General features: G+C 39.5%; 1 protein-coding gene across 1 annotated transcript; it reads left to right on the forward strand.

The window, feature by feature from the left end:
- The first annotated feature begins 23,039 nt into the window (after positions 1-23,039).
- On the forward strand, positions 23,040-171,831 carry LOC127568488 (echinoderm microtubule-associated protein-like 4). Its single transcript, XM_052012292.1, is given in 26 exon segments — positions 23,040-23,246; positions 67,596-67,778; positions 76,759-76,888; positions 83,366-83,389; positions 84,916-85,068; positions 90,411-90,533; positions 93,945-93,970; positions 95,847-95,879; positions 104,694-104,817; positions 106,189-106,338; positions 113,126-113,195; positions 117,173-117,283; positions 120,093-120,188; positions 121,945-122,079; positions 125,864-125,999; positions 129,232-129,383; positions 130,634-130,759; positions 131,546-131,677; positions 133,691-133,758; positions 146,684-146,772; positions 154,334-154,431; positions 163,133-163,220; positions 165,263-165,361; positions 168,070-168,200; positions 170,007-170,057; positions 170,059-171,831. Coding segments are annotated over 26 exon segments (2,742 nt in total). The 5' UTR covers positions 23,040-23,209; the 3' UTR covers positions 170,236-171,831.
- The last annotated feature ends 116,527 nt before the right edge of the window (positions 171,832-288,358 follow it).

Raw genomic sequence — 288,358 nt, forward strand, 5'->3', positions numbered from 1 at the left:
GTGCACGTGTTTATTGAGTAGGTAGTTTAACTGCAAAAATTGGTAAGCTCCAAGGTTTGACTCCTATGCTGAGCTTTTTTTTAATTTATTCAATTATATGCCACTACTGTTTCCTCAGACAAAATGCAGTTTGGATGAAAATGTTATCTTCCATTTATAAGCCCAACAATGATATTTGTATCATTATTCTAACTGTAAATAAGGCTCAATTCCTAATATGCATTTCCTTTGAGAATATTGCCTTGCTAGATATCTAGATCTATTGGTTCATTGTCAGGAGAATTGCGAATTGGGTGAGAATTATTGAATCACAAACCTGCGGGAATTGAAATACTCATTTTATTTTAGGATGAGATAGTTTGCTAAGTATTGTACTTCATTAAAAGCACTTAGTAAAATTATCTGGGTAATAGGGCTATGTTGTATTTGCAATGAAGATAATTAGTAAAAGTTTACAGTTTCTCATAATTTCACTAATTTGCTATGACATACAAGGCTGCAAAACAGCAGACTGTTGTGGAGGGTAGAATCACTGACTACAACTTTGGAGTTTTCACATTTAAAGTATGCACTTGCAGAAGTCTTGAGCTTGTTAATTCATGGTGCAGTTATGATGAACAATGATATTTGTACCATTATTCTAATTGTAATTACAGGCTTGATTCCTAATATGCTTCTGCTTTAACAGTATTACCTTGCTAGGAGGACGTTGGGAACTCTGTTTATTATATAAAAATAAAAATTGTGATTTCTATGACATTTCAGATGAATTAATTCAGGAGAATTGGAGTGCAGTTCAAGTATTACCAAACTAGTGAGTTTGATAGCAGTTGATGATATTGAACCCCAAAAGTTCAAGGGGTAAAGATTTCCTGGATAACTGGGTATGTTCACACTGAAGTAATTTATGCAGAAAATGCTGATTACTGGAAACAATTGGAACTCCTAAGACCTAAAATGGTCAAAGGCTCAGAAAGGTTATGAGATCTCTGACTTGTATATAAACAGGACTTTCTCCCAACAATCAGCTGTATTTCTATTGCACCATTAACGTTTGGAAGATGATTGAAGGTGCCCCACAGGAGTGTTATTAACCAAAAATTGACATCAAGCCTTTTGAGGTATTAGTAAAGCTTGTTCAGAAGTAAATTTTCAGGAGCATCTTGATGGAAGAGAGAGATGAATTGAGAGAGTTAGCAAAGCTCGCTGAATTGAAGATGAGGCCACCTGTGGTGGAGGGTAGATCTCTGAGGTTAAAGGGGATTAAGAGAGGGGGAGGGGGCAAGGCCATGGTCAGAATTCATAACGATGATAACTTTAAGAGTGAAGCCATTGTACGTGGACTCTTACTCCCTGCAGCTTTTTGACACACACATCCAAGCTATTCTGTGTTAATGCCTGTCTTCCATTTTCAGTCTTGGCAAGGGGACTGTCATTTCATAGTTTGGCTTATACTTAACCATAGTTGGCTATGAATCAAGCTACATCTGTCCCCAGAATTTTTCCCTCCGAATTTGCTAAGGATCTAGACATATTTCTCCCTCCTCTTCATATATAAGCTCTCTCTGGGTGACATTTATCTATGGAAGTGGGATACATTCTAATTGTGGAATGATACCATCCACTCTTTCTGTACCAACTGTCTGAACACCTTCAGTGCATTCAAGTTATATGCCCTCCTCCCAGTACCCATTCTTGATCAGTTGTGATTTCATTTGGTTCAATATTAGAAAGACTGAAACACTTGTAATTGTTCTTTGCCATGAATCCAACAAAATCTAACTTGTTTGTTCCAACTGTGAGTGTTCACCACCACTCCCTTAGAGATTTGTTGTTGAAATTCTCACTAACCCATCATTAGATTTAACACTTGCATATTCAGCTTGGCTTCAGTTCATCCTAAACTCAACTTTCAATATCTTAGCTACAACTTGGTCTCATTCACCCATCACTTTTGGATTTTATTGATCTACATGGATGATTGTTCCCAATATATTAAGCTTGACATTTTCACCTGTGTTTAAAATCCATTATGAGCCTTCCTCCTGACCACTGATGAATCCTCCTATCCTCTGCACTATTTTGGCTCATCCTCTGAAATTGCTTTCCTTTCCTCCCCTAAAATGCAGAAAAATCATCTTTTTAGAGCACACTTTTCATTATTCCTTTCAATAAAGCTTTTGCCTTAGCAATTTTATTTTGGTTTTGCATGTCTGCAGAAATGAAATACTCATGAATGTTCTTTCTTGCATAAATGTAACTGGGCTCAAAAGTAGAGATATAAAATTGTTTTCTTTGAAATCACCAAAGCAGGAAAATGTACAATTGATCAAGTTCAGAAATGTCTAAGTTACACAAACACTTAAAGCCCAGAGATGCTGTTCTGGGCATGTTTCCATACCTGGGTGAACATTATTAATCACAGTAGTTTAGTTTAATCCCAATGGGATTCAATGGCTTGAAGCAAAACAAGTTGGTGTTCGACACTGTTCATTTCATTCAAGTTTACGAGTGTCCAAAGAAAATAATTTTTCTCTTTTAGCTGAATGCAGTGCATTGTTTTGGATTGGGAGTGGCAAAATCACAAATAAAGCTGCTTTAACCATGCCGTGAAATAAAATGTTTTAACTATTTGAATTATTCTTATACCATCCGTGAAAGCTAAAATACTGATCTTTCAAGCTAAGTAAGTTTACAATATCGGTCTCATTATCCTAGCCATTTGCTCAAGTAAACATTGTGGATGACAAATCTATTCTAACTAATTTTAGTTCTGCTTTAATGCTACTATTTTTGCCTTTTTGGAACATGCCTTTTGACTCTAACAACCACATCTAACTTCATTGAATTGGCTCTTGCAATGATATTCCAGTCAAACCTAGGTTTTCATCCAAAAATATGGGATTTTGACTTGGCGCTTTGGGCTTTGATACATTATTGCAAAAAAGCAAATAATTCCAAAAAAAAACTTGTTTTTTGTGAAGGAATTAGTTTGTAAATTAGCTTCTTTTTAATGTATTGCTCCATCACCGATATCTGCTACAAACTTTTTAACCACTAAGTAATGGGACTAGAATCAGTCCTTATTTCTGGGACTATTAGTTTAGGAGACAGTTAATCAGACTCTTGTGAGGTCTATAAAATTATACTGCAATCAGATTTTCTTGTAGTAATGTTCTCCTTTGTCTGTTAAGCATGAAAATGGGTTAGAGCCATAATTGATCCTTCAGCAACTTCCTGTTTTGGAATGCAGAGATCCCATTTTCCCACAAGGTTATCATAAATTGTGCAATAATCCTGTAAGAAAATAGTTCTGAAAAAGTAAACATCTGGGCATGTATTTAAATTGGGATATACAGGTGTATGCCTAGAGTATGATTGGCAATTCACAAGTGTCACGAACCAGCAACAAAAGAACCACACTGAGCATGATTCAGTGTTTAAAAACTATTTTATTAATCACTACTTATGATAATACGTAAAATAGAAGTAAAAATGTTAGTATGTTAGAATTCAAAAATGTTAAACCTCGAACGTTAACCCCAAAAACTAAACTCTTCGTGTGTGTGTGTGACAAAGTCCCAAACTCCAAGTTCCAGAATGGTTCTTAAAGTTCAGTTCCGCAAGCCATAAGGTGAAACATGAGCAAGGGCTTCTTCAACAACCACCGTTGTCTGAAGATAAGACGTAGAGGTAGAGAAACATAGAGAGAGTAAATACGAAATCCAAATGTTCCATGATGGAACCCGAGCGACACTTCAGTGTTTACTCGGTAGTGACTTCCTCACCCCGAAAAGCATCCGAATCGTGGTCGTCCACACACAAATACCTGTTTCCTTCTACAGGTCAGCAACAAGTGAACTCCACCGAATTACTTCCAACTTCCATACATGGATTTCAGTGGCAAACACAGTTATTGTTTCTCACCCATCGATAGAGAAAACTAGCAAGCCTCCCTCCCTCCCTCGTCTTCAACAACGTCATTACGTCCTTTATCTTCTTTTGACGTAAGCACGCCCCACACACACAAACACACACACTCTCTATCTTAAAGGGACTTTCACTGAGTCCGTAACACAAGTAAGACGTTATTGTTAAGTTTTACTGGTATGTCAATTTGAAATGAATGGAAACGCGATGTTTCTAGTGGATATGTGATACCAATGCAGAAAGTTGTTCCTCCTAAATTTGTAATAGTTGTGTGGAGAGTATAAAATTTTTGTTTCTCTTTTGAAATGCATTCTGTTTATACTATAAAGAGAACCACCTATCACTGCAGGTCTTGCAGAAATCCAGTTTTAAGAAGAAGGAAGTGGTGTGTTTTCGGTTAAGTTGAATACAGGCACTTCACAGGTTACGTGAGGGCTCCAATCCTGTGAGCTATCTGTTAGCCGATTTTTGCGTAACTGAGAAAGAAACAATTTCATTAAGGGCCAATTTAATATGAACGTTTAGTTATTGCCCTCTCCTGTGTAGGTAAAGGGACAGAATCAGGATGGTACATTCTCGTTAATGATACAGGAGAGTGCAGAGTCAGAACATCCCACATCCAATGACTAGTTTCAATGGCCTTAAACTTTCAAAGCTTGTTTGATGAAGTATTTAACAGGTGTCAAATAAAATAGATTGCTTTGTCATTTTCCAAAGCAAATCACTTATGTGGCCTCCTGCTATGAATCAGTAGTCTGCGTTTTTTAAGACAATGATATCTGTGTGATTATGGCAGGGAGGTTGCATGTCAGCAGTTTTATTTTGAGGACTGGTTATCTTTTGAATTAACAAGCTGCTATGCCTGTTCCATAACTCCTGAAGATGTTTGCAATTCTGCAACAAACTTTCCTATCTTGAAAAATCTTTTTAAAAATTAATGTAAGAATTTGCGTCAAGTTGAATTTCCCTAAGTCAGGTCTTCCGTAACCCGGGAAGCCCCTGTAGTTGCAATGGTGAGGGTCTGGAGTTTCAGACGACATGGAACTGGGAGACAAGTTGCCTTTCCACTATGATATTTTCGTGATTCTACTATCTTGTTGGGTTTACTATCTGTGTTTAATGATGAAATATAGATTTCATCAAGAAATATAAAAGCACTACATCTATGTATATCAAGCATCTTCCCCAATTAACTAATGTAACATCAGTAATTTGGCTGGGCAAGAAAGTCTTCACAATTTCCAAAAAGCTTGCATGGCTTGGTTTGTCATACATTCTGGTAGAAGATGGTCTTTTCGGAATGCATATAAATAAAATGATACATTTCGTGACTGTTTTCATAGACCAATTAAAAATCAAAAAACTACAGATCGTGGAAATCCTGAAATACGAACAGAAATTACTAGATATAATCAGTCGGTCAGCCAGTAGTTGTGGAAAGAGAAACAATTAACCCTTCATCAGAATTGGGAAAGAGAATATAAGTTGGTTTTGAATTGCAGAATGGATAGGGAAGGGGTGGAAAGGACAAAGGGAGTAACTCTGATAAGGTGAGGCCATGGTTGTTGTGGAAATTAGCAGTAGGTGGAGTCATCAAGTTGATAGGGAAGTTAAAAAGAGAGAACACAAACAAAGGACCATATGTAAAATAACAGCTGCACGAAATTCCCAGCACTGGTGGTTCTGTGACGTCTTCCTCCTTCCGAAATGTGGCTCATCCGTAGTTGAGAGTCCTTGACCGCATCCTATCTATTTCTCACATCTGCTTTCACCCCCATCCCCTCCTGGACATACCAGTGATAGAATTCTCATGGTTCTCACTTTACAACTCACCAGCCTCCACATTCAGTTCTTCAGTTTCTGCACTTTGAGTGAGATTCCACCACCTGCTGCATCTTCACTTCTGCACCCCGTCTCCCACTGTGCATTCCATAGGGATCGTTCTCTTCCTAACTCCCTGATCTGCTCTTCTGTCTGAATCAAACACTTGCCGAGGCAAGGCACTTTCCCATGCAAACGCAGCAACTGCAACACTTGTCCTTTTTATCTCTTTGCTTCCTTCCGTCTAGGGACCCACAAAAGCTTCCAGGTGAACCAGTGATTCACTTGCACTTCTCCAAATGTAGTGAAACTAAGCATAGCTTGGGTGACCAGTTTGCAGTGCACCTATGTTTTGTCCACAGAAGCAACTCTGAGTTTCCTGTTGCTTGCCACTTTCGTTCTCCGTCTCACTCCCTCTATCTATTAGCTTACGGTCTTCTTCACTGTTAGAACGAGGCCCAATGTAAGCTTGAGTAACAGCACCTCCTCTTCCATCTGGGTGCATTGCAGCCTTCTGGTCTTGATGTCAGATTCTACAACTGGTAACTCACTTACTCTCTCTTTACCAGAATTGGCTTGTATTTACTGTAGGTTTTCCATTTGTAATATTGACTCAGTTATTCTCTCCATTAGCACTGCCTGACTTGCTGGGTGCTTCCTATGGTTCTGCATTTTGCAACCCTTAATCTTTTTGTGTTCACTTTCTTCTAACTTTCCTCATTAACCGCTCAACTGGATGACTCCATCCACAGCTTGTCCCCACAGTAATGAAGGTTGAAGTTAAAATCTCAATTTTTGCACATTTCTCAGTAGTGAAGTACAGTGCTAAATTAGTTTTGCCAAATATTTGAAAAATGTTTTATTTTCAAATTAATTTGGTCTAGTTCTGTTAACAGTATTGTTTTACAGAAAATCAAAAAGTTTGGATTTAATACATTATGCCAAGTGAAACCTCCAGGTGGAAAATGCACTGATTCTCAGTTAGGGCAGAATATTCATTCAAAGTTGAACTTTTTCCAAAATATTCAAATTAACATGGATTTTTTTTTTAACAATTTATGAGCACATAAAAATTAAGAATATTCTGAGAAAGATTATCCTTCTTGGATTACCACACATCAGTTGAGTACACTTCACAGGTTATTAATTGGTTCTAAAGTGCATGGTATTATATGAAATCATGAATGATGCTCAATGAATGCAAGATTGACTTCCTTTCTGTACATACCATTTGTGATATTTAGTACTTGAGCACTAAAATGCAATTGCAACCAGTTGGAACCTTAGCAGTTTTAGTGATTAAATGCCCCAGACGTCTGTCTATTTGTATTTTTGGGTTACAATAATATATATACCATTCATCTTTCTGCAATAAAGTTAAGCATAGGGGAAGAGGGGAAAAAATGCAGTGCATTTTGTAAATGTACCATTTCCTATTGCAAACATGTATCATGAAGTACAAGACTAATTGCATTTCAAAAATGTATCAATGGCTGTAAACACTTTGGATATCCTGATACCGTGCAGGGTGATTTAGAAATGTAAATCTTTTCCTTTTAATCAGTTCAAAACAGGATGCCATATGGCTTGACAAAACATTTTTTTGTAATCTGCCATATACGTGAAATTATTTTTGGCTCTTGTTGTAGAAAAACATTCATCCTGGGATACAGAATTAGTCTGTATAACATAACAGTACAATATTAAATCTTACCAAGTGTAATAGGGAATTTTGTGCTGAAGGTATTTGTTTATAGTAAGAGATATCATTTGATATTTAAGCTGTATAAAGTAGAATAAAGTCTCACGACTTTCAGCAATGGTCATAATACAGCATGGCAATAGGCCCTTCAGCCCAACTCATCCATGCTGACCATGGTGCCCACCAAGCTAGTCCCATTTTCCTGTGTTTGGCCCATATCCCTCAAAACACCTCCTATCCATATACTTATCCAAATGTCTTTTGGTCTTTAATTTTTTTAACATTTATTTTTAAATAGTTTGTCAAATTAGGAATCAGAAGATGATGTGGGATCACTTGTGGTTTTAAAAAAAAACACTGCTTGATATATTGTGTGTCATCTAAATGAACAATTGCAAACCACATTTAATACTGTAACTGCATTATACTACAGTTTTACAGTGGAAAAAGCCACTTAACTTACAGCAAAAAAAAATCTGTACTTGGAAATTGAAGGGATTGAGACCTGTAAAACTGGGATTCTTGTGGGGTGTGGTGGTGAAGGATAGATCTTCCAAACATTGTGTGGGCATAAAATTAACATTATGGTATTTGCTGTTCATTCTAAATTTGCTTAATTTCTATTTATAGTAAATCAATCGGTGGCACAGTAGTGTAATGGTTAGTGTAACACTATTACAGCACCAGTGACCCAGGTTTAATTCCTGCCGCAGTCTATAAGGAATTTGTACGTTCTCCCTATGTCTGTGTGGGTTTCCTCCTACACTCCAAAGACGTACAGGTTAGGAGCTGTGGGCATGCTATGTTGGCGCTGGACGAGTGGTGACGCGGGCTGCCCCCAGCACATTCTTAGTAACGCAAAAAGATGTATTTCACTGTGTTTTGATGTATGTGTGACTAATAAATAAACATCTTTCTTTAAACTGAGTTGTTAAAATAACAAATTGCTATTTGGGAATCTCAGTTTTTTGCCTGAATAAGCTGAAATTCTAAGCTGTTATTTTAAACGTTTAAAGTAAAAGGCTCAAAATCCTTGATTTCTAAATGCAGTTGGAGTTTTCTCTTCCGAGTTTATTAAGGTCTCAATTTTTTTCTTGTCCTGCAACAATTCTTACACAAATCGGTTGGCTACCTACATATTGTCTAATACCGTACTCATCTGCTTCATCCCATTCAGTGCTGGATACTCTGTGGTATGCATTGTTTCCTGCGGTGCTTGTGAGCAGAGTTGTGGGGTCTGCAAAAGTTCTTCCTGTTTAATGCAGTACCTCCTGAAAACATTTTCTCACAGTTCATTTATAAGAGCAGGGAATCTAGGTCCTTGTATGTCCTGGGAAATAAATTTCCATTGTAATATTCAGCTACTCCTTTCTTTCTGTTAGTTTGGTTATTTTAATTATTCAAAGATTACAACATTTTAAAGTAGTATCCTTGGCAATTAATGCAGAAGTACTTTTAAACTGAATTGCATTCTACAGTAATTAATCTTTAGTTTAAAGTTAACATCATTAAATGTGAAAGTACAAATGTTACAGACTAGGTTACTATTGGTGAGTGTCCCTTTTAAGATAGAGCATAGTGGTGTATGTGGCGTGGTTACAACAACAGAAGATAAAGGACATAATGACGTTTTCGAAGCAATCAGTCGGAGGCGAGAGAGAGAGAGACCAGCCTGCTAGTCTCTATCGATGGATGAAAAACAGTAATTGTCTGTCACTACAATCTACGTATGGATTTTTGGAATAATCCAGTGGAGTCCACTTTCTCGTTAACCTGTAGAGGGGAACAGGTATTTGTGTGGACAGCCACATTTTGGATGCCTTTTGGGGTGGCAGATACTTCCGAACAAAGCAGTGGAGTTCACTTTGTTGTTGACATGTAGAAGGAAACAGGTATTTGTGTGGACGGCCACGATTCGAGAGCCTTTTGGGGTGAGGCAGATGTGGTGGAGTAGTCACTGCTGAGTCGACACTGAGGTGTCGTATGGGTTCCATCGTGGAACATTTGGATTTCGTAATTACTCTCTATTTTCTCCCTACATCTAAGTCTTGTCTTCAGTCGACGGTGGTTGTTGAAGAGGCCTTTGCTCACATTTCACCTTATGGCTTGCTGAACTGAACTTTGAAAACTATTCCCGTACTTGGAGTTTGTCACACGCACGCTAGGAGTTTAGTTTTTTGGGGTTAATGTTTAAGATTTAACATTTTTACTTCTAACATTCTAACATTTTTACTTCTATTTTTCTTATTATCATAAGTAGTTATTAATAAAGTAGTTTTTAGCACTTAAAAAAAAACAAATCTGGAAAGATAAAATTAGAACAAAGGAAACCTTAGGTTTTGAATATTTTGTTATGAACCAGCAACAAAAGAAACACACTGAGTCATGTATAAGAGTCTTTCTCCCTCCCCCCCCACCCAAAAACATCATTACGTCCTTTATCTTCTGTTGTTGTAACCACGCCACACACACCACTATGCCCTATCTTAAAGGGACACTCACCAATAGTAACCTAGTCCATAATACAAAGTAGATCTAAACTTTACTTTCTTGTTAATGGGATGTTTTACTTAAGCCACCAATGACTATATTTATTTCATGCTACTTTCTTTTACCCATTTTTAGATGTGTGATACTGCTTGCCTTAGTACCAAAAAGCTTGTTCTTGTCTTTTTAGTTTAGTTTGCAGAAACATTCTGAGTAAATAACCAAGTATGTATTGAATAGTGAATATTTTGAATATTTTTATATTTATTTTCAGGATCCAGATGCTGCTGGCAAGACCAGCATTGACTGCTCATCCCCTGCTGCCTAGGAGGATATAGTGTACTCATTCCTAAACTGCTTAGACAACCTTCTTTGTCCACGATACCACCAATTTTGGTGTCATCTACAGACTTGCTGATCATGCCACCTACATTCTCATTCAGATCATTATGGCACACCGATCCCTACAGCACACCACTTGTCACAGGCCTCTAATCTGAAACCAACCCTCTAGTCCTTTTGGCAACAGGACTCGCAAAACATGTTGCAAGATTTAGACCCTGCAGCATTAAATGACTGGCAATATATTTCCAAGTTAGGATTGTGCGTGACTTGGGTGATGTTAACATGCACCTACTGCCCTTATGACCCCTACCACCAAGAAGAATGCATTTGGCAGGCCCTGTCAGAGTTCCCTGGGCAGGTAACTGCAGTACGTTTGCAGATGATGCACACTGCAACCACCGTGTGCCAGTGGTTGAGGGAATGAATGTTTGTGGTGTTTGATGGGTTGTCACTCAAACTGCTGCTCTGTCATGCATGATGTTGAGCTCTTGAGAGAACTTGATGCTGCATTCATTCAGGCAAGTGGAAAGTATTCGTTTGTCCTGATATATGCCTTGTAGATAATGGAAAGGCTTTCGATTTCAGGAGACAGTCATTTGCTTCATAATACCCAGATATCTGCTCTAGTAGCTATGGCATTTGTGTGATTATGGTCCCACTGAGTTTCTACTCAGTGGTGCTCAGTTTCTGCTCAGCTGCTCAGGAGTTTCTGCTCCTTCACACCAGGGAAAACAGATTTCAGATTAGAGGCCTGTGACAAGTGGCGCAGAATTGATGGTAGTGGGTTTGGTGATGGTAATGCCATTGTGTGTAAATTGATGAAATGGCTGAAGATGCCCTGAGGAACTCCTGACGTTGATGCCTTGAGACTGGTATGATTGACTTCTTTGATGCTCATTGACTTCACTTTTAGTTTTACATTGGTCAGTTGCTGCCTTGATGTCAACTGCTGTTACTCTCACTTGACAAGACTAGAATTCAATGCTAGTTCGTGTCAGGACCAGGGCTGTGATGAGGTGTGAAGCCAAGTGATCCTGTTGATACCTAAACTAGGCATCAGTGAGTAGGCTATTGGTGAATAAGTGTCACTTGATAGCTTCGTGTCATAGTGTTGTATATCATAGAAACAGGCCCTTCAGCCCACTGCGTCTATGCTGACCATCATCCCCATCTCTAGTAACCCCACTCACCTGCAGTAATTCCATACCCTTCTATGCCCAGCTCATTCAAGTACCTGTCCAGAAGCCTCTTAAATGTTATTACTATTCCTGCCTCCATCACTTCCTTTGGCAGCTGATTCCAGGTACCAACTAATCTTTGTGTGGAAAAATTTACTCTTCGTGTCCCTTTTAAACCACCTCCCTCTCATCCTAAAACTATGCCGTCTTGTTTTAGACACCTCTACCATGGGAAACAGACTCTGGCTATTTACCGTATCCATGCTTCTCATAATTTTATATACCTCTATCATGTCACTTCTTGGCCTCCTTCACTCCAGGGAAAACAGATTCAACCTATCCAATCTCTCCTTGTAACTCAAGCCCTCCAATCCAGGCAACATCTATGTGAATCTTTCCTGCATCCTCTCTAGCTTAATCACATCTTTCCTGCAGTGTGGCGACCAGAACGGCACACAGTCCTCCGAGCGTGGTCTAACCAACGTTTTGTACAACTGTAACATGATGCCCCAACATTTACATTGCTTTGATCAATGAAGGCAAGCATGGCATACACCTTTTTCACTACCTTGTCTACCTGCATTGCTACTTTTAGGGGAACTATGTACTTGTATCCCAAGGTCTCTTTGTTCAACAATGCTCTCCAGGGCCATGCCTTTCACTGTGTATGTCCTGGCCTGGTTTAATTCCCTATATGAATCACTTCACATTTGTCAGAGTTAAATTCTAACTGCTATTCTTTTGTGCTCTTTCCCAGTTGATCAATATCCTTTATCTTATCTCCCAGGAATATCTCGAGGCCCCTTTTTGCCCTCCTAATTTCCTCAAGTATACTCTTCGATCCCTTGTACTCAAGGGACTCATTTAATCCCAGCTGCCTATACTACCATATGCCTCCTTCATCCTGATCAGAGCCTCCACGTCCCTCGTCAACCAAGTTCCCTAATCTGGCCTTGCCCTTCACTCCAGCAGGAAAGTGCTAGCCCAGAACTCTTGTCTCATTTTTAAAAGCCTCCTACTTGCCAGATGTCCCTCTACCTGCAAACAGCCTCTCTTGATCAACTTTTGCAAGTTCCTGTCTGATGCCATCGAAATTAGCCCCCAAACCCCCTCCCCCCCCCCCCTCAAATTTAGGACTTGTGGACCAATCCTATCTTTGTCCATTGATTATCTTGAAACTGTAGAATTATGGTCACTCATCCTAAAATGTTCTCTCACTGGCGCATGTCAGTCACTTGCCCAGCTCTCTTGATATCACATATGTAATGTTTCTTTCCTTGCCTCTCCCATCGTCTCCACCCTTTTTCCATTCTCCTGCTGTTGCCACACTCTTTTTCTTTGACAGATAATTAATATCAGTTGTTCCACTTTTTAATGTAGACAGATTTATAACATATGGTTGTCTGAAATTGACGTAGAAGTTCTGTGTAATGCAGTTAAAAATGTTACTCCTTGTTCAAGTCATCAAAGATGGGGCCAGGCATAGATGTTTTATTTACTAAAATATCTAACAATACTAGAAATATCATGGTTGGGATTGAAGAACGAGTTCATACTTGGGTTATGAATTTTTTTTCATTTCCATTTTTATTACACAATTTATATATTTCCATGGTATGTACAGAGATTTGAGAAACTAAATATAATGATAGTACACTTTACAAGTTTACTGCTGTAATACGTAGAAAAGGGGATAGAATTTTACCCCTGGAGTGCTCTCTCTACATTTTCAGTCCTGATGCAGTGTCTCGACCAAAAACGTCAACAATCTTCCACAGATGTTGCCTGACCAGTTGAGTTCCTCCAGCAGTTTTTGCTCTACTTGAGACATTTTGTGTAGTTGACAGTTAAGATGTTCCGTGTAACTTGAACATTTGGACTGTATCAATGACAACCTGTCTTTTTGACATCAGGGGCAGCTCAGCAGGCTGATATTTGAATAGTGTAATGACGCAATCTCCTCTTTGGCATGCTTCCTTCTATGTATGTATATCCTAAAGGATGTTTTCTTTTTCTTGTTACTTTTTAAAAGTATATGATACATTGCATTAAAAGTTGATTATTTGTAGTTATGTTGGACAGAAAAGCAATGATGTATTGGGAATATGGGGACGTGTCTGTTGAAACAATGGACTAAGTCAAGCTGGCTGTGCAATTATGAAAGAAGGAATTGGTTCAGTCTCTGGCAGGTTAAATATATCCTGGATTTGCACAGCCCTGCTTCAAATCCATGATGTACAAGGAATTTGCCATAGGATTTGTATCACCATCCATTTCAATATGGATTCTCTATTGGGACATCAGAAAGCCAAATGTAAATTTGATTATCTTTTTACTTATCTTGCTTTTAATGTTTTTCATTCATTGCTGTTTCAGTGTTCTTTTAATATGTGGGTGAGAGTCTCCTGCCTGAATGCCCCTTATTCAATCTCAGCATACAATTTGAAGCCATGCTTGGTACAAAGTATGTACAAAAATTAGTGTTGTGAAGTAATTTTCCAACCTTTTTGAATGAAAGGTGCACTTATTTATGCTCATAAAAATGTGTTTCTACACCCTCCTTATCCCTTAAACTAATGCCTTATAATGTCATGGCCACTTCTCAGGAGTTGGGGCTGTGGCTGGTGTGCAGGGTATATTTTTATTTAACTTAATTTGAAAGTTATTTCAGTATTATTAAAGCTTTGCAAATGTCTGTAATCTTTGGTGCCTCCCTGAGGAGATTGCACATCCCAAGTCAGGAGCCACTGTTCTTCAGTGTGAATAAAATATCATGAAGTGGGTTGCACAAATATACAAGATTAGCTCAGTGTGTTACTAATTCTTGTTTCTATGTCGGGGAGATGGTGACTGTGCAGTGTGATGCAGATTAAGGACCATTTGGCTTGTTAGTTATTTGAATGTAACCATAGTAGTTGGAAGTATAAACATCAGATGTCCAAACTATACATGCTGAATGGGACATCAGTTATAAGGTATGAGAAGGACTATGGAAATAAAGCAATAATAAGGTGTCAACAGACAGCAGAAAGACTGCAGATGCTGGAAATCTAGAGCAACAAACAAAATGCTGGAGGAACTCAGCAGGTCAGGCAGCATCGATGGAGGGAGATGAACAGTTGATGTTTCGGGCTGAGGACCTTCATCAGGACTGGAAAGGAAGAGGGCAGAAGCCAAAATGGAGGGGGAGGTGCATGAGCTGGCAGATGATGGGTGAGTCCAGGTGAGAGGGGGAAGGTAGTTAGGTGAGGGAGGGAGGGTGAAAGGGAATGATGTGAGAGGGAGGAAAACAGGGGAGTGGGTATCGGAGGTTATAGAAATCAATGTTGATGCCGTCAGGTTGAAGACTACCAAGACGGAATATGAGGTGTTGCTCCTCCAACTTGCATCTAGCCTCAATGTGGCAGTAATGAGCATCAATAAGTTGTCAATATTTTGCAGTGTATTCTAAGTTTTGAAAATGTATAAAAATGGTTAGAAATTTATTTTTCAGTAGGGAACTGAGAATTGTCATCCTGAGTCTACAGTTCAGGTCAATAAAAGGGATAAGTATCTTGGAGAGTAGAGAACCTATGTTCCAGACAGTGAAAATTATGAAGATACAGTGGGAAAAGGAAGCTGGAGATGCACAGGAAGCTGGAATTAGAAGAAATAAGAGTTCTCAGATTTGCAGTTTGCAACATAAGGGTAGGAAGGAGAAGACTATGGAAGTATTAAACCCTATGATGAGGATTTTAAATTTGAGGAGCTAGTGGTCTGGGTGTCAATATTAGGTCTTTTAGAACAGGGCTGGAAGGTGACTAGGACTTGATGTGCGTTAGGATATGGGCAACAGAGTTTGGGTAAATTAATGAAGGGTGATAGATAGAAAGCCAAAGTCTCTAATAAATTCAATGACAACATTAACAAGTTAATGTCCTGATGTGAGTTTGTTTAAAGCTGCTGTCACTTACAATTAGGCAGTCAGAGTAATCTGAAAGAAAATACAATACAGTGCATTTTCTTTTGAAATATTTTATTTGCCTGGGGTTAATACTCCAACCATGGTAAGGACATTGGTAGATTTAAACAGAAAATAATCATTGTATAGAGACCACGGCACTTAATCAAAACTGTCAGCTGTAGCCATTATTACTACTTTCGTGAAAGCTTTCCTTGTTCTGCATAGACTTGTTTTGTCACCATGTGTTCCTACTAAGATACTACTTCCTTAAACTCTAACAAAGTTTAACTGCACTATATAAATGTACAACTATTCACACTGAAAGGTTTCTGTATGATAGAAAATATCATTTTTTTTGCGATTTAATCTTCAAATGGTCTCAATTACCAAGCTGAGTCGACATGCAAAGATTTCTTTCTCTTGCAATTGTGACCAGTTAATATTCTGACAAGTGGATTTCTGTGTTTACTGAACAACAAAAATGGAGAAACTTGATAGTGGGCAAGCTTATCTCTTTGATCAGACTATTGACTTCTTTGTCATTCCTTCCTTAATGTGCCCTCCTTTGGATCAATGCTAGCTGTTCCCTGATTGCACTCCTGTGTCATGCCAGTCAAGTTTTCAAAATGCTTTTAATGGTGTATATTGAAATGAAGAATATTGATTAATTTGCACATGCAGTTGCCGGGCTGCTGTTTGTTGATTCAGTACTATCATCCCCTCAGTACTAATCAACGAGCTTCAAAGCCTGGGCCTCTGTACCTCCCTCTGCAACTGGATCCTCGACTTCCTTTATTAGGAGACCAGTCAATGCGGATCGGTAATCACATCTCCTCCTCACTGACAATGAACACAAGCACACCTCAAGGATGCGTGCTTAGCTCACTGCTCTACTCTCTACTCTCATGACTGTGTGGCTAGGCACAGCTCATGCCATCTATAAATTCGTTGATGACACCGCTGTGTTGGCAGAATCTTAAATAGTGACAAGGAGGCGTACAGGAGTGAGATCGTCTGGTTGAGTGGTGTTGCAACAACAACCTTGCACTCAACGTTAGCAAGACCAAGGAATTGATTGTGGACTTCAGGGAGGGGAAGTTGGGAGAACACACACCAGTCCTCATTGAGGGGTCAGGGGTGGAAAGGGTGAGCAACTTCAAGATCCTGGCAGTCAACATCTCAAGATCTATCTTGGGTCCAACACGTTGAAATCATGAAGGCACGCCAGCAGCTCTACCTCATTAGGAGGTTGAGGAGATTTGGTATGTCTCTAAAGACTCTTGCAAATTTCTACAGATGTATGGTGGAGAGATTCTGACGGGTTGCATCACAGTCTGGTATGGAGGCTCCAATGCACAGGATCGAAAGAGGCTGCAGAGGGTTGTAGAGTCAGTGAGCTCCATGACTGGCACAATCCTCCCTGCCATTGAGGACATCCTGGAGGTGGTGTCTCAAGAAGGCGGCATCCATCATTAAGGACCCTCACCATCCGGGACACGCTCTCCTCGCATTTCTCCCATTGGGGTGTAGAGTGAAGTCCCACACTCGACGTTTTAGGTACAGCTTCTTCCCCTCCGCCATCAGGTTTCTGAATGGTCCACGAATCTATGAACGCTACCTTGTTATTCCTCTTATGCACTATGTATTTATTTTTGTAACTTATAAGTTTTATGTCTTGCATTGTACTGCTGCAGCAAAACAACAAATTTCATGACATACGTCAGTGATTTTTTTAAAAAAAAACCTGATTCTGAATGATATACTGGACTTCTGCAGATGAGGGAGTTAAATTAACTTCTGAAGATTTGTCAAGGTGTCTGAATGCAGGTAATCAAAAATATGCTTTTGACCTGGCAAGCACTCTCGTTCTGCAGAAAATGTATGATGTGCATCGTAGAAAACACTATTGATCTACCTTTGGGGAAAATGTGAGAATTTTCAATTTTGAATGTCTAATACTAGAGGCCATGCATTTAAGGTGAGAGTCAGAAAAGTTCAAAGGAGATGTGGGGGGCATTGTTTTTTTTTACAAAGACAGTGGTGGGTGTCTGGAATGTGCTGTCAGTGGTGGTGGTGGAGGCAGATACAACAGAGGTGTTTAAGAGGCTCTTAGGTTGATGAGTGAATATGTATCGTGATGTATGAACATGTGTAGGCAGAAGGGATTATGTTCATTAGCTTAATGAGTTCAGCAGAACACTGTGGGCTGAAGGGCCTGTTCCTGCACTGTACTGTTCTGTGTTCACTTAATTTCTAAAGTTAATTGTGACACTTTAACTTTGAAGACTTTCAAAGAGATTTTTCACAGTGCTCAATAAAAGATTATTCCAGTTAAATGCAAGGTCAGTAATGGTGGGGAGAGCCAGCCTTGGATAACTAAGGAAATAAAAGAAAGCATCAAGCTAAAAGCTCATGGATACAAAGTCGCCAAGAGTAGTGGGAAACTGAAGATTGGGAAGACTTTAAAAAGCAACAAAGAACCACTAAGCAAGCAATAAGGAAAGGGAAGATAGATTATGAAAGTAAACTAGCACAAAATATAAAAACAGATTGTAGAAGTAGGTCCCTTGGAAGATGAGAAGGGGGAAGTAATATTGGGTAATGTGGAAATGGCCGAGGCCTTGAACGAGCATTTTTGTGTTGGTCTTCACAGTGGAGGGCAGGTCTAACATACCAAAGAGAGATGTTATGGATGCGTTGGGAGGTGAGGACCTCGATACAATTGCTGTCATTAGAGGTAGTGATGAGCAAACTAGTGGGCCTAAAGGTAGACAAGTCCCCGGGTCCTGATGAGATGCATCCCAGGGTACGCAAAGAAATGGTAGAAGTTATAGTTGAGGCGTTTCTGATAATTTACCAAAATTCTATGGACTCTAGGCAGGTCCCGGCAGATTGGAAGAAAGCAAATGTCACGGCATTGTTTAAAAAAGGACGTAGGCAAAAGGCAGGTAACTATAGGCCAGTTAGCTTAATATCTGTAGTGGGAAAATGCCTGAAGCTATCATTAAGGAAGAAATAGCAAGACCCCTAGATAGAAGTGATTTCTATCAGGCAGACACAGCATGGATTCAGGAAGGACAGGTCCTGTTGGACAAACTTACTTGGAGTTCTTTGAGGATACAATGAGTGCAGTGGATAGAGGGGAATAGGTGGATGTTGTATACTTGGATTTCCAGAAGGTGTTCAACAAGGTGCTGCGTAAAAGACTTATCCATAAGATAAGGATGCATGGAGTTGGGGTTAATGTATTAGCATGGATAGAGGATTGATTAATCAATAAAAGGTGGAGAATTGGGATAAATGGGTGTTTCTCTAGTGGGTAATCAGTGATGAGCGGGGTGCCGCAGGGGTTGGTGCTGGGCCTGCAACTGTTCACGATATATGCTAATGATTTGGAAGAGGTGTCTGAGTATAGGTTATTTAAGTTTGCTGATGATGCTAAATTGATTGGAAAAGCAAATTGTGCAGAGAATGCACAGATGTAGATCGGTTAAGTGAGTGGGTAAGGGTGTGGCGTGGAGTACAATGTTGGTAAGTGTGAGGAAGGAAAAATAGAAGATCAGATCATTATTTAAATAGTGAAAGATTGCAGCATGCTGTTGTGCAGAGGGACTTGGGAGTGCTTGTGCATGAATTGCAAAAGGTTGGTTTGCAGGTGCAGCAGGTTATCAAGAAGGCAAATGGAATGTTGGCCTTCATTGCTAGAGGGATTGAATTTAAGTGCAGGGAAGTTATGCTGCAATGGTACAGGGTACTGGAGAGGCTGTACCTGGAGTACTGCGTGCAGTTCTGGTCTCCTTACTTGAGGAAAGATGTACTGGCTTTGGAGGTATTTCAGAAGAGGTTCACCAGGTTGATTCCGGAGATGAGGGGGTTAACCTATGAGGAGAGATTGAGTTGCCTGGGACTATACTCGATGGAATTCAGAAGACTGAAAGGAGATCTTATAGAAACATAAAACTATGAGAGGGATAGATAAGATAGAGGCAGAAACTAGGGGACATAGCCTTAAGATTCAAGGGAGTAGATTTAGGATGGAGATGAGAAACTGCTTTTCCCTGACAGCAGTGAATCTGTGGAATTCTCTGCCCAGGGAAGCAGTAGAGGCTACCTCATTAAAGATGTTAGGTAGATAGATCTTTGCATTGTAGGGGAATTGAGGGTTATGGGGTAAAGGCAGGTCGGTTGATTTGAGTCCACGGCCAGATCAGCCATGATCTTATTGAATGGCAGACCAGGCTCGACAGGCCAGATGGCCTACTCGTGCTCCTATTTCTTATGTTCTTATATTAACTCAAAGACGTGATTTGTCCAAAAAATTTTCATTACTTATTTGTACTTCCCAACCAAAGCAAAGCATTTCCTCCTACTGAGCAATGCAGTAGCAATAGTGAATGTGAATTTTTGTTATTGCACATATTCATCCGTCTAACTTTCAATTGCTTTCCTAAATTTATCTTCGTTATCTTTGAGTAGCAACTAATACAGTGCATCTTGTTACCATGCCACACACGCTTCCAGTTCTGGTGCAAAAATGTCCCTAAGTCTGTAGGTTATGAATGTTTGCATGAATTTATCGCTCGCTTATGGTCCTGAATCTGTGTACTTTTATATTTCTGTTCCTCTGGAAGTGTATGGTCTTCATGGCCCTGACAATACTCTGGCATTGTACTGAAGACTTGAGCTCCAGACCTTGCCATGCCCTTGGACAAGCTGTTCCAGTAAAGCCACAACATTGGCTTAGTGAAGAATTCCCCAGCTATGTCCTGTCCACAAGAAGCAAGACAAATCCATCTTGGCCAATTAATGCCCCATTTAATCTACTCTTGATCATTAACAAAGTGATGAAAGGGATAATTGATAGTGCTATCAAGTGGCAGTTGCTGAGCAACAACCTGCTCACAGAAGCTCAATTTGGGTTCTGCTTAAAGTCACTCAGCTCCTGACCTCATTACAGCCTTGGTCCAAACATGGACAGAAGAGCTGAGGTGAAGTAAGAGTAACTGCACTTGACGTCAAGGCAGCTTTTTGATCAGGTGTGACGTCAAGGAGCCCTGGCTAAACTGGAGTCGATGGGAATTGGGGAGAACCCTCTACTGGTTTCAATCATACCTAACACGAAGGAAGTTGGAGGTTAGTCATCTTAGCCGTAGGACATCTCTGCAGTAGTGTCCTAGGCCCAGCTTTCTTTAGCTGCTTCAACAGTGATGTTCTTTGAATTATAAGGTCAGAACTGGGGATGTTCACTGATTGCACAATGTTCAGCACCATTCATTACTCTTCAGATAAGGTAGCTGTCCACAACCAAATGCAGCAAGACCTGGATAATATCCAGGCCAAGGCTAATATATGGCAAGAAACATTCACACTACACAAGTGCTAGACAATGAGAAAATCCATCCATCATCCTCTGATATTCAAAGGCATTACCATCACTGAATACCCCACTGCCAATATCCTGAGGTTACCATTGACCTAAAACTGAATTGGAATGGCACATACACAATGTGGCTTCAAGAGCAGGTCAGAGGCTGGGAGTCCTATGGCAAATCACTTCCCTCCTATCTCCACAAAACCTGTCCACTATCTACAGTACCCAAATCAGGAGTGTAATGCAATACTCTCCGCTTGCCTGGATAAATGCAGCCTAACAACATTCAAGAAACTTGACAATATGCAGCACCTAGCAACTTGCTTGATGGGCACCCCATCCACAATGATCCACCACTGATGCACAGTAGCAGCAGTTTGTACCATCTATAGATACACTGCAGCAACTCACCAAGACTCCTTAGACAGCATTTTCAAACTGACAACCTCTACCAGCTGGAAGGATAAGGGCGGCAAAAGCATGGGAATGCCACCACCTGGAGGTTGCCCTCCAAGCCACACACTATCCTGACTTGGAAACACCTCACTGTTCCTGTACCATCGCTGGGTCAAATTCCAGGAACTCTCTCCCTAACAGCATTGTGGGCATACCCACACCTTAAGGACTGCAGCGGTTCAAGGTGCCAGCTCACCACCACCTTCTCAAGGCCACTAGGGACAGGCAAGTAAATGCTAGCTCGGCCTGTGAAGCCCACATCCCTTGAATGTGTACAAACAAATCTTCCTTCATTAGATACTCTGGAGTTGGAGCAAGTGAAAATTGAAGAGCCTTTAATTTATAACTGTGGTTTTGTGTTCTTAGGTGCCTAGCTTTAGAATGTCATAGACACAGACACAGGCAGTGATGCAAATAAAGATCATGAGGGGGGAGGGAAAGAAATAGAACATTCTCAAAATGTGTGTAGAACTAAATTTTTGTGGCTCATTACTCTGGATGTAAGATTATTGATTCATCACTGACAGAACATTCATTGTTAGGTGGAAACTGGTTTTCCTTGAAAGTGTGATCGAAAAATTGTCCTTTATCATCACAATTGATTGCTGGGTGTGGAGCAGTTGCACCCATGTGTTCATTGCTACCTGATGTAGGTCAATGAACTGAAAAAATATTTCTGTCTTTCCCTCCATTGGTGGTGCCTAATCTGCTGAGCATTTCTAGCAGTTTCCAGCAGGCACGGTAATGTAGCGGTTAGCATAACGCTTTACAGCGCCAGCGACCCGGGTTCAAATCCGGCCACCGTCTGTAAGGAGTTTGTACGTTCTCCCTGTGTCTGCATGGGTTTCCTCCGGGTGCTCTGGTTTCCTCACACATTCCAAAGACATATGGGTTAGGAAGTTGTGGGCATGCTGTGTTGGCACTGGAAGCTGGGCAACACTTATAGGCTGCCCTCAGAACACTCTACACAAGAGGATGTATTTCACTGTGTGTTTCGATGTAAATGTGACTAATAAAGATAAAGGTATCTTATTTTTGTTTCAAATTTCCAGCGTTTCCAGTATTTTGTTTTTCCAGACCATGATGTATTCTCTACCACTTCTATAGATTTTTGTCAATAACTTACCCCATGCGCCATCTTTGCATGGCGAACAGTTTATTGATTTGGAATTGTATTTAAAAAAAAAAATGATGGAAGCTTCTGAAATTGAGGACTTTTGTTTCTGTAAGAACAGGAACTAATGTACTTTGGTAAAGGTTCTGAATTTTACTTTGGAATGGTGGCGGAGGGGGAGTTGTGTTCCCAGGAAACTGTCCATATCACAATTTTCCATAACGTGAAGATGCATCAGCTACGCATGCATCAAGGAATGTGAGTTGGGGGGGGGGGGGAAATGTATTTATTTTTATTCACAGAATCTTCATGAGCGAATTTTTATTTGGTATCTCAGATTTTTGGTAATGATTTGTAAATTCCCTAAGGGCAAATTTCTGTTCTCTCTACTGCCATAACTGGGGGGGGGGTTCCCCCGTTCAGATGTTGCAGTACATTGTGCCTGATAGGTGGCTGTGACTATGCTGTACAGAATGTAGCATATTCATTTCGAATCAACTCTGCTGTTTAGCATAAGTCAATCTGATTGGCTTTTGCTCTAACAGGTTAAACCTATCTGTAGTTTTGAATACAAGAAACTTTGTTTGCCAAAGTCCTAATTATACGATGAGGGCGAGTCAGATTTGAGTCGCCACACCTGTTATCCAACTTTTCACTCACTCATTTTTAACCTTTGTTCCTTTTCTGCAGAACTCATTCCATTTGCTCTACTGTTAAATGTTTTGTGGTGACTCTGGCTTATAATTGCTGTATCATGAATTGGAATTGAACAAGTACAGCTAGTTGAGTGTGGAAGTTTCATTGGATTTTTTTTTGTTCTTTGGAATTGGATGCACTTTTTTTGTCTTGAAAGGCAGATTTAATGGCCGGGCAGTTGGATTTTCACTCCAGCAATTGTGGTAAGGGTATATTTTGTGCATTAGAATATTTTCAGCTGCATGTTTAGGGTGCTGGTTTGGAAGTGTGAGCATTTTTTCTCAAAACCCTGTCAAATACAGTAAACAGGAAGAATGGTTAATACTGTACCACATTTCATCTCCAAGTAAATTTCCCTGTGGCAAATCTTAAATTATTGAAAAAATGCATTGTACGCAGATCAGCTAACTTCTGTTTAATCCTCTTTGATATCTCGGGTATTCCAACAAAGGAAGCAAAAAGCTGTAAATGTGGAAATCTGAAAAAAGATCAGAAAATGCTGCAGATAATCAGCACACCAGGCTGTAAACTGAGAAGAGCTTTCAGAATTGCTGCCTGATCTGAGTATTTCCAGCACTTCCTGTTTCTATTCCACTGAATTGCATACTTTCAATTAAAAATAACTCTAAACAGCCAGGAGCTACTTATTCACATAATTTATTTTGTTCTGAATATAGGAATTTGCCTGAAATTCAGTTTTACTTTTGTTTCCCCCTCACTTTCTCATTTAGTAATTTGAACTACTGCAAAAGAGAGACTTCAGTTACAGAGGTAGTGAGAAAGGCCCCATTATTAGAATGGTGATTTGGTTATCAAAACAAAACCTGTGATAGCTACTGAATTTTTAACTGACAAAAAGCAGTCAGCAGTTTGGCCCTCATTGAAAGCATTTGAATATATTATAGTGCAACTTGAAATGTGGTCTAGTAATGTTTTGGAGCTATCTTGCATTGGGAAATCGTGACTGGATTTTACAAATTCATTATATTTTTTGAAAAAGTACAATTTTGGGCAGTTGCCTAAATTTCTTGAGTTAATTAATACTTCATAGTTTTTAATGTGCTTTTGACTAATAGAGATGCCAGCATTATATCTATTTGTAAATTGTATATTGAACATTATTGGTACTCAAAGATTCATGATATTTGGTGACAAAAAATTAGGACTTTCAAAAGTTAGTATTAAGAGATTTGATGAGTTATGTAGTTGCAAAATATAGTTTCCAAAAGCAAAAAATTGAGTGGATTGGTATGGTTGTACTCTGTTCCCTTCTCATGAGTACATTGAAAGGGAGCATGATAACCGGGGCCCTGGCAGGCTGAAACGAGCGCAGCAATCACCACCTGGTAAGCCAGATGCCAAACTATCTGGATTTACAAATAGTTGGATAGCAGATATCAGAGTTTTAGAGATCATAAGAGGTGGTCTGAATGACAACGAACTGTTCATGGTAGTACAAGGTAAAACAATAACAGAATGCAGAATAAAGTATCACAGCTACAGAGAAAGTGCAGTGCAGGTAGAGAGTAAGGTGAAGGGGCATAACAAGGTAGGTTATGAGGTGAAGAGTGCATCCTATCATACTAGGGAACCGTTGAATAGTCTTATAACAGCAGGACAGAAGCTGTCCTTCAGCTTGGTAGTATGTGCTTTCAGGCTTTTGTATCTTCTGCCCAATGGGAGAGGGGAGAAGAGAGAATGGGTGGGGTCTTTGATTATGCTGGCTGCTTTACCGAGGCAGTGAGAAGTGTAGACAGAGGCCATGGAGGGGAGGCTGGTTTCCGTGATGGGCTGGGCTGTGTCCACAACTCTCTGCAGTTTCTTGTGGTCACTAGCAGAGCAGTTGCCATACCAAGCTGTGATGCATCCAGATAGGATACTTTCTGTGGTCCATCAATAAAAATTGGTGAGAGTCAAAGGGGACATGCCAAATTTCTTTAGCCTCCTGAGGAAGTAGAGGTGCTGGTGAGCTTTCTTGGCCATGGTGTCTGTGGTTGGACCAGGACCAGCTCTTCGTGATGTTCACTCCTGGGAACTTGAAGCAATCAACCCTCTTGACCTTGGCACCATTGATGTAGACAGGACCATTTGCACTTCCACACCCCCCACCACCAACCTCCCCCCTCCCCACCCCCCCCCCCCCCCCACCCTTTTCCTGAAGTCAATGACCAGCTCTTTTGTTTTGCTGATATTGAGGGAAAGGTTGTTGTCATGACACCATGTTACTTAGCTCTCTATCTCCTTCCTGTACTCCAACTCATTGTTATTTGAGATATGTTCCACTACGGTGGCATCATCTGCAAACTTGTAGATGGAGCAGTAACTGGCCACGCAGTCATAAGTGTATGGGGGGCTGAGGGTGCAGCCTTGTGGGGCACCAGTGTTGAGAATAACTATGCTGGAGGTGTTGCTACTTATCATTACTGATTGCGGTCTGTTGGTCAGGAAGTTAAGGATCCAGTTGCAAAGGGAAGTGTTGAGTCCCAGGTCTTGGAGTTTTGTGATGAGTTTGCTTGGAATTATGGTATTGAAGACAGCTGTAATCAATAGTCTAACATAGGTGTTTTTAATGTTCACCTGCTTCAGAGATGAGTGTAGGGCCGGGGAGATGGTGTCCACCATAGATCTGTTTTGGTGGTAGGTGAATTGCAGTGGGTCAAGGTTGTCTAGGAGGCTGGAGCTGATGTGTACCATGACCAGTCTCTCAAAGCACTTCATGATGGTGGATGACAGAGCCAATATTTTGTATTGTCCTCTTCTATATTTGAAGACTTTTATGAATATAACTTTCTAGTCAATTGCGTCTGAGTCCTTGTTGGAAAATTTTGGAAGCTAAGTCAGATAATATGAAACAGAGCATACCAAGCATTCTTTTTGAAGATTGCTAAGCATAAAATGGAAATTGTGATCTTTCAATCATACTTGGAAGGAAGACTTGAAATAAAGGATAACTAACAGGGACCTATTTAAAACAGTGAGTGATTAAAGTGGAACTTGAAAAGTGCATTTTCACTATTTGGCAAATTTTAATGATTATTCCATTTGACATGGATTTGTTCCAAGGAATCCTGAGGATTCTGCTATTTCTGCTTTAGGGAGGGATATGTTAGGCAGAAAGCTGTTATCCAAGATTTCACAGTATCACAATATAGGACTTTCCATGGTACCCCAAGTTAACCCCTTTATTTCCATGGACATGTGGATAGAATGAACTAACAACAGCTCCATGAACCTATTAATTGAACACTATTATTGACACACTTCAAACTCAATAGTGTCATGGGTTAAATAAAACTTGCAAGCACTTAATGGTTAATCCTCTGGATGTAAACATGAATCAAGGGGATTAATCTCATCATCCTTCCTGCTTCATTTAACAATACAAACCCAAAGCCTCGGCAGCATCCCCTCCATGGACTCTGTCTACACTTCTTGCTGCCTCAGTAAAGCAGCCAAAGACCTCACCCAACCATTCTCTCTTCTCCCCTCTTCCATCGGGCAGAAGATAAAAAAGCTTGAAAGCACATAACACCAGGCTCGAGGACAGCTTCTATCCTGGTGCTGTAAGACTATTGAATGGTTCCCTAGTATGATAAGACTCATTCTTGACCTCATAACCTACCTTGTTACGCCCCTTGGCCTTGCTCTCTACCTGCACTACACTTTCTCTGTAGCTGTGATACTTTACTCTGCATTCTGTTATTGTTTTACCTTGTACTACCGTGAACAGTTTGTTGTCATTCAGACCACCTCTTATGATCCCTAAAACTCTGATATCTACTATCCAACTATTTGTAAATCCAGATATTTTGGCATCTGGTTTACCAGGTGGTGATTGCTGCGCTCCTTTCAGCCTGCCAGGGCCCCGGTTATCATGCTCCCTTTCAATGTACTCATGAGGAGTACAAACATATCTTCTCCCATGTCTACTTGATGTTTGTTGATTTAAATCACTACTGACCCAGGTTGACTTTATTGAGTCCCCTGTAGATACTGGATGGCCCATACTGGAGATTGATTTACTAAACTTTGGGTCAAGTTTGCAAATTTTATGGTTCTCAGAGGAATGCATCTTTGTTAGTTGCATACATTACGTTGAGTTTTCTTTGAGAAGCAACCAGGATACCTTCTCTAAGTCCCATAGTCTCCTGAAGACATCATGGAATAGATGAGAAATCTTTAGTCAATGTTTTTTTTAACCTAAATCTATTTTTGATGTTTTTCTTACTCTTGTCATTTCAAAATAACAGTGACTCAAACCAGCTGAAGTACATTGAATTTTGCATTGTGGGAACTATCGTGCTGCTGTTTAATGTGTAAATTAATTATCAGGTAAGTAAGTAGTTGAAAGCTAGTTGTCTTCATGTAATGTGCCCAATATGGTGATGCTGTTGGCTGATCCTTGGAATGTTCAGCTATAGCCTTCAATGCAAGTATGTTTAAAATGAGAACATCTAAAGAGATGTACTGTGAGATATTACATTTTGTACCAGAAAGCTGGACACTTATCTTTAATTTCAGATTATAAAAGACACTAAGAACTTGGAGAGAAAACTGAGCTAAGGTCAGTTGTTAATACAAATAGAAAAAATAAACAACTGCAAACAAAAAGTCAAAAATTGAAACAGCAGTACAGGAAGTAGACAGCACATCAGTTAGTATCTGTAAAAAGGAAAAGTATTTAATAATTAGATAAGTAACCCTCCTTTGGCTTCAAATGGAATAGAAAGGATCCCACCAGACCTATCCCCATTTAGAATACATCTTGGCTGGATGAATTCAGGGTTGGACTTCGCAACCACACAGCAGTGTAAACTTGAATGATTTGATCAAAGTTTCTTAAAAATCAGATTGTATTGTGAATATCTGAATTGATTATATAACTATAGATTGAAAATTAGGCAGTTTTTTTTAAACATTGTGGACCTGTAAAATGGATTGCCAGCTTGTGCAAATTCCTTCATGAGTGTGGGGCACCTTTTTCTGGCTAGAGCAAAGTTCACTTTATACAAAAGATGGGGACAATTTAAGATCAATCAGAGTCCTTGTGAAGTATTGAATAGGGTTTGGTTACAAGGGGGACAGTTCATATTTTATTGTCCCATTTTGTCCAGAGTTTTTTTTTAATCTTGTTTTTCACCTCTTCTGGGAGATTGTGGCATCAGGTGGATATAAGTGGTTATAGTATGATGATGTAGCATCATATCCATTTTAGGGAGCTTGGGTGATCCAGTGATTAGTATTTCTTTTCATACTGTCATTTTTTATGCATAGAAATTTTAATAATAAAATGTGTTACAGAACAAACAAAATGATTAAATCATTCTTGTTTCCAAAATATTATGCTTCTGAAGTGCCATTGGATATTTCACTACCTTAAATATACTGTTATCATTGTTCTGGACATGGAAGGAGAACCTGCATTGTTCTGATGTTCATGATTTTATCATTATAATGCTGTATTGTAGGACAATTCCAGGCAGGTCTTGCTTAGGAAGTTCCTGCAATTGTTTAAATATTGTAAACATTCTCAGTAGATAAGCTATTCACATTTTTGTGTATTTCAAATCCAATCAAATATGCAAACAGCCGCCCGTGCCTCCCAACTTTGCTTCCTTATTCTCAAGGTGGGAATGACTCTGAGCAAGAATGACTCAGTCTATGACTTCCACATATAGCAGTTTTATGCAGTGGTGTTTGTGTGCATATAATACTTCTGTACTTCTTATTGTAAAGAAGCAAATAGTTAACTGTTTCTATGAAAGTAAGATTTTTACTTCAGCAATTAAAGTACACAATAAATGAACAAAACAGGAAATTGACTACTGAGAAAGTAAATCGGGCTGCTTTGTGGAAGACCTTGAGAAACACTGAGGTGATGAGAAGATCACCCTTGATTGTGATGTATATTTCCACTTTTCTTAAGTTCTTGGCAGAGAATTCTCTTGCACCTAATTCCTTCATCCAAGAGCATATTTTTCATTCCAGCATTTAATCTTTCTTTAGTTGAGCATTTGGAATTCTGTATCAATTAAATATTAGAGTGTATAAATTTTCATTTTGGGAGGTCAAATGTAAGAGAAAAATGTACAGGAAATGGCAGAATACCGGCGCATGTACAGGGAGATCCTGGGGTGCAAGTCCATAGCCCACTGAAAGTGGCAACACGGCTGGATAGGGTGGTAAGGAAGACGTATGGCATACTTGCCTTCATCGTTTGGGGCTTTGAGTATAACGTTGGTAAGTTATGTTGAAGCTGTATAAAACTTTGGAGTTACAATCTTTGGGGTATTGTGCAGTTCTGGTTGCCGTATTACAGGAAGGATGCGGAGGCTTTGGAGAGGCTGCAGAAGAGGTTTACCAGGATGTCGGGTGAGTATTAGCTATAAGGAGAGGTTGGACAAATTTGGATTGTTTTCTGTGGAGTGTCGGAGGCTCAGGGGCAACCTGATAGAAATATATAAAATAATGAGAGGCATAGGTTAGATAGTCTTTTATCCCAGAGTGGAAATGTCTTTAAGGTATATGGCTTTAAAGTGAGAGGTGGAAAGTTTAAAGGAGATTTACAAGGCAAGTTATCTTTTTACAGTGTGGTAGGTGCCTGGAATGCATCACCTTTAGGAGGTGGTGGAAGCAGATATGATAGCAATGTTTGAAAGGCATTTAGACAGGAACAGGCAGGGAGTGGAAGGATATTGACCATGTGTAGACAGATAGGATTAGTCTAATTTGGCAACATGGTCGGCACAGACGTCATGACTGAAGGGCCTGGTCCCGTGCTGTACTGTTCTATGTTCATTTACTGTCTCAGAGTTTTGAGAAAGTAGGATGAGCAAAACAAAGCCATTCATATTATGAAACTCGTACAATAGTATTCAATAACTTTCAAGTCTCAATAGTTTTGTAGCTGGAGGAGTTCATTTCTCTCATCCCATCATAGCAGCAAACCAAATGTAAAAGAAAACTAACTTCCCCAAGTTTTTTGTCACTTGGGGAAATAGCTGCAGACTCTCCACAATCAACTGTGAGAAATATGTGTTCCATTCTACATTATGCGCTGTTAAATCTGAACTATTTCATGCTTATTTCAAGATTCTTTTAAACTTCTGAATTACCTACATGTAAAAAAAAATACATAATGCACAGGTCATAGAGTAATATGACATGGAAGCAGGCCCTTTGGCCCAAGTGGTCCATGCCGACCACAGCATCCTCCGTGCTAACCCCAGTTGTCCCCATTCTGCCCATAATCCTGCAAGCCCCTCCACTCCACGTACCTATCCAAATGCCTCTTAAATGTTGCTATTGTATCCGCCTCAACCACTTCCTCTGGCAGCTCATTCCAGGTACTCGCCCTCTGTGTAAAGGAGTTGCCTCTCAGGTCTCTTGTCTTGGACTCCACAACCCTGGGGGAAAGACTATGATTGTCCATCTTATCCATACCCCTCATGATTTTATAAACTTCTGTGAGGTCACCCCTCATTCTCCTACGTTCCAAGGAATAAAGATCCAGTGTGGCCAAGCCCTCCCTATAACTTGGGCCTTCTAGTCCAGGCAGCATCCTCGTAAATCTCTTCTGCACCCTCTGCAGCTTGAGGATGTCTTTCCCATAACAGGGTGACCAGAACTGTACACAATACTCCGTGTGGCCTCACCAACAAATTATATAACTGCAACATAATGTCCCTACTCCTGAACTCGATGCCCTGACTGATGAAGGCCAGCATGCTAAACACCTTCACCACCCTGTCTACTTGTGCAGCCCCTTTCAGGTGAAGTTTTATTGCAAAACACTCTTTCAGAGGAGGAGAAATCTGGGGTGTGGATGTTAGGAGAAATAGAACGGCCAAAACAGAATTTTATTGCAAATAGAAGTACATTGATGATTAGGTGTGATCTTAATTTGGGGACTGTAGTACACAAGAAAAATGCAGAATTGTTAATGTGGTAGATGTGCTTAAAATCTAAATAATATGAATGAAGCTTTCTGGGCGATGAGCATGTATTTAAACAGCTTCTGCGTAAATGCTGCTTGCAGTAGTCCATGAATCTGGTTTCTTTGTTTAAGCTACATTATGCAGTTATAGTTCTATAGATTTTACAATTTAACAGAAGATTTAAGTGGCAGTTCTCTGCAGAGTGAAAGGAAAACAGCAGAGGGTGCTATAATATTTTAATGATGACTTATTTGAGGAAAAAATATTTGTGTGTTACTGTTTTTAATTGGTGAAATAAATTCACAACTTTGCTTGAATCCTAGGTTCAGAACAAAGCTTATTTATTGCTTATCTTGTGAAAACATGTATGTCTGTACAAATCTGAGTCTATGTGCATGCCTATGCCCAATGTAGCTGCATCTTGGGTTTCTTGATTCATAAGGTTAGCACCAATACTGTTTTGACCTATAAATTTATCAAAAATAAAGAGGATCAATACATGTAGGAATTTAACTGCACATTAACAAAATAGGGTGATAATTGATATTACCCTCTCCTCTTCCGGTTAGCACCCAGTATCCCCTGTAGATTCCCAGTTGAGCTGTGCTTCTTCCATTGCACTGAACCTTTATTTTTCACGTGGAATTCACATCCATTGGTGTGCTTTATTACTGCAAACTTGGCTTTGCTTTTAGGCACACAAAACAAAAAGGCTGCAGACTTCTTTCTGGTCTCCTGGAGAGTCAGTTCAGAGCTTACATTTCATTTCCTGTGCCATCCTGTTTGGCAATTATTTAATATAACATTTATCCTCTGATATTACAGAGGAACATAACAGGAAGTTTAAAAAAAAATCCTGTTTGTGCAAGTTTGGTTGCCTCTTATTTTGAGCAATCTAATGCTAACACCTTGTGGAATATCATTGCCTTATCTCCCTGCTCCTGATTCCACAAAAAAATTCAACCAAAGATGCTAATTTTGCTATAATGCCCAATATTCTGACTTTAATCTACTTTTCTCATTGTTTATATTGCATGTGACATTTTAACTGAAATGCAGTTCTTCCCCCCCCCCCCCCCCCCCCCCCCAAAAAAAAAACAAGCTCTGCTCCTGAGCATGTGTGTGCTCATGTGCACTTTGGCTTGGACATTTCTCTTTTGTGCTGTAAAAGCAAAATATGTGCCTGACAAATTGAGAAAAGGGCACTGAATAGGCCATTCCAGGCCAAAAAGGGAGCTCCCTAACCCTGCCCAATGTTGAAACCTGGCCCCCAGTTGCCATGATTTTTTTTAATTCAGAGAACAAATCTGGTTACAGGCTTGCCATCTGCCCCTCGTGAATGTATTAATACACAAGCTTTCAGCTATATGAATTTATTGATCCTGTCATAATTCACCTATATTTATTCACAAATTTCCAGTTGATTATGCAGTAATGTTTATTGGTTTCCCTTTCTTGTCAGCAAATTGATTCTTGAGATTTTTTTTATGTTTAGTTTTACCATGATTATATGTCTTAAATTTATTTTTTGATTTTTTTCCTTCATATTTTGAGAATTGATTTATAGATGAGAAATTATTAGAACATTTTGTTCTTTTGGTTGCAAGTGCATATTGTGTTATTAAATTATAGAATAGAAAATCTGTGGCAAATTGCTTACGCTATATTTGGATTCTTAAGCTATTGCTTATTAGCGCAAGTGTGGATATTTTACTTCATTAAAAGGTTCAGTTTTTGAGAGTGCTGGCGATGAATGAAAAGAGGATGATTGTTATTGTAACCACTGTGTATATAAATTTTCAAAATCTTAATCATCATTGAAACTATTGACTTGATTGAAATACAAGACCGAGGGGTTTGGACAGGGTGAATATGGAGAGAATGTTTTTTTTGTGGGGGAATATTTTGTGCAGAAAAAGCATTTCTGTTCAAGGGAAAGGATCTGGTGACAGTTATATTAATGTATATGCTTAGTGTGTAGTCTGGTAATATCATTGGTTGACCATTAGATCTATAAGGTAATGTTGGTGCTTGTAAAATTGTGGACTTAGGTTCCTTTATTAGTCTGCTGGGTTATAACTTCTTAATTATCTGGTACAAAAATACCATGTCAAAATTGCACAAACCCATACTTCTACAGGTTACATTTCATGAGAGCAACTTGCAAATAACAAAGCTTGAAGGACTAGTACTTTCACTTTAGTGTTACGTTAATTGTCAATTTGAAGTTACAGAGGGTCTGAATTATCTAATGATTTGAATGAAACAATGTTAACAGCACAGCAAATAGCACAGGAAAACATTGAAATGTATACAATTTCAACAATTGCTAGGATCGTTTGATTCCACCTAAACAGCTTTGCCTGTCTTTATCCCAGCCCCTCATTAATAAAACAATTACATACGTTTATGCAATTTCTGAATTCAACCTGGAAGTTCATTCCTTGGGCACTTGTTTCTGGATGCATTGAAGTTTCTAATCAATCTGTAAACTTCATCCTATCCAAAAATCCACCTCCTACGTCCAGTATAGCATGACACATTCATCCACTGACCCTGATTTCCGTGACCTGTATTGGTGCTTAATTTAGTATGTATTATATCCTCCAGATTTGGCATGTTCCATTGTTGTAAGCCTGAAACCTTAACCTTAAACCTATGCCCTCTAGTTCTTTAATTTATAATTATCATCTATGCATCAGTTAAGGGTGGCATATTGAACACTATTACACAAGTATATTCCCCTAAATGTGTTTCAAATTTAAAGTGGTGGACTGTATGCTGATAAAAATGCAAACAAAATCCTCTGTTAGAAGAATAAAATACAACTTGATCACACTGTTATGCTTCACTAAAGTGCTAGCCAAAAATACCAAATATTCTTGCACTTTTAAAATATTGTTCTGTTTTAAAACAAAATTGTACATTTCAAATGTATAAAAAAAATGTTGTCCCATCCATTTGCAGGTTAAATTTGTGTTGATTTAATCAAATACATATTCAAACAATATAAAGTATCTTAGCAACACCATGGCTTTAAATAGCTCTTAAATGCAAAACTTGTATGGAATAATTTGCAGTACAGAATGGTTACAGTGTGGATGGTGGTCATTTGGGCCAATAAGTCAATGTCAGCTCTGAAGGGGAAATCCAGCTTGTCTGACTCCCCTGTCCTTGACAGATTGTCCTGTTTTTTTTCATTCACTTATCCAATTGCCTTTTAAGCACCATAACTTGAACCTGCTTCCACTACTACCCCAAGTCTATTGTAGACCATAAGCAGTCACTATCATTCTTTGCCACTTGGTTCTTGATCCTTCTGCTAATGGGAATAGTTTCTGTATGTCCACTTTGTATTTGCCCTTCATAATTTTAAATATCACTAACACATTCCCTCAGTGCCTTCCCAGCTTGTCCAGTCTATCCACATAACTGAAGTCCCTCATTCATGCTGTCATTTCATTAAATCTCTTCTTCAACCTCTCTAAAGCTTTTCCTCACACGTGGTATCCAGAACTGGACGCCATACTCCAGTTGTAACTGAACCGGTATTTTATAAAGTTTCACCATGATTTCCTTGCTTTTGTATGGTATGCCTATGTTTATTAAAGCCCAGAATCCTGTATGTTTTTAATGAACTTTTCTTAATCTGCACTGTCACTTTCAATAAACCATATCCACAGATCTGTCTGTTCTTTTACTCCTTTCAAAATTGTGCCCTCCAGTTTCTTGTCTCTAATTTTCCTTACCAACACTTTGCATTTCTCAGTATTCATCTGTCACTTATCTGCCCATTCCACTAAACTGTCTACATCACTGCAGTTCGCTAACCCTTCAACGTTTGCTCGCAGCAAATATTTAATTTGTGCTCTGAGCTCCAAATTCCAAATGTTAATATATAAAAAGAAAAACTGTGGTTCTCGTACCAACTCTGGGGAACTCTGCACTTCTGCCTGTGAAACAACCTTTCACTGTTATTGTTTACTGTCAGCCAATTTTTTATCTATGCTGCCGGTGGCCCTTTGATTCCATGGGCTTCACTTTTGATGGCAAGTCTATTATTAGGCACTTGATTAAAAGTCTTTTGAAGTTAATGTCTACTGCATCAGCCACATTTCCCTCATTGACCCTTTCTCATACTTTCAAAAAACTATCTAGTTGGTTAGACACGGTTTGCCTTTTAACAAGTGCATGCTGGTTTTTTCTAATCAATTCACACTTAACTAAATGACTGCTAATTCTATTCTAGATTATCATCAGCGGATCTTTTCCCACCATTAAGGTTAAATAGACATCTGTAAATCTATTCACAATCGTGATACAGGTAATTGTTCATGATAGAAATTCTCATCAGCTTCCTGACTCTCAAATATAGTTTAACTGAAGTTGGGAAGGTTTACATCCTGTAATTCAGAGCCACTGTATTCTTGCAGTAAGGTGGTGGAAGGTGTCATCGGCTGTGCTGACAGCAGCACTAATCACATGCTGACTGATGTTCATTTCAGGTTTTGCCAAGACCACTTGTTCCAGACTTCATTTGGGCATTAGTCCAACTGTGATCAAAGGAACTGAACTATAGAGGCAAGGTGAGAGTGACTGCCCCAGATGTCATTTGATTGTGTGTGGAATCAGGGAGCCTTGGTAAAAATAAATCAAAGGAAAAGTATGACAGTGATGAGAGTCATATATAGCACAGGAAAAAAATCAATGTGACATAAAAATGGTGAATACTGGAACTGGGCAGCAGGTCAGGCAGCATCTGTGGAGAGAAAAACAAAATTAATGTTAGTTCCAGGTCAATGAGCTTTGATCAGAATTAATATGTTAAAAATGCAAACACGTTATGCTGAAGAGAAAGGGGAGGAATGGAGAAAGCGAAAGGCATGCCCATGCTACGGTGCAGACCAAGAGAGAGTGAGTGGCACGTGGAGGTTCCACTCTGCGAGAGTGGTGAAGGCTTGGTAATCGCAGCTGATCTGGCTGGAGGAAGTGCAAACAGGAGGAGATGAATAAGAACGGAGAAGCAGAGAGGGGATATGAGCATTGCTGGAACTGAAATGGAAAACATTTGGACAAGCAAAATCCTGCAAATGCTTGAAATTTGATGACATCATAATTTGTTAAATTGGTACCTGGTTTTTTGTTCATAAGCCGTCTGGGTTACAAACTATTCTTGGGAACAGAACCCTGTTGTAACCTGGGGAAGACTTGTATTGCATTCCTATTGTTTCTTTCTGTACTCCAGGGCCTAATGCATTTGACTGTTTTGTCTGATCTTGGGTAATATATATACTTTGATATTTTATAACTTGGCAATTACCATTCACAGTAAATTGTAAAATGACTGTAGAATAAATTTTTTACAGCAAGATCGGCGTTGCATACATCTTAGATTTCTAATTTCGAAAGGTTTCATTAGAGGCTGGCGTGTTGGTTATCTTCACTTTGCATCAAATTTTCTTCTACATTATCTTGAAAATATATTTGCTTTGCATGCCCATTTGTTGAGAAGGCTGCTGAAATCTCATATCATTTCTGTATGAATTATATTTTGACTTTAGTAAGGATTGTGCCATCAGTTGGCTTTGGAGGAGCTGTATAGACTGGCACAGTCATTAGTGCTGCTGCCTCACACATCCAAGGATACAGGTTCAATCCTGAAGTCATGTCCTGTCTATCTGGAGTTTGCACACTTTTTCCATGGGTTTCTTCTGGCTGCTCTATTTTTCTCCCATATATGCTAGTAGGTTAATTGGCTACTGTAAATTGCCACAAAGTGCAGGTAATTGGGTGGGGGGGGGGGTGCGAGAGAATCAAAAATGGGAAGTTGGTGGGTATGTAATAGGGAAAAAATTGCAGGACTACAGAGGAATGGGACTGATGGGGTTGCTCTGCTGGGCATCAGCATGGGCTTGATGGCCAGACAGTCGTCTTGTCATAAATGCGCAGCACAGAAGAAAGCAAGAAGCAGTTCTGCTTTGCTCTGGACTCCATTCTCATATCAACATGTGATAAACTGTTTGAAGTCTTCAACTCTAGAATTGGTGGAATCATCAATGACTGGAGAGGTATGACTGGAATGTGCCAGACTCTTTGGGTAAATGTGTAGAACCCAGTATTCTTCCTCAGAAGGCTAAGGCAATTCAGCATGTTCCTGTTGACCATCACCAATTTTTATAGATGCACAATAGAAAGCGTCCTATCCGGATGCATCACAGCTTGGCATGGCAACTGCTCTGCTCAAGACTGCAAGAAATTGCAGAGAGTTGTGGACACAGTTCAGTCCATCACAAAAACCAGCCTCCTCCATAGACTCTGTCTACATTTGTCACTGTCTTAGAAAAGCAGCCAACGTAATCAAAGACTCCTCCCACCATGGACATTCTCTCTTCTCCCCACTTCCATAGGGCAGGAGATGCAAAAGCTTGAAAATGCGCACCACCTGGCTCAGACAGCTCCCATCCTGCTGTTATAAGACTTTTGAATGCACATAAAGATGAACTCTTAACCTCACAATCTACCTCGTCATAGCTCTTGCACCTTATTGTCTACCTTTACTGCACTTTCTCTGTAACTGTAATGCTATATTCTGCATACCGTTATGGCTTTTCCCTTGTACTACCTTGATGTACTTATGTTTTGAAATAATCTGTATGGATGACTTGTAAAACAAAGTTTTTCACTGTATTTTCAGTACACGTGACAAGAATAAACCAATTATCAGTTAATGCCATCTTTAAACATAATGTTGAATACAACATTATATGGATGCACCCAAGAACCAAACAGTGGCACTGATCATTTGCCTTTCTCTTTGCATGTCTGAATCATAATATCTGAATTATCAGGACCTAGATTAGATTGGTAGGAGACCCAAGAGACTGCAGATGCTGGAATCTGGAGCGAAAAAAAACAAACTGCTGAAGGAGCTCAGTGTGTCGAGCAGCATGTGTGGGTGGAGGTGGATGAATTGTCGATGTTTCGGGTGGGGACCCTGCGTCAGGACGCCGATTGGTAGGAGCAGTGTTCAACCTGTGCCCAGACAGCAGAAGTGCTCATGCTCAGTTGAGCAATCAACTACTTTGGCTGCCAGGTGTAGATTCAGCTGTTATCAGTAAGCTTTCTTCATGTTTGCCATGCAAAAATGAATCCTATTTAAATACATGGTTATCGACACATCTAAATCGGTTTTGCATGCAAAGAAAGGAGTACATTAGATTTGGTTTGATGAGGACATTTCCAAACTTGTAAGGGATAGACTGAAAGAACTTTTCTTGAATATCTAAGCAAGCTTGTTTCCACTTCAGTAAAAAGAAAAGATCTAAGCACCAACATACCAAGGTCCGGTCTGAACTGAGGAAAATGATGGGCAAGAAAAGCTGCTGAAGTTTACAACACTGACACAAACAGCACAGAATTGTTTCAACAGAGCTGTATTGTCAAACATCGGTGTTAAGGAAATTCCCATGCCCACATATGGCTAACTTTGTGAATTAGGATTTGGAATTGAGGGCAGCATCATTAATACTGTGAAGGGTTACCAATAAAGATCTTGCCTTAACTGGCAATATCATGCTATACCTAGAAATTACCTCGTATATACAGTTTTAGCAAATTCAACCAGTATTGAACTTCACTGATTATTTTGCTTACCAGTAACACTAGTAATGTGGGAGACTGTTGATGTACACAGATGGCCATACAAAATGTAGATTTGGTTGAGAGGCGTACAGCCTGCTTAAGCAGCTGAAACCTTTCAGTGAGTTAGATGGGTCTTTGTGCAACACCAGAGATGCTGCAAAAACTCAATGGTTCAGGCAGCATCTATTGGAGGAAAATGGACAGTTGACATTTCGGGCCGAGAACCTTCATGGACTGGTTGGGTCTTTTTGTTGGGGTTAGCGCATGGTCCAACAAGACTGGAATAAAGGGTCAAAAAGAATGGTTGAAAACAGCATATTTTTTAATCGAAGTACTAATTTGTGCTCCTTTCTTTTTTAGGAAAGTATGCCCCTCAGATGGTGATAATCCTGTTATTTTTTTTCAGAATGCTTTGCACCGAATATCATACTTCTAATTTAATGGAGGCATTTGTTCTATCACATGACTTTTATTTAATAATGTATTTTGTTCTACCAAACATTTCATAGAATGGCACTTTTCCCCAAAATATTAGTAACTCTAAGATTAAAGTTATCTGAGTTAATAAAGAATTGTAAGAATGAGGGTGAAGTTGTATCCAGGTGTTGAACCATCAGTGTTCAGTAATGATTACTTTGAAACAAGTTCAATATTAGTTTTTGCAGTCTCTGTGCTATTTGCATCCCTGGTTTTCGATATTGCAGCAGAAGGCATATACTGAAGATGAGCAAAGTTTCTGAATGATTTTATTGTCTTGATTAGGCACATAGTTATTAGGATATAAAATACACATTAAACTAAGATGATCCATGGGTTAATTCCAGTATTCTTCCAGTTAGTTCAGCAATGATCTTATGGTAGGAAAAATTGGTTGTCTTTTTTTGTAAATCTTAAATTCTACTCCTGAAAATGCTGCATTAGCAGCAGGCCTGAATATGTAGATATTACAAGAAGTGTTACTTTCCTAAATTAATAATCATGGTAATTTAAAGCTGAAAGTGGTTTGAAATGAAGCCTCTTAAATCTCAATGACATAAATGCAGCGTTTAAAACTGTTTGCATGATCATATCTTTTTCTAGGTATTCGTCTTGAATTTTAGTTTGCAGATCAACAAAAGTGCCAGCAACCTTGGTCCTGCTATTTTGATGTTTTGCATATTGCAGTAGAGGGAAATTTGTTCTATAATTCATAGGGCAACGCTTATAGAATCTTCCCTGCATATATACAGCTTTTTCTAATTTCTTAATAAAATATCATGTTGGATGAAATCAATATAAAGATTTACTTCTAAATATTGTCAGAGTAATTGTCCAGGTATGGCTACATCCAAGTTGAGAATTTATATTTGTCTAGCACTTTTCTTGTTCTCGAGATACACCAACATGCTTTTCTTCTAATGAAGGTTTTTGATTTAGTTTTTTATTGGAAAGATTCCATTAAATGTAAAAATAAGGGTTAATTTAACCTGATCTGATATTTAGTTGAGGGGGAGACTGGGAGAATTTTGTGCATTTTTATGAATAATTCCATGAGTTCTCTTATTTACAGAAGGACAAGGCTTTTGTTTTATTTATGATCCAAAAGATGCTATCCTTGATAGTTTAAAACAATTCTTATTGCACTGAAGTGCCAGCATAGTTAGTGTACTCAAACTTCAGACTGAAGCTTAAAAGTTCTAACACACGAGTGAAATTATTACACCTAAGTGAGATTATTACACTTTGTTGTGCAGCCAACATTCCAGATTTAAAATTGGATACCTTTTTTGTATGATTTCCCTACTGATCAGTTGGTTAAATTTTATTGAACACAGAACCTCAACCAGCATTAAAATGAAATACATTCATTGTTGCCAAGTTATACTTTACATCAAATGCCAGAGAATGGTATGTGAGTTGGAATAGGGACTCATGGAGAATTCTTCTCCACAGTCAAATGTTACATTTCTCTTTTTGGAAAAAAAAGAAATATTCTGATAAGTTATTACTAAAGAAAAAGTGCTAAAAGCTGATTTATTTAAAAAAAAAGTTGCATATGTGTAGCTTCTCAAACATAGCTCGTGTTTTAATTTATCTCCAAAATATATGGGAATTGAAATTCTGAAGGTTGACTCCAAGTACCTCTGACTAATGTAGCTACTGGAACATTATTAGCTGGCTTACTGTTTCCGTAAATCATTCCATGTGTAAAGACCTGAATTTTACTGAGTGAGTTGTATTGTGGTCTGCAATTTTCCCTCTACAACTGGAGACTTTCAACAAAGGTTTCACATCTCATGAAGAGTCTGGACTTAAATGTCAGAAGTTCTATGCACCCACTAAATATTGCTGCATATTTCTCTTGAACTTGTAACAAGAAGTGTGTGCAGCATAATATCTCTCAATCCTTTTACTGTGTTGTGTACCATTGTTTAAGTTGGATGTTGGAAAGATGAGCATTTATTTTACATCCAATACCCAAACCACTTTTGGGTGCTCCTTGGTTAGATATGACAGAGATCCCCAAATGGCTCAGAAAGTTTATCTACTAAATAACTAACCACTACATATTAGGAAGATCTCAGGTTTTGATCGATGCTGGGATTAAAATTTACTGTAGCTGATTTTGCCCATTGTGTTTGATGCTTAATGTTAGCTTCAGTCAAAGTTGAATTTATTGTCATATGCACAGGTGCAATGAAAAACCTACTTTCAGTAGCATCACAGGCACATAACATCATATTAGCAGCATTCAGAAGAGAAAAATTATTAAACATACAAAATTTTTACAGAAAAAAGCACTTAGAATTTAAAAAATCTATTTTAGTGCAAAGTGATTAGAGTGGTTATAGTGTCGCTAAACTATAGTGATTTTTTTTTTGCTGGTTGGTTCAAGAACCAAATGGTTGAAGGGAAGTAGCTGTTCTTGAACCTAGTGGTGTAGGACTTCTGTATCTCCTGCCCAATGACTGCTGCGAGAAGATGGCATGGCCTGGATGGTGGGGATATTTGATGATGGATGTTGTCTTCTTGAGACAGCGCCTCCTGTAGATATTACCAATGGTGGGGAGGGATGTGCCCAAGATTTATTGGGCTGTCCACTAGCCTCTGCAGCTTTTTGCATTCCTGTGCATTTGAATTGCCATACCAGACCATGATACAACCAGTCAGGATACTTTCAACAGTACATCTGTAGAAGTTTGTTAAAGTGTTCGGTGACAAGATGAACCTCCTTAACCTCCTAAGAATGTAAAGATGCTTATGATTGCATCTATGTGCTGGGCCCAGGACAGGTCATCTGATATGTTAACACCCAGGAATTTAAAGCTGCTAACTCTCTCCACTGCTGATTCCCCCACAGTTCCCCACTCTGTTTAGTTTAGGAACCAAGATGGCTAATTGAAGGGAATTCTTGATCATTAACCAGTTACTTTTTCTGGAAGCCTATATTATATATATATAAATAATCCAAGGTTAATTTTGATGCCCAGAGACCCAAGTGGCAGGATTAACAGACATCTACTCGGAATCTAGTTCAATATTGAGAATGGAGATTCATTAAGTATCTGTGTTGAGAACTTCTTATTTCTCACAAACTGTTTACATTAGGAGTGAGTTTAAAGGGATGCTTCAGTTCATCAAACTAGCTGAGCAGAAAATTTCTATAACCGGGAAGGAAAGAACAGATTTTGATTCACTTTTTATAAAATTTATTCAACTTGAATTATACATACATACACACACACACACACACATATACACACAAATAAAAAATTCAGGAAGCTGAAATATCAGAAATAAAAATTCATAAAAATATTTTAATCTTTGTTTTGAAATATTTGTGGAGGGATAACAATAGATCAGTATTTTGGGGCTAAGTTTGCTAATGAACAGTTTTAAAAAAAAACTCACTTAGACACTTGTTGAAAGCAAAGATTTTAGAGAGGACTAGTTTATGAATCGCTTAACTCTATTTTGTTAATGCAATTGAGTTCTCTTGATTCAGTCAGAAAAGGGTACAACCAGACAGTTGATCAATTTTCACTAAATCACAGACAGCAACTGAGGGCTATCTAAGTTCAGCCGCACACACACAAGTTAAAGTCAGTTTCATGGAGTTGTCATCACCAACACACAATCCAGGTCTTTGTCATTTAAAAGCAGGTACTTTTTAAGTAATGGCCTAAATTTCTGATGTTTAATTGGCAAAACCTTAACTTGTGGAGAGGGTATATTGAACTGTCATTTTCAGATATCTAAAGTCAGAATTCTCAATTCATGGTGATTTTCTTGCTCAAGGTTGCTGATCTACATTTTAATAATCATGTGCATTACTTTCCATTCTGACTGCTAAATCCAGGCAAATGTTTAGATGAAGCCTTTGATCAAAATTGTATAATTTTTTGATAGTATTTCTACTTATGTTACTTTAAAATTATTTATTTAAAATAGTTGAATAAGCACAATGTCAAATTCAGGTGATCCGTTCCCTGATGCTGGACTTTTGTAGGGTTTGCAACAGTAAGAGGTCTGGTACTTGGCCACTTTGTTCTTGAATGCATTCAGTGCCATCAGTGAGATTATTGTTGATATATTTTGCATGGAGCTTCAGATGATTTCAAGATTTATTTTGTGTTAGTTTCCCAGTAGAAGGAAAACTGGAAGATTTGATATAGTATGAAAGTCAAGTCCCTAACACTACTTTTTGTTTTCCTTTTTAAAATATTTGTACATGTTCCAATGAAAAAAAAAATCTGGCGTGAAAGGCAGAGTTACATAAGGCTCCAAAAATGTCAAAGGGGCATACCCCCAGAACTTGCAGAGAAGTAAATCTCCTACCCTTGGCAGTTACAGCCCCCTTCAGAGATCTAAATCAGCCACTGCTGGAAGCTGCTTTTGGACCATTCTGACTTTTTTCACAATAAAATTGGATATGACTGCTGTCCTGCAAGCCTGTGCCCCATTGTAATTTCAGTGTCATCTGTCATTAGGTTTTTTAAATTTTGCAGGTTTTTTCTAAAGTGTATAGCTTTTGCTCTTTAGTATGTGTCAGGTGCACATCTAATTGTTGCGTCTTCAGAGGATTATGCTTGGCTGTGATGCTTTTTACAACCAAACAATATTATAGAGCACACCAAGTTTAGTTAACTTGGAAAATAATAATTTGGATGAGATTCTGAATACTATAGCGACAATGGGATTAAGTTGTAGGTTTTATTAACATTATAGGCTAACTCTTGGAACAGAAGACTGAGGACCACCATTCAAAGTTTACTGTGGTCTATTAATGACCTGATTACAACTGCATGTATAGATTGGGTGTGATATTTCAGCTAGCGGCATGCTTTTAATATTTGACATTGTGACTTTTATAGGAAGATTATGTATGGGATCATAACTCAACACAGTGATATTATCACTAAAGTATCCTGTCACAACTTTTTAAGTTGTGCCTGGTTACACTTTCTGAGATTGCTGAATTGGAAGCAATTGTTTTGAATTAATGATCTGCTTTTGTGAAAGGATGATAGTTTCGTGGAATTGAATCAAAACTGTCAAGACGCAGCTTAGAACTGTCAACAGCTGTCGAGAGACTTTTAGTCTGTGCATCTGGGTTGAGCTTGACCTCTGGTTGCAAGGGTGAAATAGTGCATCGGGGCCCCAGGGTGCTTATTTTTATCAAAATTACATTTTACCAATGTTGTTGCAGAAGCTGATGTAGAAAATATTGGGTCTTTCAAAGTATTTTTTAAATTTGGTTTTTAGATTGACTTTTTTTTAAAGAGGTGAAGTACATTTAACTCCTGTTTGATTTGTTTCCTACCCATCCATACTGATTAAATGAGTAGAAATCCTTCATTCTCTTTTCCTTATTTGTACTTTAATTTAAAAGCAAGAACTTTAAGTTCTGTCTTTCCATAATACAGCAATAATTTTAGAATTCAACCTTGTTCAGAAAGTTCTTTTGAAATAAATAATTAAGCTATTCCAAGTTAAATTAAGCTAAAAATAAACATAAAAAGCAAAGGATAATGTAAATTGAAAATCATTTCATATTTCTGTACATCTCACTCTAGTTGAAAATTTAGAGATTTTACAAATACAGTATATTTCTAGAAAGGGTTTTAAAAGTAGGAATTTTTGAGTTCTAATAATTAAGTTAACTTTTTGTAGTTATATTTTTAAACTTAATATGGCTTAGAAAACATGAGTTATTTTCTGATGTTTGCATTTTTCCTTGCTCTGTAATGATTCCTTGCAGTCTAACACATTGAATAAATCTATGCCCAGATTGTTTTGCTGTAACTTTTGGAAGTGCCTTGACATTTCCCTAACTGATGCCACACTCATTTGGCTTGGGAGATTGCTACTAAAAGAACGAACACATGTTGCAGTCATTAAATCTCCTTTGGCCCTTGCAGTTTGTTCTGAAGGTACTGAGAAAGTTTGCAATTCCAAGTGTATCCCAGGGGAATGCTGGCGCAGTAGAGGATTTGCATTTAGCCCGGGCAGAAATCCTCTGAAGTACTTCGGGTCTTGTCACAGGTAGCAAAGATTATAGTTTGCTGTGTTTAGGATTTTTTTGTAATTGAATCCTAGCTATTTTGGTGCCTGAAGTGGTATCTGCTCCTCTCCCCCTTGCACCCAATGTTTTTTGTGCCTGAGAAGAAAAAGAAACTAGTGGGTGTCTTTTGAAGTTTCACTTCGTACCAATACTGAAGTGCTTTGTCATCAGCCATCTGGATTGGAAGGATATCCTTAGAATTCATGGTATGGTGGAACTGTGCTTGTGAAATCACTGGAAAAAATGAGCAAACGAATTTAACAGGTTTATTTGTTATAGCAAGGCGAGCATGGGAGACTATTTGTCTCATGACCTCAGTATTTGAAGCCTCAACGTTGCTCAACTTCTGCACTGGGGTAATTCATCAAACATTTAACAAACTCAAGGTTTTGTTTTCGGTTCTCAAACACGTGTACTTGACAAATTGAGTGATGTCCTTTTTGTCTTTTAAATGACATTTCTGTATAGCGCATTGATTCTTTCTGAATTACACATGGCAGAGTAGTTGATGTGAAATATTAATTAGACTTTCACGTGAAAAATTAGGGACAGAAATAGCAAGCCAAATGAAATCTATGTGGCAAACTTAAAATGACTGAACATCTAATTTATATTGTTATTTCTAATATTATACTGTGAATTTTTCTTGAGAGCTCATTTGTTTTTTTTATTAATCTGTTTTCAGTATTCCTTTCTTCACACTTCCTTTATGCCCAATTTCCCTGTACCTGATTTAAAAGCTAGCTTTCCTTCTGCTGTATGAATAATAATATATTAATTATGAATATTTCCCATTTAATCCATGCCATTAGATGTGGTCATAATATTACATTGTTTCTAAATGTGTTTAGGAATATGAATCAAATTGTATAACAGAATTTAAACTGTATAAATTTAAAGTTGATTGAAATTATTTTTTATTTATAATTATTATTGTTAATTTTTGAAATTATCATATAAAAGCCACGAATGCTCTTTAAGAATTTTTTGCCATACTTGAATGCTATCATTTCAGAAATAAACCAAAGAATCTTAATGTTGAAATGCAGCATGAGGTTCAGAAGGACAACTCAGTAGTGGGTCATCAAAAATAATTATTTCCTCTTTTGCTGTTTAATTGGACTTGGAAATAAAATTGCTTGCATATTTCTAGGAGTGTTGATACCATTCTATGAGAATTTCTATAATTTTTCTGATTCATAACTATCATTGTACCTGGCTCTAAGTTAGCTGTGCAGATGTCATATGGAATTTACCACTTCTTGTACATACAGTGCCTATTAAGATCATTAATTTGTTTCTAGCTTTTGTCTGTGGCCTTTTAGGTCACAACACACCAGATGCTCATCCAGGTATTAAATGTGATGAGTGATCCTTCCTCACAATCCTTTATCAGCAGTGAATTCCAGTTCCTCTTCTCTCTCTAAGGTGTAAACATATTTTCTTAAACTCACCTTTTAATCCTTGTGCCAATTACCTTAAATCTATGCCCTTTACCCTCGACCACTAAGAGAAATGGTTATTTCCTGTTCATCCTGTCTTGGCCCATCATAAATTTTGGCCCATCAGTTATATCTTTCCTCTGCCTCCATTGTGCCCAAAAAATCCCAACCCAGCTAATCACTCTTCATAACTAAAATTCTTTATCTCTGGTAACATCCTTGTTAATTTCATTTGTAAGCTCTTCAGTACTTCCACCTCTTGGTAACCAGAACTGTATGCAGGATTCTAGCCTAGAATTAGCTTGTTTGTTTTGCAGTTCTAGTATGACTTGGCTATATTACACTTTAGCTCTTGGTGAATAAGTGGAAGGTAGAGCAGTGGTTGAGTGATTGGCTGGTATCCAGAGCCTTCATGAGTGAGAAGTTTAAAAAAAAGCTTGTAAGTAATGGTGACCATGACTGTCAGAAATCTCTTCTGCTTCACTAGCATCCTTTAGAAGAGGAAGTCCAAAATCCTTTCCTAGTCTGGTTTATAAGTGAATCCAGAAACAGCTGACTTCCTTCTGAAGCAACAAACAATCTGCTGGAGGAACTCCAGTGGGTCGAGCAGCAGCTGTGGGAGGGCAAGGAATTGTCAGCATTTCATAGTTATAGAGCAATACAGCATGAATGCAGGCCCTTTGGCCCAATGAGTCTCTGCCAACCACAGTGCTCACCCAGCTAGTCCCAATTTCCTGTGTTCGGCCCATATCCCTCCTAAGCCCCAGCCCTCCCATGTACCTCTTAAATGATGCTATCGTACCTGCCTCAAGCACTTCCTCTGGCAGCTCGTTCAATATACTCATCACCCTCTGTGTGGAAAAAGTTGCCAATCAGGTTCCTTTTAAATCTTTCCTCTCTCACCCTAAGTCTGTGCCCCCTAGTTTTGGACTTTGTCCTGGAGAAAAGACTGTTACCAACCACCTTATCTATGCCTCTCACGATCTTAAACATTTCTATAAGGTCGTCCCTCATTCTCTGCTCTAAGGAATAAAGACCTTGCCTGTCAACCTCTCTGTATAACTCAGGCCCTCTACTCCTGGCAACATCCTCAAATCTTTTCTGCAACCTTTTCCAGTCTACCTGTTTCAAAACCCTGCATCAGGACTGATATTCCTCCCCTGCACCTCCCCTTTCCACCCCCACCCCCCCCGCCCCCTCACAGATGTTGCTTGACCTGGGTACCTCCAGTATATTGTTTGATGCTTCAGGTTCCAGCATCTGCAGTTTCCTGACTTCATTCTGAAATGGCTTGCCATGTCACTTAGTTCAAGGGCAATTTTGCGATAGACAACTTCGTGCTGTGAACAAAAAATAATGAAAAGCAATAAATTTTCTGTACATTGTCATTATGTGGCCTGCTAAACAAGAATTTGGGGATGTGCACTCCTGGATCTTTTGTTCACTATCCAACAACTTAGTGTCTTGTTTACCCTAGCAAATTCATTATTTCATACTACTTTGAATTGGATCCATTATTCACATATCAGTGTACTGGTTAGCTGGACAAATGTCTTCTTTCAGTGTACATATTTCTTGATTAAAAACCACACAGCCAATCCCAGTATTGCTCTGGATAGTAAGGTGATTTAATGTTACATTATCCTTCTTATTGTGTTGAAAAATTAAAAATATTGTAAAGAAAGAGAATCTTTTCTGCATTGGCTTTCATATCCTCCCATGAAGAATTACCAATTTGAAAAGTTAATTCTATTTTTCTCTCCACTTCTGTTTCCTGACCTGTGAATTTCTGTTTGTTTAAAATCTTCATGACTGCAGCCCATAAGTGTGAGATGTTGTAACTCTATGATATATTTGTGAAAGTAATATAATTAAAAGAACATAATACGTATTTATATGATATTGCAGTAAATTATTCTTTAGTGTTTCATTTGTACTGCATCTCAAATTGTTTGATTTCAGACAGATTTTCAGAATTAAAGATTCTTGAATTTTGTCTTATTCAAAATTTAACAGGATTTTTTTTGACATGTGACTACCACAGCATAAAATGTGTGTAGGAGGTTAAACTTAAATCCCTTTAATCTTCAAAATCCTAATTCTCAGAGCTTTGAGTGTCCTCGGAACTTCATTTAATAGGACTGAGGTGTTACATAGCTTTTGTTAATGCTGAAATTTAAGTTTGTTGGGGAGTAAAGTTCAGAAATATTTTAGTCTTGTAACTTTAAACTCTGCCTTCTAAAACGTTTATAAATGATATGCAGGTTTTAATCTGCAACCAGATAATTGTTCTATTTTCCCTGAAGCCATTTGGCAAGATTATTTTTTCACAGGTGTTCAACTAAAAGTTTTTTTTTTAATTGACACTGTGGGAAAGGGATCATTTTGTGTTCCCATAACAGGACTTCTGTAACCACAAGCAGTTGGATCTGGCTTGATCCCTACTTGATAGGCCAGATCGCCTGGTTTTGTGCTGTGATTCTCTATGCTACCTTGTATGTATTTTCTTTAAATTCGCTTAAAATAAAGTTATGCATGCCTGAAGTTTATTGCTGAAACATGGCCTCCTGGAAGCAAGACAAATTCAAGATGCATGAGTGTTCTGACGTGAAAAGTTAAGGTTGAATTTTAGTGAAGACGTAATTTAGGTAGGGATCAGTTTAAACGTGAATAGGAAAAAAAGTGTGTGTTCATTTGTTCTGGCAATTTTTGTGCAATGATACATTTCTCTATTTGTACAGCACTCCTCAAGATTTTAAAATAAATTCATTCATGACATGTTTGTTGCTCATCTTTTGTCCTTGAACAGAAGAGTTTTGTTCTCTGTTTTTGTCCTCTGCCATTTTAGAGGACTGTTATGAATCAGTCGTATTGTAACTACATAGGTTCAGATGGCAGATTTCCTCCCTTAAAAGATATTAGTGCACCAGCTAGGTTTGTAAGACAATCCAATAATGTCCTGCTTCCTATCATTGATTTTTATCTTTATTCAATGTAATTAGGATATGTAGATTAGAGAGAAAATTCCCCAAAGAGGAAGCTTGCGAATGACACAGATTGGTGGCAAAGTGGACATTGAAGAAGGGTACCTAAGGGTACCTAACAGGATCTAGATCAACTGGGGAAGTGGGCTAGAGAAAGGCAGATGGAATTTAACTTGGATAAGTGCAAGGTGATGCACTTTGGAGAGTTAAACCAGGCCAGGACTTGCACAGTAAATGGTAGGGCCAGGTGGGTGTATTAGAACAGAGAGACCTAGGAGTACAGTTCCCTGAAAGTGGAAGTGCATATAGACAGGGTGATGAAGAAGGCATTTGGCGTGGTTGCCTTCATCGGTCAGGACATTGAGTACAGGAGTTGGGACGTGTTACAACTGTACAAGCCGTTGGTGAAACCACACAGTATTATGTGCTGTTCTAGTCATTAAGCTGGAAAAGGTGCAGAAAAGATTCATGAGGAAGGCTGGAGTTATAAGGAGAGGCTTGATAGGCTGGGACTTTCCTCCCTGGAGTGTAGGAGGCTGAGTGGTGACCTTATAGTAGAATAGAAAATCGTGAGGGTCATAGATAAGGGAATGTTCAGTCTTTTTCCCAGGGTAGGGGCCTCTAAAACTAGAGGGCGTGGGTTTAAGGTGAGAGGAGAAAGATTTAAAAGGGATCTGTGGGGCGGGTTTTTCCGCACAGAAGGTGGTGGGTGTATTGGAATGAGCTGCCAGAGGAATGTGTAAAAGTCATTTGGACAGGCATGTGGCTAGGAAAAGTTTGAAGGGATATGGGCCAAACACAGGCAAATGGGACTAGCTCAGGTAAATAACTTGGTCAGCATGGACCAGTTGGGCCAAAGGTTCTGTTTCCATGCTGTATAACTCTTTGACTCAAAAGAGGTAGAATTAATAAGGTGAAAGTCATGCTGATACACAAGTATTTTACCCTCTGTCCTCTTGCAGGGTCTTGACCTGAAATGTCCACATAGACATTTTTCCTCCACAGATGCTGCTTGACCTGCTGAGTTCTTCCAGCATACTGTTTGTTGTTCCAGTTTCTAGCATCTGCAGTCTCTTTCATTCCCTAAGTATTTTACTGTTTTCTTAATCTTTAACAAGTAGTGGTAGTGTAGTGGTTAGCATAAAGCTTTACAGCGCCAATGACCCGGCTTCAAATCCGGCTGCTTCTGTAAGGAGTTTGTATGTTCTCCCCGTGTCTGTGTGGGTTTCCTCCAGGTGCTCCGGTTTCCTCCCACGTTCCAAAGACCCACAGATTAGGAAATTGTGGGCACGCTATGTTGGCGCCGGAAGCGTGGCGATACTTGCGGGCTGCCCCCAGAACACTACGCAATAAGATGTATTTCACTGTGTGTTTCAATGTACATTGTGACTAAAAGATATTTTATCTTAAGAGGATGAACTTAAAAATTGGTCAGTGAATGTGATTGAGATTTTGCTGAATTTTTTAAAAATGTAAAAATTAACACAGTGTTTTGGACATTTATAAATTTCAGAAGAAAGGATCTTTATTGAACCTTAATTCATCACTAAGTCGAACATTTAGTTTCTCCTCATGATTATTCAAATCCATCAATGACAAAAACAGTAAGCCTGGCTTTAAAAAAAACATGTAAAAATGTTATAAAAATAGCTAACTAGAGAGTTAGCTTTTTGTTTTTGTTGCCTTTTCTCTGAGAATGTAAAATTAGATGGTATTCACAGTATTGAAATCCAGGCTTCAGAACTGCAGACATTCTTCCAGTTAAGTTGGAAACTAAGCTTCTGTAAATTTGTAATGTTGTATGAATATAAGGAATATTTACATTAGAAAATTAATATCAATTTTGTACGTAGCATAATCTTGTATCCTCCCAAGACTTGAACAGTGACAGCAGTGCGTATGGACAGTTATAAGTGTGATGCATTTTACACTACATCTTATGTTAGTACTGAATCACATCTTAAACAATCCTTCTAGACTGAGACCTACGACATTATAATATGCTTTAAAAAAAGTTGCCATTCACATCTGAGAATGAATGAATAAATGGGTGATCTGTTATTTTAGCACTGTGGGCCAGGCAATGAATAGTCGTGTCAACAACTGAAATCCTGTTTAGCAAATCATGAACATTTTTATGTTTTACAAGTGATCAGTTGATCCTGCTGCATTGATTATCATCTCTTGGGTTGAAAGATCAAAAGCAATTCATTCAGTGTTTAAAATCATGTCAGTAGTTAATTGATTAAGAAGTTCTAAGCTTTAAATGTGGTATTTGTTCAGTTTTTAAAAAAATTGCTTGCATATAAAATTAAAATGACTTCCCTTACTGTATGCAGCGGTGCTTAGAAAAGCATTACCATGTTTCTAAAGTACATTAGTTTGATTAATCTCTTTGCCAAAAGCTGATGCAAGAAAAGTGCTCGCTCAGTTGCTACTTGCAACTTTAAAATAGAATTGGTTTATTTCAGGAATGATGTCAATCAGGTCATTTTTAACTTGAATTGCAAAAGCAAGTGTCTTTGTGTTCAGTGGTAAGATGACTCCTTGTCCCTGGCTGAAGGAACTGAGGTGTGGCCTTCCCTTTTTCCTGTTGCTGTTGGGAGTCAGTTCAAGGGAATCTGGTATCCAGCAATAATAATATTATCAATTTGGCTGAGCAGCCAGTAACATTGAAGAATTCTTGGAGATTCCTGACAAGGATAGAAAAAGCAAGACAAATCAGCTATTACTTTAAAATATTACAGAGAATGCTATAAAAATTGTGAATGTACACTATTTGAAGGAATTGGTATTCACATGCTCTCTCTGGCCCCTCAAACAAATATTATTTTGGTTGGTAGTTATAATGGGATAGTACATATTTAAAAATACACTTAGTTGCATGAAGTGCAAGTGTAACATTTCCAGGATATTTTAAAAATGAGATTAGTCCACAGATGTACATGTACATTTCATCAGAGTACTGATTTGGTCATGGTAGAAGCAACTCCGCCTGTGACTGAACCACTGACAGCAACTTCAATTTTTCTGTTAAATTACACTTGTGCTGAAATCCCAAAGCTGTTGTCAGTTTTAGTGTCATTCAATAATCACAAAATATGAGGATCGATATTTTTTACTCTTTGCATCAAAGTATTTAGTAAACACAAATTTGCTTTAGTGGTTCTATTTATTGTTGCTCAGTATATCTGTTTACTTTTTTTAAAAAAAACTAAATATAATCCAGCTAAATATAAGAATTAAGAACATTTATTTTGAAATGATTAGCAAAATAACTCCAATTTTATGCAATCATGACTGAAACCATACATAATTCTCAGGAAGGTAAGGATGGGGAATAAATGGTAGTGCATTTGTCTTGAGTCAGGAATTAATAAGATTAAATGCTCTTCCTTTCCCCACCTACTAACAGAACTCTAAGGGCCTTAGAGGATCTGTTGATATTTGGAAACATAAGCAAATATTCAGCCTAGAAGAGCAGAAATGGGCTAACCAGTGCTTGCAAGATGTGGAGACACAAGAAATTCAGCAGATGCTGAAATCTGGAGCAATACACAAAAAGTGCTGGAGGAACTCGGCAGGTCAAGCGGCATCTATGGAGAGAAATAAAAAGTCAACGTTTCGGGTGGAGACCCTTCATCAGGACTGGAAAGGAAGAGGGCAGAAGCCAGAATAAGGTGGTGGGTGGAGGGGGAAGAGTACATGCAGATAGGGGATAGGTGAGTTCAGGTGATGGGGGAAGGTAGGTAGGTGGGTGGGGGAGGGAGTGAAGATGTAATAAGCTGAGAGGTGCAAGGTAGAAGAGGCACAGGGCTGAAGGAGGAGGAATCTGGTAGGAGAGGGCAGTGGACCATGGAATAAAGGATGGAGGAGGGGAGGGGAGGAGAGCAGATGGGCAGGTCATCAAGGTGGAGGAAAGGAGCCACAGGAATAAGGGAAGACCAAGGAATGGGGGGTGGGGGGGGGAAGAAAAAGGAGGGAAGTGGTTACTGGAAATTATAGAAATTGATGTTAAGGTCATCAGGTTGGAGACTCCCAAGGCGGAATATGAGGTGTTGTTCCTCCAACCTGCATCTGGCCTCGATGTGGCAGCCCCACTCACCTACCCACCCCCTCTCACCTGGACTCGGCTATCATCTGAACTCACCTATCCCTGCCAGCGTGTGCTCCTCTCCCTCCCCCCACCTTATTCTGGCTTCTGACCTCTTCCTTTCCTGTCCTGATGAAGGGTCTCGGCCTGAAACGTTGATTGTTTATTTCCCTCCATAGATGCTGCCTGACCTGCTGAGTTCCTCCAGCACTTTGTGTATTGCTTGCAAGATACAATTTCAATGTGTTTTTGTATATTTTCAGAACTTTGGTGTAAATCAATTTAAAGAATGGAAATGTCAGTGCAGCAGGCAAGCTTTGACTTGACACTGTTCCACGTGATAGTGTCAAGGGCATTCAACTGAGCAAAATTTTTGAATTTCAACTCTTTGTATTATAACAACATCTCGATTCCAAAAATTAATTCCTGTTTGTGGGATAAAATTTTCATTGGTAATCTGAAGTAAGCTATCGTCAAGTGTCTTCAGTTACAGCTAATAGACCAATCCATGGAATTGGCAAGATATAGTATATTAAATGAAGTAGATACAGTTTTGGCCCAATATCTCTCACCCATATTTACAAACTATACAAATCACTTTCCAGCATCTGATTTGATCTTGTAATGACTTGCAGTTGTTAGCGTGAATTTTTTTAATTCAGGCTATAATCGGTGTCCAAGATACTGGGAAGGATTCTATTTTAATTTATGATTTGCTGTCAATGCAATTTACTTTGTTTTCCATAAGTTCCTTTTGGATGTAAACCAACATTTATTACTGAATAAAGACATTAATGATCCTTTTTGTTGTGTACTTTAGTATCGCCTGTAATTTTGGAGAAAATAACCTTGCATAATTTTGCTAAATTAAGACAATTAGCTTTACAAAATTGATTGAAAAATCTATTTTACTTTTGAAATCTATACTGACAGTATCACATTACTTTGAAATACATGAAATATTGTGGCTTTAATGACGTGGTTAATTTATACCATCTTGAGTTCTCTTCAGCACATTTTAAAGGAGTACAGACAAATCTAGCTAGCTGCAGAGTATCTGCATATATCTATACAATTATTACATCTTAATGCAACTCCAGTTGAATCTGCTATTAAGGGTGCAGTTGAAATTCTGTAATTTAATTGATAATGTTTCAGATTTTACTTTGATCAGAATAATTGAGGTATGAAATAAGTCCTTTCCTCCACTGTGTGTTGTGCAAAATGATATTCTGATTCTTCGATCAGCCCCAGATAGTTAGGAATGCTTTACTTCTGAAGAGAGAATTCTGAATCAGAACACTGGAGCACTTTACGTCCGGGTTTTGGTCAGAATTATTCCTGTGCTTGCTTGGTGTTGTATCTCTGTTATAAGACTGACTGCTTCAGTGCAGTGGATTACTGCGTGCCTGAGCATAAGCCAATGAGCATCATTAATTTCCTAAAACAAGGGAGTGAAAGTAATAAACTAGCTTCTGCTACCTTAAAATAATTTGTGCAATTGAACAAACTTAAACTATATAGCAAGGATGAAATATCCAGAAAGGGTACTTAATGTATGTTGTAGCACTGATCCCCATAACAGGACCAGTATAAGTAGAGCTGCAAAGTTATCTTGATGTGCATAAATTGCACCAGTTGGTTTATATTTATTTTCTATCATATTTATGAGTGGTAACCTAGAACAATTTTATTTGTACGTTTGAAAATAGGTTTTTCTCGTTTAAAATACAATTTTAATTGGTGCCTTTCTTTACTGTTAGTAGCCTGATTCTAAATCCCTGGAAGTAATGAAGAAAGCCATAATAAATCAATTACTAGTTTCATTAGTATTTATCCAGCAGATTCTTAGTAACTTTTTTCAGTATGTCATTTTAAAAAAATGTGTATTGGTCCATGTGTGCTTAGTGTTTCAGAGTTGGTTCTTTAGGCTGAAGAATTACAAAAGTTTGGAGTGTTCAGTTTCCTGTATATTAAAAAAAACAAGTAATCGAAAAGGAGCCATAGGACTGGATAATGCTTAATCTGACCTGCAGCCAGGTCTCAGTCATTGCATTAATTCCACTTTGCTGCAGAGACGGACTGCATTGGGGACCTCGTACACTGCAGCACCTCTGTGAAGCAGAGCAGGTTGTTTGTTGCGACCAGGTTCAGGAATCTGAGACCTTTGACGCTTTGCTGCTATCCTAGGCATTTTCACTGTTTTTAAATATCTGACGTAAAAACATTAAAAGAATAAATAAAAACACTAAATTACTGTAAATAAGTGAAATAAAGAAAAATAAGCTAATTCAAATCTTTGTTCCTGGACACTTTTCTTCTCCAAAACCTATGTACACATCACCTTTGATCATGTGTTTACTGACACATATTGAATATTGGGTAGCCTAAATGTTGCTTCTCTATCTCCTGCTACTTCATTTAGCCTCCTTGAAAACTGTTTGGGAAAGAAAAAGTGCAAGTCACCTTCTTGCCTCTTTTATCTGATTACTCTCTTTAGAATATGTTTCTATGCCGTTAGTTTTCTCTTTTTTAATAAGAATGAAGACTGTTCATCTTTTATTCTGTAATTAGAAACTTCGCTAATTTTAGAAAAACTGAATAATTAGTCCAGAGAAGCTAAGAAAATACATATTATCCAACTTGTGGAACTTATCAACAAGTAATTGTGCAGTTATGTGTGTTTTTTTTTATTACATTTTCTGTTCAGGAAGAATAAATTAATGTTGTGTTGGATATTTTCTTGTTACATAGTGTTTTATAACTAGCAAAATAATTGCTCTTCTGAAACTCCAGCTGAGAAATAGCTAAAATAGTCCCTTCTAAAATTTCAATATCTTTAAGTAGGACCTCATACTTATTTTACACAAATTTTATTTTTATGAATATAGAGTTGACCACTGTCTGTCACTAGTGTACAGCTGTGAAAATAAAAAGTAGCCTGACAAGACGTTCTATTCTGATCAGAATGAAGTGGTCACAATTTGAATACACTACTTTCTCAAAATCTGTAATTAATAATGACCAGGTAATCTATTCTCTCGAAGTTGGTTGAGGAATAAATCTTGGCCAAAATGCAAGATATAACTCCCCTGTTCTTATTCAAAGTAAGATCTTTTGTTTATGAGAGAGCAAAGGGGTTCTTGGTTTAACATTACATCTGGAATATGATGTTTCCCATGAAACAACATTCCCTCCATTATACTGTGATGTCAGCCTAATTTTCTCTCTGGTCTCTGGAGTGGGGCGGGAGCTTTAAATTTGGATGAAACCTGCTGTCAACTGAGCTATAGCTGACACAGCAGCATATATTAATCTTTTATTTTGATTGGCTGTATACCAAATTTGTCTGTAGGTTTGCTGTAATGACAATGGCAGTTTATGCTTGTGAAACCTGGAGAACATATACCATGTTGAGAAATTATATCACTTAAAAGATTGCTAATGAAGATCACTTGAATGGATGACTTCCTTATACCAATGATCTTAAAATGCAAACAGGACATTGAGATGGATGATTCATATGTGGCTAACTAAATATCAAATTGAAAGCAAAGGCATATAGTTTTGTGAAGAATAGTTGCAGGTCAGAAATTTAGAAATAGGCAAATAAAATAAAACGAATGAGGGAGAAAATATAATGGGGGAAAAAAGCCAGTAAGAATTATGGAAGCAGATAGGGAAACAGCCCGTTGGAGGATGAGACTAAGGAATCAACAATAAGAAGGAAGGAAATAGCTGGGATTTTGAATCCACATGCTACAATCATTACTGAATTGGTACTATGCAAACAGATGGGAATTGAAGTTAACAAGTCCCCAGGTCCTGATGATGTGCATCCTGGATTGCGGGAAGAAGTCACTGCAGAGATGGTGGTTGCATTGACTGTATCTTCCAGAATTTTCTGGATTTTGGAAAGGTCCCAGCATATCGGAAAACTGCAAATGTAACACTGCTGTTCAGGAACGGAGGGAGCCAGAAAACAGGAAAATATAGCCAATTAGCTCAATAACCATCACTGGGAAAATAATGGAATTCATTACTAAGGTCATAATAACCATAGAACTATAGAAAACTACAGCACAGAAAACAGGCCATGCGGCCCTTCTAGTCTGTGCCGAAACATTATTCTGCTAGTCCTATTTACCTGCCCCCAGCCCATACCCCTCCAGACCTCTCTCGTCCATGTATCTATCCAATTTACTCTTAAAAGTTAAGAGCGAGCCCGCATTTACCACATCAGATGGCAGCCCATTCCACACTCCTACCACTCTTTGACTGAAGAAGTTCCCTCTAATGTTCCCCCTAAACCTTTCCCCTTTCACCCTAAAGCCATGTCCTCTCGTACTTATCTCTCCTAATCTAGGTGGAAAGAGCCTACTTGCATTAACCCTGTCTATGCCCCTCATCATTTTGTAAACCTCTATCATATCTCCCCTCATTCTTCTCCACTCCAAGGAATAAAGTCCTATCATGCTCAATCTTTCCCTGTAACTCAACTCCTGAAGACCCGGCAACATTCTAGTAAATCTCCTCTGCACTCTTTCAATCTTACTGACGTCCTTCCTGTAGTTCGTCAACCAGAACTGCACACAATATTCCAAATTTGGTCTCACCAATGACTTGTATAACCTCACCAAAACATTCCAACTCCTATACTCAGTACTTTGATTTATAAATGCCAGGATGCCAAAAGCCTTTCTTACAACCCTGTCCACCTGTGACTCTACTTTCAGGGAATTATGTATCTGAACTCCCAGATCCCTTTGTTCCTCCACACTTCTCAGTGCCCTACCATTTACTGTGTATGTCCTCCCTTGATTTGTCCTTCCAAAATGCAACACCTCACACTTGTCTGCATTAAGTTCCATCTACCATTTACTGGACCATTTTTCCATTTGGTCCCGATCCCTCTGCAAGCTTTGAAAGCCTTCCTCGCTGTCCACTACACCTCCAATTTTAGTGTCATCCGCAAATTTACTAATCCAATTTACCACATTATCATCTAGATCATTGATATATACAACAAACAACAATGGCCCCAACACAGATCCCTGAGGCACACCACTAGTCACAGGCCTCCAATCTGAGAAACAACCATCCACAACCACTCTGTCTTCTCCCACTCAGCCAATTTCAAATCCAGTTTACAACCTTTCCATGGATACCCATTGACTGAACCTTCTGAACTAATCTCCCACGTGGGACCTTGTCAAAGGCCTTACTAAAGTCCATGTAGACAACATCCACAGCCTTACCTTCATCTACTTTCTTAGTGACCTCCTCAAAAAAAACTCCACAAGATTTGTTAAATACGATCTACCACGCACAAAGCCATGCTGACTATCCTTAATCAACCCTTGGCTGTCCAAATACTTATGTCCTATCTCTCAGAACACCTTCCAATAATTTACCCACTACTGATGTCAGGCTCACTGGCCTGTAATTACCTGGTTTACTTTTCGAGCCTTTCTTAAACAATGGAACAACATGAGCTATCCTCCAGTCCTCTGCCCGCCGCCATCTTGGGCCTCGTCGCTCCGACGCCGCGCGACCCGACTGCCGAGCCGGTTCGCCCGACTAGACGGTGAGTCGCCACACTATGCTTGTTACCTTTGCCTTTAATCCTGACAGGAACATACAAACTCTGCACTCTCAAAATTTTGTCTTTGAAGGCTTTCCAAAATTAGGTTTTCCAAAACTAGGCATTTACAAAAGCATAACACGATTGAACAGAGTTAACATTTCTTTATAAAAGAGAAGTCATATTTGATGGATTTATTGGAATTTTTGAGGGTATCTATAAGGGGGGACTTTCTTTGGATTTCCAGGTGATGCTTAATGAGGCTGCTGTGTATGACCTTGTGGCTTGGGGGGAAGATATTAATGTAGGTAGAGGATGGGTTAACATAACAGAAGGAGGCAGCATAAATGGGTCACGTTCAGATTGGCAAGCTGTTATTAATGGGGTACCACAGAAATCAGTACTGGACCTTCACTTTTTGCAATTTTATGTTAATGACTTGAATAAGGGGCCAAGTATATTTTGGCCAAATTTGGTACAAAAATTCATTGGAAAGAAAATTGTGAGGCAGATGCAAAAGCATACAAATAGGCTAAGTAGATAGGCAAAAATTTGGCAGTTGAGGTATAATGAAGAGAAGTGATGTTATACATGTTGGAAGGAAAATTAAAATCAGAATATTGTTTAACTGGAGAGAGACTATAAACTGCTGCTGTACAGAGGGATCTAGGTACCCTTGTACATGGAACCTCCAACGTGCAAGTACAACATATGCATTGTTGGTCTTTAGAAGAGAGAGCAGGAGTATAAAGCAAGTCTTGCTGCAGCTGTATAGGGCTTGGTGGGACCACATATGGAGAACTGTGGACAGCTTTAGTCTCCTTATTTAAGGAGGATATACTTGCATTAAAAGCAGTTTGAAAAAGGTTTATTTGGTTCATTCCCAAGGTGAAAGGGCTGTCTTCTGAGGAAAAGATAAGCAGGTCTAACCTGCAGTCACGGGGTGTGTGGGGGGGGGGGGGGGGCGGGCGGGGGGGGTGGTTAAAAATGATCTCATTGAAACAGAAGATTCTGAAAGGACTTGACAAGGTAAATGGTGAGATGATTCTCCTTGTGGGGGACCTACTACTTGTTTGCATAGTTTAAGAATAACTTAAGATCAACAAGATGGATTTTCTTCAGAAGGTGGTGCATCTTTAGTAGCTGGATCATTGAACGCCAAGGTATATTCTTGCTCTATGAGGGAGACAAAGATTGAGGATCAAGCAGGAAAGAAAAGCTGAGGTCAAGATCAAATCATCTATGATCTTATTGAAGGTTGGAACAGCCTCAAGGGGTCATTTGGCCGCCTCCTCCTATTTCTCAAGTTCTTATGACTGTCATGGATGTCTGTCTGTGAAAGCACAAATATGACACCAAGGTCACTTAGAGCAAGTAACTGATGAATGAATGCCAAAGATCTTTTATGGCACATTGGCAACAGTATAAATTTTTTGTGGTGGTTGATAAAAGAGCCATGAAGACTACTTAATACAGAATCAATAGCATTGCAATATGTACAACTAAGGGTAAGGAAGGACGTATAACCATCCATGGATACTATACACTTGTGAGACTTCTTGTACTGGAGAAGTCCCACTTGAAAATTCATGATTCCTAACCTGATATCCCTCTTTCTGAGCAAAAATAGATTTTGTCAGTCATCAAATAACTTCCTGCAAAAAAAAAGATGATATTCCATCTGGCCTTGGTTGGTGAGTTTGAACGTTTCACACTAGCTGTCTGCATTTGGGATCACCAATCAGCACGTCAGTTTACTTACATAAGGTGGCATGGACCAGTCCTTTCTTTCTGCTTTTGATAATAGTGATTGATGAATTCAGGTCTTTACTATTTTTAATCAATAAAAGGAATCATAGCCATTGTTAGGTGATGCATTTGCAATAACAGAAATTCATGCAGTGTCCTGAATCAGGTTCAGTAGTACCAGGGCCATTATTAAAGAAAAGATGGTTCAATCTAGTTTATTGGCATCAACACTGAGGAAGAAATGGTTCTAAGAGGAGGAAGTAGATTACAAAGAAGTGGAACTGAAAAGAGGGATGAATTAATAATTGGCAATGAAAGACTGAGAAATGTAAGTTACAAGTAGTGTAGGAAAAGGTGGATGAAGGAGACTAGGAAAATGCTATTAGTAAATAAATATAGACGAGTGCTACATGGCAAAAAGAAAACTAGGAGTGGAGAGAACTTGGTGTTTTGAGGTCTCCCAAATTGACAGATAATCGTGACACTCCTTACAGTATATGGTTCAGAGGGGATGAAGCTCAGCCGTTGACACAGACATGTTTCATATGGCCATTAATCTCATTGTGTAGGTATTGGTAGATGTTCCTTCTGTTATCAACCATAGTATCTGGTCTTTGTACCTTATCTATTGCTGAGTTTTCTTTTATGTTAGGGTTTAATCTGAATGTCTGACACTGCTAGCACATAATATGATTCACTCATTACCACCTTTTTAGACAGTTCCGTGGGACTAGATTTCTACTCTTGTTCTGTGTTCTCAAATGACTGATGAGGCTAATGTTGAACCTTCAGACTACCAGAGATGGGGCAGATGGTGTAGGACAGGATGGATATTTGGAGAGTTTTTGAAGGGTGTGCTGCTTCTGCCATTTGCACTGGGCTTCTCTGTGCTCTGGAAGCATAGACTTGAGTATTTATGATGACATTGAGAACTCCTCCTTCACTTGGAGCGGTCATGGGCTAGGAATTCCCAGGAGTCGATGAGAATGTTACATATTTTTTATCGATGTTTTGAGAAAATGCTTGAATCATTTGTTTTTGTCCAACTAGTAATCCTTATCGTAACAGAGCTCTGAATTATGTATCTGTTTCATGACCACAGTTACTCCTTGTCTCATAGGTACATATCATACCTGCACTTTTAACTATTGGCCTTGCATTTTGGGAGAGTTAACTTAAAAAAAAGAATGGGGAAGAGTACCATCTTGAATTGGGTTGGAGAAGAGTGACAGCTATTTAAGAGTGGAGACTATTTCATTAAAAGGAAAGAATGTAAGGTAATATTTTTGAAGTATGCTGCATATAGCTCAAGATGTTGTATGCAGAAGAATTACTGTGGAGCTAATTTTTGGAGATCTCTCTGCTTTTTGTTTATTATTCAATCTATTAATAACTAAAGAGAAGTAATATATTTTGCAATACTTTTAACATAAAGTTCAAAATTGAGGGAAAAATTCACTACTGGATAAGTCTGGTGATTTTTTTTTCACCTTGAATGCTTATTCTTCAACTTTCAAATAGTCATGCTATCATTTTCCTCTCATGGTGATGGAATGTTGACACACAGTTTAAATATCTCAACAAAAGGCAGCATGGTATAGATTCAAGCATCTCAGGAGATCAGATCTAAGCTCAGCAATCCTGACCTATATTGTCATGGATGGTGGTAGGCAACTAAATAGATAATGATGGGATGAGGCTCCAAAAGTATCCTCTTCCTCGGTGATGAAGGGCATGGTACATAAGAACTAAGGAAAAACCTGAAGGAAGCATCTGCAGTCATCTTCAGCCGTTGTGGGCTGAGGTCCTCTGTACGTTCTGTGCTCTTGATACCATCTGTATTTCTTTCAAGTGCTGTTGAGAGAGGATGCTTCGCTGTAATCAGCTTGATGTTTCCTTGTGGTTGAGCTGGTGCTGTGGATCATTGCTTTCAAGCCCATGTCTTCTTGTCTGTATATTGCTGTGCATGGTTTCTGATGGATATCTTGGGTTGGTGGTATAGACACACTGGGGGATTGTAACAGAGTCTTATTGTCAGCTGAAATTTATAATTCTGTAAGTGCAACCATCAGGTTAACAATTGTTTCATACGTTGGGCAACTTTCATAAATTTAGGAACTTCAGATGTTTAAAAATTGTCTGGAATGAATTTACCTTATTGTGGCTGAATCAAGTGATGCCCAAGGTGATGTTCCTGGGTTGTGCTGTGGTGTAGTACAACTCAGTGGTTTGTTTGGCAATTTGAGGGCATTTAATAATCAACCGCATTCCTGTGAGTCTGGAGTTGCATGTAACGGATTTTCCAATTAGATAATTGTGAAGAGATTTCCAGAGAGGCTGAAGGAAAGAAGGATTTGAACGCAAATATCACATTTCAAATCCAAGTGCTTTTTTAGATGAAAGAGATGGGAATAAAGCATGAAATATGGAGGGTTATTATTGATATTTTACTGTCAGCGTGAAGTCTGCTGAGGCTTTGTAAAAGTAATATTTTTGAAGAAATACAGTGTGCAAAAAGTAAGCATGTTTTATTTGGACAGGCTTCCAGCTGAGTCTGTATACTGTATATGTTTCATTAAGGTGGTTGAGTTATTTAATTGGTTTGTCAAGAAATTGCTGTTTAAGTAACTGCAATGAAATTTGAGAGGTAGAATACAATTCAGTGCACACTTTAGCCTTTGGAATATTGTATGACAGTCATCTGTTGGCCCTTTGCCTTAATATGCTCTAAATTGTCTAGAATTTCCATCTTAAATTTCTCATCCTCTATATGTTACCATTCTTAACACTTACAGACAAAAATAGCAGTTAAAACTATTTGGATTGGGAAGAGTTTGTAAAGAGACATTCTTAATGAACTAAGTATGAAATTAGTATCAGTTCTGGCATATTAAAATAACATGGAAGAATGGATGTATTTTAAATATTTGCTTGGGTCATAACTAATTATAACCAGGGCACATGGATTACTTCAAATATTTTCAGTTAACTTGCTACAAAATACACGTTATTAGGTGGTTAGAAATTCGGTAATTTTCAGTTGTTCTGGAGAAGGGCATGTTGTATGTGTGCTTTCTGTAACAAAATAAAAATCAACAACTTTGGCTTACATAAAGCTCAGCCTGAGTTTAAATTAATTGCATGGAAGAAGAATGTAGGTGTTTAATACCATACAATTTAAAAGCCTGCCTTTATTTTCTTTTGAATTTTAAGACCTGGTGTTGAAAACCTTTAAAGATATGTATTGCATAAAATGCTGGGAATTTATACATTCATTAAACTGCCAAATAAGATTTTTTGTAAATTTTTACATCCAGACGGTCACTATGGTTTCTCGTGTTTCAGTTGTTAGCATCCTTCTTGGACGGTAGGCAGTGATGCTGTTGATGTGCGATGTTTCAACAAACAAATGTAACCCAGTGTAAATGTGACTCTTTTTGGTGATGGGCCTGTCCCAAAATGAAACAAAATATAGAAATGGCACAAAATTGAAATGGCCATGAAGTAATAAGTATTTTAAATTGTTACATTATCAAGGAAAATGCACCTTCATAGTTAACATAAAAGATGAATGAATTTGGTACAGATCCAGATAGGCTACAGGGCCTCAAAACAAACTAATCTACAAGTATAGTTTATATTTATCCCAGAATGCTAGGAGAGAGTCAATAGACATTAGACCTGAGATGTACAAATTGTGATGCCCAGGTTTAAAATGGGGAAATTCAGTTTCATATAAAATAATATCAGTTATCTTTGATATAATGTATAAATAATAACTGATTCTTCTCATTTGAGCCTTTTTCCTGTCTTTAAAAAGAAAATGGGGAAATAATTGATAGTCAGAGAACTGTTGAGAATTGGTGACTACAACACGGATGGATTCAATTTAAAAAAAAAGGAATGCCATTATGAAGGGCTAAGCAGTCTGGACTGAAAAGATGCAATTCAGGCAGTTAATAATGGATCAAGCTTAAATTAACTAGGCAACCAATAGATTGTCAGTAGAGAATATTCAAATGAGAAAATTAGAACATTGAATAAACACACTTCCAATACTTGAAATAAAAGTGAAATATAATAAAGACAAAATAATAAAGTTAGAGCTGATAATGTTGAAGATGATCATAAGTAATAGAGATCTTGCGGATGGTGCAAGAGAAGGTTAGCAGGGTTGAAAAGCAAATTTACAAAAGTAGTAGATAATATAAAAATTACTGAGGGTGTTTTAAATAGATTGGAAGAATTAAAAGGAATTTAATTGCAGATTAAAATATCACAGAGGTATTAATATTATGCAATAATTTTAAATGATGAAAGCTGGAATGTAGTTGAAAGAAGCTAGAGGGGATGATGAAGGATTAGATATATTAAGGGTTGTAGAGATAGAGATAACTAAGTAGGGCAGGGCAAGACCATAGAAGAATTTGAATATAATGGTGACAGTTTTAAAATTTAGGCATTGCTTAAACAGGAGCCGCTGTAGTTCAAAGGGGCACAAGAATGATGATTGAGTATGTTTGGTGTGAGTTAAGACTCGGGCACCAGTGCTTTGAATATCTTAAAAGTTTAGGGGAAATAGAAATGGTAGTTGACTAGGCATGTGTTGGAATATCAAGTCCAGAGGGAAGAAGGGCAAGAGATGAAGATAAATATCAGCTGCAGACAAACTCTTTGTAAATAAGAATATAATGAGTGTGCATTCAGAAATATTTGCGTTGGCCAGAAGTTTGCACAGATATCTGCACGTAACTTCAGGTGTTCAATAGAGTGCCCACTCGAATTTTGGTGGAAAAACTTTAGCATATGATAAAAGAAGTAACTCCTGCAATGTAGATTTTAAAAAAAAATGACAGGGACCATTTTTGGGCACAGGCAATCCCCATGTTACAGGGGGTTGTGTTCCTAGAAAACAGTCAGTATTGAGATTTTCTATAACGCAAAGGTGCACCCATCTGCACGTGTGTCCGAAAAAGCGAATTGGGGAAAAAAATAACTTTTGTGTTGATTTACTTTTGACACAAATTCTGTGAGTGTGTGTTGTATTCTGTATCTCGAATTTTTGGATAGTGATTTGTGAATTCTGTAAGGTGAATTTCAGTAGCCCTAACGGCCATAACATGGGATTGCCTGTATGTGGAAATAAGTTGGAAAAGGTGCCTCTGAGGTCAAATAGATTATTTGAACTTGGAAAAGCTTTGCAAACAATAGATGGGCTTTAAAGGACTTGAAGACGTAAAGATTGTAGAATGGGCAATTGGAAGTTCCAGTACAGATCAGTGCAACAAACAAACTGCTGCGTAAAAAGACCCTAATGCAGGGTTTCGACCTGAAACAATTCCACATTCCACCATCTGCAGTCTCTTGTGGATCAGTGCAATTTTGGGAGAGATGAAAGGAAGCACAGGCAAAGTGTGATCCAAAGGTTCAAAGACACAACCCTCATGGTTAATGTCTTCACCGTAACAGTTCCTCAGGATACTTTAAAGGAGCACATTTAAAAACAAATTAAACCAATTTTATATCCAAGAGATCAGAAGTGAAGGAACATAGAGATTTCTGAGAGGTTTGAGGCTGTAGGAATTTACGGAGAATGGCTAGCGTCAGGTCATGGGGGGATTTTAAAAAAAAGGGTTAAGAATTTTATAACTGAGGTATTCCTGGACTACTGGGTGAGAAAGGACATGGATGATAGAAAAATGGTGATTCAGGTGGTTTTAGATTCATTCAAGGAAGGTGGAAGATGTTAAGCTATTGAGAAGAGCATTGAAGTAATTGTTTAGAGTGGAAGAACAGGGGTGAAGGTTTATTTAAAAGATGACCAGAGGCATGGGCAGAGATCAGCAATGTTATGGAAGCTGAATGAAGTAGGTGGATATTTTTTATGACATTGTTATGTGATCAGAAGCTTATCTTGGAATCAAAAACTTGTGACAAAGTTATGAATGTCAACAGTAACCAAGAAGATGGATGTAATGATTGGGTAGGGAGGAGCTTTTGCAAGTACAGATGACAATGGCATTGTGTTTTTTTTTGCATTTACTTCAGGGAATTGCTGCTTATCTAGCACTGGATGTCTGACAAAAATCTTGACAAACTGGTGAGAGTGAAAAGATTGAGGAAAGGTGATTGATGTAGAGAGTATCATAAGTGTATACATGGAAACTGACATGTTTTATGTTGCTGGCAGTGAGAATATGGTTGAGAAATAGAGGGGGAATGTAGGGGGGTAAGGATGGATGTAATGTTCCTTGGCAACTTATTCTGTTTGTTTAAAACCCTCTCTATGAAATAGTTCTGGCTGAGTTGTCCATATTTTATATATTATTTTAACAAGTTTTAAACTCTGGTTTGCATTGTTAGTTTTGTACTTTTCTAAGATTCATTTGTCTCATCTTGAAGTCTCTCTAACATCAGGCACTTCTTTCTTAACCCTATTACTTAATGGATTGTCAATCTTTTAAAGCATTTTCGTGCAGTTTATATTTAAAAATTTGTCATAAGATTTCCAGCCTAAAATGGTAATTTATTTAATTAAATTTACAAATAAGTGTTTTTCATCTTGTATTTTTCATTAGATGACAGCATCTCTGGTGCAAGTACATCTGATGTCCAAGACCGCCTTTCATCCCTTGAGTTAAGGGTCCAACAGCAGGAGGATGAGATCACAGTACTGAAAGCAGCCTTGGCAGATGTATTGAGACGCTTAGCTCTCTCTGAAGATCAGACTGCTTCCCTGAGGAAAACATCACCCGGTAAAGGTGAGATTCATTCTTAAAAATACCTATATATAATTAAACACTATTAAATGCCACATTATAAAGAACATGCAAAAGAAAAATGCCTACTTTGTGTTGATTTAGTTATGATTTTTAAAATGTTGATCTGTTTTAGAGTAGCCATTTATTTCTTGATAAGCTAAATAGAGATGGATTTTGCAAAACTTATGCCAATATTTTTGCTGCATTTATTTCTGTGACCATGGAGTATTAACTTGCCTCTTGCATGGGTGACTGCCTTTCAGGCAACTCTGCAATTCAGTCCATAGAAATTTCTTGGGACTACAGTGAAAATCTGTTGGCACCATCTTGCAATTTTTTTAATGTGACTTTCTAGCTGGTCTTTTAAATTTACTGTTTTTGAATCAATTCTGAATTTAATAAAAACAATTTATAAGTTGTGATCTTAATCAAAAACAGAAAATCCTTGAAATGAGCAGAAGCATCTGAAAAAGCTTGTTGCAGAAATGTTGCCGATTTGAAGATGCTAATGCATTCCAGTAGTTCCAAAAATTTGTTGTTCGTATATTTGTTTTGTGGAGTTACCAGTATGTATGTGGCATTCTTCATTATGATTGTATAAGTATTTAAATAACTTTTCAAACAAAGAGATAATTGCGCTGTGTGGAGTTTGCACACACTTCCTGTGACCTCATGGGTTTCCCCTTGGTGCTACATTCCCCTCCCATGTCCCAAAGATCTACAGATTAAAAGCCCAGATGTGTCAAACCCAGACTCTCACCTTAAAATGAGTATTACTGATGTCACTGAGGCATTGGAAGATGGTCTTCGTATTGAAGGCTGGCACAGGTCATGTGACTTCACTTACTTCTGTAACCATTGGTATTAGTATGAGCAAATTTTCATCTAATGTCCTATCTCTCTCTATGAACTTAAACAATGTCACTGATTTGTATATATTTTGATTTTTGAGGTAACCCTCCAAGGCCTTAATAAATTAAGTCTGTTTTCAATCATCAAGTTGCTTATGCCCTGTAAGGTTTAAGAAGAATTTGGCTCAGAGGTCCTCTAACATAATTAAACCTCCTGACACCTGCATGCATTTTCTGTTTCTGTGGTTGGCCCATTGTTGCATTCACTTCTTTCATGCTAGTTTTATGCCTGTGGTAAAGTTGGCAGCATTTAGTGAACAAATGACCTTACATTAAACAGTCAGGTATAGTAAGTCACAACATGAGAAATAGAAGCACGTAAACAGGTGAAAGCCATTCAGTCCCTTATGCCTTCTCCATTCTTCAAAAACATCATGGCTGATCACCCTATTTTCCTCACTTGACCCCACCTGCACAACCTACGCTGTTTGTTATTTGTTTGCAAACACTAAGATCATTTTCAAGTTTGTCATGGAGTGTCAGGCACAGTCTATCTGCAGTGTGATTTTTTTTCTCTCAAATCTCTTAAAGCTTACAATGAGACCATAGTGTAAATGTTTCACATACAAATAGAAACACTTGACCACCTTATCATATTCTTTCATAATCACAAAAGGTTATTGTTATTTCGCTGGAGCTTTGGAGGCTGAGGGGCAACCTGATTGAATTATTTGAAATATTGAGAGACATAGATAGGATTAATTTTTCCCAGGTTGGATATGTCAAATACTAGAGTCCATACTTTAAGGTGTGTGGGGGAAAGTTTAAAGGAGATTTACGAGGAAAGTTTTTACACAGAATGATAGGTGCCTGGAATGTGCTGCCAGAGGAAGAGGTGGGAGCAGAAATGATAGTAACTCTTAAGAGGCATTTAGACAGGCACATGAACAGGCAGAAATAGAGACATATGGACCATGTGATTAGTTTAAATTGGCATCATGGTGGGCTGAAGGGCCTGTTCATGTGCTGTACTGTTCTATGTTATGGAGGTATAAAAGTACATCCAATTTATCCATTCTTGCTTTCTAACTTACATTTTATCTTGGGTATTATCCCAGTTAATCTGTGTTGCATATCTTCATTTTCTTGTATGTCCTTCCTTAAATGAACTCAAAATAGATGCAGTGCAACTAAAATCTGGGTGTACAATGTTACTGCCTTGTTTTTGTCCTAGATAAAACAGGGATTTATGCCCTCATTTAGCTGAGCATGCTTTTTTTTTAAATGAGCGTATCTGCACATAAAGATACATCAGCTATTATGCATTTGAAATCTCTCCATTTAACATTTATTTTCCTTATTTTTACTTCCCACTTGTAATATTGCTCTCATTAACATTTTTACAAGCATGTTCTACTATTGTTTGTTTTTGCAGAGTTTAAATTCTCAAAATGGCCTTACTGACAAGCCAATACACTGCAGTCACTTTCCTGGCAAAGTAAGTTATGGAAGTGACTGCAAGGCACATTGACGTATCACCATGCAGACCTTTCAGTGCAAAAATCCAAGATACTTCATTATAATCTAAGTTCATACCTCCTGCTTTTCCCAAAAAAAACCCTGTAATTTCTATCAATATTTATGTCTGGTACATTCCTAAATTGATAATTTCCTTGATTTTATTTGCCTGTTTTTTCATGCATCTTCTTTGTTTTTTGATTTGTTTTCTTAATTTTACCCCTCCACTTTATCCTCCTCTTGGCTTTCTGCAGATTCCATCTTTCAATATTTCTTATTTTGAAAGATCTTTTTCTAATTGGGCACATACATGCTCTGAATGCTCACTATCTTCTTGAATGTTCCCCATTGCTCAGACACTGATTTGTCATAAGGTCGCACAGCAAGAAAACAGGCCCTTTGGCCCAACTCATTCATGCTGGTCAAGGTGCCTGATTGACCTAGTCCCATTTGCCTGCGTTTGGCACAAATCCCTCTAAACATTTCCTATCTATGTACCTGTCTAAATGTCTCTTAAATGTTGTAATTCTACCCACCTCTGCCACTTACTCTAGCTGCTCATTTTATTTCCCACCACCCTCTGTGTGGAAGAACTTGCTGCTGAGGTCTAAATCCTATCTTCGCCCAGCTTAGTTTGGAACATTTACTCTGATCTAAGGTATCCTTTTCCATAAATTTGCTAAATCTTGCAGGCCTCCCACTTACAGCCTCCCTTGCTTGCTTGCTGCCTTCAAATGCTCACCCACGGCCGCCCTTTCCACTTTCCCAGATTTGTTTCATAAAATTGTTCAATAAAGACCCTTCTGTCATTGGGTTTATATTCTGCATTCATGCATTGCAGGGATTCTTCATGCTCTATATACTTTTTCAGCAACCGTCCCAATTAATGTTAGTGTAATTGAAGTCTCCTACCTTAGTCTTGTTATTTTTGCATTTCTGAGAAACTTGCCAACATGAAAGCTCTTCTCTCATTCCCCAATTGTTTAGGGGCCCATTGCCATTCCTGGGGCTGCAATTCTTTCTTTTTGGGTTCATCTGCATAGCCCATAAGGCCTGGGTGGATTTTTATAGCATTTCATCTCTCCCAACATCTATAATTGTTTCCTTAACCAATATCTCCTTTTACCCTTCTAGCTAGTCTGAACCCCTGTAACCAATAATGTGGAGCTGCCACTCCTGTCCACCTTTTTAAACCCATGATTCAACTAAAATAACCACAGTATCGTATGCCCTAAGCCTGTCACCTCACCTTGCATTAAAATTCAGTATTACTAAATTCCTTTTGCTTTCTTTATTCCAGCCTTTATTCCCACTCCTTTCTAGACTCACACCTCTGCTTTCCAGCCTTGCGTACTAAACCCTCAACTTCTACATCCAATTTGGTTTTTCTTCCTTTCAACTTCATCTGTCTACAAGTTTAAACATCCTCCAAAAGCACTATTTAAATATCTCATTCTGGAACTGTTGGTGTGCAACCCATCTGGCTTGTACAGATTATATCTTACCCCAGAACAGGTCCCAATCTAAAACTTACTGCACTATCCCATCTCTTCAGCTGTTCATACTTTTCACTCTGCTTCTGTTTCTGTATACTTTGGTGCATGGCACTGGTACAGTATATCCCCACATTACTGTAGTTTGGGTAATGGGAATTCACCCTCACAGAATTCACAAATCACTACCAAAAATTTTGAGATGGGGAATAAAAATTCACTTTTATGGAATTTATCAGAAAAACACAACTGAACTGAACTAATTTACCAAGGACAATGATCCTAGGCTGCTGGTTCTCAGCAGGAGACCACTTAAGGGATTTGCTTTGGAAACTGACAAGGCAATCTCTTCTATTGTTACATGTACATTGATATCTTATCAAACATTATAGCATCCATTTGCAGTTAATTAAAACAACAACCCTTTTCTGCCTACCGTACAATCAGAATTCCCTTACCTGTAGACTGTTCACCCCACAGCGTATTACTGTTGAGAGAAAGACATAATTATGGGATTCAATGGGATAAGGAGGTTTGCTTTATGGAAAATCACAATACGGATTACTTTCTAGGAACGCAACCCCTCCGTAATGCAGGGGTATGTTGAAATAATGTGAACTTTACTATCTTCCCTAGTTCACTGTCATTTGCTTGCATGATCTCATTCTTTCTACCTCTGTCCTTGGCACAGATGTGGAACACAACCTAAGGTCTTCCACCCTCCTCCCTCAGACAGTTTTGTGATCACACAGTGACGTGCTAGACACAGTCGCCAAAGAGGCAACATAATATGTTAGAAAAACCGTCCTGTGATTAAAACCAGCTGTTGTTCAAGGTCCAATGTCTGGATCTTGAGCTCTTCCAGAAGATGACACTTTCTGTATGAATGGTTATCCAAAACACAAGAAATATCTTGACTTTCCCACTTCGCACAGGAAGAGACTCAATTAGACCAAAGAGCTCTTCAATGCCTCTGTTTACAAGAATAGAAACTAAGAAAAAATCATACAACTTTCTTAGATTGATATTTAACACCTAGTTATTTTACTAGTTTATTGGATTGTTATCTTTTTAGTTTTATCCTCTTAATTTTTTTTTACCATTCACATAATAGTATGGCACGGTAGCGTAGCAGTAAGCGAGACACTACTACAGCGCCAGCGATCGGGGTTCGATTCCCGTCGCTGTCTGTAAGGAGTTTGTACGTTCTCCTGTGTCTGCGTGGGTTTCCGCCAGGTGCTTCGGTTTCCTCCCGCATTCTAAAGACGTACAGGTAGGTTAATTTGGGGTTTAAAATGGGCGGTGCAGACTCATTGGGCCGGAAGGGCCTGTTACCACGCTGTAAATAAAATTTAGAAAATTTAGAATTTAGAAAATAATGGGCCAAGTCATTTTCAATTTAGCTCATCTACTATGTTTCCCTCTAAATCAAATTCCTATTCTTACTAAAAGCCTGAACCCTGCTGTTTGAGACATTTTAAGCTTCATTTTTGCAAATGTTCCTTTGGAACTTTAACAGCATTTTATTTTGAGTTGTTTGGTTTATCTTCTTTCAACCTATACGTTTAAACTCTATATTTATGATTGCAGTTTAAAGATTCCCATTCAGACTGTTCAATTGCTTTTCTTTTATGGTTGTCAGAATGATGAAGGAATCCAGAACAGAATTCGCTTGTGTTTTTATTTCTTTGAACTTTGACAACTTGGCTTGTGTCCTAGTCACCAGTTACTAAAGTTTATTTTACTTTATCTTTGAATCCAGCTGCTTTCTTTTGATGAAAGTTAAAGCTAAGTGCTTGATTTGCCTGATGATCAGGTGATTTGCAGTGTTAGTTGACATGATGTGGCTTGTTGGCTTCAGTGATAAATATAACCATTTGGAAGAAACATTTTTAGTTGATCCATGATATTTCACCCATGTGGCCTTTACTTGGACCCAAAATTAAGAAAATTATTTGTGATTTTCAAATGTTACCAAATAGATTTTTTTAAAAATTGTATTTGGTATGTTTTCTGGAAGGGCTAAGAGGTATTGTTATTTTTATATGTTTCCTCATAAGACAACCTGCCAGTTCCAGATCTCAGTCTGGTAAACCTCTGAGCTGTCCTTAAATAAAGAGACCAGTACTATTCACTGAATTTCAGATGTGGTCTCACCAATGTCCTCTCTAATTGGAACGTACTTTTGTATTCATTTCTCTTAGCAATAAGTGCAAACATCCTATCAGTTTATCAAACTACTCGCATACTAGCCTTTTGTGAATCATGTTCCAAGATGTCTTCCATTCTCCTTTCTTTCTTTATCCTGACTTCCATCTGCACCCTTTCCTCTTCTAACCCTGATTCTGTTTAAAAAAAAATTACCTTTGTTCTGCCGTGCCATAGGATATTTTGGCACATAAACAAAATTTGGAAATACTGTAAATATGTGCATGTTTAGGCAGTTATTAAAAGTGAGAAAATAGATGTTGGAGTAATGCCACATTCTTAAAGAAACACTCATTATTTAGTTCAGACTGGGTTTAGTGTCCACAGTTTTCCCTTGAATCAGGATATAGTTCAAGTTGCACACCAGAGATGGAAGCAAATAATCTAATCCAATAGAAAATATGAATTAATGCTGCTTGATCAGAGAGGTTTCAATTGAAATTTTAAATCACTGGCAAAATGTTGACTTAGGGCCTTAAATATTTATGTAATACAATGAAGAGCAGGAACATTTTTCATATTGAATAACATTTATCTGAACCAATATCACGGAAGCAGATTACCTGATCATTTGTTTACTTCTGGCTATGGGACCTGCTGGATTCAAGTAATTTGCTGTTTTTCCCTGCATTTTAGAATGACATAAAATGTACTTAATTGGTTGTGAAGCACCCTGTGAAATCGTGAAATCTTAAAAAGCATTATAAATAAAAATGATGTGTTGCCAATGAGAGAGATGAGGTGGGATGTATGATCCAAACAATTAACTCAGAAACAGAAACTACAGGGGCTTCTCTTGATGGAAGGATAGAAATTTGTCCAGAAGCATGCAGTGAGTGGAGAATAGTGACATACAAACCATATGTATAAAATTAACCTCAGTCACTTGCAAAGCTTAATTGACAGAGGAATTACCCAACCTTCTTCACTATGGCTAATTATATTGTTGTAATTATACAAGCTTTTTAAATGTTAGGGTACTAAAGCTATTCCTGATATTTTGTGCAGTACAAAGTTCAGAAGTCTTGTGTAAGGTTGCCAATATATACTTCTGATAATTAAATTGAATGATCTAATCCATTGAGTTGAGTGTAAATAACTTCCTTCCTTGTCTTTTTAAAGAAAACGCAATCATTTGGTTTGCCACTTTGAATTAAGAACAGTAACCTGTCGGCTAAATCTCAACAGGACAGTAATTGGATGCCATGATTGCTCTCTGCGTCCCTGCACTTTGCAGGTCTGGGGGCGGGGGAGGGTGGTTGTTGAAGATCAAGATTCAATCAGTATATCTACATCTCTTTACATTTGTACACTTAAGAAATATTATCACAGCAGTGTGAATTTACTTCAAAAACCAAGCAATAATGAATCTATTGTTGTCCTTTTGATTCACTTTGGAAGTTGATGTTTGATGGTGTAAGCAAAGGATGCCCTATTCTTTTCCTGCTGTTAACTTATCACTTTGGTGAAACTTTTCCAGGTTACTTGGTCTGGAGCATCTTGCTACCTGTGGAAGCTATTGGAGATAGTTTTGCAGCAGAGAATGGATAATATTTTTGTTGAAAATCAAACATAAGATTTTGTTTTACATCCTTTTCACCTTTAAAAGCATATTCTGAACCTGTGCTGGCCTTTTTAAATTGATTTTTCTTTGTCATCTTGCAACCAGTCTGCCATCTATCTGCCAATCCACATAAAGAAGGACTTGATATATGGGGAATTGATGCAAGTCCTTGTATTTTACATTAATGTGACCAGAGATTACAAAATATTCCAAATAAATTATCAAAATATTTGAAAAGTGAGACTTCAACAAGACTTCAAAACTATATTAACATCTCAGAGCTTAGTTTCACCAAAGTGCTTTACTTTTGTTTTATTTGTTTATGGCTAGCACTTGTTTACTACTTTGTCTCTTTGGGTTAAGGAGGTGTGGAAATCAAAACTTGTGTGCTATGTTCATGGTTTCCTCCTTTGAAGTGTTTCCCATTTTTTGTAATATTAAACATTTTTAATCCATGTAATCAGTGTAAATATTATTTGTTGTAATATAAAAATTCTTCATGCAGTTAAATCTATAAATGAAGTAAGCTACAAGGTGATCCAGTGCTTTGGATACTTCTCAAGTGTTGCATTAAAATGATTGCTGATGATAATTTGTTATGCAAAGTACTGAAGGGCATACAATAGAGAGCAAATAAAGATAGCCCATCTAACAAATGTTGAAATTGCCTAGGCAGTCACCCACCAACGTTCCACTTTTCCTGCACGCTATATATTTAATATGAATAGCAGGTAAGGAAATAATTAAGGTCTGTAAAGATGTGGATCAGGGCTGCAACAAAAACGCCATACTATGGATCCTGAAAATCTGAAATGGAGAATGCACAAAATACTCAGGTCAGACTACATCTCTGGTGAGGGAGTCTTAGTTAATATTTTGCATTTTTTAAAATCACAGGATGCTGATTCATCTGACGATTTCTAGCATTTTCTGTTTTTTATTTCATCATTGGCTTGTCATAGAAAGAAACAACATGGAAACACATTCCCATCAACTTTTCCCTGGATTTTACCTCTCTCCTAAAGACTGGGGGCAAATTATAGTGGCCAATTAATCTACCAACTAGCATATTTTTATTTTGGGGACATAGGAGGAAATTGGAGCACCTGGAGGAAACCCACACATTCACAGGGAGAAACATGCAAACTTCACACAGACAGCACCCAAAGTCAGGATTGAACCTGGATCTCTCTAGCTGCAAGGAAATTAATATTTCCAAACATGAAACTCCTGGAAATCCTTTTGTAAATCATGTGAAAAAAATGTTCCAATAATTTATACAAGCTGAATAACATATCCAACAGAAACTTTGTAGGTTGTAAATTTATATCCTTGTTTTATTTCAGGACAGCCAGTCTTGCGTGAAGCCTATTCCTTGTCATGTATAACCAATGGGAGTCCAATGACTAGAAAACCAATGCACAGTTCAGCTTTATCTGTTGCCAGAAAGGAAACACTTGCTTCTGCTGCAAAAAGGTACAGATATTTTAGTGTTAAAGTGGAAACTGTAATATTGAAAGCATTTTTTTTTGTAATGAGTAAACTTTTAATTTGGGGTACAAGATTGTAGAAGCTCTATCCCTTCATGTTTGTCCACAGTCTTTGTATAAATCAACATATGCTTTATACTGTGGGTGAGCCTTGGCTTTGGATTACAGAGGTATTGATGAAAATGTTTGGTAGGTATATATCTGCAGATTTAATTTCAAATATAATGAACAATTGCAACTGTACCTTGTACTGAGAGTTCAATTGAATTTGGCTGGTTGGAATGGAAGAGCATTCCCCAAAGTTGTTGCAATGAATTATCTTATTCACAATTAAGGTTTATTTGTCAATTTAACATTCTAAAATTGGCTGAGCAATATTGCCTAATAATACCCTCTCAGAAACCTGACTAAAATTAGTCCTACTGATTCTCATGATTACACTATAAAGATAATATTGATGTTTTGCACAATGGGTTAGCAAGTATAGAAAGAAAATAATAACATTTGCTCTAAGTTCAGAGTGTGTTCTGGACACTAGAGATGATATTCCAAATAAATTTACTAAATTTCCTCTTACTTTGTTCACAGTTATTAAAGTAAGCATAATGCAAGTTTGACTTTGAGGTTGATTATTGTGGAATTGGACAATTTTACCTCCTTGCAGACACTTGTATTTACCTCAGAAGTCAATGATAAGTCATTATATTTCTTTCTTGGTTGTTATCTTGTCTTGGCTCAGTCATTTTGCATTTATGCTGTATGTGTGCCTCTTGTATCCATGGCCCATGCTTGTTCTTCCTCTCACGTTCTCTCTGCATATTGTTACATACCATGTTATGTTTCTTTGTCTCAGAGGTTTAGCTATTACCCAACAGTGTAATATACTGTGTCTCTTCGATTTAAGTTTAAATGCTAAACTTTCCAAATTTTACTCCTATCTACATCTTAAGTTCTTACTTCTTCATAGACTTTCAATTCATCCAGCTATCCAAAATCATTTATGTACTTCATAAATTAGTGTCTTTTGTTTCCTACTTTGTTTTTAAGCTGAGCCATTTCGTTGCATAGATTCACACAATGGTATCAGTCATTTTAAAAGGCATATGTCAGAGACTAACCAGATATTAATCAGTAAACACCAACCAATTTGTTAAATCATCATTTTCTTTACAACAAAAGAGACTTGAGTTCTCTGAATATAATATCCCTACGTTGTAAACGTTAGTTGCTGGGCCTGCAACTGTTCACGATATACATTAACGATTTGGAAGAGGGGACAGAGTGTAGTATATCTAAGTTTGCTGATAACACTAAATTGAGTGGAAAAGCAAATTGTGCAGAGGATGTGGAGAGTCTGCAGAGAGAGGTGGATAGGTCGAGTGAGTGGGCAAGGGTCTGGCAGATGGAGTACAATGTTGGTAAATGTGAAGTCATCCACTTTGGAAGGAAAAATAGAAGATCAGATTATTATTTAAATGGTGAACGATTGCAGCATGCTGTTGTGCAGAGGAACTTGGGAGTGCCTGTGTATGAATCTCAAAAGGTTGATTTGCAGAAATGTTGGCCTTCATTGCTAGAGGGATTGAATTTAAGAGCAGGGAAGTTATGCTGCAACTGTACAGGGTACTGGTGAGGCTGCACCTGGAGTACTGCATGCAGTTCTGGTCTCCTTACTTGAGGAAAGATATACTGGCTTTGGAGGTGGCACAGAGGAGGTTCACCAGGCTGATCCCAGAGATGAGGGGGTTAGCCTACGAGGAGAGATCGAGTCGCCTGGGACTATACTCACTGGAATTCAGAAGAATGAGAGGGAATCTTATAGAAACATAGATTATGAAAGGGATAGATAAGATAGAGGCAGCAAGGTTGTTTCCACTGGTAGGTGAGACTAGAACTAGGAGGCATGGCCTCAAGATTTGAGGGAATAGATTTAGGATGGAGATGAGAAACTTTTTCCCAGAGAGTAGTGAATCTGTGGAATTCTCTGCCCAAGGAAGCAGTAGAGGCTACGTAATTACATATATTTAAGACACAGCTAGATATATTTTTGCAAAGTAAGGGAATTAAAGGGTTATGGGGAAAAGGCAGGGAGGTGGATCTGAGTCCACAGCCAAAACGGCCATGATCGTATTGAATGGCAGAGCAAGATCAATGGGCTAGATGGCCTACTCCTGCTCCTATTTCTTACGTTCTTATATCCACATTGTATCAGCAGTTAATACCATTCATTCTATTCCATACATCTCTTACAATGAATCATTTTTGTAATTGGCAAAAATTTGTAACAGTTGTACATTCTGTTGTTTAGACTACCAACTGAGTGATTCATTGCCCACAATACTTACCAACAAACTGATTTGTACATCATTGTCAACCCAATCATATACTTCAATGTATTTCAAATGTTTGTGTTATTGATAATGATGGACTGAATACCATATTAAGACCATGAGAAATAGGCGAGGAGTAGGTCATGTTGATAGCTCGCAAAATAATCAAAAGGGAGTTGAGGGATATGTGAGAGAATAAGTTGCGAGGCTACAGGGAAATAGGAGAGAATAAGACTGATGGGATTATTCTGTTTGCAGCCAGCATGGACATGATGGGCTGTGTAACGATGCTAATGGTCCAAAAATATACTGATCTGCCTTGAATGCACTCGTGACTATGTCTCTACAGACCTCTTGGGTAGAGAACAACAAAGTTTCACTGCCTTCTGGCTGAAGAAATCTTTTCTCATCTCAGTCCTGTAAATAATGATATAACTTGCTGACCACCAGCATAGGTTGTTTTCTCCTTCATTCACAAGACTTTCTTTACATTAATATGGTTAATGAGCACTGGCATCTGATCAGATAGAGGGACCATGAAAAACTATCCCAAATTTTCTGTCCCGAATTGCTGCGCTTTTATTTTGAAACTGTAATCCTTGGCTCTGAAGCAGTGTAGTTATTCCAGAACAAACAAAGTAATTTGGGATAGTTTTTTGTGGTCCCTCTATCTGATGAGATGCCAGTGCTCATTAACCATATTAATGTAAATAAAGTCTTGTGAATGAAGGAGAAAACAACCTATGCTGGTGGTCAACAAGTTGTATCATTATTTACATGAAGTTTGAAATTTACATCACATATAATGTGCTTCAAAATGCTTTCTATACTTGTGTACAAGGATTTCAGTAACAAGAAATCATGAGGTCACAAAGTCTAATGATTACCATTCCATATATGCAAACACAGTTTGAAATCTGCAGGCCTCAGTGGAAAACTTAGATCATGAATTGCACAAATATCATCCATGGGTAATGTTATAGCAAGCAAGATTAAAAATGTGCATCCATTTTCTTGAATTTACATATTTTCTGTTTGCCTGGGGTGGTGGTGGAGGCAGGTACGTTGGTCGAGTTCAAGAGATTGTTAGATAAGCATATGGAGGAATTTAAAATGCGATATGTGGGAGGAAGGGGTTAGATAGTCTTAGGCGTGGTTTAAAGGTCGGCACAACATGGTGTGCCGAAGGGCCTGTATTGTGCTGTATTGTTCTATTTTGAATGTCCATACAAATATTTTCTAATTCATTGAATTCCATAGATTGGAAGTATGTTGATGTTTCACAAGCCTTTTTTGTACAGTAAAAGGACATTATTAAGATTAGCCAAGGTAAGCGAATGAGGCAGAACTCTTGAATGTCTCTCATTGAAGTAATGTTCAATTAGCTGTACATGATATGATCTTCTTTGAGGCCAGGATTGTTTTAAGGAGCATGTTTTAACATGTTTTGAAATACCCAAATAGCAAATAATTGGAGAGACTTGCAATGATCCAAATAAGCCATTCAGTGGTAAAGTTACTTAATCTCAGGTTTCTAATACATGTAAACTAAAAGAATTTTATTTTTTTTACAATAAATGCCAATTAAATTTGTTAGCTGTCTGCTGTACACAACTATCTTGCATGCTTGTATTCCCAAAGGCTTAGTTACCCTCCAGCATTAAGCTATTTATTTAAACGTGATATTCAATCCAGTCAAAACCTTTTTCCAGCTGTTGACAATAAGAACTACCCTGTCATGTTCACAATTTTTCAAATTAAAAGCATTGAAACCAAAATGATCACTATTATGTGTGTGACAGTTCTTGTCAGTTGTTGGTTTGCTTTCCCGAGAAGCACACCGAAATACTTACAAACCATAACTTTGCATGGATAGTAGTTAAAGTTTAAAACTCCAGTTCTTCTGATTGATATGCTGAAGCAATATTTAACCTGTTTACTCATACAATCGTGAAAAGACTTGGAAGGAGGCCAGTTGATCAACTGTGTCCTTGCCAGTTACAAAAGGAACTTCCCTCCTAATCACTCCTTCCAGTACATGATCCATAGACTCCTAATTCATGCCACATCCAAGTACACATCCCTCACAATATTTGATGGTGCCTGGTATCTACTTCTACCAACCTTTTGAGGCAGTAAGTTCCAGAACCCTGTAACCCACTGGGTGGGTAAAACTCATTTCCCCCTTGAACCTTTTTTATTGTCTGTGTTCAATTCAGTAATACATTTGACAAGGTCCTTTGTGGTAGGCTGATCCAGAAGATTAAGGCACATGGCATTCATGGAAACTTGGTAGATTGGATATTAAATTGGTGGTCATAGAAGACAGGGTAATAGTGAAGTGGTTTTATTCTGACTGGAGTTCAGTGACCAGAGGTATTCAGCAGGGATCAGTGCTGGGACCTCTGTTTGTGATTTATATAAATAATTTGGACAGAAATGTAGATGGGCTGATTAGTAAGTTTGTAGATGACAGAAAAATTGGCTGAGTTGTGGATAGTGGGGAAGGATGTCAAAGAATGCAGGTATAGATCAGTTGGAAATATGGGTGGAGAAATGGCAGATGGAGTTTAATCTGGACAAGTATGAGCTATTGCTCTTTGGGAGGTCGAATGTAATAGGGAACTATATAGTAAATGGCAAGACTCTTATGAGCAATGATGTACAGAGGGATCTTGGGTTGCTAGTCCATAGCTCCCTGAAAGTGGCACGGGTGGTAAAGAAGGCATACAGCATACTTGCCTTTATTGGTCAGGACACTGAGTGAGTATAAAAGTTGGCAAGTTGTGTTGCAGCTGTATAAAATTTTAGTTAGGCCATATTTGGAGTATTGTGTGCAGTTCAGGTTGCTGCATTACAGGAAGGATGTGGAGACTATGGAGAGGATGCTGAAGATGTTCACCAGGATGTTGCCTGAATTATATTAGCTATAAGGAGTGCTTGGACAAACTTGGATTGTTTTCTCTGGAGCATTGAAGGCTGAGAAGTGACCTGAGAGAAGTATGTAAAATTATGAGAGGCATAGACATGGTAGTCAGTGTTTTTCCCAGGGTGGAAATATCAAATACTCGAGGGCATAGACTTAAGGTGAGTGATGGAAAGTTTAAAGATTTTCAAAGCAAGTTTTTACAAAATGAGTGATAGGTGTCTGGAACGCGCTGCCATTGGGTGGTGGTAGAAGCAGATATGATAGCAACATTTAAGAGGCATTTAGATGGGCATATCAACTGGCAGGGAGAAAGGAATATACACCATATGCAGGCAAATGGGATTAATTTAATTTGGCAACATGGTCAGCTCAGGTATTGTGGGCTGAAGCGCCTGTTCCTATGCTGTACTGTTCTGTGTTCTACGTTACTTTAAATTCATGCTCCCGGTTTTTAATCCCTCAGCTAAGTCTTTAACATTTACTCCATCTAGACCCATCATAATCTTAAACACCTCAATGAAGTCTCCCCTCAGCCTCCAGCTCCTGTTCAAAAGAGAGCGTTCCAGCTCAGCTAATTGTTGCCAGCAGCTTTAAAAAAAATGTTCTGGCCATGGCAACATCTTAGTGAATCTCTACATCTTGCGTCTTTCCTGTAATGTGATGATCAGAACTACGCAATGCTCAAGAGTGGCCCTGCAGCAATTCTGTATAATCTAACGTAACTTCCCTGCCTTTATATTCTATGCCTCAGCTACTGTGGAAAACATCTTGTATGCCCTTTTAACCAGTATTCCTGCTTGTTGCACGGATCTGAGGACATGCACTCAAACGTACTATTATTCCTCTAAACAGCTTGATACCCTTCCATATATTACACACTCCCTTGCACTGCTGCACCTCACTTTCTTGTTTCCTTTCATTGAATGTGCCTGAACGTGCTAGTTGAAATCTGGAAAATATATTATTGAAGAAAAATATACTGTCCTTTTATATTTGGTGTATCTGTAGAGTTTGCCAGATTATGACTGTATGTTTGGGTTTTTGTATAAATGCAAAGCTTCCCAATAGTTTGGTACCCCATAGAGTTTTGGCCTTCTAAAAGTTTGAACAGATTGGCTGTTTTCCTGAATTTCTAATTACTTTGTATTTTCAATGATTTAAATATATGTGCAACCATAAAATGACTTTTTTTTTAAATTCACAGTTATGGGCTGAAAGAGCAAAAAAAGTAAGTTGTGTTTTGTGTATTATTCGTTTTAGAATATTGGCTTGCATAGTTAGAATGGTGCAGGTGCAACCCTGTAGTAAATAGATGCCAGATAGAAATTAAAAAATAAAAGCAATGAGGAGTGTGTGTGTGTGGATATGTTTTGTGTGTATGGATATGTTTGTGTGTGGGTTGGAGGAAGGTTACATTTTCATCTTATTGTCAGAAGGATATACTTAACCATTTGAGTACTGAATATAATCTGTGGTTTCATTTTGATTTTAATGTCCTTTTTAATTGTAAATCAGAATAATTTTTTTTATAGGTATTAGCATTTGAAAGTTCATATGTGAATATGGCTAATTTTTCTGAGTAAATTGATCCGTACTAGGCTAAACAAAAAGTTCTGTGCCCAAATGGTTAAAATTGTTCATGAAAGTAGTGGTCTAGATTGCATCCAGTGCATGTTATTTGCATTTTAGAACCAACTGTGACTTTACATGTACCAAGTTGAAAGCTCGAATTTTTATTCATTAATGTACATTTCCTATCATAGAATGTTTTTATATTTATTGGCTATCTGCAACCAGGCCTACAGCAGAGCAGATGAATGGTCAACAGTTAATACATGCAGATGTACTACACAGAATGATAATTGCAAAGTGAAAATAAACAATTGTCCTTAGAATGTGTTTTATTAGTAAACTAAATTGAACAAGTATGTTTTCTGTAGCAAAAATGCAGCTAAGGGTTGGTTGTGGTGTTTCTGTATATATAGATCTCCAGTCACTTGTTTTTGCATTTGACTTTCTAGATTTCTGACATTTGTTTCATTTTAGGTTTATAAAACTTAAATTCTTGCTGTGAAACTCCTATTTTGACACAGCTTTATTTCTCCTTGCATGGAATATACATCCCTTGAGGCTGATTTAGTCTCTTTTTTACTTTCCTCTTCCCCCCAGTATTCTCAGACCACTGGCCAATATTTTGGTTTGAAATGGTGGCCAAACCAGCTGAAGCTTTGAAGTTTTTTTAAATTCAGTTTTTGTTGGAACTCCCACATCCTTCCTTTGCCACTTGATTAGCAACAATTTCTCAGCATGAAGCTGAAGATTTAAAATTCATGAAACATCATTTGGAAAATGAAAAACAAATTTATCTTAGGAATATCAAACATTTTTTAATGTAGTAATAGCATTTATAGTAATGAGCTCCAACAGTCTGTGAATGTATGTTTGCATTTAATCATGCAAAACATTACAATGCACAGTTTTAAAAACTTTACTGCACAAAACAAATCCAAGTGTGTGAAGATTCAGATTTTATGGTTGTGAAAAGTATCTATTGTATTTCATATTGCTATCTTTGGTGAAGCATTATTAGAAGGCACTTTTTAAACATAAAATGAAATATTAATTTGGTCTAGCACCATCCTGCTTTAATTTAACTGCTAAGACATGTTTACGTGATTTTGCATTTAGTGCGACTTTGCTAACTAATCAATATGATTTTTCTTCGTACTTTTGTCATTTGATGCATCTTTCCAGCAATCCGGAGAAAAATGAAAAACACGAGGAAAAAGAGACAAATGGCGAGACACGGTCTAATCATCAAACTCAAGCACAAACTTGTCAAACCTCTCAATCTCCCCAATCGCAAAGCCACACCCAAGAGAACAAGAACCCTGCTTCAGCCAAAAGGTTTCCAGGATACAGTAATACAAAATGCAATAGGGTTGTAACGATATGAGAATTGTCATCACTATCAGTTATTTAAAAAGCCTTAAGTTAAAATTCTGTTGAAGGATATGTTTTTGAGGAAGAATCTAAGCCTGGTGATGAAGTTGTACTTGGTTCCTTTTGTTGTCTTAGTTGTCTTTTCCTTTACTGTAATTGTGTCTCAGCTCTCTTTTATAGTTGTGGTTAGAAGATAGTCAGATCATCTGGGTTTTAATATTCGTTTTTTCACCAATGAGTTTTGGGTCATGTAATTGAAAGCCTTCAAGTGTTGTTGATTTTTTTTTCCCCCCTCCAGAATATAACATGATAAAGTGAAGTATAATTTGTGGAGAAAAGCTTTGAGCTGAAATTGTGCTCTTGGTTAACTTTATTGAAGCTCACGAAATGAAGAAAAGAATGTTCAGGTTGTTTAAAATTGGGTTGATTCTCATTTCCTGATTACTGATGTAAAGGAGGTTGAGCTTCAACAGATTCCAAATGCTTTAAATCCAGTTTCGGGCACTCTGAGTGTACAGAAAGATGGAGCAAGACTCCTCAGAGGAGCTACTTTGTACTGGTTTCATTTGGCATTATATGAAGTGTAAATTATGTGTTAGAGTAGATATGCAAGGTTGAACACCTTGGCACTAGTATGCCCACTTAACAGTACAAGAAAATAGGGGCAGGAGTAGGCCACCTAGCCTTTTAAGCCTGCCCTGCCATTCAGTATGTTCATGGCAGATCTTCCCCAGGCCTTAGCTTTTCTTCTGTGCCATTTCCATAGAGCTCTCAATTCCCTGATCTTTCAAAAGCTTATGTATGTCTGTTTTAAATGCCTCCAGTGATCCAGCCTCCCTAACTATCCAGGGTAGAGAATTCCAGAGACTCACTGCCCTCTGTAAGAAGAAATTCCTACACACCTCAATTTTAAATGATGCCCCCTTATCTTGTAACTATGTCCCCTCATTCAAGAATATCCCAGTATTAGAAACATCTCAACATCTACCCTGTCAACCCATTCAGGATCTCTTATGCTTAAATAAGATCATCCCTTCTCCTAAACTTTAATGAATTTTGATCCAATTTTTATTTTAGCTGTTCTTGTTAGTACGATCCTTTTCTCCTTAGCCTAGTAAACATCAGCTGGAGAGACAGATATTCCCCTTTCCACTTCACACAATCCTCTCCTCCTTAGTTAGCCCAGTAAATATCAGCTGGAGAGATGGATATTCCCCTCTTCACTTCACACAGACACGCTCAGTTCTTGCACATTCCTTGCCTTTGTACTCGTGTTCTCACTCCAACTTTTGCCTTCCCACGAGCGCACTTTTAGCCAACACCAGACCCCATGTCCCCAGTGTCTCTCACCCTTGCACGCTGCATGTTCTGAATATATAAACCAATGTCTGTGAAGTAGGATGCACAATATTCCAATCAGGGATTTAAATTGTTCCAGTCAGATACATGAGCACAAGTGAGCACAATTTTACCTAGCTGGACTTGAAATGTAGCTGTTAATCCCAAACCATTTTAACATTCAATTTAAGGGATCAAAATGGTTCTATTTTGAAAGAATGCAAGGATTACCCATACCATTTAAGACAGCAGTGCTTGTATTCTCGTAGACTCTAGTGTGCCTTTTAAAATGCCTGTTTGTGTAGGTGGTTGCGTGCTTAAGGTGTTTGGGAAACTGAACCATTTGAAATTACTGTGAAAGTTGGAATTTATTTGAGGTGAAGGCTTTAATGAGTGATTAGATTGGAGGAAGGTATAAGGGGGATGTCAGGGGTAAGTTTTTTTTTACATAGAGTGGTGGGTGCGTAGAACGCACTGCCTGCAGATGTTGTGGGGCAGATACATTAAGGACATTTAAGAGACTCTAAGATAGACACATGAATGATAGAAAAATAGGGGACTATTTGGGAAGGAAGGGTTAGGTAGATCTTAGAGCAGGATAAAATGTCAGCACAATATTGTGGGCCAAAGGGCCTGTACTGTGCTGTAGTGTTCTATAACGGATAGAAAAAATAGAATGCAGGAAACTTTTCTCCATTTCAGGGGTAGATAAAACTAGAGAACATGAATTTAGGGTAAGGGGTAAGAGATATAGAGGGAATTTGAGGGACATTTTTCACCCAGGGAGTGGTGAATACCTGGAATATACTGCCTGAAAGAGTCACTGACATCATTTCAGAAATGGGTAGATGAGCACCTGAATCACCTCGGCATAGAAAGCAATGGGGCAAAGGCTGGATGGTGGTATTAATACAGATGGGTGCCCACTGGTTGGTGGGGACATAGTGGGCCGAATGGCCTGTTTCCATGCTGTATGACTCTAGCATGTATTTAAGTTCATGATCACTCAAGCCCTCAGGTTCACATTACTGCACAATGTATATAGTGAGGTTGTTTTGGATAGTGTAGAGGGAAAAAGTAGTGTTTAATTTCTCGTAAATTTATGTAGTAGGTTTGTTGAAGTCTGTTTATGTTGTCTTATTTACCTGTTTGACCACAAGTGTGTTAGGAAATATTGCAGTGCTGTTTGTATTTGTTAACAGATGTCTTTTTATATATAGTATGAGTACATAATGGAAGTGTTTTCTTATTTGAATGGAGGGACTGCTCTATATTGATAAAGTTGATTCGAGTTATCAGCCTTGTATTATTGTATGGTTATCTTAGTACAACATAATTGTTCTGATTATCGTTACAACCCTAATTCTTCATATTTTTACTGTACCAAACTACTAAAAGCTGACCAGTCAATTGGTCTGGATCAACTCCAAACAATATTGTTTTCACAAATGTTATTGTGCACTCTGTGGTTTTAGATTACAGACACTATTCAGTTTCAGAGTTAAAATCCAAACCTGAAAAGGTTAAAGTAGATTAATCTTTATTGTTTGAAAACTAGGTTCATTTTGTCAATAGGATAATAGCACAAGTGTGACAACTGTACAAAATAGTTACCTTAAATAAGAAGGACCATTTCAGCTAGGAAATTGTTTACAAATATCTAATACGTTTATTTTGCAGTTGCCTGTTGCTTTTACAGGAAAGGTAACTTTGCATTAGAATAGCAGAGTAGATTTCATGATATGCCTTTGCACAATGATACAAACAGCAACATTTTCAGACATGTATTTTGGGCTTTTTGCACTTTTTTTTTACAATGGGTCAACGTGTGCTGAACTTGGCCCACAGCCTGGACTTGGCATCCACAGAGCCTACCTTTCCCAAATGCAGCAGTCTGAACAAGCTGACTCTCCACATTTGAGAGACATCTTGTGAGGTGGAGTGGGCATCTAATCCTTAGATCCTGCTCTCAATATCCTGATCACTTTTAACAAAAGGGCTTTTTGATCAAATAGATTTAGTTTTTAAAAAAATAAACTTGATTGAAGGTGCATTAAAATTACATAAAATGAAAACACAGAAATAAAGTAAAATATTTCAAATACTTACATGCACTTACCTTTTGCCATAGGTCTGGTGATTCCATTTGCCATAGCTGCATTTAGCCCCTCTGCTGCACCTCATTGCTCTGCCACTGTGCTTGATGCTGAGTTCAGCAGCTGAGCTTGGTGTCAGATGTCTGATCTCCAGCTCGTCTCTGTTTTCCATGAATATTTTTATGAAGATGTTTAAAATCTGTTTAGCCATCTACTGTTAAATAATTGTTAAGAGTTGATCCAAAATATTGGCAGCTTTTAAGTTCTTGTTGAACATTAACATACTACTCAGGGCCTGTTGGCATACAGCATGCGTGAAAACCTGAACTTGTCTTTTCTGGACTTTTACTTGAAAGCGGACTGCATGTCTACTACATTTTTCAAACTGGCAGTTTGCCGCTCTTTGTCTGCTTTTAAATGGTGAAACACAAGCTAGGTTGTGCATACCATGCTTCTTCCATATCTTTGACTTGTTTGACCTGCATGACTATCTTTTTACAGTGTCTTTGTGATCTTAACAGAACTACATGGGACAAGGGAAAGATCTTCCTTTCCAGTACTGGACTATTCAATTATTTTCAAAATAATGCCATAAGAATGGTTAAGCGCTGAGTAAAGTCACAGCAGAAGTGCACCTCATCCAAATCCATTTAACAGGTTGAGCCGACAGATCTTTTATTCACTACAAAGCTATTGCCAACCTTCATTGCCTAAAAGAAGCTTCACTTAAAATCCATTATGGAAAAACAGATTCAAGGTTGTTATGCAGCCAGAGCAAAACTTATTTAATGGGGAAATCCTAATTCCAATGACTGTTCTTCCTTAAAAGTTTTTTTTTGATAAGAAAACTTCATAATCTATTGACATACAAACTTGGTTTTCTCTACAAAGGAAGAATGAAATGATTGAGTGTTAGGGAAAGAAGCAAATTGGCTTGCTTTGCTTAATTTAATTTCTAAGCAGATGTTTTGCAAGATTATTATAGATATTCATTAGTTTGCTGCAATTGGTGACAATAGGTAATATTGCATACTTCTGTTCTATCATGTCAATTATCTTCAAGTTACAAAGAGAAGTCAGACAGTCGCAAGTCACTTTAACCATCATATTATTCAGGTGCAAATCAAAATCTTCAAAAAAGCATTTAATTATTATGGTGAATAGTTCACTGTAACAGTCAAACCTTTGTGTAGGTCATCTCTTCAGTGCCTAGCCAAAAACCAAGTTTATTCAAAAAAATTATTTACAATGATGAACATAACTTAATCCTCCTGCAAATTAAGCATCAATTGTCCTTTGACAGTAGTTCATCAGATTTACAGATATTACTTAAAATTTAAAAAAAAATCCAGTTAGAATTTTCCTTCAGACTTTATTTAAAATATAGGCAATTATTCTTTCTTTCCAGATTCCCTCCATATGCAATAAATAAACTAATATTAAATATTTTATTAATATGTGCTGTATGACATTGGCTTTTACTATAGTGTCAAAAGTGTTGCTTGCAAATACTGAATTAATAGAATCTTAACCATTCTCGCTTTCTCAGATCTTGAGCAAGTTATTTTTATCATTTGAACATGTAGTCCATTTTGTCTGAAATTGCATAACTTTAGACTTCAAATTAATGTTCATTCAATTCATAAACTTATAATTAACTATTTCCTGTCTTAATATTTGTTGCAGCATTACTGTTGTGGCTTGCACTCTTTTTTGGCAATTAACTTAAGATGCTAGATTAATCTAACTTTTCATTTGTCTAGCTTTGAAGACCTTGCTCCCATTGCTTCTCCTCTGCTGCTTTACTTATTTGAAGGATAGTGCAACCTTCCTAAATGTGTTGTGGTAACAGACTTACTTCAATTTTTTCAGTGCAAAGCGGAGTTCAACAATTGAAAGGTCACAGAGCAGCAGCTGGGAAGGTTCCGACGAAAATCGTAAAATGTTGAGAGCACATTCGACATCTAAGTTATCAAAACACAAAAGTACAGATAAGTAAGCATTAAATTTTGTGTACTTAAAGAATAATGTTTTCTTTAATTTAAGAAAAATCTTAGAAATGCAAATTCTATGTTTTAAAGAATTTGATATCTTGAGATTATCAGATGTCAGTGCCTCCAAAGAAGGTAACAACCAGGGCCTTTTTAAAGACCACTTTGGGGGGGGGGGGGGGGGGGGGTGGAAGCATTTAAAAAAAAATCTTTTTTTGCACTATACCTATGCTTTTCTAAACTGTGATAGATCTAAATTGGACAGTTTATTCAGTCGTGTCAGTAATGATTAAACTAGATGGCTTTTTTAATAGTTTGATACTTATGGTCACTGCTAACATAATTTACATTAACATTGAGTCTCTGTCTTGCACCACCATACACACCAGGTTGAGATTTAGAATTTGTCAGACATGACCTGAAAACATTTAATCCTACAGAAATTTTAATTGTTCTCATGACATTTTGTTGTTATTAGTGCCTATCTTGATTGTAGTTGCACTTGGCTTAATTTTGGGTTCTGTATGTGCACACACTATATACTACATGCAAATGTAAAACAAATGACGGAATACACGGTTACGTACAAGTTTACTAATTCTACTAAATTGTAAACAGACATCTGTAAATTTATTGGTTAAAAATTGAAATTATTTTTTGGTATTCAACAAAGTATTGTTGACAGCTCCAAGTTTGGCAGTTCAAATTTATTGTTGAAAAGATGGTTTTGTGGCAGAAATAGAAGGGAATCACAGCAGTTGTCAAATTTAGGCATGCTGAAAAGACTAGAACCTTTTATTTTTAAAGGTTTCATAGTTCAAAATGAAGTTAAACTGTTTTTTTTCATTTCTTATTAAGCCATTTCAACATGGGCCAGAAAGATCAGTGTAATATCTCCTGCCTAAAATCTTGCTCTCATTCATTAGACCTCAAAAGGTCACTGCAGGCAGATGCTAATTTAAGTGAAGCCCTGGAGCTGAAACAATTTTTGTGCTGATGCAGTTATTCTTTCACTTCATAAACATTCCAGTGTATTTACTTTAGATAAATTGACAGTATTGGGTGATGTAGTGAATGCAAAATTTCTTGTTATTTTTGAGAAGAAATTTTGAAAGTGAGGCAATTCTTTGGAAGGTATAATTGGAATTTGGTTTTGTACATAATGAAGAAAATGTATTGAAATTATGAGCACTGTGTTAATCTCAGTTTGACGAGAAAATAAGAATTATCCACCACAAAGAGAAAGTGTTGGAAATACTCAGCAGGTCAGTCAGCATCTGTGGGAAGAGAAAAACTCAACATTTCTGGTCTGAGACCCTTCATCAGAACTGAAAAAGAGATAAAAGAAGCTTGTAAAGTTGCAGGGAAGGCAAGCGAGGGTGGGGGGGGGGGTGTGCATAGGCAGGATCTCTGATAGGGTAAAAAACTAGGATGATCATGGGGATAAGTTGTGAACAATATTATCTGGTCAGTGAGTAAACAGGAGCAGTTAGAGGGTGGCAATCTTGACACAAGAGCCTAGATAAAAGAATGCGGGAGTTGTGAAATGCAGAGCAGAGGGACAAGCCCAGACTGAGAAATCAAGTTACCTGTAGAATTCAGTATTACATTCAGAAGGTTGCAATGTGCCCAGATGAAACGTGAGGTCCTGTTCCTCAAGTTTCCAATTCTCCCAGTTACTTTATCTCTATTGTGTTTGCTCCTATGATGAGATTTTCTTCTGAAATGCTGCCTTATTTTCTGAACTGGGGCTTCTCATCTGCCATTGTCAAGACAAAGTCATTGACCACATCTCATCCATTTCCTGTGCCTCCATTTTCGCCCCACTCGTCCAGGACAGAACGAGGATAAAGTTCCCCTTGTCCTTGCCTTCCACCCTACTAGCCACCACATTCAACAGATCATTCTCTGCAATTTCCACAGCCATCAAAGGGATTCCACCATCAGATACATCTTCCCCTCTCCTTCCCTTTAGCATTTTGCAGGAACCATTCCCTTTGTGACTTCCTCATCCATTCTTCTGTTCCCACCAACCACCCTGCTTCTTGTGGCACTTCTCCTTGTAACTCTTTCGCCCCTCCCTTCATCTCTTCCCTTCCCAACATCTGGGAACCCAAACAGTCTTTCTAAGTGAAGCAGAGATTCACACCTCTTCCAATCTAATGTACTGCATTTGGTGTTCACAATGTGGTCTCCTCTATGTTGGAGAAACCAAACACAGATTGGGTGATTTGCTTTGTGGAACGCCTGTGTTCAGTCTGTAGGGCTGACCCTGAGCCTCCCAGTGACTGCCACTTTAATTCCTTCTGACCTTTCAGTCAGTGAGCTCCTTTTAGTGTTACAATGAGGCCAACACAAACTTGAGTCACAGTGCCTCATTTTCTGTCTGAGCACATTGCAGTCGTCTGGACTCGATATTGAATTCTACAACTTCAGGTAGCTTAATTTCTTGGTCTGATTCAATCATCCATCTGTAATATTAGTTCATCTTATTTTTCTTTTCTCTCTGGGAGTGGAGGCCATGCCCAGTTTGACCTGTCAGGCATATCCTCCTGCTCTGCATTTTGCAACTCCCATGTTCTTTTGTTTAGGTTCTTTCGTCTATGTTCTTGCTCTCTAACTGCTTACATTCACTCATTGACCAGATAACCTTGTTTCCAGCTTATCCCCATGATCACCTCAGTTTTCCCTCCCAGAGACATTCCTCTCCCCCCAATACTTTCTGCAGCTTTACAAGCTCCTTTTATTTCATTGTTAGCTCTGACAAAGGATGCTCCGACTTGAGTCGTTAACTCTGTTTCTCTTACCGTAGATGCCGCCTGACCTGCTGGGTATTTCCAGCTTTTCTGTTTTTGTTTTAGGTTTCCAGCATCTGCATTTGTTTGATTTTGACCTAACAATTGTTCCAATTCTCTAATTTATGTGTAGATTTATACATGTTGCATTGCCTATGGAATATTGCCCACATAAACAGATAGTAATCCCTCAATACACAATTTCAGTTCAAGTGCTAAGGTTTTTTTTTTATAATTCTGCAGTTCTCAAATAATGAGGGTGGAATTCAACCTACAAGGGAGAATGGGTGCAGACCATTTAACCTACCTTTGTTTCCCTACTGGAATCATTTATGAATCCTTTCATAATATTTTAGCAATGCCTTAACTGATTGCAGAGTTTTTGTTTCTACTGCTTTACACCAAAGTCTATAACAGACATTTATATCTCTTTGCTGGGAAGTAATGCTGACCATAAAGTTTCGATTAATGTATTTCTTCCAAGGTTGAATTTTTCTAATCCCTCCTAGTAACTTGCATTGGTTCTCAATGTCAAAGGATAATCCTATATATAATCTGTTTTTAAGAAAATGAGTATTTAATTTGAATTCTTGCCTGATAATTTGATTTTCTTTTGCCAGATCTAAGGAACCAGCTATCAGTCAAGGTAAAACAAAAGATATTTTAAACTTGCATAATATTTGCATCTTTCCTGAGTGTTTTCTACTTGCAAAGTTCTTGATTTTCTTTTACACTTAAGTTTGTAATTAGTTTAAGTAATTCATAATGCATTCTTCTATTTAATATGTATTTAAATATAAATTTGTAGCTTAAATTCACAGAGTATTAAAATACTTGGAGTAACAACACAGTAGAATGCTTTTGAAAAGACAACACAAAACTTGCATAGTTTAGGTGCAGTGCAGTTCTTGAATTCATTGCTATCAAATATGTAAATTGTTTTGCCATGATTTTACTTAGACAAATTTCCAAAATAATTGTTTATAAATATTATCCTGCATTACTCCTAAAATTACCACTTTATTCATTGCTCATTTTGGAATGTTATGGTAGGTTTAACTATTCCACCAGATTATTTCTTTTTAAAGTCTATGCCACAGATGTATGGGAAGGGCTTAAAACTAAAATGCTCTGAGCCACTGTTTCTATAACATTTTTAGTGCTCTGGGTATCAGCTGGGAAGAACTAATGGGAACTGGCCATTTTGTTTGGGACTAGATGCAGATAATAAAAGAGGGGAATAAAAATATCTCTGGCCATTGGCCCATGTAACAATAGAAAGAGAAAGGGGCTCCTGTAAGCTGCATACTGATACTTTTTTTTATTTAAAGTAAAGCTAGTGTTTAGAACACAGGATCCAACCAAGAAATTATCTTCAGCATCTTTTGGTTTAAAAATACTAAATTGTAGTGCCATCCAAAACAAATAATTTCATAAAGCTGAAAATTCTGTGAAAGTACCAAGTTATGATTGTTCTGTAAACCAAAACTACTGGAATCTGGAATAGAAAATATGACAAAATAGGAAACTGAGTAATTGTGAAATGTGTAATGTCAGGCTGGAAGTTATTGAAGAGAGGTCCATGGAGATAAGTGCTTGGACTCTTTGCTCACAATCCTTATGAATATTTAACAACTTCACAGTGAGAGAAAATAGTGACAGATTTACAAAATCTCTTAGATTGGTTATGCAGTTTGGTAAATTGTAACTTCTATTTATCTCTGATGGCTGAAAAAGTCTGCATGTGGATTGAGAAGTATTAACACGCAACTTTTGTAATAAAATTAGCATTGGGAATTTGGATACCAATAAGAGAAGCAATGTTTTCACTATGTTTAGGCATTGTGCTGAAACATTTAAAAAGCTAGTATAATTGTAGGAATTTTTATCATGGAGGTAAAATAGAATATGTTGATGTCCTGCTGAAGCTTCACAATCTATGATCTGATTTGGACTCTAAATTTGGACATTGTTACTAAACAGCACAAAAAAATGTGTTCATTGGAAAAATTCCAGAAAATAACAAGAATATTTTTAAATACAAGATTGCTACGTTATTAGAAGAGTATCATATTTACCTATCATGAAGAAGGAGAAGATGAGGCTTTGTCGAGATAAAGTATCAGATTATTTGGATAAGGTAAATAAATCTAGGATATGATTTCTCAGTAGTATAGGGTATATAAATTAATTGAAATAATAGTTCAAAAGTTCAGGGAGAACATCTTGTTATAAATTTTGGAAAGATCTGCTCATCAGGCTTGATAATGCCAAAACAATGGATAGTTAAAAATGCAGCTGAACCCTGATGGGAGATTACTAGAAGATGAGCTTAACATGATAAGTCATTTTTTTCTCATCTCTGGTTTAATTTATAACTATTTATTGTTTGTTGTTTTTTTCATTAATTTTACTTTTTTAAGTTAATTTCACTTTTTGGTTTTCAGTACCATGGTAGGTAGTGATTTTTTTGCTTATGTTACAATTTGTTTTAAGTTGTTTTATCTCTGTCTTATGGCCAGCCCAAAGTTCGCGCCGTGGAGCGTACAGCCAAGGTAAGTACTGGCCAAGCAGCATCCAATGAGCTATTTTCTGACTTTGGCTTCTGCAGTACATTTGTGTGTTCTGGTATGTTGGGATCACACAACTCATTAGAGGGCATTCATTGATTAGGAATTAAAAACTTCACTGACAAATGGGATGTCTGATGCACATTTGTGGACTTCCTTTAATTTTTAATTTGAACCAACTATTACCCAACTGTCCACATAGTATGTTGCAGAACTGAAATGTATTGCAATAAAAATTCAGGAATATACAGTATGTTCCAATAACTAACCCGAGTCTATCAGACAACAGAAATAAGATGAGCAATGAACTAATAGAATAGCTGTAGTTGACAAGCCATGTCTTACTGTGATACAGGAAGTGTGTATATAAATGTACTAGCCAATTTCATTTTGCATTTGGAAGGGTAGGATTAGATCTGAGTGGTCTTGAAAATTTAGTGTGTGCAAAAGAAATTGATGGGTTCAGTTGTCTCTCGCTCTCTCTCTCTCACTCTCTCTCTCTCTCTCTCAACATTTCATCTTGAAAGCCGGTGCTGTTTGATGTGTAATACTTGAAAATACTGTAAATCTGTTTATTAGATTACAGTTATATTATAACCAGCTGTAGAATTGGGAAGTTAATTGGAGGTGTTGGAACAAACAGCAATGCAGTCAAATGCTTGTATGGCATGAATGACAATCAGTCTCACCCCACCTCTGTAATTCCACTCTTTGGTCCAAGTTTCTGAAGAGGTCCGAAACTGAATGATCCTGGCAAAAATCAAACTGGGCATTTGTGAGGAAATTATTGGAGAGTAAGTTCTGCTCTATAGCACTGTTGATGAAAATTCTATTCCTTTGATTGAGTGTGGATAGTTTGAGTAGGAATTTAGCCAGAACTGACTTTGAACAGACAGGGCTGATCAAATCTTCAAATTGAAGCACGTCTTCAGCATTAGCCAGAATGTTGTTTAGTTCCCTACACTTTCCTGTATTTAATGTTCTCCGTCATTTCTCAAAACCATGTGGTGTGAATAGAATTGGCCAGCTTCCGTGGATGGTGTTGATGTCAGTAGGAAGCCAAGATGAATCATCTATAATAAAAACAAAATGTTGGCATACCCAGCAGGTCAGGCTGCATCTGTGGGAAGAGAAACAGTTAATGTTTCACACTGAGTCTTTGTCAGAACTGAGAAGGAATCAAATGCTCGTTAATCTGCAGGGAGAGTGTGAGAGGGTGATAAAACCAGGATGACCACTGGGATAAGCTGTAAATATGGTTCTCTGGTCAATGAGTGAATAGGAGCAGTTAGAGAGTGAGAATATAGATAAAAGAATGTATGAGTTGTAAAATGCAGAGAGGGATGACGTGCCTGACAGATCAGGCTGGACATGTCCTTCATGACCAGAGAAAGAAGAGATGTGGAGCTTTGATCCATTGGTTTATGTTGCTAAGCACAAATGTAGTCTTGTGTTGCACTTTAAGGTTGGCACCTCACTTTAGTGCTGAATCCCAGCTTGCCTGCTAAGTTTCTCATTGAAGCAGGATTGATACCCTAAATGGATTGCAGTGGTAGAGCGAGGGATATTCTAGGTCATGATGTTATGAATTGTTATTGTGTATATTTCTACTGCTGCTGTCATCCACATCATTTCATTGATACACAGTTTTAAACTGCTCGATCTGTTTTGAGTTCAATGGTTGTGCCACACCACATGGTGTGACGACAGGAATTTACCTGCAAAAGGACTGTGTGGTGGTCACTTCCACCAGTGGTGTCATGGATGGATATATTTACAACAGATTGGTGAGGGTCAAGTACGTTTACTCCTATTTCTTCATTCATTATCTCCTACAGATCCACTTTGGCAGCTTTCTTCTTCAGGGTTTTGCCAGTTCAGTGAATGGTGGTATTGCCAAGCCACTCAATGATGGGCATTACATGCCACACCCAGAGTAAATTCTGTGCCCTTGCTTTGTCCAAGTGTTGCACAACACAGAGGAGCACTGTTTAATCAATGAGAGAAAACCATATTGGTATTCAGGAAGAGGTTCCCTTGTCCAGATTTGTCCAAATGCCCTAAGACTTCGTGGATTCAATCTTGAGGACTCCCAGAATTCTCCCTTTTACTTGTTTACCACTGGCCAACCACCCCTTGAGGGTGTGTCCTGCTGATGGGCAGGAATCATGATGTAGGTAAGCAAGCAGTGAGCTTAAATATCACTGAAGTACAGAGGATGATTTTTCCCACCTAGTGGGCGGAGGAAGGGTGATGTATTGTACTTGTGTACTGTCCATTTCCACTTGAATAGAGACATTAAAAGATCACCCATCAGACTCGTGGAGGCCTAATTAAGTTAGTACTATCTTGTCACATTATACACTGATCCTGTACGTTCTCCAACAACACAAAACTCGAAGGGGGGAGGGGTGGTCATCAGGCATCTGTGGAGGGAAAGAAACAGTTGAAGTTTCGGGTTGAGACCCTTCATCTGGACTGTACATCCATTTGGTCCATAAAAAACATTATTGATATAAAATATTTTAAGTAATAATTATTAAGAAATAATTTCTAGCTTTGAGCTTCCTCATCCCCCTCCTGTACCTTCTCTGATCACTTTGCCATTTTCACAGATCCCTACCACCACCAGTTTTGATTGCTTTCCACAGATGAGGTCTGCATAGTGAAATATTCTGTACCTTGCACTCTGTAATCCCAGCAGTTTGTTTCCTACATGTTAAAAGTTAGTCCAGTAGGTTAAAAGAAACATGTCCAAAGGAGCAGATACTAAATGATGAGAAAAGATTTCTTGCACAGACAGAAAGAGATTATAGGAGATTGCAACTTCCTTTGACACATAAGAGAAAATTAAGAGATCGGAAGGTTGCAAAGATAACGCCAAAGAATAAATAGGAGTTATGAATCCAATGGAGAACTATTCTTTTGCTCTGACGTTAACTCTTTATCATAAAGTTCTGATACATGATGTGTAACAAAAGTTAGAGTTACTGATAATTGGTTAAGCTAAACTTGTACATCATTCATTCAATGCTGCCAGATATCGTAATACATCTTACCTTTCATAGACTTATGGTTGCATTAATTTTAAAATGCATTTTATTGAAGATAATTTTTAGTCCGAATATTTTAACTAATGCTGTTTATGATTCTAAAAATTATATATTGGCCTTTTCCTCTCATTCACACTCATATTTATGTGCTTCCTTACCATGTGGATTCTTGTCACAGCAGTTGGATAATATAAGTAGGTGTCATTGTCTGACTATGTTTTATTTATATTGCAGTGTAAATTTGGTGACCATGAATCACTTTGATTGTGTGACTTTAAGGCAACTGCCATGAGGAAATCAATTTCAAATGTACTCAGTGCAAGTTTGTACTTTGACTTAAATTATTCCCAGTGCTGGGAATAATTTATACAAGCCAGCAATATTATTCATGTGTTGTGGATAAATGTGGCTGGCAACTTCAGCATTTCATCCACATCCTTAATTGACTTTGAGATGAGTCTGTTTCTGGGCTGCTTCAGAGGCTAGTTCATGACTGAACCATGTTGCAAGATTGGAGTCACATAAAGGAAAGATATGATTAAGCTTAAGAGGGTGGAGAAAAGATTCATAAGGATGTTGCCTGAACCTTTTAATGCAAATAAGGGGAGAGATAAGCTGGGGCTTTTTTTCTCCCTGGCTTGCAGGAGGTTGAGGGATGACCTTATGGAGGTTTATAAAATTATGAAGGGCATAGAGAGGATAGATAGTGGGTCTTTTTCCCAGGGTAGAGGAGTCCAAAACTAGAGGACATAGATTTAAGGTGAGAGGGAAAAGATTGAAAGGGGACCTGAGGGGCAATTTTTTCATGCAGAGGAGGTGGTAGCAGCGGATATTATTGGTATTAGTTTAATATTGTCACTTGTACTGAAGTACAGTGAAAAACCTGTCTTGCATACCGATCGTACAGGTTAATTCATTACACAGTGCAGTTACATTGAGTGAGTTAGTACAGAGTGCATTGAAGTAGTACAGGTAAAAACAATAACAGTACAAAGTGTCACAGCTACAGAGAAGGTGCAGGTAGTATCACAGTGGGATAGAAGCTGTCCTTAAGCCTGGTGGTATGTGCCCTCAGGCTCCTGTATCTTCTACCTGATGGAAGAGGAGAGAAGAGAGAATGACCAATTAAAACATTAAAAAAAACATTTGAAAAGGTACGTGGATAGGAAAAGTTAAGAGGGGTATTGGCCAAACACAAGCAAGTGGATGAGTTTAGATAGGCATCTTGGTTGGCATGCATGAGTTGGGCTGAAGGGCCTGCTTCTGTACTGTATAACTTCATGAATCTGAACCAGATGACATGAGGATGGCAGACTTCCTCCTTAAGTGGGTATTAATGAACAGTTCAAGTTGTTACAACAAACCTCTAATTTCATAGTTACTATTATTAGTACTAACTTTGCTACAGAATGGATTTTAATTAACTGAGTTTAAATGCCCCAGGTAGACTGTTAATCAGTATTATTTTTACATTTCAACCCATAAGATAACTCAAAGTAAAAGTATTATTGCAGGTTGATGCTTGTATCTAGTGATGGAATTTTACCAGAGATCAGGCAGCAAAGATCTGTCGCAATCTTGTGTATGTGCACAAAGAATATGTGGAAAATTTGTGCTAGGATTTTATTATCATGTATCAGATGGCAAACCACCACTATTCATGCTGCTTATTACCTCTGTATTTTTTTGGGAGAATACGGAAGTGACAGCTCAGAAATGGGCCATGTTAAAACAACTGGCAGGTCTCAGAGCAAATTCATTTTGTTTGTGGTTGTACTGAGACCTGAGTTGGGCAAATGACTGGAAGTGAAAAGTTAGAAGCGGAGAGTGCTGCAGAAACAGTGACAATCAGAAGTGCTTGCCGTTTTGCAAGATCTGGAATGGTGGCAACAAAGATTGCCTATGTAAATTTGTTTAATTGTCTTTGTATCTGTAAACTTTCATGTAAATTGTTCCTTCACAATATATAAACCAAATGATAATCACTGAATTATTTTGAAAACTAGGTGTTAAGCATTTGCTGTAAATCCAGATAATAATGAAATTGTCATAGAAGCTTGCCCTCCTTTTTGTAGATTATTCAAAAGTTTAGCATTGATTTGGAACATTTGAGATGCAAACATTCTTGAATACTTTTTGTTTCGAAAAGTAAAGACAAAGCAGAACAAGGTGTTACCAGATCCTTGTGGCAGGATATAATTTTTCCTGTTTCCTCTTGTACCCAATCTGGTTTTGTTTAGCTGATTTCAACAAGTTTAATATATTTTGAACCAGATAGTTGCACTGAAAGTGGACCAGCAGATTTACTGTGGATTGGTTAACCCTTTGAGTACCTAATTTCCAGAGGACCCCACACATGCCCATACACACCCACATAGTGTCCAATAGAAGAGCAGTTTGGATTGCAGTAGAAGACCTTGGTCCATAGCAGCTATTTTACTTTGTCCTGGCTTTTTTTTAAATGATGTTGGTGTTTGTTGACATAATTAATCTGCAAAATTGCTACAGTTACATTGCTGTGTATGTTCCAGTGATTACGGATCAGCTATACACTCATGGAGTGAAATTTCTTTTTTTTCCTCTCTCAAAGGAGCAGTTGATAGTGGGTCCCTATTCGATCACTAAAATACCATTAGTCCATTAATGCCTCTACTTTTGTGGTCCCAATAGATAAAATTGCAGGATTTCCTTGTACTTACAGTATGTTCTCCTTCCATCATGCTGCTGATCAGTAGATGGTGGAAAGACTTTGATTTGAGGAAGTTAGTCATGTGCTGCACAATAATAAGCCTCTGACCTCTTACTTGTTACATATGAGCCCTTGCTTGAATGTTGTCCAGATTTTGCTGGTCTTTTGGTATGTTTAGATAAAGTTATTTAGGTAACTTTTCTCTTCCACAACTGATTTCCAAGTCGGATTGCCCATAGTCAGTGAGAGTTCGGTCTGGGTATCTAATAAGTTTGTTTTTTGTGCTACATAGTGATGTTTTTACTCTATTTTCTGGCAAATCACAGCAACTGTATTTTAAATTTAGAGCACAATGTTTGTCTTGATTATCTGTTTGCATCAGCTTTTTCAAGTTTGTGGCATTTTCAAAGAGAGATGCAAAGATAAATCCTGACATTTTAAATGGTAACGTCCTGGTTGACTTAATGGTATTGTTGATAATCTTCCAGTTGCACAAGCTAATTCTCAGTTGCACAAGCTAGTTCTTTTCGAACCATTGTAAAGATTAAAATCTAGTTTTTTATCTGCTAATCTAATGCAAATGAATCTGTATGGTGACTCGTGGAAAATTTTACGATGGATGGCACTAAGTTTGTTGCCTTGACATATTACATAATTTCTGTAATTTATTGTGATTTGCTGAACTTTGAAGGAAGAGTATGAAAGTAACAATTTAATGTGTGTTTTAAAGATTGTGATGAAATGCTGTAAAATGATTTATGGACTACGTATTTATATCAACACTTCCACTATAAAAGAGAAACTTTTTGTTTTTAACATTTAAGTTAATTATTCACATACAACTTCAATAATTAAAAATATATAAACTCTTTAATCACATTACAAACCAAAATATGATTTTTTAAAGAATTAATTTATTGATTCCAATTAGTCAAGAATTCAAAGTAATTTTTCTTCTGAAGAAAATTGCCTTGTGCTTAAAATTAATGTATTAATCCCATTACTCTTCATGACAGTCCACAATTAAGTAAGGAAACACTTCTAAAAATTTGTATTAATATAATAAAAATCATTTTGACAATTTCTAATACATTTTCCAATATAATTTGATGTGATGTACCTTTTTGTACATTTTCCAGAAAGAGCCCTCACCTCCCATTTAACCCCATTTCCCGCCAGTTCTCTATGAGCAGCTTGTTCTTGGATGCCACAGTTTAGAAGGGTGCTGCTAAATGTAGTTTCTTGATCATTGAATTGGAAGAAAACAATAGATTTGGGGAAGAATAGAAGCTTTTTTTCTCAATTTCAATGGTGTTTCCCTCATTTCACTTTTTAATTTGCATGATGCTTGGCTAATGTGGCCTAAATAACCAAAGAGCATGCCTGAATACTTGGAGGTGTGTGAAATAGAAGCCTCCTTGGGTCATGACACATTAAAGGGTAGGTTTGTTTAATTCAAATTAAACTGATGATAAGGAACAAAATTTTTAAACCCTATTTTAGTACAAAATAGTAATATTGTCATTTTTAAGTCTTTGGAGATTATTATTCTGTTTATAAATTCTGGAGGTTTCTGTGTTGGCAGATATCTAGTTCCATTATGGGGATTAATGATACAGGCCTTGTGCCAATACTGGAGGGGAAATGAAATAGTCTGTACAAGCCGAAAGCACAGATCTAAATTAAAGAAAAAAATAAGTGAACTTAATTATAATTTTTTGGCATCTTTACATGTTCCTAATTCTCGTCTGTCCTTTGCCAAGTAATCTTGTGCCATAACTACTCTCCTATACAGTCTGGAATCCCAGAATCAGGTTTATTATCACTGACATATGTCGTGGAATTTGTTGTTTTGCAGCAGTACCGTGCAAGGTTCCATCTTTAGCCCCCTCCTTTTCCTTACTTTTGTTCCTTAGTGACGTCACACTCAAAAATCATAAGTAAAAGCAGTAAATGCTAGAAAAACTCAACAGGTCAGGTAACATCAGTGGAAATCCTAATTGGTTTATGCATTTATGTTAATGATGTGCAGCTCTGCTGTACTGGTATCCCTCATGACTCCTCCAGTGCCTCTGTTTCTTACTGTTAATCTGCCATCCCTTTCTGAATAAACCAAATTTTGATCTATTTAAACATTTGGAGGATAGAAAACATTTCTTTTGATCCCGTCAGAAAATCTGTTCGCTTTGCTGACCAATATGTTAATTTAAGTATTCTTTTACATATGTTCATATTCCTCTCAATTTCAACACTCCCAGCCTCCGCGACCTACTCCAACACTATAAAGCTTTCAATGCTCAGTGTACTTCCAGTTGTGATTTCTTGCTCCGGCTCTGGTGGCTGTGCCTTTAGGCAACTAAACCAAAGCTCTGAGCTTAATGACTTTAAATGAAAATGCACTAACCACTGTAATAATATATAACCGTGATGCCCCACTCTGCGAACCCTAAACAGGCACCTCACTTTCTCAACTGGCATTTTTTCATATTGATTCTCTGCATATTAATTTAATGAACAATCAGCATGATTTTGATATGTTTGCAAACTTGTACATCTTGCCCATTCTTAATTAAAAGCCTAGAAAGATATGCATGTGATATTTGGATATGTACTTTTAGCTCATTCACGTGACATTTTCTTTCCCACCAATTCAAAAAGAGCTATAATCCAATTTTTTTTTGTGCCTACCTTTACAACTTAGAGCTGGTATTCATGAAATAACAACAAGGGACTGCAAGATTATTGAAATTAGTCAACAGAAGATCATTTTCTGATGTATCTAGTTTTTTGTGCCCTCTCTTAATAACTCTCAGTGGTTTTCAATTTTTTTAACATCTGCTAAATGCCCAATTTGTGATCTGTAAGTTAACACTATTAAACCTTTTCAAGTGTCATGACCCAAGACGGCTTTGCTGAAAAAAAATAGTAACTGCTATTTGGCTTAAAGGATTGCTATACCCTGTGCATTGCTTGTAGCATGAAAGATTTTTTTTTAATCCAGTTTAAAAGTGATCAGACAGTTTTAAAGCTAACAGAAGTTTTCTGATTTTTGAACAGAGGGAGACATGATCAAGATGTTCATGCGTGGGCGTCCAATCACAATGTACATTCCTTCTGATGTAACGAATTACGACGAGATCAAATCAGAACTGCCTTCTGAGAAGCTGAAGCTGGAATGGGTGTATCCTTGTCCTGTTGCTTGTTTTATAATTAATTATCAAGTACGTGAATGCAGTAGCTATATTTTGGGTACTGGAATAGCTTCATTATAGTGCATAATTAAGTGCCAGATTAGAAATATAGATGTCTATTTCAAGGTATAAAGTGGTGTCAGTTTTGTGTTATTGTTTATTGCCTTTTGATGCAAGGCAATAAAGTCACCTGCTCAAGATCTATCCCATGTTTCTCCTTCCACTTTCTACTTAAAAGCATCTGCACTCTCTCAGACTCCCAGACAGTGTTTTGTCAGTTGTATTGCTTTACAATACATCAAATAGTATAAATTCTGTATCTTACAATATTTTCCAGATTTTTCATTGGAACCTTAGAGTAAGGAGCTAACCTTGTTTCTGCTTCAACTTGTATATCCATATTTAGGCTACTGTTCCAAAAAGTGCACACTGCTTTGCAATGTGTGCAATGACCTCACCATTACTGGCCTATCGCAGCCTCGGTTGTATACTGTACATAGCCTGTTCCACCTCACGGAACACACTGCCAGTGCAGAGAGTCAGCTTGTCCAGCCGTCCTTTTCTGCAAATGGTTAAACCGGGGGTACGGTTGGGTTAGTGGTGGGACCAGCAATGTAAAGATCTCATAATAGGCTGGGTCCTTGAGAATCTAGTCCATCCTTTTTCTGACAAAGGTTTATGTGCAACTACGAATAGAAATATTGACAATCTCCAGTCTTAGTAATGGAAGCTAGTTTCTTAATGTAACCTAATAAGCTGATGCAGGTTTAAATAGCTGCTCTTCTGATGTGATTATTTTTTTACTGAAGTTTTTTTTATTTTCTGTTGGTTCCCACTTTATTTTTGAAGATAAGCAGGATCAGGAGGAGGCCAATTGGCCTTTCAAGCCCTCTCTGCCATTCAATAAAAACTTGGCCTCAACACTACTTTCCCACACTCTCTCCATACCCCTGTATCTTTCTCATCCCCCTGAAGGTATATGGATTTGTTCTTAAGATATTGTTTCACCTTCTTAATGGCTTTGTAAATGGCCATTATTCGCAATAGAAACTTCACAATGAATGGCTTTATCTATTAAACTACAAAGAGTATTTCAACTGAAGCTAATCATTTCTTCACCTGATCTACTCTGAAATTCACTCTCTCAGCAAGATACTCTGGGCATATTCAAAGAGAGGAATCCTTTTTGATTTATCTGTACTTAACCACTAATGCCATTTGTAATGTTTCTGTCATGGTCTAGATTTGTCTCAGACTATAAATAAAATGATTTCTGCCAGGTTTGTTAGACGATAAACCAACTGAGCCACTGTGCAAAGAATACATTTTCATTTAATATGGCCTTCACTAACAGAAAATAGATATGGCTATCGAGGAAGGGACTGCCGTTCTAATATCTACCTCCTCCCAACTGGAGAAGTTGTCTACTTTATAGCATCTGTTGTAGTGTTGTACAACATTGAAGAAAGGACTCAAAGGCACTATCTGGGTCACACAGATTGTGTTAAATGGTAAGTTGGTTTACCAGTCAATCAAAAGCAGACGCAGGAAATTGGAAACAGAACAGAAAATGCTGGAAATACTGAACAGTTCAGGCAGCTCCTGTTCACAGAGAGAAGCAGTAATTTTTTCAGGTTGAGGGTCTTTCATTAGAACTGGGTGATGTGATCTGCTATTTTCAGCAATTTGTTTGCCTTTTTATTTACCATGGGTTGATATAGTCACAAAAGTACCCAGTGGATGAGAGTATTACTTTTTATTAAGGTATGAACAGAGATAATTGCACAGATTCAATGGTAGAAATAACTGTGAGGCATTTAGTGCTCACTTAATGAGGCATAATTGTGCTTGTTCATGCAAAATGCTTATGCAATATTGGCAAAATTCTTTTGTGTAATTGACAATTTAAGGAATGATTCCAAACACTTGGGTCTACTGCAACAGCAAGATTCAATTTTTATACACATGAATATTTTTGCAAAATAATTGGAATTATTTTCCTTTTTAATAAAGTGCTGATTCAGCATTACTATTATTTACATGCCTGTGCTCAGTGCTGAGGTTACAATACTTTCTTTCTTTTGGAACTGTAGCAGCATGCAAAGATAGCTAAGTGATCTCAAACTAATGGAAGAAGTCAAAGCCTTGCAGTCCTGTTACATCTAGTTGTGAATGGTGGTGGACAGTAAGACAGCTAACAGGCAAATTCTGGGAGCTTTATTGTTTGTAGTTTATATAAATGACTTGGATGAGAATGTTGGAATTATATCAAGTAAGTTTGCAGGTGTCACAAAAATTGGTGGAGTCATAGATTACCAAGGAGGTTGTTTAAAGATCCAGTGGGCTATTGGTTAGCTGGAAAGTTGGGTGAAGCAGTGGCAGATGGAATTGAATTCAGACAGGTGAGGTAATGCACTTTGGGATGTTAAATTCTGTTTGGATATATAGAGTGAATGTCAGGGAGCTTCAGAGCATTGATGTGCAGCAAGACCTTGGGGTGCAAGTCCACTACTCCCTGAAAGTGGCAACACAGGTGGATAGGATACTAAGGAAGTCACAAGGATCTCCGTATCCTCAGTTTTGGCAGGACCTGGCATTTGTGGTCAAAAGACATGGCTGAAGCATTTGCAGACATCTTCAACCAAATGTGCCAAATGGATGATCTATCCTCCTGTTCCCCATCACCAAAGCCAATCTTTAGTCAGTTTGATTCACTCTATATGATGCCAAGAAGGGTCTTGTAAGGCCTGAATACAACATCCTAATGTCCCAGCTGTCAGACTGAGGATGAGCGCTCGAAAATTTGCTGTGCCTCTAAACAAGTTGTTGCAGTACAGTTGTAACACTGATCTCCACCTGGCACTGTGGAAAATTGGCCGGATATGTTCTGTGCACAGAAAGCAAATCTGGTGATTACTTTCTAATCAGTGTACTCTAAGTTATCAGCAAAAAGATGGAAGTAGTATCAACAGTACTATTAAGCAGCACTTATTTGCCAGTAATCAATTCATCAGTTGGTTGGGTTTTGACAGTAAAGCTGACTCCAGACTCATCACAGCTCTGGATAAATGTGAACCAAGGAGCTGAACTCCAGAGGGGAGTTGAGAGTGACTGTTTCTGACATCAGGGCTGCATTTGACTGAAAATGGCAGGGACTCCTGGTCAAACAGAAGTCAATGGATGTGAAGGGGAAGACACTCCAGTAGTTGGTGTTGTACCTCATGCAGAGTAAAATGATTCTGGTTGTTGGCAATCAGTCTTCTATAGTGATGTCTGGAGGCTGAGGTCTTTTTTAGGGCAGTGTCCTAGACCCAACCATCTTCAGCTGATCCATCACTGACCCAGCTTCCATTATGTCAGTTGACACTTGCATAATTTTCAATTTCATTCACAACTCCTCAGCTAATACACTATATGCAGACATGCAGTGAGATCCAGATAATGTTCAGTCATGGGCTGATAAGCTGCAAGTAACATTCACGTCTCAAAAGTATCAGGCAATGACACTGACCATTTCCAACATGAGTGTCTAACTACTCGGTCTTGACATTTATTGGCAAGTCCCCCACCACCAACATCAATGTTGACCAAAAATTAAACTGCACCAGTCACATAGGTGCTACAAGAGTAGGTAAGATGAGATATAAGATATTTATTTATTAGTCGCAGGTACATTGAAACATACAGAGAAATGCGTCTTTTTGCATTACTGACAATGTGCTGGGGGCAGCCCGCAAGTGTCGCCACTCTTCTGGTGCCAACATAGCATGCCCACAACTCCTAACCTGTACGTCTTTTGAATGTGGGAGGAAACCCGAGCACCGGGAGGAAACCCAGACAGACAGCAAGAACGTACAAACTCCTTACAGACGGCAGCGAGAGTTGAACCCGGGTCACTGATGCTAACCACTACACTACCGTGCCACCGTGTCAGAGGTTTGTGTACTGCAGTGAGTGACTCAGCTCCTGACATCTCAAAGTCTCCCACCATCCAAGTCGGGAGTGTTATGGAATACTCTCCAGTCGCCCAGTGAAGTGCAACTCCATCAACATTAAAAGCTCGACACCATCCAAGACAAAGCAGCCCACTTGATTGGCATGTCATCCAGCATCCAAATCATTCATTCGCTCCCACTATTGACGTACCATGTTTATGAACTGTGTTGTTCATGAAAGGTACTGCAATGACTTGCCTAAGGTACTCCTGAGAGCATCTCACAACACAAACTCTTAACTTCTACCACTGAAAAGGACAAGTGCAGCAGGTGCAAAGGAACACTAGGTTCCCCAGTAAGTTGCACCCAATTCTGGCTTAGAAGTATATCACTGTTCCTTCATTGTCACTGGATCTAAATCCTGGAACAAACTCTCCATCTGGATTTTAGGAGTGCTTTCATCTGTGATGTTTCAAGAAGATGACTTATCACCAACACCTTGAGGGCAGGAAAAGATGGGCAATAAATGCTAGCTTTGTCAGCACCACCCATGTCCTGAATAATGAATAAATGAAAACAAATATCTGTTTTAACTGGTTTCAGAGCTGTATTTTTGAGCTAGTGAGGAGGTCTGTGTGGTTTATACAAGAAAAGTAATCTCAATAATTTACCTTGTTGCTGGCTGTATGCTTCAAATATTACAGACTCACAGGAAGCTATGTACCTGGCAGCAAGAAGGTGAATGTACTTACCAGGCAACACTGATATCCTCAAGCAAAAGCTGTTTTGTTTGATCAATATGGTATACGGTTTGTGAAGCCTCCTTAGGAACTCAATCATACAGTCAGAGTCATTCAGCACGGATATAGGCCCTTCAGCCCAACGAGTCCATGCTGACCACGGTGCCCACCCAGCTAGTCCCAATTTCCTGCATTGTCTATATCCCTCTAAGCCCCACCCCTCCATGTACCTATCCAAGTGCTTCTTAAGTGATACTATTGTATCTGCCTCAACCACTTCCTCTGGCAGCTCATTCCATGTCCTCACCACCCTCTGGGGGAAGACAATTGCCCCTCTGGTCTCTTTTAAATCTTTCCCTTCTCACCTGAAATCTATGCCTCCTAGTTTTGGGCTCCCTTACCCTGGGGAAAAGACTGTAACCATCCACCTTATCTATGCCCTTCATAATTTTAAACATTTCTATAAGGTTGTCCCTCATTTTCCTACGTTCCAAGGAATAAAGACCCAACCTGGCCAACCTCTCCCTAAAGCTCAGGCCCTGTAGTCCTGGCAACATCCTCATAAATCTTTTCTGCACTCTTTCTAGTTTAACCACATCTTTCCTATAACAGGTTGACCAAACTGTACACAGCATTCCAAATGTGGCCTCACCAATGACTTGTACAACTGCAACATAATGTCCCATTTCCAATACTCAGTGCCCTGACTGATGAAGGCCAGCGTGCTAAATGCCTTTTTCACCACTCTGTCTACCTGTGATCTGCTTTCAATGAGCTATGAACTTGTACTCCTTGGCCCCTTTTTTCCCATTACATTCCCTAGTGCCCTATGCTGGTTTGACTTTCCAGAATGCATCACCTCCCACTTATCTATATTGAAATCCATTTGCCACTGCTCTGCCCACTTCCCCAACTGATCAAGATCCCCTGGTAAGCTATGATAACCTTGTTCACTATCAACAGCACTCCTAACTTCGTGTCAGTAAGTTTGCGATTGACATGAATCCATGGTCAGCGTGAACCTGGAAAGCTCGAATAGCTAGGGGAGGATAGTATTATCTGTCTGATTTATCATATTAAAAACGAGTTCAGATTTGCATTTTTTGCCAGCAAGTTCATTTTCAAAGAAATAAATATAAATCAACTTCACCTGAGTTACCTTGGAGAACAGCACCAGCTGGCTCCTTTTGCGCAAGTTGTTTCAGATGTTCCAGACTATTGACTCTGTAGGTTTCACCACCACCAATTAAAATAAGATAAGAGATCTTTATTAGTCACATGTACATCAAAACACAGTGAAATGCATCTTTTGCGTAGTGTGTTCTGGGGGCAGCCCGCAAGTGTTGCCACGTTTCTGGCGCCAAGATAGCATGCCCACAACTTCCTAACCCGTACGTCTTTTGGAATGTGGGAGGAAACCAGAGCACCCGGAGGAAACCCATGAAGACACGGGGAGAATGTACAAACTCCTTACAGACAGTGGCCAGAATTGAACCGGGGTTGCTGGCGCTGTAATAGTGTTACGCTAACTGCTACACTACTGTGCCTGCCCTCTACACTACCGTGTAGATTGACTGAAGTATAATGTTTTTTTCTGAACATGCAGAGACAAATGATTTGAAAATAACAACCAATCAAGATGACTCGAGGTCCATGGAATCCTCTCTTACTGGAAACGTAGAATATAAAGTCATCAATTTAAATAAAATATGTGTGAAACATTGACTAAGCCAAAGCTGGAATGTTTGGGCTCAGATCTGGGCCCTCCCTTTAATAAAACTTGTCAAGCCATTGTGTAGGGTTTTGAAAAGCTTTGCTGGAATGTTACCGGGGATGAAGACCATCAGTTATGTGCCAAGGCTAGATAAAAGTTTATTTTTTTCCATCTTTAGAGCAAAGAACATTAAGAATGGATTTTCCTGAGCTATTGAAAATAATAATTTGTTTTGTAAATGACAATTTTTTTTTACAGGTGAAAAAGACTAGGTAACTGGAAAATACCAAGTTATGCTGGAAGACAAAAGAGCAAGAGAAAATACTTAATGCAGTGGGTGGTTGAATCAAATTCAATAGTATTGCTCAAGAATGAATTGGAAAAGTACTTGAGGGGAAAGCATTTACAGGACTTTGGGGAAAGTGCAGGAGGAGGTGGTGGGACTAATGTTTCAAAGAGCAAAGCAAATAATAAAATATTACTTCCTCAAAGAATGTTTTTGCTATTTTCTGTGCAGAACACTGAATCAAATGTACTTTTGATTTTGTGTGTTTTTAATTTGGAGGGTGATTGGGAATCTCCACGGAAAGTTTAGTGTCAAACTCTAACCATTTTATCACCCCACCAATACTGTGTTCATTTTATTAGCTTTGATCTGTCCCATACAAAACTAGTGCAGGAATTTTGATGAGAACCAATGTCAACAGGCTCCAAAAGTGTAGAGCTGCCATTGCAGGGGGAGATTAGTAAAGCCAAGACTAAGGATCAGATGTTGCTTGTAGGATGAGAGGTTGACTGTCCTCTTCATTCTAACTTGCAAATTTCTAACAAACTTGGTATGATAGCCTAACCACATCCTGCCAGATTTCAGTAGGGGTGCTTTAGTGACAAACAGGTCTCACAATATCTAAATATAAAATTCTAATAAGGCACTGGTAATATTGCCCTTTTGGCTGCATCATTTGCATCTTATTTAGCTTTTCGTCTGGCTAATACGGCCTGGCCTTCAGCATTGAAATAAAGATAGTAGGTAAGGACACTGGCCTGACTACTATTTAGCATCCTGTCTGCCTCATTTGAATGGGTTCAAATCTAGGTTCATGGATTACTGGCACATAAAATTGTACTTAGAGCAAATGCAGCAGAGAGGCGTTTCAGCAAAGTATCAAAATGCTATCAAAGTACCAAAGCTTGTTACAAAATGTGTTGGCAAGTAGCTATGGTGCATCATCTAGAGAGTATATTAGTAAACATCTGTGGTTGTTCATGGTAGAGGTTTGACAGATTTAGATAAAATGATTCAACAGATGTTAGCTGTTTTTTTGTTTGTTTTTTTCCAATCTGAAAACTAACATAAAAATTATCTCTGAAACGAGAGATTTACTTTTTATGCACTTCATATCAATTGGATACCATTTAAAACCAATGCCCATGAAGAGCATTGTACTTTTGGTTAAATTGGCAAATGGTGCTCCCAAGAATACTGCTACTGGAAGTATGTGCCAAAGCAAAAATTATAGAAAAAGCAATGGTAAATAACAAGAAAATTATAGATTGAATCATTAGCTGTGGCTTGCATTGCAGGGGCCACCAAAATTATTCTCTCACTGTCAAACTGATTTGCAAGTAAGTTAATATTTTCAAAGGATTCATCTCAAACCTATGGAATGGTTGTAGTACCAAATGAAAATGAATTTTGTTTAAGTTTCTTTTTAATGTTATTTGTCTTTGATAGATTCAGGTTTAACTTCTGGCATTTATATATGTTTAAGTTGTAATCAAAAGTTGCTGTTGAATCCACCTTGGCATGTTATTAACATTGTAGGTGTTGCAGAATTATATATGCTGCAATGTGACGTGTTCAGAATATATTAAAATAATTAATACTGTTTTGGTCATTTTGTTGCAGCCTTGCAGTTCATCCAGATAAAATCAAGATTGCAACAGGGCAGATAGCTGGAGTAGACAAGGATGGAAGAGTAAGTTATAGATTACTTCAAAATGATAGTATATAATACAATGCAGTAAAGCCTGGGATATCATATGGATTTTGATGCACCTTTTTAAAAGGTATAATGCATATGATTAAGACAACTGAACAAGAAATAGGAACAAAGGCCAAAGGGTTATCAATTCTACTGAGCCAACTTAGTAAGATCACAGCAGCAATAAGATCACACAGCATGGAAACCAGCCTCCCCTCCATGGACTCTGTCTACACTTCTCGCTGCTTCAGTAAAGCAGCCGGCATAATCAAAGATCCCACCCACCCTGGACATTCTCTCTTCTCCCTCCTCCCATCAGGCAGAAGATACAAAAGCCTGAAAACATGTATCACTAGGCTTAAGAACAGCCTCTGTCTCGTTGTTATAAGACTATTGAATGGTTTTCTAGTACGATAAAATGAACTCTTGACCTCACAGTCTACCTCGCTGTGACTTTGCCCCTTACTGTCTACCTGCACTGCACTTTCTCTGCACTTCACTTTATTCTGCACTCTGTTATTGTTTTACCTTGTACTGCCTCTATGCACTGTTGTAATGAACTGATCTGTATGGATGGTAATGCAAGACAAGTTTTTCACTGTACCTCAGTACATGTGACAATAATAAGCCAATTTAAATGTGATTATTGGCTTCAACTCCACTTTCCATGCCTTTCTGCTGTAGTCCAAAGAACAAGGGGAAATGTTCTCACAGCATCTACCCTGTAACAAAGTCTTATGTTTTGATAAGATTAATCCTCATTCTTCTAAACTTCACACTTTGTATTCAATTTTTCTCATAAGTCACTCTTTTCAATCTGAATATCAGTAGTGCAATTAGTAAACAAAAAAGGTGTTGCAGAAATAATAGGATTTAAAGCTGATAAATTTCTTTTTAACCTGCATCTCAGGATTTTAAAATAACTACAGACCAGTTAGCCTAATGTCAGTAGGAGGGAAATTATCAAATCTATTAATTATTGATGTAATAGTAGGGCACTTGGGAAATGATAACAGGATTGGGCAGGGGCAACAAAATTTATGAAAGGGAGATCATGTTTGACAAGCCTGTAGAGTTCTGAAGTTCTAACAGGTAGAATAAATGTCAGGGAGCATTTGATAAGGAGTCACAAAAGACATTATAAACCAAAATTGGAGCACATTGGTGTGATACACTGGCATAGATTAAGGATTGGTTAATGCGTAATAAACAGTAGGAATAGGTAATTTTCTGGTTAGAAGGCTGGTGGAGTTACACAGTGCTCAGTACTGGGGCTCTAGCTTGTTCTATATCTATGATTTGCATGAGAGGAACAAGTGTAGTTTATCCAAGTTTGCTGTTGATACTAAGCTGTGTAGCGGTGTGAATTGTGATGAGTAAGGTGAGAGGCTTCAAGGGCAGAGGATGTCAGTGGGTGAGGATATGGCAGCTGATGTATAATGTGGAAAGATGTAAGGTAATCCACTTTGTTAGGGGAAAAAAAGAAGAGTAATTTGTAAATGGTGAGAGATTGAAAAGAAAAAATCGGCAGGTCAGGCAGCATCTGTGAGGAGAGAACCATAGTTGAGGTTATTCTGATGACTTTTCATCAGAAATAGAGAAGAGCTAGAAATCAAAGGTGTTTTCAAGTTGCAGAGAAATAAGATTGGAGAGAATATGGGGAATGTCTCTGATAAGGTAGAGATCATGAGAGACCCAATTAAAAAGACATGTTGGTGCTGGCTGAGTTCGGTGTTGAGTTCTGTTATGTGCCAAGTTGAAAGATTTGGATACTGTATCTTGAGCTCACACTGGGCTTCAGTGGAACAGTGCAAGAGGGCAAAAAAGCAATCAGAGTGGGAGTGGGATGGAGAATTTGACATTTTCTAGTTTCCTGGTTCCAACGGGCTCATTTTCACTTTGAATGCCAATTCCTCTACAGCAACTGGCCTGGCCCAAGAGTCCTTTGCTTCTTTCTTGAGCAGACACCCAACCAAATCTCCTATGCTACCATCCTCTGCCTACCTGAACTCATTCTCACATTGAACATATCCTCCTTTAACTCCATTCACTTCCTTCAAATCAAAGGAGTACTTATGGACACCTGCATGGGCCCAAGGTATGCCTCTCTTATCTGTGCAGTATGTAGAACCTCCTTTTTTCCATCCTTGGTAAGGCTCTTCTGCACCCCTTCCAAAGCCTCCACATCCTTGCTGTAATGGGACGACCAGAATTGCACACAATACTCCAAGTGTGGCCAAACCAAAGTTTTATGTAGCTGCAACATGACTTCCTGACCCTTAGATTCAATGCCCTGACCAATGAAGGCAAGCATGCCATATGCTGCCTTTATCACCCTATCTACTTATATGGCCAACTTCAGGGAGCTATGGACTTGAACCCCAAGATCCCTCTGTATATTAATGCTGATAAGGGTCCTGCCACTAAATGTATACTTTCCCCTTGCATTTAACCTCCCAACGTGCAATACCTCGCAATTGCTCAGATTAAACTCCATCTGCCGTTTCTTCACCCATATCTGTAACTGATCTATATTCCGCTGTATCTTTTGACAGCCCTCTTCGCTGTCCACAACTCCACCAATCTTTGTGTCATCTGCAAATTTACTAACCCACCCATCTACATTTTCCTCCAAGTCATTTATGTACATCACAAGCAACAGAGGCCTCAGCACCGATCCCTGCGGAACGCCACAGGTCACGGACCTCCAGCCAGAATAACACCCTTCCACCGCTACTGTCTGTTTCCTCTGGGCAAGTCAACTCTGAATCCAAACTACCAAGTCACTGTGGATCCCATGCATCTTAATCTTCTGGGTCATTGTGCTCTTATAAGTATTATAGGAATTTAAAATTTCTACCTGCTCAGCATAACCTGCCTATATTTTAACCAAAGCTCCATTTACCCTGAAACCTCTACCTACAATTCCTGGCACATCCATTACTTCTGCCTTCTTAACTTACTCTAACTTTATTGTATTCCCTGTGTGCAAATTAGTTGCTTCCTGTCTTGAAATTCTGATCTGCCACATCTTTATTAATTTGGCTCTCAAATACACCCTTATTGGGTGTACATCTCCTCAAAAATTACTGCTGCTCTCCACTATTAATAGTGTTTCTAAATATTCCTTTTTTTTTCATGACTCTCTTGTCATTTTCCATTCTTTCTCATTTAATTTGAGTCAGGGAAATACCCCACGAAAACAGGCACTTCGGCCCACTGAGTCCATGCTCATGATCAAGCACCTATTTACACTAATCCTTCACCAAAGCATTTTATTCTCCCTATTTTCCAATCAACTATCTATACCCCCCCCCCCCCCCCCATCACCACTCATTACACATTGAGGCAATTTACAGTGGTCAATTAACCTACCAATCTGGCATGTGAGAGGAAACCAGAGAAACTGGAGGAAGCCCACATGGTTACAGAACATGCAAGCTCCACACAGATTGCACTGGAAGTCAGGATCGAACCCCAGTCAATGGAGCTGTGAAGCAACAGCTCTATAAGCTATGCTGATGTAACGCCCTTTGTTCCATCCATTCTCCTATTGCTTCCCTCCAGCATCTCCTGCCTTCCCATACCAAGGTTTTGTGATTCTTACCAGAAATTTGATGGTTAATGTTCATTGCAGTAGCCATGCCACTGTCAAGGTTGTGCAAGTCATAATTTATTATAAATGATTTTTGAAGTAAATCTGAGCAATCATACCCAAGATCAGCAGTCAGAGATCAAGTTGGTATATGATTCACCTATTCAAGATTACCCACTGGGTAATCTTGCTGAGCTATTAGATGAACAAAATAATGTTTCAATTTACTAATCAAAAAAATATTTTTAAGAGATTGTGTCTGGGGTTTACACAGCTTAATAGTATGGTGGGTTTGGAGTGTATTGTTGTATTGTCTATGCAATTGTTCAGGTAATGCTCTTGCTTTCAAAACCCAAGCATAATTATTTCAATTCAGCCCCTACAGCCTCATGTACGAGTATGGGATTCAGTTAGCCTTGCAACACTACAAATAATTGGTCTTGGAACTTTTGAACGAGGAGTTGGTTCATTGGCATTTTCAAAAGCTGTAAGTATGAAAGCAAAGTTATATTTTAATAAATTTTTGTAGTAAATTACTATGCTAATTGCTCTTGGTTTGAATATTTGATGATTCAGAATATAAGAACACAAAAGAAATAGAAGCGGGAATATGCCAATTAGCTCCTCAAGCCTATGCACAATACAATATGATCATGCCTCATCAGCACAGGCCTCGTCCACTCTTCTGTGCCAGTTCTCCATAGCCCTCAATTCCCTGATCTTTTCAAAAAAAATTATTTACTTCTTTAAATAATCCCTATGATTTAGCCTCTACAACTCTCTGGAATAGAGAGTTCTGGAGTTTCACCATCGTCTGTGAGAAGTAACTATGCACCTTAGTTCTAAGTGACTGCTCTCCCTAACCTAGTAATGACATCCCCTCATTCAAGATTCTCTTACTAGTGGAACCATCTTGGCATTTAACCCACCACACCCTCTAAGGATCCTATTTAATTCAATAAAATTCTAAGCTCCAAAGAATATAGATCAAATTTCTTTAGCTGCTCGTAATTGGATCACCTGTCACTGCCAGAGTTAGTCGAGTGAATATCTTTTGGACTGCCTCCAACGCTAGTATTGATGGTGATATCAAGTTTTGTTTCAGAACCCCAAATCAAGCATTGTAACTTTTCTTGGTTAATGTTGCAGAAACTTGCTTTATAAAATATGATGCCTTGTATCTATCTCATGATCACTGCACATAGTTTTTGCTGGGGTTTGAAGTTTTGATTACTTTGGCTCTGAAATTAGGTGTAGAAAATTTGAAACCATGAGTTTTGCCGGTGATTTATTCTATATAAAGGTAGCTCTGCCTTTTCAGATGACGTAGACTAAAATTTGCTCAAAGTTGAAAACTGATCCAGGTTTTTTTTACATCACCGTTATTGTTACCACGTTGCTAGATTTGAAAATTCAGAGTTTCTGTTCATCTAATGCCTTTCCCTACCCGATATGTCTTTATGTAGTCATAAGAGAAAGAGAAAAAGAAAAATAAAGCCCCTTAGTTCTATGGATGTTAAGCCATTCACAGCAGGAAAATCCAGGCTTTTGATCCTGGATCTATGCTGCCATCACAGTGTTTCACTCTCACAATGGAGGTACCGAAATGAAATCTTGGGTTAATGATAGGGGGAGAAAAAAGAGCTAAACTTTTCCTTCTGATGGAGATCCAATCATTCCCTCCTACCCATTCCCAGCTGATTTATGCACTTGTTGTCAATCATCCTGACAAATTTAAGTTTTATATAAAAAGAAATGGCTAATCTGAATCAAAAGATTTTGGAATTGACAATAAGAAGTTATTGCCAATGACACTCACCTGCAGACATGGATAATATCACTGCCGATTATCATGTATGTCACAAGCAATCCAGAAGCTGTTATCATATAGAACCACTTACATTATAATTAGAAAGTAATTTGAAAACAGGTCTTCAAAATGTTGAAGAAAGTTGAACTGCACAATTTAAATAGGCACAGTGAACACTGTTGGCAGTAACATCATGCAGACATTGGAATCAAACTATTCTGACTTGAATTTTCACATAGCATTTCACGCAACTTTCACATAGTAAATAAAGCATCTGAAGGCTATCAGACATAATTTGACATCAAGGCATATAATCAAAAACTTGGTCAATGACACAGAGTGTTTGTGATGCACCAGTTATATGTAAACAACATATAAATGACTTGGATGAGAATATACTGTAGGTGGTCTGATTGGTAAGTTTGCAGATGACATGAAAATTGATGAAGTCATAGATAGCAAAGAAGGTTGTCTGAGGGTACAGTGGGACACATCATCTGGAAAGTTGGGCAGAACAGTGACAGATCGAATTTAATCCAGACAAGTGTGAGGTAATGCATTTTGAAAAATTCTGGTAGGATGTGTGGAGTAAGTGGCAGGAACCTTAGGAGTGTTGATGTACCTTGGGGTGCAAGTCGATAGCTCCTCAAAGTGGTCACACAGGTAGATGAGGTAGTGAAGAAGACCCTTGCCTTCACAGGTCTGGGCATTGAACATAACAGTTGAGACATCATTTTACAGCTGTGCAAAATATTGGTTAGACTGCACTTGGAGAATTGTGTACAGTTCTGGTTGCCACACTATGAGAAGGATGTGGGAGCAATAGAGAGACTGCAGATACCATTCACCTGGATGTTGTCTGGAATGGAAGGCTGTAGTTTTCAGGGGAGATTGGTGAGGCTGGGTCATTCTCACTGGAACATAGGAGGCTAAGGGCTGACTTTACAGAAGTTTACAAAATTATGAGAAACATAGATAGGATAAATAGTCAGAATCTTAGTCCCAGGGTAGGGGAGTCTAAAACTAAAAAGCATAGGTTTAAGTTAAGAGGGAAGAAATTTAAAGGAAACCTGAGGGGTACGTTTTTCATACAGAAGTGGTGGTTATACAGAATGAGCTACCAGTGGTGATAGAGACAGATATAATTACAATGCTTACAAGGCACTTGGACAGATACTTGGATAGGAAAGGGTAGAGGGTAAATGGGATTAGCAGTGTTAGGTATTATGGTCGGCATGGATGAGGTGGGCTGAAAGGGGCTAATTTCTGTGCTGTAGGGTTCTATGATTCTACTCTAATGAAATATGTGACTTAAAGGTGAAACTCATCACAGTGTAGCATAAATGTTGTGTTTGAATAAGATGATAAAATCAAATATATTCTGGACTAAATATATGTATACCTACTTTATTGATGTACCTTCCAACTTTATTTTACAAGCTTTTTAAGGGTGAAATTACATACTCCTTTTCATTAATTGGTTTAGGATTCAGGAACTCATTTGTGTGTAGTGGATGACTCCAATGAGCACATGCTAACTGTATGGGAGTGGCAGAAAAAATCCAAAATTGCTGAAATAAAGGTATGTTTGAGAGCTGCACAAAGATGAACATTATCTTGCTGGTTTTGTATTGAAAATCAGAGTTGCAAATTTAAGCAGATGAAATGTTCAGATTGTTGCACTTTGATATTTGTGATAGTTCTGGAAATCAGTGCTATAATATTGCATTAATCGGAGCAACATTAGAAGTTAAAATAAAAAGATAGGATTCTGGAAAATTTGTCAAGTTGTGCAGCATCTATGGAGAAAGGATTGACGTTTCAGGTCCAGGCCTCTGTATCAGACAAAGGGTCTCAAACTTGAAACATCAACTCTGTTTCTCTTTCTAGAAGCTGCCTGACCTACTGAGTATTTCCAGCACGTTTTTCTTTTATTTCAGACTTGAAGCATCTGCAGTTTTGTTTTTACGTTTATTACGGTTGAAATGCTTTCAAGGAATAAAGTTGCCATATTTAGTCAAAAATTTAGCTAATCAATTAAGAACATTTAAAAAAAAAATAAGATTAAGCTACATGGCCCCTTGACCCTGCTCCACCATTCAAAAGATTATGGCTGATTAGGTCTTGGATTCAGCTCCACTTTTCTTCCTGTTCGCCTATAACCCTTCCCTCCTTAGTTTATAGGTCCATTTTTTGAGTCTTAAATATATTCAATAATTTCCCCTCCGCAGTTTTCTGGGGTAGGGAATTCCAGAGTTCCACAAACCCCAGAAAAGAAATCCATTCTCATCTCTGTATTAGATTCTGAAATTATGCCACTAGTTCTATGTTCCCCATGAGGGCAAGCATCCTCTCAACATTTACCTCAGTGGGCCCTGTCAGATATTTAAATATTTCAGAAAATTATTTTTAAATTAGTGGTTTACTGTCTTAGTGAAAATGGGAAATATTAAAAATTCATATTGACGCAATAAGGCTTGCTCTTGAGCTTGGGAAAGTTAGAGAGAGCCTCTCTCCACAGCTGGACATAACTGATGCTCTCAATAGGTGGAAAAAGTTGTTCCATTTTCTAGAAATTGACATTTTTCACTTCATATTTTTTTTAAAAGAATCTAAACAGCTGTTTACTGTGTTTTATACATTATATGTTAAGATTTGAATTTGAAGTTGAAGTATACTTGTTGGACATAAGTATTTTCAAACTAATGATCCCCATTGTGTTATTGATGAGGAAAAAAATTGGAACTTCATAGTGAGCTTACATTACAAAGTTGATGAAAATAAAAACAATTCTTCAGGTGGTGGAAGTTGGAAGTAAAATCAGAAAATGCTGAAAGTACTCAGCAGATCAAGCAGGTTCTTTGGAAGGATAAACAGCTTCAGATCAAAGATCATTCACTGAAAGAAAAAGCAAACCAGACCAACATCTCTGACATCGAGGCTCAAATTATACTCCGTTGACAAAGGGTCATTTACCTGAAATGTTAAATCAATTTTGTTCTCCACAGTTACTGCCTGAGTGTTTCCAGAACTTCCAATTTAGATGGTTGATGCCACTTTTAAAAGGAATTGACATAAGCATCAAGAAAGATATTGTGCAATTAACAATTCTCCAAAAATGGGTCATTCCTAACATCGTGCTGATTTTTCAACCCTGAAAAAGATAAAATAGTCATCAAAGTTAATTTGACAATTATATCTTGTAATTAATTATAAAGTTTAAAATTTCTTCCTATAGTTGATCACTCTGCTGTGTGATTATGAGAAAAGGTATGTTTTATTTTTATTTACCAATCCATAGAGTTAATGCAAAGCTTTTGTTATTTTGTTTTGGACAGAGTACCAATGAGTCTGTGCTTGCTGCTGATTTTCACCCTACAGACCCCAACACGATAGTAACATGTGGCAAATCGCATGTCTTTTTCTGGACGTGGAATGGAAATTCCCTTGCTAGAAAACAGGGAATCTTTGGGGTAAGTTTTGAGATGTCTGAACTAAGCACAAGCATCCTTCCATTACTGCCTCCTATAACCAAGCCAGTTCAATCAGCCAGCTTGCTCAGTTTAATTCCTAAGATAAGGTTGAGTACTTTCCTGCCTCTTGTAGGACTATCTACATATTGAGTCAAAAACTTTCTTGGACACACATAACAAATTCCACCCCATCTAAGCCCATTGCACTAAGGCAATCCCAATAAATACTGGGTAAGTTTAAAATCTCCCACTATTATAACCCAGTTGTTCTTGCACTTTTCTGCAATTTGCTTACATACCTATTTGTCTAATTCCTGCTGATTATTGGGATGCCTATATTGTAACCCCAGCAAAGTGATCACCCCTCTCTTATTCTTAAATTCTACCTAAATGGCCTCATTGGATGATCCTTCCAGGATATCCTAAGTACTGCCATTGTGTTAAAGTAAATGCAGTTGAGCTTGCCAGCTCTCCTATGCTCGTAAACCTGAATCTGTCTGCATTGCCCACTGGTCTTGATTTATCCTCTGCATTTTTCTTCCCGCCTGCTGCATTGCTGCTTTGCTTCCCACCCCACTGCCAAATTATCTTAAACCCACCTAAGTAGCATGAGCAAACATCCCTGCAAGGATATTGGTCCCCTTCCAGTTTAGGTCCCCTTGTTCAGGTCCCACTACCCAAGAACCAACCCCAATGATCCAAGTACATAGAGAGCTCCTCCTGCAAACAACTCTTTAACCATGTGTTCATCTGTCAACCCTCACTAGCACATGGCACTGGGGGTAACCCTGAGATCATGACCCTCAAGGTCCTGCTTTTTAAGCTTTTGCCCAACTCTCAAAACTCATTTTGCAGGACCTCATCCCTCTTTGTACCAATATGTGCTGTGACATCTGGCTTTCTCCCTTGTCAAATGTTCCATACCCAACCAAAGACATCCCTGACCCTGGCACCAGGGAGGCAATGTACCATTTTGGAGTCTCGCTCTCAACCACAGAAATGCCTATTGTTCTCCATACTAACAAATCCCCTGCTGCTGCTCACCTAGACTTCTCCTACTCCTATTGTAGGTAGTCCATGATACATAAGCATGTTAGAGGGCAGCAATTTTGTGCCAGGTCTGAAATCTTGATCTTCAAATACACCTTTTCTCAACCAACCAAAGGCTGTGCTGCCGCATTGAAGGCAGTGATGAATTTCATCACCGCTATCTGTCTTTGGGCAGTGGTTCCCAAAGATGTGGGGAGGGATCCACTTTCCCAAGATCTCACCAGGAACCCTTATTGTTGGAGTGCAGTATGGTTCAGTGGAGGCAGATTGGTGGAGGACCTTGATCTTGTTGATGTTGAGTGCAAGGCCCCTTCTCACATTCACTTCAGTGAATACGTCAAAGCTAGCTTGAAGTTCAAAGTAAAATGGGTAGGTGAGGGGATGCCAGTGGGCGTTAGAGAGGTTGCTTCCATGCCTTTGTTTGGTTTGTTTTGTTCATAGTATGCCGGAAGCGTGGCGACACTTGCAGGCTGCCCCCCAAAAATCACTACGCGAAAGATGTATTTCACTGTGTGTTTCGATGTACCATGTGACTAAAAGATTTTATCTTATCTTAAAAAATGGTTCTATTTCCAAGAAGTTGACATCCTTTGGTTTCTATTGGTTGGAAAATTTAACTTGGCGTTTCTCTTAGCCTCCGAAAATTTATGGGGGATGAAGTTGATTTAATTCCATAATAGTGCCTGTTAAGACAGAATACAAATTTTTTAATGTAAAAAGAGGAAGGAGGATAATAAATAATGAGGAGAAAACAAGCAAGAGGAGGTTGGGGTTAAAGTCACTTTAATTTTGTTTTTAATCTCCAAGCCAAGAAGAGAAAAGGTTTTCTTGTTTAATAAATCCCTGACACCAAATATTATTAAATCAATATGGAAAGGTGTGAAAGGAATCTTGAGCAATTGAAGAATTATTTTCACAAACTCAACTGCTGCAGTAATCTTGAACAAATTTAATCCTAGTTTAACCATCATACAGACAAGCATGTTTTTTTGTATCCTTAATATAATATTCTCAATTCTGAAAATACAGTTCAGGAAGCATCATTTTAGTCACCAGTGTTTATGGTATTCTTAAATATGGTATAACATTGTACATATTAAGGCAATACTGACAGAAATGTATTTAAAGAGAAAATTAATATAACAAAGATCTTGCTGTTAGCCTTTCATTTGTCATGTTACCTCTGCAGCTGTCAGTTTGTTGAAACATTTGTTTACCTCTATCCTTGTCACAAGCAAAGCCCTGCTTATTCCCCATAATACAGCCATACCCTAGTCCAAATGCTCCAAGTTTGAGTGCATCTGACTGCCAAAATTAAGTGCTATTAAGCCTTGCATAACTCCTTCAGAACTATGCTTGGGGTTCTGTTTGTCCTGGAGAACATAGCTGACCACCCAGTGGCTTTTCTGCAACATCAAATCTACTTAAATCCCTCTTGCTTGCTCCCTCCAGCCTATTGCTCAACGTCTCATGTGAAACATCTCTTCAGCTGGATTTGCTGTATTCCCTCCCTCTCCTTTTCACTGAGCCAAAACTTCAGCAATGCTTGAAGCAACATTTTTCTATGGTTCTTCTCCTCCCTCTCCATATGCCCGTCAAGAGTTTATTCGAGAAAACCACATCACACTCTTTGACTCCATTCTCACTAATCTGCAAGCCGTCCAACTCCCAGTTATGCTGGTTAATATTATAAATGGGGCTCATAAGAAAGATACTGAGTGATTTTAATCAGCATGTAGATTGGACAAATGAAATTGGCAGGTTAGCTTTGAGGGTGAGTTCATGAAGCATATTCAGGATTGTTTCTTAGATCAATATGTTGAAGTCCAATCAAGTAGCACGTTATTTTCAAATCTGGAATCGGGATTGATTATTGATCTCTCATTAAAGGAGCCCTGAGGAAAGAATGATCATCATATTCTGGAAATGCCGTATTCAGTTTGAAGGTGAAAAGCTAGGGCCTGAAACTAAACTTAAATAAAGGCATTTACAGTGGAATTACAGAAGGCTGGGAAATTAGATTAAAGGGTAAAACAGTAGATCAGCAGTGACAGACATTTAAGGACTGATTTCACTAATCTAAGCAACCACGCATTCCAGTGAGAAGGGTTCTGCAAGGAAGATGCAACATCTGTGACTAAGGCAATAAAAAAAAGGTGTTAAATTGAAGGAAAAGGCAGATAAGAAGATTGGTGATAGGCCAGAGGATTTGGAATTTTTTTCGAAACCAGCAAAGGATGACTTTAAAAAAAACTATACTGTGGCAAAAATAGAATATGAGAGTAATTTAGCAAATAATATGAAAACAAATAGTAAGAGTTTCTGTAGGTATAAAGGGGAAGAAAGTAGCTAAAGTAAACATTGGTCTCTTAAAGGATAAAATATTTTTACACAGAGAGTGGTAGGTGCCTGGAATGTGCTGCTGAGGAGGTGGTAGAAGCGAATACGATAACAATGTTTAAGAGGCATTTGGACCGGCATATAATCAGGTAGGGAGTAGAGGGATATGGGCCATGTGCAGGGAGATGGGATTAGTTTGGATTGACATCATGGTTGGTGTAGACATGATGGGCTGAGTGGCCTGTTCCTGTGCTGTACTTTTTTCTGTAAGAGGAGCTGCAGAACAAAATACAGCATCAGACAACCAAAGTACAACCTAGTTTACAGGATAACTGCAACAGTGAAAGCTATGTTGAATATATATAAAAACTCTCAATGTTTTTTTATCTTTCAGAAATATGAAAAACCAAAATTTGTTCAGTGTTTAGCATTTTTGGAGAATGGTGATGTGCTAACTGGAGATTCTGGAGGAATAATGCTAATTTGGAATAGAACCACTGTGGAATCTGCACAAGGGAAAGGACCCAAAGGTAATTGCAGTTTTTATTAAATCTCAAATTTAAATCAGTATAGCTACAAGGCAAATACTTTTAATGAAAGTGGTGCAGTCAATAGCTTAGTTAGTAGACAGCTTGGCTACTGTAGACCTTCATCTAAAATGAAGTTAATTGGAAGTTTTAAATTTTTTTTAAGCAAATTATATCCACAAATTCATATCATAGTGGTGGGCTTCAACACCAAAATTTAATTTGCTGTATTTGACAATGAATACATATCTTTATTTTTGCTACAGTCAAGATATATAAAGTTCATCAACACCACAGTTGCTAATAAACCCAAGATATGGAATATGATGATTAACTTACAAATTGGCACTTTCCAAAATTCTTAATACCAATAAACACAAAATTCAAGTGGCACCAAATTTCTCTGTAAAATGTTCACAAATTACGTGCACATTTAATGGAGCAATTTCTGTTAAAGTTTGAATGCCTTCATTCCAGTGTACAATGGAACTAACTTGTTTGGTTTTGAACTATTTGGCCTTGCCTTTTACTCCTGAGGCAAATTCAAGTTCTTAAGATAATAAGTTAAAGCATCCAATACTTTCAAGTCACTGGGTAATGCACAAGAACTATTCAGATCAGAACTTTATTATTATTGTTACTTTTAACATAATCCTTGGATTAACTACTTGGGGAGATTGAGGTATAATTCTGGAGTGCCTTTTGCTGTTCTCGATTTGATTTAACATTGGGTCAAAATAGAGCTTTACCCTGTATTATAGTAGTGTTCTGCATTTTTGTTCTTAAACAAATTTCAGCAGCATTTTGTGTATTTTTTATAATGTTAAAACTAATTTGAAACTGGGCTATATGAAAAGAGAAAAATGTTGGTTGAAATTAGTCAGAAAAACGACTGTTCTCTATTTCATGTTCTCTATTTCATATTCTACTATCTGTTGAAAGACAAAAGGCCACATTGTATTTTGTAAAAACTACCCCTCTGTATTTACCGCAGATGCATCTATGTTCAGTGGAAACTCTGCCATTTCTGTTTAGTTCAGACACTCTACTGTGTTTAATGTAATATTTAATGGAAACACAGATACCCCATATGATAGTTACTTAAGGTACAACCACCTTTGTACGTGGTTCATTGGAATGGATTGACCAGGTTTAGGCCAGATTAGAGGGTTTACAGGAGGTCTGAGGGATTTTGGGCCAGAGTGGTCATTTTATCAATTGTGAAAGCAATGATAGATGAGGTAGCAGCATTTGAGAGGCCCAGCTCAATTCCAGTTACTGATCATCTCTGTTCTAGATGTATTCTGCCCTTTGAATGGGAGGGTAAAGCAGTTTGTTTGTCATGGATAAGGTCCAAGTTGGGTACAAGAATGAGGAAGGAAGTCTTTGGGAAGTCTTGTATTTCCAGGACAAACGCTAACACAGACTAGGGCAGCAAGCCAGTCTGCATGTCCAATAATGCCTCAAGCTTTGTAATTTGATGCCTATAGGTGCCCTGGGCTGAAGAGCAGGATGGGATATTCCTACTTGTACTTGGTTGAGAATCTTTATGGTATTTTCAGTATACTCTATTTAGCATAGACTAACATAGAACCTAGCTATACATTGATATTCAAAATACAAAAAAAATCAGGAGATCTGAAAAAAAAAACAGAAAATGATGGAAATACTCAACTGGTCAGGCACAATCTATGAAGAGAGAAATGGTTAAAGTTTCAGGTCAAGCTGATTAAAGGTCATTGAAACATTAACTCAGTTTCTCTCAGCATAGCTGCTGCGTGACCAGCATTTTCCGATTTTATTAACTTTGCATTTATATTTTTCTCTGTTATTAAAATAATATTTCAATTAAGTAAATTATTTTTATTAGATAAATTTTGATAAACAATTGCAGAACAATTTTATATAAAAATGACCTGTAAAATGGGTGGAAGTCAATAAAAAATGATTCAGTTAACATAAAATATACTGGTGAAACATTTAAAAATCCAGAATTCTAATGATATCTGACAGTTGAATGTGATGTTAAATAAAATAACAGGTTTGGTTAGTTAGGAAAATTAAAACCCATGGGATAAAAGGATGATAGCAGGAAGGGACACAATTGAAAAAGGGACAAAAAACAGATTTGTGGTTTCTCAAGGCTTGGTATGTTGGTTTTGAAAAACATTAATGATTAGGGGTTGTGGGGCAGATTTCTGAAATTTGCATCAAACCCAAAGCTTGGAAGTTTAGCAAACAGTGAGGAAGATATCATACACTGGCTGGGGGAACGGCGGATGCATAGCAAATAGAACCCAGTGCAAGGAAGTATGAGGAGGAAAGAATAAAGTGAGGCAATCTAAGCTGAATAGTAACTGAAAAGCAAAATAAAAGAATAGAGGCCAGAAATCTGAAATAAAAGTAGCAATTTCTAGTTTTTAGATTGTACCGTTTAATTTATTAAAGGGAGTTCAAAAACTGAGAGAGCTTAGAAAGTTTGTGCACAAACCTTTGTAAGTAACAGTGCAATTTAAAAAACACTGTTAATAAAACATCTGGAATTTTGGGCTTAATAAATAACTATATAAAGTACAAAGGCCAGGAAGTTATGCTAAAGCTACGTAAAATACTAATTTGATCCCAGCAGCAGTGTTGTACCTGACCTGGGCATGACACTTTGGAAACGAATTAAGCTTTTGGAAAGGGTGCTAAAGAAATTTAAGAGAGTGGTTGAAGGGTAAGTAACCATAACTTCTAAGGCGATAGCAAAGAACCAGTAGCAACTTGAGTTTTTTTTGTGTGTGTAATGAGTATAGTAATTAGGTTTAACCATCAAATAATGTTAGGGGATATGGATGCAAGACTAGTAGTTCTAAAGAAAATTAGAGAAAGGAAGGAAAGAAATGACAAGGATATAGGGAAAGTGTGAGTATCATGACAGAGGACCAACTGGATTGCTTGGACTGCTCTTTGAAAGAGCCAGTGCAGATTTGAAAGCCAGAATGGCCTCTCTGTTCTGTACTCTGCTACAACACTCAGAATGCTATTCACAGAATATTTGTCAGTCATCTTCATAGGCACAAACTTGGTTCCTCTAAAATAACCTCCTCTAGCTGGTGCATTTTTAAAATTTGTGTATTAGACGGTTATTAGGATATAGATGTATAAATGAAACATCATTGGATTTGGCGGCTTTTACTATTCTATGTGCTTATGACTGCATAATATAGCAAATAAACTTTTCATTGTTTAGGGGTGTATCAGATCAGCAGGCAAATTAAAGCACATGATGGAAGCGTATTTACTCTCTGCCAAATGAGAAATGGAATGCTGCTAACAGGGGGCGGGAAAGATCGCAAAATCATCCTGTGGGATCATGACCTCGTTGCAGAAAGGGAAATTGAGGTAAGCTTATTGCTGTACCTTAATGGAATTATGGAAACAGTCTTCAATGACATGTTTGTTTTAATAATTTAGAATGCTACATTGAAAATGTTTACAAGTTCTTCTTCAATTGGATGGGTAATTAAATAGCTTAGAGTCATGGAATCATACAACATGGAAACAGTGCATTTAGCCCAATTCATCCACACCGATCAGTGGGTACCCTTCCATATAAATCCCATCTCCCAGCATGTAGCCTTCTATGCCTAAGCAATTTAAGTGTTCATCTAGATACTTCTTAAATGCTGTCAGTGCGCCAGCTTCAACCACCCTCTCAGGCAGTGCATTCCATGTTCTAACCACTTCCTGGGTGAAGAAGGTCCCCCTCATATCCCCCTTAAAATTTCTTCTGCCCTTACCCTAATTCTATGTCCTTCAAGTGAAAACTTAGATTGTAGGCACTATGAATTGCAAAATCTAAAAAGTAATCTGTGTGAAGAAAGTAAGTAAGAGATGTAAAGCAAGTGTAAGAACACAGAGACCCAGGAGTGTTTGTGCACGAAGCTTTGAAGGCAACGGGACAGATTAATTAATTTATTAATAAAGCATTTGGGACTATGAGATTTATAAAGGGGCAGAGGATACACTCATTTGATGATATTGCCGAATACTTCAGGGATTATCAAGAAAGCCACTTCTTTCAGCCACCCTTCCATACTTAGTGACAACCTACTTGAACAGTGCTTCCCAATTCTGCAACTTCTATACAAAGACTGATGAGGGCAGAAAGTTTAAGGGAGCAACATTGCTAGTGTCCAGCTATTTCGTTGTTGACATTCTGTAATAATACCTTGGTTGTTGATATCCAAGAATTCTCCAGGGGCTCTCTCTCTCGGAGTAATATCACCAGATGGTTTGCAATGGTTCACTAGGACATTCACAAGTACCAATTCAAAGCCACTAAAGATACTAATAAATACATCTTCACCAATGAAAAGTTCTATTTTACATGTGTTTGCCTCTGAGTCAGAAGGTTGTGTTTCATTTATATGTGTATGTAATTTCGGCCAATATTCCCAAGGAGAATTGGAAAGTATGAAATAACATAGCATTGGCGCACTAGGTTTGTTTCTATTAGGAAGGCTGACTTTGAATATAAATTTTCTTCAATGGTGTGAGAATTTATTTATATGCGACTCAAAATTTTACTGTTTTTGTTTAATATTGAGTGACAGTTGTAATTTTTTTTCACTTTTCTTGTGTTGGTTTAGGTTCCTGATCAGTTTGGGACCATTCGAGCTGTAGCCGAGGGAAAAGGAGACCAGTTTCTAATTGGCACCTCGCGCAACTTCATTTTAAGAGGAACATTCAATGATGGGTTCCAGGTAGAAGTACAGGTGTGTGATACTTTCACTTTTAGATGGCTTCATTTAGGCAACTAAACTTGATTCCATTGAAGAAAGTAAAATCTTCTGGAACAAGCTGGCTGCCAAATCTGTTCATTCCCCAACGAAAATAAAAATTCTTTAAATTTTTGAACCTACAGCTGTTTGTTTTTGTGTACTAAGAATATTGTTCTGTGTATTTGATACATTGTTGAATAAAAGCAGTAAAATGAATAGATTGAATTCCATTGGATATTATCTTCCTGAATTTTGTTTCAGTGTATCTTGTTAATAGCATGAGGTTCTAATATTCTTTAACCAACTGTAATAGAAAATTCACTTATCAAGATGTAATATCTGGAAAAATCTTATAAACACATCTGTAGCATGGTTAACAGTGAAATAATCAAATCATTCAAAATGTGTTTTTTCAACATCTTGAATTTCTAATAGCTGGTATGAAGTTTTAAATAATCGAAGCAATTAAGATTTTAATATTAAATATATTAATTATGTTTTTGTTTGCTTTCTATTTTGCAAAATTCCTCAAAATTGCATTTGTCGTATCCCTGATACCTTATGAAGCTCATTATTCAAAATAGAAATAGAACACATTTTCTGTGTTATGTTCTCTGAACTGGAAAGTATTTTAAATAATGACTATCCATGTTGTTCACTATGTGGATGTTATCTTTATATTGTGTATATTTAATAGTTAAATATTGGTTATAGAAATCTGACTAGATTATTTTAGTTGGTTTAATTTCTTTCTAAAGCTTGTAGTTTTAATTATTGCAGGGTCATACAGATGAGCTCTGGGGTCTAGCAACACACCCTTTCAAGGACCTTTTCCTGACCTGTGCCCAGGATCGACAAGTTTGCTTGTGGAACTCTGTGGACCACACCCTTGAATGGAGCAAGATCTTGGATGTAATTATTTGTTCATTTTTAAAATTTTTGTTAAAAGATAAGATTACAAGCACTTTTTCATTGTTCAGCCAGTTACAGATCCATTGTTTTAAGTGTAGAGGAGAAATTTTTCCCAAGGCAGAGCGCATTTTTACATCACCAGTCAATGAATGGCTCTGGATAGCATTTTGCAATAGTATTGCAAACAAACACACAATATTTTTGATTTATTGCAATAGAAATTTATTTCAATTATAGTTGTAATGTACCTTTGGCAAATCTGCAAATTCATATTGGAACTATTTCTAGCAAACCAAGTCTGCCATCTTAAAAATAAACTTAGGAAAAATTAAAATGAAAAATTATGAATGGGTATAATCCTACAATAGCGGCAGCAAATTTTCCTGGATCCAACCTATTAATTTTCTGAAAAGCTACTGCAAGTGCATCAGAAAATATCAATGACAGTTTGTTTTGCAACAAATGTTTAATGATTTTTTCTGGGGGGCTGATAGTTTAAAAGCAACATTTGGGTGAATTGATTCTGACCATTTTACGTTTCAAATTAATTGCATTTCTAAGAGTGGAAGGTTCAAGTTTTGGCATAAGATGCAAAAGGAATAAGCCCAGGGAAAACAAAGTATTCAACAGAAGATAGCTATTTTAAAAATAAACCTTTGTAACTAGACTGTTAATACTTCAATCAATACAATATAACTAAATGACTTCTTGTTATGTCTGCATAACCTAAATGAAAATAACCGAAGTGGTTTCAGGAGTTTAAAATCTTGCCTGATCAATCTTCTTAAGGTTTTGAGGACATGACATTGTGTATTGACATTGAAGTATCTAGCATGCTTCTGTTCTCTTGAAATGTATTTGTCATTAATGATGATAAATAGGAAGAACCAATGGAGATTTCATCAGAGTTAGTGTGGCTTATACAGAATTTTTTTGGAACTGTGGCATATGAAATTAATTATAGAGTGAATGTTATTACATATTAGGAGATAAAGTAGGAATCTTATTTGGTGAGGGGTTCAAAATGGTTAAGGAAGAAGCTGAAAGAGGTCTGGGGAATGATACTGGACTATTGCTGAGTGTATTCTTTATTTGTTCTTACCTGGTTTTGAATAAAGCTTCAATTTATAGATGTTTTAATTATGCAGGAAGTATAGCATGGCTGCCCATTCTCCACTGCCTCCAGTATCCCTGATAGAAAAATAACCTGCCCATCCCAAAATCCAAGAACCTTTTCTTGAGTTCATACCCTCCTTTTCCCAATTTTATGTCTCCTGTCTTACTCTTACTGTTCACTTATTCACCCTCTACCCTTCTTCCTCTGTCCTCCACTAATCCATTCCATCATTGCCCTGTCCTTGCCTTGCCCTACTCTCCATTGCAAACAGATGAGGTATTGGGATCAAAGTATCTGAAAATATGTCTCTTAACTCTAAATTCAATGGTAAATTGTAATGCTTCAGTGGCTTCTAGGGATTCATGACTTCAGTTTTCTTACAGTCAAAATGTTAGAAGAATAAATGGTTTCCCTGGTAAAGGTTTCCATGCAAACAATTCAATATGATTCATTTACATGTTAGCAAATAGGTGCTGGTACTTAAAGTTTCTTGAGTTTGGGCATGCCATCATGGCAACACTTATGTTTCTTTTCTACTTGTCCTGATGAAGTTAATGTGGAACATCTCAAACAACTGGGAGCCGGAAAATGATGCTGTGGCCACAGTTTGATCAGCTAAGATTCAGTGAATGGCAGAACAGGTTCAATGGGCCTTTCTCTGCTATTGTTTATGTTCTTATGATGTTAGATTAAGAATTCAAGCATTTTACCCTGCTGATAACCGAGGAGCAGTGCTACATGTTTTTAAGATTGTATGTGATTTGAAGGTGGTGGCAATCCTTCTTCTTCACTTGTTTTCTTTTGCTGTGGTAGAGGCTGGAACATCTGGGAAGCTTCAGTAATTGAAAGGGAATATATTAAAATTTCCAAATATAAATGTAATTCTCTCTCATTAGGAACCAGGTCATTGTGCTGAATTCCATCCCAGTGGTGTTGTGGTTGCTATCGGGACTCATTCAGGAAGGTAAGTCTGATGAATCTTTTAGTCTTCAACTAAAGGAGTTTGTATATGTTTGGGATGGTGTATCATGCTTTTTTACATTTTACAAGATATCTGCACCTCTGCAGTTATTGCTTCATTGTGCATTCTCTGTTTAAATCAATCCAATGTTGTCAGCTGTGTTTTCAACTTTTCTAACTGTTACATACCAGCAACAAAAGAAACACACCGAGTCATGTATGTGTTAGAAACTATTTTATTAATAACTACTTATGATAATAAGAAAAATAATAGTAAAAATGTTAGAAGTAAAAATGTTAGATATTAACCATTAACCCCAAAAATAAACCCGGTGTGTGTGTGTGTGGCAAATTCCCAAACTCCAAGTCCAGGAATAGTTCTCAAAGTTCAGTACAGCAAGCCATAAGGTGAAACGTGAGCAAAGGCTTTTGTAAAACCACCATTGACTGAAGAGAAAATGTAGAGAGAGAATAGAGAGATTACAAAATCCAAATGTTCCATGATGGAACCCATACGACACCTCAGTCACTGATGATCTCCACTGCTTTGTTCCGAAGTATCTGCCACCCCGAAAGGCATCCGAGATCTGGCCGTCCACACAAATACCTGCTTCCTTCTACAGGTTAATGACAAAGTGGACGCCACTGGATTATTCCAAAAATCCATACATGGATTGTATTGACAGACACAGTTATTGTTTTTCATCCATCGATACAGAGACCAGCAGACAGTGTCTCTTTCTCTCCCCCCCCTCCTTTCTGACTCTGACTGATCCAAAACCTCAGCACGTTGTTATCTCCTGTTGTTGTAATGACGCCACACACACACACACTACTGTACTATGTCTTAAAGGGACATTCACCAAATAGTAACCTAATCCATAACATAACCTTTTAAAGTCCTCTCCTTTATTCTTCATATTTATTGTGGTATTTCTAATGACGTAGAAGGAGGCCATTTGGCCCATAGGTCCATATTACCATTAGAGCAATCCCATTCCCCCCTCCCCCCCCCCCCCCCCCCCATTTCCCTGCAACTCACTTGCTCATCAACTCCACTCTGAATTCAACTTCCTGCCTCACTCTGCTTTATGACATTCTGTAAAGTGAAACTCTTTGGTGAGCTTTTGTTCATCAGCCAAAGTCCTCCTTGTGTTGCTCAATGATTCAAGGATGAAAGACCTTAATCATGTGGATAGACTGGAGAACCCGTGATTGTTCTCCTTGGAACTGAGGAGGTTGTGAGGGGATTTGATAGCGATAGTTAAAATCTTGAAGGATATAAATAAACTGAATAGAGGGATACTGTTCCCATGAGCAAATATAGCTCCCATTAGCTATGTTGTGGTGCATATAGGTACCAAAGATGTAGGAAAAAAGCGGGATGAGGTCCTACAAGCCAAATTTAGAGAGTTAGGAGATAAATTAAAAAAAAATAGGACCTCAAAGGTCAGAATTGCTACCTGCACCATGTGCTAGTCAGAGTAGGAATAGCAGCATAGTTAGGATAAATATGTGGCTTGAACAGTGGTGCATGAGGGCGGGTTTCAGATTCTTGGGACATTGAAACCGGTTCTGGGGGAGGTGGGACCCATACAAACCAGATGGTCTGCACCTGGCAGGACTGGGATCAATGTCCTCAGGGGGAGATTGTTTGCTAGTGCTGTTGGGGAGGGTTTAAACTAAGAAGGCAGGGGGATGGGAATCCATGCAGAAAGACAGAGGGAAACAAAGCAGACACCAAAGTAAAACTTAGAAAAGAGAAAAGTAAGAGTGGAATACAGAAAAGTCAAATGCAAAGGACACAAATTTCCTAGATTCTAAAAGGACAATGAGTGTAAGGGCACTTTATCTGAATGCCTGTAGTATTTGAAACAAGGTCAGAGAACTTGTGGCACAAATCAGTACAAAGGGATATGATTTAGTGGCTATTACAGAAACATGGTTGCAGGGTGGAGATGATTGGGAATTAAATATCCAATGGTATCGGGTAATACGAAAGGATAGACAGGAAGGTAAGGGAGCCGGGGAAGCACTCTTAATTAAGAATGAGATCAGGGCAGTGGTGAGAGACTATGCAAGACCTAAAGAACAGAACGTTGAGTCCACCTGGGTAGAGATTAGGAATAGTAAAGGGAAAAAAAATCACTGGTGGAAGTTGTCGAGGCCACCGAATAATAACTTTACAGTGGCACATGCAATAAACCAAGAAATATCTGATGCATGTAAGAATGGAACAGTAGCTGTCATGGGGACTTTAATTTGTACATAGATTGGGTGAATCAAATTGCTTGAGGCAGTCTTGAGGAGGACTTCATACAATGCATCCGGGATAGCTTTCTTGAACAGCATGTTAGTGAATCTACAAGAGAAAATGCTATCTTGGATCTGGTCCTGTGCGATGAGACAGGTAAAATTAACAATCTTGTAGTTAGGGATCCTCTTGGAAAGAGTGATCATAGTATGATTGAATCTCTCATACAAATGGAGGGTGCAATAGTTTGATCTAAAACCAGTGTATAATGCCTAAACAAGGGAGACTACAGCAGGGTGAGAGTGGAGTTGGCTAGCATAGACTGGGAACACAGGCTATTTGGTGGGACAGTTGAGGAACAGTGGAAGACTTCCAAAGAGATTTTTCACAGTGCTCAATAAAAGTATTTTCCAGTTAAAAGCAAGGGCAGTAGGCTGGGGTGAGCCAGCCTTGGATAACAAAGGAAATAAAAGAAGGCATCAAATAAAAGCTTATGCATACAAAGTCGCCAGAAGTAGTGGGAAACTGGAAGATTGGGAAAACTTTGAAAAGCAACAAAGAACCACTAAGCAAGCAATAAGGTAAGGGAAGATAGATTATGAAAGTAAGCTATCACAAAATATACAGCACAAATATATAGCACAATATATAGCACAAAAACACGTCTAACATGCTAAAGAGAGATGTTATGGATGCAATGGGAGATGAGGACCTCGATCCAATCGCTGTCACCGAAGAGGTAGTAATGAGCAAACTAGTGGGCCTAAAGGTAGACAAGTCCCCTGGTCCTGATGGGATGCATCCCAGGGTACCAAAAGAAATGGCGGAAGTTATAGTAGATGCGTTTGTGATAATTTAACAAAATTCTCTGGACTCTGGGCAGGCCCCGGCGGATTGGAAGACAGCTAATATCATGCCACTGTTTAAAAAAGGATGTAGGCAAACGGCAGGTAACCATAGGCCAGTTAGCTTAACGTCTGTAGACAGGAAAATGCTTGAAGCTATCATTAAGGAAGAAATAGCGAGACATCTGGATAGAAGTGGTTCCATCAGGCAGACACAGCATGGATTGAGGAAGGGCAGGTCATGTTTGACAAACTTAATTGGAGTTCTTTGAGGATAAAATGAACGCAGTGGATAGAGGGGAATGGGTGGATGTTGTATACTTGGATTTTCAGAAGGCATTCAACAAGGTGCTGCATAAAAGACATCCATAAGATAAGGATGCATGCAGTTGGGGGTAATATGTTAGCATGGATAGAGGATTCGTTAACCAATTGAAGGCAGAGAGTTGGGATAAATGGGTGTTTCTCTGGTTGGCAATCAGTGGTGAGTGGGGTGTCACAGGGGTCGGTGCTGGGCCTACAACTGTTCACGATATACATTAATGACTTGGAAGAGGGGGCCAAGTGTAGTGTATCTAAGTTTGCTGATGACACTAAACTGAGTGAGTGGAAAAGCAAATTATTCAGAATCTGCAGAGAGATATGGATAGGTTAAGTGAGTGGGCAAGGGTCTGTCAGATGGAGTACAACGTTGGTAAATGTAAGGTCATCCACTTTGGAAGGAAAAATAGAAGATCAGATTATTATTTAAATGGTGAAAGATTGCAGAATGCTGTTGTACAGAGGGACTTGGGAGTGCTTGTGCATGAATCGCAAAAGGTTGGTTTGCAGGTGCAGTAGGTTATCAAGACGGCAAATGGAATGTTGGCCTTCATTTCTAGAAAGATTGAGTTTAAGACCAGGGAAGTTATGCTGCAACTGTATGGGGTACTGGTGAGGCTGCACCTGGAGTACTGCATGCAGTTCTGGTCTCCTTACTTGAGGAAAGATATACTGGCTTTGGAGGTGGTGCAGAGGAAGTTTACCAGGTTGATTCCAGAGATTCCGGGAGGAGAGATTGAGTCACCTGGAATTCAGAAGAATGAGGGGATCTCATAGAAGCATATAAAATTATGAAAGGGATAGATAAGCTGAGGCAGGAAAGTTGTTTCCACTGGTAGGTGAGACTAGAACTAGGGGCATAGCCTCAAGATTTGGGGGAGTAGATTTAGGATGGAGATGAGGAGGAACTGCTTTTCCCAGAGTAGTGAATCTGTGGAATTCTCTGCCCAGGGAAGCAGTAGAAGCTACCTCATTAAATATATTTAAGAGACAGTTTGATAGATTTTTGCATAGTAGGAGAATTAAGGGTTATGGGGAAAAGGCAAGTAGGTGGATCTGAGTCCACAGCCAAATCAGCCATGATCTTGTTTATCCCAGCAGCAAGGAAGTTGCTGGTGGAGCAGGCTCAATGGGCCAGATGGGCAGCTACTGCTCCTATTTCTTGTGTTCTTATGTTCTTAGTAAAGGCTTCAAGAATAGAAGATATAGATTGAACATTTTTGTTAAAAGAATCAGGATGTATAGAGCGAGTGATTGTGGATGGAATGCATTGTCAGGGATAGTGGTGGAGGTAAATTCAATTATAATTCAAAAGGGAGCTGAATAAGTATGAGTTTTCAAGGCTGTCAGAGGAGGGTGGGGGAATGGGACTAGCTGGATCACATTTAGAAAAGGTTGGTACAGATTCCACAGGCTGAATGAGTACTATCAGAGGTGCAACCATTTTGCCAAAACACATGAACCAGTGCTCGTGTAAAATTGTCAAGCTTAAAGATCAGAGCATCTATCATAGCTTCTGAAAGCATTTATTACTTCACTCGTAGTATTATCCAAGGCCAATATTACCTATCACTTAATGCCCTCGAGAAGATGATCGTGATAGATGGTAGAGGGCATGGGCTTGGAATGCACTGTTGAATCTGGCAAGTAATGCAAATGTTATATGTAGAAGTGATAATGCAGCAGTAGTGGAAGGAAATAATGTTTAGGGTGAGGAATGGTGAAAGTCAATGAGTCACTTGCACAGAGCACCTAATCTTTGAGTGGCTCTTGTAGCCACATTATTTAAGTTTCTGATTAATGGACAAACCCTCCCTGCAGGTTCTCCACCACTACCATCAATTTGTTGATGCTGAGACATTCAAAATGGTGATGGCATTGAATGTCAAGGGGTAATGGCTAGACTGTCCTGTCAGAGAGCATTCACTTGGCACGTCAATCCAAAACTGAATGTTCTCTAAGTCGTGCTGTAAGTGCTTTGTTATCTGATGAGTTGTAGATGGAACTGAACATTGTAAAATCTTCAGCTAATATTGCCATTTCTAAAACGGAGGTCATTGAAGAAGCACTTAGTTTGTTGGAACATAGATGCTGTACTTGGGAACTCCTGCCTAAAGTGTGATTCTCATAACTAGACACGATACTTCACGATACAGTCAAATCAGTGTTTAATTAAAGGTTCATAATGACTTCCTTGCTGCTTGTATTTTGTGCCTCTATTTATGAAGACCAGGACCCTATATTTTTTTCTTTGAAACCCACTTTTCAACCTGCCCTGCCACATTCAACAAACTATTTACATACTGTATATCTTCACATATAGTTTTAACCACTGGAGAGTTTTTGTTTTGATTCCCATTAAATCCTAATAGGGTTCCTTGATGGCAGAAAACTCTGCTCTCCCCTCGGCTCTTTTGTCCATTTTGGACCTAGGCTAAAACGGAGCAAAATAATTCTGACAGATCCCAAACTGAGCAACAGTGAACAGTTCATAGAACATAGAACAATTACAGCACAATTCAGGCCCTTCGGCCCACAAAGCTGTGCCGAACATGTCCCTACCCTAGAAATTACTAGGCTTACCTATAGCCCTCTACTCAGCTCCATATACCTATCTAACAGTCTCTTGAAAGACCCTATTGTATCAGCCTCCACCACCATTTCCAGCAGCCCATTCCACACACTCACCACTCTCTGAGTAAAAAAAAACTTACCCCTGACATCTCCTCTATATCTACTCCCCAGCACCTTAAACCTATGTCCTCTTGTGGCCACCAACTCAGCCCTGGGGAAAAGTCTCTGACTGTCTACCCTATCAATACCTCTCATCATCTTATACACCTCAGTCAGGTCCCCCCTCATCCTCCGTCTCTCCAAGGAGAAAAGGCCGAGTTCCCTCAACCTGCTTTCATAAGGCATGCTCCGCATTCCAGGCAGCATCCTTGTAAATCTCCTCTGCACCCTCTCTATGGCTTCCACATCTTTCCTGTAGTGAGGCGACCAGAACTGAGCACAGTACTCCAAGTGGGGTCTGACCGGGGACCTATATAGCTGCAACAGTACCTCACAGCTCCTAAATTCAATTCCCGGATTGATGAAGGGCAATACACCATATGCCTTCTTAACCACAGAGTCAACCTGCGCAGCCGCTTTGAGCGGGCAAAATAGTTCATTGGTGTAAGAGTTATTTGAAAGCACTGGCTGATAATTGAGAGTAGATTGATATGGAAAGGGGTGATGTTGGTGAATGCAGTGCAAATGGCTTTAATGGACAGCACAGTGGAACAGCTGGTAGAGCCGCTGCCTCGCTGTGCCAGAGTTCAGGGGTCAATCCTTATCTTGGGTCCAGTCTGTGTAGAGTTTGCATATTCTCCCTGTGACCTTGTGAGTTTCCCCTGGGTGCTCCAGTTCCCTCCCACAATTAATTGGCCACTGTAAATTTCACCTAGTATGTGGGTGAGTGGTAGAATGGAGGAAGTTGATGGGTTTGAAAGCTTTTTGACAGTAGAGCAATTTTTCACTTTTTATGTGTGTTTCAGAACTAGGAAAACTATTACCAGTTCTTGTTTTTTTTACTTGTTGAACTATTGCAGCAGGACAGGAAAGAAAGGTCAGTCTTTTCACATGGAAAACTATTTGGATAATATTGATTGGGTAAATAAAATATTGGCAAATAGGAATTATGATTTTTTTTTGTCTTGACAGAGGGCTTCAAGCACGTTAGTACAGCTATATATGGATTTAGTGGTTTGCCATCTATTATGACAATATAGATTTAAAAATCTGTTTAATAAAAGTATCAGTTTGTGGTCTGGACAGAGTACAAAAATATTGAATAAGGCATGTCATTTTCTGAATATTTGGAGTACTTAGTGCAGAGCAAAATAATAATTACATTTTCAAAAGGTCTTGCATTTATAACTATTATACAATAATGGTTATTGTATAGATGATTGAAATCTATTGGACAAATTGAACCTTAATCATAAACAAAGTACTAATTTAGAAATATTTTAATTATCTTGAAATATGGGAATTTATCGTTTGAAGCTCATCTTATCGTGATGACTTGAAGTTGCAACAAGGTTAGAAATAACTGTTCGTTAAAGGAGGAAATTCCTGGAGATAATCAACAAGTTATGCAGTACCTGAAAGTGATAGTTCTGGTTAGACATCACTGGCCTTTCTCTTTCCACAGATGCTGCCTAAAATGCTAAGGATTTCTTGCATTTTTGGTCGTATTTCAGTTTTCCAAGATCTGCAATATCTAGCTTTTGGATTAAAACCAAATGCTAATGGTCTTGTACCTGCTCTGAGCATGTCATAAGACATTCACTATGATTTAGTACTTTATCTTGCCCATCATACAGTAAGGAAAACCATTCACAGGACTTTTTATGCAGCTCTGATTTGGAATGTTTATAATATAAAAGATCTATTGGTCCAGATGTCATCTGTTTAGAATATATATTGTCTTTGATGTTTCTAAAAGGAGTCTGAAGAATTGCATTCCTAACATAAGTAATGTTCAGCCGGACATTGCTAGAATGTTTGTAATATCTGTGGACTTGATCACTCTTCATGCTGTATTTTGATTTGTTTTCGTAAAATTTGAAAAGGTTTCTTGGAAGGGAGCAGTTGAAGAAGACTGAGTCAGAATAATTGAATGGTGGTTGTATGTTAATTTGGAGCAAAGGAAATGTTTATTATAGAGACACAAGAAATTCTGAAGATGCTGGAATCTGGAGCAATACACAAAAAGTGCTGGAGGAACTCAGCACGTCAGGCAGCATCTATGGAGGGAAATAAACAGTCGACGTTTTGGGCCAAGACCCTTCATCAGGACTGGAAAGGAAGAGGGCAGAAGCCAGAATTAGAAGGTGGGGGGAGGGGGAGGAGATCACGCAGGCAGGTGATGGCGAGTTCAGGTGATAGGCAGAAGGTAGGTGAGTGTTATTCAGTAATTATCGACTTGTCCTTTCAGCAGGTTATATGTGCAGAGTTTAAAACCCATACTCCAGCTTAAGGAAGTTTCAGAGAATGTGCAATAGCAGAACAAATGGCTAAATACAAACTTGTTTTGCACTGAGTCCCATTATAAAGCTATCTCTTTTGGCTTGTATGTAACCATTCATTTGTGAATAAGAGCTAGAGTCACAGTTCCCACTGCACAGTACTTTTATTACCTGGTTTTCATTTCAATTCCATGGCTGAGAGAATTGTGATTTCTGTGTGACACAGATGACCAGTATTTTAAATGTATTGGAGTGAAAATAGCATCTTTTTCACTTTAGACATATTTTTGTGCTTCTGAAGTACCTAAGGAGTCCAATTTTATTTGACATTGCAAGAGAGAGGTACTTTGAGCATTACAAACTGTGTAAGGTGCCTTCACCTAGACATTTTTGTATGTCTCTTCTCCAGTAAGGTTCGGGCATGCCTTTTGACTTTGTTTATTCATGTAAAACCAATAGTACAATCTGTTTACTAAACTGCAAAAGTGTCAGGGTAACTGCACCTTTGGGGAGGGCTGTAATATACTCAAACTAAAGTATTTCTTTAAAAAAGCTTTCTGGTTTATGACACTCCCCATTTCACCCAAGATTTTAATCTCACTCAAAAGGCAGAACACTGAAAGAACTCTGGGTCAAACAGCACCTATGGACGCAAGCAGCAGGCTGCTTGACCCATTGAGATCATTGTTTCCTTGTTTTATTTCTAAGGTTGTGCATGTCAGTACAGGTAGGGTGTTGGAAACTAGGATCTGGTAAACTAGAAATAAAGGAAGAGGTGTAGGCCATTAAGTCCCATTAACCTTTTTTACCATTCAAGAAGATTATAGTTGATCTGTTATCTAATCCTACCTACCCTCTTTTTTTCCCCATATCCCTTAATCCTTGGAATCCTGGATTGACAAAATTTGTTAACCAAATTTACAATTGATCTACCATCAATTTAACAACCCAGGTTCAATCCTGCCTTGGGGTTCTCTTTGTGTGGAGTTTGCATGTTCTCCCTGTGACTACATGGGTTTCCTCCCAAAGACATGCAGGCTGCTAGGTTAATTGGCCACTGCAAATTGTCACAAGTGTACAGGTAAGTGCTAGAATCTGGGGAGAGTTGATGGGAATATGAGGAGAATAAAATGGGATTAGTGTAGAACTAATGTTAATGGTTGCTTGATGGTCGGTGCAGACTTGGTGGACTGAAGGGTCTGTATGATAGAATGAAAGTATAGAAGTATAACATACTAATAAATATTGTTTGAACTTGTAGATGTATCCTTCTGGTAAGTCAGTGCTACACTCTTTCTAGATCTATATACTATTTAATTTTTGATGCCCAGCATTGTTCTCAGTTCTCAACAGACTATACAGCTTTAGAATTACTTTCACCTTTTCTATTCCAGCCCTCTCAATATTAAAGCCATTACTCCATTTGCCTACTTGATTATTTTTACTTTCCACCCTCAATCATTACATTCTAATGATCTGTCTCAGTGGATCTCTTTCATAATTTGTGGAATACAGTGTTCTATTCTTTTTGGGTATAAAATGAATAACTTCATATTTCCTTATATTGAAATCCATTCACCACACTTTTTCCTATTCACTTAACAATCACAGATCAATATTTTGCTTTTTAATTCTAACATCTACAGTACTTGCAACATGTTTTTCTCAAAATTGAAATGGAGTTCTCTATCCCAACGTCTAAATCATTTAGAAATGTGAGTAATTGCAGGCACAACAAAGATCTTTGCAGACTACCACTGCATCCTGCTAATTTGGTGCCTTCCCATTATTCTGATCTGTTGTATACATTTTTCCCTCAAAAGCTTCAGCTTTCTAACAAAGTTAATAATTTCTCATGAGGGATTTCATTAAATGCATCCTGGAATTCCTTATAAATGACTTCCATAGACATTACTCTGGTCACTAGTCCAGTCACTTCATGAAAAATTCAGTCAGGTTCATCAGGTCTGGCTTATCTTTCTTAAAAAAAACAGATGGGACTTTATCAATTCAGCAGAAAAATTCAGGCACACTCTCCAGATTACCTTATTATTATAACAAAAATGTCATTCTAACTGGTCTTTGATTTCCTTGTTTCCTACTCTCATCTTTTTTTTGAGTGGGACATGCTTAATTTTTCATTCTGAAGGAATGGCTCCCAAGTTGAGGAAACTTTCGAAGATTACAGCCAGGCATCTGGATTATTAATTCTTACTACCTTTAAAATCAGTTATGGGAACCAACTGGTTTTAGCATTCTTGTTAGCTTTATTACTGTTATTTTGCCTACATTAATCTTAGAATGTTCTCATCCTCTTCAACTTTGGGTTGTCCAGAACCTGTTGTTTTCCTCCACTGTAAGTGTTGACCCAAAGTAATTATTCACTTTGTCTGCGTTTTCTTTTTTTTACAATAACACCATTTTCAAGGCCCACATTGGTTCTCAGCACCCTGTTTTACATCATACACTTGAAAATGTTTTTGTGCAGATTTTGAAATTATTTTTAAGTTTCTTCTCATGGTCCCTTTTTGTACATCTATCAGTTTCCTCACTTTAATTCTTTATATTTTATGTGGAGGTTTTCTTTGCATTCTTGTGTGCTTTTTCAATGCCCTCCCTGATATCAAGAATTATTTTGAATGCCTCCATCGATATTGAATATTTTATCCCATTACAGATTTACCCAGTTTATTGTGAACTGGCTGTATGATACCACTCTGAAGGCTGTATGATACCACTGTTTAAGTCCATTAATAGCTATTTTATGCTTCTGCCTTTTGAATCCTACGTTGAACATTTTCATGTTTGGTCTGAACATATTGGTTTGGACCCCTTGTCCAGGTTTGCTCACTCCAACATTCAATAGCTTTTAAAAATTATTGAAAATGCAGTAAATAATTAAAGTGCTTAAATATTATCCTAAAACTAGATAATTTAAAAAGGAACTCTCCTTCCTTTTTATTTAGGACGATGGATGGAGTGTCAATTGTTAGATTGAGTCACTTGTTACATATTTCCCAATCTTTGACTTGCTCTTGTAGCTACATTATTTATTTGACCAGTCCGGTTGAGTTTCTGGTCAATGGTGACCTCCATTCCTATCTGTCCATAAGATGTCATTGGTGAAGATTTCTGAAATGGTGATACCATGAATATCAAGGGGAAATGGTTAGACTTTCCTCTTAGAAACAGTCATCACTTGAAATTGGGTGGTGCAAATGTTACTTTCCACATTATCCCGAAACTAACCCAAGATGAGCTATATATGGCACGGATTGCTTTGTTATCTGAGGAGTTATGAATGGAAATGTTGTGCATTCACCAGCTAACATAACCATTTCTGACATGACATCTGGGAAGTCATTGAAGGCTGGTTAGAATGAACATTAAATATTGAGATCCAGTCAATTATCTTTGTTAAAAGATAAATGTATATGCTCAATTGGGCTATGAACTTAATCTGCTTTTTTGGGATGAAAAAAGAATCATTACTCTGCTCTCTCTTGTTTCAGAACTAGTACTTGTACTGTTTTTCTCCTCTTAGCTCCTAATACTCTCTGAACAACATTTCTTTCCTGCTCTTTTTTTTCTTATTGATCCAAACAAGAATCCTATTATTTGTGTGATATCACCACAATTGTTTCAAACTGCTTCTCAGTGACAGTAAGTAGGCAGCATATTATTTCAGATGTACAACCCCTCATGCAAAAGATTCTTTATGAATGTCCGAAGTGTTGAATCCCTTACAAGTAACATATTCTTCCACCACTACTTCTGCAACCATCCCATCACCCTCGCTTCTCCACTTAGGAGTGGAAACACACTAACTCAATACTAATGCTGCACCTCTCTAAGAAGTGATCAAGGCCCAGGTAAGCTGCCTGGATACTCTTTCCCCTCTCCTATGAGTTGGAGGTACCCCAACTCTCACCCCAATTCAATGGCTTTGAGGCAGAGACAGCTACCGCATAGATGTTCGCCTGGGGCAGTCTTGCAAACCATTGGGAATGTTTTCAGGCATCCAGATTTCAGACACTGCTTTTATTCTTTCCTTTTCAAATAAAGATTGAGAATTTCACAATCAGAGCCAAGAAAAGCACTGAAATTTGTTACACTAATGCAGACCTTCTCAGTACGATCAGTGGGAAAGTAAGGAATGTCAAAAGTATGCTTTCACACAACTGGCCTATTTAATGAATCACTCATTATAAAATATTTTTGGGCTTGTACCCAAGTGTGCGTTGGATACATAAAACATTTATTCACAGTTAAAAGTTAGGCATTTTTCTTTACCTTTAGACAAAGCCTATGTAATGCAAATGAATTTTAGCATAGCACCACTAAATCTAGGGAAAAAATGCAATTAAAAGAAAACACTTTGGATAGTTAATGAACTGAAAAATATTTTTGAAATAAATGTGATGATTGCAATTGATATACATGGAGTAAAAGCATTGAATTTTGACTTCGTTTTAATATTTTTTTGTGTGATAGGTGGTTTGTTCTAGATGCTGAGACAAAAGACCTAGTTTCAATACACACAGATGGAAATGAACAACTATCAGTGATGCGGTATTCTCCAGGTAACTTTTTTTTTAAATTCCAATCATTGTAAAGCATCATTAAAACCACAATGCTGCAAACACCTTGGGGTGAGTGGAATTTGTGGTGAATGCAATCCAGTCCTGATGCAGGGTCTCGGCCTGAAACATTGACCGTCACTCTGCCTCCACAGATGCTGCCTAACCTGCAGAGTTCCTCCAGCAGTTTGCTTTTGCAATTTGTACATTGGTCAAAAGGTCCTATTTGTAGCCCAGTTTTTTTTTCCGGGCATTACAAGATGATCAGTGCTCATTTGGCTCTTGTAAATTTTCTTTTAAAAAGAACTCAAGTCGCAGCTCCTAACCTCAACTGATATTCACGTGTCTTTTACAGGTAAGCATTTGACCAGGTCTTAGCAGGTAGATAAGTACAAAACAGGATCATTTCTCAAGATGAAGGTAAAATTGACAGGCTCACCCTTGCCTTGAATTCTTGCAATGTTGGTGATTGGAATTGTAAAAACAGTTGCAGACTAAATCAAGTGATATTTTGGATGGTAACCAACATAGGATGCACTGTATGTATAAATACACCATTTTTATAACTTTTTTCAATGAACTTTTACATATTTCTTCCCAATCTTCAAGGTACAGTTGGTTATGACTTTCTTAAAGGTATATTTGGCAGTACAATAGTGGGCCAGATCTTACAGCCTGCTGCTTTGTGACTTGTTTTGCTATCTGGTTTGACAAACCCTCGCCAAACCCTACCAACTCCAAATGGAATCTGGCATTCCAGCTCATTGAACCCTGTGCCACACAGACATCATTTGCGCTACTTGAAAACCACATAAATGTTCTTTGCATGTATTGATGACTTAATTTCCTTAATTTCATAAGTAAAATATTGGCATTTCTGGCTTGCATCAATTTTTAGGGGTGGGTTGAGGCCACATGTCACCCAGTCATGCACAAATGTGGCACCCAAGTAGGGCAAGAGATACAGGAAACATACCCCAGTGGTCACTCTGGATAATTCCGAGGGAGAGAAAAAATGAAAAGCATTCAGGCCCTGGTACTGGAGCCAAACCCTACATTAGTAATGACCAGATCTCCAGTGCTGAGAAAGAAGCTGCCAGAAAGTTGGTGATCCCTGCAGCACAAATATGACTCCTTTGCATTCACCCCTCCACCACTCCATCATCCCAGATGGAGTCAGAGACCCTGTTCATTTCTGGGCTGTCAGTACGCCAGAGACCTCCTGCACGTCAGTGTGGCCAAATATGATGCTGCTTCCAAGTGCCACAGGATCTCAGCAGTGCAACAAGGGTCCTATTTGAATGCCAGTCAATGGTTTAGAGTTTCCAATGGATTAGTACTCATCAAGCATCGTTAGAAATGCTAACTCTAATGAAGATTTAAATCCTATTAACAATATATGAAAATTGTATCTTCAAACAGGCAAAATTAAAATTTCATCTCGTTTAATATTTTTGAGACAAGATAGCTTCTGCACTTGCTAACGAGTCGTAAGGAAGAATCTTTCAGCATATCAGCTTGTTTCTTTGTAGCAAATGATGTGCACAGTTACCACCATCAAACCTGTACAGGCCATCCCCGGGTTACAATTGCCTGACTTATGGACACCCATACATAACGAATGAGGTCCCATAATATTAAATTCAAATGTCCAAAGTACGTACATACATTCATTTATACAAATAGCAGAATTAGTTTCCTTCCTTTCTCCACTTTCAGTAATTGTTCTTTCTTATTAGTGTTATGTGCTTTTGATGCCATTCATCACAATACTGTGGAGGTATGGTTACCATATTGAGTGATTTATGGATGTCTGTATTTACTTACAATAAGCGAAACCATGTAATAGCTTACAACTATTCTGTAGTAAGAAACTATTTTTGATAATGTTTAATACATGTTTGGTTAAGAACTAGTTAAATTTATTCAACTGTGAAATTAGGCTAAGTAGTGAACTCTGTTGGCTAGTCCCAGGGCAGTAATTAACTACCTTTTTGTTGGATCATGTCTAATCGTAGTTGAAGCTACTTCAATAGAAGTTATTGAGGATTTAAACCATTATAGCTTCTCAGCACAACATAGGTGCTAATGTTGGTGTTGTGCCCCATCTGTCTGCTTTATTTCACTGGTATTATACTTTTGGTAGCAAGCAATTAAATCAGATGGAAAATGGGATTGGGGATTAGCAGTATTAATTGTATCATTTCTGCAACAGGACTGGGTCCTGTCAAATGTTTAGTCTGGATGAAGGTCAGAACTAAAATCTGCTGGAAACACTTATTACAGTAGTTTCTCCCACTGGAAACTTAGTGCTGTAAAGTCTCAAGATGAGCTGATGGCTTTTGATTGTTGTTTTTGTATATATTTACAAAGAAGTTTGTTTTCTTCAAGACAAGTTGTAGCGTTTCTTTGTTAGATACTTTTTTTTTGAAAGAGGAGATATTTCCTAATGTGACTGCATTAATTGGCTTTATTTTAATATTTTTGTGGAATTGCCAATGGTTTGTTTCCACAATAGGAAGTGTGGTTAGAATGGTGAATTTTCAATCATATTTTTTTCTAAGTCTGATCTGTTTGCGCATTGTGAATTTTGTTGTGTCCACTAGTCATGTTCATCTCCTGTTTGTCCAATCTAAAGAAAGTATCCTTTAAATTTAAAAGTTTCAATCAATGATTTATGTGTTAATGCTTTAAACCAGGTCTGAACATTCCTTTTAAATTACCACAATGTTAATCGGAGGCGATTTGTTCGAGAGGCTTTCCTTTGATGTCCAGTGTCTGAAGAGGCGGCTGACAATGTTTATCTTCCCTTGGCTGTGTGCATGTCTTGATCAACCTTGTATCTAGCCTGTATAATTGAAACCCCCAGTGGAAGTGCAAGTGTCTATGTATGCCTAAAAGGACAGCATGAAGTAAAGGCCTCCCTATCAGAGTTGGTAATAATTCCAATGAACTAAAGATATTGTGGCAATGCCCTTTTAATTTAAACATAACAAGCTTAACAGTTCTGACAAACACACATAAAAACTCAAGTTATGTGGATAGAAGTGATTCTAAGGACTTGGAGACATATCAGAATACCTTTTTTCCTCTTTTGTCTATTTTATTTCAGTTATAAGGTCATGAGAATCCTTAAAACAGATGCTAATTTAAAACAATGTGATGATTTGGTTAAAATAAACATTTTGTTAAGGACATTCCCTTCAGATATTGACTGTATGAAAATCTCTACCAAATGTTTTGGCAAAAAATAAAGAACAGTTCACAGCATGCCTGTTCAAAAAAACTGGAACTCAAACAGTGAAGTAAAAATAGTTTATCTTTATGAATAAAAAATATTCTAGAGCAAAATCAAGTAGTAACAAGCAATCCAGAATAAGTGCCAGGAATTATTAATTTTCAACTTGCATTGAAAAGGCTTATTCTAGAGGGTCTGGAAAAGTGTGACATTCCAACTTAATTTTCTTTCATTCCCATCTGTCAGTGCTGGCCTATATTTAGGGTGGAAAATGAGAGTGGTTATGCTTTAATGCCTGCTCTGTTTTCCACTGTCATTTCCAATATTGAGAAAAACCTCTTGCTCATTTTTGGATTGCTACTTGTCTTTAGGCAGAGCAACACTATATACTGCAACTCTTATGACAACCCCCACCACAGACCAAGTTCCCTTTTTATTCTAAACTTTGATTATGATTGCTGGGAGGCTTTGCATGAACCGCAACATCAATGTGAGCTCCTGCCAGGCCATGGATACTGAGCACAGGTTCAATCTGATTAGTGGAGAGAGAAAAGACTAATTTTAGCAATGGGATTGTAGCGTTCTGGATCTGTGTAGCCATTCACCTGGTCTCTCAAAGCTTAAAAAACCTTCTAATACTCTCTAGGCCTAATACAACTGGGTTTTTCAGTGACTGTAATAATCAGAACTGTCTTGGATTTTGTTTCAAACTCTTTTCAGGTTTGCTGTACTGTTGATTCATATGGGTCGGACAGAAGTAGTTCTTTTGCCCTCTATCTTCCTTCCATGGCCATTTGGCAGAGAATTTGGTGTTGTGGTGTTCCATCACCGATCCGTAGACTTGCACCTCTTGAACTTGAATAATAAAAACAGAAAATAATGGAAATACTCAGTAGGTCAGGCAGCATTACTGCGAAGAGAAACAAAGGTGTGTTTCAGGTAGATGACCTATCATCAGAACACCTGACAGATGCTGCCTAACCTGTTGTGTATTTACAGCAGTTTGTTTCTTTTCACATTTTCAGTGCCTGACGTGCTGTACTTTGACCTGTGTCTTGTGTGACTTTTCTGTTAATGTTGCTCAACTTTGAAAGCACCTTTCCCAGAGGTTCTCAGGATTGGTCTCCACATATTGTGGTGGTCTAGCAGTCATCCCCATCGTTTCAATTTGAAAGTCATTTATTCATTCCTTTCACTATTTTGTTCCCTGATCCATCCAAATCTCCATATGCACGTGTGTTGTTGAGCTGGTCATGTTCAGTTTCGAACAGCTCAATTCTTCCTGCTTAATGCTTACTCCTAACTATTTTGTTGCAAGTAATAGAAGTTCTGAAAAATAAGTTGTGGTATACATTACAAAATTTTAGGCCACCTTTTGGGACCCATTTTGCTGATCCTCCTGGAGCTCTCACTCATTGCGTCATGGATTATAGTGCTCTCACACTCTCTCCAATCTGCAATGCATGCTGTTTGCAGATTCTTCTACGCAAATTCCATCTGTGGAACACTCTGATTTAATCTCCAGTGACCACACTGCAGCTTGATTCTCTTCCAACATCATTCTTGCAACTGGAACAAAGGGCTCCAGATCTCCAAGCTGTTTACTCAAGAGGCAATACGTCCTGGTCTTTAATTAGCAGTGTCTTCCAATTAATGAGGCAATTGCTTCTGCTCACTTGTGATCTATATATGCTCAAGTGCACTCACACTGGCTAATTTTCCAATTGTTCCTGGCTGGTTACCCATGAATTGGTGCTTGGGCATTGATAGATGATTAACAACTGAATTTTGTGAAGACTTGCCAGAGTTGAAGAGCTTGCCTTTAGTTGGACTGTACTGAGAAAAGCAAAGGGTTGAAAACAATTTTCGTAAGAGATTAGTACACATGTTGCTGCAGAAGGAGATTTATTTGATGACAGGTAGGAATTTGCAATTGCTAGTGTTGCTTGTCATTGCTATGAAACTAACAGTGATTTCTGGTGTCCATATGTGTACAGTCAAATCTAGTAATCTAAATATTGCTTCCACTACAGTATGCTGTTGAGGTATTCACTGAAACACACAGTACCAAATCTCTGATTTGTCATGAACCACAAATGTTTGTGCTCTTCTCACAATAAAACAAATTCAAAAATATTTTTTTCCTCATTGAGTAGGAAGTTTTTAGTAGCTTACTGAGTTATAATTACAACAGAACCACCTCTCTGATCTGAAACTTTTTTTGGTATGGTGCCCCAGTCCACTGAATAATTATTTCAAGATGTGAAATAAACTTGTTAAAGTTTCTTTATTGGTATCAGAATTTAACTTTTATCCATGTGCATTCCTTTCTTTTATTTTTCTCTTTGTGTGTGTGTGTGTGCACGCGCGCACACACACACACACACACACACACACACACACACACACACACACACACACACACACAGTGTCTAAAATTTGCTTTGTCAGAATGTTTCAATCTGATTGGCTGTGCAGACAGTTTTATGACATCACTATTCCTGAGCACCATACACCTCACACAAAATGTCTGACTGAAAATCATGGTGAGAAAGATGAATTCCATCCAAGTGAAATTTATTATCATATGCACAAGTACATGTATGCACAGGTGCAATGAAAAACTTACTTGCAACAGCATCACAGGCACATAGCATCATATAAGGAGCATTCACAAGAAAAAACAAACTAAGCACAATTTTTATAAGGAAAGAAAACACAATTGGAACAAAAAAGCAAGGTCTATTTTAGTGCAAAGTTGTCAAAGTGATTAGGGTTTTGCTGGTTGGTTCAAGAACTGAATGGTTGAGGGGAAGTAGCTGTTCTTGAACCTGGTGGTGTGGGACTTAAGGCTTCTGTATCTCCTGCCCAATGGTAGCTGTGAGAAGATGGCATGGCCCAGATGATGGGGATCTTTGATGATGAATATTGCCGCCTTGAGGCAGCGCCTCCTGTTATTAAGCACCTCCTTAAACACCTCACGCTATGGAGTTCACGGATGCTGTGCATTCCTTCAAGGTCACTTAACATGTGCCATTTCCTTGCCTCAACCTTATTTTCAGGCCATTCTTTCTGACAGTTAATGCAATGTATAATTTTTTTAAATGTTGTCTGATTGGCATATGCTTTCAGTCATTCCTCCTCGTAAGGTGGTTGGATATCTCATATTTTGGGAAAGTCCTGCTTTTTCAGTTCTCTCACTGCTTTGCATTCTGTTTGTTTAAAAAGGTACAAAATTGAACTTCCTCTCATTCTTGTAAAGTGCATTAGTCAGTTCATTGCCTGAAGTGAGCATGATAAGAGGTGAATCCACCCAGTAATTACACTCTTTGCATTATGTTTCTGGAGTAATGTAAACGCACAAGTGCAGAAACCTTTTCAGGTGAAAACTGGGATGGTATGTTCAGTTTCACAAATTTCAGACATTCAACAACGCTCTTATGAGGAGAAGCAGCTGAGGGCATATTCCAACTCAAAGGTCGTCATGGTTGTTTGTACCCTGCATTAATTGCAAGAAGCATTGACCTTTGCTACCTTTTGGATATTCGTAAATAATTCACACACTTAAACATGGTATTAGAGGGATGAAAATCGAAATGACAGGAGTGCTCAATATGAGTACATTCTTGAAATGGATGGCCAAATCTTACCCTGCCCATTCTGACTTGGTCATTGATCTTTTTCTTGCACAGGATACATGGGGATTTATTTTAAATATCAGTTGCTGAACACCCACAAAAAATGTCTTTGAGGGCCTTTTACCAGTATATCCCAGAAAGGCCTCCCTCTTCTACTAACCTTGTTACAGCTTCATGAAGCAAAATGCATTGAGTAAAATTTTGACTGGCATTTAAAGATAATGCAAATCTTCAGTTACTCCAGAGGTATCTAATAATTGTCTGAACACCCATTCACTCCCTCTCTGGAGATCCATCTAATGCCTGGAGTTTAGTGAACATCTTAAAATGAAGTTGACCTCAGAAATTATAGCTGGGTCATCCCTCTTAACATAGGCAGGTATGAATTGCCTCAAATCAGTTGTGCTTGGCACTGGTGACATAATTCAGTTTTTTGCTGCATATTTAGGATCAATTATATTTCTCACAAGCTAACATCAGAGCAACATTGCAGACTAAAAAATACCTTGTGTCCTAAATTATATTGTGGCAAGCTAGAAAAGTGCAGAATAATATAAAGGAAAACTTTTTTTTTGTATATTTGTATAGAATGCTGTTTTGACTTGCCTAGAAAATTTGATGCAATTTGAAAATACATATTTATCATTTGTTAATGGATGTATAACTAAATACTATTTTTTTTTTACAGATGGCAATTACTTGGCAGTTGGGTCGCATGACAATTTTGTTTACATTTACACAGTAGCAGAAAATGGCAGAAAATACAGCAGACAAGGAAAATGTACTGTAAGTGACTAAATTATTTAATCTGGAGTAACATTATTGACTTCCAGTTGATTTGTACACATTCAAAGGTATGCTCTGTATATGCACAGATCTTTAGAAATTAATCTGCTTCAATTTCACATCCACGTATTTTTACCCAGATGACTGCATAGATATAAGATATCAAGTGTAACCCTTTGTTCTGAGAGTTCAGAAAATGTATGTCTGTTTTCCAAGCCTGTGCATTATTTCAGGCAGCTACAGCTGATGTATACAATGGCTTAGATCATGCTGCTCTTCAGCTAGCAGATCCAAGAGAACAGGCGACTCACAGCATTGCGCAGGTCAGCACAATCCTTCCTTCAATACCTGCACATTGCAGTGAGGAAGCACAGAACATGCTGGCAGTTGGACGCTAGTGCAGCTGAACTATTGCTCCGCCACTGGTCTGAACACTCAGTCCAGGGGCAGAGCTCAGCCATGCTGAATGAAAGGGCTCACCAACCTGGAGGAAAAAGGCAAGTGGTTTATGTTTTTCATTACTTCAATTCATATGAATGTTTTAATTAATTTATATTGGATAAATGTGTTTTAAGTAAATGTATTATCTTTAATTTTCAACTTTTTCAATACCTCCTGATAATCAGGATCCTAGGGGACTTGCTGGTGACGCTGGTCTTCCTTGCAGCCACCTCCTGTTTAGCTTGGAGTGCTCTCCTAGTACCTCTGGTGTATGGGATATCCCTGTGCATCTCCACTTCATCCTTTAGGATACTTGCATCCACATCTATGAATCTGGGGTTGGTTCACCACCCAGCTGAATTTCCCTACTAACATTGTATCACTTTACAGATGCATCTTTTCAGCATCAATTAAATGTTGTGTGAGATCCATAAACTTACTGTTCGCATTTTTTGAGGACTTCCAGTATCAAATCAAAGTCAAAATTCAGGCTAACAAAGGCATGAAAATTCCAAACGTTATTTCTACATAGACATTATGGAGAGCTTCAGTCACATGCGACTTTTGTTATCCTCCCACATTGTGTAACGTATTTCTGAATACTTTCCAAATTCCATAACTATCTATACTGAAAGGTAAAATATTGACTGTAGTAATATTGTACCATGCATAGTATTAGGGTATCGTTTGTCCTTGTATGGTTATTGTGATACAAATGAAATATGATGGAGTAATAATTGAAAATTGACTTTCATGGTTTTTGTCAGTGAAGGGAAGCTGGCAGCAATACAACTAAATTATAGCCTGCAGGAAAGTACATACAGACATGCAAAGTTGCACAACTATCCAGAGTCAGGCTGCATATTTTGGATGACCACCAGCAGGAAGTACAAGCGGTAAAGCATGAAGTAACATGCAGAATAGGGAATGTATGGCCAAGGTTGCATAGCTGTTGCAATCATTATGAGCAGCTGAAAAAGAAATACCTTGTATGTGGAGGAGAATGTGTTTGAGAATTGGATTGGAAAATCATTTCCATAAACAGTATGCAATGAAGAGGACATCAATAATACATGGAGTGGACAAGATGAGCTGTGCAGGAACAGAGAACGGTTAATCACGTTCTACACTTCTTAAAGTGGTACCAACCAATATTATTATGTTATAGCAGTCTCCAGTGGCCCCTTGAAAGACAGCTGGTTAGATTCTCACTGCCTGATACAACTGGGACTGACATCCACAGCATATGTTTTGCCAATTTGTACATTGAAATTGCATCCAGACTCCAACAGCCAGCATATGCTGTTGATTTATAGGTTTTTGGGGAGTGTGCTGGGATGTCATTTACAGTCCTGCCTGAAAATTAAATTGGACGTGTAATTGGCCATTTTAAGTTACCCACTAGATACTCCTTTGATAACTTCCTGTTTTGCTTGCACAAAAACATGTGACCTGCAGTTGAAAATTGTCCCTATTCAGGTGAGGACGGCCTGGTTCATCCATACAATCCCAGCTTTATAAATTATTCCAGCATTTAGTTGTGTCGATCAGTGTTTGTTTAAAAAGAAACTTCCCTATAAATTTCACTAGTGTAGAATTATAGTCCCTCGTCCCCCAGTCATCATCCATTTAAAGTTCTGTTCTAATGTTACCTTTCCATTATGATGTTGCAAACTTCATCAATATTCCCACATAACTCAATAGAGTAGTACTGTGAATCAGTCTTCTAAGTGTCTCTGTCAGTATTCAAGGTGTATTATTACGAGAGAACTCTACAATTTTAAACATGATTTCCTCAGACTTAGTCTTCTGGTTTGGCTGCATAGTTCAGTGCTCAATTCAGTTTGTTGATTGCTGCTCCATGTTGATTAGGCATGATCATGGCAGGCTTGTAGGCTTTTATTTCTGGAAACTGATTTTGGTGTTTATATGTGCAATACAGGAATCTGGAATTCTTATCAGTAAAGCCCAATAAATAAGAATTGATTTGCTTTTTTGCTCCTCCAATAAGTATGATTTAATTACAAAGGTTTAAGCTCTGCCTCTTTCTTAAAACAAGAACTTGCCCTTCTCCCAAAGCTCTGTTTTCATCCAAAGGAATTTTACACAGTTGCCAGAAGTCTGGCAAAATGGCAGTAAGCTGCTTGTGTTGGTATGAGAACATATAATTTGTGGAATTTATTTCTTTAGCAAGAACATAAACAGATTATAAGAATATCTGAAAAATCAGATTAGCTATAGAGTTTTGGAATAATTCATACTTATAGTTCATAAATTGATATCTGTGAATACTACCCATAAGAAAGTATTGTTAACATGCTGATTTTCATCTATCAGTGAATCACAATTAACTTCTACAAGTAATACGTTGAGCTTTTGCCAATTGCTACTGAATGTGGCAATTGCATAAGCCATCTCACCAAGCCTGTGATTGATGCTCAAGGGAAAAGTGGTGATGAATTACAGATGAATTCAGAGTAAAGCTAGCAAGTTGAATTTGTTTCTGGCAAGCAGAGAATAAACCCCTTCGCTCATTGGGATCTGCTGACTGTGCAGATATACTAATTATTTACAAGGTAGTCTGAGGCCACTGCAATAACACTGGCAATCACTAAGGGTAGGCTAAGATGTGGTCAGATTCATCCCTTTTTAGTTTTCTTCTTGCTTTGTTGGGTAACACGGACCATTAAAAGGCTTTTTGCTTTCCGTCTTCTTTCTACATGTGCTACCTCAGGAAAGCAGCCAACATAATCAAGGACCCCTCCCACCCGTGTCATTCTCTCATCTCCCATCAGGTAAAAGTTACAAAAGTTTGAAAGCACCAGACTCGAGAACAGATTCTATCCGGCTCTTATCGGCCTCTTGAACAGATCTCTCATATGCTAAAGAAAATGTGTGATCTCCCAACCTACCTATTTTGTGGTCCTTGCACTTGCCTGCACTGTTTACCTGCACTGCATTTTCTCTGTAGCTGCTACACTATATTCTGCATTCTGTTTTATTTTTACTACCGCAATGTACTTGTGTATGGCATGATCTGCCTGGATGGCATACAAACAAAATGTTTCTCACTGCTGATGTGCTGGACCATTTTGAGATCAAGAGGGAGGTGATACTGTATTTCCTGAAAAGCATTAACGTGGATAAGTCCCAAAGGCCTGATGGGATATATCCACGTTATTGAAAGAGGCAAGAGAGGAGATTGCTGTGGCCTTGACAAAGATCTTTGTATCCTCAATTAACGACAAGCAAGGTCCCAGAGGACTGAAATAGTTAATGTTGTTCCTTTGCTGAAGAAGAGAAATTATAGGTTGGTGAGCCTCACATCAGTGCTAGGGAAGCTATTGGAGAAGATTCTTGGGGATAGGATTTACATGCATTTGGAAAAGCATGGCCTAATTAGGGACAGTCAGCATGGCTTTGTGTAAGGCAGGTCATGTCTTACAAACCTGATTGAGTTTTTTGAGGAGGTGACAAAGGTGGTTGATGAGGGTAAGCCAGTGGATGATGTCTTAGTGGATTTTAGTAAGACGTTTGTCAACGTCCCTTGTGGTAGGCTGATCTGGAAAATTAAGAGAAATGGGATCTATGGTGGCTTGGTAGTCTGGATTCAGAATTGGCTTTCCTGGAGAAGACAGAGGGTAGTATTGGAAGGGTGTTATTCTGGCTACTGGTCTGTGACCAGTGAGGTTCCACAGGGATCAGTGCTGGGACCTCTGTTGTTTGCGATGTATTTTAATGGCTTGGATGAAAATGTAGATGGGTGGGTTAGTAAGTTTGCAGATGGCACAACAATTGGAGTTGTGGACAGTGAAGAAGGTTGTCAAAGGATACAGCAGGATATTAGATCGGTTACAGATGTGCGTGGAGAAATGGCAGATGGAGTTTAATCTGGGCAAGTGCAAGGCGTTGCACTTTGGGAGGTCAAATGTAAGGGAAAGTATACAGTTAATGGCAGGCCCCTTAACAGCATTGACGTACAGAGAGATCTTGATGTCCGAGTCCGTACCTCCCTGAAAGTGGCCATGCAAGTAGATAGGATGGTGAAGAAGGTGCATGGCATGCTTGCCTTCATTGGTCGGAGCACTGAATCTAAGGGCAAGGAAGTCACGTTGCAGCTATATAAAACTTCGGTACGGCCGCACTTGGGGTATTGTGTGCAATTCTGGTCACCATTATATGAAGGCTTTGGAAAGGGTGTAGAAGAGATTTATCAGTATGCTGCCTGGATTAGAGGGTATGAGCTATAAAGAGGTTCGACAAACTTGTGTTGTTTTCTCCAGAACATTGGAGGCTGAGAGGAGACCTGATACAAGTTTTTAAAATTATGAGAGGCATAGATAGGGTAGACGTTCAGAATCTTTTTCCCAGGGTAGAACTGCAAATACTAGAGGATGTGCATTTAAGGTGAGAGGGTGAAAGTTTAAAGGAGATGTGTGGGGCAAGTTTTGTTTTACACAGAGCAGTAGGTGCTGGAATGGGCTGCCAAGATTAGTAGTAGAAGCAGATATGATAGTGGTGTTAAGAGGCTTTTAGGACAGACATGTGCGTGGGCCGGGAATAGAGGGAAATGGATCACGTGCAGGCATAAGAAATTTAGTTTAATGTTCGGCACAGACATCGTGGGCAAAGGGCCTGTTCCTGTGCTGTACTGCTCTGTGTATCTTGTACACATGACAATAATATTCCATTTCCAAGGGATGTGGACTTTGAAGGCTGTGCTGTCATTTACTTGCCCATCGCTTGTTGTCCTTGAGAAGGTGGTGGTGAGCTGCCTTCTTGAACTGCTGAATTCTTTGAGGTGTGGGTATATCCACAAAGTTGTTCAGGAGAGAATTCCAGGATTTTGATCCAGTGGTGAAGGAACAGTGATATATTACCAAGTCAGGGCGCTGTGTGGCTTGAAGGGTGACTTCTCGGTAGTGGTGTTCCCATGCTTTTGCTACTCTTGTCCTAGCTGGTAGAGGTTATGGGTTTGAAGTTGCTGTCTGAGGAGTCTTGGTGAGTTGCTGCAGTGCATCCTTGTAGGTGGTACAAACTGCTGCTACTGTGCATTGGTGATGGAGTGAATGTTTGTGGATGGAAGGGTGCCTTTCAAGCAGGTGTAAACGGTCTATAAAGTCATCTCACAATTTGTAGGCTGAAGTTAAAGGAAGTTTTCTATAAATGGAGTAACTTATAGAAAAGAATGAGTTCAGTAAATTTTTGAACAGCAGTTTCAATTTTTCAGATGGCAAAAACTGCCAAATCCATTCATATTAAAATTGTAAGAGTCTGTCAGAACAGCAAAGATGCTGAAGTACATACTGAAGATACCTGTAACATATTGTTTTGTAGAAATGCTTGTCCCTTTTGTTTTGCTGTGGTTTGGGTCTCTTTAGTTTCTTGCACTTTGATTATGAGTTGAGACATCTGATACTTGCATCCAGACATTCTTAGTTTTAACTTCTATTTCTAATATGCCAAAATTGAAAATGTTGAATAACCAGACACTTGTGGTGCTAGAAGTATACTTCAATCTGCTCCGTGGATGGTGATGTGTTTTTCTCCTGATGAGCTCCCAGGGTGCCAGAATGAACTGATCAGGAGAAAAACACGAGTTTCTTCATCTTGAAAGTCAAATGACTGATTGACGTCTCTGCAGACTGTTTACACCTGTAATACAGATGGGAATTGTAATATTGAAAGCCACTTGAGTAGATTTTGATCTCCATTGACTGGAAAGAAAACAATGTGCCAGATTATGAGTAGTACAGCCTTCCACCCATCCAGTTCTGCTGGACACATTTGCTTTACGTGCACACACGATCACTTGGCCACAGATGACTGCTTTGTGAAGCAGAACAGTCTACAAGCAGAGTTGAGGCCCCTCCCCAGAAAGCTGAGGTCACCTTTTGGCATTTCACTTCCGTCAAGGGTTTTTGAACTTAAGTGCTCTGATGATCAGAGACATTTAAATCCATTAGAACAGTTCTTAAATCCATTTTAAAAATTATTTTAAAAATTAAAATATACTTGAAATATAAGTGTCATAAATTAAAATTTTCAAATCAAGTAAAATAACAAACAAACCTCTTACCTGCACATAGCTTTTCAGTCAAGGTTGGCAAATCCATTCAAATGAATGGGGTCACACTTTGTACGTCGGGTGTTTTGGGCATAAAGCTGAGGCATATTCAGGTGCTCTGCTCATTATGTTTGTGCTGTAGCACTGGGCTCAGCTAAATATGGTAATAAATTTATCTTGAAGGTACGCAACAGATTTTCTCAAAAGAGTAGCTAGGACTTTACTCGATTATAAAATAAAAAGATGAAAGCAGGGTTATAATGTTTCTTTTGCAACTGAATCCTATTTTTTCCCCAAGGAAGAAATTTACGAAATGTGTCAATTTCAGATTGCTATAGTTTAAAAATATGTGTTAATATTTTTCTAAAAGTTAGTGAAATTTCTGAGCTTTGTATTTCATATTTCCTTGCAACATAAAGCAGTATCGGTGCACTCCAGGTAATACTGTTGTCTCACCATTCCAGCAACCTGGGTTTGATTCTGACTTGTGGTGCTGTCTGTGTGGAGGTTTCACTTCCCATGACTGTATGAGTTTTGCTTAGGTGCTGTTTCCTACATCCCAACAACATACTGGGATTGGCCACTATAAATTACCCCCAGTGTAGGTGACTGGTGGGTGAATTGGGGGGATTTTAATGGGCAAGTCTGAGAGAATAATTTACAGCAAAATAAATTGAGGAATGCAACTGATGAGCGTGCCCTGAAAGCCAGTATGGCTCAATAGCTGATTGGCTTACTCCTATGACATAAGACAATATGAAATATATTGTTCTAAACATTTCTGCCCATGCATATTCTGATGGAAACTTGCTATTGTGGAAATCAGTCGTGTTGGGGCATAATTTTATTCCCTAAAAGGAAATGTGCTCTTTGCATCCAATTTTCCTAGGCTAACTTTCAGAAAAAGATTGAGAGATCATGAAACACACCAATACTGTGCACAGAGAATTGTCTCTGACTGAAATTTAAAGCAAATTGGTAGGGGGAAATGTTAAAAGTTGTTGGGGAAAAAAAAATTCAAAACGCACATTCATGTTATTGGTTTTCTTTACCAAAGATGAAAAAGGAAAGGAGAACTAAAATGACACTCAAAAAGTCAAAGGAAAAAGAAACTTAATTAATGACCCTTCAGGCAAGTAATGTGGCTGCTCCACGTACAATATGCAACTTGATAGCTGTTCATTAGGATGTAATGTACAGGAAATACTTGTAAAAACAGTGACCTCATGATGCTCTTCTGAACAAAACATTGTCATTATCAGCATGGCAGCATGAGTGTGATTAGGTGGAATCAAGCTTCAGGATATAGCTGCTTGTTACTGTCACTAGGTGTACCTGAGTCGCATATTAACTATGGGTATCCATTCTGCACATATCACATTACTGCAATGTGATTCTATTAAAAGCAATTCCCATGGCCATTGCCAGGGTATGTATCTCAGACTTTCAAATATGATTGATGGCATCTTGGCAAGGGGAGGTAATCCGATCAAGCTGATGTCTCTTTCACATCACTTAGCTGACCATATGATATACCGCATTGTGGTTTGTTAGCCATTTGTATCTCAGTTGCCACATCCTATCTTCCTTTCTAAAGAGCAACCACTGAGTGTTTCCACCAAAACAAAGCTTGCCCAAGGTTTGCCTCGTAACGGAATACAAAATATCCTCCTATACCTTGCTCTGCCTACCATCTTTCTACATAGCCTCCACCTCCTCTTTCAAAAATCTCAGGTGAAACCTAGAACTGGTAGTGGGGGGATAAAGGAAATTTGAACAATTGGGTAAAAAATACTCCTGAGAACATTTGAATTTAAGTTGCTTTTCTGTGTCCCTTAAATCATGTACAGCTGATTCTCCGGCAAACCCCAATACCTATTTTGCATGGACAGCTTTGAGAAATGTAATCCCGTATTCCATGAAGTACATTCATGTTGAGACCGGTGCTTCCCATTCTGCCGGCTCCCACCCTATGAAAATATGCCACCATGCAAAGTGGGCACTGATCCGTCTGAACTCTTACAATTTTCTTATACCAGATATATTAATGGCCCTGCACAATATGAGAAATGTATTGTACAACCAGCACTCTGAGTTCGTGTTAATTGTTGTTATTGATTGTATTAAAATTAGAAATAGGTGGCATTGACATCATCTATAAATTGGTTTTATTACCTTTCTCCCTCTCTTTAGGGACATTCCAGTTATATTACTCACCTTGACTGGTCACCAGATACCAATTTCATAATGTCTAACTCAGGAGACTACGAAATCCTATATTGTAAGTATTCTAATAATATTTTCAAAAAGTGAGAAGAACCTTTTTAAGGTAATTTACAGAGCTCACATTGTTTTGGTTTATTTGTTGTTTTGCGCAATATATTTTCAGCCTACATAAAACTGTAATGCAAACATAGCACTTCATGACTGTCTTTCTACCTCAAACTTTATAAATCACAAATTGTTCTTTATACACTATTTAGTCACCTATACGCAGAACCATTCCATAACAAATTCCAGATTCGTTCCATAACAAATTATCACTGACCCAGACTGCTACAACCACCTGTACTGTGAGGGGTTTGCTAAATTTCACAGTGGAAGCATAGTCTGTATTTGAACTCTGCCAACCTTAGTAGCAGATAACATAACTAAGTGGCGCATTTTGTTTTTCTTTTTCACCGTCTTTAGCTGCAGAGTTGCATGTGGTCTCAAATATTCCATAAAATGTGAATGCATTTCTAATGTTGGTACAGTTTATTCCTTTAGCATATCACTACAATTTTGTCTAAAGTTTTCTTCTGGTCTTCATTCTAAATTTCAGCCATTTAATTATTCAAACAAACACAGAGATTGTTGGTAGGTGAACAATGTGGTTTGGTGTTTTGTGCATTGTGATGCTAGTAATGCAACAAGTAGAATATAGCATTTAAGGAGAGAGTCCTAAAGTGAACTTTTTGCAGCCTTGTCCTAAGGCCCTCAAGACTTGACTCTAGTGTTGGCCTCCACAGCTGTCTCCCCTATTGTCCTTCCAAGAGTTTGTCTAAAGTCCCTTCGGTTCCTTGCATGTCTCTTCTCTCCACTTTCACCGAGACCTCCAGTACAGTGTCCTAAAGTATTGATCCTAGATCTTTGACAAAGTGTGTAATGTCTTGTGTGAAGTTGCAGTTGCATTCAGAATGAATCCCACCACATGCTACAGCAACAGAGCATCTCCTCTTAGAGATTAAGGCTGGTCCTAACCTTACCAAACTGACTTGAACTGGTGTTGGTCACTTGCCAAATTGGGTCTCCTACTGTATTCCCAAGCCAAACAATAGCATAGTTAAAATAAAAACAGAAACTGCTGAATATTCAGGTCAGATCACACGTGTTGGAAGAGAAACAGAGCTAGCGTTTCAAGTCGAAGACCCTTCGTCAGAACCCACTGCCTTCTGAGAGTTTGCCTCAAAGCTTCTGATAAGGGTGTAGGGATAGTGCAGGCAAGTGATCAGCCATAACCCTGAGGAATGGCAGAATAGGTTCCAAGGGCTGGCTTCTGATCCTATTTCTTATGATGTGTATGAAAAATAACATGCAATGAATTTGAAAGTTTTGGTTAGAAAAAGAAAGTGTGACACTTCAAAATACTTGATCTAATTTTCAATCCTAGTCTTTATGGTCTTTTGCACTTTAGAGAAAAATGGGGATAGTAGTGTAGCAGTTAGTAGTGCCGACTTGGCTCCAGGAACACGGGTTTGATCCTGAATTCGTTTGCTGTCTGAGTGGAGTTTGAGTATTCTTCCTGCAATTGTGTGGGTTTCCACTCGGTGCTCTGGTTTTTCCCCACGTCCTAAAGATGTGCTGGTAGGTTAATTGGCTGCTGTAAATTACCCTTTAATATAAGCAAGTGATGAGAGAACCACAGGGGAGTTGATGGGCGTGTGAGAGAGAATAGGCTGCAGGGTGAAGAAAGTGGAAATAGGATTTATGGAATTACTCTACTGGGAGCCAGCATGGATGCAATGTGTTCACTGTAATGAACACGTAAAAAAAAATTATCCAGTATTGGCTTAGTTAGGAGGTATAGGGAAAGCAATAAAAACTGGCATGTTTTAAAAGTTCAGAGTATTGGCTCAAACTAAACTTAATTTTGGTCCCATAATTGATAAGGAATAAATGGATAATAGATAAACTGGAAGGTGCAAAGTAAACATGTGGTCTTCATGTTGGTGAATAATTCCACTATCCTTAACAAGGAAGTAGATGAAATTCTTTGTGTCTGTATGTAAAATGACTTTGTCAGTCAAATATGTTTTGACTAATCTTGATTTGTGTTTTTAGGGGATATCCAAAATGGCTGCAAGCTGATCAGAAATCGTTCTGAATGCAGGGATATGGAATGGTATACATATACATGTGTTCTGGGTTTTCATGTTTTTGGTAAGTGGTTGTATTATCAGATAAATTATTTGATATACACTTGCATCAGTATTTGTAGTTTTTGCTGCATGCTCGATATAAGACATGCAAATTAACATTGTTTTCCTAAAAACACTATTTTCCTTTTAAAAGTAAATGCAGGCAACCCTTGAGTTACAGGGTGTTCGTTCCTAGAAAATGGGGCGTATTCGACTTTCCATAATGCAAAGCCACATCATCTGCATTGGCATCCAGAAACTCAAGTTGAAAAAAATCTGTGTTAATTTATTTACTTTCTTTCCACACAAGTTACATGAAAGAGAATTTTATTCTCTATCTCAAATTTTTGGGTAGTGACTTGTGAATTCTGTAAAGGCAAATTTGCTTAACCTGAAGAGCCATAACACAGGGTCTCCTGTAATGCAGTAAATCAAAATAGAGCAAGTGGCTGACCTAATGTCTGTTATAGGGAAACCATAGGTTGGTACTGTCTGCTGAACAACGGAATCATCGGATAGCTTATATTAAATTGTGAAACTGTTGCTACCCTCAGCTTTTGTATTTATTAACTGAACATTTGACAGGATCACTATTTTGTTCATTGCTGAGAAGTAGTAGGTTTCATTAATGCTACAATTTGCATGTTACCATTAAAGATTGCACATTTAAAGTAAACTGTACTATTACTCCACAGACCTGCATCAATTTTGTTACTGTTAATATTGTTCTGTGCTTAAATCTTTCTTGAATGAAACATTGCTCAAAGTACATAAAAATAGACAAGCTGAACTTACTAAAATTTGAATGCAATGTATTAATATATTAAATTCCTAGTGTTTAATATAAATACTGTTTAATGGTAAAATTTGGCAGTGCAAACAACTACAGACAGCAAGGAACACTAGTGCCTGTAAATATTTGCAGAAGCTTTTGATATTCACATGAATCTGGGAACGATTTCAGAACACTGTTATTCTAATATAAAATTTTAAAAATACAGTTAATTCTTGGTTATCTCTTTCTAAGTTGCATGTGTTGGATAAGAAAAAGAAATACTTCAAAAATATTTATAGAACCAGCACCTAAGGAGAAATAATGCTTTGGATGGGTACCCCTTATGAGGGTCTGCAGCCAAAATATTATAAAAAGATTACTTTCAGTACAACACTTTACTTGTATATCAACTTGTGGTCAAAAGATAGACTAACAACATTAGGGGTTAAGAGCAGGAAGAAATGCTGTGAAATTTAATAGCCACTCTTTTATATTGTGAGAACTTCATGGCAGGTCCCATCACACAGCTCTGTGCAGCTGGCAGCAGTCTGAACATAGAACATGATGGCTTGGTGCAGGTGGCTTTTTCAGCCCCCAGTATTTCACCTAATTGGTCATCCATCATGTGATGCCTAGAACTTGTGTGATTACTGACCCTGATGTCACTTGATATTCACACACAAGTGCACTATACAACAAGAATAACAATGAATAGGAAGGAGTTCTGAATGCATTTTCCCTCGCTCCCTGAAATTAAGGTGATTTGCCCAATAATACATTTGCTCAGTACCTATTGAGTGAGCAGAGATTAAACGCCCTTTTGAATCTTACTATATAAGAAATAATGAGTGACTTTTCACCATAGTATTAGTGCATGAGATGTAAAAACCCGAGAAAATAGCAAAAATACCAATTTCTGATTTTCCTCTGGCTCTTCCAACAAAAGTTATGCCAGTTAAACCAGAGAATTCTGGAGCCTTTTGTAGCTAGTTTTTAAAGGATATAAGTTTTTTTTTCCTTTAATACCTTAACTCTGAATGAATGTTCCAATAATTCATTACAGATTAGTTCTTTATAAATGATCAATGGAATGATATGCAAAATAAGGAGCTCACCAATTGCCAACAGTGGTAGAAATAATGGCCAGAACCAGAATAAAGGTCTGTGTGGATCTGAAGTTGTATATATTCTAAGAACTTGATTCAGTGATAAGGCTTTGATTTGTAGCATACTCTCAAGGTTGTGGATACAGATACAAATATATAAAATATTACAATTCAGAAAAAGCTGAATGCATTAATCCTATTGCTATTTTTATGACACCTTATTCATTCTTCTTTGTTGCTTACTTTCCTTGCCCTTTGATATTTTACCTGGTCAATCAAGTGTCTAATTCACTTTTTAAATTAAAAACTTTATGTACTCTGCTTTGATGACAGTTTTTGGCAGAACATTACAATCACCAGCCACTCTCTAATTAGTTCATGGAAACAATTGCAAAGGAAATAAGAAGTAGACTAATCAATCCTCAGTTGGCTATCAAGGAAGGAATCAGCAGCACTTGCTGATTTAGTTGAACAGTCCTGTATACATTGGATAAACAAAACTGTTTAATTCTGTTCACATCACTCATTAAGATTTACGATGATCATCTTGGACCTACAGCATTGAATTTGTAAACAATATTGATTACTGCTTATAAAAATTACTGACAATTGATCTGGTTCTGTTTTCAATCCATATTGACTTTTACAAGGTGAATATTTTACAGTTAAAAATTTTATCAATGGAAAATTTGATCACTTATGCAAAAAAATCCTTCACTCCTTATCATATTTACTTTCAGTATGTCAGATAGCCAGTTAAATGTATTTTAACCTCTTCCTGAAACCACATCCATTTATCAAATGGAAACAGAATATGCATGATAATTTTTTTTCTTTAATTTCTTCCAGGAGTATGGCCTGAAGGCTCAGATGGAACAGACATCAATGCACTTTGCAGATCACACAACAAAAAAGTGGTGGCTGTTGCTGATGATTTCTGCAAAGTTCATATCTTTCAATACCCCATCTCTAAGCCTAAAGTGAGTAAGATTTTGTTTGCTCTTAATTTTTCTAAGCTAAAAATGCCACTACTGTTGCAGAATCAGAATCTGAACCCCGTGACCAAATATAGTTCTGTTCCTCAGAGCCACAATCTAAACCATATTGTTGCACAGATATTTATATATAAGTACATGATTTGTTCTTATGGAGTTTTAAATATACTTTTATCCATTGTCATAATTATGGGCTTTATTTTGATACCATTTTAGGTCCTATAGATGGGAACATGGGGAAATATCACTTCTTAACACTATGACCACAGAAGACTGCAAATTCAGTAGGTCAAGCTCTGGGAGCATAGAATCCAAGTATTGCCAATGATTGCATTTGGGTCCCCCTGTTTGTTGCAACCAGAGAATATAAGCATTTTGGCTAGAGTGTATGAGAAGAAACTGTGGAAGAAACAAGTGGAGTGACTATTTTTATTTATTTTAAATAAGGGTTAAAAGGCCAACAGGAAACTCAAATTTTCGTTAAAATATGTAAAAACTCAAATTGATCTCGTTCTTAAAAAAATAATATGGAAAACTTATAGGTTCATTGTATATCAGTTTGATAATTTAAACATCTTTAATTTTCAGTATTCATTGTCTTAATATTCCTTATTTTCTGGCTTTGCTACCTCCTGACGATGATAGTTAGAGGCCGTTTGCAGGAAGTGTTTTTGGTTTCTCGGAATGCAAATTTAGAGATAAGAAGTTTAGGATGCATGAGCATTTTTTTTTGAGCTGCTAACTACATTGACTATTGTGGGGGTGCGAAAATTAGGATATCCTTACGTCAGTTTTAGGTTTTTCAATTTTATGATAGATGTACATTTCAAATAAACTACAAGATCTGACACTAAAATAGTCTTGGCTGTGACAGCAAACTGCCGTACATACCGATTCATTGCCTCACTGACTTCTAGCTGTGGTCCATCTTAAGCTCTGTGGTTCTAATCATCGATATTACTGCTACATTTACTTCCCTGCAATTTATAAAAATGTCCCTGGCACCAGAATAATTGATTATGCACACCTCTGGGATAATTTTAATACATTGAAACACTGTGTTCTTTTACTTTGCTTCTCCTTCTTTACTGTAGTTCTTGCCAAACGTTCCACAATGGGTATGGAACTGATATAATGCAGTTTTGTGAATGCTATTGTTTGGTGGCATCATCATTTACCTTCATGCCACATCTTATCAACAGCTGAGGCACAACAGGAGTATTGACTTTTCCATGATTGAGTGGCAAATACAACACCTTTTATTCGAGAAGGGGTGCAAGGATACTCGTAACAAAAGGCTAGTCAGTTTAACAGATGGGGAAGGCTTAAAAACAATATTGGGGGAAAATTAATCGGAATTAAGGTGAGCTGGCAGGTTTGTGAATGAAGGGAAACTGGGCAGCATTTAACAAGGTACTGAATAAAAATTAACTAAATTGAGATTTGTGGAATAGGAGGGTTAGTGTCAAAATGGATTAAAAAAAACTTATTTGCTTTTCCAGACTTCTACATGGTAGACAGCTCTGTTCCCTGAGGCTTAGTGCTGGGACCACTGGCTATGTATAAATAATTTTTCCTACTGCACTGGAGAGAGAAATCTCAAAATTTGCCAATAATGGCAAATCGGAGGTGTGACTGACAGTGAGGGTGATACCACTTGTCAGACCTGACATAGATTCAGGGATTTCATAAATATGAATTTGTTGATAAGGAAGAGAGGTCAAGAAGTTTTTAATTATTTGGTTGATTCATGTTTTAATTAATTTTATAAACTTGCCTTGTACCTTCCAGGCTCCAAGTCACGTTTACAGTGCACACAGTAGTCATGTGACCAATGTTAGTTTTCACCTACAACGATGGTCATTTGATTTCGACGGGAGGAAAAGATACCAGCATCATACAATGGAGAGTGTGGAGAGCAGCAGAAAAAGCACCTCTTCCGTCAAGCGAAAGCAACCTCGAGCAAAGCTCTTCACCACCTCCAGCTGCAGGTCCAACAGAAAATTCGCCAGTGTCTTAAAACTTCAAACCTACAGGAGATTCTTGGCTTATTTGATGAGGAATAGTAGCTGGGCATTGTGAATAGGGATGCTGGATTTGTTTAATTCTGGTCTAATCCTCTATTGAAAGATTCCCAAGGGCTTCATTTGAAAGTGTCAAGTGAATTTAATGACTGGCCAAAGTTCTTCTTGGGAAGAAATGACAACAGTTAAAATAGATTTTAGAACAGCAGTTGATTATATGAAATCAGAAGTACTGTAAATACTGGAAAAACACTTCTGCGGTTGGGATATGCTGAGTTTGCTTTGTATTATAAAGCATTTTTTTCAAGTTGAACTTAAAATGGTGGCATAACAAATAACACTAACTGTTAACTTCAGTCAGAATTAACTGTCATTTTATCAGGTCTGTTTGTGGCCAAGAATTATGAATGAGATTGACTCATGCAGAGTCTTCTGGTAAACCATGACTGCCATAATCATGGCACTGCCTTCTTGAATACTGAATATGCAATGTCTCTGCATCACTTGTGTTTGATGCTCATGTAGACATTTTTGTGATCTCTGATTTGAAGTAGGCTTACTTACATATATTTTTCAGATGAATTAAACTATACCTCGTAAAGTGGTCTCAAGTCTACACATATCTTCTGAATCTATTTTTTTTTAATTTAACATTAATTTCCAGTAGCAGACCTGTATTAGGAGCAGTCACATCTAAAATAAACTCAACCTTTTGAAGTACCTTTTAGGATTTTGTTGAAGTACAAACTGTCTGATTGTTTACTCCTTCCTAGTCTGGTGACGTTTGAGATATTGATACCCCTATTTTTTTTTTGCTACTTCATCATGCTACATCAATCCACTAGTTATTAGGTATTAATTCTGGCCATGGTCAGTCATTGAACAACATGGCATTTATCGCACCCTATCAGGATGTTAAAGTATAAATTGGTTTAATGTTTTCTGGGGATTTTTCTAATTTTTTTCAGTCCTGGAAAAGTGTACTTGCAACATGGGGAAAACAATCACTGACAATATGCAAGGGGAAGTGTCCAAATGAGATTATTTATAATTTGATTTGCATAGTGTAAACTAAATCTTTTATTCACATGTTGATCCAGTGCTTTAGATTTATTAAGAAGTTATAGTTAGTAATTCTAGGTGTTGTCAAGTGTGCTTAAGTCTTAAGTGTGAAATCAAGTGTTTACCAGATCGTGCCATTCCAAAGTGGATCAGAACTGTCATTCCCTTTGAATCTGTACTCAGGATTAACTAATTACCAGGCATTGAGCAATTGCTGATCCAGAGAAAGTGCCTAGATGGGCTCTAAAATATGTCGAACTCCTTTATCTTATAATAGGTGCTATCTGGGGATGCTTTTGACATGCAAAAGCCTTACAGCTACCAACTGAAAGTATAACAACAAATTGATGCATCGGTCTGCAATAACTTAGGGAATTTAATGTGGAAAATATGTTGCTGTATTTAAAAAAAAACAACAAAATTGATTGTAAGGGAAATATAAATGACCAAGGGTTTTCCAGTGTGTTGATATTAGAATTGTTTTCATGCATTCCTGAAAATGGCATAAGAATTGATGAAAAATAAATAAGTGATCAGAGTGAAAATTCACCTGTTGTTGACTTTTCAATGCTAGAATGTTTAATCTGTTCTTGTTTTTTTTTTAATGTACTACATTTGTAAGGGTACAATTAGCATTCATCCAAAATTACACTGATATGCCAATGGTGAGTCATCTTTTTCAACCACTGCAGTCCATGAGGTGATGGTGCTCTTGCATAAGAAATTACAAACTACCTACTCAGCAAAAACAAAGAAATTGCAGGTATATTTCCAAATGCAAATGGTGTGTGCATTAGTATTCCTGTGACATTACTGCCCAAAGAGAGATCAGAAAGAAGGCATTGTCAAACTAACCATGGTGCTTTGCTGGAGCTCATACATGCTGTAGACATCTGAGTGATGGAAAATCAAGATAGTAAGTTCATTAGTGGGGTACCAATTATGAATAGCTCTGTTGTGGATTTAAGCTGCTGACTATAGTGGCTCCTCCTCTTTGGAAAAGAGTATTTCATCACAATTTGTAATTATGGATATTGGAGATGGTTTATGGCATCAGGAATGGTCTCACCAGCTTCCTCGTTGATATGGGTGGTGTAGGTCAGGGTTTTGTGAACACGAGTCAGTGGTGGTGAGAGCTTTTGGAGGAGATAAGGTTGGAGCATTGCTGGATCTGAAGGTGCTAGCAAATACCTTATCTCATGGTGTGGTGGACTTCACCTCATTTGGTGATGTATGTGGCGCCTCCCCACTTTTGTATTCTATTCTCCATGAAATAAACAAAGACATTCTATTAGCTTTCCTAATTACTTGCTTCACCTACATGCTCATCTTTTGCGACTTATGCACCAGGATTCCCAGATCCCTTTTGCATTCAAGAGTTCGACAATCTCTCATCATTTCAATAATTTTTTTCCCAAAATGAACAATCTCACATTTTTCAAGTGACCTTTGATGAATCATTTAATTTATCCATACCCCTTTGCAGCCCCATGCATGATCTTCATAATTTACTTTCCTACCTATCTTTGTGTAGCCATCAAATTTAGCAACCAAACCTTCAGTTCCTTCATCCAAATCACCATGTAATTTTAGAAACCCGAGGCAGCACCAACTATCCCTGTGGCGCACCAATTGTCACATCTTGGATACCTGAAGTCTGCCTCCTGCCTGTTTTATCCAGCTAATCTTTGATCCATGTCAATGTTACCTACTATTCCACAAACATTTATGGTCTGCGGTAACCTTTGATGCAATATCTCATGAAATATCATTTGGAACCCCAAGAATAGTACATCAAATGTTCCCCTTTATCCACAGTGTATGTCACTTCTTCAAAGAACTCTAATGGTCAAACGTGATTTCCTTTCCCCAAGGCCACGTTAATTTTGCCTGTCTACCTTCAATCTTTTTTCTAAATACACTGCTATAACATCTTTAATTATAGCTGCTAACATGTTCCCTGTGACTCGTGATAAGCTTAGTGGTTTGTAGTTTCCCTCTTTTGAATAAAGGAGATAGATTTGTTATTTTCTAATCTCTCAGAACCTTCCCCAAATCTAGGGAAATTTGGAAAATTAAAACAAGCACAGCAATTATAAGTTATTTCATTTAAGATGCTAAAATGAAGTCCATTAGGACCTGGAGTCATGTCAACTCAAAACCCTGGGGATTGTAATATTCATCAGTTCCTCTGAACTAGTTCCTGATTTACAGCTACTTTAAGATGTTACTTGTATCCTCTATAGTGAACACCAATGCAAAATACCTGCTTTGGAATGTGGGAGGAAACTGGAACACCCAGAAGAAACCCTCGCAGTCCCGGGAAAAATGTACAAACAAGACACAGACCATCCCAGAGGTCAGGATTGAACTAGGTCTCTGATGCCGTGAGGCAGCAGCTCTACTAGCTGTGCACTGTACCACCCTTGTTTACAATTTCTTAAGGGACATAGTCTCGTACCTTTGGCAGTGTTCAAGGACAGACTTTACTTTGCTTGAATATGCTAAAGACGAAGTGAACAAATGTTCTATGATTCTGCTTAATATTAGTTATAAATTGGGTGAAGCATACTCTGCTTAGTTCTTCCCTGTCTACAACAATTCATAAAGATGCCACCAGGAGACTCCATCATGAAGGTTCATGCACTTGTGATTCTTCAAGTTTCACAGCGCTACTGTTGACCACGTCTAGCCTAAATTTAAGTCTTCTCCTGGCCCTTCACTTTCGTCTCTTTTCCAGCTGTACTGAGGACTGACTCATCACACAATTGCAGCTTAACAGTTTTATGCTGATGAAATGGAATAAATTCCAGTGACTTCAGTGCATCTTTGATAGGATAAGATGAGATATCTTTATTAGTCACATGTACATCGAAACACAGTGAAATGCATCTTTTGCGTAGAATGTTCTGGGAGCAGTCCACAAGTGTCGTCATGCTTCCGGTGCCAACCTAGCATGCCCACAACTTCCTAACCTGTACATCTTTGGAATGTGGGAAGAAACCCACACAGACACGGGGAGAATGTATAAACTTACAGACAGTTGGCCGGAATTGAACCCGGGTCACTGGCACTGTAAAGCGTTACACTAACTGCTACATTACTGTGGGCTGGATGCCCCAATCATCTATTTCACGTGTTTCTGGCACAGTTTCCTAATTCACGTGTTTCTGGCACAGTTTCCTTTCTTGAGCACTGGAGGTGGATGGGGCAATTATCCCTTGATCCACACATTGGGCAAACAGAAAGCAGGGTAGCAACATCTTTCCACTACCATGGCTCCTGCACTGAACTCAGCCAACGCAAAAAATGGAAAGTGGGTGTGGAAGCATTTCTGTCAGAGTGCTCTCCCCTTTTTGGACCCTGCATGAAAGCAGAGCTGGAAGGAAATTATTTTACCAAATAAAATATTCTCTCCTAAAAACAAATAATTGATAATTAAGGCTGTCAGTATCTATCAATAGAACCTGTTAATTATTCATTTAATTTTGGAATGTAATCCCCAATGGAAGTATGGTAGTTTGTGAGTAACACCCATTAATGTCACAGTTACTAAGCCACTTGGAAAATGTCAGGTCACTTTAACTGGAATTTTAACTACTTTTGATTGGGAGTATTGGATGGGAAATATTAACAGCTTAAATTTTCTGAAATATTCAAATTTGTGTTTGCATCTAGCTGTTCTTCAGTATGTCAGACCATCTCTGAGTTCCTGATTTTGCAGATTCCCACTGCAAATTGCTGAAAGTTAGAATGAAAAAGGATCTAGAAGAAAAAGAAGCCACAAGGAAAGGTGCAGCAGGCTGGTGGAAGCCGTAATCAGGAAAGTGATTGTCAATTCTATTACTTCTGCACTACCAGGGTGCTGAAAAATACCTAACCATCACAAACCAGTCATGGTAAGGGCAGACACTCTCACTCGTCAAAAAAATTACTTTGTTAAGAATAATAAGAATGGATAATATTGGGAAAAACTCAGCAGATCAGGCTGTCTCTGTGGAAGGAGAAGCAGTTAACATGTTAATTTTGACTTCAGTGAACAGACTTCTTTCCACTTTACCAGCCTTCAAATTCAATTAATAACTTTTCATTGTTTCTGCCAACTTCAGCATGATTCCTCCTCTAAATACATCTCCTCTCCCCTCCCCTTTGCATGTTCTGAAGAGATTATTCCTCTGTGACAACCTTGCTCATGTCTGAGTCTCATCCTTCTAACAGTAAGCTCCCAAATGAGTATAGGGAATGCAAAGGATATAAATACTCCCTTCTTATCACCTAGTGACAAACATTCCATCAAAATGGATCAATTCTATTTGTTCCTCACAATACCTTCTCTACTAGGTTGATTGCTACTTTATGAGACATCGCCACTTCCTCCACAAGCATGATCCTAAGCTATCAGTTATCTGCCACTCTAATTCTCCCTCAGTTTGACCTCTAACTTTGCTTTCTTACTTAGTTTTAATGGTTTAACATAAGATCATGGGATAACATCTCAGCTTCTAGTGTAAGTAATTTGCAGCTTTCTCATGTCAACAAAGACTTCAGTTCTAGCTATTTTCATTTACACCACATCTGAGATCTGCTGTTCATAACTCCTGTGCAAAATAGAACAGATAGTGTAGCATTAAGCAGTATTACAGGGCACTGGAAATGCATTAGAAAACATACTGCAAGAAGTGACTAATGTATAATCAATAGATGTGAAATGCTAAAGGAAGGCCATGTTACTTACCTTCAATAAATTTAGACAATGGTAGCATTGGACTTGCTTCAAAGTGGTGGGGCTGAGGACAGTATACTATAAAGACATGAAGTTAACAGCAGTATCCACTTCTAGTTTAAAAACTGGACTTCTTACAAAATCAACATCAATCTAAACAATGAACTTGATGTTGCAGGGATTTTACTGGTATGTCTGCTGAATTTTGCTGAGGCTTTCTCCAGAATTATGTGGTAGCCAACAAATGCCAAACTGCTGACTTCCAATTGTGAAGGATCCCAATTAAAATTTGTCATCAACTGGATGGAATACTCTGCTCATCATAGCACTAAGTTGTAGTTCATTCAAGACTTAAGGCTGCAGAGTCAAGAATTTCTGTGCCTTTTTTTTCCCCCAGGGAAGCTGGAAGGAGCATGATTGTCGGGCATTGACCAGCATCAGTGAGGACTGGCAATAAATGTTCACATCAGTGTGGTGTGACTTGCAGAGAAACACTGCTGCTGTTTCCTACATCATAGCAGAGGTCACGGGGGAAAGATCTCTTCCTGGTACAATTTTGTTTTAAACTGAAATATCTACAAATGAAAGCAAAAGTTGATCAATTTGTTTAAAATGGAACATATAAGATCATTGGCTTTATAAATTTGTAATTGAGTCAGTTAGTACAAATGCAAGGAAAATGCACTCAATTTTTACAATCCACTGACAGGGCTACAACTGGAGTACTGTATCCAGTTTCAAGCATGGCGCTTTAAGAAGGATGTTATGGATTTGAAGAAGGTCCAAAGGAGAATATCTGAATACTTACAAGTGTTTGAGACTAGAACAGACTAGAAAAATTGGGATTGTTTGCCATAGTCTTATAAGGAGGGATTTTTATAGAATAAGTGAGGGGTAACCTCCTCCTTCTTCTTCTTTATTATTCTTATTTACATGCCCAGGAGGGATTAGATACACATTTAGAAAGGAAAAGTTTGCAAAGCAATGGGGAGAGAGCAGGCACTGGGATTACAGACAAAGTAGGCTAAATAGTCTCTCATGTTATAAGATTCAATGAAAGCTTTGCTTCTTCATTGTTAAGTAGTAGTCTGTCTCGGACAGTACACAGCTGTCATTTCAAAGACTTGCTAAGATCTAACACTTCCATGTTAATTAGAGCCTATTGAAAATTTCCTGGGCTCATTGCCCAGATACACAGGAATATTTCAACAAGCAGATGCCCATTGAAAAGTAATTAAAATAAAACTTTAGACCAGGAGCTTAATAAGTAATGCTGTCAATGTCCTGTTCCAGCTTTCCTCGTAAGGGCATCGCTGCTCTGAAGACTCAAGCCATTGACTCTTTAAATCCTGGATGTCATCCAATGTGGTGTTAAATAACTGATCCCCTGATGAGGATGTCTGCAAAATCTCATGTTAAAAATTAATTCTGTGGAATATTTCAAACATTTCATTGGGCAGGATGACATGTAATGCCATTCCTGGCTGCTGCTGATAATCTGCATGGCTTTCTTACACTTGGATTCATCTACATCTGTGAATTTGAATGCTATGTTGCAATGCCCTCTTCCTCCTCCTCCATCTGCTATTTCTAACTACAGAATGAATTGGCATTTCAAAGTATAACTTGTTTAATTTCTTAATTTTTTGATTAAAGCAATGTTGATTTTAACTAGGGAAGCGCAGAATTTACTTGCATGTGTTTAATTTCTAAGTTGCGTGTTCCAAGACAACGCCTATATGTTTAGAATTGAATATTGTTTTACACGCTATGATCTTGTATTACCATGAAATGCTGCAGGCTATAAATGTTATTTACATGCCCAAATGCCTGCAGCATTTGGAAAGGAAGAAGCATTAAGCTGTAATTTCTACATTTCCGAATGTGCTGTACATTGAGTTCTGAAGGTTAAAATTATTCATCTTCACAAAATTTTTGTAGATCCAAAAGCATTCAACATAGTCGCTCATGGTAGGCTGATCCAAAAGATTAAGGCACATGGGAACCATGGTGACTTGGTAGAATGAATTCAAAATTGGCTTGGCCATAGCAGTGGTGGAAGGGTGTTATTCTGGCTAAAGGGCTGTGCCCAGTGGTGTTCCGCAGAGATCAGTACTGGGAATCTCTGTTGTTTGTGATATATATAGAGGCTGCCCCCGGGTAATGAATGGGTTCTGTTTTTACAGTACACCTTAAATCAATTTTGTCCATAAATTGGAAAATACATAAATGTCACTCGATATGGTAACCATACATCCACAGTATTATAATAAATACATCAAAATCATATAAGACTGATAAGACAGAACAATTACTTAAAGGGGAGAGAGAGAGGAAACTGATTCTGTTGTTCATAGGAATGAACACGTACATACGTCAGACTTTTGAATGTAATAATGTCGGAGCTTGTTTGCATGTAAGGTTGTCCGTAAGTTGGCTGTTTGTATCCCAGGCTCGGCCTGTAAATGATTTTGATGAAAATGTAGGTGGTTTGCTTAGTAAGTATGTAGACAACATGAAGATTGGTACAGTTGTGGTGCAGTCAAAAGATACAGTAAGACCATAGATCAATTGGAAATATGGGTGGAAAAATGGCAGATAGAGTTTAATCCAGACAAATGTTATGTGTTCCATTTGGAGGTCAAATGTAAGAGGAAATTATACAGAGCACTTAACAGCATTGATGTACAGAGGGACCTTGAGGTGCAAATCCATAACTCCCTGAAAGTGGCAACACAAGTGGATGGGGTGGTAAAGAAGGCATATGACATTCCTGCCTTCATCGGTCAAGGCATAGAGTGTAAAAGTAGGGAAGTCACATTGCAGCTGTATAAAACTTTGGTTCAGCCACATTTGGAATACTGTGTCCAGTTCTGGTCGCCCCATTACGGGAAGGATGTGGAGGTTTTGGAGAGGGTGCCAAAGAGGTTCACCAGGATGATGCCCAGATTAGAGAATATTAGCTATAAGGAGAGGATGGACAAGTTTGTATGGTTTTCTCTGGAGTGTCAGAGGCTGAGGTGCGACTTGACATTAGTATATCAAATTATGAGAGGCATAGATAGGGTAGATAGAGTCTTTTCTCCCAGGATGGAAATCTCAAATACCCGAGGGCAAAGCTTTAAGAACAGGAGAGATTAAAGGAGATTTGTGAGGCCAGTTTTTTTTACACAGAAAGTGGTAGGTGCCTGGAATGCACTGCCAGGGGAGCTGGTAGAAGCAGATCCAATTGCAAAGTTTAATAGACATTTAGACAGGCATATGAACATGCAGGGAAATAGGGAATATAGACATGTGAAGGCAGATGGAATTAGTTTAATTTGGCATCATGATCAGCACAGACATTGTGGCCAAAGGATCTGTTGCTGTACTGTACTGTTCTATGTTCAGAAAGTAAGCATGCGACTCTTCTCTTAAGTTGTAAGGACAACATCCAACTCTTAGAGAAAAACCACAGTTTTAAAATAGGAGGAAAAGCATAAGGTACCCTGAGAATGGCATATGGCACAGTTTACTTCATTTGAAATGTTTGTCACAATATTGTTTTGGAAATAGTGCAATATGAAGTGAAACTGATTCTGAGACATTAATGTACATTTTCCTAAGCAAGCTGAGAGTTGGATGGCATGTAATAAACTTAAGAGGTACTGAACCTGGGCAAAGTTTTATCAGAGATCATTTTGACTGAAATTCAAAGTATAATCTACAATATTAGTAATAATGGTTTATTGGGACCGTGCGTGTTTGTGTAGGGAAATATGTGGCTCTGGATGTTATGAAAAAGAAGTTATTCTTGGCATTATATCAGCAACAAACTTGCCAAACATCTGCAAGAGATGAAATTGGTCACAGAATACCATTTTTTAAATTTCATCATCGAAGTATTATTGAAGCAATTGTACAAGAAGGAATGATTGCCTGTGAGTTTGGTGTGAAAAGAAGTGATCATCTCATCAGATGTACTCAGCAATGCCTCAAAGGAAAGAATGGCCTCACTGGGTTAGCTTTGGTGGGATAACTTTACCATGGTTTTAATTGACCCCTTGTTGTTCCAGTTCTGGCCTGCACATTGATGGAGTTATAATATCTTCAAATATGAATTAATTACAATGATAAACAGAAACTTGCATGGTTACATGGTACCATGTCTTTGGAAGATTCAGTTTGGAAAACACTCCATTGTCAGTTGTTCTTGTGGACAATGAAACAATTGAATGCCTTGACAGATAATTCAACTGCTTAGTACAACTTTGTTCTCCAGATTGCCTGATTTCACTGGCGCATTTTTTCACTTCAGTAGTATATTGAAATAAACTTAAGACATACAAGTTCAAGCCAAAGTGATCTGAATTATAGAGTCACAAGAGACTGCAGATGCTGGAATCTGGAGCAACAAACAATCTTCTGGAAGAACTCAGCAGGTCAAGCTGCATCTGTGGGAGGAGAGCAATTGTTGATGTTTCCGGTTGAAGCCCTGCATCAGGACAGGGTCAGAGGGTCATACAGCACAGAAACGGGACCTTCAGACCACCAAGTCCGTGCCAACCATCAACCACCCATAGAACCATAGAACAATACAGCACAATACAGGCCCTTTGGCTCACCATGTTGTGCTGACCTTTAAACCTCGCTTAAGACTATCTAGCCCCTTGCTCCCACATATCCCCCTATTTTAAATTCCTCCATATGCTTATCTAACAATGTCTTGAACTTGACCAGTGTACCTGCCTCCACCACTACCCCAGGCAGCGCATTCCATGCACAAACCACTCTCTGGGTGAAAAACCTCCCTCTGATATCTCCCTTGAACCTCCCACCCATTACTTTAAAGCTATGCCCTCTTGTATTGAGTATTGGTGCCCTGGGAAAGAGGCGCTGGCTGTCTATCTATTCCTCTTAATATTTTGTATACCTCTATCATGTCTCCTCTCATCCTCCTTCTCTCCAAAGAGTAAAGCCCTAACTCCCTTAGTCTCTCCTCATAATCCATACTCTCCAAACCAGGCAGCATCCTGGTAAATCTCCTCTGCACCCTCTCCAATGCCTCCACATCCTTCCTATAATGAGCCGACCAGAACTGGACACAGTACTCTAAGTGTGGTCTAACCAGAGTTTTGCGGAGCTGCATCATTACCTCGCGGCTCTTGAACTCGATCCCCCCACTTATGAAAGCCAACAACCCATAAGCTTTCTTAACTACCCTATCCACCTGTGATGCAACTTTCAGTGATCTGTGGATATGAACCCCTAGATCCCTCTGCTCCTCCACACTCCCCAGAATCTTGCCATTAACCTTGTACTCCACCTTGGAGTTTGTCCTTCCAAAGTGTACCACCTCACACTTCTCTGGATTGAACTCCATCTACCACTTCTCAGCCCAGCTCTGCATCCTATCGATATTCCTCTGCAACCTCCTCCAGCCTTCCACACTATCCACAACACCTCTGACCTTTGTGTCGTCTGCAAACTTGCTAACCCACCCTTCTACCCCCTCATCCAAGTCATTAATAAATATCACGAAAAGCAGAAGTCCCAGAACTGACTCTTGTGGGACACCACCAGTCACAGCCCTCCAATCTGAATGCAGCTCCTCAGGTCCTTCAGCCTGCATCCTGATGCAGGGTTTCAACCCAAGTTGTCAGTAATTCCTTTCCTCCCACAGATGCTGCTTGACCCGCTGAGTTCTTACAGCAGATTATTTGTTGATCTGAATTATAGATTGTCTGAAGTGAAATTTGGTTTGTATGTCAAAATGTAGTAAATTCACCACACTATCAAAGCTTCCCTGCTAAATATTAACCTAGACGTTGAGGGCTTCTTAGTCAAATCAAGTGTACCTGTGCATAGATGAAGGATATTGATGGGCGAGAAGTGTACTCCTTTGGTACAGTCTCACCTGACCATTATAATTCCAATGCTGTTTCTCTTCCTGCAAAACAAAATATTAAACTATTCCCAAATAAATGAAAAGAGAAAAAAATGGTAAAACCAAAACTCATGGTACAATAGTTGTTTATCAACTCTTATATATGGACATGCAAATTACAACATATAGAAAGAAAATTGGAAGATTTATGAATAGTGCCAGTTTAACTGAGAATGATTGTAAGCCTTTTTAGCAGATGCAATGTTTAATATGCTCAGCTAGTAAAGAACAGAAATCAACATAAGGAAAAGAAGTGTGAATCTGGAAAATTACTTCAAAATAAATTGTGAGATTAGAACTAGAAAGTACAGTTCAATGTAGCAAAAAGAAATATCTTCAGCATTGACGATGGGAAGTTCTTTTCACTTAAAGGATCGATCAGTACATTAAATGAATCCAAGGCTAGAACAGAGCTGGTAAAAGCCAGGCATCCTTAAAACCTATGCAATTCTGGGAATGGGAGGACTTTTAGGACCATTCTGTGAGAAACTAAACTGAGTCACTGTCATATTTCCTCTCAGAGAGATACAGCATGGAAATAGGTCCTTTAGCCCGCTGAATTCACACTGACCAAACACCCACTAATCCTTTAGTAGTCTCATTTTGTTCTCCCCACATTCCCATCAACTCCACCAGATTCTACCATTCACCTACACATCAGGGACAACTTACAATGGCCAATTAACATACTAGCCCACACGTCCTAGGACTGTGGAAGGAAACCAGAAAACCCTGGGCAGTGGGGCCCACGTGATCACAGGGAGAATGTATAAATTCCACACAGGCAGTGTCCCAGGTCAGGATTGAACCCAGGTCTCTGGTGCTGTGAGGCAATGGCTCTATAAGTGGTACCACTATGCCACTATTATATGAGCACTCAAATCCCTCAACACTTAAAAAAATAATTAAATTATGTTTGTGTATTCTTGTCCAGTTTGGTATCTACACAATGCACGGCACAATAAAATGGCAAAAGAAAGTAATTCCAGTGTAACCAGTGGAAGAACACATGATGACAACCTTATCATTGATAATGCAATGAAACCCGAAGCAACAGATTTGTGCCGATGATGCATTACTATAGAGAATCAGTTAAGATGATTTCCACTTGTAATTGGTTGCACTCTACTCATTTATCAGATGAAACCAGCAGGAAAAAATCTATACTAAAATTATTTTCTTCTTGTCTGAAGTTCAGCCTGATTCTTGGGCAGTCTTCATTACCTCTATACTTGATTTCTACATTTTCCCTGGAGAGAACAAAATTTACCAATCAGTGTTATCCTGATTAAGCGCTTGAGATCCGAAAAGACAGCACAAGTGACTACAAATTACGTCTAAAAGTAAAAATTGACTAAAGGGAATTCTCTTTCATATTTCAGTCTGCTGGAGAATTCTGAGAGTTATGTTAGGAAAAGCTTTGCGGAGATTTATTTTCAGAGAACAATATTTGGACAAGCCTTTCAGTTTAACATGATGGTGTGATCACAGTTCATGTGGTTGGAGCAAAAATCTTTCATGCAATTTAGCTGTGTAGATACACACGTGAAGGTTCAAGTGCTTTGAATCAGGGCCAAGTTTTGCCTGTTTCAATGTGCCAGAAAGGAATTCACTTGGAATAGTACAAAGAATTCATAGCACTGAAACCTCCCATTGTGTCCAATGAAATATGACAGGGTTTTTAGTATAAATGAACCTGCGGTATTCTTGATGGGGTTAGATGAATTTACTTTCATCAAACCCCATCAAGATTCCCTTCTACTTCTTTCTTCCTTATTTGCTCATCCAACTTGCCCTGAAATGCGGAGATGGTATTTCCTCCAGCTATTTAATGCATTTCACATTCTAACCATTTCTGGAAATAGAAACTTTTCCTGAATTCTTTTTTACTCATCAGTTTATGTTGAATTCAAGACCCTTACCTTTGGACAATTCCACAAGTGGAAAATTCTTCTCAACATTTACTTAATCAAGACCTTTCATAATATGTAAGTTCTCTATTCAATCACACCTTCCTAGAGATAAGATTATCAGATTTACTTGATAGTCATATACTTACAGGTCAGATATCATTCTTTTTTACACCTTGTCTAGTGCCTCTATATTATTTTTTTTCATTGTGGAGGTCAGAATTATGCATGATCCCTGAACTAGGTTCTACTTACCAATATTAATTTCACACATCTCTTCTTTGGAATTCCATTCCTCTAGAAATGATCCTCACTGCCTCAGAAATGCATGACTTAGAAATATTTTGCATAGCACAGTACTTTTGTTCACCACAAGAAGGAAATTAACCTGAAACCTGATTGCTGAATGTGACCAGGTCCTTACTGTGAGGGTCACACAATGTGCTAAATTTGTACCTAGACTTCAGCGGGTATGTTATGTTTATGTTCTGAGGACACTAAATGAACTCAGAGCGATACAGGTTTTAATGTCCTTTGCACATCTGTGCCGCCAAACAGCGACAGTAGCAGGATTTTACAGGACAGCTGAGGCCTGCATCTGTATTGTTGTGTCTGAGATACTGATTTTATTTCAAGTGGGTTCTCCCAGCACCAAACACCCAACCTGTAGCTGATTAATTCCCCAGCCTCCACCTTGACCCCTTCATTTCTCCAATTTTCCTTCCATCTGCTTTTGTCCAAAATACTCCAACCATTCTAGTCCCAACCTGACCCCTAAAATCAAAAAGCCTCACCTCACCAATTCATGTATGACACTCATAGTCCCATCTCTCAAGCATCTGCACTACCGCCTTGGGCATTGTGTAGTGGAATATCGGTATGAGGAGATATGGGAAACCAGTACACAGGCTGGGCACCTCAATTTGGCCAGGCTTAACGTCACTTTTGAATTTTAAAGTGTGGAAGAATGCACTGGGATGCCAAGGAACACTTACTAAATACAAGCTCCTTTCTCTAATAGGTGTAACATATGCTACTTCTTATATTTGAGCAACTTCTTGTTTTCTATGCCTAGTTATTCAAAAGCAGAGATTTAAATTTGAAATTGTGACTGAACTTGCTTTTTGGCCAACGGTACTGGCTTTGACTTTCATACTTAAAATATGTAAAACCTTTCCAGGAAAATTGATTTCTTAGCCTGAAAGGCAGCAGGTTCCAAGATGCCATCAAAATGCACCAAATAAATGTCAAAAATCTAAATTTTCACGTCAAGGGAGACAGACTCAGCTAGAAAATAAATCTGATGCTTGTAATAAAAATGCTTGAATGTTGGGGTATAACCACAACTTACGTTATGACGAGCCCATGTCCAGCTGCACTTTCAATCCTGTGCTTTGGCTGAAAGCCCAAATTCCAGGCTGGTTTTGAGTTCAGCCCCTTTGGGGCCTCATCAGTTTAGCTGGTCTTCTTGGTTGGCACACATGTGCAAATCTCCCATGGCTCTATTTAAAAAATAGAGTAGTTAATTCCCCACATCCTGGCCAACATTATTGCCTGAATCTGTGCCACCTTAATCAGGTTAACTGGTCATTCACCTCAGTGTTTTTTTTTATACTCTTACCATGCTCAAATTAGATGCTGTACAACAGTTACTCCCAAAAACTGCTTATAACCAAAGCCATGTAAAATATATGTATTAGAGGTTAGGGTTTCTTAAAATCTGACAAATGCAGATGATATTAGGGCATGTTTTTTTTCATTAGCCAAGATCTTCCCAATTTCTTTTTCAGAAGCTGAGTACAAGCAAGGATTTTTTAAAGATAGCAAACACTGTAGTGTTGGAGATTCTGAAAAACATCAGGATAGGTAAGGGCCTGGGGCCAGATGGGATATACCCCAGGTTACTACAGGAAGCTAGGGAAGAGATTGCTGGGGCATTGACAATGATATTTGCGTCCTCCCTGGCCACAGGAGTGGTACCAGAGGATTGGAGGATGACTAATGTTGTTCCCTTGTTCAAGAAAGGTAATGGGGATAATCCTGGGAATTATAGACCAGAGAGTCTTACGTCAGCGGTGGGTAAATTATTGGAGTGGATTCTTAGGGACAGGATTTACAAGCATTTGGGGAAGCATAGTCTGATTAGGGATAATCAGCATGGCTTTGTGAGGGGCAGGTCGTGCCTCACGAGCCTAATTGAGTTTTTCGAGGAGGTGACAAAACAAATTGATGAAGTTAGAGTAGTGGATGTGGTGTGCATGGATTTTAGTGAGGCATGTGACATAGTTCCCCATGATAGGCTCATCCAGAAAGTCATGAGGCATGGGATCCATGGAGACTTGGCTGCGTGGATTCGGAATTGGTTTGCCCACAGAAGGCAGAGGGGAGAGTAGATGGAGAGTATTCTGCCTGGAGGTCGATGACTAGTGGTGTTCCGCAGGGATCTGTTCTATGACCCTTTCTGTTTGTGATTTTTATAAATGACTTGAATGAGGAAGTGGAGGGATGGGTTAGTAAGTTTGCAGATGACATGAAGGTTGGAGGTGTTGTGAATAGTGTAGAAGGTTGTCGTAGGTTACAGTGGGATATAGACAGGATGCAGAGTGGGTGCAGAAGTGGCACATGGAGTTCAATCCAGAAAAGTTTGAAGTGATACACTTTGGAAGATCAAACTTGAAGGTAGAATACAAAGTTACTGGCAGGAATCTTAGCAGTGTGGAGGAACAGAGGGATCTTGGGGTCCAAGTCCATAGATCCCTCAAAGTTGATAGGGTGGTTAAGAACACATATGGTGTGCTGGCCTTCATTAGTCAGGGGATTGAATTCAAGAGCTGCGAGGTAATGTTGCAGCTCTACAAAACTCTGTTTAGATCGCACTTCGAGTATTGTGTTCCGTTCTGGTCGCCTCATTATAAGAAGGATGTGGAAGCTTTAGAGAGGGTGCAGAGGAGATTTACTAGGATGCTAGCTGGATTAGAGAACATGTCCTGTGAGGAAAGGTTGACTAAGCTAGGGCTTTTCTCTTTGGAGTGATGGAGGATGAGAGGCGATCTGATAGGTGTGTCTAAGATTATGAGACTAAGAAAATGGGCTGATAAATGGCAGACGGAATTTAATGCAGACAAATGTGAGGTGTTGCACTTTGGGAGGACAAACCAAGGTAAGACTTGTACAGTGAATGGTAGGGCTCTGAGTTGTGTGGTAGAGCAAAGGGATCTGGGAATACAGATCGATAGTTCCTTGAAAGTGGCATCACAGGTAGATAGGGTCATAAAGAGAACTTTTGGTACTTTGGCCTTCGTAAATCAGGGCATTGAGTACAGGAGTTGGGATGTTATATTGAAGTTATCCAAGTTGGTAAGGCTGAATTTGGAGTGTTGTGTGCAGTTCTAGTCACCTACCTACAAGAAAGATATGAATAAGCTTGAAAGAGTGCAGAGAAAATTTACGAGGATGTTGCTGGGACTTGAGGAACTGAGTTGTAGGGAAAGGTTGAATAGATTAGGACTTTATTCCCTTGAGCGCAGGAGAATGAGGGGAGATCTTTTAGAGGTATACAAAATTATGAAGGGTATAGATAGGGTGAATGCATAGAGGCTTTTTCCCCTCAGGTTGGGTGAGACTAGAACTAGAGAACATAGGTTTAGGGTGAAAGGTGAAAAATTTAAGGAGAATCTGAGGGGAAACTTCCTTACTCAGAGGGTGGTGTGAGTGTGGAACGAGCTGCCAGTGGAAGTGGTAGATGCGGGTTCAATTGTAACATTTAAGAGAAGTTTGGATAGGTACATGGATGAGAGGGGTTTGGAGGGATATGGTCCAGGTGCAGGTAGAAGGGACTGGGTCAGAAAGTCAGGTCTGCATGGACTAGATGGGCCTGTTTCTGTGCTGTAGTTCTCTATGACTCTGTGACTGTATGAGATGTATGTGACTGTATAGATTGGACGGCCACCACCTTTTCCCCAGGGAAGCAATGGCCAATACCAGAGGGCATCCATTTAAGGTGAGTGGAGAAAAGTTTAGGGGAGATGTCAGAGGTAGGTTTTTTACACAGAGATTGGTGGGTGCCTGGAACGCACTACTGGGGGTGGTGGTAGAGGCTGATACAATAGGAACATTTAAAAGACTCTTAGGCACATGGATGTAAGAAAAATGGAGGGTTATGGGCTGTGTAGGAAAGAAGTGTTAGATTGATCATGGGATAGGTTTATATAGGTCAGCACAACATTGTGGGTTGAAGGACCCGTACTGTGCTGAACTGTTCCATGTTCTATGTTAACATCAATGTTATTCCTCAGTGAACTGGAAGTGTGCAGTTCAGTTCATTCTGCGTGGGATGGAGATGTTGCTAGTTCCAAAATCATTTTGTAGGTTCCTACAATGCCTGCATCATTCTTTTGTGTAAGCCATTTACTTTCTTCTCTCATTGAATGTAGAAACCATAGCCTTCTGTAGCAGGAGAGGCTGGCAAATGTTTCCCGCATTTGATTTGTATTAGTAATGCCAACATGTGGGGGAAATGCATCATAAGTTTGCATTCCATCAGTGAGTGCTGTAGAAAGCTCAGCACAATGCTGAATGTTCTTCTGGACAGGAGCATTTCATTTATCTGAACATTGTGTGCTCAAAAAGCCAGGGAATGTCAGAAATGTGAAATAGAAGATATTTCCATATTTTGAATCCAGTGTCAACATCAAGCAGTGTGGAGAACTGACTGCGTAACATTCCCTCTATTCAATCCCCACCGTGTAGAACAGCCTGGATTTCTGAGATACACTTTCCTACTTCACCACAATGACCTTCTGATTTTCACCAGTTGTCATTCTTTAATATTAGATTATGGTTAATTTCATATTGTAGCCTTCTATTTTACTGGGAAATAGATTGAATCTGTTCAAGTAGTTTGGACCTTTAGAGAAGTGAGAGAGGTTTTCATCTCATGAAGTTGTTCCAGATCCAACTCCCCAGGTACGAAAAGACAACAAATTCATCCTGTAAACAACCAGTCCGCAATATTTTTGAAAGTTGCAACTTCCATCGATCTCCTACTACTTGGGACACCACTTACTCCTTTATATGGTACATTAAAGGCTTTTTTTTCTCAGATGCCTGTGGGAAGGATGACCTAATTTAAAGATTTGCAATAGTCCATTATAGCAAAGGGACAACCGAGTGGAAAGTCTTTTGCATAACATATTAGTACATCTTCAGCTTAATGTTGGAGCAGCAACATTGTGTCACACTGTACTGGAACATAGGTTGTTGTAATTTCTTGCACTTGGGAGTTCCTATTAAAAAGGAATAAAAAGATGAAGATTTGAAATTAGACAGAGAATGCTAGGAACGTCCATTAGGCCAAGGACATGTGAAAGTTACATGGAGTCTGCACCCAAAGTGATTGCCTGTGTCAGATTGTGACTGGCCAACTGTACTTCAAGTACTTTTTCTTTTGCGTTGTTATGTCGCCCAAATTAGATGCCCACCTCATGCTGTTCCTGTGCACCTAAAAATGAAAAGCTGAAGAGTAGAATTACCAAGTTACCTGTAGTAACAAAGCCTGTGCTTCCCACATAATAAAAAAGAAGAAAATAATCAACTTTAGACAAGATGCAAGTTTTGGCAAAATCAAAGGTTTTGCTAGAACAGTCATTCAGGAATGGACTGTTGTAATGATGCAGTGCAATTTTTATACATCAGCAAAAGCCTCAATATTACAATGAGAGCTAAAAAGTTCATAAAGTCATCACAATGCTTCACCTGATTTCAGAGCAGCACCCTTGTTTCCGTCCAGGTTAATGACATTTTGAAGTGAAGATCTATTCTTAAGGGTATGTTATAAATTAATCTAGATGCCAAGCTAGAAAACACGCAAAGGTTCAAAAAATCTGACATCACCACAAGGCGGACATTAAACCTGGATAAAATAGAGTCATAGTCATAGACTCACAGAGTTATACAGCATGGAAGCAGGCTCACTGTTTCATGTGTAAAAAAAACAGCCCACTGAGTCTGTGCCAACCATCAGCCATCATCAAAGTAATGGACCATCATCAAAGAGATGGTAACAGAGCACTTAGAAAATCGTAGTGAATAGCATAATGTTTGACCTTGTCCATTCTTTACATCTCCAGCAGGATCCCCATTGTCACAGTTACCTGTGGTTATGTGGATCCCAATGTCTAAGAGGCCTTGTGTCTGAAGCTGTTCCACAGGCAGAGTAATCCATGAGCAGTGAGTGGACTGCAAGCAATGCCCTGGGCCATCCTGATGACCATCTGAGGGCTTGTGTTGCCGAAGTTTATTTTCTACTCTTTCTAAATATTCTTGATTTTCAGAGACATTTTAAAAATTAAGGCAGTTAAAAATTAAATAATAAATTCAATTAAAACATATTCAACTTCTGTAAATTAATATTAATTAAAATAAAGTTCTAAAAAGAAGCACAAGCCACCCAGCTTGATTTGCCAGCAGATGTTCGAGCCCAGGGACCAGATATCTATCCCGCCATTATAAGAGTCTTGAACGGACTTCTTGTACGATAAAGCTGAACTCTTGATCTCTCAGTTTACCTCATCATGACCTTTGCACCTTAATTATCTACCTGCACTGCACTTTTTCTGTAATTGTAACACTATATTCTGCATTCTGTTACTGGTTTTCCTTTTGTACTACCTCTATGTACTTACGTATGCACTGATCTGTTTGGATGGCATGCAAACAAAGCTTTCACTCTATCTCAGTACATGTGCCAATAATAAACCAATTACCAATACGAAGATTATCTGGGGCCTCAGCTTGTTTCCTTGCAGAACTGTCCCTTGGTTCAATGCTGAACTCTGGAGCTTAGCGCCAGGTCAGACGTGACCGCATCTGACCTCCAGCGCCTTCCTTACCTCTGGGCTCCAGTGCATGGACGTGAAACCAAGGCATGCACTGGGACATGTGCAGCAGCAGGCTGGCACTTCCGTATGGAACTGTCGGTTATCCATCATTGTGATCCAGTGCAATGTGATTAGAGAGAGTCAATAAGGTTTTATGAAGGCAAATCCATGTTTGACATGTCTAACTGAGTATCTGAGTTATAATTAGCAAATAGGTAAGATAGAACCTGCGGATGTTGTATATCTGGATTTTCCACGGGCATTTGATAAGATGCTGCACAAATCATTGATATATAAAATAAGGGAGCGTTGGATTGAAGGTAATATATTACCATGATAAAGGATTGAATAAATGATAGAAGTAGAAATAAAAAGGTCATTTTAAAGTTGGGTTACTCGTGGAGTTCTAAGCTAGTCATAACTTTTCCTTGATTCCATTTTTGATAAAATATTTGCCAATCTTGGCATTGAATATATTCATCGATCTCTGGGGTAGAACCAAAGCTTCATGACCCTCTGAGGGAAGAATCCCATCTGAACCCCTATCCACCCCCCCCACCCCCCAGTTTCAGATATCTCCACTAGGGAAAACTTCCTCTCAGCATCTCCCTTGTCAATCGCCTCAGACTGTTGCAATAAGATCTCCTCTCATTCTTCTAATGCCTGTTAAGTTTCAAGCCAATCTGCCCAATCCTTTCATCAATCCCTTCATCCCAGATATCAGCCTAGTGAACCTTCTGCAGATGGCCTCTAATGCAAGCACATCCTTCCTTAAATATGGAGACTAAAACTGTACACAGTACTCCAGGTGCCATCTCATCAATGCTGTGAAAAGTTGCATCTAAACTTCATTAACTTTATCTTCTATTACCCTTGCAGTAAAGGCATTAACCTTCTTAATTACTTACGGTACCTTTTTGTGTTTCATGTACCAGCACTTTCAGAACCTTTTGACCCATGGCATCTTGTACTAATGTTCTATTTAAATAATAATTTGCTCTTCATTCTTCCTTCCAAGTAGATAACAATTTCTATTTGCCAACTTCTTGTCTACTCACTTAATCTATCTACATTATTTTGCAGGCTCTTTGTATTCCCTTCATAACTTGCTAACCCACTTATTTTTGTATCACCAGCAACTTTGGCTGCAGTGGATTTGGTCGCTCCAGTTAATTTATCAATATAGATTATAAATAGTTGAGGTCCCAGCACCAATTCCTCTGGCACCCAACTAGTCACCAATTGCCAGTGTTAAAAAATTAGGGGCAGGAGAAAGCCAACTGGCCCCTGAAAGCCTGCTTTGCTATTTATTAAGATTAATCCTCCAAATGGTGGACTATGGTTAAAGTGACTTTAACTGTATTGAAGCCTGGAGCATTTCTCATGTCGTTAGCAGCCATGAAGGCAACCTCTTCCAAAGAGTCTCATCTCATTTTTTAGAAGAGTGGCCACTTTCCTTGATGATTTGTCTTGGCTCTTTGGGAATTTTTTTCTGCCAGCATGGTATCCACACACTGCCTTCTCCACAAGACAAATATTGTGGAGATTTGTACATTTCTTGACACGTTCAAATTGGACGTGGTTGGCCTTGAACATGCTGGCAACTTTAGAAAATCCATTACCCACCTTGAGTTCTTTTAACTCTTACCACATTACCCGTTCATATTCCTGGATGATCTTTCAGCACATGCTGTTGATTCTGACCTTCTAACCCCACACTTTACCCCTTCTCTATTCTTTCCATTTTACCATCTCTGCCCTTCATAATACAGAATGCATTTCTGTGGTAACACTGAACATTAGAGTTATTTTGTCAACGCTGCAAGATTTAACAAACATTTGATATCCACCAAACATTCACTTTTTTCAATTCTGTTAATTATATTCAGCTTGGCCTTGGCAATGGCAGCTTGCTGCAATTTGTTAGCAGAAGTCCATGTTTTAGAGTTGCTGGGACATTTTGAAGCCCTGTTGAAGGATGTATAAAATAAATAGTGAATAATCGTGATAACAAGCAAAGCACTGTGATCTATATGAAAACACAGTGATGGATGGGGGTGGGTGGGAACTGCAAAAAGAATGATGTGCAAAAAGTGCCACTCTTCTCGGTAAAGCAAAAAAGAATTGTGTGAATCAAAGACATGTCACAAATGGTGTTGTAGTGAAAATTTGTAAATCAAATGTCCAGCCGGGAAATACCCTCTTCATGTTTACTACCATCAGGGAGGAGGTACAAGAGCCTGAAGACCCACACTCAATGTTTCAGGAACAGCTTCTTCCCCTCCACCATCAGATTTCTGTATGGTCCATGAACCCATGAACACTACCTCGTTATTCCTCTTTTGCACTCTTTATTTATTTTTGTAACTTATAATAAACTTTATGTCTATATGTCTTGCACTGTACTGCTGCTGCAAAACAGCAAATTTCATGACATATGTCAGTGATAATAAACCTGAATCTGATTCTGATTCTGATTAAATAGGGGAATTTCAGTGTAACTGCACCTTAGACCTCCTTGCTGTGCATGAGAACAGGGTGGTAATTGAATACTGTCCATCTACTGTCCATTTACTCTGTGAGTCTCATTGGTAATGCTGCGTTCCTTTTCATTTCCTCAAGATATGTTTGTCTTTCACAGATGAATTAGCAGAAAATACAATGAAAAATATTCTTTAATTTCTATGTAAACATGTCTATTAACATTTAAAGAACTGTGTTGTATTAGAAGTGATTCTAACATTCCTGTGGCTTGTGCTTCAGCTAATGAGTCCAGTCCAGCCAAGGAACACACCAGCTTCTGGCAGCAGTCATTTGTTTTGCTCTGGAGGGTACGAGTCAACATCACCTCTTTTGCTTGCCAATTAGGGTTCGAGCCCGGATGGTAAAGATTAAGTTGTTGGAACCTGCTGCAATCAATGCAGGATAACATTCATGAGGGCACTTCAAGGGATGTATTTTTTAAATGTTTTTTTAACACTTTGGCTCATCTGTTAGAAAAATATTGGAGATGGGACTCTTTAACTAGGCTGGGTGGTTGAAGTTGAATAATAAAAGCTGCAGAAATATGCTATAGGGTAGCATCCTGAATTGCACATTGATATGGACTGGATTTGGATCTTTCTTATTTTTCCACAGGCAACAACAAAGCTGTAAATTAAATAAAGTAAGGTAGGAGTTGCACATTTTCCCATTGAGCTAAGTCAGACCATTGGAACTGGAGGACAGAAGGGTAAAAGTTTAGGGCAAGGATAATTTTCTTCTAGAGGGAATTTGTAGAAGATATTGATAAGAAGATTTTCCTGTTTATTATGCATGGTGTGTGCTCGATGTCTTATTTTGATACCTTGGAAGTTTTTGTGTTTCCTAAAATGGTTGTAATTAGTCCCAATGTTATAGAGAAGAAGGAAGAATTTTGATGTCCCGTTCACACTTTCTTCTCAGCTCACCTTTAACCACAGTCAGAAGCCAGGTGAGTGCGACTGTCACACAGGAAGTGCAAAACTCTGATGTAGAACAGAAGAGCAAATAAAAGCAAAAATAACGGATTGGATTGCATTGGGTTACTACATTGTTAGGGTGAACAAATAAAAAAGGTAATGCCCTTTATCCATAATTTGTTCCTCCTTCTTCTTGGGCAGTCCATCAGGGTTGAGGAAGACTTGCTTTCGTTCCAGTCCTGCAGTGGTTGATGAGACCAAGTGGGATCCACAAACAATGCCACAGGTGGAACAGTCAAAGCTCAATGGGACAAATGAGAGGGTTACTTGATCACTGTGTGCTCCTTCTGCACTTTGAGCTTTAGCCTCTACATTCCCCCGTTGGACAGACTAAAAGTGCTGTTTCCTTCCCAACTTCTTCTCCTCCAATTTGAGTGGCCACTGGGTCAGGGATTCTCTTGAGTCAATGAGGATACTACTTACTTTCAAGGAGGCTTTGAGAACATCCTGAAATAATTTTGTCTGTCCTGGAAACCTCTTGTTGTGACATGGGTTTGAGTAAGGCACTCGTGTTTGGGAGTCTTTTTTCAAGCATGCAAACGACGTGGGCCACCAGCAGAGCTGGTTGAGCCTTGATTCTAGCGATATTGGCCTGGGAGAGGATGCTGACTTTGGTTTGTTTTTCCAGCTGAAGAATTGGAGGATTTTGCTGGGCCAGTGTGGATAGTACTTCTCCATACTCTGGGATCCTTCCGTAGGTCGACTGTGTCTCCAACACATGAGGGTGGCTATCAAGGCTGCTCTGTAGAACATGAGCTTGGTGCTTTGTTTTGAAGTTGGAGTCCTCTCGTTTCTTTTCTTCAGGTGGTTAAAGTCAGTGCTGTCTGCGCTTGGACTTTACTCACTGGAGTACAGAAGAATGAGAGGGGACCTCATGGAGTCATTTAAAATGTTGAAAGGACTGGACAGAGTAGATGTGGCTGGGCTGTTTCCCTTGGTGAGTGAGTCCAGGACCAGAGGGCACAATCTTAGGATTAGAGGGTACAGGTTTAAAACAGAGATGAGGAGAAATTTCTTTAGCCAGAGGGTGGTGAATTTGTGGAATTCATTGCCAGGTACAGCAGTGGAGGCCAGATCATTGGAGGCATTTAAGGAAGAGATAGGCAGATATCTAAATAGTCGGGGTATCAAGGGATATGGGGATAAGGCCGGAAATTGGGGTTAGAATAGTGTGTTTTTTTTTCTTTTTTCTTTTTTCCCTTTTCCTTGAAGCAGACTCGATGGGCCGAATGGCCTACTTCTGCTCCCTTGTCTTGTGATCTTGTGATCTGTCACATTGGAGGTGGTGGTGATTTTCCTCACCACTGTCTGCCCTTGCTGAAAGAAGGTTTTTAAAATATGGAAAGTGATCTACATCGATCAGGGTATTGACGTGGACCTCAGTCATCGGGGAATGATACAGTGCAGCAGGGCAGCTTGGTAAAGGGCATCTGTCTTCCGATGTTTAGTGTACAGCCACTCCTCAGTGAAAGAATCAATGATGGTTTGGAGCCTGACTTCCAAACATAGATATACGCAACTGTCATCTGTGTATTATAGGTGGATAACTGAGGCTGGGGTGGAGGTGACAAAAAATAAACAATTTCAGCTCATCCTATAGATTAACTCCATTCCAGTGGGGAGCTTGTTAGAAGTGAATTGAAGTGTGGCAGTGAGGAAGACTGAGAAAGGATTTGAATGGTAACACAGTCTTGCTTGATCCTACTGGGATTGGATCTGCGTTGGATCTATCGGTCAGCGGCTTACATGTCATCATGGAACAGCAGGAGGATGTTGATGATTTTTTGGGATGGATGGTCCATAATCATAGTTGACAGTCAAAGGCTTGTGTGAGCAGGAACTATCAATTATATTCTTCTTGCATTTGCTACACAGTGAAGATCATGTCCATTCTCTCTCTCTCTAATGGAAGGAGTCCACTCTGCGACTCATGGAGCAGCTCATCAGCCACTGGAAGGAGATAGTGAAGGAGGATTCTTGTGATGACTTGCAATGAGTCTGGCCCTCAATTGTCATTGCACTAAGAGCTCCCTCTGCCGAGAAAATACGGTGGCTGGCATGTGATGGCCATCTCATGTTATCTGCAATTGCAAATGCATCTCCATTCCTCAAAACAAAGCTCAGGTCCTGGAAAGTCAGGTCACTCATGGAAAGCCCCAACAGTGACAGATCTGAACATTGCTCTGCCTGGTGGGCATTGACGTCACCAGCCCAGGTCAGAGACAATAAGCAGAGATGGCCAGTTGTAGTAAAAAAGGTGCAAAAAGTGAACTGCTGGAAAAACTCAATGGGTCAAGGGATCTATGGAGGCAAAAAGATGTTCAACATTTTGGGTTGAGACCCCAGATCAGGACTAGTAATAAGGTGACAGATACACCTTCTTCTGGAAGGACACAAGAAAGATGACCTGAATCTGGATGTGTTTGGTCTTAACATCAAGAATGAGCGAGTCTCAGCAGCGCCCACTCCCCCCTCCACCCCATAGGAAAGGAAACATCTCATAACCCTCCAGCTCACTATTTCACAGGACTGGTACACATCTCATTATAGAGAGGATGTGAAAGCTTTAGAGAGGGTGCAGAGGAGATTTACCAGGATTGGAGAGCATGTCTTATGAGGATAGGTTGAGTGAGCTAGGGCTTTTCTCTTTGGAGAGAAGGATGATGAGAGGTGACTTGATAGAGGTGTACAAGATGATAAGAGGCATAGATCGAGTGGACGGTCAGAGTTTTTTTCCCAGTACGACAATGGGTAACACGAGGGGACGTAATTTTAAGGTGATTGGAGGAAGGTATAAGGGGGATGTCAGGGGTAAGTTTTTTACACAGACAGTGGTAAGTGTGTGGAACGTGTGTGGAACGCACTGCCTGCAGAGGTTGTGGGGGCAGATACATCAGGGACATTTAAGAGACTCTTAGATAGACACATGAATGATAGAGAAATGGGGAGCTATGTGGGAGGGAAGGGTTAGATAGATCTTAGAGCAGGATAAAATGTTGGCACAACATTGTGGGCTAAAGGGCCTGTACTGTGCTGTAGTGTTCTATGTTCTATACCACAATCAGCAAAGCAAATTCCCCAAACCTGGAAGCAACGGATATGATCAAAGAGGAAGTGTACTTTACCATTGAGCAATCCCTGGCCCCAGTCCCAATGGAAAACAAACTGCTCCTCCTTGGTAATTTCAGTACCAGAGTTGGCGATGACATGAATATTCTGGAAAGATTTAACTGACAGATGAGGAGAAGGGAAAACTTGACTACCACAGAGTTATCAAGCTGATAACATGAAGTGCATGGACAAGATTATCCACAGCCCAAACACCAAAGGGCCCAGCCTGAAGGAAGCCAAGAACACAGACAAACCTATCAAGGGCAGCGAGGCGGTCAATGCGCACTGGAAAGAGAATTTAGAAGAACTTCTCAAACAAGTCTTTAGTGTGAGTGTGTTTGACTCCATCACACAGCGCACGATCTGCTACAAGCTCAGTAGGCAAGGAGTTGTGAAGGACATCAAACGGCTGAAAACATCCAGGACTGAAAGCAAAAGCTCTGCTGAAGTACTAATCCATGGTATGAATCCATGACCTCGCCTCCCACATCCGGGAAGGGGAGAGCACGTCTGTGGATCTCGGAGATGCCAGAACCAGGGCCATCTTCCAGAAAAAAGGGCAAGTCCGATTGCGGACACCATGATTGGTTCCCTACTGACAGATTCACTTAGAGTGTCCTGAATTTCGGACTGACTGACAAGTGGATCTAATGTGGCTAAATAAGTAAACAGTAATAAAAAGAGCAACAGCTTCCATTGATATAGCATAACATAAATATCTGAAGGACTTTCACAGGAGCATACTCAATCAAATGATTGACAACGAACCACGGAAGGATATATAAAGGCAATCGACTAAAAGCTTGGTTAAAAATGTGTGTTGTAAAGAAAAGGAGCCAAGATATGGAAGGGTTTAGGGATGGAATTCCAGAGTTTAGGGCTTTGGTATCAAAGCCGACCCATGCTTCTGGAAAGAATCAGACAACAGCAGAACCAAAGAACTTACGATAAATTCTTTATTAGCTTTCGCTAGCGGGAGCGGGAAAATAAAGAGACAGAGTAACCATGTAACTCTAACTCTATACCGAAACCCACTCAAAGAAGGCTCGGCTACAGTGTATTTTTATACCCTTTTTCGTGGGAAAACTAGGTGAGAAACTACTCTTACACAGGCAATTGTTTACATAAAGTTTCGAACATAACAAGATATAGGTATAAAAACTACTTCTTCCCACTTGCACCTGCTATTTAAACTAGGCATAACTAAATCACACCATAATGAAGTAATTCTTTACCTTGAAAATCCTTTCACAGTGAGAACCATACTAAAAAGCACACTATTAACCCTTACACTGCCAGTCGTTAACCCTTGCGTTCCCAGCTATCTTTCACATTGGAGGCAGAAAGTACTGCCAGCAAAGATGGAGTGATTAAATTGGGGATAGTCAAAAGACTAGAACTGCAGGAGCAGAGATGTTTCAGAGAGTTAACGAGCTGGAGGAGAGAGTGAGAGTCAAGATCACAAGGAGTTCAAAGAACAAGGATGAGAATTTAATATCAAGGTGTTGCTTAATAAGGAGACATTGTAGGTCAGCGAGCACAGGAGTGATGGGTAAACTGGTCTTGGCGTGATGTTCTCAGCAGAGATCTGAAGGAGCTTTTTTTTTGTGAAAAGTAGATCAAGGAAGGCGAATCAGGTGTAGACTGGAAAAGTTGAGTCCAGAGGTAACAGAGGCATTGCTTAGGGTTTCAGCAGCTACCTTGTCAGTTCCAGACAGCTGCCAGGTATTGGGATGAAGTTGTATGTAGGGGATAGGTCTGAAGGAAGTGTTTTTTTTCATTCACTACAGAGCATCAGTTCATCCAGCACTGGATGGCAGACAGTCTGACAATATAGAGATGAGAGAAGGGTTATGACAGGTGATGATGCAGTAAAGCTGGGCATCCTCAGGGCATACACGTAATCTGATGGCACTTCTTCACAAGATGTAAATTGGTTTATTGTTGTCACATGTACCAAGGTACAGTGAAAAATTTGTCTTGCTTACCGTTCAAACAGATCAATTTGTTACAACAGTGCGTTGAGGTAGTACAAGGTAAAGCAACAATAGAATGCAGAATAAAGTGTTACAGTTACAGGGAAAATGCAGTGCAGGTAGACAATAAGGTGCAAGGTCATAATGAGGTAATTTGTGAGGCCAGGAGTCCATCTTGTCGTACTAGGGGACCGTTCAGTTGTCTTATATACAGTGGGATAGAAGCTGTCCTTAAGCCTGGTGGTACATGCTTTCTGGCTTTTGTATCTTCTGCCCAATGGGAGGACGGAGAAGAGAGAATGTCTGGGCTCTGTGGAGTCTTTGATTATGTTGGCTGCTTTACCGAGGCAGCAAGAAGTGTAGACAGAGTCCAGTTTCTTGCGGTCACGGGCAGAGCAGTTCCTATAGCAAGCCGTGATGCATATGGATAGGATGCTTTCTATGATACATTGATAAAAATTGGTGAGGGTCAAAAAGGACATGCCAAATTTCTTTTCAGGGATGAGGGAGAAGCTAAAGGGGGAAAATGGAAGGTAAAATACATGACACAAAATGAAAGTAATGAACGAGAACAACAACCTTGTTACTCAGTCTGAAAACAGCAAAAATCAAGAGGCAAGGTGATGGAATAACTGTTGCTTTTTGAACTTTATCAAGAACACTTACAATAAAAGTAAGAGTAAAGAAATGCAAGAAATAAGAAAGCAAACTGATAAGGGGAAGATCAACCTTTCAATACAAGGTTGGTGGTGGGAAATCTTGATTCTGTCAAAGATTATTTACTTGTTTCATTCCAGTGAAATGCTGGAAAATGATCCTCAAGAGCACTCGAATGATGTAAATTGGTTTTAAAATATTTCCACGTTAATACCACACACATATACATGTCAGTAAAATACATTTGGCGATGCATGTAGATCTGACTAAGGGAACACTTGTTAAGGAAACCAATGAATGCATACAGCTGTGACGAATTAGGAGACTGTGTTGAAAGCATCACATTACTGTTTGAATCAGCACTGACCTTTAGCATGGCTTGCAAGAGCAGAGCTCTATTGTGCAATGATGAAAAGGTGCAGTTTTGTCCGAAACAGCTAACAAAATGGATTGTTCCTTACATCACTTTCCTCACTCGTACAGCACACCCATCTCAAAACTTCTATCAATCGTCAAGCAATCACAAAAGACAGAATGATTCAATTACCAGTTGTGAAAAAGATGGATGTGATGTTAATCCCTTTCACAGTTGCACCATCCTTTCAGCAAACAATCCAAATCAACCAAAGTCATTGAATTATTCAAGTAAAATGTATTTGTTCTTTTAACTATTGAACTGGTTCAGTGAGATGTACTTGCCCTTTTAAAACTTTCCAAAGAAATTTCTCTTTCAAATGCTGATTCAAGTGCTGCAGAATTGAATTTCAGATTCCAAGTTTAGTTCAATTTAAACATTCAGTGTTTGCCTTTATTTTTAATTCATGACCTGGCCACATTCTTTCTTGTGTATAAATTGTGAAGCATGACGGGAAATGAAGCATGTTATCCCAGAAATAGCAGGAAAATCAGTGGGGAAATCACCTTGGGCTGGGTTTGTAATCGTTTTGTAAAGCCACTTTCACAACACCTACACTTCAGACCAAGGAGGCAGCTTTACAAGAGGAGAAACTCAACAGGGAGTAAAACAGATGGCAACGGATCAGGTGTTCGTTATACACCCTGAACATTTTGGCTTTCAATTGCATTCAGTAGCAAGGAAACTTGGACGTGATGTACACGGGGAGGGGGGAGGGTGAAGATAATCTGCTGTTACCTGATTTCCATAGACACCAGAGCTGAAAGTCACTTCCAAAGGTTTTAGAAGATCAAAGGCCTGGAATTTCTATCACGGAATGTGATCAGGTACTTTGCCATAACTAAATTTTGCAAAATTGCCTCTGGATCTTGCATTCATATGACAGTTTCACACCAGATCTAGACTGTGTGAATGAGATATGGTGGTAAACCAGATATTTCATAAGAGGATTGAGGCAAATCACGGAATATCTTTTATGTACTGTATATCAGCTGGGAATAGTATTTTATTGTATCCCTGTGGACCAGGAAGGATTAACAATCTGAGCAACATTAAGTTCAAAACCCATTACGGCAGTCTGCAAATTTGAATTTTGTTTTGGGTACAATATAAATGGCTATGATATTAAGATAAAATATCTTTATTAGTCACATGTACATTGAAACACACGGTGAAATACATCTTTTGCGTAGAGTGTTCTGGGGGCATCCCGCAAGTGTCGCCACACTTCCGGCGCCAACATAGCATGCCCACAACTTCCTAACCCGTACGTCTTTGGAATGTGGGAGGAAACCAGAGCACCCGGAGGAAACCCACGCAGACACGGGGAGAATGTATAAACTTAGACAGTGGCCGGAATTGAACCCAGGTCACTGGCGCTGTAATAGTAGATTGTCCTGAAAGATAGTCGAAGTCAAATTCGAGTTTATTGTCATATGTACAAGTACATGTATGCAGGGGTACAATGAAAAACTTACTTACAGCAGCATCGTCCTTCAGGCAACAAACCTGTTGTTCTTACCCAGTCTGGACTGGAGTTAACATCTGTCTTGCATGGGTATGGAGTCTTTTGACCATCCCATAAAGTAACCAAGCAACTGTTGTCAGCAGTTCATGCGGAAGGAAATGTCCAGAGGGAATGGATAATGAATAAAAAAAGTGTCATGAAGTAAAGGGGGAGATAGACTGATTCATGCTGTTCGGTCTTCTTTAAAAGAATTGTCAATTGGAACAATTTGTAAAATTGACCATGGAAGGTAATTATTCGAGTTCTTTGGATTGCTACATATTAGACCTCACTCCAAGCACCAGAAAATGTGAAAATGGATTTTGCAGCTGTGTGTCGGTGTGGGTGTGCTGCTGATTTTTGACTTTGTTTTAAAGCTAACAGTAAAACTTTTGCACCTGTAGAAAAATAAACTCAAATCAATTCTTGGTTAAAATGAGCAATGGTTCTTTAGAATGTTAGAGATACTATATCTTTGAGCGGTAAAGTTAACTTCCCACAGGTGCAATTACATTTTGATTTGAAGAAATTCCATTTTGAAGCCCATTTGATATTGGTGAGGGCTTTGTGATGAAATGGACATTGCAGAGTTGTGATCAGATTTAATTGACCCCATGTAAATGGTGCTGATTTGAAGGGGTTTGATTTGCCTCATACCTCAGGGCACGACTACTTCAAATAAATCCACCTTAGGTTCTCTAATGAATGCCAGTTTCATTATCTGGCAAGCTTTCTTGTTTCTTTCAGTACAAGTTGTTTTGTTACTTCAAAGTGTTTCCATTCATTTCCAGGTTTGGTTCATTTCCCATCACTGAGAAGAGCTCAAAGTCAGGTCACTGGGTATGAGATATAACAGCCCCCCTGGCCTGTGTTGATAGAATGGGGTGACTTTTAACACTGCTTGTCCAACAATAACTGAGTTGGATACATATGGTCAGCTTGCTGATTTACACATTAGACCCTGCACCGCTCATGAGAAGGTGGCAAGATTGCTTGCCTGAGGCCGCTGGGGGTCCTTCTCTAAACATGACATAATTGGGCCCTGAATGCAACTTTAACAAGTGGCTCAAACAGGGAAGTGATTATGACTGTCCTACAAGCTGAGAATTGGGAGAAGAGGATCCTATGCCAAGACCAGCTCAAACTTTCCCTGGATAGGCAGGATGAGTTGTATCCATAACTGAATGGAGACTGGCAAAGACTCTTGCAAATTTCTACAGATGTACGTTGGAGAGCATTCTGACTAGTTGGATCACCGGCTGGTATGGAGGCTCCAATGCACAGGGTCGAAAGAAGCTGAAGAAGGTTGTAGACTCAGCCAGCTCCAACACGGGCACAAACCTCCCCGCCATCGAGGACATTGTGGTGCCTCAAGAAGGCGGCATCCATCATTAAGGACCCAAGCCACCTGGGACATGCTGTCTTCTCGTTACTACCATCGGGGAGGAGGTACAGGAGCCTGAAGACCCACACTCAATGACTTAGGAACAGCTTCTTCCCCTCTACCATCAGATTTCTGAATGGTCCATGAACCCATGAACACTGCCTCGCTATTCCTCTTTTGCACCATTTATTTATTTTTGTAACTTATAGTAATTTTTATGTCTTTATGTCTTGCACTGTACTGCTGCCACAAAACAACAAATTTCACAACATACGCCAGTGGTAATAAACCTGATTCTGATTCTGATGATCTTCCTTGAGCAGAGCCCTCTCAACCCATTGCCTGTGATGCCACACTTATCCTGCCTACCTTTTTCAGCTTCAGATGTTACATTTCTGCAGCATGCTGCAGGTACATCACGTAACTCTCTCGTTTTTAATTGCCTACATGTACCTCTTAGAGTTGAAAGCCCCTTATTATGTTTATCAATGATTCTTTTAAACTTCATTAAGCTTTATTTATACAGCACGGTAACAGGCCCTTCCGGCCCAACGAGCCTGCACGGCCCAATTACACCCAAGTTGACCTACTAACCCGTACGTCTTCAGAATGTGGGAGGAAACCAGAACACCCGGAGGAAACCCACACAGTCACAGGCAGAACATACAAACTCCTTACAGACAGCAGTGGGAATTGAACCCCGATTGCTGGTGCTGTAATAGTGTTATGCTAACCGCTATGCTATCGTGTCACCCCAATTCTCTGTTCAAATATTTTCATATTACTACATAATTTAAACTTGTTTATTTGAACTCACTATTACAAACTTCAGTTGGAACCGTACATGGCTCAGCAAAAGCAGTTTTAATTTTAATTGTCATTTTCAATTTTAATGCAGAAAGCATATTGCAATACAGTAATCCACCAGGGGGAGCCATTGAACTACACCTGCCACTCTAAACCCTTCTGACTTTTAACGCTGAGGTGATTGTGGTTTGTAAATGGGAGTGATTGCGATTTTCCAATGAACTACCAATGCTCATTTCTTCAGACATTCATCAAAGCAGCAATTTCTAATTTTTGCTATTTCTGGTGCTACATGCAATAGTATAAATGTATTTTCTGGGAGATTCCTGAGGTCACTACGTGAAACCCATTTGGTTCACCTAATGACTTTTAGGATAGGAAAACAGGATAGGAAAACTGCATTCCTTACCTGGTTCGGTCTATGCGTGAGTCCAGATCCATCTCAGTTCAGGAACAATAAACACCAACCTCGTCAATGATAGCCACATCTCATGAACACATTTTTAAAAAAGTTCCACTTTCTAACCACTCTCTGAGGAAGGACATCTCTCTTGAGTTCCCTATTATTTTTAATTCTGCTGTCTTGAACAAACCAAAACATTTTTTCCATGCCCATCCCATCAAACACTTCACAGTCTTAATGGCCATCACCAGGTCACCCTTCAAGTGCTTTCCTTACACAACACTGCCCCAATCTTGTTTATCTTTTGCAATAGGTATAGCGTTAAATATCTAGCATTTTACACTTTTACCAGTGCATTCATATCCTGCCAATACCATGAAGCTATCTTTACAATGGAACATTCACAGTATTCCTGTGATCAAAACATGGGTTAAACATAACTGTCTCTCTCCCCACAGATGCTGCATGTCCTGCTGAGTATTACCATTAATTTTTGTTTGTTGTTAGGAATTAAACATAAGTTCTCTGCTTTTTTCAGTTCTGTTCTTCCACAAATGAATATCAGGGCTTTAATTTTTTTAATGTTCTTATTAACCTCATCACCAGTTTAAGTGTTGTGTGTCCAAGCCCCCGACATCCCATCTTCACAACCTCATGTAAATGCTTATTTCCCAAGCAGCATGTGGCCTCTTTAATCTTCCCTACCAAAATGTGTCACTTCACACATCCATAATGAAGTTCATTTGCCAACAGCATGCATATTCAACAAATTTATGACTGTTTCCTTGTATCTTGTTCAACCCTCTTTCAGTTTTAACTATACTCCCAGTTCAGTAATGTCTGCAAATTTTAGAATTGTACATCTGATTAATCTTTTAATCTATAGGTTGAAAAGAGTGGCCCCAGCAGCCACCTTTGTGATACACCACTTCCAAACCTGAGTCCCTGCTGACACTATATTTTAAAGCAGTGACAAATCTCAGGATTCAAGATATATTGATGAAATGTCAAGCCAATAATATTAACTGTATTGCTCATTCTGTGTCTCATCTAACACAAATGAATAAGAACACATTCAGGATCTCTCTTTAACTTTGTGCTAGCCATTGAGTAAATCTTGGTGCACTGGGAACATTATTTTCCAACTATGATGTTAACTAATGTTTTAAAAATGATGCATTGTGTGTATTTAATGGTTGCTACACCCAGAAGACAAGGTTAACTGCTAGGGGAACAAGTTCAGCAAAATTACCACTTAAATGTTACATGCTAGTGTTCTGCTGTGAAATTTTGAGGTCTCAGGCCCCCTTTAAATGCAGAGGTATTGAGAAAAATGTCTGCACCAATTTATGAAGCAATAAATTATTTTATGAAATCCTATTAGTTTTTACTGGATTCTGTGTTTTGTAGGCAAAGGACTGGCACTCACTCACTTCTTCCACAGGTCTGCTTAGTAAATTAAGTACTTTTAACAAAGAGCATGAGGTTGATATTGCACCTGGTGTGATTGTGCCCACTGGTGTAATATGGATGAGCAATGCAGAGAACAGCAAAAAATTCCAATTTTGCCAGCTCGCTGCTCCACTTGCACAGCTGGTCTTTTAGATTGCCTTAATGTGTTCTCGCACACAATGTTCAAAAGCTGCAGCTTTGTCGTCAATTTAATGCAAATGAGTTGTTGCTTCATTTCCTGAATTTTAAATGTGGATCACTCTGCATGTTTAGCCTGTAACAGGGGCATTAAAGGCCAGCTGTGCTCGCAACATTCAGCAAGTAGTTCCTGTAAACTGAACCGTTGGAATTTTAATGGCAGCAAAAAAAAACTGTTATGAAAGTAGATGTAGTGTTCCAGACACTGCACCCCAGTGTCCTGGAGGGAGAAGAAGTGTTGGTTTCTGTCAGGCACTTCTGTCAGGTAGGATAACATGGTGCCAATGTTATGGGCTGGCATCCAGACGGCTGAGCAACTGCTCTAGAGACACGAGTTCAAATCCGACTACTATGGCTGGGGAATTTAGATCTGAGCAATGAAAAGCTCTGAAGTAAAAAGCTGGTGAATACAAGAGTGCTGCAAAAACCACCTGGCTCACCAATACTCTGCAGGAAAGGAAATGCCAGCCTTGCTAGTGACGTCCACATTCTTGCCTACAAAGAGAACCCACTTGCACCTGTTTTGAAAGCAATATGCTCATATTTTAAAGTGTGGGTGTCCATTTCTTGTTAAAGTCCTACTGTGGGGAAATTGGATCGGGCACTTCTTGTCTGAACTCACCCTAGTGCAGGTGGCATTTCCCTACTGTTTTGTTTTTGCAAATGGTGAATTTATCAATGTGTGTGGCACCCATTAATCACTTGATGACGGAAATTGGATCAAAAAATTGTGACTTAAGTTCTTAGTTAAGGCTTGACAGAACAAAGGTTATACCACATTGAAAGCAGTGAATCATGTCTGGTTCAAACTGTCTCCACTCGGACAATGTTCTTACATTTTGTATGTCTCCCCAAACATTTTAATGTATTAATTTCACTGCTAGTTGTTCTGAGCATGGACGGAAGTCCTGTATATTTGGATCCTTCAGCTCACAGATCTGCCTTGATCTGTGGCTCCAGAGCTGCTGCTCTCTGGAGTTTGGGGTAACAAAACAGCACAGGTCTCACTCAGCTTGCTCCACGTACCTGAAGATACGAACATATGAGTTAGGAGCAGGAGTGAGCCACTCAACCTCTTGAACCTGCTCCATCATATATTAAGATCATGGTTGTTCTGACTGTAAGCTTGTCCCCACACTCCTGTCCACCCACGGAAATCTTTCACCTCCTTGCTTATCAGGCATAGATTTCCCTCCGCCTTAACAACATTCAAAGGCTCTGCTTCAAACATCCTCTGAGGAAGAGAGTGCCAAAGACTCATAATATCAAAAAAAACTGTCTCATCTCTGTTTTAAATGGAAAGCCCCTTATTTTTAAAGAGTGAGCCCTAATGTGAGATTCTGCACAAGAGGAAACAACTTCTCCATATCCACCAAGTCAAGACCCCTCAGGTTAAGTCCCTTCTCATTCTTCTAAATTCCAGCAGAGATAAGCCTTGTCTATCCAACCTTTCCTCATGAGACGACCTATCCACTCCAGGTATCAGTGTAGTATTGCTTCCAATACATTAACAACCTTCTTTATATAAGGAGACAAATACTGCACCTAATATTCTAGACAAGATCTCACCAGTGCCTCAGATAGCTGATGCATAATCTCTTTACTTTTGTAGTCATTCTGCCAGCAATAAACAATACCGTTCTATTAGTTTTCCCAATTATTTGCTGTACTTGCATGCTAGCCTTTTTATTAACTTACACAATAAGACCCAGATTCCTCTGCATCTCAGAGCCACACTTACTCACATGTGCTTTTTTTCTACATTATATTACATTTACTAGATCTTCGCTCACTCACCTAACCCACCTCTGAACTCTAACCTTCAAATGTCCTCTTCACAACTTATTTTCCTATCTTTGTGTCATCAGCAAATGTACTAATCATACCATCGGTCACTTCAGCCAAGGCATTTATATGTTGTAAGAAGGGAGGTCTCTGTCTGGGAAATTGTACATCATCACCCACCTCCTCCTGATTTTCTCCCCTTCCCCACCATTTCCTGTGATCCTCTCCCCTCTTACATTCTCCACAGGCTGCCAGAGAGAGCCCTCTAACAGTGTAAATTTGCTTCCTATGAGTCAGCGCACAAATGACACGGTAGCTGCCTGGTCCGTCAGGCAGGTCAGCTTTTAATGCTTCTTAAAGGGAGGAAACTACGATAAGGATTTTTTAAAAAGAAATCCCAACTTTGAAATGTTTTTAGGTGATGTCCTGTAATACCTTACAAACAGTTTAATGCAAGAGAAAATGGGCAAAATCCAATTTCCAGGTTCTCCTCTGTGTCTTGGTCAATATGCCTTATTAATATAAACAGATAACCGAGTGCCTTCTGCCAGAGGATCTTGGTCTGCCCAAGCTGACTGCTACGTTTCCTACAGCATAACAGCTTACTACCCATGCAACATTCATATGCAAGCCGACTTTGATTGTAGTTACTGACAATTTTGTTTTAGCTGTTCTGAATATTTGCCACTGCATTTTTGATTCAGACTTCCATTATCTGCAATCATTTTTTTTCTTTTAGATTGATGGACCATCTTCTCTGCACAACATACTGTAGTTGTGCTTGTGGGTGAACGTAATATACTATCTGTGAGATTATTGTGATACCTATATTCGTCATTTACTCCTGATGATTAGTTTCATAATATTCTAAAAAACAAAGGTGAGTCCAATTTGCCTCTATCTGGCTGTAGTGGTTTTAACCCCTTTTGAACGTGGACCTCATAATGGCCTGCTAATCTAAGAAAGAAAGCAATAAATTCCTACATAACCTCAGCCTGTCCCAAAGATTTATAGGCACCAGAGTATATTTGAGTGTAGCTGCTGTTATAAGGTGGTGAAAATGTACTGGTGCCTCTCCAGTGTATAGTGCCTCCATCATGATGCTTGTCAGCACTTCACAAATCTTCTCTCCTCTCTTTCCCAGCACACAGAAATGAATAGCATTCATACCCACAATTTATTCACTGGAGTCCTTTTTCCTTGTCTAGAATTTATATCAAAACCATTCATTTTATTTTGATGAAAGTTGATTAGTTCAGGGAGGTCATATCAATCACATGTCCCGTGTGAATAATTGGAATCAGAATATTTACTATTTTGTGCTCAGCCTCAGTTTTGGTTCTGCTTGAATCCTCCAGGGAGCTTCATTTCTTATCTGACTTTCCCCCTCCTGATTGAATATGTAGGGAAGCTGCTTTGGATAAATATAGGATTCTCAGATTAGAGTATATGGTTAGTAGTTAATGTACAGATTAAGATAGCAGATTACATACATAGTCTACATACAATTAGTTTGCATTCATAAAACTTAGATTCAGACAAAAACATCACATAAATAAAAAAATTGAAAAATGTAGAAAAGCCATAGGTTGATAAAGTTGGAAACTTTCCATAATGTGTAGGGTCTGGCTAACAAAGGATGCAATCAACCTGTTTCCATGGCATTAGGTTTAAAGCCTGGAAGAGAGACACTGAGAATATCCAGCCTTGTTAAACCGAGATAAGGGAGGCCCTAAGCATTCCAAAGTCATGAGCAAAGTAAGATTAGAGGCAAGCAGCTGTGAACAAGAGCTCAAGCAAACATGACTGACGTGTACGTATTTGAGTTTACACAGCTTTAAGTTACTAAGTATTTGGCAGATGCCCAGAAGCCAGTCTGAGGGTTAGAGTCCTCTTCCAGAGTAGAAAACAAATAATATTAGTAACTTCTTTATGAAAGAATCATCTTAAGTATTAAGGCTGCTGAGACTTGATGAAGTTCATTAAAGGATTAGTTGCAGCCATTTGGCATGAACACCAGACCAATTTTGCTGGTTAATTTATCACTGTGCCTGGTACTCTCCTAAAATTTGTGACATGATTTATTTTTTACACTGCAACTATTCTGAGCAGTTTTACATGAAACAAAGTACAATTATTTGCTTTCTGAAGTTCTGAAGAGAAGACATTCAAATGTGAAAAACTGTTCCTTATTGCCAATCATCGAGTTAGACAATGGTTCAGGGGTAACATTCTCTCCATGGACAATATGGGTTCAATCCCAATCCAAAGCACAACATATTTGATGATCCTTTAGTACAGCACTGAAGGAATGCTGCATTGTCACATTTATGAGTTCTGGATGAGGTGCTATATCGATGCCCTTTCAGGTAGATGTGAAAATTCTCCTTGCAGTATTTTGAAACAGAAGAGGGATGTTCTCCTCTGTGTCTTGGTCAATATGCATTATTAATATAACCAGATAACTAACTGGTCATTGACATACTTCTGCCAGAGGATCTTAGCCTGCCCAAGCTGACTGCTGCATTTCCTACACCATAACAGCTTATTACCCATGCAAAATTCAGATGCAAGCTGACCGATTGTAGTTACTGACAATTTTTTTTAGCTGTTCTGAATATTCACCACTGTACTTTTGATTCAGACTTCCATTATCTGCAATCACTCTTTTTCTTTTAGATTGATGGACCACCTTCTCTGCACCACAGACTGTAGTTAGCATTGGCTATTCAGGTATACAGCATGTTAACTATGTACAGACCTCCTTATCTAATATCAGGGTAATATATGTCAACCCAAAACATTGTACTCCACAATTCCAGCTAAAAGTTAGATAATTTCACTCAAGCAGTTTGTGCAAAAATGCAGAATTAGCAGTAAAAACAAAATTGAAATATTATTTAAAAATAATTTTAATACGATCTGCCAGTAGGAAATAAATGGGATCCAATTCTGCCAGTTCTGAAATAAAACCAGAAAATGTTGTAAGCATTGTTCATGCAGTATTTGTGGAAAGAGAAACTGAGTTAATCCCTCAGGGTGAAGATCCTACACCAGTTATGTTAAATTACCTCTTCATGTTTTCTTTCTCAGTAGTCACATCATGCATCTTGATAAGCAAGAAAAATAAAACCAATATTTGTATTGAAAATGGTATAAAAGAAGTTCACATGGGTAAATCTTGGGAGTCATTGAAAGTTCCATATGTTCATTTGCTTCACAAGAACACAGTTTGACATTTTGACTTCTTGCACTATTTTTTTTCTCACAAGCTAGATGAGAGAAATTGTCTAATTTGTGCTGATTTAAGAACAGTTTTGCCCCTCGATTTAGTTCTGACAGGGAAATACATTGAGGCTGTCTGGTCAATCTTACTTTCTTTTAAACACCAATCAGAGAGAGATTGAAGGCTTTGATTGTGCTTACTTCGGCTAAATTCAGAACTGAAAGGATAGAATTCTGACACAAAAGCTGCCAAATCTTGTCAGCAAATTGCTTTATTTAAAATATCCTTTTGTATTAAATTAGCTAGTTCAATTCTATTTCATTAAGTATCTTTTGTGCATTGACAACAACAGAGCTTTTAAGTTAAATGAATGAATTGGCAAATTTTCACAGTTTTGCAAGCATGATATAATTAGAGTTGTGTTGCTCTGTGAGTGACATGATGTTGAGTCAAATGCAATGAATAAACCTATACCTAGCATCTTGCTGAAGAACTGATTATAAAAGTGGCAAGGGACTCGCAATGATTGGCAGCTATGGGATTCAAATTCATAACCATCTGGTTGGAAGACAGCTGTTATGGAACGTCAAGGAAACTTACATTGCCATGCTACTTATGTAGTAGGATTAGGTTGGTAAGAGTGATTGATACAGTTAGAAGCAGTATGCATGCCACATGGAATGGTACAATTAGGAAGAGCACATAGTTAAAGTGACACTTTATTTATAACAGAACCAATGTTATTCCAGTATTAGGGTATGTTATTTAATGAAGAAAGCAAAGATCATACACAGACACTATCAATAAAATCAGGAAAAGTACTAAGATTCAGAAACTATAAGGTGATGGATGTTCGCATATTTCAGCATAAAAGATACCTTCATGCTGGCTGGTACCCATCACTTGCTTGTTATCATTAATCAGTTCTGTCAGAATATGCCTGCTATGACTGTCACAATTCGATGACAGCACTGACACAAATGGTGCAATCTCTGGTTCCTTGGCATGTGTTATTGAGCACATAGACGCTGCTGCAGTTCTAAAATGCCATTCGAGGCACTCACACACTTGTGGGATGAGTCACACTGGATGCTGTTTTGGTAAGGGCATTATTGTGTGCACACCTAACACCGGCTGAAAGTAGACAGAGTTAGCAGGTGGTGATGTCACTTTGCGGGCACCACAGATTTATCCTGGGCACTGCCATTTTTCACTTCAACACTCCAGCTGTGAACCATTCTTATCTTTACACTGATGGGCCTGTGCTCAATGCTGAATATTCCTGCTCCCCCCCTCCCCCGATCCCACCACCATACTCTCCATTAACAGTGCTATTTGAAGGAGTCATCTATCACCGGCAGTGTCGGTTAGTCGATGATTAGTTTCTACTGACTTTTGACACAGTTCTGCAACAATTTGGTGGTTTTGAGTTGCAAGAATCTACTGAGAGTGCTGTGAGAATTGCTGGAAAACTTGGGTTTTTTAGCCTATTCACAAACCAGTTGCTCCCAGATATGTATAGATCAGTAGACATTATGGTACCCAGCAAGTCTGCAAGAATGAGATGGAAGCAGAGCAACATGAGCTGCGGGTGGAGGGTGAGGGAAGAAGAACTACAAGCATCTCCATGTATAAGTTCCACTAATTTGGGAATGTACTGTACGTACGCACATATAATGGGGACATACTGAACTGGCTGGCTGCATCTTACCGGCCTTTTCTTGACTGCAATGAAGACAGAAAATGCTGGAAACTGTTCGCAATTTCTCTTTCTCTTTCAGATTTCCGGCATTTTAGGCTGTTTTCTCTTCCTGACTGCAATCTGAATTTGGACTCCTTGTAGAGTCCGCTGGAAGAATGTGAGTTTGTAGCAGTTCCTCAGAATTTATGCTGGGCCTGCCTAATAAATTGTCCCAGAACCAGAATCATTTGAATGGAGAGGAATGGCTATGCTGGACCAAGGTAAATATCAGTTTTTTTGAAAAATTAATTCGATTAGTTTAAATGTTTTTAAGTGTTCTTAATGTTTTTAGCTGTTTTAGTTCAGTTCAGTAATATTTCTTGATTAATATACTCTCTCCAACTATACAGCGACTGGTAAGAGGCGTATAAATGCTTTTTGTCATATGTTTTTATCTCCTATCTTACAAATTCCACTTCTTGATCTTCAAAGTCAGGATCATTCCTCGCTACACACCTTACATCGTCCATTATTATCAGCACCATATCCTCAGCACTTTGTCCATCGTTTCTAACTGTTAAGTACTCTGGGACACATAATTCCCAGTCTTGGTCACTCTACAATTTGTTTGCCTAATGCCCATTAGGTCAAACCTTCTAACTGTATCTTTGTTTGGGCCATTAATTTATCTGTTTTATCACAAAATCTTCATGGATTCAGATAACGGGTCTGTAATGTTAATGGTTTATCCTTTTCCATGATTGTAACTCATTCACTGATCTGATATTATTGTTAAACTTCTTGTTCATGTCACTCTGGTTATCATCAATCAAATTAGTACTTTGCTCAAAGGTCTTGGGTTTTCCATTTAATTATGTTTTTAAAAACTTTTCCTGCACTTGAACCTTTTTTTCTTATTTAATCTTAAAATCTGTCCATAGGTTCTGTATTCAGATTCACCAGAGTTTTCATCCCATTCAATTTGGAAATGTGATTGCCTTGTACATTGAGACAGGGCTAGTTAGATGGTGTTAATCATGGCAAGGGGTTCCTTTGGGAAAATTGATCCAAATATGATAACATTTTACATTGAGTCTGAGAATGTTCCACGTAAGTTCACCAGGGCGTTAACCCCAACCTGCTTTAGTAGAACAGTTTCCTCTGACCACTACTGGTGCCATGATTGAAAACCCCTGTCCACCGCAACAGTTTTTAAATGACGCAGTCAATTAACCTTATGCCCATTTGCACATAGATCAGAGATTATTATCCCGGAGATTCTGCACTGCAGTTTTGAGCCTAGCTTCTCATCCTCTCTCAGCCGAACCTCAGGCACGGTAGTGTAGCAGTTAGCGTAACGCTATTACAGTGCCAGTGACCCGGATTCAATTCCGTCCGCTGTCTGTAAGGAATTTTTACGTTCTCCCTGTGTCTGCATAGGTTTCCTCTGGGTGCTCTGGTTTCCTCTCACATTTCAAAGACGTACGGGTTAGGAAGTTGTGGGCATGCTATGTTGGCGCCTGAAGCATGGTGACGCTTCCGGGCTACCCCCAGAACATTACACAAAAGATGCATTTCACTGTGTGTTTCGATGTATGCATGACTAATAAAGATATTTTATCTTATCTTATCTTACCATTCCTGGTTCCACATAATCCTTCAGCCTGAATTGTGCTAGTGGCTTGCCAGGTGTCAGCCATTTGTAGCTCAGCATGTCTCCAGCTTCCATGCAAGTGTGGTTGAAGACAGAAGTTGGACACTACCTGGAGGACAGTTGCCAGTCGGCTCCTCCACTGGATTTGACAATAGTGATAGGCTGAAAAGAGGGTCTGTATACATGTCATATCCATGACCTAGCTTCACCCCAGTGAGGGTTAATGGTGGAATGGAGGGCAAACCCATTCATTTGATGACCCGGTGGAAAGAAGTAAGTACTTGACTTATTTTACATTGATTTAATTATTTTTTTGATTTTACGTTGACATTTTATATTATTTTAATTACTTTAATAATTTGTTGGTGTTTAATGTATTTCCAATTATATTTTTTTGAAATAAATATTTAGATCTATTTGAATACTTGTTAAATCTCTCTATCAGGGACATTTAAAAACAGCCTTTGACAGCCTGTGGAAGTGGTTTGAAGATGGGGGAGCAGGACCTCACTGATACGCTGCCTCAGATGTATTCACTACTCAGAACCTTCAGTCCTGATGAAGGGTTTCGGCCCAAAGCATCAACTGTTCATTTCCCTCCATAGATGCTGCCCGACCTGCTGAGTTCTTCCAGCATTTTTTTTGTGTGTTGCTTCAGAACTTGCTCTGCCTTGTTAGACTCCTGTCAGATGCGTGGATCAGCTTGTTGTGCCCTCCAGATCCGGAACAAGTAAGTATAAGTGCGCAGGCAGGCACAGGGTTGGTGAATCCAGGTAGCAAGCCAAATCCGTGATGATCTGGGCTGTTGGTTTCTATGTGAACAGTGGCAAAAATATCCATCCATTCCAATCTTCTCCAGCCATTTGGTAATTCATTCACCGAAGCATCGGACAAGCAACACAACCTTCAGAACTCCAGGCGGGAACATTGTCAACCTCTCTGGTCATAATGTCATCTTCCATTACCATTTTCCTTTTTAATCCTGAATGGCCTTCTGTACCATGGTTCTGGGGCAGATTTCCTATCCACTCTACACTCTCTTTCTCATCCACAAGGAAGCAAACATGTAGTGCATTTGGACAAAGTCAAAGGCTGAGGGTCCTGCTTCACTGCATCCTGTCTCAAAGTCACACCTACTCCTGAATACCAACCATTACTTCACACAAACACTGTGACTACCTCCTACCCATGTAATCTCACCCTCCGTAATATTATTCACTCACACTATAGATATAATTCAACATAATTTGTCTTTTGGTCAGATAAAGTTCAGCACACAACCTAATTGACACTCTAAACGTTTAGTAATTTCTGATGTAACATCATCTTCTGGATCTGCAGTATTCAGAGAGCAAATGTTCAGAGAATGTTTATTTACAGTTGAACAAAGATTTCATAATTTATGAATGGCAGTAGATGATGATCTTGATAAGTTAGGGCAGGAACTAGACTAGGCCATTCAGCCCCAGTACTTGTCTTCTAGCTCGTGACTGATTCTGTCCCCATAACATTAATAGCATAGTGCACACCACAGGTATTACTTTGACATCAATTGTAATGTAACTCTTTGGTCAGCTAAAGTAGGGTTCTGCAAGCATGGGCACACATCCGCACACACTGGCATTCTGATCAGAAAGTATCTATGAACTAGAAATTGAATGTCTTTTGTCCTATCTTATTTTTTATTGAGGGTAGCGAGTTCATAACAAACTGACAATGTCCCTAAAGATGCAGCTATTGCAATAATAATTTCTTATGATGATGTATTTGTTAGGTTCATTTAGTTGGGCAGCTCTGTATAAACATGTTGTTTTCAAGCTATCTCCAAAAGCACATAGTGTGATGTATTTGCTTTCTGCAGATTCACTGTTTTTAACATCATAACGAGAACTCATTAAAAATGAAGTTTTAATTAAGTTGCCATAATTCTACATCACTTTGCTGGAGTCTTAATTACTATAGCTTCATTTGCTATAATGTAATTGTGCTTACTGAAATCACAAAAGTGGTCCTGGCACTAATAATTGTTTCTAGCTTATTATGTGAACGTAGACAAGTGTAATCGATAGTAAGGCACATTTGTTGCATTTTATGTATATATTTTGGAAAGATTCCATAATTGTCTATGTCATTACAGAATTTATTCTAGGAACACCTTTAAATTTTAACATTAGAGTTGGCATTTACAATATCTGATTACCATGAGGAAATATATTTCTAGTTGTGTCTGGAGGTGGAAGGATTTCTTTAGGGACAGTTCATTTTCTAATGAATTGCACATTGTTGAAGATGCATTACTCTTCACACTTCATAGAATTAGCAGGAACACCACAGAGGAACTTATGCCCCATTGGTGGCAGGTCATTTCCATACCTTTTGACCTTGTGTTTTTACATTCTCCCATTACATGTATTTATATAATTTAAATCATATTACAGTATCTGCTTCAATGGTCTCATGGTGAACCATTCTTTCTGAAAACAATTCTAATTTCCTTCTTTAGTCATATGGTAGTCATTTGGAGATTGCTCCAAGAAAAAACTTTTGGCCCAATTAAATTAGATGTACAATTTAAATTCATTTTTAATTATTATTATCGTCCTATTTATTTGTGGATCAGTGCAATGATATAGTGTGTGTTGGCACTGATCTATGGAGATCCTTTGAGTTATGGTCTATGATCTATGTTCCTTTGAGTTCTTGAACTCATCTCTGCTGCTTTGAGAAGGTGATCAACAAAACAGTGGCCCCCCTTGTCAAATGAAAACCAGAGCAAAAGTCCTTCTGGAACAGTGTTTGGATCATCCAAACATCTCGTGTAAGAGGGCACACACAAGTGAAAGCTACCCAGCCTTCCTCTCAGATTATGGTGATATTAGAAAGAACAAAAAAGGTTTAATGAGGAGGAAAAACTGTTTGTTAAAATTTTAACATATCTCATTAATATTATGTTAGTGAAAATCCAATCTTGGTTTGATACTTAAGAAAACTTAAACATATCTTGACCCATTTAATCAGAATGCATTCCAGGTTGATTATTCAATCAATCTTGCATATAAATTATATGAAAACAGAATGGCTGGAAGCTTTCTTTGCAATCCACTTCAAAAACATTGGGCACTTTATAAGTAAAAATGGTGCAACATTACGGAGATTAAATGTAATATGCAAATAAAATAACGCAGGAAGCCAGATGTTTGAAAGTCCTTGAGGGATATATTCAATTGTTGGAGTGTAGTAAGAAAACCCAATTATAGCTAAGCTTGCTATACTTTAACTTTCTGAGGTGCTGAACCATCTGTTTTGCATTAGTTTGTCCTATTCGTGTGATAAAATGAGAAGTAAAACAGTCTTGAATCCATTGGGAATCAGACATCAAAATTCTTTCTTCTGCAACTTATTTACAACTGGACAATGCTCATTAGAAGTAACAGTATTAAATACTCAATAGAGAAATTGTTCTTTTTATTTCAATGGATCCAGGTGGGTAGAGGCTACTGGGTTCTATTGGTTTTGATATTTAATTCTATCTTTAAGATATCTGATTGCCTTTCCCAGCACAGCATGGCTGTGCAAAGGAAAGATAAGATAACTTATTTTTTCTTTTTTATTTAATTTTATACACTCTTCCCTTAAAATTATTTCTAGATTGAATAGGTTCATTTTCTAGTTTAACGTAAATACAGCAGACTCTGTTTATTTAAGATCTGTACGGCCATTTAGACTTGTTACAAAATTCTGAATGGTAAAATTCTTCCATATACTGCAAACCTTCTCATTGAATATATATGTCTAATGACTTCCCAACTGTCAAGCCTTAGTCCACTGTTCATCATTTCTGCAGCAGCTGATTTGCTCAAGCACAGCTGCTTTTCTACCTTTGATGTACCAGATCTCATTATTCATATTGAATGTGCAAGCTTGAGGGGTCAGAAAGCCTACTCCTCTTTCCTTCTTTCCCTCTTTTCCTCTCTCTCTCTCTCTCTCTCTCTCTCTCTCGCCTCCCCCCCCAACTCACTTATTGTTCTATCATAGTTTTCATAATACATTTGGTAAGGGTGTGATCGTTCCACCATTTCAGTTTGTGGAGGACATCTGGTTTAGTCATCAAGTTGGCTGATGCAAATAAAACTCAATTAGATCCTACTCCTTTCAACTAAATCAACTCACTATTTGGGGATCAGAATGGGATGCAAAATTAACCCATTCTTCTTTGCTACAAACTACCATCCAAAACCCCTTTCCCTTCTGTTCTCCACAACCATGATAACTTTGTTGACTTTTCTGTCACTGAGTTTGAGATCATTTTATCATTCACCTCCTTTGCTTCTCTCACTTCTTTCAGCCCACTGGACCAAGCCTTCCTTAAGGAACTCCTACTCTTACTTTGTCATTGCCTCTTAGTTTGGTTTCTCTCTCATTTCCCGTCAAGTCCCCTCTTAGCTCTTCTCGTCAATAGGGCCTATATTGAGCTCCCTCAGCCCTATTCTTACTAATTTTTTGATCAACTTTCTTCCCTTCCTCGCACCCATGTTACTTGGTTATTCTTACAATATTATTAGTGTCTCCCACTCTTCAGGCACAATTCCTTTCTCTTTCAGATCTGAAATATTCAGTCCTCTCCTCAAAAAATGCTCCATTTACCCCTCTGTCTTTGAAAGCTACCACCCTCAATGGGATTTACGCCAAGGATTTTAAAAGCTGCTGAGTAGCTCCAATGGTGCTGGTGAGGTGAGAGAGATTAGTGCTGTCAGCGTAGCTGGAAATGGGCTGGGAAATTCTACTGGAAGCAGCAGCCCCGTGGAGAACTGAGTATTGGACCCAAGGCCTGTTTACCTGGGTTCCAATAAGAAAATCATGTAAATGCCGGCAGTTTCAAGAGCAGCTACTGTGGACCATCTGAAGATCCCACCCATAATGTTAGAATGTAACATTTGTTGGTCAACAGGTTACTGCCAGGTCTTGAGCGGTAATCCATCCTCACATAAATGCCAATGAAGGTAGAGAGAAAAAGCCCCAGATCTCAGGAACCACATTCAACAGACACAAACATCAGTGATGAAACGCACTACTTGCTCCAGTGTGCCAGCCCATGCTTACTGCCTGAGAAAAATATTGTCTGAAAACCAAGAGTTTGAATCCATCTGTATATCAGCAATGATCCCTAACTTCTATATATATCAGAGACATGGACAACCTACAGGAGGCACATCAAAACATTGAAGGGGTGTAACCAAAGCTGCCTCTGCAACATCCTCAAAATCCACCAGGAGGTGAAGTGAACTGATATCAACGTCCTCTCCTAGGCCAATATCCCCAATGTTGAGGCTCTGATGTTCAACCAGCTGCAGTTGGGTGGACTACATCACCTACACCAGAGCTCACTCTACTGCGAGCTCTATCTTTCAGAAGGGCAGAGAAAATGTCTCAAGGTTATTCTCAAAGTCTCCTTGGAGAACTGTAACTTCCTCAGCAACACATGGGCATCCCTGACCACCTACTGCTCAAAATGGGGAAGGAGCATCTAGGAAGGCATTGAGCACCTTGCCCCTCTACAACAGGAGCACACGGAGGGCAATTCCAGCAGGGGAAGGAGCACACAACACCCCAAACAATCAACCCATGGCCCTTTCTGCCTATCTCTGTCAGAGTCGGTGGATACCACAATGGCCTCATCAGTCACCTCAGAACTTACAGAACTCGAGCGAGAACAAGTCATCCATCATCCAAGGGCTGGCTAACTACCAGAAGGAGAGTATCTTTACCAGCTGTAGGGAAAGAGCAGGCCTGTAAAGTGTCAGTATAGATGATGAATAGATTTATCAAGGAGATGGCCATGATGGGTTGAGTGGCCTTTTTCCAAGCTGTTCAATACAATGAACTATGTTTGTAGAGTAGGAATGATTATAATAATGAAATAGTTGTCACAGAAGACAATTAAGGTAAAGAGAGAGATGTGTTTTAGTGCAAGCTCTCAAAGAGGAGGCACAGGCATTCCCACTGGCTTAATACATTTTAGACCTAATGCATTATATCTTTGCTATTAGTGCAATGTTATTACACACACACGAAATGCTGGGGGAACTCAGCAGGTCAGGCAGCATCTATGAAGGGAAATAAACATTCGATGTTTTGGGTCGAGACCCTTCATCAGGGCTGGAAAGGAAGAGGGCAGAAGCCAGAATAAATGGGTAGGGGGAAGGGGAGGAGCACAAGCTGGCAGGTGATAGGTGAGTCCAGGTGAGAGGGGAAAGGTAGGTGGGTGGGGCAGGGGGGATGAAAGGGAGTGATGTGAGAAGCTGAGGGGTGATAGGTGGAAGAGGCAAAGGGCTGAAGAAGAAGGAATTGATAGAACTGGTTTGTAGACCATGGAATAAAGGGGAGGAGGTAGGGAGTAGGAGGGAGGTAGTGGACAGGTTAGTAGGGTGGGGGAGAGGAAGAGAAGGGGTGAGAGGGCCACAGGAATGAGGGAAAAGAAAGGGGAGGTGGAGGGGGGGAAAAGGGGGGAAACCAGAGAGGAGGGGTTACCAAAAGTTAGAGAAGTCGATGTTGATGCCGTCAGGTTGGAGACTACCAAGGCGGAATATGAGGTGTTACACCTCCAACCTGTGTCTGGCCTCAACGTGCAAAGTTATAAATGAGTTGATAAAGCAATGGAGAGAGTAAGTAAAGATTTAGCTGGGCAAGAGATCTTGTGGCCAGACCAATAATCCAAAGAATGTAAATTCAAATCCCATCATGAATAGGGCTTTTAAAAATCTTAAATGAAAACTCTGGTCTCAGTAACACTAGCCATGAACCAGTTGAGTATCCAGATGATTTACTCGTATGCTTCAGGGAAAGAAGCCTGTGCTCCTTATCCAGTCTGGCTCTGTGTTTCTCAGAAGCGAACTAATAAGCTGAGTCAACCAGACCTGGTTGATGCAGGCTGGCAGTTTGAACACCACAATGCAAAATTTAATTTAAAACATCAGATAGGGTTATTAGCACCACTCTGGTGGTACCAATGACCACGGCACTCATTTTCTCTTCTAACCACAACTCCACCCAAACAAGAGCATCAAATTTAAGAGGAGCAGTTGGTTTTTGGTTTATTACCAAGTTGCAGAGGTAACAGATGTTCTGCTTTTAATATGCCATTGGGTTAAAACCTACTTTAGATGTCACTTTTGCTTCTGTGGTAGTAGATCATGGGTTCACTGAAGTTCTCCAGGTTCATTGAAAGTGCAGGAGAAATTGCATTCACACACACTTCCTGCTATTTCTATGCCTGAAGATCCTCTCTTAGTGTTCCCTCAAGTATCATAAGTGTGGGAGGAGGCCATTTGGCCCATCGAGCCCATGCCAGCTTTCAGACCAATCCCATCCGTCCCATTCCCCCACTTATTTAACTGTAACATATTCTCTCTTGCATTCCTATCAATTCCCTTGCCTTCCACTGATTCTCCTGCCACCCACACCAAGGGTAACTTGCAGAAGCCAAGAAATCCATCAACACACTTTCAGCATGTGGGAGGAAACTCGAGCACCTGGAGGAAATCCACGCAGTTATAGGGAGAATGTGCAAACTCCACACAGACAGCGCTGGGGGGGGGGGCGGATTGAACCTGGGTCACTGGAGCTGTGAGAGAACTGTTCTATTGCTGTGTTACAGTGTCACCCTCATACTTTCCTCAATAAGGATAGGACAGAAAAGAGAGGAACATATAACTGGAGGGAGGGGGGGGAGGGGAAGAGTGTTTAATCATTCTAATTTGACTCTTTTCAAAAATAAAACACTGAAGTAATGTTTTGAACTCAACCAAAACATTTGGGAGAATTAGATAAGGAGGGAAAATATTAAGAGGACAGGGAGAAGGAGGGAAATGTTTGAGGGCTGAGAGTGTCCTCAGCATTTGCCCTTGGTGAGTAGAGTTAGCATGGGGTGAGAAATAGCCGAGCAAGGAAAGGGGGATGGTAGAGGCAGGGTTGGGAATAAAAAGCTACTTCAGGGGAAAAACATAGGAATAGTGATGGTAAAGAGAAGGTACTGGAAACCTGAAGAGTAGACGCTGGTAAAGGAGTAAGGAGAGGGAGAGAGCATGTGATGGAAGAAAACCTAGGAAAGAAGGGACCAAGAAACAGATCTTAATTCAGTTGTTGGCCTAAGTGCAGCCTGCAATCACGGGAAGTATTATTCTCCACCCTGTCACTGCCTGAATGGCAAGAAGAAAAATCAGAGAGAGAAGCAAAAGAGGGCAGAAATAGAAGCTAAAGGAGAAAGAGGAAGAGGGAGTGAAACTGAAGAAAATAAAGAAACAGAAGAACAGAAAGAGAAAGAAATATCTTTGTGGTCTTTTGTATGTAATTGATACTAGTGGAGCTATTAATCCTGGTTGTTGTTCTCAAAAGTCATCCATAATAAGATGAGAAGATCAACATAACAAATATATCATGAAAGCTGTGAAAAGAGCCACAAATGAGTCATACATCAAGAGTCTGTGGACCTAATCAAAGAGAATATGTGAGCCCTCGTTACACTTATCTGTAATCTAGCTAAATTGAATCTTTTTGACACATCACAAATCTTAGACCATTTTTAGCCAACTACCGTAAGACCTTAATTAAAATCATTGGATAACTCATGAATTTATCCAATTGAACTCAAAATTGTACCTCTACTTATTGAAGATCATTTTTAACACAGGAATTTTTTCAAAGCCAAATCGAATTTTACAGGATAGAAAAAGGTATGTGAGATGGCAGTAATTTTAATCTTCTACCCAAATAAAATCTGATTCGCATAAAAGATGATTTTGCTAAATCGGTTTAACAGTGTTTTGCCATGTCTCTACAATAGCAATTAAGTCAATAGTGAGAGTAGGATAGATTTCATTAATTTTATTCCACCAGCAATTCCTGAGACTTAGCCTGGATTATAGTTAAGCTCAGTTCAAGCTTTAATTTAATGCCAGCAAGTATAATGAAAATCTATTGTTATTACCTTGTGCTGCCACAGTAATGGAAGCTGCAACAACCAAGCAAGACGCAGTTGATCAACATATATATGAATGGTGAATTGGAGTCAGAGTGGTAGTTGGCATGATATTAACTTGTTATACTTCATTTGGTCATTATTCTGAATACACTTGCAGAGTCATGAAATTTGAATCTATGAAGGAAGACCATAATCGCAGTTTAGCAACTTGTGACAGGTCAGGTAGTCCGTGAATGACTAATGTTCTGAGAATGCCTGGAAGGAGAGAGAACTATTTAGAATGAACATTATAGAAAAGGTTGTTGACCTATTCAGGAAGATCTAAGTCAAAGTCAAAGTTGGCTTAAAGGGAGGTGAGGGAGAAGGAAGACCCCAAGACAAAATGAATAGATATCTTTTATAGCTAACGACTGGAAACTTAGACTTAAAATAGTGCAGGTGCTGGAAATCAGAAATAAGAACAGAATGTGCAAGTCAGGCAGGATCTGTGGACAGAGAAACAGAGTTAACGTTTTAGGTCCATGACCTTTAGATCTTACGTTTTCTGCATTTGTTTTTTCCCTCTTTTGCTATTTCAGATTTCATCCATCTCCTCCTATCTCCTCCTCCTCCAGATAAACTTTTACCTACCTCTCTCAGCAGATGCCACCCCGGCCACAGGGTTTTCAATCTCTCCTACTCTCCACCCTCTCACAGACCTTCCCTTTTGTTCCCTCTGCTCCTCATCCTTGCTCTGCAAGAAGTCTTGTTTTATCTCTGACTTTGCTCAGATCTGATGAAAATGCTTTGTCCTGAAATGTGGGAGGAAAGGGTTAGATAGTCTTCGGCGAGGTTTAAAGGTCGGCACAACATTGTGGGCCAAAGGGCCTGTATTGTGCTGTACTCTTCTATGATTCTATGATTCTATGAAATGTTGGAAACACTTAGAAGGTCAGGCAGAATCTGTAGAAAGAGAAACAGTGAATGTTTCAGGTCTGAGACCCTTCCTCAGATTCAGTTCCAATGAAGTGTCCAAGACCCGAAATGTTAACTCTGCTTCTCTTTTCACAGGTGCCGTCCAACCTGCTGAGTGTTTCCAGTGTTTTCTGTTTTTATTTAGATTCCTAGCATCCGCAGTTTTTTTTAATTTTGATCTGAAATGTTAGTCCTGTTTCTCTTTCCTCAGATATTGCTGGTCTGCTGAGCATTTCTTGCATTTTTTGTTTTTGTTTCAGATTTCCTGCATTCACAATATTTTGCTTTTGTATGATGTACAATATTTTTGAAAGAAACTTTGGGTTATGTTGTTTTTTATGCAACATAAATGACATTTAGCATCGCAATTATCGAATACATTGATATTTATAAAAATTAAACAGATATGTCATCTTCAGTATCTCTTTCTAAGTTCTATTTTGTAGCTTTGCTGATGCCAGTATGCAATGTTATAGTTACCTGCATTGATTATTATTCATTAATATACTTCAATTAATATTGACTTGCCTGGGCATCATTAAGTTTGCTAAATGGTAGCAAGCTTCTTATTGCTTGTCATTAAACAACAATTCGAGAAAAATGATATGCCCATACTCATAGTATCTATGAACTGTTGACTGTAGTAACTGTAATGGCTCACTCCTCAGATTACAGTCTCCTCTTTTATATGTACAAACACAAATGATTTCTTTCTTTTTAAACTGAGCTGCTGTGTAAAATGCTGACAGTAGCCTACAACCCTGAAGGTGATTTAATCCCTTTTGGGGAGTAGAAACTGCATTTTTTTTTAGCAAATGGAAAATTAGAAGCATGATTGAATTAATTTTTGAATTCATCATCATCTATTTGTCAGAAATTAAAAATTCCAAGAGATTCAATATGATCATTTCTCCAAACCAAGTTAATGATCACTCTATTTTTAAGAACCTCATTTGCTGGAAGAAAGAATGTTCAGTCTCTGATTCATTCCCTTTATAGAAAGAAGTTTCTGGACTACTAAGAACAGTATAATAGGTAATTTTGACAATGTAGTCTAATGTTAAGCTATTTGCTGTTGCTGATTCATGAAGATAATCCATCCATGCCGTTGTATGCCAGATGAAAACTTTGTACACCCAACCAATAATTATCATTTTATTTACACATATGGTTATAAGGTGTATGGAAATCTAAATCTAAGCTGAACAATTTCAAGCTCATTGAGAAACAGTTTGATGTAATTTAAGATAGTTGTACATTTCCTTATTATGTAGAGGGAGCCCATTTCAACCCACTGAGTCTATGTTGGTGAATGGAGCGATCCCAATCACGAGAAGTTTGCAGTGGTGAATTAACCCACTGACCCATACATTTTAGGGATATGGGAGGAATATGGAATAGCTGGAAGAAACCCAAATGGTCACAGGAAAACATACAAACTCCATACAAACAGTAACCAGATTGAACCCGGGACAGTGGAAGTTTGAACCAGAGTTCTACCGGTGGTACCACTGTGCCAACCACCTTTTTGGTTGGGGATAAACTTTCCACACAGTAAAGGTTGGCACTATACATTTTAAATGGGTTGAAAATGAACCCTTATGCTTCTTAATATGGTCATAAACATTTTATCCTGTTCATATACACAGAATAAGTTTCCAGATAATAACACCTCTCCATCGATTGCAAAGAATGACCAAGTCCTTGGCTGCTGTCCTTGAAGGAAATCGCTACTATAAAAATATAACTGATGCTTAACAAAGTATGTTTTCTTATTTATTTATGCTTGGCATGTGCCCAGTTTCAATAATTGCAAATGCACTTGTAGCAGCTTGCTATATTGGACTGTGAGAGTGGGTGGGAGATAATCAGTTACTTATGGTGTTGGTGTGCTGCCTGATTTCTGCTGGTGTAGAGAATGTAATTGGTTTTCCAAGGGCTGTAGAGGCTTCAAAACCAAAGCTACTCTCCATAAAACAAAATACTTTATAAGTCTTATGGTTGACAGTGTTCAGGATAAGTGTTTATTAGGTTTCTACACAACAGATAAAACTGGCAAGACACAGCATGATTGGGCTACTTGTTTGTATTGCCTTCTCTTATTCGAATTATCTCTTGCAATGTTTCACCTCCATTATGTGAATTTAATATTCTGATGCTTAAGAATCAGTATCAGCCACAGTCAATGCAATACTGTTATTTACAAAAAAAAACAATAATTAGCCCAACCTTTTTTAATCTTTCCAAATAGAATGAAATGAAAACATTGCATGATTTTCTATGCTTTAATTTTCCATAACTTTCCAGGGAGATTTTTTTTTGTGATTACTTTTAGGAGAGTGCATCATTTTCATTGAAGACATAGCTGATTTATGTGAGGAGAGACTGCGTATATAGTCATTCTCAGCATTGTAAAGGAAAATATACTTACCAAATCTCTGCTGCTCTAGTCATTGAGAATAACGAAATTAACCGGCCACAATAACAAAATTTGTCTGCTGACCAGTAGAAGAAGAATGTAAGATTTAGTACATATAATTTTACAACATTTGTAATGGAATGAATGGAATCTTGAAAAATCAGAGCCAGTTTATTTTCCAAAATAATAAAATAAATTATTTGTGTATTGTATTTTCACAATGGCATAAAGTGTATCTTGTAAAAACTATATATTGATTGGGCATTGAATTTGCTCTTCAGGAAATGATAGGCTCTTCAGATCCTCAGTAAATTATGAAATTTGCTTTGGTCATTCAGTTATATGATCATGCACTACAGTTAGATCAGACCATAAATGTCAATCATAAATTTAATGGTATTTATGAAGTACAGAAGATGTTTACACTATGGTTCAGGTCAATGCCACGTTGCCTCAATCAAATACTGAGCAATGATTTGCATATAAATAAGGAAGCTAAGAAACAGCATTTCATAAATGAATTCATTATTACTTTAATCCTTTTGACCTTACCCTGAATCATTTTGACTTTAATTAATGTATGAAAACCACTGCAATAAATGTAAGTTCTAGATGTCAAAATGCGACAGTGAAAGATCTTGCACAACAAAGCTCCTCTTCAGAATCTTAATTAACCTTTTGTGATCTGAAAGTAGAAGCTCTGCAGTTCACAGCATCTTCTTGAGAAATATTTTCAGTACTTCTCAGTGTAGCTATTTTTATCATGTACTAACTACTTGAGAGAAATTACATTCAATGCACAATGAAACATATTCCAATGAGTGTTCATGGACTCAGAAATTAGATCTGCTACTTTAGCCAGTTGAATGAAAACATAACTTCCTCACGAACTTGACCTTTTCCTGTTTCACACTGGAGAAGCAGATGGATTTTTTTTAACTTGAAAAGGTAACCAACAGCTGTACAACGTAATAGGACCAGACTCAAATCCCTTTTCACTTTCTAAAATTGCCTTTTGTGAGGATATAAAATTCTTATTTTCTTTCCTCTTGTCTGCTTCTCAGGTTTACACATTTCCTAAACCCGTGGTTGCATGTATGCACTGCCAGGAGACCACCTCTAGTGTTTCTCATCCAACAGTGAGAAGTTTGATAAGGACCCACTTGTTCCACTCTCGTCTTTTGAGAGAGGTTTGGCTCTAGGTTGATGGCAGTAGAGCTGAGGTTGGTCATTTTGCAAAGTTAGCAGTTTAGTCAGTGCCCTAAGTAAAATCAGGCAAGTGACACATTTTTGAGTTAGAGCTTCCTTCTCCATGATGGTCCCACAAAGTCCAAAGGGTGAGCAGTCCTACAAAATGCAGAATTATAATTATTAATGTGAAAGAGAATTATTTTTAAAAGTGATACTTGTGGCAGATCCTGAACGATCAGGCAAATTTTGTAGGCAGGCCTTGATCGGGGAGGGGACAGAAAAAGCATACTCTTATTAGCTAAAAGGTGGGAGATATGCAAAGATTTTTTTAGCCTTTGTTGTTAGAACATGGAATGCTTTGGAAAAGACATTTGAACTTGAATTCATTTAACTTAAATAATCCCTGTGGCAGGTCGGCCAATTGCCTCTGAGGAGATATTGAATAGGATTGCCTTTTCAAGAATTTAAAGAGAGACATTAACCTCATTGAAATACATGTGATTCTGAAAGGGCTTGACATGGTGGCTGCTGTATGGTAATTTCCTCTGGCAGGAAGCAAGAGAATTAGACTAACAGGTGGGCCATTTAGGATGGTGGAAAGATCAAATCCTTACCAAATGTATTATGAAAACTGTGATTGAACCACACATGTTGTCTAGAAAGAGAGTTAAAGGAAGAGAGAGACAGAGAAAATGAGAGAGAGAATGAGAGAGATTGAGAGAGAGGATGAAAGAGAGAGAAGATATACTGTATATGTAGATAGAAGGAGAGACACCCAATTGTGAGTACATGAAGTGAGTATACAAAGCTCAGTGAAGAGAGAAAGAGAAAGGTATCATTGTCTCACCTGTCACATTAATGTTACTCTAATCTCTCAATCTGAAGAAAATACATTCCTGGTCTCTTGTCATTTTTTAAAATCTGTTGTCAGTTTTTCTGCGCAACCAGTGGTAATTCAATCACCGGCTATTGTAAACATAGGCAGGCAGGGAAAAGCATCAGTCCTACACTGTCAACACTCAGTTCAAGATTGAGACATGTGAATGGCACAGTGGCACAGCAGGTAGCACTGCTGCCTTCCAGCTCCAGCAACCATTTTATCCCGATTTCCAGTGCTGTCTGTATAAAGTTTGCACATTCTCCTTGCATGGGTTTCCCCCAGGTTCTCGGCTGTAGGTAGGTGTTATGGGAATCAGGATGAAGTTGGTTAGGTTTCAAGGAAAGTGTGAAGGTATGGGTTTGTTGGGATTGCTCTAACAGCTGGCATAGACTCAATGGGCTGAATAGCCTCCTTCTATTTCATGGGGAAGCATGAGATTTTATTGACTGAGAAGACTATAGATGTCTAAGGAAGTGAAGATAATAACAATGTTAAAAAGCCATGGAGCCAGAAGATGACGTTGCATGTGTTTTGACTGGGGATGTTGTTGAAGGAAAATTATATGGTTCTTATCAATTCTCGAGCGAGATGAGAGGAGAAATTTCTATTCACTCAGAAGGCGAAGGTAAGAGAACAGTTCTGCAGATCAAAAGTGATGGGTTGAGGATGATGAGCAAATGGAAAACTTGGAATGGCATCAGGAATGTACGGTCCTTTGAGAGATGATGATATTGGGACTAGAGGAGAATAACGGGAAGTGAATTATTATAGAACCAATAAATTGTTCAGCAAAAGCATTATAGCTAATCAAAACCTTGTCCATGAAGAACAGAGGTAATTGAGGGGTGATAGGTGAAATTGGGTAAGGTTTTATACAAGGATGTGTTTGAGAATAGCAGTCAAGTCAGAAGCAAATTGGGGAGCAAATTGAAATGGTGTGGCTCAGGTGTTGCTCAGTGCTGAAGGTAAGGGAAGAAATGGCATCTCAGGAAGGACCCATTTTCCTATCTCTATCATGGCGCCTAAATCTGATTTCATGCTTCTGATTACTCCTTTTTTATTGAGGTTGGTGATTAAAATCAGTTATAAACGCATCTTAATTAAGCTTTACGCTCTCCTAATTAGGTTTGAGAAAATCTTCACTCTGCACATTGCACGTGCTGTTACTTTAGGAACATCCTGGAGCCATTTTCCAAATTGGAAAACTAAAGTACCACAATGGCCAGCAGTCCTGGGGTGGGGTTGGGTGGATGGGATCCATTGCTTCTTAATAAAAACAGAAAATGCCGGAAACATTCAACAGGTCAAGTAGTGTCAGTGGAGAGAGAAACGAAAGGTAGTGTTTCAGGTTCATGAGCCTTCATCAGAATTGGGGAAATTTAGAAAACAGGCATATTTAAACTTTCAGAGAAGGGGGAGGGATGCAGAGAACAAAGTGAATATCTGTGATGGGGTGTTTATGTTTCAGGTTGTTTCAGATTTCCAACATCTGCAATTTTCATGTTTTTTGATCCAGTCTTTCATGCCTCTGTTAGTTCATTGATAAGGCAATTTAAAACTAATACCATTTCTTGGCTTTTCAGACATGTTATTTTGGTTTTGCACCACTTGGAATAATCAGACCAGGTTATGTTAGAAATATCTTGATGCTATTTTACACACAGTAAGTACTAATACTTGACAAAATAATGCTCATTCATACCAGTGGAATGTGTTCAATCATCAGACAAACCATTATCAAGGACTGCACATAACTCACTTAAGTTGATGGGTAATTAAATGTTGTTTCTTTCTTCTTTATGATTCTGTCAAAAATATATTCCTTTGACACATACTGCCTAGTTCAAGATGTTTCTTGACACATTCTTTCCGATGATACATGGGAAACTTCTGTTAAAATTAAGTAAATTGCAAAAATTATATAATGTGCATCATTTCCTAAAATTAAATTTGACTCTGTAAGAATGAAGGTAAAATATTCCTTCCCCTTGGGTCCAAGATCTGTAATAACTTGCCTCCAATATGGTTTGCACTCTTTACTGCACAATCATAAAAAATGATCTTTCAGTTTGGCCTAATTAGAGCACATAATTAGTTTATAGCATTTGAAGTATTATTTTTGCACTATTAATCTCTTATCTGCCTTTACCAGCAAACTGTGATGCTTCAAATGGACATGAGTTCAAGCATCATCACGCTGGAAAACATACAATTAATGTACCTCGTTGTTTATAAATTTAATTCAAAGTACATCCAAATGTTTATCACTGGAGAATTATCCTAGAAGACACATAGGGAATTCTAGGTAATAAGCCTTCATTTCACAAACTTATGAGGAAAGGAAATATACAAATAGAACCTCTTCTAATTCTTTGTGGTAAATCTATGGTATAGCAATATTTGATTCAGAAGAAGAAAATTAATAATAACAGATGCAATAATCTTCAGCAGCACCTCACAAAGTTTCAACTTGAATTATCTTATTGAATAGATTGTACATGGGAATGCCACCACCTGCAAGTTCCCTTTCCAAGTAGTGCACTATTGTGATCTGGAAATACATTACTCTTCCTTCTTTGCCGCCGTCTCTAAATCCTGGAACTGCTTACGGCATTGTGGCAGGCATACTTTAGCAGTTCAAGAAGGCAGATAAACCGTATCTTCTTGAAGACACTTGGGCAAAAAGAAAATGCTGGTCTTGCTGGTGATGTCCACATTTTGTGAAGAACTTGAAATTGACAGTCAATTAAAAACAAAAAGATCCAATGGTAGTCTGGTGGCAAAGTAACAATTTTATAACTTTATTTACAGATATTTGCCCTGAGATAAAATTTACTTTTCCTTTTGTTGGGATCAAAATGACATGAAATATTTAGGTGGTTATTTCCCTGCCTGGGATGTCCCTCACCACCTCCGAGGTTGGCTCCCTCCATCACCTCCCATCTCTCTTCAGGTTGTCGTTGACTCAGTAACGGATTTGGCTTGTTTCCTGCGCTCACTGGTGTAATGAAAGTTATTAGTGATAAGGATAATATTTCACTTTTTTAGAACTGTTCAACACTGCAGTCAGCTCCTGGTCGGGTTGTAAGCAAGATGAAGCCTCCTGTTGAACTGCAGCAATCACTGCAGCTGGGTGCCAATTCTGTTTCTGATATTAGTCATTTTGTGGTTCTTCTGAATGAGATTGCCACTGAAAGTTTACAGTGGACTCTCACTCATGAACAACTGTCTTAAACTCACCTTGATATCAACCATTAAAAAGAGGTTCTTATGCTGCAGATGCCACTGTGACATTGTCCCAAGTGCCGTTAGTAATAGAAAATGTCTGAACCTAGAGCATCATCTATCTCCTTTTAAAAGTAATTTTATCTTTTTTTAATCCTATGGATATTATTTTACTTGTACACATTATTTTTGTCATTTCCTTGCTCAAGTAATGTGGTCATCACTGTCGATCTCCTTAGCTGCTGAGCTCAGAGGCCTGCTGGCCCACTTCAGAGGCATTATATTTGTGGGTCAAGTGCTACACATAGGCCTAGGTCTGAATGCTGGAACTCCCAACAATATTGCATGTTGTAGCCATTCACAATATAACAGGTGTCCTTTCCTGAAGGAAATTAGAAACCCATTTTGGTTTTTAGAACAATCCTGTAGATTCATGGTAACTAGATTTACTTTGAACTGAGGCCTCTGTTCCAATGGCCGTCTTCCTGGACGCGAATCCAGAAATTTAACTACCTTGTTGCATAGAACATAACCCTTTTGTAATACAAGAGAACTTTGTTATCTTGGAGTCCTACTCAATGCTTAAAACCACTTCAAAAGGAATTGTAACAGGCACTTAAAATGATTTTAAAACAAGTAAGGTATTTCATAATATATACACAGTAATTGGAGAACTAGATTAGAACAAGAGATGTTTCTATTGAATTCATATGCAACTACAATTGCCGAAATGACTGCAGGTTTTAAGGCAAAAGTGATCCCAGTTACAATAACCTAGAAGTTCAACAAAAAAGGAGTACAATTTTCCCAGGCAGGAACAATGTGTGAATGTAAGCTATTATCTATTATGGGCATTCTGAAAAATATTACAAAATACTTAGAGGCTATTCCCAGCCCAAACACAACAACGACTCCTGACTGTAGTATGTTTGTAGAAGAAATGTTTTTCTCCTACAAAATGCACAGGTCTACCTTTTATGGTGATTATGAAACACGTAAGGCTAATTTCTATATTTTCACTAACATGAAGGCCTGAAGGGTGCTATTTTTCACCTACCTCTTGATTGAAATATTTTGATTCTGAGGGAATATTGAAGCGTCATTTGTTCTTAGTCAGGAATAACTTGTACAAACATTATGCGCTCAAGGGCATTAGAAAAACAATTATTTGTTTGTGGCTGTATGAAAGGCAAGGGTAACATATGCAGAAGTGGTGCGATATTAATGAGGGTTGACTTTCTCTTCATCTGTTGGAGAGTTTGATTGGAACTTGCATAACAGGTAACCTTAGACCAGAGACCAGCAATTGGTTCAACCATAGAACCATAGAATAATACAGCACAGTACAGGCCCTTTGGCCCACCATGTTGTGCCGACCTTTAAACCACTCCTAAGACTATCTATCTCCTTCCTCCCACATATCCCTCTATCTTAAATTCCTCCATGTGCTTATCTAACAATCTCTTGAACTTGACCAACGTATCAGCCTCCACCACCACCCCAGGCAGCGCTTTCCATGCACCAACCACTCTCTGGGTGAAAAACCTCCCTCTGACGTCTCCCTTGAACTTCCCACCTATTACCTTAAAGCCATGCTGTCTTGTATTGAGCATTGGTGCTCTGGGAAAGAGGCGCTGGCTGTCCACTCTATCTATTCCTCTTAATATTTTGTATATCTCTGTCATGTCTCCCCTCATCCTCCTTCTCTCCAATGAGTAAAGCCCTAGCTCCCTTAGTCTCTCCTCATAATCCATACTCTCTAATCCGGGCAGCATCCTGGTAAATCTCTTCTGCACCCTCTCCAACGCCTCCACATCCTTCCTATAATGAGGCGACCAGAACTGGATACAGTACTCTAAGTATGGTCTAACCAGAGTTTTGTAAAGCTGCATCATTACTTTGCGGCTCTTAAACTCGATCCCAAACTCCCTTAAGCTCGATCAAGGATAGTTATGAAACCTAACAATTTTTGTGCACATTAACATCTGTTTTGAATTAGGCCACTATGTTCAAAATAATATTGTGAACATGAGATTATAAGAAGTGTTACAGTTTAACATTAAAATGATTAACCTTTGATGTTTAACATCATTTGGCCTTGACAGGAAAATAGTTTGATGTGTTGCAGCCTTGTTTCAGTATATTTCATCTGGTTTGTAGGTGACACCAGTTAATAAATTTCAGCCTAAATTACCATTCAGTTTTACTCGGCCACAGATAATATTTTGACTTGTCGTCATTATTTGTGTGACTATGAATGCACAAAATATTATGGATTGAAATGAGAAACGGCTATTTCCTAGTTACAGCTTCTCTGGACCAAGCTGGTTTCATAGTGTTGCACAAAATCTAACTGATTTTACTTGAAATAATATCGAGTTAATGATCAGTTAAGTTACAGTTTTGTTACTGGGTTATTGGATACACAAATCAGACCCCGATGTAAACTACAAAGTCTGACTATTACAGAGACTTGCATTGTGTCTGAAAAATGAGTTTCCAACAGATCAGGCACTTAGTGTTTAATTATTCTAATTAAACTAAATTTAACTGAGTTCAATGCAATTGCATCAAAATGGCCATTGACCTTTGATGATAAGAAGTGTGGCATTGTTAGTAAGTGGAGATCCCAGAAGAGGTTGTATTTTAAGAATCAGAAATTCAGAGAGACAGGAAAAGAAGTCAGGATTAATCTGAGAAATAATTATGTTGACAACACAAAACTAGGATTAAGAGATCATGCAAACCACTGCAAAGAGCTTCCTAATGGAAATATTAAATCCTCCAATTTATTTACATTTCTACTGCAGTCTGACGAGAAACTTTGACACAGTCTATAAGAATTGGGTTTAAAGTATCTGCATAGAAGTGATTTTGTTTTGCTGTCGCATCCTTTGTCGCAACCTGCTAAACAACAGCTGTACCAGAACAGCAGATTTAATTAAACAGAATTGTCTGATGAGGTCAAAGACTTTATAGCTTTCATGTGAATAGGATTTCCCTGAGGATTACACTACTACAGAGATAATAATGCAGATGAATTCTGTACAAGCACTGAAAAGATGATCATGCATCTGCTGGTACTCCTGGCATTTGGAAGCAAAGATTTGTTATATAAGCCTTTGTGTTAGATGTTCTGATTACACTGCATAGATCAACATATGGATGTTTAGGTTTGGATATACAGGGGTTGCCTGGGTTAGGAATGACCTGACTTACAGAAATCTGACATTATGCAAATTCTCCCGTACATTTTTAAAGTATTTTTCAAGATAGTAATAACAATAATAATAAGATATTTTATGATATTGGTATATATTCCATTAGTTTAATTATGGCTCTCGTTATGGTGATTATTCAATGATATTATACAATTATAGCAAGTGTATACAGAGCGATATATACGTAGCTGCAGAAAACTGCTGCACGTATCATTAAATGAATTTAATGCCTGTATCAGTAAATGAATTAGATGTAAGTAATGCCATAAAATATTGTGTACAAAGGCTTATGTGAGGTTGTAAAAGAATAGTGGTTGATGTTGCTTCCTATATTTCTCTTCAAGTTGCTGAGCGTGTAAAATCATATCTGTTGTACTATTAGAACATAGAATATTGCAGCACAGTACAGGCCCTTCAGCCCACAATGTTGAGCCGACATTTTATCCTGCTCTAAGATCTATCTAACCCTTCCATCCCACATAGCCCTCCATTTTTCTATCATTCATGTGGCTATCAAAGATTCTCTTAAGTGTCCTTAATGTATCTGACCGCAGAATCCCTGCCGGCAGTGCATTCCACGCACCCACCACTCTCTGTACAAAAAACTTACCTCTCACATCCCCCCTAAACCTTCCTCCAATCACCTTAAAATTATGCCACCTCATGTTAGCCATTTTCGCCCTGGGAAAAAGTCTCTGACTGTCCTCTCGATCTATGACTCTAATCATCTTGAACACCTCTATTAAGTCACCTCTCATCCTCCTTCTCTCTATAGAGAAAAGCCCCAGCTCACTCAACCTATCCTCATAAGACATGCTCTCCAATCCAGGCAGCATCCTAGTAAATCTCCTCTGCATCCTCTCTAAAGTTTCCACATCCTTCTTATAATGAGGTGACCAGAACTGAACACAATACTCCAAGTGTGGCCTAATCCAGAGATTTATAGAGCTGCAACATTATCTTGTGGCTCTTGAACTCAATACCCCAACTAAGGAAGGCCAACACACCATACACTTTCTTAACAACCCTATCAACCTGTGTTGCAACCTTGAGGGATCGATTGACGTAGACCCCAAGATCCCTCTGTTCCTTCACAGTGCTAAGTCCCCTTTGACACTCACCAACTTCTATCGATGCACCATAGAAAGCATCCTATCAGGATGCATCACAGCTTGGTACGGCAACTGCTCTGCCCAGGACCGCAAGAAACTGCAGAGAGTTGTGGACACAGCCCAGTGTGTCACGGACACCAGCCTCCCCTCCTTGGACCCTGTCTTTACCTCTCGCTGCCTTGGTGAAGCAGCCAGCATAATCAAAGACCCCACCCATCCGGGTCATTCTTTCTTCTCTCCTCTTCCATCAGGCAGAAAGTACAGGAGCCTGAGGGCACGTACCACCAGGCTCAAGGACAGCTTCTACCCTACTGTGATAAGACTATTGAACAGTTCCCTCACACGATGAGATGGACTATGACCTCACAATCTACCTTGTCATGACCTTGTACCTTATTGCACTGCACTTTCTCTGTAGCTGTGACACTCTACTCTCTACTGTTATTGTTTTTACCTGTACTACCTCAAGGCACTCTGTAGTAACCCAATGTAACTGCATTGTGTAATGAATTGACCTGTACAATCGGTATGCAAGACAAGTTTTTCACTGTACCTTGGTAGAAGTGACAATAATAAATCAATACCAATACCAATAAGATTCCTGCCATTAACCTTTTATTCTGCCTTCAAATTTGATCTTCCAAAATGTATCACTTCACACTTTTCTGGGATGAACTTTATCTGCCACTTCTCAGCCAGCTCTGCATCCTATCAATGTCCTGTTGTAAGCTACAGTAACCTTCTACACTATCCACAACACCACCTACCTTCGTATCATCAGGAAACTTAATAACCCACCCTTCCACATCCTCATCCAAGTCACTCATAAAAACACAAAGATCAGGGGTTCCAGAACAGATCCCTGCAGAACACCACTGGTCACCGACCTCCAGGCAGAATATGCTTCATCTACCACGACCCTCTGCCTTCTATGAGTGAGCCAATTCTAAATCCACACGGCCAAGTTTCCCTGGATCCCATGCCTCCTGACTTTCTGAATAAGCCTTCCATGAGGAACCTTATCAAACGCCTTATTGAAATCCATGTACACCACATCCGCTGCTCTACCTTCATCAATATGCTTTGTCACATCCTCAAAGAATTCAATCAGGCTCATGAGGCTCGACCTGCCCCTCACAAAGCCATGCTGACTGTCCCTAACCAGCCTATGCTTCTCCAAATGCCCATAAATCCTGTCTCTAAAAATCTTCTCCAGTAATTTGCCCTCCACTGAAGTAAGACTCACTGGTCTGTAATTCCCAGGGTTATCCCTACTCCCTTTCTTAAACAAAGGAACAACATTTGCCACCCTCCAACCATCTGGCACTATTCTTGTGGCCAGTGAGGATGTAAAGATCATCGTCAAAGGTGCAGCAATCTCTTCCCTCACTTCCCGTAATGACCTTGGATATATCCCGTCTGGCCCCGGTGACGTATCTATCCCAATGTTTTCCAAACGTTCCATCACATCCTCTTTCCTCATGTCATCATGCCCTAGTGTATCAGCCTGTTGTACGCCATCCTCACAATCGTCAAGGTCTCTGTCACTGGTGAATACTGAAGCAAAGTATTCATTAAGGACCTCCCCTACCTCTTCTGACTCCAGGCACATGTTTCTTCTTTTATCCCTGATCAGTCCTACCCTCACTCTAGTCATCCTCCTATTCTTCCATACATGTAGAACGCCTTGGAGTTTTCCTTAATTCTACTCACCAAGGCCTTCTCATGCCCCCTTCTAGCTCTCCTAAGTCCATTCTTAAGCTCCCTCCTGGCTACCTTGTAACTCTCCAGAGCCCTGTCTGATCCATGCTTTCTAAACCTTAGGTAAGCTTCTTTCTTCCTTTTGACAAGATATTCTATGTCTCTTGTCAACCACGGTTCCTTCACTCTACCATCCTTACCCTGCTTCAATGGGACAAATCTATCCAGAACACCATGCAAGTACTCCCTAAACAACCTCCACGTTTCTGATGTGCACTTCCCCAAGAAAATCTGTTCCCAATTTACGCTCCCAAGTTCCTGGCTAACAGCATCATAATTCCCCCTCTCTCTGAATTAAATACTTTCTCATATCATCTGCTCCTATCCTTCTCTGAGGCTGTGGTAAAGCTATTGATGAACAGGATCTCACAATTTGATCAGCAGCACATCAGCCATTGGGAGGAATTAGCTGAGGAGGATCTTTGTGATGACTTTGCCTGTAGTGACAGCAGGAGGACCCTTCTGCAATTATGGCAATCAGATTTGTTCCTTTTCTTAAATGCTCATGATTACTGTGTCTCTGAGATCCCATGGCATACATTCCCCTTCCTAGATGAGGAAAATGAGGCGGTGTTTCCATGCCAAAGGTTCCTCTCTCACTGGATACCATCTGCTCCAAGGTCTTGTTGTTCAGCTGAACTATGGGCTTTTCAATTCATTGTCAGGCTGTTTGTGCCAAGACTGGACTGGATATCATGTTGTGTATATGAAGCAAGGATATTCACATTAATGACCGAGTTTTAGTTGAGGTGGCTTGTGAAGTATTCCTTTCAGTAGATGCTGACTGCCTCTCTGTTCTGGATAAAGTCCCCTCCATTCTCTGCTCTCAGTGGAGTGGGACCTTCACTGTTTGGGCCGTATTTTTTCTCGACACAACCAACAAATCCACACGTGTCGTGGTTATCAGAGAGGTGCTGGTTCTCCTGCACTTCTTCCACTCACCACTGTTCTTAGGGTCATGTGTTTTTAGTTGGACTTCAGCTTTCAGGTGCCTGTAGATCTGCTTGATATTTTCCTCATAGAATAATGGAGCTTCCCATCCAGGAGCGCCTTGTATTGGTGGTTAATCAGTTCCTGGATCTCCTGGTCAATCTCATCCAACCACTCCTTGTGTTCTCTGGTAGTGAAAGCAAGCCTCTTCATGGGTGTTAATTATAGTGGACTTCAGGGCCATTCAGACCTCGTGGGCATGCTGTAGGTCCTGTTAGTTAGGGTGTATCTCAGAAGAGCTATCTTTGTGCAGTCTTTGAGACCTTCAATATTGGTCTTCTAGTTTTGGAGCCAAGCTGATGGAGGTAACAGAACAGATTAGGCTGTGATCAGTCCAACAGTCATGACTCCTGTCATGGTGTATGCGATGAGTAAATCCTTGTGGTCTCTCATTCAGTCAATGACAGTAAAATTGATGCCAGTGCTAGGATCAAGGATGTAGCGGTGAGGTCTTGTGTATGGTTCTTTGATGAAATGGGGTGTTGATTATGGATAGTGACAAGACATCTGAGTTCTCAGGATGTGATAGAAAATGACATTCTGCTACTACTTGGATTGTCCATAAGGACATAAACATTCCAGGACCTTCATTTCAGGAACTTCATTTTGAGAAGCAGAAACAACTATGCATCATTTGTTTCAGTAAGGATGGCTTTTGTATTTCAGTCACCATATACTCATAGCAGAAGAAGGTCTTAGTCCATGACAAACTGGTCCCAGATGATTGGAGACCAAAATACAAAAGGACTGTAGATGCTGGAATCTGGATGAAAAACACAGTGATGCTGGAGGAACTCAGCAGGCCAGGCAGCGTCAGTGGAGAAAAGCAGGCAGTCAACGTTTTGGGTCAGGACCCTTCTTCAGGACTGAAGATAGGAAGAGGGGAAGCCCAATATATAGGAGAGAAAAGCAGAGCAGTGATAGGTGGATAAAAGAGGGGAGGAGGGGTGGGCACACGGTGGTGATAGGCAGATGCAGGTAAGAGATAGTGATAGGCAGGTGTGGAGGAGGAGGGGAGAGCAGATCCACTGGGGGATGGGTCAAAGGTGAGGAGAGAAAGGAAAAAAAGGTAGTAAAAAAGAGAGATAGGCTAGGAATTGGAAGAAGAGAAGAAACATTACACAAAAAGTGCTGGAGGAACTCAGCAGATCAGAGAAGAAGCATGGTGGGGGGGGGGGTGTTGTGGGGAAGTGGGGTGGGGATTACAAAGTGGGAGAATTCAATGTTCATGCACTGCTCTGCTTTTCCCTCCTATATATTGGGCTTCCCCTTTTCCTGTCTTCAGTCCTGAAGAAGGGTCCTGACCCGAAATGTCACCCGCCTGCTTTCCTCCACGGATGTTGCCTGGCCTGCTGACTGGAGACAAGGCTCATCTTAAGTCATCCTAAGGATCCTTCTCAATTACCTCATGCAAGTGTTTGAAGTACTGCTTCCGGAGTCACAGTGCAGATGTCATTCATCAAGAGGCACACTATGGACATGATCTTCACCACATGAGAAATCCAAGTACAATGGAGAGAGTGTCTCCCACCATGTTACTTCTATGAATTCACAAAAAGCCTTTTACTGTCACCCATTAGGGATCAGCAATGCCTAGCAAATTCATCAGCATCCTCCCACTGTTCTGTGATGACATGCAAGCTGCTGACCAACAGATCCAGTGCAAACTGGGGTCAAACAAGATTCTATCATCACATCAATCCTTTTCTTCAACCTTCCTTACTGCCATTCTTCCACTCACTTCCAACAAGCTCCCCATTGGAATAGATTTCATCTTCAGGATGAATGGAGACTTTATCGTTTTCCCTCCAGAACCAATGTCACTGCAACCTCAGTTATCTAGCTGCAATATGCAGACAATGCCTGTATATGTACACACTTGAACACCGAGCTTCAAGTCATTATTGACTCGTCTATTAAAGTGTACCAGAAAATGGTGCCTTACTATAAACAAAGGTCTTCTCCCAACTTGCCCTGTTCACAACTCTTCCCTCCAACAACAAAGGCCCATGACAAATCCCTGGAAGATATGGTTCATTTTTCATCTGTCTAGAACCACCTGTCAGTGAAGGCAAGTGTGAACGATGAAATTCATCACAGTATCCAGTGTGCTGGTATAGCCTTTGGCCCTCTGAGTAAAAGACTGTTCAAAGATTAAGACTTCAACACTGGCGTGACATTCATGGTGCACCTGGGCAGTAATGCTTCAAAGACATGGACAATTTACGGTAGTCACGTTAAAGACTAGAGAGATACAACCAATGCTGTCTTAACAAAGTCCTCCAAATATACTGGTAGGATAAGTGACTGATGTCAGTGTTCTCTCACAGGCCCCTATAGTTGGAGTCAGCAGGCTTTGATGGGCACATCATGTCGTTCACTTGCCTGACACCAGTCTCCCAGATCGATAATTTTGCAAGGTCCATCATGGCAAGAGATTTACTGAATAACATAGAAAATGCATCAAGGATATCCTGAATGCCTCTCTAAAATTCCTGGTCCATGATTACTCTAAATGGAGATAGAGCAGTCAGGGAGGAACGAGTCTTTTAAGTGGGAGCATGCGGAGCGCAAGCAAAAACTGCAGAAGGAATGCAAATGCTCCCAAGCAATACACCCACCTGCCTCTTCAAGCACTACTCCTGCCCCATTCAAGACAGAGTCTATGGCTTACACATAGGATTCATCAGTACCTCACAACTCATAGAACTAGAATGGAAGTAAGTTATCCTCAATCCTGACTGGCTGCCTCAGAGAGAAGAAGGAAGTACTGTTTAAAAGTCCTAGTTTGTTGCAGCTAAGTTCATTAAGCAGACACATGATTAAGCATGCACAGGTAGGAATACTAAAAATATTTTGAGTGCAAAGGCTGGATGGACATTTTGTAATTTTGCTTGAGGATCTTTTCAGAAAATTGAATGTTTCAGATAGAATCCATGGTTGGTAGATTGTCATGTTCTAAGGCTCATTGAGCTGAATGACCTATTTTGTTGTAGCTCTCTTATTTTTAGGTGATCTTTACAGTTATGATTGATTCACGTTCAATTTTTGATGCTTCCTGAGACACTACAGTATATTCTTCCTTCTAAATATTAAGAATACAGCACAGTATAAGATCATTTTGACTGAATCATGTGGGATTGCTGACAGTACTATAATTTATTGCTGGCCAATCTAAGGATGATGCTTATCAAATTATAGAATGATAGATTTATTACATCACAGGGGGAAGGCATTCAGCTAATCAAGTCTACGCCGGATCATTGTTGAAACTCCTATCTCTGTCGCCCTACAAATATTTTACCTTCATATGTTTGTCCATTTTGAAAGCTATGATTGAATCTGCATTCACCTGACTGTGCAATCCAGATCATAAGTACATGCCGCTTCAAAATAGTTTCCCTCTTATTGCCATTGGGTTTTTGGCCAATCATTTTAAATTCATGTCCTTTGTCCTTGAAACTTCAAATAATGAGAACAGTTCCTTCCACTTACCTCCTCGAAACAAAGCTAATCTTCTTAATACCTCTATCAAATCCCCTGCCATTTTCTTTGCTCAGAGGAGAATACCATAGATTCTCGATTATGTTCCCATTATTGAAATCCTCATCTTTGAACTATTCTTATCTTCTCCCTCTCCAAAGCCTTCCCAAGGTGCCTAAAGTGTGATGACCAGAACTGCACATGGTAATCTAGTTGTAGCCTGAGCAGTGTTTTATAAAGATTCACCATTACCTCCTTGCTTTTTTTACTCTATACCCAGGTTCATGAAGTCCAGGATCCCAGATGGTTTGTGAACTGCTTTTACAATCTTCCCTTGCACCTGCAAAGACCTGTTCACATATTGCTCCTACTTTTTCTCATCCTGCACCCACTTTAGAATTGCACCATTTTGTCTGTATTTTCTTTCCTCGTTCTTCCCGCCGCAGTGCCTCACTTCACACTTCTTTGCAATGTATTTCATCAGCCACATGTCTGCCCTTTTGCACCAGCCTATTTTTGTCTCAATGTGTTCTACTGTTTACCAGTTCTCAGCTTTGTGTATTTAGCAAAATCAGAATGTGTATCCTGTGCAGCCATATCTAAATCATTACCATATACTATCATAAACCGCAGTGGTCTGCACACTGAACCCCAAAGACCACCACGGCATACCTCCGGCAGTTTACCACAGTGTCTGTTCCTAAGTTAATTTTTCTTCCATTCTGCTGCTGAGTCACTTATTCCATGATCTTCAGTTTTTCTAACCAAGCTTTTATGTAGAACTTTACCAAACACCTTCAGAAGATATATAAAAATAACATCTATCGCATATCAACTATCTGTTACCTCATCAAAAACTCAACCACAAGAGTAGATATTAAATTGAAGTTGGGAAATATCTCCCCTTCCTTTCAAATAACAGTGGAATCAAATGAAAGCGTTATGGCTATGATAGGGTTTTTAGTTACTTGCTTTGCCTGTGGATCACAGACATAATTAATATGTGGTAGATATATTCATAGAGTTAAATACAGCTCAGAAGCGGGTCCTTCAGCCCACTGAATTTGCACTGACTATCATGCACACATTTCTATTAATCCTATATTGATCCCATTTTTATTTTTCCGATGTTGCTGTAAACTCCCCAAGGATTCTACTGATCTACACATTGGAAGCAATTTACAATGACCAATAAACCTATTAATCCATGTGGCTTTGGTATGGGGAAGGAAACTGGAGACAAGACAAGACAAGACAAGATATCTTTATTACATCAAAACACATTTTTTTTGCGTAGAGTGTTTTGGAGGCAGCCCGTAAGTGTCGCCACACTTCCGGCGCTGACATAGCATGCCCACAACTTCCTAACCTGTACGTCTTTGGAATGAGGGAAGAAACCGGAGCTCCCAGGGGAAACCCAAGCAGACACGGGGAGAACATACAAACTCCTTACAGACGGTGGCTGGAATTGAATCCGGGTTGCTGGCACTGTAAAGTGTTACGCTAACTGCTACACTACCGTAGAGCACCTGGGAAGAACCCATGTGGAAACAAATGCAAGCTCCACACAGGCAGCATCCAAGAACAGGATTGAAGACAGGCTCCTCAGTTAACTGCACCAATTGTACTTCCACACATGAAAGAATCTCGCAGAAGACATTGACGACTTTCTGATAAATCCAGTATCACCTAAATCCAGTATATTGTATTTACAGGAAAGGCATAGTTAAACTGGAAAGAGTGCAGAGAAGATTTATGAGGGTGTTGCCAGGACTAGAGAGCCTGAGTTATAGGAAGAGCTTGGCCAGGCTAGGTCTTTATTCCTTGGGATGTAGGAGAATGAGGGGTGACCTTATAGAAGTGTTTACCATTATGACAGGCAGTGATAAAGTGGATGGTAACAGTCTTTTCCCCAGGGTAGGGGAGTCCAAAACTAGGGGGCATAGGTTTAGGGTGAGAGGGGAAAGATTTAAAAGGGACCTGAGGGGCAACTTTTTCACACTGATCGTGGTGAGTATATAGAATGAGCTGGCAGAGCAGGTAGTAGAGGCAGGTACAATAGTATCACTTAAAAAGCACTTGGATAGATACATGAAGGGACAGGGCTTAGAGGGATATAGGCCGAACACATGAAATTGGGACTAGCTGGGTGAGCACTATGGTCAGCATGGACTGGTTGGGCAAAAGGGCCTGTATCTGTGCTGTATTGCTCTATGACTCTAGTTCAAGGGGCCATGGGGGCTATAATAAAGGTTAAGTCTCCTGGACAAATTCATGGAGATCTACATGTGCCTCTTAAAATTCAAGTGAAGTATCCATTTAATTACATAATTACTTTCAGTGAGGCTTTCAAGCCTCATTGAACATGAGGGTTGCTTTGAAAATGATGATAGTTTTGAATTTCTGTACTTGTTTAAAAGTTCAAGCCACTGCTGGTAATGAAGGCCCAATAAGTCAGTCACCTGTTGACAAACAGATGAAATAGGTGATAAAAATAATATTAAATATCTCTCTGCGTGAAAGGTCAATAGCACAAAGGACACAGCATCTGAATTTAGTGCAGGCTCTCCTGAAGTGCAGAGCAACATGGATTTTAGATCATTGGGTATTTTGTGATATATTTTCAGTTGGAATAGTTGGAAAATCCATTGCCTGCATCTATAAAATTGATTTAGGTGGCTATTAAAAAAACAGCAGGCTTCAAAGTTCATGCACATTGCAAGTTTTTGTTGCAAATATTCAATATATGTATATTGTTCACCCCAGCTACCAACTTTATAGTTTTATTAAAGAGGATTTTGATTAATTAATGTGCAAGAGATCAAAATCGTTGGCATCAAAGATTACATCTAAATGAGCCATTAACTTAACAGCAGTCACAACAGAATATTTTACCATCACTTGAAAGAGAAAGGAGGTCAGATGATGGCTTCTTCTGGACTAATAGATGTCTTCCTAAAAGGGCAATGTCAGTTGCTGACTCCCTTGAAGTAGCCACAAATGAGACCAGAAAGATGATTATAATTGAGATATTGCCTTGAGCAGAATTCTTGAGGCTTAGGCAATCACCATGTTATAATGCATTTGGAATATTGAACTGATCTGGAGAATCCTGGATTAAAGCTAAGCAAAGTTTCCAAATCATAGCAATGTATCTTCACCTTACAGAAAGACGTGACTACAGAGCAACAACCTGCATTTATCTGGTGATTTTAATGCAGTAACATTTCTCAATGAGCTTCTTGCAGTGATTATAAGTTAAAATTTAACACTGAAATACATAAGTAGATATTAGGGTAGCAAAGGTATATGTTTAACAGAGCAGTAATACTGGAGAAAAGTGACCTGGCCTGCTGAGTTCCTCCAACATTATCGTGTTTTTCATTTTGTTTAACAGAGTATCTTAAAAGAAGAGAGAGAGGGTAGAAAAGTGGACATGCTTAGAAAGGGATTCTTGCTCCTGTTGGGGCAGGAGGGGATGCAGGCAGCTGGAGGGTGGAGTGAGGAAAACCTTCCTCCAGAGCTGGAGGAGTTCAGAGATCTTGGAAGCTGCAAGGCAGGGTGTGGTAAAAGGAACATTGAGCCCCTTGAAGGATTTGAAAACGGGGGCATTTTTAAAACTTAGAAGTTGCTGATTTGGGATACAATGTAGATCAGCAAACCCTGGAGGGATGACTGGAATAAGTTAGGGACCAAACAGCAACATTGTGGATGAGCTTAAATTTATAGAATGGAGTAAAATAATAATGGCAAAGTTAAAGAAATATGATAAAGTCGAGCAATAATAATATATCAAGCCGCATAATAGAAAATTTAATTATGTGTTCAAGAATGCCTAATCAGTCTTGTCTATTCATGTTCAATGCAATGGTGCAATAAACAGTAAACATCATTACTTTCCACTCCAATTTAACTGTAATGCAGCCATAACTTCTGCTACCTCATTTTGTTTTAGGAAATGAACTCACTGAGCAAAGATGAAATAAAGTGCAAGCATTTTCTTTCCCTCCTAGTGAAAAGTATGAGGAGCAGCAATATTTTAGCCCCAAGTGTTAGTCCTTATAATTGTCATTCATGACCATAGGTGATCAGTTGGCGAACCATGATGACATTTCCAGAAGTAGATTGTTTCAAGTCTGTTGTGCTGTCAGTGTTTCACATGCATGAAAGTGAGCACGTAAACTTTAATGTGGGAAATCTTCTTCGTCTTGAGACTTCTGAAGCTGCAATGCTGTCAGCATCCTGTTTGGGTCAAGAACAAAAAAAAATTAAACGATTTTTCATTCTGAAACTGCAAAATGTTTTGATGAATTGCTATAAAACATTACAATTAACTGTCCTTGCAACTATAGACAATCAGAGTCAGGGATTATTGGGAATCCATTACACACTTCAATTATCATGAAAGTTATTAATTTAGCTCCTGAACTGGAACACTTCAGTAGGTAAAATCACTGAATGAAAACAACATTGACTTTCTTTTGACTTCACCGAAACAAAGTTTTAGACTTTGAAAATACACTTACATAGAGAGCAAATTTCCTGTTCATTAGACGTGTTGTTGTACTGTGGCAAACATGTGTTGTCATAGAGTCACAGCATGGAAAAAGGCCCTTCAACCCAGCTCATCCATGCTGACCAAGATGCCACTCTGAGCAAGTCCCATTTGCCTGCATTTGGCCCATATGCCTCTAAACGTCTCCTACTTTAAACGTCTCCTGTTTAAACGTCTCCTGTTTTAAACGTAATTGTACCCACCTCAACCACTTCCTTTGACAGCTCATTCCATATATGAACTACCTCTGTGTGGGGAGAAAACTGCCTCTCAGGTCCCCTTTAAATCTTTCCCTTAAACCTATGCCCACAAGTTTTAGATTTCCTTACTGTGAGAAAAAAACTGTGACCATCCATCTTATCTATGTTCCTCATGATTTTCTAAACCCCTCAGCCTCCGTCACTCCAGTCCCAGCCTATCCAGTCTCTTCTTATAACTCAAGCCTTCCTTCCTGGCAATATCCTTGTGAATCTTTTCTGAACCCTCTCTAGCTCAATCAGATCCTTTCTATAATATGGTGACCAGAACTGAACACAATATTCCAGGTGCTGTCTCACCAATGTTCTATTCAGCTGTAACGTGATTTCCCACGCACAAAGCCATGCTAACTATCCCTAATCAGTCCTTGCCTTTCTAAATGCAGGTAGACCTGTCCCTCTGAAACCCCTCCAGTAATTTATCCACCACTGGCCTGTAGTTCCCTGGCTTGTCCTTGTAGCTCTTCTGAAATAAAGGCACAACATTAGCCACCCTCCAGTCTTCCACTATCTTGTTCCCTACTTAGTCTTTTTGGAGCCACCAACTAAGTCCAGAAAAGGAAATGTAGAATGAGCACTACAGTTGAAGCAGTAATCCATGATAAATGGAAATTAAAAAGGTATACCTGCTGAGGGTGGGAGCATGATACATTGAATAACTGGCTTACAGCCCTGTCACTATAGAGGCATATACAGTTCATTCTCTGCGGTATTTGGTTGTTGTGTGGAAAAGAAACAGCATGGGGAGTTATCCCCAATGGACAGTGAAGAAAGTTATCTAAAATTACAGCAAGATATAGATCAACTGAGAAAGTGGGCCAAGTAATGACAGATAGAACTTAACTTGGACAAGAGTGAAGTGGGGCATTTTGGGAAGTTAAACCAGGGCAGGATATACACAGTGAATGACAGGACTCTAGGAATGTTGTAGAACAAAGTTACCAAGGGGTACAAGTACATAGTTCCCTGAAAGTAATGACACAGGTAGACAGGGTGGTGAAGAAGGTGTTTGGCACACATGCCTTCATTGGTCAGGGCACTGAGTACGAGAGTTGAGACGTCATGTTACAATTTTACATGACGTTGATGAGAACACACTTGGAGAGTTATGTGCAGTTCTGGTCGCCTACCTATAGGAAGGATGTCATCAAGCTGGGAAGGGTGCAAAATAGATTCACGAGGATGCTGGCAGGACTGAAGTTCTTGAGTTATAAGGAGATACTGGATAGGGTGGGACTATTTTCCCTGCAGCAAAGGAGGCTGAGTGGTGACTGTATGGAGGTTTATAAAATAACGAGGAGCATAGATAAGGTGAGGGATCACAGTCTTTATCCCACAGTAGGGGAGTCTAAAACTAGAGGGCATAGGTTTAAGATGAAGGGGGAAAAGGGACCTGAGGAACAACTTTTTCACACAGAGGGTAGTGGGTATGTGGAACAAGCCGCCAGACGAAGTGGTAGATGTGGGTACAATTACCAAGTTTATAAGATATTTAGGCAGGTACATGGATAGGAAAGGCTTAGAGGGATATGGGCCAAATGCATGGAAATGGGACTTGCTCAGGTAGGCAACTTGGTTGGCATGGATGAGCTGGGCTGAAGGGCCTGTTTGCATGCTATTTAACTCTAATAGTCTGTGTATATCCTACAAGTTGCATGTGATCCTGGATGTCTAGAAAAGAAATAGACATTCTGACAACCATTTAAATTGAACAAAACTTTTCTGTTACCTATTCCACTACAAACTGCAAAGAAGTATATGATGCAATCTAAGAACCTTGTTTTCCCATCTGCTACTCACTTATTGACATCTGTGTGTTCATTGAGTGAATTTTTCTTCAATTATATATTCAGTGATCATTCTCAGCTCCACTTCTACTTGCAGCAGTCTTGAATGGCATCAATAAAGCCTTTATTTGAGCAAAATAAATGCCCATGCATTCAATTCTGATGCTTCCTCCTAGGTTACAAGTAATCCCTGATGGCAATTTCCCCCAGCTAGTCGTACAAAATTGCAATGCCACTTATATTTTGTTTCTACCACTTTGGCAAAGTGAGGCTTGAAGAAGCTGAAAATAGGTCCTTAGTGTGGTAAAACCTGTTGCAGACTGTTTCTTCTCTCACTATCTCGTTCTGGCTCTTGATCAACTGGGAGATGTTCCATATTCAAGTACAAACTTTTCATTTATAACCTTCCCCTCTTGTCTTGAAGACTACTTTGCTGCTTTCCTGTGCTGTTTAAAGGGACACTCAACTAGCATTGGGAGATGTGACTGGGTAGCTTCAGGACTCATTGCAGTTTGCTCAAATTCCTTCCATCATCCACAGCATGTGCTAAGAAAAATGGACACTTTCTCCAGCATTTAGCTGCCAAAGTACTCATTTGATGGCTGCCTCAGTGGTGATATCACGGCAGCATTCCATTAGCAATTTTTCTTGGAAAGGCATAGAAGAGTCTGCAGCAATTTCAGCAGCTGCCACACCAAAGTCACTTATCTATGCACAATGGAGGATTTGTTCCAAATGCACATGCATTTCAGCAGAGTTAGTGAACTGAGAATTACTTTTTAACAACAAAAATATCTAATAGTGTAGAAAATGAAAATCATAATAGTGTGGTCTAAACTTTGACATCCCTATGCCCTTCCTGGTTCATAACCTTATGTACAAGACAATAAAACTTATGTATTTGTCTTGGTGCTATGTGGTAAAATGTCATAAGTGGCTGCAGTTTTGCTACTAGAAAGATTCTCCCATTCTCTTCGTACCCATGAAGTGCTTGCCCAAGATGTGCAGCTTTAAATTGTGGTCATTTAAGGAGCAGTCTAAAGTCAAAGTCAAAGTTGAGTTTACTGTCATAGACACAAGTATGTGTACGCACAGGTGAAATGAAAAACTTACAGAGCAGCATCACAGGCCAATAGCATCAGATAAGCAGAATTCATAAGAAAAGCATGAATTAAACAAACTATACACAATTTTTACAAGAAAAAACACAACTAGAACAAAAAAAAAAGTCCATTTTAGTGCAAAATGATCAAAGTGGTCATAGTGTTGCTAAACTGTAGTGATTAGGGTAGTGCCGGATGGTTCAAGAATCAAATGGTTGAAGGGAATTAGCTATTCTTGAACCTGGTGGTGTGGGACTTCAGGCTTCTGTACCGCCTGCCTAATGGATGCTGCTAGAAGAAGGCATGGCCTGGATTGTGGGATCTTTGATGATAGATGTTGCCTTCTTGAGGCAGCACCTTATGTAGTCAAAGTCAAAGTACATGTATGCACAGGTGAAATGAAAAACTTACTTACAGCAGCATCACAGACACATAGCATCAAATAAGCAGCTTTCACAAGAAATACATAAATTAAACATAAATTATACACCATTTTTACAAGAAAGAACACAATTAGAACAAAAAAAAGGTCCACTTTAGATACTACCGATGGTGGGGAGGGATGTGCCTGTGATGTATTGGGCAGAGTCCACTACTCTCTGCTGCTTCTTCCAGCCCTGTGCAGTCGAATTGCCGTTCCAGACCATGGCGCAACCAGTCAGGATACTTTCAACAGTACACCTGTAGAAGTTTGTTACCATGCTCAGTGACAAGCTGAACCTCTTCAATCTCCTAAGAAAGTAAAGACGCTGGATGTGAGGCACAGATGAGAATGCTATCTGAGAGGTGACCCACTTCCTTCAATGGGGGGACAACAATGTCCTGAACAGGCTGGGCAACCACTCAGGAGATTGGATAGATAGTGATCTGCTGGCCCTCAGACCATTCTACCCTTCTTTCACCCTCCAGAGCTGGAAGTGAGCTGTCTGACGGATCCCTAGCCACAGATGCCTACACCCTGTTCATTCTTCTCCCTTGAGTCCACTTTCTGCACCATCAGATGTGCAGCATCTCTTTGTTCCTGTGGTCATAGATATAGCACAGCAACAGGCCTTTCACCCACTGAGTCCCTGTTGGCAATAAAACACCCTCTTATAATAATCCTACATAATTCCATGTTTTATTCTTCCCACCCTCCCCCCCCCCCCCCACATTCTCATCAACTCCCTCTGGATTCTACCACTCACCTACACACTAGGGACAACTTACAGTGGCTGATTAACCTACCGACCACTAGTTGCTCATCTGTCTATTGAGAGCAGCATTCTGTTTACACATTGCATTTCTCTGCTCATCAAGGTGTTCCCCAGCGGAATATCATTACGCCGAGGAGCTGTGTGTGGCCCTATGCAGTAGAAATTCACCCTCAATCTGGATCAAGGTGAGATTGAATTGAAGCAGCATAACCTTGTGTAGGACCTGCCTGTGCCTTCACAGCAGCTGCCATCTGAACCAGAAGGCACAGTGCGGCAGGATTATCATCGATATCTAACAAGGAAGTACACCTGACTTTCAAGGTCATGGACTCCTGGCTATCCACAACCTCCTGTGAGAACTTGGAGACGGCCTCCTCCATGCCCCCTGTTGTCTCCTGCATTCAGTAAGGCAGACCAATGAGCTCATTAGATAGATAAGATTTCTTTATTAGTCACATGTACATCGAAACACACAGTGAAATACATATTTTTTTGCGTGGAATATTCTGGGGACAGCCCGCAAGTGTCACAGCGCTTCTGGCGCCAACATAGCATGCCCACAACTTCCTAACTCGTACATCTTTGGAATTTGGGAGGAAACTGGAGCACTCGGAGGAAACCCATGCAGACACAGGGAGAACCATCTCGCTGTGCAGCCAGACCAGCCTTAACATGACAGCATCCCAATTGCAGTCCACATGTGAGCTCTCTGGGGCGGCCAAGCTGTGCAGACTAACCCCTCCCTGCTCTTGTGAGTGTCCATATTAGTTTCCCTATGTCTGATGCTAGATTACGGTGAGCTAGTGCTCATTTTGTCTCCCTGTGACAATTGTTCATCTAACCTATTCCCTTCATCCTTTTCATGGCGGTAATGTGGATATCAGGTGCTATGGTGCACTTTGGACAGCATCAATATCAGCATCAGCATCATCATCCCCTGCCTCCTCCTCCTCTCACTCCAGTGAGACCTCTGGATTGTTCCATTGTTCTTCTGTGGAGAGGGAAACCGTTGGCCTAATCCAATACTTTGCGAAGGACAATTGTAAGCTGTGGTCTAATAAACTTTATAGTGATACAGTACTGTGGATGATAATGTTAGATAGCTACCTTAACCTTACGTGCCAAGTAGGAATCTAATGGGTCACTTCAGGTACCTTTATCCATTCCTCCACTGATTGCAATGGGAAGTAATATCTGAATGGACTATCAAATAGCCATTTATTCCCATCAGTTTCTTGCCTGGTGGTTTGGGTCGTAAAACTGTTCATTTAGAATATTTGTTCATCATCACAAGATGGCACTTTAAAGAAACAGTACAAATAATACTTCGAGCTGGGAACTCGTGACTTTTCAAATACACTATTAAGCACTTCCTCGGTTTTCCATAGGCTTGTGCTTCTAGAATTGCAGTCTCAGCTAATGGTTTCTCTCGGTCTCAACCTCCTTTTATGTAGCTATTCAGGTACAATTATTCTTGCATTGAAGGATAATTCAGTTCTACTAATTGTCAGTGCAAGATTAGATGAAGAGCAAAATGTTTACCTTATATAACTAGAAAATGGAGGAGTTATTGCAAAAACCATGTGCAATACTTGCAAGCAGTTTTTTTTAAATGATAACTTCTGAATAATTTTATAAATGATTAAAAACAACTCACAGGTGGAAACCAGCTGCAAAGGAAAAATGTGAACAAAGTGGAAACCACAAATCTCCTTGTACAGCAACAATTCAAGAGGATAATTAAGCCTCCAATGTAATCCCTGTCATTGACTTGAACAACTTTAAGTTAATGGATCAAATACTTGGAAATATTTTAATGTAATGCTACAGTAACTTTAATTTTTGTCTTATTGGAACACCATTGCAATAGTAATTATATGTATGATTCATGGTGCATGACAGCACCAAGGCTACGAAGAACATGGAAAAACTAAGGCTCTGGAGAACGTGGATGGAAGTTGAAATAGTTAAGTAGTGGTGATTATTGTCATTTTAAAACACTGAGAGTGCAGTGAAAGAAGAGTACATTAATAGAATATTTGGAATTTAAGAAGAGTGTTTGAAATCTATTCTTAGTCCACTTAAGCTGTTTAGCCAATAGACCCCACAATTCGTATTCAAAGACAGTAGTTTTACACTAGCAACTAGCTGCAGTACCAGTCACCTCCTGCTGGTGGTTCTACAGTGCTTTCAAATAGACTCATTCTCAGTACAAGCATCAAAAAGAACTTAACATCTCAAACTGATCTACATCTTTCTTTACCTAACCCAAGTTATTTTGACAAAATATTCAAAATGTGAATGTTTCAAAAACTGTATTCCATGGTAGTTATGAAAATGTAAAAAAAAAGCATTGTAAAAATCCTAACATACTCAGTGACATCTTCTGCTTGCACTTAGAAGATTAATTGATGTATAGGATTGTTCTGATATGAACATGATTTCTCTCCTTTGATATGCCAATCATGTGTATAAGACCAGTGGAATTCCCAGAAAAGTTATGAAATTGACCAAAGAGAGACAAGCAGACAGACAGCAAGGGGAGTAGAGAGAGAGAGACAGAGACAGAGACAGAGACAGAGAGAGAGAGAGCACCAAACTTCACTCTAAAAATGATGCAGGGGAGCTTCCACCTGAACTCTGTCTCCTGCACCAGTGGAGCCAGGTGACCTGCCAAGGCTGCTGTGCTGCATCTCATTAGTGGTTTGGTATGTCTGAATCCATGAGGAAAACCATTGTTACCCTCATCTACTGATGGAAGGGGGAGAAGGAAGAGATCAGAAATGAGAAACCTACTTCGCTGTTTAATGTGGCTTTTAAGATTTTGTCCAAGTTATTGTGAATCGAGTCAATCGTGTTTTGGAACTGGTGACTGACCTGCATCAGACCTGCACTGTGGCTGGCGAGAGTATCTCTGAAAGCCTTATTCTTCTCAAAAATCTAATTGGCTACTTGCAGGGTAGGGGTGGTGAACACTTATTTAAGCAGCATGGCCCAGGAGTAATATCCCACACATACATGATGGATGTGCTCTCCAACTTGGGGTTTGGAGGGGAACTCTGAAGTTGGAGATGACTGCTCTATACAAGCATCAGGAGCGCAGTGGTGGGATCAATAGCTGGGAATGGAAATATTCTTGATCAGATCTGGAACAAGCATATAAGAACTTAAGAACATAAGAAATAGAATCAGGTGTAGGCAAATCAGTCTCTCATGTCTGCTTCATCATTTGATAAGATTCTTGCTGTTCTTTTATATTATTGCCTTTCCTGAACCTCTCTTATGCATTAATTCTCAAATGTCTAAACACAGATTGACCTTTATGGCCTTCGAGTGAGGTGAATTCTATCTTTTGGGTGAAGAAATTTCCTCTCATCTTTGTCCTGAAGGGGCAGGTCTTTGTTTCAAGATCTTGGTTTTTCACCCCCCAGCCAGGATAAATATCAGCTCCACATCTACCCTGCCAAGCCCCTTCAGGCTCTCTTTCTTCTTTCTTTCTTCTGTCTTGTTTGTGCATTTTATTGGGCTTTTTATCATCTACAATGGAGAGAGTGGTGAAAGAGCTGTGCCAGTCTCAGGTAGTGGAGGCAGTCAGGTCAAAGCATGGATAATAAAATTGCCTGTTGTTCAGACTCATTCTGGCTGGCAGAATGAAAAACGTCTGCAATCAGTTGAAAGTGGCTTCAGGAACAAAAGTTAAAGGCAACAAAAGTTAGGGTGTGTTCTTGACAAGTGCTACAACTATTCCTTTACCCCCTTCACTATCAGGTTCAATTATCTGAAGGTGCCGGGAATCCGGTTCGGAAGAGCAAGGAGCATGCACCAAGAAATGGATGGGACTTATGGCAAAAAAATGAAGCAGATACGCAGGAACTAGGATAGTGGGAGAGTTGAAAATGGGTCATGTTTGCAGAGATGAAATATATATATATCCAACCCACCTCCCCTCTTTTGTCCATCTATCACTGCTCTGCTTTTCCTTCCTTTTATATTGGGCTTCCCCTTTTCCTATCTTCAGTCCTGAAGAAGGGTCCTGACCTGAAACGTTGACCGCCTGCTTTTCTCCACGGATGCTGCCTGGCCTGCTGAGTTCCTCCAGCATCATCGTGTTTTTCATCTAGATTCCAGCATCTGGATTATTTTGTTTCTCTATATACATCCAATGTTGCCCTCATCCTGATGGCTACCTCTATGTGTGACTGCTTCAAGCTGGGCATACAAACACAGTGTCACTACTTGCTGAGAACCTAGCTGATTCTCTCAGTGTTGTGAAGGATGGGTTCTGTCATGTTGTTGTGGAAGGATCCTTTCAACCAGGCTGTGTGCTGTGCCACCTGTCCCTTATAGAAAAGTTTGTGCAAAAGAACATCTTCAACCACAAGTCAGTCAAGCAGTCATCTGTGTGGAATGTCCTTGAAGACCTGCTGTAAAAGGCTGTGGTGGATCCTGTCAAATGGTCCCCCAGATAGACTTAAAGGCATTTTGGCAGAAAACTTTGAAGCGACCACCAAGATTTTGTTTGGTTGGCAGTGAAAATGGGCCTCCATGTCAGATCAGTCATACATGGCTGGAGACTTATTGCCTTCAAAGTGGCTATGCTGTGGATAACACCAGCATTCATCTCCTTCTGGAATGAGCACTTGCCAAGAAGGTCTGGAAAGGGTTTGTAGTAGTCTTTGTCAAAATGCATCTCAAGCAGTTATGTAACACTGAACTCTATGTTCTATGGGCTGTTCCCAGTGACACATACTGAAACAAACACCAAAGGCTGCTGGAAGGTTATCAATTCAGTAAAAGACACCTTCTGATCTACCTGAAACTTGCTGGCAGTCTAGTGAGTAGATCTGTAGAGAGCAGCTTGCAACGTGTCGCCACGCTCTGGAAGAAGCTGTGTGTGAAATGTTAGAAACTAGAACTTTCCAAGACCCAGGACCACTTGCTGAGGATGTTGCAGCTGATGCAAAATCTCAATGGGGAGAGCCCGCAGCTTAAGGTTCTGCTGCTATTGCACAGTGAGGGACTTTAACCCATGTAAAATCCCTTCAGACGTTTTTCATGGAAAGTAAGTGAAAGGAAGATTAAAGTCATGCTAATATAATGCATGTAGACATAATAGTGGCACTAAAAATGCATTTAGAGGCACATGAATATGCAGGGAATTGAGGGATATGGATCATGTGCAGGCAGATAGATTTAGTTTAATTTAACATCATGTTGGCACAGACATTATGGGCCAAAGAGCCTGTTCCGATGCTGTACTCTTCTATGTTCTATGTTCTGTAATGTGAACCTTGTAAGTTGCTGTTTTGTACTGTGAATGTTGGATATTTTTGAATAGAGTATATGTATGAAAAATAGATTAGAAAAGTATAGCAGGAGGGTAACTACAATAGACTTCTACAGTGACGAAAATCCCAACAGTATGGGACAATGCTACATGGAACTTTATGTTCTGTCATTATCTTGCATGATATGTCAAGCTGTGCATGAGACCAACAAAAATACTGCTCTCAAACAAAAGTAGAAATGCTGGAAACACTCAGCAAGTCAGCCAGACCTGAAACATTAACCCTTTTTCTCTTTCCACAGATGCTCCTTGACCTGCTGAGTATTTCCAGCATTTTCTATTTCTGATTTCCAGTATTAGCAGTTTTTTTGATTTTCAGAGATATTGTTCTATCATTCCGACAATGTGTGTCATCACGTCCTCTTGCAGACACACACTGCGACTGCATCCACCCTCTCTTACACCAACTCGGTCTCACCCCATCCTTGGCATTCTGTCTATTCCACTACTCACTAAGATGCTAAGCCTCTAATGAAACAATAATAAAGAGCTTACTCATTGTGCTTCATCTCCTCCATTTATTAAAAGGGAGGAAGGAATAAGATGAAGGTCACTACAAAGGAAGGGACCGTCACAAGTGCAATGTCCATCCCATGCTGAGGAGACCACCCTGCACTTCATAGGCAGAGGGACCACCAGGCTACACATCACTTCAGGAGCCAACCTGATACACTATCTGCTAGGTATGGCCACCATCAGTGTTTCGTTGTGATCTCTACATCCCCTGTGAGTTGATAAACATTAGACACTGTCATTTCCATCTTTGCTACTGAATCAGCACAAGAGGTTTTGCCAATAGCGTACAATGCAACTATCAATTATTTGTCCTTGCAGGGTATTGAGATAGGCCTCCTTCCCAGAAGAGGAAAAAATGCAGAGGGAAGGAAAGTAGGAGCAGAGGAATATGATAGAACATAGAACATAGAACAGTACAGCACAGAACAGGCCCTTCGGCCCACAATGTTGTGCTGACTTAGCTAATCCCTCCCACCTACACAATGCCCATATCCCTCCATTTTCCTCTTATTCATGTGCCCATCCAAGCCCCTCTTAAAAGCCCCCGATGAATTTGCCTCCACCACCCTACCAGGCGATGAATTCCAGGCATCCACCACTCTCTGAGTAAAAAACTTACCCCTCATGTCTGTTCTGAACCTACCCTCTTTCACCTTAAATGCATGCCCTCTGCTATTGGATTGCTCAATAATGGGAAGAAGATCTTGCTTGTCCACCCTATCTATGCCCCTCATGATGATGAGGAAAACAGCACACCATTGTACCTGACACCCCACAGCACCACCTCAGAAACTAGCATTGTACATGATGAGCAGACTAATTAGAGGGATGCATGTCACAGGGATATATACTGGTCACCATTAGGCTACAGTCTATTTCTTTCTTGATTATACACTCCAGCATCTTGCTAACAACAGATGTTAAGCTAACAGGCTCTTAATTACCCATTTTTTGTTGCATTGTTAAATGTAATCACATCAGAATCAGAAACAGATTTATTATCACTGACATATGACATGAAATTTGTTTTGTGGCAGCAGTACAGTGCAAAGACATAAAGTTACTATAAATTACAAAAATAAATAAATAGTGCAAAAAAGGTATAACAAGGTAGTGTTTGTGGGTTCATGGACTATTCAGAAATCTGACAGCGCAGGGGAAGAAACTGTTTCTAAATCGTTGAGTGTGGATCTTCAAGCTCCTGTATCTCCTCCCTGATGGTAGTGACAAGAATTGCTGTTTTCCAATTTTCTGATACCTTCCCAGAATTCAGTGAGTTTTGAAAAATGTCAGCTAACGCCTCCACTATCTTATAAGACCCTCGACACAGGCCAGCAGGACCTGGCAACATGTCTGTTTTCAGTCCCATTAGTTTTTTCCAACATCTTGTTGCTGGTGATAGTGATTGTTACAAGTTCTTCCACAGTATTTGAAACTAGCATATCGAAATCTTTGGGGTGTTTACAGTGTCCTCCACTAGAAAGACTAATGCAAAGTATTGATTTAACTAATCTGTCATCTCCTTGTTTCCCATCATTAATTTCCAAGTCTCGCTCACTGGGGGGACCGACATTAACCCTTCCAACCCTCTGTCTTTTTATATATCCATGAAAGCCTTGGTTTTGATAGTACTTGCCAGTTTTCTCTCTTTACCTACTTTTCCCTCCCTATTAACATTTATTGGTCTCTCTCTACTGGTAAAATTCCAGTCCTCTGGTTTACCACTTGCCTTTCCCACTTTGATTTAGCGTTTCCCTTGACCTCCTTTGTTGAATGTGGATGGTTCGTCTCTCTCCTGGGGTCCCTCTTTCTATTTGGGATAAATTTCTGCAAAGCATTATGAACTGTTTAGATATCCTGCACCACTCAACTATAGGTTATTCTTAGCCTATTTACCCAGTCCACTCCAGACAACTCTACCTTCATGCCATTGTAATTGTCCTCACTTGAGGACATTGATTATAAATTTTGGGAGTTCCCCCTCAAACTGTATCCAGGATTCTCCCATGTTATGATCACTACCCCCCAATGGATTCTTAACCATGAGATCTTTTCTTTGTCCTAACTCAATGCGTGTACTGAATCTAAAATAGCCCATCCTATATAGGTTCTGCAACATACTGTTCTAAGAAACAATCCCCTACACACATCACAGGTTCCTCTTCTACAGTTCCCTTTCCAGTTTGATGAGTCCAATAAGTATGCTGATTAAAATCACCCATGATAATTACAGTTCCTTTCTTTCATGCCATTGACATTTCCCCATTAATGTGTTGTCCCATTGAGAAGCAACATCTTGGGGTCCTATGGACTCCTCTCACCTGTGTCTCCTCTCTCACCCCAAACCAATTCCACATCATTATCCACTGTCTCTACATCACTCCTCAGCTGAGTGCAGAGCACTTTCAACCTTAAAATCTGCATCAGCTGGAAACATTAACATCCAAAATTACCTTATTAATGCATGAATTATGTTATTTTACCAGACTGCACGGTAGTATCATGTTTGGTCTATTTGAAATGTTTCATGAAGTGGTAAATGTCACTGTTGTTGTATTTACGCTGTAGAACACCTGCTGCAGTGTGTTTGTATTATTGTGGTGGAAGCAGAAAGCAGCTTTACTTTATACTATCTGATTTACCAGCTTTCTGTGTGCTTATTTTGGCAAACAGTATTTATTCTGAATTACAGGCTCCCATGATTTTGTTTTAAATCTGTTATTCCTTATTTATGTATAATAAAATAAAACACCTGCTTTAATTAAAAATAAGCACCAGGCAGAGTCTGACACCATTTTCTATCATTGATTTTCTGATCTGGAAGGCATTCAGTCATGTTTCATCCACCAGTATTCCTGTTAAACCACGTGTGCTGCTGCCTCAAGAAGCCTGAAGTCCCACACCACACCACCAGGTTCAGGAACATCTATTTTCCTACAGCCATCAGATACTTGAACTGATCTGCACAACCCTAATCCTACCTCAGCAACAGAACACTATGGACCAACTCTTGCACTACCATAGACTCGTCTCTGATTGTGCTTTTTTTGAACTAATATCTTGTTTTGCACAGTCCTTTTTTCACTGACTGGTATAATTTATGTATGATTTATGTTCTGTGTGTTGTCTGACTATATATGCTTATGATGCTGCTGCCAGCAAGCTTTTCATTGTACCTGTACCTTACCATATGTATGCACATGACAATAAACTCAACTTGAATTGACTTGACAGTCCACAGGAGAACTGCCTGTAAAACTGCCTTCACAAACTGGCAGAATTCTGACAGCATTTCCAATGCATTGGGAGTGATTGCTATGCTTACTCGCATCACTGTGACATATGGGGTGGCAGAACTCCTCCTTGCAAGTTCAAAGGACATTTATGACATGGTTCTGACCAGCTGGGAGTTGGAGGAAACAGAAATTTGAGATTGTTGCTTCAATTCTGCACTGGGTATAGTTTTAATCACTGCCACATTCACTCAGATCAACAAAAAAATATAAAAGGAAACCAGACTTATATCATCAAGATCCAGTTTTAATAGAAGCAGGTTAGATGGATGGATGTTTCACTTTTTTGGGAGAAGCTGGGAGTTGCTGGCAACACCAGCATTTATTGTCCATTCATAACTGTACTCAGACTGAAAGGAGCGCTGAGATATCACACTTACAATTTAATCATATCAAAGCTTTGATGTCACTCATAGATTAGATTGGGTAAGGATAGTAGATTTCCTCTTGTCAATGCCATTAGTGAGACAGGTAGCTTGTATCATAATCTCATAGCGTTTATGGTCATCAAAGCCTAATGAATGTAAAACATTATTTCAAATTCCAGGTTTGATTCCAGACCACTAGCTGAACATAAATTCCACAATTGCCATCTCTCTCAGAAGGCAGGGTGCTTAGTAAAATATTTTAAAGAAGCTGTGAGTCTCCGTTTTAATGTCTTGGGACTTGGGGAAACCAAGCAGGTGAAAGGAAGTGAGAAGGACTGTTTCCAACTGGCAAGTGTTCTCATCCATCGCTGGTGGGTCAGAGGGTAGAGAATGCTTTCCTGGCACTCAGCAGCCCAAAAACCATTTGAAGGAACTCAGCAGAGCCAGTCCCCAACCCACAACCCTAACATCCATACCGTGATAAAATAATGAGAGGAAGCAGTAGGCACTAGTGATAACTTCCACTGGAATCTCAAACATTTTGCAACGGTATTTGGCATATGATAGAGTTTGAAGGGTCACAGTTGTAATGATTAAAAATATGCTTTTAATGACTGTGTATCAGATGTTGTATTGAACTTCAATTCCATCACTTCAATGCCACAATATTTTTAATGTCTTTTATGGTGGAAAATCACAGTATTATTCTAAATTGACAATGCATGGCACTTACAGTCATTTCCCAACTGTTTAGCAATGACATACTTTGAATGCTTACAATAAAAGCCCATTATGAAACATGTACTTGTTACATCAGCTCATTTACACATCCTTGAATATTGTTCCCTCGGCAAATCCTTTCAGCTGTTGTCCCAACATATTTTCATGTCCTGGTAACCACTATTTGCTACAGGCAAACATGAGTATTGCTGTGCTGTCAATTTCATATTCTCCTGTGGTGTTTGCTGAGAAGACTGCATATTAAAAGAGCATGAGGAGTTATGTTCAGAAGTGACCTTAACATTAATTGCATATAATCATTTTACTGCAGTGACTACACTTGAAGAGTAATTTATTTGAAAGGAATTACTTTAAGATCCCTTTGAAGATATGACAGATGCAGTCACCCCGAGGTGCCATGTGTCAAAGTGAATTTCTCCATAGTACATCGTCACATCATTCAGAACATTTGGGTTATAACTTTTCATTAAACTATTGATTTGTCTCATCTTGAATTTATAATGTAAATAATGTAAATGCATATAATGTAAAATTTTGCAATGTCTACAACTGCAATCATTCTACAATATGTTTTTAGTAGTGATGCAATGTATTTGAATACTTGTGTTTCATCTCCAGGATGCTTCATTCAAAAAAAACCCTGATTCATTGAGATGACAGGTTCCATTTAATTATTACAGGGAATCCTGAATTTCCAAATTAGCAAAAATTAATGCCTCTGGTGATTGTGGCCAATGTTAAAATAATGCCCAAAGAATTCTAGTTCAAGGGTCTCATGTGAAGTATATTTGAGGAACTGAAACAGTGGGCAAGATGCTCCAGTATTCCGTTGAACTGTGCTTCAGGGAAGTGCTGCTTGTCCACTTACCTATGTTTGATGCACCTTTGGCTTCTGCATCTGTGCACTGCTGACCTACAAGAAGTAACCCCATTCATTCAAATAGGCTTCCTACCCTTCCTTAAGAAGTTAAATTCAGGTTAAGGTTTTTGTTTAATTTTCTTCATTGCACTTTATAATTGTAATTAACACAGTAATTATATGTGTTTTAATCAAGCATATTGTTTTCTTATATTTAATTATTTTTGAATTACTACTTATTTTTAAAAAATATATAAAACCATTTCAACTATTTGTTGATGTTTCTGAATATCGATGAAAATACCTTTGACAACAGCAGGTTGTTATAGGCCATCAGGTTTCATCAGCTGAGGTTTGTTGCACATATCAAAGTCCATGCCACTTCCAGGGCTGTGGAGTGAAAAGCTCCAGTACCAAGGATTATCAGCACCAGGTAACAGCAGCCAAAAGAATAATGTGGGGGCTGAGTGAAGGTGGCAGTTCTGGTTGAGCACCATCCAACCCAATGAATTGCAAATATTCCAGCACTAACTGGAGTTACAATGATGGTCTTGGTTGAGGTAATAATGTAGATAATTAATGCTTTGCAGATATATATTGTAATTGATCACTTACGTCGTTCTGAATTTGGGGTGAAAGCATATTGGGGAGAATAGAGAGCTTAGAGGAGATAGAGAGCCTAGTGACATGGTGTCATGACAACCTTTCCCTCAATGTCAGCAAGAACAAAAGAGCTGGTCATTGTCTTCAGGCAGAGGGGTGGTGCACATGCACCTGTCTATATCAGCAGTGCTGAGGTTGAGAGGCTTGAGAGCTTCAAATGCCTGAGAGTGAACATCACCAATAGTCTGTCCTGGTCCAACCACATAGACACCCTGGCCAAGAAAGCTCACCAGCGCCTCTACTACCTCAGGAGGCTAAAGAAATTTGGCATGTCCCCATTGACCTAACTGACTTTTATCAATGCACCATAGAAAGCATCCTATCTGGACGCATCACGGCTTGGTATGGCAACTGCTCTGCCTAGGACCACAAGAAATTGCAGGACACAGCTGAGCACTTCATGGAAACCAGCCTCCCCTCCATGGACTTTGTCTATATTTCTCACTGCTTCGGTAAAGCAGCCAGCCTAATCAATGACCCCACCCACCCCAAACGTTCTCTCTTCTCCCCTCTCCCATCGGGCAGAAGATACAAAAGCCCAAAAGCACATACTACCAGGCTCAAGGACAGCTTCTATCCCGCTGTTTTAAGACTATTGCATGGTTTCCTAGTACAATAAGATGGACTCTTGACCTCACAATCTACCTCGTTATGACCTTGCACCTTATTGTCTACCTGCACTGCACTTTCTCTGTAGCTGTGACACCTTACTCTGCATTCTGTATTGTTTTACCTTGTACTACCTCAATGCACTGTGTAATGAATTGATCTGTATGAACGGTATGCAATACAAGTTTTTCACTGTACCTTGGTACATGTGACAATAATAAACCAATTCCATTTCTAATATGGCAGTCAGCCATTTAACCTTATGTAAATCTCAGACTTCCGTGTATGTGATTCCATGGCTTGTCACTGACAGATGGCACCACATCTGTCACTGCTCTTCTTTATTACATGAACAGTGAGGCCAGTTTTAATGGGATTCCCCAACATTACACCTGGGAATTGCTACTTGCATTCAGCATCAGGTCAATCCTGGTGTCAGATCTGAAACCTCATTGGTCTCAATAGGGAAGCCAACCCAGCAGGTTAAGAAGGACTGCAAGAGACAGGTAATTTTATATAAGATTATTTCACTTTTAAGAATTTCCTTTTTAAAAAGTCAATTAAAAGCAGAAAAAACATTAAGTTTAAACTTGTTATTTTTATATGGGATACCCTGAGGCCCTCTTCATTATGGCCAGTGATTTCAACTAGGCCAAATTCAAGTGTATGTCACCAAAGTACGACCAGCATGTCTCCTGTCCCATCAGGGGCCCAAACACCCTTGACCATTGCAACACAACCATCAGAATGCCCACCAATCCAACACCCCGCCGCCCCTGCTGACACCAGTCCACCAGGCTGTGCTCCTCCTCCCTGCGTACATATGGAAACTGAAACATGAGGATCCAGTACAGAAAGTCGTACAGTGCTGGTCTGAAGGAATAGATGAGCTTCTACAGGGCTGCTTTGAGTGAGTGGACTGGTCCATAGTCAAAGGCTCAGCAGCCAACCTAGATGAGTATGTCACCACCGTCACGGACTTTATCAGCAAGGGTGTAGAGGACTGTGTATCAAACAGGACAACCTGGGTGTTACCAAACCAAAAGCCATGGATGAACCAGAAGATTCACTCCGTACTGAAGTCCAGGACTGGCGTTCAAATCAGGTGACACTGACCAAAACAAGAAATTGAGATACGACCTTTGTAAAGCTATCAGGGATGCCAAGAGACAATATCAGTTCAAAACTGAGTCCCAGACTAGCCGTCTGTTCTGGCAGGTCTTACATGCTATAACGGGCTACAAAATGAAACCGGATAGCATAGCCAACAACAGTGCATTCCTTCCCAATGAGTTTAATGTATTCTATGCACGTTTTGAATGGAAGGGAAATGGAATGTCACCAACCACCTTGATGGCTTTCAATGTATCTGAACCCACAGTTATCATTGCAGACGTAAGATCAGTCTTCCGGAGAGTGAACCTGCAGAAATCATCTGGCCCAGATGGTGTCCCCGGCCATGTCCTCAGATCCTGCTCAGATCAGCTGGCAGGGGTATTTGCAGACATTTTTAACCTCTCCCTACTTAAATCTGAGGTTCCCACCTGCTTTAAGAAGACCACTATCAACCCAGTACCTAAGAAAAACAAGATAATGTGCCTTGATAACTACCGCCCAGTGGCTCTGACATCCACCATCATGAAGTGCTTCAAGAGGCTGGTTGTGGCATGCATTAACTCCAGCCTCCCAGACAATTTTGACCCACTGCCATTTGCCTACCGCCAAAACAGGTACATGGCAGATGCCATCTCCCTGGCCCTACACTCATCTCAGGAGCATCTGGACAATAAAGGCACCGACATTAGATTATTGTTTATTGACTACAGCTCTGCCTTCAATACTATAATTCCAAGCAAACTCATCACCAAACACCGAGACCTGGAACTCACCACCTCCCTTTGCAACTGGATCCTTGACTTCCTGACCAATGGACCGCAATCAGTGAGGATAGGCAGCAACACCTCTAGCACGATCATTCTCACCACTGGTGCCCCACAAGGCTGTGTCCACAGTCCCCTGCTCTACTCCCTGTACACTCGTGACTGGGTGGTCAGATTCTGCTCTAATTCCATCTACAAGTTTGCAGATGATACCACCATAGTGGGCTGTATCTCAAACAACAATGAGTCAGAGTACAGGAAGGAAATAGAGAACTTTGTTACATGGTGTCATGACAACAACCTTTCCCTCAATGTCAGCAAAACAAAAGAGCTGGTCATTGACTTCAGGAAGGGGAACGGTGCACATACCCTTGTCTACATCAATGGTGCTGAGGTCGTGAGGGTCGAGAGCTTCATGTTCCTAGGAGTGAACATCATCAATAGCCTGTCCTGGTCCAACTATATGGCCACGGCCAATAAAGCTCACCAGTGCCTCTACTTCCTCAGGAGGCTAAAGGAATTGAGCATGTCTCCTTTGACACTCACCAATTTTCATCGATGCACCATAGAAAGCATCCTATCTGGATGCATCACAGCTTGGTATGGCAACTGCTCTGCCTGGGACCGTAAGAAACTGCAGAGACTTGTGGACGCAGCTACACTACCTGCACTGCACTTTCTCTGTAGCTGTAACACTTTATCCTGCATTCTGTTATTGTTTTCCCTTGTACTACCTCAATGCACTGATGTGATGAAATGATCTGTGTGGATAGCATGCAAAACAAAGTTTTCCACTGTACCTCAGTACATATGACAATAATAAACCAATTTACCAATTTCCATTCTCCTCAGTATGCTCCATGGTGCTTTGTTTACAGTGGAGTCTCTCTCTGTGCCATACAGGAAAACTAGGCCTTTTTGATCCATTGTGTGTTCAAAGAACCCTCCCAGCAAAGCCAGAATATGGCCAGATTATTAAACAAGGTGGATTTCCATTGACCCCTCATACGATGTTGGGGTCAATGTCAAAGACGACTGGGGCTCTAAGCCAGCAACTTTGCTGGAATGCACAGTTCCAGATTTTTCGGCTCCATTCTTTATCTGAAATATGTTCCATGTGACTTTGAATTGTTTCACTTTGATAGCTGATTAGTAGGAGATTCAACTTTGGTAAGTATTAGCTTTAGTTTCATCTCTACAAAGTGAAGAAAGCAAATAAGTTTATTTGTTGCTCATAATGCAGCTTTACATGACTGATGTGTAAGCAAACAGGAAAGGAAAAGCACGTGGACTGAATTAAAGAAAATAATAACATTGAAGAATCAGCATCTGAAACAGGAAGAAAGTTAACATCTGTGCAATGTTACCCTGATGTGACCCTTTTTCTAATGATGATAAAATAAGTTTGTGGGAATTCCTCCTGTAGACCTGGATGTTGTGCTGTGACGGTAATGGTCTCACCATCCGGGACATGCCCTCTTCTCATTACTATCATCAGGGAGGAGGTAAAGGAGCCTGAAGACCCACACTCAATGTTTCAGGAATAGCTTCTTCCCCTCTGCCAACAGATTTCCTAACGGTCCAGGGACACATGAACTCCACCTTGTTATTCTTTTTTTACACTATTTTATTCATTTATTATTTAGTAATTTTTATGTCTTGCACTGTACTGCTGCTGCAAAACAGCAAATTTTACGATATATGTCCGTGATAATAAACCTGATTCTGATTCTGTATGATCACTACATGGTGTGCTTATAAATGCATTATGGGCCCATGTGTGCACATTTCAGAAGCACTACTAAACTAGCATTATCATTTTTCCTTCACATACTCCACAGGGTGTTGTGGGAAGGGAAGCTGAGAGGTTTGAGAGCCATAGACTCATAAATTCATGGAGTCATACAGCATAGAAACATGCCTTTGGCCCACTGAGTGCAAGCGCTGGTTTACACTAATCCTACCTGGAAGGCAATTAGTAGTGCTTTTCCACTGACTCCTGGGAAACCTTGGACCATGACGACTCCAAGTGGAGGAGGAGCATTTGGGCAGAGTAGACAACCATGAGTCCATGCATTGAAGGCACACAGAAGTCCAGTGTAAATGGTGGAGGGAGCAAATCATCCCCAAACTATCCACCCATTCTTCTTGCCCAATTGCGGCAGAAGTCAGCAGGTACCACATTAACCACCTCAGAACCCACAGACTGGAGTAGAAGATAAAGTAAGATAAAGTAAGATAAAGATATCTTTATTAGTCACATGTACACCAAAACATGCAGTGAAATGCATCTTTTACGTAGAATGTTCTGGGGGCAGCCTGCAAGTGTCACCATATTTCCGGCACCAACATAGCGTGCCCACAACTTCCTAACCTGTACGTCTTTGGAACGTGGGAGGAAACCAGAGCACCCAGAGGAAACCCAAGCAGACACGGGGAAAATGTACAAACTTCTTACAGACAGCAGCTGGAATTGAATCCGGGTTGCTGGCACTGCAATAGTGTAACGCTGACCGCGACACTATTGTCCCTACCCATCCTTCATCCCAAGGGACTGCCCAAGAAGACCAGAAATCCTCTTACTAAACTGCATTCTTTCTTGACAAACAACACTCAATCTGGTCGTTACCTCATTGCTGTCCTTGAAAAACTGTTGCAGCATTTTGATAAATGATTTTTCCTTTTCTTTATTTCTCTCATTCTTTCTTTTCACTAAAGAAGAAACAATAATTATGGCCTCTTTAGTACATCAGTATTTTGGTGATGTATAATCTTTTGGATTAAATATCACCATATTATTTTAAATCTATAGGTTCTGCTCAAATTCTCCTGTATTTTCCTTCAACTGATCAATCTGGCATTTTTGAACTTTGTATGTTCATTTTCTCAGAGAAAGTTGGAAAGATCAGGAGGATAGAGATTTACCTGATTTAGCCAAACTTAATTTTTGGAACTTCAACTTTAACAGTGGATAATTTTTGGAACTTCAACTTTAACAGTGGACAAGATAAGTTAAGATTTCTCTATTAGTCACATGTACATCAAAACACACAGTGAAATGCATCTTTACGTAGAATGTTCTGGGGGCAGCCCGCAAGTGTCACCACGATTTGGGAACCAACATAATATGCCCGCAACTTTCTAACCCGTACGTCTTTGGAATGTGGGAGGAAACCGGAGCACCCGGAGGAAACCCACACATTCACAAGGAGAAGAGAACGTACAAACTCCTTACAGACAGCGGCTGGAATTGAACCCAGGTCGCTGGCGCTGTAGTGGCATTACACTAACCACTACATTATTGGACCAATTGTAGTCATCAGGGCATTAGTCAGCTGGCTCTGTGGGTTGGACAGTCTGAGGTATGACCAGGATGAAGAGTGATAGAAGTGGTTGGCAGCAATATCAGTGGATGGGAGAGGATGCAAGATATAGGAAGTAGGAAGGTTAGTGTTCTTTCAGACAAGAACTGCAATATGGAAATAAGCTTGGCCCAGGAATAACCAATGATTGTGACAAAGGGAGTGACATCATTTGATGCTAAAATTAACATCAGGAAATGCTACATCAAAATTCTGGAGTGATGCAAAGCAACCTGAAAATGGTTGTGTTGCAATTCACTTTATCCGAAGGGCATTTTCAATGATAAACAGTGCTACGTAATTTGATTTTTGTGCCATCTTTTGCATAGCAAACATCCCAAGGTGCTCTGCTGGAGCATTTTCAAGCAGAATTTAATATCAGGGAATACTCAGGTTAAAATAAAATTTTATAATAAGAGAAAATAAGGTTAAAATAAGAGAAGAAGGTTTTAAGGAGCTTGAAACAGAGGGAGAAGAGGGAGAAAGGCAAAGAAGTCTGGGGAAGGAATTCCAGAACTACAAAGTTCAGCTAGACACATTTGACCACTAAACCTCAAGTGACTCTAGTAAGTTATTCTGAAATGTTACAAATTTAGTTCTAGATTAAGAATTGGAATTGGTTTATTATTGTCATTTGTACCGAGGTACAGTGAAAAACTTGTCTTGCATACCGTTCGTACAGATCAATTCATTACACAGTGCATTGAGGTAGCACAAGGCAAAACAATACAGAATGCAGAGTAAAGTGTCACAGCTACAGAGAATGTGCAGTACAGGCAGACAATAAGGTGCAAGGTCATAACGAGGTAGATTATGAGGTTAATAGTCCATTTTATCATACCAGGGAACCATTCAATAGTCTTATAACAGCAGGATAGAAGCTGTCCTTGAACCTGGTAGTACATGCTTTCAGGCTTTTGCACCTTCTGCCCAATGGGATGGGGGAGAAGAGAGAATGTTTTGGGTGGGTGGGGTCTTTGATTATGCTGGCTGCTTTACCGAGGCAGTGACAAGTGTATTTAGAGTCCATGGAGGGGAGGCTGGTTTCCGTAATGTGCAGAGCTGTGTCCACAACTCTCTGCAACTTCCTGCAGTCCCAGGCAGAGCAGTTGCCATACCAAGCCCAGATGCATCCAGATAGGATGCTTTCTATAGTGCATCAATAAAAGTTGCTGAGTGTCAAGGGGGACATGCCAAATTTCTTTAGACTCCTGAGGAAGTAGAGGCACTGCTGAGCTTTCTTGGACATGGCATCTACGTGGTTGGACCAGGATGATGTTCACTCCTAGGAACTTGAAGCTCTCGACCCTCTCGATCTCAGCACCGTTGATGGAGACAAATGTATGTGCACCATTTCCCTTCCTGAAGTCAATGACCAGCTCTTTTGTTTTGCTGACATTGAGGGAAAGGTTGTTGTCATGACACCATTTCACTAAGCTCTCTTTCTCCTTCCTGTACTCCGACTCATCACTGTTTGAGATATGACCTACAACAGTGGTATGATCCGCAAACTTATAGATGAAGTTAGAGCAGAATCTGGCCACCCAGTCATGAGTGTATAGGGAGTAGAGCAGAGGGCTGAGGACACAGGGCACCAGTGTTGAGAACAATCGTGCTGGAGGTGTTGCTGCATATCCTCATGGATTGCGGTCTGTTGGTTGGGAAGTCAAGCATCCAGTTGCTGAGGGAGGTGTTGAGCCCCAGGACTCAGAGCTTGGTGATGAGTTTGCTTGGAATTATAGTATTGAAGGTGGAGCTGTAGTCAATAAACAATAGTCTAACATTGGTGTCTTTACTGTCCAGATGCTCCAGAGATGAGCATAGGGCCAGGGAGATGGCATCCACTGAAGATCTGTTTCAACGGTAGGCGAATTGCAGAGGGTCGAGGTTGTCTGGGAGGCTGGAGTTGATGCGTGCCATGACCAGCTCTCAAAGCACTTCATGATGGTGGATGTCAGAGCCACTGGGTGGTAGTCATTAAGGCACGTTACCTTGTTTTTCTTAGGTACTGGGATGATAGTGGTCTTCTTAAAGCAGGTAGGAACCTCAGATTGAAGCAGGGAGAGGTTAGAACTGTCTGCAAATACCCCCACCAGCTGATCTGCACAGGATCTGAGGATATGGCCAGGGACACCATCTGGGCCAGATGCTTTCTACAGGTTCACTCTCTAGAAGACTGATCTTACGTCCTCAACGGTGACTATGGGTTCAGGTTCATTGGAGGCTGTTGAGGTGGGTGGTGACATACCAATCCCCTTCTGTTCAAAAAGTACATAGAATGCATTAAGCTCATCGGGAAGGGGTGTGCTGTTGTCCACAAAGCTGCCTGACTTTGTTTTGTAGCACGTTATAGCATGTAAACCCTGCCACAACTGACAGCTGGTCTGTGACTCGATTTTGGACTGATGTTATTTCTTGGAATCTCTGACAGCTTTACGGTCAGGCTCACCTGATTTGAAGGCTGCAGTCCTGAACTTCAATAGGGAGTGGATCTCCTGGTTCATCCATGGTTTCTGGTTTGGGAACACCTGGATTGTCCTCTTTGGTACACAGTCTCAACACACTTGCTGATGGTGGTGACATACTCATCTAGGCTGGCAGCTGAGTCTTTGAACATGGACCAGTCCACTAACTCAAAGCAGCCACACAGAAACTCATCTATTTCCTCAGACCACCACTGTACGACTTTCTGTATTGGATCCTCCTGTTTCAGCTTCTGTTTGTATGCAGGGAGAAGGAGCAAAGGCCGGTGGTCTGACTTACCAAAGTAAGGGCTGGGGGTGGCTCAGAAGGCATCATTGATGGTTGTATAGCAATGGTCAAGGATGTCTTAGCCGCTGGTGGGACAGGAGACATGCTGATAGTACTTTGATAACACAATCTTGAAGTTGGCCTTGTTGAAGTCACCTGCAATAATGAAGAGGGCCTCAGTGTATCCTGTTTCAAGACTGTTGACCACAGTTCATTGAGTGCAGGCTTCACATCCATCTGAGGTGGGATGTAGTCTGCCATCAGGATAGCTGAAGTGAACTCCCGTGGCAGGTAGTATGGGTGGCACTTCACCATTAGATATTCCTGGCTGGGTGAGCAGGAACTTGCCAGGACCGTCACATCCGAGCACCACGAGTTATTGATTAAGAAGCAGAGCCCTCCACCTCTAACTTTGCCCAAGGACACTGTACAGTCCATTCAATAAATTGAGAAGCCCTCAGGTTGTATTGCACAGTCAGGTGAAGCAGGTATAAGCCACATTTCAGTGAGACATAGCACACAGCAGTCCCTCAGTTCTCTTTAGTAGATCAGTCTTGCCCTTAGTTCATCAACTTTGTTCTCAATGGCCTGGGCATTAGCTTGTTGTATGCTGGGGAGGGGGGGTCTTGTACCCAGGCTGTTTCAACCTCGCCTGCAGCCCAGCCCTCTTACCACGCTTCCGAGGTAAGTGGCTACGTCTGGTTGGTCCTGGAAGTCCTGGAGTGGAGCTACCCAGACTGGAAGGTAAGTGATTGCTTAAAGACAGACCTGGAAGGTCTGGAGCAGATTCACCAGGACTGGAAGGTAAGTGACAGCTTAAGGACAGACCTGGAGTGGGTTCAGCTGGCCAGTGAGGTAAGTTGTTCTCATACAGGCCTAAAGATCCTGAAGAAGAGTGGGCAGCCCCAGCAGGGTTGGGCCTCCAATCCGGAGGGGCCCTGGCGTCGGGCCACAGTGTTGGGCATCCCCGCAGGTCAGGCCTGGGGTCAGGTCAGGCGTCCGATGGTCGGGCCTCATGTTGGGTTGGGCCTCGTGACTCAGCCTCCAATGGTCGGGCCTTGCATCGGGTTGGGCCTCGGGACTCGGCCTCCACTGCCTCCAATGGTCGGGCCTTGCATCGGGTTGGGCCTCAGGACTCGGCCTCCACTGCCTCCAATGGTTGGGCCCCATGTTGGGTCAGGCCACGGGACTTGGCCTCCGCTGCATCTGATGGTCGGGCCTCCAGGTAGTTCGGGTCACCAGGGTCAGTGTCAGGTGCTCCTGCTGGTCAGGCCTTCACTCTGGTAGGTCCTCGGGTCTCTGTGTCGTATGCTCCAGTGGGGTCCGGGAGTCTGCTCTCGGTGGTGGGGGCTCCATGGGGTCGGCTCTTCACCCTGCGCAGGCTTCCACATGGATGGACCAGTCCTAGGCCTCGCTGGTCGTTTCCATCTGCGTCCGGGAGTCAGGTCGGTAAATCAGTCGTTCCTGGAGGTCAGAAGATCACCAGCCCTGTAAGAAGATTTAAAGGAACATTATTAGTAATTCTTAGAGACATAGAATTTAGATGTAAAAGAGTAGAACGATTAAAGTAAAAATAATGAGTAGATCTGCAGAGAGCAGCTTGCAATGAGTCGCCATGCTCCAGTGCCATCTTGGTTTAAGATTGAGCAAGTGAATTCACTACTTATGGTCTTAATACATGAATATTTTGATTGCATCCATTCATTGTATATCAAAATATTAATGTATTAGGACCATAAGTAGTGAATTCACTTAATGAGACAGTGCTGCTTATAAGCAACCTTATCTGTACTTTTATAAATTTAAGTGTGGTGTTAATGATGGAAACTTGTGGGCAGCTCTAACTTCTGAGATGTGCTGCCAATTTACAAGGCTCCTCTCTCAGAGCTCTGCATCCTGATTAGATTCCCCAAACTGTAAAACAAAAACCCTCTACCTGGTCTGCATGGTTTGTTAGTGAATTACCAATTTGATTGCAGCAGATTTTCAGCTTGTATTTACTGCTGAGTAGGTTTATAATTGTAATCACATTCTCATCTTTTCATTCCCTGCTCTTTATTTAATTTCTGTAAGATCAGCATCAAAGACACTCCTACTTGATTCAAGTACATCTGTAGACAATGTCATGCTATTATTGACACAGAGGTTCTGCTGACTGAACATTTTGGCATATTTTACAAACATAAAAATATCCAAAACCTTTTCCCCATTGAGCCTTCCTTACATGCAGAAAATTGCAAAATCACTGTGTTTCAGGGGTTTCTCTTGAATGGTAAATATTTCAATTTTCTTTATACTAATGAGATTCCTGTCAGTAAATTTTCAAAACTTATGAACCATATTTACAAGAATGTCAATTAGATTGTCCAAGCTTGATCGAGATGGATTTCTTGACTTCAAAGATTAGAAGACATGATAGGCACAGTAGACGAAAGCTTTTTAAAATACACACTCCTGATAACTTGGTGATGAAAGTATTATGTGCTGTTGCACTGTGCTATTGAACAATACCACAGGTTCATAACCCAGTCTGTGCTGAGTTAACCTCTTCCTCTTTCCCACCCCACATGCCCCATAAGAAGCTCCTTAAAATCTATCACCTTTGACCAAGCTTTTGGTTAACTGCCCGATTATTTCCTTATATGGTCCAGAATAAATTTTTGTGTGATAATGTGACAGGTTTTCCATTGTCCTGACAGCCTGCCTCTGGGCCTTATGCTTGTTCCAGCATGGCCTTCAACATAGTTTCTGCTGGGTCCCAGTCCTCCACTGGGAATCTGGCTTTTAGCTCTTCATCCCTGTCGCCCAGTGCAGCACGGGGGCTTGTTCAGCACAGCTGAGTGGCTGCACTCACAGAAATCACTCTCACACTGGTGGAAGTTGTCTTTGGCCACCAAATAATAATATTACAGTGACACAGGCAATAAACCAAGAAATATCTGATGCATGTAAGAATGGAACGGCAGTTGTCATGGGGGACTTTAACTTTCACATAGATTGAGCGAATCAAGTTGGTCAAGGCAGTCTTGAGGAGGTCTTCACAGAATGCATCTGTGATAGCTTTCTTGAACAACATGTTAGTGAACCTACAAGGAAATATGCTATCTTGGATCTGGTCCTGTGCAATGAGACAGGTAAAATTACCGATCTTGCAGTTAGGGATCCTCTTGGAAAGGGTGACCATAGTATGATTGAATTTCTCATACAGCTGGAGGGTACAACAGTTCTATCTAAAACCAGTGTATAATGCCTAAACAAGGGAAACTACAACAGAATGAGGGAGGAGTTGGCTAGCATAGACTGGGAACACAGGCTATTTGGTAGGACAGTTGAAGAACAGTGGAAGACTTTCAAAGAGATTTTTCATGGTGCTCAACAAAAGCATATTCCAGTTAAAAGCAAGGATAGTAAGGGTGGCCAGCCTTGGATAACGAAGGAAGTAAAAGAAGGCATCAAGCTAAAAGCTCATGCACACAAAGTTGCCAAGAGTAGTGGGAAACTGGAAGATTGGGAAAACTTTAAAAAGCAACAAAGAAACATTGAGCAAGCAATAAAGAAAGGGAAGATAGATTATGAAAGTAAACAAGCACAAAATATAAAAACAGATAGTAAAAGTTTTTATAATTATATGAAGCGGAAAAGGGTGGCTAAAGTGAACGTAGGTCCCTTGGAAGATGAGAAGAGGGAATTAATATTGGGTAATGTGGAAATGGCCGAAGCCTTGAACTACTTTTTTGTGTCGGTCTTCATGGTGGAAGACATGTCTAACATGCCAAAGAGAGATGTTATGGATGCGATGTGAGGTGAGGACCTCGATACAATCGCTGTCACTAAAGAGGTAGTGATGAGCAAACTAGTGGGCCTAAAGGTAGACAAGTCCCCTGGTCCTGATGGGATGCATCCCAGGGTACTGAAAGAAATGGCTGAAATTATAGTAGAGATGTTTGTGATAATTTACCAAAATTCTCTGGACTCTGGGCAGATTCGTATAGATTGGAAGACAGTGAATGTCACACCACTGTTTAAAAAAGGATATGGGCAAAAGGCGGGTAACTATAGGCCAGTTAGCTGAAAATGTGTCATCGGGAAATTGCTTGAAGCTATCATTAAGGAAGAAATAGTGAGACATCTGGATAGAAGTGGCTCCTTCAGGCAGACACAGAATGGATTCAGGAAGGGCAGGTCCTATTTGACAAACTTACTGGAGCTCTGTGAGGATATAATGAGTGCAGTGGATAGAGGGGAACAGGTGGATGTTGTATACTTAGATTTCCAGACGGTGTTCGATAAGGTGCCGCATAAAAACCTTATCCATATGATAAGGCTGCATGGAATTGGGGATAATGTATTAACATGGATAGAGGATAGATTAACCAATACAAGGCAGAGTTGGGATAAATAGATGTTTCTCTAGTGGGAAATCAGTGGTGAGCGGGGTGCCACAGTGGTTGGTGCTGGGCCCACAACTGTTCACGATATACATTAACGATTTGGAGGAGGGATCCGAGTGTAACGTATCTAAGTTTGCTGATGACACTAAATTGAGTGGAAAAGCAAATTGTGCAGAGGATGCAGATAATCTGTAGAGAGATGAGGATAGATTAAGTGAGTGGGCAATGGTCTGGCAGATGGCATACAATGTTAGTAAATGCGAGGTCATCCACTTTGGAAGGAAAGATAGAAGGTCAGTTTATTATTTAAATGGTGAAAGATTGCAGCATGCTGTTGTGCAGAGGGACTTAGGAATGCTTGTGCATGAATCGCAAAAGGTTGGTTTGCAGGTGCAACAGTTTATCAAGACGGCAAATGGAATGTTGACCTTCATTTCTAGAAGCATTAAATTTAAAACCAGGGAAGTTATGCTGCAACTGTACAGGGTACTGGTGAGGCTGCACCTGCATGCAGTTCTGGTCTCCTTACTTGAGGAAAGATATACTGGCTTTGGAGGTGGCGCAGAGGAGGTTCACCAGGTTGATTCCAGAGATGAGGGGGTTAGCCTATGAGGAGAGATTGAGTTGCCTGGGACTATACTCGCTGGAATTCAGAAGAATGAGAGGGATCTTAAAAAAACATATAAAATTATGAAAGGGATAGATAAGATAGAGGCAGGAAAGTTGTTTCCACTGTTAGGTCAAAATAGAACTAGGGGACATAGCCTCAAGATTCAGGGAAATAGATTTAGGATGGAGATGAAGAGAAATTGCTTTTCTCAGAGAATAATGAATCTGTGGAATTCTCTGCCCAGGGAAGAAATAGAGACTACCTCATTAGAAATATTTCAGACACTGTTAGGTAGATTTTTCCATAGTAGGGGAATTAAGGGTTATGGGGGAAAGGCGGGCAGGTGGAGGTGAGTCCACGACCAGATCAGCCATGATCTTATTGAATGTGGAGTGGGCTCAATGGGCTAGATGGCCTACTCCTGCTCCTATTTCTTTTGTCCTTATGTAACAGCCAGTGAGGGTCTGCTCCCAGATTCAAGGACTGTCACAGCTGTCAATGTAGTCGGGGCCTCTGAATGGTTTTGACATCCAAATAGTACCCAGTGCAACTATTGTTAAAAATAAGTTTAAAATAATTCAAAATATTTTCTTTACTTTTAAAAACTCACCATGCTAAAAATTCAATTTAAATCATTAAAATTAACTTAAATAACTAACACAAATACAATTACTTACCTTTATCCTGGGAGCCAATGTCACCCATTCATTTGAATGGGGACTGATGTGCTTGTGTCAGGTTTAACCTGGCCAAGGCTCTGGGTCAGATTTCTCAGCCTTAGAATGAGGGAAATCTGCAGAAAATTGTGCTGCCCCGATGGAGTGCATGAGGAATCCACCTGAGCAAAACAGGAGCAGCTGCTAGTCTGGCAGTAGGACATTAGATTTATTACTGAATCAGGCTGACACCAGTGTTGGAAACAGGGACTTACACAGGGACAGGTCATTAAGTTCTGACATTAGTACTGGTGTAGAGACAGAAAGTCCGCCCCAATGTTTCAGTGAAATATCAATCCTTGGACAATCTCCTCCACAGCAAATGTATCGCAGAGCTCCATCCTCCTCTTTCTTCCCACGTTTAAGAATGCTTAATCATCATTCAATTCTACTTATTATTCTACTTGGATAATCTTGACAACTTTCTAAGTAGAACTCAGGGTGAAAGTAACTTAAATTACTTACCTTTACAGTGATACGCAGCTTCTAGAGTCATGGAGCAGGGAAACAGGCCCTTCAGCCCAACTCATCCATGCTGACCAAGGTGCTTAGCTGAGCTAATCCTATTTGCCTGTGTTTGGCCCATATCCCTCTAAACCTTTCCTAGCCATGTACCTGTCTAAATGTCTTCTACTGGATTTTATCCATTTTATACTGAAAGTTTCAGCCACTTACTTACCAGTATGCTACACTGGCTCACTTTCACCTCTGCTGGTACCTCACTTGATATGTTCAGACATCTGAAGTGCTGCTGCCGCTAGAAATTGGTTATATAATTGCTGGTTCTTCAACATTTCAGCTGTATATTCTTCCCGTTTCAAAACAAAAACGGTTTGCCAGCTGCCACTCTTTTGTGGGACAACCAAGCAACCTCTGAGATATTTGACGGGGTGGAATTATTTGCAATTTAAAGATGGCAGGGAGTTGTTTCTATGGAATGAGGGCCTGGACTTCTCAGAACACAGCCAAGTTTCTTTTATTCTTTAGGCAAGACTGTGATCACCACATTGATGGAGTTGACCAGTTGCATGAAGGGAGTAGGTGCAGCAAAGGTTTCCAGCAACAACCAACCTGCCCCTGGTGGATGAGTTCAGCAGCTCACGCTTGGCCTGTCCAGTACTGGGAAGGGAAGCAGTTAGGTAGGACCAGGAGTGTCTAGGGGGAGATGTGTTGTATGAACATCCACAGGAGGAGCAAAATGGGAGTAATCTGCTGGTGTCAAAGCAATTAAAACATCACCTATAGAAGCCAGTAGTGCCTACATTTTGGAAAACTATGCTAGAAAGCATACTGATTTTTTTTTAACAAAATAAACTTTATTCATAATAAAAGACAAACTATATACAATTACAAAACAGTGCAAACTTTTTCATTCTAGTACAGATCATTCATTAGTGTTACCTTTTTATATAGAAAACAGCACCAATGCCACACGTGTGGCTCCCTGGAAGCTACCCGGTCCCGTACTTACAATATTTAGGGGCTTTCTCCCCGTCCCCTCCCCTCCCTCTCCAGTGGAAGAAGAACCCTAAACTGTAGTCCTTCTCCACCGAGCCTTTGCACTGGCTGTGCCCAGCTTCAGTGCGTCCCTCAGCACGTACACCTGCAGCCTGGAATGTGCCAGCCGGCAGCATTCCCCTATGGACATCTTGCAGTGCTGGAAGACCAACAAGTTTTGGGCAGAGCAAAGAGTGTCTTTCAGCAAGTTGATGACCTTCCAGCAGCAGTTGATGTCCGTCTCTGTGTGTGTCCCCGGGAACAGCCCGTAGATCACAGAATCCTCTGTTACGCTGCTGCTGGGGATGAACCGTGACAAGGACCCTTGCATCTTTCGCCACACCCTCCTCGCAAACCTACAGCCCGCAAAGAGGTGGGTGACCGTCTCGTCCCCAGCGCAGTCCTCCTGGGGGCAGCGCACGCTGGGAGTGAGGTTCCAACCATTCAGGAGGGATCTGACTGTGAGGGCCCCTCTTACCACCAGCCAAGCGAGGTCTTGGTGCTTGTTGGTGAGTTCTGGCGATGAGACGTTCTGCCAGATGGTCTGGACAGTCTGCTCAGGGAACCACCCCACAGTATCCATTGAGTCCTTCTCCTGCAGTGCCTGCTGGATGTTCCATGCTGACCACTGCCTGATGGACTTGTGGTCAAAGGTGTTGGTCTGGAAGAACTTTTCCACGAAGGACAGGTAGCACAGCAGCGTCCAGCTGACTGGGACGCAGTGTGGCCATGGGGCCAGGCCTATCCTTCGCAACACCAGGGACAGGTAGAACCTCGGTACGTAGTGACACTTGGTGCCCACATACTTGGGTTCCATGCACAGCCTGATGCAGCCACAGACGAAGGTGGTCATCAGGATGAGGGCGACATTGGGGACACCTTTACCCCCATTGTCCAGGGACTTGTGCATGGTGGCCCGTCAGACCCGCTCCATCTTGGATCCCCAGATGAACCGGAAGACGGCGCGGGTGATTCCCAAGCCAGAGGAGCGAGGAACAGGCCACACCTGCACCAAGTACAGAAGCCCTGAGAGCGCATCACACCTGATGGCCAAGTTCTTCCCAGTTATTGATAGGGAGCGCCGTTCCCACAGTTCCAGTCTCTGCTTCACCTTCCCAATCTGCTCCCGCCAATTTTTGTTGCACACCCCAGCCCCTCCGAACCAGATCCTCAGCACCTTCAGATAGTCAGGCCTGACGGTGAAGGGGACGATGGATCGGTCGGGCCAGTTGCCGAAAAGCATGACCTCGCTCTTCGCGCGATTGACTCTGGCCCCTGATGCCAACTCAAAATGGTCGCAGATGCTGATCAATCTGCGAACTGACCTCTGGTCTGAGCAGAAGACGGTGATGTCGTCCATGTACAGGGAGGTTTTCACCTGGGTGACCTCACTGCCTGACAACGTCACCCCTCTGATGCTCTCATCCTTCCTGATGGATTCGGCAAAGGGTTCTATATAGCACACGAACAAGACAGGGGAGAGACGGCAGCCCTGCCTGACTCCAGACTTGATGGGGAAGCTGTCTGTTTCCCACCCATTGATTTGGACTGCGCTACAGATGTCTGTGTAGAGCAGTTGAATCCAATTCCTGATTCCCTCCCCAAAGCCCATTTTGGAGAGCACGTCAGCATGTACGTGTGTGATACCCTGTCAAAGGCCTTCTCCTGGTCCAAGCTGACCAGGTAGGTGTTCACCCCTCTGTCCTGCATGTAGGCGATGGTATCCTTGAGCAGCACGAGGCTGTCAAAGATCTTCCTGCCAGGTACAGCGCAGGTTTGGTCCGGGTGGATCACCTGTCCCAGAGCAGACCTGACCCTGTTGGTGATGGCCTTGGACAGGATCTAATAGACAAAATTTAACAGTGAGATGGGTCTCCAATTTCTGATGTCCGCCCTCTCCCCCTTCTGCTTGTAGATGAGGGTGATGGTGCCCTTCCTCATAGTCTCTGACATACTGCCAGACCGAAGCATAGCATTGTACACTTTCAGCAGGTCCGGGCCCATCCAGTCCCACAGAGCAGAGTACAACTCCACCGGTAAGCCGTCGCTTCTGGGAGTTTTATTTGAATCAAAGGAATGGACGGAGCCAGTCAGCTCCTCCAGGGTCAGTGGTTGGTCCAGACTCTCCTGCTTGCTGTCATCTAAGACCTCTGTGATAGAGGACAGGAAGTTCTGGGAGGCGGTGCTGTCTGTGGCCTTTTTGTCATACAGACTGGCATAGAAGGATCTGCAGATCCTTAATATGTCCGTCTGTGAGGATGCTATTGAGTCATCCTCTTCCTTAAGGCTGTGGATCACCTTTTGGAAGAAGAAACATGAGCGCGTCTCATCCTGCTCCACGGAGCGAACTCTGGATCGGAAGATAGTCTTGGAGGATTTGGAGGCATGGAGCTGGGATTGCCGGCTCTTTGCCTCTCGGAGTTCCTCCATCACATCCACCCCCCTCAACTGAAGAAGGAGGAGTTGCTGCAAGTCTGTCTGGAGTTGGCACAGTTCCCTCTGACTCTGTCTTGCTTTCTGGAGCCACCTGTGGATGAAGAACCTCTTGATGTTCTCCTTTGTCGCTTCCCACCAGTGCACAGGGGAATCAAAGAGGGGTTTCACAGTTCTCCAACCTGTGTATTCCCTCTTTAGTTCCTCCACGCTCTCTGGGGTCAGCAGCTTCACGTTCAACTTCCACGTCCCTCTGCCTGCCTTCTGGTCCTCCTGTAGGTGACAGGAGGCCCGAAGGAGATGGTGGTCAGAGAAGAACACCAGCGTGACATCGGTGGATCTGACCGTGATTGGCTCCGGCAGGAACAGGAAGTCGATCCGGGACCGGGCTGAGCCATCCGAACTTGACCAGGTGTGTTGCTGCTGTACTCCGTCTGCAGAGGTGCCGAAGGCATCATGCAACTTGGCATCCTTTACCGTTTCCATCAGGAGTCTGGAAGTGCCATCCAGTCTGCTGTCGGCACTGCCGGATCGTCCAGCCGCATCGATGATGCAGTTGAAGTCACCGGCCAGAACGACCGGCTGGGACGTCGCCAGCAACGGTGGGAGCTGCTGGAGGACGGCCAGCTGCTCGCTCTGCACGGGTGAGGCATACACATTAATTAGCAGGAGCGGAATGTTCCGATATATCACATCTGCCACAAGGAGCCGCCCCCCCCCACCACCTCTCTGACCCCGGTGATTGAGAAGTTGCATCCCCACATCAGAATCTCCAGGCCGGAAGCGCGACAATCATTGCCCCTCCGACCTTACTGACAGTCCGTGAGACCACCATCGTGACCACCTCTGATAGTTGCGGAGGTGTGGTAGCCCACACTCTTGTAAGAAAGTCACATTTGCCGTTACCTTGGCGAGGAACTGTAAGGCGTTAACACATTGCGCGGTGCTCTTCGCACTGCGCACGTTAAGAGATGCCAGTTTTATCTCCATGGCTCTTTTGGAGTTCAGTTCCAGTTACACAGTCCACTTTCATTTGTCCTGGGCCCTCATGCCCACAGCTTTGATGAACCGCCTCACCGATTCCGGGCTCAGATATTGGGAGTGGTCTCCCCCTGGGTGTGGGGTCCCTTGTGGTGAGGATGGTGGTGCCACTGGGGGGAGATCTGCCTGTGCCCCTGTTCCTTTCACTGGTGGTCCAGAATCTTTCCTCTCCCGGTGCTGGGTTGCATCGGATGCAGTGCTGCTCCCGGTCTCCCGGAGCTGGGGGGTGATGGCCTCTGTCCTGCTCCCGGTCTCCCGGAGCTGGGGGTCGGCAGGCAGGGTTGTTCCCTCACTTGTTCCTGTCTGTTGGTTCTCTTCCATGTTCTCTCCTCCATTTTGCCACTTCCCCTGCCTCCGGCGTCGGCTTCTGCTGTTGCCTTCATCCTCCGACGAGGAGAGGTTGTTGGTGTCCACCTGTTGCATTACTCTTTTCTTTCCAGTACCCTTGTTTTCTGTGGCCCGTTGTCTCTTGGGTGGTGTCTTTTGTGCCTTCTTCCTCTTCACAGTCTGTCATTCCCTTTCCTGTCCCTCCCCCACTCCCTCTTCCATTGACTCCTCCTCTTGGGGAGGGGGCTGGGAGTTCACGGCTGGGGGTTGGGAGCTCGAGGGGGTCGGACTGTCCTCACCCCCCTGGTCTCGGTCTCTTCTGAGGCCTCCGTGCTGGTGGGCGGTGTGTCAGTGTCCCCCGGGGTGTTGGTGCTGACACCCCCCCTTATTGCCTGTGCATAGGTACAGGCCCATTTTGGGCAGGCCTTGTAGAGGTGGCCTGCTTCCCCGCACAGGTTGCAACGTTTGCTTTCTTGACAGTCCTTTGTGTGGTGACCTTCCTGCTTGCAGTTCTTGCAGATGACTGCGCTGCTCTGGGCAGCCACGTGTCCGGGTTTGTTGCAGGTACACCATGTATCCACGGTTCCCTCCGATGGCAAACGCTGAGCGGGGGTGGATGATGGATCCATTTGTGTCAACTCTCAACTTGACCTTCACCTGGCGCTTGCTGGTCCAGATCCCAAACAGGTCCTTGATGTCGATGCAGCTTCCCGCTCCATCAACGTACCAAGCCAGGAAGGTGAGGACATCCACCACGGGCACATGTGGATTAAACATGTGCACCATAACCACACGTTCCTTCTGGGTGGGAAGAGTGGCTGCACCTTCAGCAGTGACAGCGGAGCTTCATTCCCCTTCTCCTGAAAGTCCTGCAGCAGCTTCTGCTATCCCGCCTGGTACTTGAAGGTAACATCGAAGTACCTGTTACCCGTGAAGACCTGGAGGCAGTAGATGTCCTTTGCCTCGAACTTGCATGTATCCAGCAAGACCTTCCTGATGAAGAGGTCCCTTGTGAAAGGGTTCCCATCGCTGAGGTCCTTCACTGTCACTCTGACGGTATTGCGGATTCCTCCTCCTGAGGTGCTCGTCGCTGCCGCCATCCTGATGTGGTTGCTGAACAGAGGAGTTAGACTGGTTTCCTAGTCAGCATTAGGATCCTCCTCTGTGTCAGCAGGTTAAACTCTCATCAGGCGGCTGCTTGATCGCGAAGAGTCCTTGATATCTTCTCCTCAATGTTGGTGTCTGCAGAGATCTGCCACGATCCAGCACGAATTCGTCCTGGGAGAACCGTCTTTCTGATCACGGTCTCTCCCTTGCCCCGTCACAAATCACTGATGGGGCGCCTGATCACCACAGGATGGGACCACTTTCTATCTTGCTAATCACTGTGACCCAATATCTGAAATCAAACCTCCTTTATTTTCATGATCTGTGTAATCATTTATTGCCTTTGACTGTTATTCCTAAAGTTTCCAACAGAGGAAGCTATTTCATTCCAAAATGTGCACTCACAGTTTTTACTGTAAATTAATTCTTCTCATCTTGTTGAAAACCCTTTCTAGAGAATTACAAATAAATATTATATTTCCCCAATAACAACTAACACTAATTAACTGAGTAATGTCTCAAGGACATTTTTATTGTGAAATACGGCATTTTTTTTAACGCAGTTTCACTGTGCACACATCAGAAACATGATTTGGCTTAAGGATATCAAAGGAGAAATTCTCAGTATTAATTTTACTATAACTGCTCTGATGGTCTATGGTCTGGCCTGATCAATGACCTGTTAAATATTGGTGTGTAGGCTATTTTGATTTCAGTTGAAGTTCAGTTTTGAGGATCACAGGCTCTGAATTTGTATCCAAGTACATGTGAGGAAAGGCAAGTACAGCAACAGATATTCCCATGATGGGGGCTGAATTTCATCAGTTACTTTCCTGCTCATCTATCAAATCTTCATCAACGTGCTGTGGAAATGGCAGAGTTTATATCAAGGTCTCCAGTTTTAGTTACAATGGGTGAACAAGGAACAACCCCTGGAAACTCACATTAATGTGCAAAAATAGCTCAGGAGACTTCAAGCATGGAACAAAATGGACACGCTTCACATTTTGGATCCATCTGTGCCTGGCATCATTCACCCTCTCACACTCTGTTCCCATATGCTTGTCCGCCAGCTCTTTGAGGGGACAGATTAATTTGCTGTCATCAGGCCTCAGAAAAAACATTAGATTTGGAAACATCCTTGCTGGACACCACCCTAGCTGCATTTTGTTTGGTTACTTCCTTAGCTACATGTGGCTCCAAACCCATCCATGTTTTTCTCTATTAAATGCCCACTGAAGTTCCCTAACAAGCCACTTAGTTGTATAATTTTTGCCATGTTTAAACAAAGAAGGAATAAAATTGGACATACTACTTGGCATTAAGCTGAACACTGAATTGGGATATGGCAAAGTTGATCCCAGCTCAGTTGAACCTAGAACAGAGAACATTACAGCATAGTACAGGCCCTTCAGCCCATGATGTTGTGCCGACATTTTGTCCTGCTCTAAGATCTACCTAACCCTTCCCTCCCACATAGCCCTCCATTTTTCTATCATTCATGTGCCTATCTAAGAGTCTCTTAAATATCCCTGATGTACCTGCCTCTACCACCTCTGCCAGCAGTGCATTCCATACACCCACCACTTTGTGTAAAAAATCTTACCTCTGACATCCCCTTTATACCTTCCTCCAATCACCTTAAAATTATGCTCCCTCATGTTAGTTGACTTTGCAAAACCCTCCTTGCAAACATCAGGCGACAAGTGTGTAAATTGGGAGAGCTGTCCCCTAATCTAATGAAGCGACAGCCTGACGTAGTCATAGCCAAGAACCATACCTTACAGATAAAGTGCCAGGGTCGTCCATCAGAATCCCTGGACAATGATTAGATGTGGTAGATCTGTTGATTCTGGTATGTTCCAATGGCAGAACACACCTACCAGAGGTGACAGAACAGTTGTATACAAATGGGAGGAAGTAGCATTGCAAGTGCTCCAGATCCCAAGAAGTCTTATGGCATCAGATCAAAGTGGGCAAAGAATACTTCCAATTACCACTTCTCTCAACTGATGAATCTGTACACTTTTAAGCTGAACACTTTGAAGAAGCACTGAAAGAGGCAAGGACATATAATGTACTCTGGTTGGGGGACTTAAATGTCCATCACCAAGAACGGCTTGGAAGCACCTCTACAGATAGGATGTATATACCAACACAAGGGGTAAACCTATTTCACCCTGTTCTCATCAATCTTCTTGTGCAGGGTGCAAGTGCCTATGATAGCACTGGTAGAAGTGATTGCTGCACAGTTCTTGAGAGATAAAATCCTGTCTTCCAACCAAGGATACACTCCATTATGTTGTGTGTCACTACTAATGTGCTAAATATGATAGACTTAAAATAACTGTGTAAATAAATCTGACACTGTGGACACTGGCAGCAGAAATGTACACCTCATGGCCTGGCATATCCTTCAGTTTACCATTTCCAACAAACCAGGGGACCAAACCCGGCTCAGCGAGGAGAGCGCAAGGGCAGACTAAGCATAAAAACAAATGACGAAGGGCCAGCCTAGAAAAACTGCAGTACAGGTCTACTTATGAGCTAAACAGCAAAAATATAAAGCATTAGATAGAGCTAAACTACCAGAATCAACAGATCTACCACATCTAATCATATGTGGTGGTGGACAGTTAAACAACCAACAGGAGGAGCAGGATCCAAGAACATACCCATCCTCAACAATGGTGAGGCCCAGCATTCAGTACTAAAGGATAAGCTGTTGTATTTGCAATCGTGTTCAGCCAGAAGCACCGAACAAATGATCCATCTTGGCTTCCTTCTGAAATCCCCATCACCACAGAGACCAGTCCTGAGCTATGTGAAATCAAGAAACGGCTGGGAGCACTTGGTGCAGTAAAGTCCATGGGAACAGGCAACATCCCAGTTGAACCACTGAAGGCCTGCACTCCAGGATTAGCTGCTCCTCTCGCTAGACTGTGCTAGTACAGATACTATACTGGCATTGAGCCAACAATGAGAAAAGTTACCCAGTTATGTCCTTTTCACAAAAAGCAGGTCAAATCAATCTGGCTGTCTGCTGTTGAACCTGTCTACTCTCAATCATCAGCAAAGTGACAGAAGCTGTTGTTGACACTGCCATCAAGTGGCACTTGCTCACCAGTAAACTGCTCACTGATGCCTGGTTTGGATTTTGCCAGCGCTACACAGGTCCAAATCTTATCACAGCACTCATCTAAACATGGATCAAAGAGACATGAGAGACTACAGATGCTGGAATCTGGAGCAACAAACATTCTGCTGGAGGAATTCAGCGGGTCGAGCAGCATCTGAGTGGGAAAGGAATTGTCATCAATTCAGGTCAAAGCCCTGGTGAGTTCCTCCACCAGATTGTTTGTTGTTTCATGGATCAAAGACCTGAATCCTAAAGCTGAGCCAAGAATGAGGGACCAAGATAGCAAGGCAACTGCTTGACCATCTGCAATATTAAAATGACCTGGTAAAACTGAAGGCATTGGGTATCAAAAGGAAAACAGTCCAGTAGTTGGAGTTATAACTGGCACTGAGGAAGATGGATGTGGTTGTTAGAGGCTCAGCTCCAGACATCACTGTAGGAATTCCTCAGTGCAGTGTCCAGGGCCCAGCTACAGAACTCAAAGAACACAAGGAGACTAGGAAAAGGAGTAGGCCACCTGGCCTCTCACTCTGCTTCGCCATTCACTGTGTTCAAGGCCCCAGGCCTACAACCATCTTCAGCTGCTGAGTCCTGACCTGGCTCCCGAATTGTGTTTTGCTCCTCCATGGCTTCTTCTTTTGTTGATTTTTTTCTCTTTCCCCAGGCGTGGAATCTTTCACCTGTCTCTTCTACAATACAGTGTACACTTTGATCCCCACTTGACACTGCCATCTTACCTACCTCCTCTATTGCAGCTGAAATAGGAAAGGCATCTGAGAGAGAATAATTTGAGAGAGAAAGTTTGCACAGCAGTAGAGAAAGAATTGGGGAATGAGACTAATTGGATTGCTCTTTTAGGAGCTGGGATAAACTCAATGGGCCAAATGGCCTCTTGCTATGCTGTAACAGTTCTAAGGTTTGATGATTCTATGAAATCACTTTTTCTGTTTTCATTGTCCCTATTGTAGCATCCATTGTTGGCTCATCCAGACTGCAAAACCAAATTAATTCTCCATTCATAGAGGACACTCTTGAAAATTGATCCTTAACAGCTAATTTCTCTAATCCCTCCCCTTTTCCTTCTTCTATGGTTTCCCTCCCCT

The sequence above is a fragment of the Pristis pectinata genome, chromosome 3, assembly GCF_009764475.1.
Source record: "Pristis pectinata isolate sPriPec2 chromosome 3, sPriPec2.1.pri, whole genome shotgun sequence".
Taxonomy (NCBI): Eukaryota; Metazoa; Chordata; class Chondrichthyes; order Rhinopristiformes; family Pristidae; genus Pristis; species Pristis pectinata.